The 288,358-nt window shown below is 43.1% G+C and overlaps 1 protein-coding gene and 1 pseudogene across 2 annotated transcripts; one reads left to right on the forward strand and one right to left on the reverse strand.

Annotated features, from left to right (window-relative positions):
* The first annotated feature begins 64,457 nt into the window (after positions 1–64,457).
* On the forward strand, positions 64,458–234,997 carry LOC309835850 (ATP-binding cassette sub-family C member 4). Its single transcript, XM_082675568.1, has 30 exons — positions 64,458–64,563; positions 65,099–65,219; positions 77,051–77,275; positions 93,625–93,714; positions 94,252–94,415; positions 95,802–95,927; positions 97,657–97,906; positions 104,315–104,416; positions 108,000–108,089; positions 109,285–109,476; positions 114,541–114,635; positions 114,863–114,949; positions 120,923–121,019; positions 124,238–124,447; positions 125,805–125,945; positions 126,764–126,801; positions 127,195–127,289; positions 129,000–129,146; positions 165,264–165,343; positions 185,472–185,622; positions 187,050–187,169; positions 188,791–188,901; positions 190,106–190,206; positions 191,246–191,437; positions 196,146–196,301; positions 212,130–212,219; positions 214,318–214,490; positions 214,923–215,028; positions 221,366–221,500; positions 233,310–234,997. The coding sequence occupies exons 1-30, from the start codon at positions 64,508–64,510 to the stop codon at positions 233,415–233,417; spliced, it is 3,849 nt and encodes a 1,282-aa protein (XP_082531694.1). The 5' UTR covers positions 64,458–64,507; the 3' UTR covers positions 233,418–234,997.
* LOC309835858 (large ribosomal subunit protein uL30m-like) lies at positions 91,320–91,820 on the reverse strand (annotated as a pseudogene). The gene has a single exon. The product of its transcript is annotated as a large ribosomal subunit protein uL30m-like (transcript).
* Positions 234,998–288,358: the final 53,361 nt, after the last annotated feature.

The following is a 288,358-nucleotide window of genomic DNA, read 5'->3' on the forward strand; positions in this document are numbered from 1 at the left end:
GGGATAAGGACAGATTAACACAGGGGAAATAGGAGAGATAACTAGATCAGGCAATCTGATCTTAAACGTCACAGAACACTGTTGGGTAGAAGTGAGGTACAAATGACACATGAATAATAGGGAGATAGCTGGGCAGCATTCAGGGTGCACTCAAAGCAGCAGGATAATGAAGAGGGGAGAGTTGTTTCTTTTTCCATTTCCAGTAACTACCTCTGCCAGCTCTTCCTGCCCAGGTCACCAGGACAGGTATCCTGCACTCCTTTTACTGGTCCCCATTTTCTCTGCATCATCTTGGGGCTTAGCTGACAGAGCTCCTCAGCTAACTTACTGTCTGATGTTTATGTTAACTGTGGTCTAATATGGAGCTCATCCTTGCCAAGGTAATACATCTACATTTGGACAGTAAAGATCCTTTATTGTCTGGTGAAAGTCAAGACAGCTGGCTTTGAGTCAAAAATATGTGGGTTTATGCCCAGCTATGTCACTGTCACTGAGATGTGTGGCCTTGGCAAACCGGGGACTTTCTCCGAGCCTCAGATTCTCTTCCTGTAAATTCAAATGGTATCTCCCACCTTACAGGAGTATTTGGTGCCTGTACGAAAACCAGCACCATCACTGAATTCTATGAATTCAGGAACAGTAGTTGGATGGAATCTTAATCCACAGGAGAGGGAATTTCAAGGCATCATTAGTCAGTAAAGACATTTTGGGCAAGGAACAAATTCACATTGTTTGGGGATTATATGGGCTAAGTTAGAAAGAAAAAGAAAGAAAAACTGAAGGGCTCAGGTTAAATTACACAGTTCTGACAGAATAGGAAAGATAATGTCATTGAAGATGAAAACAGGAGCTCCAGGGAATTCCATGTCAGTCCAGTGGTTAGGACTTGGCACTTTCACTGCCGTGGGCCCGGGTTCAATCCCTGGTCGGGGGAAATAAGATCCCGCCAGCCGCGCAGACAAAAAAACCCTGGGCGGGGAGCTCCAAATTTTCTATCACATATTGGCAAAGAGAAGAAACTCATAGCAATATGGGGGAACTCAGCATGGAACTCACGATCAAGCTATTTATAGGTTTTGCCTGGCTTTAATTTTGCAGTGGTATTAATGATTCTTCTTCGGTTGAGGCTTCCGAATAGCTTACGTGAAGAATGAGGACACTTCTAGCGCTCAAAAGTTCCAAATGAATCTTTGCCAGGTGTCCATGCCTGACAGCAACTTTAGACAGTTTATTCCAGGAGTGGTCTTGTGACTTCCCTAGTTTTAGGAATTGTTTTTCCACGTGGTTCCTCTAGAGCAGAAGGAGAACTGAAACAAGGAGACATACTGCTGTAATCACCAGGACTGGCCAAGATAGAAGAAGATGGTGGAGTTAATGGATTTGAGCGCTACCTGAAGGTAACTGCAGTGGAGAGTCTATGTCCCTGCAGCAGTGATAGGGGCCTGAGCCCAGGAAGGAGCTGCAGGAGGGACTTGCAGACCCCCAACTCTGCTCCTGTAGCATATGCAGGCATCCTTGCCCTCTAACCATAGTCCATCTCATAAAAGTCTCCAGGTGTCTGAAGGCTTTCAGATGCCCCAGGTCTTCTAAAGGTTCGTGTGACCATTCCACATGGGTGTGTGGTTGCCTCATACTCTTATGAAGTTCACTCAAGATGATCTGAGGATGCCAAGTCAAGACTGTAGCCCAGGACTTCCCTGGTGGCGCAGTGGTTAACAATCCACCTGCCAATGCAGGGAACACAGGTTTGAGTCCTGGTCTGGGAAGATCCCACATGCTGCGGAGCAGCTAGGCCCATGCGCCACAACTACTGAGCCTGTGCTCTAGAGCCCGTGAGCCACAACTGCTGAACCTGCGTGCTGCAACTACTGAAGCCCATGCGCCTAGAGCCCGTGCTCTGCAACAAGAGAAGCCACTGCAATGAGAAGCCTGCACACCGCAACAAAGAGTAGGCCCAGCTCGCCGCAGCGAGAGAAAGCCCACACGCAGCAGCAAAGACCCAACAGATCCAAAAATAAATAAATAAAATAAATAAATGTATTTAAAAAAAAAAGATCGCAGCCCGTAATACTCCCACATGAATACCAGTGACCAGTAGACACCTCTATCCTGTTCTGTTCTGAGTATGTTATCTTTAGTCTGCGTGGACTGTAGCACGTTCCTCAACAGCATCCAAACAGTGACAAATTCGTCATATCCTAAGATGCCCCCCAATAACCCGTATGTTAGTACAGTGCAGCCACATCTTTGCTGAATGGGTCAGTGTGATAATGGAACTTGGCTTTATTATGAAATAGGAAAAGCTTGTCTTTCGAGCACTGTGGAACTTTCTGTTTCAGCACCTCCCCCTCCCGCCTCCCCGAGAGGTCCCGAGGCCACCCTCAAAGAGGGAGGGAGGAACATTACAAACCCGGAAGGAAGGAGTTGTCTCGCTCAGTGAATAAGGCTGCGCCTTCCTTTCCAGGATTTAAAGCAAAACTCACATGAAAGCAGAATTGAAGCTTCCGAGTTCAGTTTGGGGTTATCCGAACGAGAAAGTTTAAGCTCAAATTGAGGATTTCCTGGACTGTTAAGCTGTAAACTAGCACCGGTGAAATGAATTTCTCTTCTGTGCACCTAGGTTCTGCATGGCGTTTTCACACGTGACGTCCTGACTTAGACCCTCGGAAAGGGATGGATAATCACAGGTTCAGACTCTCAAGAAAAAGAATTCAAGCTACTAACTTAATCAGGGGGAGAAGTTATTACAGGCTTTTGCATAATTCATAGAATGTCCAGTAGAGGGGACAACTAGGATTGAAGGCTGTGTCCACAGAAAAAATACGTCCGAAATTGTGCCGCCCTACTAGGCTTGTGAAGATGCCTTTGCTACTGCCACTGGCCACAGACATAGCCTCCTGCACTGTTCCTAGACCTTGGACCCTGCTGTTAGAACCATGACCTCCACACTTCTGGAAGCTGGCTGTAGTAGCCCTACCTAAGACAGGATGGATTCCACACAGGTCAGTCTCTTGGCATCAGTAGTTCCTAGATCAAAATCTTGTGTGGGTGAGTCCAATTGACAGAGCTTAGGCAGGTATCTGGCCAAGTGGGCAGGTGAGAGGACATTGCTGAATGTTACCCTTTTTTCCTGCTGGCACAGACCCAGTTTTGTTCTGATATCTATACTCCATGCCATCCTGTGATTCAGAAAAGGTGGATTCAACCACCTCAGGAGTTGAATCTAGACCTTTTAGGAATTCTGTTCCCTTGCCAGTGGACTTGTGGTACAATTTTAACCAATGAGATGTGAGAATAAGTCTGTTACAGGGTGTACAGATTCCAAGACACTCAGTTCTAACTTTAGGTGAACAAAATGAGAAAACAAGGCCCTAAATGTCCTCTGTACCAGACAGAGCTTTGTAGTCCCATGGGTTTTATCAGCGACCTTCATTCTGTGTGTGTGTGTGCGTGTGTGCGCGCGAGCGGGATGCGTTGGAAGAGGGCTGGTCTGCTCTAATGAGGGGATGTGTCAGAATAGGAGTCGGGGTGCTTAGCACCACGTTTTCCCCCATTAAGTTCTCTAGTCACGGCACATGGAGAGTTGAGTGTTTCAGGGACCTATGCTAATATCTGGTCTAAAAAACAATTATCGGGACTTCACTGGTGGTCCAGCAGTAAAGAATCCACCTTCCAATGCAGGGAACATGGGTTCCATCCCTGGTCAGGGAACTAAGATCCCACGTGGCGCTGTGGGGCAACTAAGCCCGTGTGCCACAACTACTGAGCTCGCGTGCCTCAGCAAGAGACCCGTGTGCCACAAAAACTACGGAGCCCACATGCCCTGGAGCCTGTGTGCCACAACTAGACAGAAAACCCACACACCACAACTAGAAAGAAGCCCATGCGCCGCAGGGAAGAGCCCACAAGCTGCAATGAAAGATCCCACATGCCTCAAGGAAGATTCCGCGTTCTGCAACTAAGACCTGATGCAGCCAAAAGAAAACAAAAACAAAAGCAAAAAAAACGAAAAGAACCCACAATTATCAACTTCAAAATATCAAAAGAAAGCTATAATATTGAGATTTACAGTTATTTAATTATTCATACAACACAACCAATGACAACTCCTTTCATTGCCAATTTTAATATTTATGAAAATGTTAATGAAAGTGATTTGAGGGACTTCCCTGGTGGTCCAGTGGTTAAGACTCCTTGCTCCCAATGCGGGGGGTCTGGGTTCGATCCCTGGTCAGGGAACTATTTAGATCCCGCATGCTGCAACTAAAGATCCTGCACATGGCAATGAAATCTCGTGTGCCACAGCTAAGACCCAGTGCAGCCAAATAAATATTAAAAAAATAAGAAAGTGATTTGAAAGGTCTGGTTTTCTCACCGCACAGGTGTTTCTAAACATATACACTATTTGTAAGGAAATCTACGGATAGAGATATTACAGTCAATCAAGTAAATGAGTTATTTGTAGCCACGTAATTTCAAAGCAAACTCCTTTCTCAAATGATTCCAACATTAAAGCATATCTTCTCTAGCATGTGAGTGCATTTTTTTTTTTTTTTTCTGTACGCAGGCCTCTCACTGCTGTGGCCTCTCCCGTTGCGGAGCACAGGCTCCGGACGCGCAGGCTCAGCGGCCTTGGCTCACGGGCCCAGCCGCTCCGTGGCAGGTGGGATCTTCCCGGACCGGGGCACGAACCCGTGTCCCCTGCGTCGGCAGGTGGACTCTCAACCACTGCGCCACCAGGGAAGCCCTGTGAGAGTGCATTTTGACATGAGAACTTATGTGGGGTGGGGCCCATCAGAAGTGTCCAAAGCCAAGGCCACTTTTGTGGACATGCAACCGGTGCATTAGCACAGGGCCCCTGTTGAGAAGGGCCCTGAGATTGGCTTAATGATCTACTGTTGTTATCTTGGAAGTCTTAATAATTTTTTAAAAATGAACCCAACATTCTCATTTGTCACTGGGCCCTCCAAATTGTGTAGCTGGTCCTGTCCAGAACTTAATAAGATTTTAAAACAGCCCTGGGTGGAGCTGTTCATCATTTCAAAACAATAAGACTACTGCTTCCTTTGCTTTGGCTTGTTTTTAGGTCCTGTGTTTCACTCATTTGAAAAATGTATGAGATTTTATAATTGTTACAGGGTAGCCTCGATTTTAAAAGTTGGGGCTTGAAAAGACAAAACTCCCGTTAACCAAAGACACAGACCAACATCAGAAGGCATTACAAACAGTGCCAAGAATTACAAAAAATAAAGGGTACATCAAAATTAAATTCAGACTAATCATTTCAGTAGGTATGGGCGGCCAAATTGCATCCAGGCTGGGAACCAAGAGTGAACAAACATTGACCTCCACAAATTAAATTTTAAGTGGCTGCAAGACATTTTCATCTACTTCGGATAAAGTTTTAATATGGTTGTATCCACAGTCCATCAAAGTACTGTCTAGACAATGGATGGCATTTTCTGCTTGGGGAAACCAGGGGAGGAAAAACCTCAGGGCCACATCCTGCTGATATCCTAGGAGACTCAATGGCAGGATAAGGCCCTGAGCATTCACTTAACCCTCCCCTTTCTTCGCACGCCCTGAGGAGTCAAGGGCCACGTGAGGACACTGCCATTTGTAGACATAAAAGGAAAAGTCAGTCTAGGGACTGGTGAGCGGAGACACACACACCCTAGGAGTCTCCGGTGCTCTTTGGACAGGATGAAGGGAAGGATTGCCAGTGGGAGTGGGGTCGTTCATCATCATCCTCATCAGTTTTATTCTTTAAATAAAATTTATCTTAATTTGCTGGCCAATTTTTTTTTACCCTAAAAATAATATCTGCTCATCATGTAACATTTAGAAAATATGGAAAAAAATAGAAGAAACCACCCATAATTTCACTTCTTTAAGAAAAATCATTACATCATTAATACTTAGATATCCTTCCTTCTGGTCTCTCTTCCACAATAATGTATATTTTTACACAGATTGAGTAAAATATATGTTCATATTGTACATATATAATTTTGTTTCCTTTTTCCTCTTAAATGGCATGACACAATCCGGATAAATAAAGTAAAAAATAAGATGGTTGAAATTAATTCTAAATATATCAGTTATTATAATAAGTTAATATTGATTAGTTTTATGAAATAAGAGAAATAAAATGTCATGTGGGATGAATAACAAAAGACAGACCTATACTGTTTACAGGAGACAAAACTAAACCATAAGGACCCATCAAGTTGAAAGAAAAATAAAAAAAACATTAATCAGATACCAGGTAATACTAGCTAAAAGAAAGCAACAGCCATAGTCATATTATACAAAATATATTTTATCCCTCAAATAAGATCTGAATGAAAATGCAAGTGTTGCCTATCAAATCTTGTAGGATGCAGAGAAACTGTACTTATCAAGAGTTACATGGTATTTGTATCTGGGGTGTCTGTATTTGGTTATCTGTATCTATTTTGTAACAGTACAGTTGTTCCAAATTCCTTTGTATTCTTGGCGTGTAGTTTTTTTTTTCCTTTCCATTTTTAAATTTTAACCATTTTTTATTGAAAGATAGTTGATGTACAGTGATATTATATAAGTTACAGGTGTACAATATATTGATGCACAGTTTTAAAGGTTATACTCCATTTATAGTTATTATAAAATATTGGCTGTGTTGCCCATGTTGTGTGTTACATCCTTGTAGCTTATTTTATACCTGATCGTTTGTACCTCTTACTCTCTTAATCCCCTACCCCTATCTCGGCCCCACTTTGTCCCCCTACTGGTAAACACTAGTTCTCTATATCTGTGAGTCTGCTTCTTTTTTGTTATATTCACTAGTTTGTTGTATTTTTTATATTCCACATATAAGTGATATCATACAGTATTTGACTTATTTCGCTTAGTATAATTGGGCATATGTTCTATTTTTTTTGGGGGGGGGGTCATATGTTCTTACTGCATCCCATCTCACCGGCCCCAGCCTCTCCACACACACATTTTTGATATAGGCATGATCAAAATAATCATATTTGGATAGTTGGCTACAAGATGGTTACAGAAAAGCATATTCCCATTTTTTTCTACATTAAAGAGATTATTCCCTTTAGACCCTTTGAGTGCATCAAAGGAAACTATTGAAGGAAAGGTAAGCTTCCCTCGCATCCTAGACCCCCTGGTAACCCTTTCCAGAGGCAGCAACTGTTAAGTTTCCACAAACGTGCAAGGATGACGTATGCTACTGTTTTGGGTTTTTCACAGAGGGGACATATATAAGTACTCTTTTCTGTCTGGCACTTTTCATTTCATGATATATTTTGGGTAGCCTGTGATATCAGATAGAGCAGATAGATCTCTGCCTCTCTTTTCTGTTTCCCTGGTATTCCATTGTGTCAATGCCCCACATTAATTTAACCAGTCCTCCATTGATGAGCACAACGTATCATTTGCAGCCCTTGCTTTTACAACCAGTTTTGTGATAACATCTTTCTTCAGAGACGTCAACACACAGGCATGATTATATCTTTAGGATGTGTCCCTGAAATACGTTGTTGTGTTGAAACACATGTCCATCAAAATGTATATAGACTTCGTTTTTCATAAAATGTCACCAAGTCTTATAAAAATGCCAGTTCCACACCCTAGCCAACACATTTTTTGATCTTTTGCACTCTGTAAGGTGAAAAACTATATATCGCATTGTTTTAATTTGTTTCCCTAATTATGAGCAAGATATTAAGCATCTTTTCTCTGGTTGATAAGCAATTTGCATTTTTCCCTTATGATCAGCTTTCTGGATCTTTTGTTCAATTTTCAATTGGGTTGTTAGTATTTTTCTTACTGATTTATCCAGTATCATTGTAAATGAAAGGAACAGCCCCTTTTATCTACAGCATACCTGCCGCAATTATCTTTTTTCCTGTCTTGTCATTTATATTTTGATTTTTCTTTATGTGATTTTTGCCATACGACAAACTTCTGTTTTTCGTAAATCTGTTTTAACAGTCTTGTTCTCCATGGTGTGTGGGTTTATGACTTTTAAAGGTCTTCTCTAAGCCAAGATTATTAGAAAGAAATCACCTATGTTTATTTCTAGGACTTTTATAGATTCATTTTTTTAAATATTTAAACCTTTGATTCACATATATATAATATATAATATATATATATTATGATATAAGGTGTGACATACATATTAAATTTTATCTTTTCCAAATAACCTATTACTTCAATACTATTTATTTTCTTTTTTCTTTCTTTTTTTTTTTTTTTTTGGTCTGTACTTTGTAGGGTCTTATTTCCCCAACCAGGGATTGAACTGGGCCCTCAGCAGTGAAAGCTCAGAGTCCTAATCACTGGACCAACAGGGAATTTCCATTCAATGCTATTTATTCAAGAATGTATCCATTCTAGTTTCAATCGCTGCCTTCAGCACAAACTAACTTCCTTCATGTATTGTTGTCCGAAATTGGAGTCTCTTGTATTTTATTAACCATGTTGGTGCTAAACTTTAATTATTTTAGTGTAGGTTTTTGCATTTCTTCTCTGAGGTGTCAACTCATGTTTAGTTCCTTTCTATTTGGTCTTATCCGTACGCACATTTATTCCTTAAGTCCTTAGATTTCTTCTTGGAGCTTTTGTTTCAGACAGGCCATATTTGATTCAATGGATTAGTATTTACCCTAAATTTCATTTTGGATTCCTGACCTGTGCTGTCAGTGATTTCTGATGGAGTTTGGCTCTGCAGGGTGAGCCTTACTACTTAGGTAAATAGGTAGGCGACATTGTCCTAGGAGAAAGATTATTTACCTTGGAATTATTTCCATCGTGCAGGGAAGAGTCACTTGACCAGAGTCTCAATTATATAAGCGTATGGTGAGTAGGCCTCCTGTACCACAGTTTGTCTTGCTATAAATTTGACTGCTCGGGGCTTCCCTGGTGGCGCAGTGGTTGAGAGTCCGCCTGCCAATGCAGGGGACACGGGTTTGTGCCCCGGTCCAGGAGGATCACTCACGCGTGCCGCGGAGCGGCTGGGCCCGTGAGCCATGGCCGCTGAGCCTGCGCATCCGGAGCCTGTGCTCCGCAACGGGAGAGGCCACAACAGTGAGAGGCCCGCGTACCACAAAAAAAAAAAAAAAAAAAATTGACTGCTCAGTTTAGAACAACATAAGTTTCTGTATAAGGTGACTAGCCCCATGTCAGGGAATAATTTAACTAGATTTTTCTCTGTGAGTGGCTTCAGACCTCTGCCATGAAGGAAATGGGGGAAGGTGGGTCTGGTCAGAGAGGCAACAGACTAGGACATTCCAGACACAGCCCTTCAGAAGCTGGACAGTACTATGGAAAGTGATTGGGTCTGTGAGGTAAGACAGTTGATGCCTGTCACTTTTACGCTATGCCATGTACCCAGGCCTGTTTGCGTGTGAGGCAAGCTTGACTTGAAGGAATGCCTCCATACAGAGTCTTTGTACAGTGACTCAGCCCAGCACCAAATCAGCCTCCTCCATCGGTTCTCAGGGCAGACTCTGTTTTAGGGTACTTGGTGACACTGATTCCCTAGAGCCAAAATCTCTGTATTTCCACTTTAGATATGCTGGCCAGCACCAGCTTCCCTCCAGCAGCCAGAGAACTATGTGGCCTGGCAAGCCAGAACAGAGGGCTGAGAGAGAAAGGCCTTCCTCCCAGTGACCTCAACCTAAAGCTTTACTGGAGGATCCCTGGTGCGTGAAAGGGAGGAGGCTGGCAGGGGAGAACCTGGATCTCTTCCGTTAAAGCACCCTGAGGATGACTGGGACACATTACCCCCCAAATCGAAGAGAAACACCTCCACTGCTCTATTAAATATTACACACTGAGAGCCTGTAAAACAGCCTTGGCATTGGGACCCTAAAAAACAGATGGACAACAACATGGAGGGATTTGGAGGGTATTATGATTAGTGAAATAAGTCAGACAGAGAAAGGCAAATGCTATACAATATTGCTTATATGTGGAATCTAAAAAATAAACAAATGAATATAACAAATAAGAAACAGATTCACAGATATACAGAACAAACTAGTGGTTACCAGTGGGGAGAGGGAAGCGGGGGGCAGGGGGATTAAGAGGTACCAACTACTGTGTATAAAATAAGCTACAAGGGGGGAGTTCCCTGGCGGCCCAGTGGTTAAGACTCTGTGCTCCCAACGCAGGGTGCACCGATTTGGTCCCTGGTCGGGGAATTAAGATGCCACACAGTGTGGTGAAAAAATAAAAAAATATTTTTAAAAATTTAAAAAATAAAATAAGCTACAAGGATATATTGTACAGCACAGGGAATATAGCCAGCATTTTTTAAATAACTGTAAATGGACTTTAACCTTTAAAAAATTGTGAATAACTATGTTGCACACTGGAAATATTTAGTAAATAGATATCTCAGTAAAAATTTAAAAAATAAAAAGATAGATTCTTTTTTCCTTCTTACTTTCAGCAATAACACTTTGGGGCTTCCCTGGTGGCGCAGTGGTTAAGAATCTGCCTGCCAATGCAAGGGATATGGGTTCGAGCCCTGGCCTGGGAAGATCCCACATGCCGTGAAGCAACTAAACCCGTGTGCTACAACTACTGAGCCTGAGCTGTAGAGCCCGCATCCACAACTACTGAGCCCACGTGCTACAACTACTGAAGCCTGCGCCCTAGAGCCCGTGCTCCACAACGAGAAGCCACGACAATGAGAAGCCGGCGTACCGCAACGAAGAGTCGCCCCCACTCACCACAACTAAAGAAAGCTTGTGCACAGCAACGAAGACCCAACACAGCCAAAAATAAATAAATGATAAAAAAAGAAATAACACTTAAAAAAATTGTGCTTATAGGGGGTCAGAATATGCCACCCCCAAATATGCTACTTTGGCATAAAAGTTATTTTGAACTGGAGGCAAATGAGAATTAATAGATACAGGAAGAAGCCTTCCCGGAGCTTCCCTTATCCAACTAAAAGCAGAAACTTCCAAGAAATGAGGCCAGCCATAAATTCTGTCTCTAGGAAGGAAGGTTTAAGGTCCTGCGGAAAGGATTCTCCTAGTGGTCCAGTGGCTAAGACTCCGTGCTCCCAATACAGGGGGCCTGGGTTCGATCCCTGGTCAGGGAACTAGATCCCACATGCTTCAACTAAGAGTTTGCATGCTGCAACTAAAAGATCCCCCGTGCCACAACTAAGCCCTGCCAACCGCCGAATAAATACTAAAAAGAAAAAGGCCCTGTGGAAGACAGAAAGTGGGCACCACGATTAAAATATTAAAATAACCCTCATCTTCCAGTAGTTTCTCCCATATATTTACCTTCCCACAGTTTGCCATCCCTAAAAACCTAACCTGGTTTTCCTTTGTCTTGTCATTTCTCTATAGATCTGTTTTTCTTTAAGATGCTACACACACCCCAAGTTCTAAGGACCCCTCTGAGTTCCTCAGCACTGCATCTCTCTCATATTTATGCATGCTGCACATGTCAATAAACTGTTTTTCTCTTGTCCATCTGCCTTATATCAGTTGGCCTTCCAGTGCCCCAGTCTTCTAGAAAGGTAGAAGTAAAAGGAATTTTCCCCTCCCCTACATGGTAAAATATAAATAACCTCAACATTTACCTTTTTACCACTTTTTAAGTATATTGTTCTGTGGCATTAAGTACATCCACATTGTTGTACAGCTGTCACCACCATCCATCCCCAGGACTTTTTCATCTTCCCCAGCTGAAACTACCCGTTAAACAACTCCCCACCCACCCCAAACCCCCATCCCCTGGCAAATACCATTCTACTTCCTGTCTCTAAGAATCTGACTACTCTAGGTACATCGTGTAACTGAAATGGTTACCAAACGCAAGTTCACGTGCCCAATGCACAGTGAGGCCAAACGAACCAAAACGTGAGAGTTTGGAGTGGAGAAAGGTTTACTGCAGTGCCGAGCGAGGAGAACAAATGGCTCACGCTCGAAAACCCGAGCTCTGATGGTTTTCAGGGAGTTTTTGTAGGCAGAATTTGGGGTGAGGGCTGCAGGGTGTGTGACTTCCTTTGGATTGGTTGCTGGCGAGGTGACAGGGCGGTGTTCCAGGAATCGCGTGCTCAGCCTGAAGTTGCCATCCTCCACCTGGGTGAGGACTTCAGTTCCTGCAGAAGAGCTCGAAAATACTGTTATGTATATTCCTCGAGGAGGAACCAGGATCCTGCTTTAATCTCTGCATTATAGTTTCTTGATTGTTCTTCCTCTGTTTTTGCATTTCCTTATTTCCCTGAATAGCAGCTGTTTGGACCTGCTCTTTGGCACTGAGGAAGGTCTAGGAGGCTGAAGTCTTTTTCCTGCAAATAAGCAATGGGGGGCACAGAACAGCTTTTGTGCCCAGGAGGCCCTACAGGGTCCTGCTCAATTTCAGAATGTCATTTGGTGACTCAGTACTTCTGGCCACCAAATGGTGGATTGCTTTCCCCACGCTAACCAGTTCTCCAGCTCTCCAGACATCAACTGTGTCCTACAATTTAACTCAATTCTGACACTATCTGCCTGGAGTTAGTGTCAGACCTTGTAGGTTAAGGGCTCAGTCCCACAAGTCTGCCCCTCCTTCCCAACTTTCGAAGCCAGTCCTAACTCCAGGTTGTCACATGTGCTTCTTACAGACTGGTTATAAATCAGGGTTCCCACAACACCTCCACGGGTTTCGTAATTTTCTAGTGGCTTACAACTTAGGAAAACAGTTTAGCTAATTAGGTTACTAGTTTATATTATAAATGGATTCAACTCAGGAACAGACAGATGGAAGAGATGCATAGCAAGCTATGGGGGGAAAGGGCATGGGGCTTCCAAGCTCTCTCCAGGCAAGTCACCTTCCCAGCACCTCCATATGTCTGCCAACCTGGAAGATGTCTGAACCCCATCCTTTTGGGATTTTTAGGTAGGCTTCATTACTTAGGTGCAGTTGATTAAGCCATTGGGCGTTGGTGATTGAACTGTTTCCAGCCCTTCTCCCCTCCCTGGAGGTCGGGGGTGGGACTGAAAGTTCCAACCCTTGAATCTGCTGTTTGGCTTCCCTGAGAAACAGATTCATTCACTCAAACTCAGGTGTGGTTGAAAGGGGCTTGTTTTAAATGAGAAAAGAAACCTTATCTCTCTTGTCTTAGACCTCCTAAAGGTTTGAGGAGCTCTGAGCCAGGAACAGGGTGAAGATCAAATGTATATTTCTAATTATAAATCACAATAACACAGTCTTCAGTGTTCATCCATGCTGCAGCGTGTGTCAGAATTTCCTTCCTTTTTAAGGTTGAAAGATACTCGATTGCATGTTTACCACATTTTGTTTATTCATCTCAGAAATAACACTTTTGAATGCATTTATTTTCTTCAAATAAATCTTGACATACAGGGAATTCCCTTGCCGTCCAGTGGTTAGGACTCCGCACTTCCACCGCAGGGGGTACAGGTTCGATCCCTGGTCAGGGAACTAAGAGCCCTGGGTGGCACGGCCAAAAAATTTAAAAAAAAAAACGAAAACTAGTATCTCTTTAGGAAAAAAATCTTGACATACATATTCAGATGGGTTTCATATACGGACAAAAAGTCTGAAGTTATTTATTTCCCTCTTGTGCTGATATCCACTTTTTAGCTCATTTTTTTAAAAAAGCTGAAAATAGAACTAACAGGATTCTTTCTCCCTTCTCTCCTACAGATTAGTCTATGTTTTACCTGTAAAAGTAGTGAGTGACTAGTAAATATTCAGCAAATACTGCTGAGAGATAGGTAAGAGCTGTTCTCATGTGAAGTGTGATTGAAGAATCTAATTCTGACCAAAAATTTATTCTACAATAGGTAATTATATAATCTGTGCCATTTCTAGGCTTTTAAGCTCATAAATACTTTAAAATTGTGTTTTCTTGGACTGGGCAATTAAAAAAAAAATCCATGTCTCTGCTGTACAAGCTGATTTTTCTGCTGTTGTGATCATACTGGTCCAGGGTTTGGGGAGCACAGCGTTCCAATCATTCTACCCAGCACAATTCTGGTGACACCACTTCACCTTGCTCTGAGGCAACCATTTGCTCCAGCAAACTGTCTTTATACACATCCAGCCTCCTGGTTCTAAATTGCATCAAGTACCTCAGAAATGTTGATGCAATGATTACTTCTTTACTTTCTGTTTGTGACTCTAAAATCATATCTGAAGATGAAGAGAGAGGCAGCCCGAAGTGGCAGGAAGTTCGTGGGCTTTGGGACCAATATCTGTGTTCAAATCTTGTTGTTTTTCCATTTTGGAAAATTCGCTTCACCTTTGTCTAAACTTTATTACCTGTAAGAAGATAATTATATATACCCTATCCCTATTGCAAGGATTTAGTGAGATGATAAAAGGGTACAGTTACACATTCAATGAAGGGTAGTTATTGTTAGTGAATGAAAAATACCACGTTTTGCCGAACAGTTGCCTTATATGACATAACCTTTGGTCAGAAGCATAATTACAGACTGATTATAAATTCCTTGGAAGGCTGGATTTTTGGTGTGTTTTTCATATGAATATTGGTACGTAGTTCATTTGCTATGTGTTGCTGAGAAAGCTAACATCAGCGATGATTTTATTTAGTAACAGTTTTTGTTCTTTCAACACTGCCTTCTGAAATTTAGAAAACCTCTGTTAATCTGTATAATGTAGTACAGCATTTATTTTATTTTATTTATTTACTTATTTTTTGGCCACGCAGCACTGCAGGCCAGATCTTAGTTCCCTGACCAGGGATCAGACGAGCACACCCCTGCCGTGGAAGGGTGGAGTCTTAACCACTGGACCACCAGGGAAGTCACTACAGCATTTCTTTTAAAACTTTTTTTCCCTCAGGAAAAATAAGGTTTGCCTTGGTTTTTAATTACCCATAATGTGACAACACAGAAATAAACAATTATTTGGAATATTTTCATTTGGAATATTTTCTTCCAGTGTTTCTTGTTTCACGCATTCTTGTGCAAAATTGTTATAATGGTTTCATGTCATTATATGAATATTTTCTGTTGTATTAGTTTGGTCCCCTGAAACTAAACTCTAGGACAAGAATTTCAATGCAGTAGATTATTTTGGTAGTGGTCCCAGGAAACGCTGGTAATGGAGGGGGTAAGTGAGACAAGAAAGGGAATGAAGGCAGCAAAGGTTATATTATCAAGCATTTTCCCGGGATGGGCTACTGGAGCATAATCCTGCTGGGTAACTTTAGGAGACAGTGTGGAACACAAGCCTCATGGTTAACTTCTTTGAGGAGTGAGTGAGTTGGGGTATTTATACTCCTGTCTGTCTGTTGACTGAAGGCTTCTGGGGGAGGAGAGCAGAGACATTAAATTCCCTGGTGCTCTGGGCCTGCCTTGTACTTGAGCAGAGCTGACTGTGGTGGCAGACAAAGCCCTCAGGCAGAGTTGCAGGAAGTCAGGCTGGTGTGAAATGTAAGGGGCCAGGGCTTATGGGCAGGCACTGACATCATTGACTCGTCCATGTTATTAAACACTGGCTATAGAACAGTCTGCAGCGTGGAGGAGTGCCTTCTCAAGGGTTGTACTCCTGTAGTTATTTCTTTTTCCATTTTCTGTTCCTCCTCACAGCAAAATTTCTCACAGGAGTTGTGCATAACCACTGTCTCCACACCTTCACACACTGTTCTCTGCTCAACACATTTTTATAGTGTTTCTATCTCTCTTTAAAATACTGCTTTTCCGAAGTCACCAAAACCCTCCACTTTGCCAAATCCAATTGTTACTCTTCAGTCTTCAACTTACTAGCCTCTCACAAGCATAGGTTCCAGCTTTTCCTGCACTTCTGTGACCACATTTTCTCCCACTTCTGTCTCCTTTGGCTTCTCCCTCTCTCTCTTTCCCTTTGTTTCCATACATCTTAGTTCTTTAAGGAAAATTCTAAGTAAATATAGGAAAATCAGTATTTTATATAATCAGGGTTATATACACATTTAAAAAATAAAATTTGGCGATCATTTTAGCATTCTTAAAATACTTCACATTAAAAGAAGAGGGAAAATTTACTAACCTTTTAGAGACACTTATAAACCATTAGCAAACCAAATCGTCTTGTTGATAACATTCGCTTCTCCAGCTGTCATTCTTTAGGCAAGTTCAGTTTCACAGAAGACAACTGAGGCCAAGAGGCATATAAGTTGCCAAAATTATATGTACAAACTCATTATTCCTAGCAGAGAGCCTCAGATCCTTACTTTGAAGCCTATTCAGTATTACTTTACAAGCCGGTTTAAAAGCATTTAAGGCGGGGGGGGGGGGGCTTCCCTGGTGGCACAGTGGTTAAGAATCTGGCTGCCAATGCAGGAGACATGGGTTCGAGCCCTGGTCCTGGAAGATCCCACATGCCACGGAGCAACTAAGCCCGTCCGTGCATCACAACTACTGAGCCAGCGTTCTAGAGCCTGTGAGCCACAACTACTGAGCCCATGTGCCAACAACAAATGAAGCCTGTGCGCCTAGAGCCTGTGCTCCACAACAAGAGAAGCCACTGCGGTGAGAAGCCCGCGCACCGCAATGAAGAGTAGCCCCCACTTGTCACAGCTAGAGAAAGCCCATGCACAGCAATGAAGACCTAACGCAGCCAAAAAAAAAAAAAAAAAAAAAGGCATTTAAAAGTAAAATATTAAAAAAAGTTAGAGAAGAAATAAAAATGTAGAAAAAATAGACGTGAATTTTTTAAAGTTTAAACTTTTTGTTTTTTTGTTGTTATTCAATATATATACATAGATCAGTAAACCCCTATACCTATGTTTCATTAGGCCCAAGAGTATTGCACCAAATGACACAATACCACATGCTGGTAACTGTAAGGTCGGATCTTAACAAACGGCACCACGAAACAGGAAAGCTTCAAGTGAGCTTTATTAGGGAGCGCTCCCCGGCGAGGTTCACCAGTGCGAGAGAAAGGGGCCAGAGAAGTCGCACCCGGGCGAGGGTTGGGCAAGATTTTATAGGGGAAGAAGGGAAAGGGGTGTGGTGAATCTGGGAGGGTGCAGGGTATTCCTTATTTGGTGGTCTTTTCGGGTATCCTGGGGGACCGTTAGTCCCGCCCCTCGAAAGGCGGGAAGGCTGGGCTGGGTTCAAAGTCCCCAGATCAGTTCCTGGAACTGGGTGGTCCGGAATGTCTCCAGGGCAGTTTCTGGAACTGGGTGGTCCGGAGAATTTCGGTCTGATGCAACCTGTGAATCTGATTGTGTCCCCCTGCCTCGGGCCAGTTGGCCTTACAGTAATGATACTAAATAATTAATAACATTTGTCATTATGTTCTGCCCACTCTGAGAATGGAGGGCCATCAGCAATACATTTTAGAAAAATGCCCATCAAAAAAGTCAACATTTCTTGTTTTAATATTGAAACATAATGGAATTTATTTCCATTATTTCCATTACAATAAAAGCCTTCACTCAAAGGTGTGTCTCTGAGGATGGAAATTGCTAAATTGTAAGCTCTGTGAGGGTATGAAACTTACATTTCATTTAGATGCAGTTTGCTACTTCTATACCTACAGCTTCCCTGAGAGTTCACATCTAAAAGGGATGAAGGGGGGGACTTCCCTAGGACTCTGAGCTCCCAATGCAGGTGGCCTGGGTTCAATCCCTGGTCAGAGAACTAGATCACACATGCATGCCGCAACAAAGATCCTGTTGCTGTAACTAAGACCCGGCACAGCTAAAATAAATATCTAAATATTAAAAGAAATAAATAAGAGGAATGAAGGGAAGTCTTTTCAGAAAACCAAAAAGGAATTCTAAAGTTTTTAATGTTCAGGAAGAGTGCTTCAGCTTTTTAACCCCTGAATGTTATATATCTATGAGTATCTAAAACAGATTAAACAATATGCAATACAAATTAATTTTATAAATCTATTTCTTACCTCAAATTCTATTTCTCTTAGTTTAATATATAATAAAATCTTTTTTAATGAAGAAAAAAATGGACCCGATGATGGTAATTTGCAAGGGATGGAAAGGAGATTATTATGATAACTTTGGTAGTGTTTATACATTATTTCTAAAAATTGACAGGAGAAAAGCTAAGTCTACGCTTCTAATTTTCTTGAGTTGGAGAAAGCTGTATCTCTATCAGATGCTGTATAAGACTGAAATTCTCTAAGGGATCAATGGGGATATTTTATTAATACAGAATCGAATCTATAACTTAAAAAAATCTATTTCCACTATTATAACATTTCACCTTTTGGATAAATAGTCTTCATCAGTGTCTTACCAGTGTTTCATAGATTTTTTTTCCCTTTTCTTTCCTCCTTCCTACCTTCCTTCCCTTCTTTCTCTCTTTTTTTTTTGCGGGGCAAGTACAGAGATTTCTCATATCTGCCCTGTCCCCACACTCCATAGCCTCCCCACTACCAACATTCCTCCACCAGCGTGATACATTTGCTACAATTGATAAATCCACACTTACACATCCTAGTCACCCAAAGTCCATAGTTTACATTAGGGTTCACTCTTGGTGTTGTGCATTCTATGGTTTTGGAAAAATATATAATGACATTTCCATCATTACGGTATCATACAGAGTATTTCCATTGTCCAAAAATCCTCTGTGCTCCATCAGTTCATCCCTCACTCCCACCTCCACCCTCTGGCAGCCACTGATTTTTTATTGACTCCATAGTTTTGCGTTTTGTCATATAGTTAGCATTATACAGTATGCAGCCTTTTCAGGCTGGCTTCTTTCACTTAGTAGTAAGCATTAAGCTTCCTCCATGTCATTTCATGGTTTGGTAGCTCATTTCTTTTTTGTGCTGAATAATATTCCATTGTCTGGATGGGTCAGTTTATCCATTCACCTACTGAAGGATGTCTTGGTTACTTCCAAATTTTGGCAGTTATGAATAAAGCTGCTATAGGCATTTCACAGATTCAAAAAAATTCCTTTCCCTTCCTTCAGAATTGAACATAAAATCAACCAGCTTACTTCCAATATGCATCCAAACCAGACTGAAGAGGTGCCTCCTTTGGTCTACTTCATACTCTCTCCATATTTGCATTAATTGCTTTATTGAATTAGCATACTGTTTTCTCCATCTTCCATGTATTTATTTTAAACAATGCAGGAAAATGCAATAAAACGCCCAAATGGATCGACAAGTGCCATTACAATACAGAGATGGTGGTTTAATGGAAACTGAAAAAATTGACTCATGGGCAGAGATGGTTGGTTCATGCTCAGAAACTGCAAACTCCCAGATGGTTTTGGGAAGACATTTTTATAGGCAAAATTTGGGGTGAGGGCTGCAGGGTGTATGAATTTCTTCAGATTGGTTGCCGTGAGGTAACAGGGCATTCCAGTAATCCTGTGCTCAGCCTGAAGTTACCGTCCTCCACCTGGGCGGGGGCTTTATTTCCAGCAGAAGAACTCAAAGATATTTTTATGTATATTCCTTGAGGAGGAACCAGGATCCTGCTTTAATCACTGCACTATAGTTTGATTGTTCCTCCTTTGTTTCTGCAGTCTTTTACTTCCACGATTAGCAACTATGTGAATCTGCTCTTTGCAACAGGGAGGTCTAGGCGTCTATTTATCCTGCAAATAAGAAAGGAGGGGACAAAGACAGGCTTTTGCGCCCAGAAGGACCCCACAGGGTTGTGCTTAGTTACAGATTTATTCATCTTGCATAACTGACGCTAAAAGCCGTTGTTTTTTTAAAAATTGAAGTATAGTTGATTCACAACCTTGTGTTAAAAGCCATTATTAATAACACCATTTTAGCCAAGGTACATGGGAAATTATCAAAGTGATCTTGTTATAAGCACCAAGAACTTTGATCTTCCCTCATTTAGGGTAGAAGGGATGAGAAACTGCTGAGCTGGTAAGATGGCCACACAAATAACTAAACACTTATGAGTGGGAGCCCAAGATTTTGTTTATTCAGTCCTACAGTCATTCATTCACTCAAGGTGCATTCTAGGTACTTTCCACACACACTGTCCATCCACCAGACCATGCTGGACTCTCGCTTGAGTCCAAATCAGAATTCATCATTTATTGATTTTAAGACCTTGGTCAAAGTTCTGTCCTTAAGCCCCATCTTTTTCATCTGTGAAATAGGGATAATAATGCCTTCTTAAATAGGGCATTGTTAGAGTTAAAAGTGAGATCCGGTCCCCAGAAATTCGAAAAACCGTGTTTTGTAAACACATGTCACTGTTCTTCCACTAGGATCTGAGCACATGACGAAAGAAATCAGAAGGCAGTCTCTCTCTCCCCATATTCCCCTTTCCTCATCTAAGAGGGCAGCAAAAAGCTCACAGAGGTCCCTCGCACAGTGCAGCAATGTGAGATGCTAAAAGCCTGTCCCCAGTGGCAACATGCAGTCATCTTCCAAAATCATTTGAGTTCTAACCCTGTGTTACTTTTCTCTAGCTCTTGCAGCTCTACGAACATAATCTGTGCTAAGCCCTGCTGTTGTCTGTGGTCAAATGCTCGGCCGCAGGTAGGAGACCTTCCCCCAGGACTCCAGTTTGGTCAGGATGAGGGCAGGGGGCCCAGAGGGCCGACTGCTAACGCCTTCTGCCCGCTTTCTCCCGGCGTTTGGAAGGCGGCTGCCGAGGGGGCGTTTCTGAGCAGCAGGGGCGGGCAGATAAGGCGCCTCCCTTCTCCACCTTCTGGGTCGGTGCCTGGGCTAGTAGCAAGAACTACGGCAGAGTTTGCAGCCAGGTGTTAGCACGTGGCCGCCTAGGCGCGGAGCCCAGTGTTCCCTGCGGTCGGCCTACCCGCCTCTATCCAAAGGCGCCGGCGGCCTTGCCTCACACCTTCGCCAGGCTCCCTACTGCGTCCGCGCGGCCAATCTTTTGTGCCGCCGCCCCCGCACGCGGCCTGTAGCTCTAGGCTCCCAGGGATCCGGCAGCAGCGCATTGCCGGCTTCCTCCAGGCGGCCCCGGGAGGCGGCGCGGCCTGGGAGGCGGGGACCCGGAGGGCCACAAGCGCTCGGCTCCCGGAAGCGAGTGGTTCTTTGGCTCCCGGAGCGCGGATCCGCGCGGCAGCCTGAGGTCCAGCATCCCAGCCGACGCCTCCAGGAGCAGCAGGAGCGGCGCCCACGCCGGAGCAGCGCCACCCCGGCCAGCGCCCGTCCTGACCCGCAAGATGCTGCCGGTGTACCCGGAGGTGAAGCCCAACCCGCTGCAGGACGCGAACCTCTGCTCCCGCGTGTTGTTCTGGTGAGCGCCCCGCCTGAGCCGTGACACCCCTTCCCTCCGCGGGCCGGCGCCTGGCGCCTTTCAGGGGCAGAGGGCTGCGGCGAGCAAGCGCTTTCCGCTGGCGCCCAGGCCGCTGGGCTTCTTGCTGCTGGCGGGGCCGCCCCGCACTAGCCTCCTGGTACCCGCCTGCGCGCGGCGGCGGAGGAGAGGGCCGGCGATTGGGACCTGGCGGCGGCGGCACCGGGTGTCCCTGCCTTTCCGCTCGCCGCCGCGCCGGCTTCCAGTTCCCGGGAGCGGCGGGAGCAGGAGGCGCGGAGGCTGAGACCCTAGGCTGCCCGCTGGGAACCGGCCGCCAGCGGGAGGAGGGACTGCACTCTCCCCAGCCCCCGACTCCACCTCTGAACTGCACCCTTGTTTCTTTTTTTCGTAAGCAAGCAGCTTATGAACAGCTTCCTTTATGTGACTAGTGCCCTGGACCAGTCGCCGTCTTCCAATAATGTCCCCACCTTTCACCATATTCCGTATGTCTTATGTGACAGCAGCGTTCCAACTCCTCCGGGCTCCCTCTGTGTCTGTGACCCTGTTTCCCTCCCTCCCTCCCTCTCTCCGTGTGCGTCTCTCAGTGTCCTGGTACGTAGTTAAGGCAAATTTCTAGTGGATTAAAAAACACTCTTAGTTTGTATTTAATGAACGGGGACACTATTCGAGAACACGTTTTGCTTTTGCCTGGGACTCACAGCCACGACTGGAGTGTGTATTTGACCAGCTCTTTCCCTATTGGGAATCTTTCCACTTCCACCTTTGAGGACCACTCTGGGGGTGGGGTCCCTGAAGTCTGTGGCGTCTTACCCAGGTCTCTAGCCTTCAGCGAAGTGTTCTGTGGTCTTGGTGCAGGTGGTCTGCCCAGGAGTCCCATGGTCTTGAAACCAGTGAAGAGTCCTTGAGTTGAGAGGAAACACCAATGAAAAATGGTTCAGAGAGACGCTTTTTAACTGAAGTTTTCCATCTAGTAGCTGGGACTACTAACTTCAACCTTTGGGCTTTAGTCACACTTGCTTGTTAGATCTTTTGTTTCAGGACCCTAACCCATTCATCTTTCCCATATATTCTATTTCCTGTTTTTAGTGGGACAGCCTAGGGGATCCCCCGGGGATGGGAGCTCCTATGCTTGTTTTGATGGTGGTGTTTTCAGTTTGTGTAGCTACGTCTCTTGGACATTTGGTGGCCTTTCAGGATCAAGAGGGTCCTAGAAGAAGAAACATGGGTGTGGTTACAGTAACTTCAGGCAGGGCAAGGAACTCTCCAAGCCCATTCTGTTGGTGGACTTCGAAAATGTATGCGAATGGAAATGGGAAGGTGAGGACTTCTCACTGATTTTGGTAGGCACCCATTTCCAGTTTTCCTGCTGGAGGGCAAGGACCTATTATCTCTTATTTTACAGCTGAAGGCACCGAAGCAGAGAGTTTGAATAAGTTGTCTACTATCACACAGCTAGTAAGTGGTGGAGAGGGGCCGTTAACCAGGCAGTGTGGCTTCTGAGCCTGTGTTCCCTGTGTATGTAACTGCAGTTCTGAGCTGCTTCAGTTTGTATACTCGTTGGTAAACGCACAGAGAAGGCGATTGCAAACACATCTTTGTTCTTGTCGGCAGGAGTTTCTCAAGGGAAGTTCTTAGCAGCTGTTGGAGGTCATGGTATGTGATACATCTCTATAACCAAGCTAAAGGGCGGCTGTTCTCAAAGTGTGGTTCTCAGCATCCTCATCACCTGGGCATTTGTTAGAAATGCAAATTCCCCTGCACTCATTCTAGGCCAGTTCTGTAAAATTAGAAACTCTTGGGATGGGGTTTAAACAAGCACTCCAGGTGATTCTTTTTTTTTAACATCTTTATTGGAGTATAATTGCTTTACAATGGTGTGTTAGTTTCTGCTTTATAACAAAGTGAATCAGTTATACATATACATATGTTCCCGTATCTCTTCCCTCTTGCGTAAGCGCTCCAGGTGATTCTGAGGGAAGGTTGATGCTGGCTACAGCTTTAAGTCACTTCTCCCACTGGCATTGTTACTTAAGTCTTAACTTTTAAAAAGGGGTCCAGGACTTCCCTGGCGGTCCAGTGGTTAAGACCCCGCTTTTCCACTGCAAGGGGCACGGGTTTGATCCCTGGTCCAGGAACTAAGATCCCGTATGCCACGCGGCCAAAATAAGAAAGAAGGGGGGCGGGGTCCAGACTTTGCGAAGTTAGTTGTTGACCATGATTGCCATCCTGTATTCAAAGTCTGAGGTACCTTAATGATTTCCTTGTGTCCCCAACTTGGCTGTCACGGGAAAACTGAAATGAGCCCAGCCAGGAAGTTCCGCCCAGAGAGAAGGCCTACCTTGTAGAGAAAAGTCAAGTTTTCATCTTCTCATTGGGTATGTGCTTCTTAAATTTCATCTGGGGTTTAGCGTTTCCACAGCACGGGCTGCGCACATAGGATCTAAGGAGTCATACACTATGGCTATTGATAATTTTTGTGGATTTTAGGAAAGAATATATATTTTTCTATTTCTGTAAGAAATTTAAAACTATAGAGCAAGACGAAAAGAATAAGGGTGTGTTTCTGTTAGCCAAGCACACTTGCTGATATTTGGTCGTTTCTTAGTGTTTCCCCTAGAAATCTTTATGCACACCTCGTGCCCACATTCGTCTTTTCTATAAAAGGAAATCGTTTTGAATCCTGAACCCTTCTTAATTTTCTATGGTTAATATTTACTTACGGCATTAAGTAAGCATGGTATTAAAACATGGTATTTAATTGCAGTTTATGCAGTCTTTCACTTTTGTCCAGCACAGTTATAGTGCTAATTATGATGTGATGTATATCCACGACCTTGTATTTTGGTGCATCTTTCCTTCTTCTATATTCTCAGAAGTAAAATAACCAGTGAAAGGCTACATTGTTTTCCATCAGGTTTGGGCCAATTTGCTCTCTCAATAGCTGTTTGTGAGCTCATTTCATTGTCAGCTTTGAGTACGTGAATTACATTTTTCTAGGTCTAAAGTTAAAAATAATATCAAACTCGGTTTTTTTGTTTTGTTTTGTTTTATTGGGCTGCGCCACGAGGCATGCGGGATCTTGGTTCCTGGACCAGTGATGGAACCCGGGCCCCCTGCATTGGAAGCGCGGAGTGTTAACCACTGGACCGCCAAGGAAGTCCCCCAATATCAAACAGTTTTAATTTGAATTTATTTGATTTGCAGAAATGGAACCTTTTTTTGGTGTCTATTGACCATTTATTTGTACTTTTTTGAATTGTGTATTAATAGATTTTTTCCTATGAGGTATTTATATTTTTGAAATAACTTGTAATAGTGCTTATAATTTTCCAGATTTTCATTTCTCTTAATTTAGCTTAGAGGTTTTAAATTATATATCATTAAGTATATCAAGCTTTTCTTTCTGGTTTTTCCTGTTGCTTTTGTAATACCTTTTCTAAATCCCAGCACCATCTAAATCTCTGTAAGCATTTTACGTTACTTCTTGTTTCATTTCTAACAATAAAGCCAGCTAGAATTTCTCTTAGTGTTAGATATAAGATAGGCCCCATTTTTTCTGAAACAGCCCATCTTCCTATCATGGTTTATTGAATAATTCTTGCTCATCCCCATTATTGGAAATAAGTGGCATAAATTATGAACCGTGTCCAGTCTGCTGAGACTCTTCCTGGTCATGTTCCCACTGTCCTGCACAGCAGGCCTCTGGGGTGTGCTCTGCACTTCTCTCCCACCCTCGTCCCAGAGGCCAGCAGTTTGGGGGTTAGTGTGGGACCTGTCCCCAGAGATGAGGGTTGAGTAGGGTCTTTGGCCAGATGCACTTGGCCCATCAGGGAGTGGTTAAATTGTAGCTCCCCCGACGCTGACCACGTCTCAGCTGGTGAACTGTCACCTTGCAAAGGGAGTGCTGTGGTGGAAACTGCCCCTGGTGTCCAGACAGACTCTGGAGACTCTTGTCAGAGAAGCTGATGACATGAGGGGGGATGTGAACTGGCTGAGTGCTGAGATGTTTAGGGAGGTTGGTCCTGTCAGGCCCTCAGTAAATACTGATCGTGAATGCACAGAAATGTATAATTCCAAACTAGGATTCTTTGCACCATTTTCTCCAAATGCTGTAGATGCAGGCTGCGTGAGCTTCCCAGGGCTCTTTCTCCGGCTTTGGTTTGTTCCCCTTTCTTAGGTGTCTAGTTTGATTAGTTCTGGCAATTTTATACAATAACTCCAGCACCGTGGAAGATGAAGAACACCCTAAAGGTGTATTAAAATTTACTGCTAAGTCCTTACAGTGAAATGCACAGTGTAACAAATTTAAGTTTCCTTCCTATAGTATATTCTTGATTTTGGGGGTCTCTATAGTCCTCATCTGCTCAGCCTGAGAGGTATCAACTAGTGTCCACTCAGATGTGTCACGTGAATAATTTGCCTTTCTGAGTCTTCCAGGGGTCCCCCAATGTGTTGACTCCCTTCCCTTTGTTGATCTGAAACAGACTGTCAGGCATTTCTCCAGCAAATATGGGTTTATTTGGGATCAGCAGAGAGTTGCAATTCAGGGTCTGCAGCCATGGAGAGCCATGTGTACGTCTCCAAAGGGCAGGGGAAGGAGAACTCTTATAGAGGGGAAAAGAGAGTTGCGAGGGCTGTTGTCGTAAGCAGAGTCCATGGCTTTTCTTTCTCCTTTTTAAAAAAAATAAATTTATTTCTTTTGGCTGCGTTGGGTCTTTGTTGCTGTGCGCGGGCTTTCTCTAGTTGCGGTGAGCGGGGGCTACTCTTCGTTGCGGCGTGCGGGCTTCTCATTGCGGTGGCTTCCCTTGTTGCGGAGCACGGGCTCTAGGCGCGTGGGCTTCAGTGGTTGCAGCACGTGGGCTCAGTAGTTGTGGCTCGTGGGCTCTAGAGCACAGGTTCAGTAGTTGTGGCACACGGGCTTAGTTGCTCCACAGCCTGTGGGATCTTCCTGGACCAGGGCTCGAACCTGTGTCCCCTGTGTTGGCAGGCGGATTCTTAACCACTGTGCCACCAGGAAGCCCCATGGCTTTTCATTGGCTGAGTCCTTGGCAGGAAAGAAGAGGAGTCTGTCTGCTTGCCTTTGGGCTCTGATATTTTTGCAGGCGTGAGAGCTCCCCCTCCTGGTCTCCCAACTATTTAATTGAGGTTTCTGTTTGTTAATTTTTTTACCCTTCTCTGTCTGTCTCCCAGGCTATGTCTGCTATGTGGGGTGTGGAACACCTTCATCCTAAATCTTGCCTGTAACTTTTTGATGGATCCAGGGAACCCTGTCCCTCTTACCATGAGGCAGTTTCCATGGGTTTCCTCTTTGTGTGAGATAAGCCCTTGTAAGAGTTTTCTGTGTTCTGTGTCCACCATGGATAAAATGAAGGTGAATACCTGTAATGCAGTGGGAAGGTCTGGACTTAGGTTTGGATGGACTCAGGTCTTATCTTCGGCCCTGCAGTTCTATGTAGCTACGTGCAAGGGAATCTCAGCCTCCCCTGGCTTACAGTTGGGAGGCTGGAGATAATCCTAGTGCAACTGACCCAGTCCAGAGTTATGGCCTCGGCTTGTTGGGGCCAGGGGATGCCTGAAGACAGGAAGGTAGCTTTTAGGTCCGTTCAAAGATTATTCCTTTAAAGATCTCTTTATGTTAGGTAAATACCTAGGGATAACTGAAAATGGCAGGGGGTAAACCGAATACTTCCTTCAGATGTTAAGTCATGTTTTCCCATTTTCAGCAGTATTTTCTGATGTGCTGTGAAAAATGCAGATGCAGGGCTCTTTCCCTCCCCACCTCAAGGTATTCAGATTCTGGTAGGTGTGGAAGGGACCTGCATTTTAAGTTTATTCACAGCACTTACATGCAATTAGTCCTCAGAGATGGAACCATTTAGATAACAATACACATAATCACTAACACCTATTGAATGCTTCCTCTGGGCTCAGAATCTTACTCATTGTTTTTACTTTGTTCAAAATTTTATTTATTTATTTTTGGCTGCGTTGGGTCTTGTCGCTGCCCGCTGGCTTTCTCTAGTTGCGGTGGTTGCGGCGAGGTTGCGGCCAGCGGGGGCTGCTCTTCCTTTCAGTGTGTGGGCTTCTCATTGTGGTGGCTTCTCTTATTGCAGAGCCCGGGCTCTAGGCACATGAACTTCAGTAGCTGTGGCGCAGGCTCAGTAGTTGTGGCGCACGGGCTTAGTTGCACCGTGGCACGTGGCATCTTCCCGGACCAGGGATCGAACCTGCGTCCCCTGCATTGGCAGGTGGATTCTTAACCACCGTGCCACTAGGGCAGTCCCTGTTTTTAGTGTCTCATTTAACCCTCAGACATTCCTATGAGTCAGTGCGGCAGGCATCCTGTGAATGAGGAAATCTAGGTCCAGAGAGGAGCCTCATAGCTGGGAGGTCTGAAGGCCCCAGCTGGGACTCCACCCACATCCTCAGCACACCCAGGAGGCTGGCAGTACTCACTGTCCTGTCTGCCTGGCTTTAGCTCCCACAGGTTGGGTGAATAATAAATGAATATGCTGACAGTTAAAACTTATGTTAGTGACTGAATATGCTCTTTACATAGGCATGCATCTGGAGCATGTTTTCCTACGTTCTGTTTGTTATGCTGCTGCCCGAATTGCTGAGTGGGTTGTTGGCATCCTTATTCCTCCAGTTCTGAAGGCATCAACCTGTCAGTTCCCCTCGACTTCTTCAACCTCATCTGCTGACATCAGATCCTGTTGATTCAACTTTAGACATGCCTTTGGAGTCATTTGTTCATTCAGCAACTGTTTCCTGAGTGTAGATGTGTGGAATTCACAGGAAAGGGGACCACAAAGATGCCACCCTCCTGGAACTTGTGTCCCTCCCCGCCCCTGTTCCGTCCTCACCTAACAGTCTTGGCTTCACGTCTTCCCAACGGGTCTTCCTGCTACCATCCTTTCCCCTAAAACAAATCCATGCCGTCCCCCTGCTTAAAAATCTCTCCTTCCTCCTGCTCTCAAGAGTAATTCTTTAGCATGGCCTTCAAGGATCCTTCAGAATCTCCTTTCTGAGCCTCATCTTTCATCATTTCTTACACAGCTGGACTTGTCTGATGAGTTGAGGCCCATCTTATAGCTGTCCTGCCTTTGCAGGGCCATCAGAGCCAGGCCTGGGGTCCTGCCTGGTGAAAGGCAGCTGCCGCTGAGTGAGCCGTTGCGTTACCGGGGCTGTGGGAATAGATGCGGGATAGCAGGCCGATGCCCATGTTGTTTTCCCAGCACCATTGCCAAAGGCTCATTTATACAACACTGAGTCCTCATCCAGGTCGGGTACAGTGGAGCAATGCCCCATCTGAAGCCAGATTGCCTGGGTATAGATCTGACCTCTGCAACTTCCCTGACCATCCTACGCACCTCACAGGGTGTGGAGAGCATTAAATGAACCAAACACTGGTGAAACACTTAGAACAGTGTCGGGCAGATAGCGAGCAGTAAATACATATTAAAAGGTAGCCGTGCCACCTTCTTGTTAGCAGGTGTAAGCTAACGTTTTCGTTTGGAAATTGACATGGTCTATTTCCCAGATGGGTGTGTGCTGCAGGAGGGGATGAAGAAGGTGTGCACTGATTGATGCAGGGTTTTGAGGAGCGGTTGGACGGAGAAGAAGGGGACTCATCCCAGGCAGGAGACGGGCACACGCAGGACACAGAATTCTGCAGAAGGTAGTATGTCCTGAGAATAGAAAGAAGTGTGTGGATGCCCCTCTCTCCTGTCTGGCGGTGTTTGTGGTTCTTCAAGGCCACACCCCTCCCCTATTTCATCCCTGCTGGCTTGCAGACTTCTCTGATCCTTTCTCCTCGTCCTGTACTCCTGACGGACGTCTGTAGCCCGTCTGTGGTTTCTGACGTCGCTCCTCATTCCATTTCCTGGTTTCATGGCCACTTCTGTGCTGATCTCTTCATGTGGCTAGTCCCCACCTGGTCTTTTCCCAAAACCAGCTCCTGTCTGCCCTCCTTGCAGTGTTATGAGATCAGGGTTGGAAGGGAGAGAGCTTCTAGTCCATACTGGATACAGGAATCTCTTCCAGACATTGTGCAATGGGGAAATTTACTGCTCTTGTCTTCATATTAAAATGACAGAGTGTGGTCTATTGAGCCAGTTTTCTTTCTTTCTTTCTGTGTCTCCTTTTATGTTTTTTGGTCAACACAGGAATTTGACTCCCCATCTTCATATGGGGGCCTTCTGGTATTCAGAGATGGGCTTTACGGACCCATTAAATCTTTAAAGAGAACTGTCTCCAGTTTCCATGCTGCCTTTTTTTAAAAAATTAATTAATTTATTTTTGGCTGCGATGGGTCTACGTTGCCGCGCGCAGGCTTTCTCTAGTTGTGGCGAGTGGGGTCTACTCTTCGTTGCGGTGCGCGGGCTTCTCATTGTGGTGGCTTGTTGCGGAGCACGGGCTCTAGGCGCGCGGGCTTCAGTAGTTGTGGCCCACGGGCTTCAGTAGTTGTGGCTCGTGGGCTCCAGAGCGTAGGCTCAGTAGTTTTGGCGCATGGACTTAGTTGATCCGCAGCATGTGGGATCTTCTCGGACCAGGGCTCGAACCCATGTCTCCTGCATTGGCAGGCGCATTCTTAACCACTGTGCCACCAGGGAAGCCCCCATGCTGCCTTTTTTTTTTTTTTTTTTTTTTGTGGTACGCGGGCCTCTCACTGTTGTGGCCTCTTCCATTGCGGAGCACAGGCTCCGGACGCGCAGGCTCAGCCACCATGGCTCACGGGCCCAGCCGCTCCGCGGCATGTGGGATCTTCCCGGACCGGGGCATGAACCTGCGTCCCCTGCATCGGCAGGTGGACTCTCAACCACTGCGCCACCAGGGAAGCCCCTTAAAATTTTTTTTTTTTTTCCATGCTGCCTTGTTAAGTGGCAAGGTTTTCAGGCCCTCTTCCATCTGGTTGAACTGAATGCTCTTTAGTAAGGTTTCTTTTAAAAATAAATTTATTTATTTATTTATCTATCTTTGGCTGCACTGGGTCTTCGTTGCTGCGCGCGGGCTTTCTCTGGTTGCGGCGAGCGGGGGGCTGCTCTTTGTTGTGGTGCGCGGGCTTCTCATTGTGGTGGCGTCTCTTGTTGTGGGGCATGGGCTCTAGGTGTGCGGGCTTCACTAGTTGTGGCACGTGGGCTCAGTAGTTGTGACTCATGGGCTCCAGAGTGCAGGCTCAGTAGTTGTGGCACACGGGCTTAGTTGCTCCACCGCATGTGGGATCTTCCCAGACCAGGGCTCGAACCCGTGCCCCCTGCATTGGCAGACGGATTCTTAACCACTGAGCAACCAGGGAAGCCCCTGAATGCTCTTTAGTATCAACATCTTTATTCTCATGTGGCATCTGGAACTGGACAGGTTTGAACTGATCAGAGGTAGTGTTTTAACTAATTACTTAGACAATTTAACAAATAATTTGCATGCTTGATGTGTTCCAGGTTATGTTCTAGACCACGTGTTGGCAAACTGTGACCCACAGGTCAAATCCAGCCTACTGTCTGCTTTTGTAAATGAAGTTTTATTGAAACACAGCTATGCTCATTCATGAGCATGAATGTTGCAACAGATGCGAAGTTGCAACAGAGACTGTGACCTGCAAAGCCTAAAATGTTTATGATCTAGCTCTTTACAGAAAATGTTTGCTGCCCTGTCCTAGATGTTTGGGATGTAGTAGTGAGCAAAAGAGGTAACAGTCCCTGCCTTCATGTAATTTAAGCTCTAGCAAAGGTGAATAAGTAACCTATAGTATGTTAGATGGTTATGAGTGCTGAGAAGAGAGAATAAGAAGACGGGGAAAGGAATCGGGAGTGTGTGTGGGGAAGGGAGGTGACAGTTTTAGGGGGGCCAGGGGGAGCTTCACAGAGAAGAAAACACTCCAGAGAGATGACCTGGAGGAGGTGATGGAGTGAGCTGTGCACATTCAGGGGGAAGGACAAGTGTAAGACAAGAGATGATGGGGACTCTGTTGGCCATTGGAGGACTTGGGCTTCACTCTGCGTGGATGGAGTCTACTGAACAGTTTTGAGAAGAGGTGTGACATGATTTGCTCAGGATTTAGTACGATCACTTCTGGCAGCTGTACTGGAAGTCGACTAAAGAAAGTTATGGGCAGAAATGGGGACACTGGCAGGAGATTTCACAGTAGTTCAGGCCAGAGATGATAGTGGCTTTGACCAGGATGGAAGGAGTGGCAGTGGTGAGTAGCTGGGTTCAGGGAAGAGCTTATTTAAAGGTAGAGCTGTGGGAGAGGGGGTTGGCTTTGATGGTGGAACTTGAGAGGAAGTGACTTTCAAGGTTATCTCTGGATTTGGCCTGAGCACCTGCAAGGATGGAGTCACCATTAAATGAAATGCGGAAGCCTGCAGGAGGAATGGGTTGGAGAAGACCAGGAGTTTGGTCTTGACCGAGTTAAGTTTGAGATGCCTGGTACACGTGGGAGAGGTTGAGCAGGTCATGAGTCAAGGGCTCAGAGAAGTCTGAGCTGGAGATAAGATTTGGGCGTCATCAGCAACGCATACAGTTGAGATGTATTGGACCCATGGTCAACTGACTTCACAGTGCATCCCCATACAAACTTCTATTTTATCTGGTTTTAAGTTCATTTATTTTGTTGATATCAGAGTTCAGCGTCTCATTGTTGCCTGTAGAAAGTGCTTTGAAAACTTTTGTTGTCTTTACTTGAGAAAGGACAGATCCTGGGACTGTCCTCCAGGTTATGGCCAATCTGCTAATGAACACCGTGGGCAGTGGGTGAACTTGACACAGGTATCAGGAGAGGTCGGGAGTTCAGAGGTCTCTTATCTACGGGGTAGTTGTTCTGAAACCCTACGAAGAGAAGACTTGAGGCTAGTTTGACATGATTTCCTCTTAATGATTGCAGGCTGGCTCTTGGTGCTGCCTTTCCTAAATATACTTGGAAATTACCTTCTTCAAACAATTGTTGGCATGTATTATCTGTTAAACTTGCTAGATTTTATCTTAAGTTCCTGCTGTTGAGTGTACCGCAGTTTCTCAGCCCTCAGTATGATTGAATCACCTGGGCAGCCCTAAAATTTGAATGCCTGGTCCCTCCCGTTAGGCCAATTTGAATCATCATCTCAGGGCATGGAACCCAGGTATCAATATTTTTAAAAGGTTCCCTACAAGTTTCTGATGGACAGTGAAGACCAAGAACCCCTGATTAAAAACAGTTTCCAAAGGTCAAACATGCTTCTGTGCAAATTTTCATTTCTGTGGCTGGGGGTTCTGGTCTGCCCTCACCTGCACGCCCTTTTCTAAGTTCCTCTCAAAGCGGGAGAACAACTGGCTTGTTCGTCCCCGTGGGGACTCAGCAGGGTGTTGTGGAGGAAGAGAGCTTCCTCTGTGTGGGGATCTTAGATAGACTTGGTCCTTGGGTCCTTGTAGTAAACGCTTGTTGAACCTGGTTTTGTCCTCATCTTACCAAAGCAGGACAGTGAGGAGCTCAGAGTTGAGTCAGGATGACAAATTCCAGAGAGTGAGCTATGGCATCTGTGTCGCTGTGTTTATTTCCTCACCCTGGGCAGACAGGAATGCCTGGGTTGATTGAGCCTACAAGGGTAATTGAGTGGAAATCTCACACTTGTCAGCAAAAAGCTCGTGAGCTTAAAATTGCTACCCAATAAATTGCTTTTATTTGTAGACCCTTATTGGTGTGTTTTGTTGGTCAGGATGTGACTGAGATTAGATGATAAACCCAGTTGGCTACTTCTTTTAACTTCTATTGAAGGGATTCTTCAACTAGGCAGTGTGCACTCTTTTCTCTCTCTGTAAATATAGAAAGGTGTCTGTTCTGTTTTTTTTGGCTGCATTGGGTCTTCGTTGCTGCGCGCAGGCTTTCTCTAGCTGCCGCGAGCGGGGGCTGCTCTTTGTTGTGGTGCCCGGGCTTCTCACTGTTGTGGGTTCTCTTGTTGCGGAGCACGGGCTCTCGGTGCGTGGGCTTCAGTAGTTGTGGCACGTGGTTCAGTAGTTGTGGCACATGAGTTCAGTAGTTGTGGCACATGGGGTCAGTAGTTGTGGCTTGCGGGCTCTAGAGCACAGGCTCAGTAGTTGTGGCGCATGGGCTTAGTTGCTCCACGGCATGTGGGATCTTCCCCGGGCCCGGGTTAGAACCCGTGTCCCCTGCATTGGCAGGCAGATTCTTAACCACTGCATCACCAGAGAAGTCCTATCATGTCTTTTTATTACTTTAAATGATCAAGTGTTATTTAAGTCTTTATTCATTTGTGACTTAAAAAAGAAAAAAACTATATTGTTAGCTCTTCAAGGGCAGAAACTAGTGTCTTTGGCATCTCTCAGTGCCTAGCTGAGCATCTTGCCCTTAATAGGTTTATTCAGTGATTGTAAATTACTTTAGTCTTAATCTGAGTTTTTCTAACTTGGAGTTGCTGACACCTCCATCTTAGATGGGAGCAAGCTGAGTATAAGGAGAGGGCATCAGACTGGAGCCAGGGGTCCTAGTCTGGGATCTTACTAGCTGTGTGACCTTAGCAAAACACTTACCCACTCTGGGCTTTGGTGCCCTCTTCTAGAAGCTGGCAGAATTAAACCTACTCACAATGTGTTCTAAAAATTAGATTTTAGATTTAGTACAAAGAACGAATATAGTTCCATATACTTATTTTTCTCCCCCACTTCCAATCAGGCAGGGCAAGGCAGCAGGGAAGTAATGTGGGAAGTAGTGCAGTGTATAATATCCATCTCTGATGAATGGAGAAGTGACCCGTTAGTAACTGTCCCACAGAAATTAAGATATATGGAAAAAAGCAACAAAGGGGAATGTAATTTATACTCAGAACTGGGCTGCTGTCTGTGGAAGCACTTTGAAAATTATAAGGTGGTGTTGCTACGTCTGCCAGGAGTCTTCTGGAAAGCAGTTTCTCAGCAGAGCAGTGCGGCCAGGACTGCCCAAGTCAACTTCTGGCAGCTTCCCTCTTTCATTAACAGCGCCAGTGCCTTGATCTTGGACTTCTAGCTGGCAAAGCTGTGAGAGAATAAATTTCTCTTGTCTAAGTCACCCTGTGTGTGGTACTTTGGTAGCCTGAGCACATGAGCAACTCCCATTTCCCATGGAGGGCTTGGTTGGAATTAGTGCCACTGGTCATTGATCAGAGCTGCTTTGTATTGTGGTAGTTTGTCCCGTTAGACTGGACTCACCAAGGATTCTGACCTCACAAGCCTTACCTTCTATTCCATCTGCTTATTATAGACCTGCCCTCACATATTTTTTTGAGTTGAATTCAGGTATAATTCCTAAGCCTTCAAACATACATGTAGCTAATCTTCATAAACCCTTTGAGTGCTGTACTTGGGAGGGGAGAGTGCATTCTGCCCCTGGACAGGCAGGCTGGGCATTGCAAGTATAATTTATTGCTCTAGAAATTAGATTACTCATTGTTGCTGTTAGTTCCCCCAGCACGAGGTGGGGACATCTTTGGCATAAGGCTATCCAGTGTAAGCTCTTCTGTTCTTTTGGGCTATGAGGTAACTCAGACTCATGCTCTAAACTTTCTCTTTTTCATCTACATGAAAGTTTCCCCAATAATTTTGCTTTGGGGAAAACCCCATACAAGACCGTAGTGTATCTGATATTAATAGTCGAAAAAAGATGGCTCTATTGTTCTCAGGCAAACTCAAAATCCTTACTTCTCCCCCCTTAGAATATGATGTAGTCCTAGTTTTTCCTTCAACAAATATTTTAAAGAGTAGTCCCTTTGAGCAAGCCAAATTAGGATTCCTCTTCTCCCTCCCTCCTCCCTCCCTTCCTCTCTTGAGTGGATTTTGGTCATCTCTGCTAGGAGCCACTCAGAAAGTAAATTGAAGTCTTTTGAAGGGAAACTCCAGCCCCTTCATGGGGAGGGATTCCTATAAGGGGGAGACACATTTTCTAAGAAACCCTTTCCAGGAAGGATGAGGTGCAGCAGGAAGGAATCCCACAGAGCAGCCAACTCAAACACAGAAAGGGAATTAGCTGCCTTTGATTTCTGGGAACTGGCCGTTTTATTTAGGGCAGAGCAAAGTGAGTAACGAGCAGCTACCGCTGAATGCGAGTTGTGCAAAAGGTGGTCTATGCGGTGGGGGAGGGCTGTGTTGGAGAGCTTGAACTCAGCCTGCAAACTGCAGGTGAACTCCAGGCCGGCTGAGCCAGCTGACCCTCTGGGAAAGTCTGATGACTCTGAGAAGCTGGTGACAGGCGAACAGGGGAGGCCCAGGCAGGTTGAAGAAAACGCTGCGCAGGGTCACGCAGACAGAGCCGCTGTGGTTTAAGCCACTGTGCGGTTTCCTCCGTCTCACATGTTTAGGCTAAGTTCCTGGCAAGGATTTCAAGGCCCTAAGAGGTGCACATGAGCACCGCTGCAGCGCCCCGTGTGCGGAAGGACCCGCGGCGCCGAGCGTGGTGGAGACCGTGGACCTGAGTGAGGCCGCTGAGTCCTGCCTTCCGGGGGGCAGGAAGCACGCAGTGCCGCCGCTGGCCTGAGGTCTTACTCCACGCTTCCGGACGCTTCTGTACTCCCTCCCTCGGGCCTCTTTCTGCCTCCTGGTCCTGCCTTCTCCGGTGTTCTCTGCTTTATTTTTCTCTCTGCTCCCCTCCCCTCCGTCCTCAGAAAGTTGGCCCCGTCTACTGAGCTCCACGGAAATCCATGTGGAGTGACGCTGGGTGATCTTTGAAGGTGGGGACTGCGAGTTACCAGGGGACCTCGCCCCGCCCGCCTCCATCCCCCTCTCAGCTGCCCTCGCTCTCCGAAGCAAGAGGCAGTGTCTCCTCGCATCCTCTGCACAGCCACTCTGAGCGCTCCAGGACCCGCGGGGGCTTTGCGGAATACGTTCCAACCTTAAGCAAATTCCGGTAATGCCAGGTGCAATGCTACCGCAACCGTGGTTAACGTTTGTAAAAGCTCGGCCAAGGGTAGCCGCGTTCTTTGCCTCCAGATGAGGAAACCGAGGCGCGGAGAGGTTAAACAATTTTGTGCCCAAAGCAACACAACTTTGTAAATGGGGAGGGGTTGGTATTGTCTCAATTTCAGATGTTGCAAGTCCGGTGCCAGAGGTCCTTGGAAGGCAGAGGAGGAAGACTTACACTGAGCTTCGGGAGCTGCTGTGATCTCAGACTAGAACCAGGTGGTGCTTGGAAAACTACATTTTATCTCAGTTTGTGCAGAAATTCCCTTTTTTTAAATCCCTTAAGAAGTGCACCTCCAAAAGCATATCGCACTACAAATGATGGCTTCGTGGCTAGGTTTAGCAGTCTGGTGTTTATGTCCGAGTCCCATCTTTATTTCTGAAGTATCACCTGATTCCCGATGGACTTCAGCATTTGGCTTGATTGTAGACAAAAGGGTTTGTGTTCTTCATATCCTGCTGTTCTGACAGGCCACGATCCTAGTGTTGTTGCGCTTGCATTTTTTATTTTGTTTTTGTTTTAAATTTTGTTTATTTATTTTATTTTTTTGGCCGGGCGACACAGCTTCTGGGATATTAGTTCCCTGACCAGGGATTGAACCCAGGCCCTCGGCAGTAAGAGTGCAGAGTCTTAACCACTGGACCGCCAGGGAATTCCTGCATCTTTTTATTTTGGAAGGGAATGATTTGGTCTAGAAGCCTCCCTCCTGCTCTTCCACCCAAAAAAGGGGAAATAAACATACCTTGATTTGATACGAAATCAGATTAATAGTAAAATTTTTGATTGCCTGGGGTTGTAGAGCTGTTCTAAGTTTTTTTTTTTTTTTTTTTTGCGGTACGCGGGCCTGTCACTGTTGCGGCCTCTCCCGTTGCGGAGCACAGGCTTCGGACGCGCAGGCTCAGCGGCTATGGCTCATGGGCCTAGCTGCTCCGCGGCATGTGGAATCCTCCCGGACTGGGGCGCGAACCCCTGTCCCCTGCATCGGCAGGCGGGCTCTCAACCACTGCGCCACCAGGGAAGCCCTGTTCTAAGTATTTTTTTTGAATTTTATTTATTTATTTTATACAGCAGATTCTTATTAGTTACCTAATTTATACATAATAGTGTATATATGTCAATCCCAACCTCCCAATTTATCCTACCACCCCCGCTGCCCCACCCCACTTTCCCTTCTTGGTGTCCATACGTTTGTTTTCTACATCTGTGTCTCTAGTTCTGCCTTGCAAACCAGTTCATCTGTACCATTTTTCTAGATGCCACATATATGCGTTAATATACAATATTTGTTTTTCTCTTTCTGACTTAGTTCACTCTGTGTGACAGACTCTAGATCCATCCACGTCTCTACAAGTGACCCAATTTCGTTCATTTTTTATGACAGAGTACTATTCCATTGTATATATGTACCACAAATTCTTTATCCGTTCGTCTGTCCGTGGGCATTTAGGCTGCTTGCATGACCTGGCTATTGTAAACAGTGCTTCAGTGAACATTGGGGTGCATGTGTCTTCTTGAATTGTGGTTTTCTCTGGGTATATGCCCAGTAGTGGGATTGCTGGGTCATATGGTAATTCTATTTTTAGTTTTTTAAGGAACCTCCATACTGTTCTCCATAGTGGCTGTATCAGTTTACATTCCCAAAAACAGTGCAGGAGGGTTCCCTTTTCTCCACACCCTCTCCAGCATTTGCTGTTTGTAGGTTTCCTGATGATGGCCATTCTGACTGGTGTGAGGTGATACCTCATTCTAGTTTTAGTTTGCATTTCTCTAATAATTAGAGATGTTGAGCAGCTTTTCATGTGCCTCTTGGCCATCTGTATGGCTTCTTTGGAGAAATGTCTATTTAGGTCTTTTGCCCATTTTTGGATTGGGTAGTTTGTTTTTTTAATATTGAGCTGCCTGAGCTGTTTATATATTTTGGAGATTAATCCTTTGTCCGTTGATTAGTTTGCAAATATTTTCTCCCATTCTGAGGGTTGTCTTTTCATCTTGTTTGGGGTTTCCTTTGCTGTGCAAAAGTCTTTAAGTTTCATTAGGTCCTGTTTGTTTTTGTTTTATTTCCATTACTCTGTGAGGTGGGTCAAAAAAGATCTTGCTGTGATTTATGTCAAAGGACGTTCTTCCTATGTTTCCCTCTAAGACTTTTTAAAGTGTCCAGTCTTACATTTAGGTCTTTAATCCATTTTGAGTTTATTTTTGTGTATGGTGTTAGGGAGTGTTCGAATTTCATTCTTTTGCATGTAGCTGTCCAGTTTTCCCAGCACCACTTATTGAAGAGACTGTGTTTTCTCCATTGTATATTCTTGCCTCCTTTGTCATAGATTAGTTGACCATAGGTGCGTGGGTTTATCTCTGAACTTTCTATCTTGTTCCATTGATCTATGTTTCTGTTTTTCTGCTAGTACCATATTGTCTTGATTACTGTATCTTGGTAGTATAGACTGAAGTCAGGGAGTCTGATTCCTCCAGCTCCGTTTTTTTCCCTGAAGACTGCTTTGGCTATTCTCAGGGTCTTTTGTGTCTCCATACAAATTTTAAGATTTTTTGTTCTAGTTCTGTAAAGAATGCCATTGGTAGTTTGATAGAGATTGCATTGAATCTGTAGATTGCTTTCGGTAGTGTAGTCATTTTCACAATGTTGATTCTTCCAATCCAAGAGCATGGTATATCTCTTCATCTGTTGGTATCATCTTTAATTTCTTTCATCAGTGTCTTATAGTTTTCTGCATACAGGTCTTTTGTATCTTTAGGTAGGTGTATTCCTAGCTATTTTATTCTTTTTGTTGCAGTGGTAAATGGGAGTGTTTCCTTAATTTCTCTTTCAGATTTTTCATCATTAGTGTATAGGAATGCAAGAGATTTCTGTGCATTAATTTTGTATCCTGCAACTTTACCAAATTCATTGATAAACTCTGGTAGTTTTCTGGTGGCATCTTTAGGATTCTCTATGTATAGTACCATGTCATCTGCAAACAGTGACAGTTTTACTTCTTTTCCAAGTTGTATTCCTTTTACTTCTTTTTCTTTGATTGTTGTGGCTAGGACTTTCAGAACTGTTGAATAATAGTGGTGAGAATGGACATCCTTGTCTTCTTTCTGATCTTAGAGGAAATGCTTTCAGCTTTCCACCATTGAGAATGATGTTGGTTGTGTGTTTGTCATATATGGCCTTTATTATGTTGAAGTAGGCTCCCTCTATGCCCACTTTCTGGAGAGTTTTTATCATAAATGCGTGTTGAAGTTTGTCGAAAGCTTTTTCTGAATCTATTGAGATGATCATATGGTTTTTCTTCTTCATTTTAATATGGTGTATCACATTGATTGATTTGTGTGTATTGAAGAATCCTTGCATCCCTGGGATAAATCTCACTTGATCATGGTGTATGATTCTTTTAATGTGTTGTTGGATTCTGTTTGCTAGTATTTGGTTTACGATTTTTGCATCTATGTTCATCAGTGATATTGGCCTCTAATTTTCTTTTTAATAGTATCTTTGTCTGGTTTTGGTATCAGGGTGATGGTGGCCTCATAGAATGAGTTTGGGAGTGTTCCTTCTTCTGCAATTTTTTGGAAGAGTTGGAGAAGGATGGGTGTTAACTCTTCTCTAAATGTTTGATAGAATTCACTTGTGAAGCCATCTGGTCCTGGACTTTTGTTTGTTGGAAGATGTTTAATCACAGTTTCAATTTCATTACTTTTGATTGGTCTGTTCATATTTTCTATCTTTCTGGTTCAGTCTTGGAAGGTTATACCTTTCTAAGAATTTGCCCATTTCTTCCAGGTTGTCCATTTTATTGGCATAGAGTTGCTTGTGGTAGTCTCTTAGGATGCTTTGTATTTCTGCGGTGTCTATTGTAACTTCTCCTTTTTCATTTCTAATTTTATTGATTTGAGTCCTCTCCTTTTTCTTTGAGTCTGGCGAAAGGTTTATCAATTTGACTCTTCTCAAAGAGTCAGCTTTTAGTTTTATTGATCTTTACAATCATTTCCTTCATTTCTTTTTCATTTATTTCTGCTCTGATCTTTATGATTCTTTCCTTCTGCTAACTTTGGGTTTTGTTAGTTCTTCTTTCTTTAGTTCCTTTAGGTGTAAGTTTAGATTGTTTATTTGAGATTTTTCTTGTTTCTTGAGGTAGGCTTGTATCGATATAAACTTCCCTCTTAGAACTGCTTTTGCTGCATACCATAGGTTTTGGATCGTCGTGTTTTCATTGTCATTTGTCTCTAAGTATTTTTTGATTTCCTCTTTGATTTCTTCAGTGATCTCTTGGTCATTTAGTGACGTATTGTTTAGCCTCCATGTGTTTTTTACTTTTTTTCCTTGTAATTTTTTTCTAATCTTGAGGCGTTGTGGTCGGAAAAGATGCTTGATATGATTTCAATTTTCTTAAATTTACTGAGGCTTGATTTGTGACCCAAGATGTGATCTATCCTGGAGAATGTTCCATGTGCACTTGAGATGAAAGTGTAACCTGCTGTGTTTGGATGGAATGTCCTATAAATATCAGTTAAATCTATCTGGTCTATTGTGTCATTTAAAGCTTCTGTTTCCTTATTTATTTTCATTTTGGATAATCTGTCCATTGGTGTAAGTGAAGTGTTAAAGTCCCCCACTATTATTGTATTACTGTCGATTTCCTCTTTTATAGCTGTTAGCAGTTGCCTTATGTATTGAGGTGCTCGTATGTTGGGTGCATATATATTTATAATTGTTATATCTTCTTCTAGAATTGATTCCTTGATCATTATGTAGTGTCCTTCCTTGTTTCTTGTAACATTCTTTAGTTTAGAGTATATTTTATCTGAAATGAGTATTGCTATATCAGCTTTCTTTGGTTTTCCATTTGCATGGAATATCTTTTTCCATCCCCTCACTTTCAGTCTGTAAGTGTCCCTAGATCTGAAGTGGGTCTCTTGTAGAGAGCATATATATGGGTCTTGTTTTTGTATCCATTCAGTGAGCCTGTGCCTTTTGGTTGGAGCATTTAATCCATTCACATGTAAGGTAATTATTGATATTTTTGTTCATATTACCATTTTCTTAATTGTTTTGGGGTTGTTTTTGCAAGTCCTTTTCTTCTCTTGTGTTTCCCACTTAGAGAAGTTCCTTTAGCATTTGTTGTAAAGCTGGTTTGGTGGTACTGAATTCTGTTAGCTTTTGCTTGTCTGTAAAGCTTTTGATTTCTCTGTTGAATCTGAATGAGATCCTTGTCAGCTAGAGTAATCTTGGTTGTAGGTTCTTCCCTTTCATCACTTCAGCTATATCGTGCCACTCCCTTCTGGCTTGTAGAGTTTCTGCCGAGAAATCAGCTGTTAACTTTAAGGGAGTTTCCTTGTATGTTATTTGTCATTTTTCCCTTGCTGCTTTTAATAATTTTTCTTTGTCTTTAATTTTTGTCAATTTGATTACTGTGTGTCTCAGCGTGTTTCTCCTTGGGTTTATCCTGCCTGGGAGTGTCTGTGCTTCCTGGACTTGGGTGGCTATTTCCTTTCCCATGTTAGGGAAGTTTTCCACTATAATATCTTCAAATATTTTCTTGGATCCTTTCTGTTTTCTCCTTCTGGGACCTCTATAATGCGAATGTTGTTGCTTTTAATGTTGTCCCAGAGGTCTCTTAGGCTGCATTCATTTCTTTTCATTCTTTCTTCTTTATTCTGTTCTGTGGCAGTGAATTACACCATTCTGTCTTCCAGGTCACTTATCTGTTCTCCTGCCTCAGTTATCCTGCTACTGATTCCTTCTAGTATATTTTTCATTTCAGTTTTTGTATTGTTCATCTCTGTTTGTTTGTTCTTTAAGTCTTCTAGGTCTTTGTTAAACATTTCTTGCATCTTCTCGATCTTTGCCTCCATTCTTTTTCTGAGGTCCTGGATCATCTTCACTATCATTATTCTGAATTCTTTCTCTGGAAGGTTGCCTATCTCCACTTCATTTAGTTGTTTTTCTGGAGTTTTATCTTGTTCCTTCATCTGGAACATAGTCCTCTGCCTTTCCATTTTGTCTATATTTCTGTGAACGTGGTTTTCATTCCACAGGCTGCAGGGTTGTAGTTCTTCTAGCGTCTGCTGTCTGCCCTGGTGGATGAGGCTATCTAAGAGTCTTGTGCAAGCTTCCTGATGGGAGGGACTGGTGGTGGGTAGAGCTGAGTGCTGGTCTGGTGGGCAGAGCTCAGGAAAACTTTAATCTGCTTGTCTGCTGATGGGTAGGGCTGGGTTCCCTCCCTATTGGTTGTTTGGCCTGAGGTGACCCAGCACTGGAGCCTACAGGCCCTTTGGTGGGGCTAATGGCGGGCTCCGGCAGGGCTCACAGCTAGGAGTACTTCCCAGAACTTCTGCTGCCAGTGTCCTTGTCCACATGATGAGCCACAGCTGCCCCCTGCCTCTGCAGGAGACCCTCCAGCACGAGCAAGTAGGTCTGGTCTCGTCTCCTGTGGGGTCACTGCTCCTTCCCCTTTGTCCTGATGCACACACGACTTTGTGTGTGCCCTCCAAGAGTGGAGTCTCTTTCCCCCAGACCTGTCGAAGTCCTGCAATCAAATCCCGCTAGCCTTCAAAGTCTGATTCTCTAGGAATTCCTCCTCCCGTTGCCGGAGCCCCAGGTTGGAAATCCTGACCTAGGGCTCAGAACCTTCACTCCAGTGGGTGTACTTCTGTGTTATAATGGTTCCTCAGTTTGTGATTTGATTTTATTGTGATTGCGCCCCTTCTGCCGTCTCATTGTAGCTTCTCCTTTGTCTTTGGATGTGGGGTATCTTTTTTGGTGAGTTCCAGTGCCTTCCTGTCGATGATTGTCCAGCAGTTAGTTGTGATTCCAGTGCTCTTGCAAGAGGGAGTGAGCACACATCCTTCTACTCTGCCATCTTGAACCAATCTGCCTCTAAGTCTGTTTTTTAAAAAAATTTTTCTTTTCGCCTGTATCGGGTGGCTCAACTCTTGGTTTTCCCAGGACGGTCCTGGTATACATCACTTATCGCATTGTAATTATTAACAGCACCCCGTTTCACTCCTAGGAGTATCTTAGGTTGGATGATAATATGATCACTCTAACGGAGCTAAGGTCATCTTCCTTAAAATGTGCCCCTCCCCCCTGCCGTGGAGTATGGGCAGGAACTGTGGACAGAGTAATGCTAATAAACTTTTTAGTATTTGCTAGACTTTTACCAAGAGTAATGATTAGTGAAAACCTATTACTATTATAATCCCCACTTGAGCGGGTATCCTCCTAAGATAACCCCTGACCTGTGATATGTACATGAGAATGATGGCTGTGAAAGCTACAGGGAGAGTATGTCCTCCTGGAGGTGGCATCTGGCAGTCTAGGTGGGTGGGCGTCTGGGTTGCCTGGTCCCAGCCGGTGGTGGGACCTGGGGGAATGTTGACAGTCTTGGGACTGGAGAGACAGTACCTAAAGGGGTCTCTTGAAGGTGTGTGTGCTAGTCTAGCCAGCGAACGCGCTTAGCTCCAGCAGAAAGAGCCAGCTGAATAGGAAGCCGAGGCAAGGGGGGCCCCTGAGCGGCCGGGCGCCAGGGAAGTCCTGGGTCAGGTGGAGAGGCTGGCAGGCCCCCAGATGACCCAGACCTTCACCGTCTTAGCTAGCTTAGACGATAAGCTGATTGTAGTGCTTTTGTAGTGGGTTGGGAGGAAGAGTGGGCCAAGGGCTCCGAGGGGCCTGGTGGCTCCCTGTGCCCTTGGGCTCTGCAGAGGCTGAGGAAGCTGGATTCTCAGCCCTGATGGAAGGACACTGTGTCTGAGGTGGGGCTTAGTAAGTGAGTTTGAACTCTGTGGTGACTGTCCTGGCTTATTACCAGCTGTGTCATCTCGATCTTGGTCCAGTTCCAATCCGAGCCAGTCTCTTTTTTTCTTTTCTTTTTAAAATTTGGCCACGCCACTTGGCTTGTCGGACCTTAGTTCCACCACGAGGGATTGAACCCACACCCTCTGCTGTGAAAGCCCTGAGTCCCAACCACTGGACGGGCAGGGAATTCCCCAAGCCAGTTTCTTTATTTGCCGGTATAACATATTAGTATTAACCTTGTGGGGTGGATGGGAGAAGATTTTAGCCACGTTTGCTTTTGCTGCTTTCCTCTGGGACCTGCCTGAAGCCCAGCTACCTCTCCCAGGTTCCCTGATACCCTCCGTTCTACAGGACATTCTTTTATGATCTCTGCTGAATTAGAGGCAAGTACTTAGTATTTCAGGATTTTTCTGAGAGTGCTTTAGGCCTTTGGCTTCTGACTCGTTGTTCTCTTTGCTTGGAACACGACCCTGCTCGTCCTTAGAGTCCCGGTCCACACCTGGCCTCCTCGGTGAGCACGCCACCGCCCTCAGCCGTGTCTCCCTCTTTTTATTTTCTGTCTGGTCATTATTATTGTTCTGGATGTATCTTTTTTATTTGATGATCGTCCTTCTTCCCTTCCTGAATGTGAGCTCCATAAAAAAGACTGTATCTGAGGTCTAGAACCTAGAAAAGTGCCTGTTACACGATGGGACTGGAGAGACAGTACCTAAAGGGGTCTCTTGAAGGTGTGTGCTAGTCTAGCCAGCGAACGCGCTTAGCTCCAGCAGGAAGAGCCAGCTGAATAGGAAGCCGAGGCATTAATTCGAATTAATGGTATAATCCCGGTTTCTCTATAGTCCTGTTGTTGAGATTCCTGGTGAAAAAAGTGAGTTTGTGTGTCGCATCCTTTTGTATTCATAAAGGGGTTACGCATGTGCTGTGGTCTGGGGGCTGCTGCCCTGGGGATCGAGGGAGGAAGATCGCATTTGTCTCTGGCCTCTTTGGAGGGAGAAAGAGGGAGCGGCCCTTCCTCTGCTCTTGGGTTACACAGCAGGGTCCTGGGGCCCTTTCACTGTTCTTAACCCTTTGTGGGGTGTGTGTGCGGTGGTCTCTCTTACCTCTGTGCCCCCATCCTTCTGATGAAGTGCAGGTGACCTCCATGAGGGGCAGGGAGTAGAGAGGCTTGTGAGAGGGAATCAGATTCCCTTGAAAAGGGCATTCAGATCACAGGGGCTGGTTTAGGGCTGCGGGGAAACGGCACAGGCCGGAGCCAAGGTGACAGGCCATCCTAAAGTGTCTCCTACAAAGCATTCTCTTCGCTCACAAAGCCTGCTTGTGTTGTTTTCAGTTGCTTTTTTCCCACCTCTGCAAGCTTATAGGAAACATTTTTTTTTTTAAAGCAAATGGGAGAAGGTACCAGAATTATTAAGGAAGCTGTTTTAGCCTGTCCTAGGATTCGCTAGGGAGTTTCGTCTCTCTCAACTTACTTCCTATCAAATAAGCCCTTTAACAGACCCCGTACAGAGGCTTTTCAGAAGATGTTTTTGTTCTTTCTGAATATGCAGCTATTCAAGCTGAGGGTTGGTATGTTCATAATTGACCTAATGCTTCAAAGAATGAACTGGTTTAGCTGGAATTTTCCTAAAGTCTGTCCTAGTGACTTAGTGTTACCCAGATAGAAAGTGTATAATTTATAATTAGCTTTTCCCCCTTAACTCTGAGTAATAGGCAGAAAGCCTGTTACATTTTAAATTGGGTTGTCATGTTGGACAGCTCTTCTCAGTGTTATGTAAAGAATCCCACATTCCAGGTCTGGATTTTTGAGAGCTCAGAGCTCTAAACAGTTGCCTAGAAGAAAGATGGACAGAATAGTCATAAAGAAGGAGTGACTTGGTGCGGAAGAGTGGTTTTATGTTCAAAGCCAGCGTGGGCACTGGGGATTTTTCCATCACGCCTTCTGCCTCAGGGCTGTTGGGCCTTCTGTGTTTTGTTTGTGGAGCTTAAGGAATCTCTCAGTTATTAGCTCATGGATAGTTACCAGAAATATGAACTCAAGGACTTCTCTGGTGGCGCAGTGGTTAAGAATCCGCCTGCCAATGCAGGGGACACGGGTGCAAGCCCTGGTCTGGGAAGATCCCACATGCCGCAGAGCAGCTAAGCCCGTGCACCACAACTACTGAGCCTGTGCTCTAGAGCCTGCAAGTTACAACTGCTGAGCCTGCGAGCCACAACTACTGAGTCCACGGCACCTAGAGCCCGTGCTCTGCAGCAAGAGAAGCCACCTCAGTGAGAAGCCTGTGCACTGCAATGAAGAGTAGCCCCTGCTCACTGCAACTAGAGAAAAGCCCGCGCACAGCAACAAAGACCCAACACAGCCATAAATAAATAAATAAAAAGTGATGTGTGGTCTCTACGCACTTATTAAAAAAAAAGAAATATGAACTCAAATCATTGCTTTTTTTTTAACCCTTTACCTTTTCTTCTAATCATGTAGGGTGGTGACATAAAAATTAAATGAAAAAATAGGCTCACCTACTTTATTAGTTATTCTGTTTACTTGGAGTAAAATCATAGCTGTGTCATCAACTGCCCTTCCTTTTCAAACCTCATACCATTTGCCAAGAGACAATCGTGAATTGTAGGGCAGCCTAGACCAGGGGTGGAAGTCTCTGTCAGAGTGTTCCTGCGGGGCCTTAAATATTTAAAAATTAGTCACCTTGCTGTGTGATGATATAGAAGAATCTGATGGCCAGGCCTGAGGAGAAAAAAGTTTGGGCAGAAACATGAAGAGCTGAAGCAGATTGTTAAGAAAATCCTGGAGCCAGCTGCAAGAGGCATTGGAGAGAACAGGAGGGTCAGTGGTGCTATACCAAAGTCTTAGGGTCCTCAGCTCGCTCAGTGGAACAGAAGGAAACGCGCCAAATGCCGCCTCGTTGAACATTGTGAGTTTAATTTTAACCTTCTGTATTTTCGATGACATCCTCTGGGGAGTTGAAGGCACAACTGAGTCTGATCGGTGGGCCTGAAGAGTCATGACCCCAAGGGGAGGAACCAGGAAGAAAAGGAAGCAATAACAGAGGTCGCTCTTCAGGACGTCACACCTAAGCCAAGTTGACAGAGCTGCAGTGAGGCTGGGCAAGATGGAATTGCACCCTGAAATTCACATCTGTTGAAGGGAGCCCTAGACTGTCGATGCTGAAAGAATCATCAGAAAAAGAGAATGTCTAAACATTAGAACTGTGCTGTGTGGAGACTTCGGGAAGAAAAAGTTTGGAAGTTTTGGGGAGATTCCAAATAAATAGGAACCTTGTTCTGAATAAATTGTTTTTGAGTTAGAGATAAATGATTGCAATAGATGCATCTTCCTGATTTTTTTGGGTGGCACAGTATCTTTTTCTTGTCCTTTTGGGGGACAGAAAATAAATGGGGTCACAAATTAGGCATATGTGTGTTTTTGTGTTAAGTATTTAGGTTTGCCCAGAACATACTTTGCATTATATATGTTAGATGCTTTGGGGAAATGAAAACAGTAAAGACAGCCTGAGGCCTCGTGGGGCCACTGAAAGTAGAGGGGATTGATTTAGATTTCATGTTTGACTGTGAAAATTGTGGCAATTTCAGCAGTGCCAGGCTGTAAGGTGCTTTCTTCCCTGGCTGTGAGATGTTTTTCCTAAGTACATAAACATTATAACTTAGATGCCCTGAACTCTAGAATGTTTTTCCCAAGGAAGTTGTCTCAGGTCCCTGAGATTAAGCAGCCTGCGCCTCTTTTGAGTTCATCCAATAATTTAGATTTCTCATGAATTCCCCCTCAGATGGCCTTTTCTTAGAGTTAGTGGGTAGAGGCTTGCGATGGGAGTTCTTGGGGCGTGAGGGGGGAGGATCGGGGCTTCCTAGAGATGTTCAGCCTGTTTCCCAGGCTTTGGTTTCATGGTGGTTGCAGGCTGAGGGAATCCTATTCCCCTTTTCCGGTTTCATGCAAAGCCATGTCACACTGTGTGCCAATGTCTGTTACGTGCATAGCAAAAGAACACGAAGTTAGGTAAACTTCTCCCTAAACCCAAGAAGGTTCCACTGCAAAACAGAGCGTCTCAAAGTATCACGGGGTTACTGCCAAGTTCTCATCTGCTTCTTGCAAATTTTCGACAAACACAGTGTACAAAAGGTTACAAAACCTTTATAAACACCGGACTGCTAGTATGTTGAGGGCTGAGGTGATGCAAATATTTGCCGAGATTTTATATAGACAAATAGTCTGTTAATGATAGCTGTGGTCTCAGGGAGTAAACAATTTCTACATGGACTTGTGCGTAAGAACAGGAGTTCTGGTGGGCCCTGTGTGTGAACCCAAGGCCCACGTGTGACCTTCTTGTCCTCTTGTCCTCTTCTGCCAGGCCAGCTGTCGCTGTTCGTGTGCTGTGGAGATCCCACTGTTGACAGCGCTGTCCTCTGACTCAGGGTGGCAGATACTGTTTTTAATAGAACCCAGGCAACTTGTATCACGTTACACATACTAAAGTAATGTGTCTGCAGCTGTCTCGGGATTCATTTGCCAGCTGCACTTTGAGACCGGAGTTAATCATAGGTCAGAGTTAAACTTTGTCATGGGTCAGGAGAGAAAGGCCAGCTGGCTATTCCTGGTCGGGTCTTTTTTGGTGTGTCTTCTACTGCTCCTCATTTGACTGCCATCTCTGAGTCATCAGAAATGAGAACCTCTTTGGTGGGTGTCTGCCTAGAGCCTCGCTGGTCTGCAGACCAGCAGTATCGCCATCACCTGGAGCTGGGGAGAAACATAGTCTCAGGTCCTGCCACAGACTTAGTGAATCAGAATTTGTATTTGACCAGGATCTCCAGGTGATTCGAATGCATGGGTCCAGGCCAGGCTCCTGTTGTCTTCTGCTTTGTCGAAGCTGGGTTGCTACCTCATCCGGGTTCTGACGGTGGAAGAGGAGAGCGTGGAGGAGGTGTGCTCATGGTTTTAAGGCCTGGATCCTGCGTGTGAGTGGCACACAGCCCTTCTCCTGTCTCCCGTGCCACACCATCTCCCCTAACTGCAGGGGGGCTAGGAAATAGTCTGAACATGTGCCAGGAATAAGAGAAGGAAGGATCAGCTCACGAATGGGCCAAGTGATGTATTAGGTGAGCTACGCTGTGGATGGAGTTCAGCTGTTAATATTATTCCCACCTTTCCTTTTGTTACTCCTTTATTCTTTTTCATTAATTAAAATATTTAAAAAGTATACTCATTGCTGATTAGAGAAAAAGATATTAATTTTATTTCTAACCACAGATAACACCAGTCTTAATTGTTGGGTGACTCACTTTTATAGAAAAAATAACCCAACATCTAAGACCTATGTACAGATGTGGATTTACCCTCCGTCTTCCTTTTCTCTCATGATGGAAAATGACAAGCATATACAAAAGTAGAAGGAGTTGCATGATGAACCCCTGAGCACTCATCTGTAAGTGTCAGCAAGTGTACCACCTCATGGCTAATCTTGCCTCGACTCACTTCATGTGCTGGATGTGAAGTGTCCGTTTTTTTGCATGTCTGATGAGTGAAGAATGGTGTTATGGGCTGAATTGTGTCCCTGCAAAACTTATGTGTTGAAACCCCAGTGCCCAGTACATCAGAAAGTGACTGTATTTGGACATTGAGCCTTTAAAGAGTTGATTAAGCGAAAATTAAAGACATTAGGGTGGGCCCTAACCCCATATGACTGGTGTCCTTGTAAGAAGAGAAGAATCGGACACTGAAAGAGACACTGGGGATGCACATACACAGAGGAAAAGGGCCTATGAGGAGACACAGAAGGTGGCCGGCCATCTGCAAGCCCAGGAGAGAGACCTCAGAGGAGACCAACCCTGCTGACACCTTGATCTTGGACTTTTAGCCTCCAGAAATGTGAGAAGTTTCTGTTGTTTAAGCCACCCAGTCTGTGGCATTTTGTTGTAGCAGCCCTAGCAAACTAATACAAATAATATACCATTGCTCTTTCCTTTTTTTTTTAAAAGGAAGAGCACCAAAACCCACTCTTCTTAATGTCACCGTATATATTTGTTATGTAATTTTCACAGGTCTTTGTAGGAAAGTGTCAGTATGATTATATATACACATACACACCTGTTAAATTATCTATTGAAATCACATTGTACATCTTCTCACTTCACAATTTTTTTACTCTTTGTGTCATACAACAGGCACAGAATATTATACAAAGGCATAGCTTTAGAGAACTATTGTAGAGTTAACACCCTGTAACCACCACCCAGATTATGAAATAAGGTTCTGCCAGCTTCGCCATCCGCCTTCAAGTATCCTGTCCCAGTCATAAGCCCTTCCCTTTCCTCAAAAAGAATTAAAGGCCAACTTCAAACTCTTCAGCGTCTATTTCTTTTAAATCTTCATCGGTATACCTGTATTGTATTCATTTTTTTAGAGTTTCAGTTAGTCTGCATACTCTGATGGGTTCACATTCTGCTTCCTTTTTTTTTTTTTTGTGGTACGCGGGCCTCTCACTGCTGTGGCCTCTCCCGTTGCCGAGCGCAGGCTCAGCGGCCATGGCTCACGGGCCCAGCCGCTCCGCGGCATGTGGGATCCTCCCGGACCGGGGCACGAACCCGTGTCTCCTGCATCGGCAGGCAGACTCCCAACCACTGCGCCACCAGGGAAGCCCCTTGGCTACTTTTTTAAGGTAGTATTTTGAGTGTAATCATCTCTGGCCTGATTCTTTAATTCTGAGCCATGTAATCATTCATCCTTCTCTGCCCCAGGTACTGGACTACGCACTGGGGAGAGAAAGTGCTGGCCTTCTCTCCCAAGCTTTACAGTTTAGCTCTGTGGAGTACATTTCTTTTTTTTCTGGCTGCGCTGCACAGCATGGGGCTCTTAGTTCCCTGACCAGGGATCAAATCTGCGCCCCCTGCAGAGGAAGCACAGAGTCTTCACCACTGGACCGCCAGGGACGTCCCTGGAGTACATTTCTAAAAGTTAAATTTCTGAGGCAAAGGATACACTGGCTTTGTATTAAACACATCTGGGGAGTTTTTTGTTGTTTTTTTAATTTTATTTATTTATTTTTTGGCTGCATTGGGTCTTCGTTGCGGTGCACGGGTTTCTCATTGCGGTGGCTTCTCTTGTTGTGGAGCATGGGCTCTAGGCACGAGGGCTTCAATAGTTGTGGCTCGCAGGATCTAGAGCGCAGGCTCAGTAGTTGTGGCGCACGGGCTTAGTTGCTCCGCAGCATGTGGATCTTCCCGGACCAGGGATCGAACCCACGTCCCCTGCATTGGCAGGCGGATTCTTAACCACTGCACCACCGGGGAAGTCCCTACATCTGGGTTGTTTTAAAGGAAAATTGGATCAATTTGAAATAAGCCAATCCTGTAGTTGTGTCTGTGTTGACCTGGCCAAACTGGAAGGAAAAATGAAATTGGGTCTGGCGTGGCACCTCTGTGTTTTTCTGATTCCCACCAAGGTTGATGTTTCCCCAGCACTGTTTACTGTTGGGTTTCCTGAACAGGTTGACTGTTTATCGCTAATGCCCTTACGTGTGAGGCAGGGCCAGGTTCTCTCCTCACAGGTGTCCCTGACTTGAGTCCTACCCTCTTCACACTGGCATGGCCCCAGGTGCTCCTAATCTGTCCACTGACAGCCCTTCTCCTACCTCGTTCCAGTTGCTGCTGTCAATTTCCACAGCTGCCTGGAGCCTCAGACCTGTTCCACTTCTGAGCCAGCGGTCAGTGGTGGCCAGAGTGGCGGGCGTGAGGGGACACCAGTAACAGGGGCCCGTGCATTCCCATTCAGTAGCTGGTCTGCTAGGCAGTATCCTAAATCCTTGCTTCCCCGTCCTTCCCTCAGGCATCCACCACAGCTAGATTCCACGGGGAGGGAGGGATCTTTGACCTACCCTTTTGCAAGGTTCCTCAGGCCGGGTATCCCAAGGCCTGAGTTTTTGGTTCTAGTTCAATCATTTAACCGACCTTGCCAGCTTAGGCCAGTTTTCCTCTCTGGGGCTCATGGGCTGTACTAGATTTTCCAAAGTGTGTTCTAGCTCTCATCCCCTACGATCCAACAATCATTTACCACCGCCAGTCTTTCCTGGAAGGGTAATTCTCCACGCAGTTCCAGACCAAATCCACGAGGAATGCTTGCTGAAAATGCAGATTCTTCGTCTCTGCCCCAGATTTGGGGAGTCAGAACCCTGGTGAGTGGGGTCTGTTTATTTTTAACGAGCTTCTCAGGTGATTTCATTACAGAATAAAATGTGAGAAGTCTGTCCTAGAGTTAGAAAGAGCCCGTGCCCACCGGGCAAGAGGAGGGAGCTCTTAAAACATTCCTAGTCTCTTCTTTCCGTGTTGGCAGAAATGTTCATAGTGACAGCAATGGGCTGGTGGGCACTAGGTCTAGGACTGTAGTTGTGTATTAACTGCGGGGAGGACAGAGAGGCTGTGGGAGAAGGAGGTGGTCAGAGCAGAGGAGCCAGTTGGTGGGGGGACCTCTCGGCCAGCAGAAGCTAAGCATGTGTTGTCCTGAGATGTGAGCTGATGATGTGGAATCTTAAGCTCTAGGGCAGAGTTCTGCACTGAGTTCTGACACCAACTCCCAGGAGTTGACCCAGACCGCACAGGTGAAGGGCCTCGTCCTCCACAAGACTGCCCTCCCTCCCTTCAGACGCCAGCTCCCAGTCCGGGGCTCCCCAGGCCACCCTCACTTTTGACCCACTGGCTACAAATTAAAGGATTCGCACAACCCCCTCCCATTCAATAATTCATTAGAACAACACACAGAACGCAATTGCTTATTATGGCAAACAGATTCAAATTGGAACCAGTCAAAGGGAGAGTCACACAGGGTGAGGTCTGAGAGGGTCCCAAACTCTAGACTTCCTTCCTTGTCTTATCCCTGCGGAGGCAGGACATGTCACCCTTGCAGCACATCGGTGTGCGATGGTAGAGTATAGCCAACCAGGAAATCTCCCCCAAGCTTTGGTGTCCAGAGTTCCTACTGGGGTTTCATTATGTAGGCATCATGGATTGGACCATTGGCCATGTGATTGATCTTATCTTCAGACCCCCCTCCACAGAGGTCAGGCTGAAAGCATGGACTCACAGGCCCGACCTTCTAATCCCACGGTTAGTCTTCTGGTGTGGCTACTCCCCATCCTGAGTCCTCATTAGCACGACCTTTAGGAGCCAACCATGAGTCACCTTGTCAGCATAAACAGTCGGAGCCCACACACTGTTACTTGGGAAATTCCATGGGTTTAGAGGAACGAGGATAAGTAGCAGCCAGTCTTTTCTTTTTTTCCTTCCCAGCTTTACTGAGGTCAGTCGACAAAATTGTAGGATATTTGGAGTTTACGATGTGATGAGTTGATATATGTATGCATTGTGGAAAGATTCCTCCCATCAAATTAAGTATACATCCATCATCTCACGGACACCTTTTTTGTTGGTGAAAACATTTAAGTTCTATCTTAGCAAATTTCAGTTGGACAATACAGTGTTATCAAATATAGTCACCATGTTTTATATTGGATTCTCAGACCTTATTCATCTTAGAGCTGAAAGTATGTACCCTTTTACCAACCTTTCCCTTTTTATCCCCAGGCTCCTGGCAACCACTTTTCTTTTGTTTCTATAAGTTTGACTTTAAAAAAAAAAAAAAAAAAGATTCTGCATATAGGTGATACCATGCAGTATTTGTCTTTCTCTTTCACAAAGAAAGCATAATGCCTTCTAGGTTATTCATTGTTGTCACAAATGACAGGATTCCCTTCTTTTTTAAGGCTGAAGAATATTCCATTGTGTTATGTGTGTGTGTATGTGTGTGTGTGTGTATACATATGCATATGTACATATACATATCACAGTTTATTTATCCATTCATTTGTTGGACAGGTAGGTTGTTTCCTTACCTTGACTATTGTGAATAATGCTGTAGTGAACATGGGAGTACAGGTATCTCTTTGAGATAAAGATTTCATTTCCTTTGGATATATACCCCAAAGTAGAATTGCTAGACTGTGTGGTAGTTCTGTTTTTAACTTTTTGAGGAATCTCCGTACTGTTTTCCATAGTGGCTGCACCAACTTACCTTCCCACCTACCGTGTATGAGGGTTCCCTTTTCTTTACATCATCTCCGACACTTGTTATTTCTTGTCTTTTTGATGATAGCCATTCTAACTGATGTGAGGTGATACCTCAGTGTGGTTTTGATTTGTATTTCCCTAATGATTGGTGATGTTGAGCATCTTTTCATGTGTCTGTTGGCCATCTTTATGCCTTCTTTGGAAAAAATGTCCATTCCGATCTTCTGCTGTTTTTTAATCAGTTTTATTGTTTTGTTTTTTTGTGAAGAGGTATGAGTCCTTTATATAGTTTGGATATTAGCCCCTTGTTGGATACGTGATTTGCAAATATCTTATATTCAGTAGGTTGCCTTTTCATTTTGGTGATGGGTTCCTTTGCTGTGCAGAAGCCTTCTAGTCCCATTTGTTTATTTTTGCTTTTGTTTCCCTTGCCTTTGGAGTCAGATCCACAAGAACATTGTTAAGATTGATGTCAGATAGGTTACCGTCTATATTTTCTTCTAGGAATTTTATGGTTTCAGATCTTACATTCAAGTCTTTAATCCATTTTGAGTTAACTTTAGTGTGTGTGGTGTAAGATAATGGTCTAGTTTCATTCTTTTTTTTTCTTTTTATAAATTTATTTACTTATGGCTGTGTCGGGTCTTCGTTGCGGTGTACGGGCTTTCTCTAGTTGCGGTGAGCAGGGGCTACTCTTCATTGCGGTGCGCGGGCTTGTCATTGCTGTGGCTTCTCTTGTTGTGGAGCATGGGCTCTAGAGCGCAGGCTTCAGTAGTTGTGGCACACAGGCTTAGTTGCCCCGCGGCATGTGGGATCTTCCCGGACCAGGGCTCGAACCCGTGTGCCCTGCACTGGCAGGCGGATTCTTAACCACTGCGACACTAAGGAAGCCCAGGGTTGGGACTGTTGATGTAAATACAGACAAGGTGTGCCAAAGCATGCTCTATGGCAGGTTCTCAGACTGCAGCCGGCGTCAGCATCGCCTGGAAGACTTGGTACAGTACAGCTTGCTGGGCCACACAGAGTATTTTTCATAGGGCAGGGTTGGGGCCGAGAATTTGCGTTTGTAACGAGTTGCAGGATGTTAATGTTGCTGCAATGGGGACCACAGTTTGAGAACCTGTGCTGTATAGAAGATGGGTAAGCTGGGGGATTGATCCCTTAGCCCTACTTCGTCCTACATTGACCTGCAAAAAAGCCAAGAAGCAGATCCTATGCATAGCTCGCAACCACAGTTTCCACATCATATTGTAATTCTTTGTTAACATAGATCCCTTGCTCCCAGATTGAGCTGCTCAAGGACAATTGAACCAGCGAATACAGGAATGTGTTTCAACCATAACCCTTGACTCGGTGGCTAAGGACTGCTGCCAGTGTGCTGTGCTACTCTCTGGGGCCAACCTTTGAAGTAGAGTTCTGTGCCTTTTCCAGAAAGACAGATTAGGGCAGTGGTTCTGATCTAGGAGATTTTGCTACCAAAATGTCATTTTAGGTTGTCACAATTTAGGGTGAAGAGATGCTACTGGCATCTTGAGGAAGGAGTCCAGGGAGGCTGCACACTCTCCTACAAAGCACAGAAGAGCCACCTGTGACGAGGAAGCATGCAGCCTGAAATGTCAGCACCGCTGAGCTTAAGCAATCCTGCCAGGGCTTCCCTGGTGGCGCAGTGGTTGGGAGTCCGCCTGCCGATGTGGGGGACACGGGTTCGTGCCCCGGTCCGAGAAGATCCCACGTGCCGCGGAGCGGCTGGGCCCGTGAGCCATGGCCACTGAGCCTGCGCGTCCGGAGCCTGTGCTCCGCAACGGGAGAGGCCACAGCGGTGAGACGCCCGCCTGCGTATCGCAAAACAAAAACAAACAAACAAAAAAGAAATCCTGCCATAGGGGAAAGTGTTCCAGTGCGGTAGGGTGGGTCTTACTGTGAGATCTGTCTGCGTGCCTCTCATTTGTCCCTCACCTCAGTCCCTGCTCTTGGACTCTCTGACCCAGGTCACCCTGCTTCCCTACACCCCCTGTGTCAGCAGCCCTGCCCAGGCTGGGTCATGGAAGCCTCCAGTAATCAGGGAGCACTAAACAATGATTAATAATTTGCCACAGCTAAAAACGCTTTCAAATGCATTATTCTTTCAACAATAAATGACTTATTTGAGTGGGGTGAGGGCACTTGTTGAATGATTAACTGACCTCAGCTGACCTTTGCATTCCCCTTCTCCTAGAGAAATTTAGAGAGGGTTGTGTGAGTGTGTTCTTTGCCGCGGCTCGTCCACCAGCAAGTTGTTCATTTATTTATTCAGCAGAGTTTTGAGTGACTCACTCTGTGCTGGGCCCAGTGAACCACCACGGAAAGACTGGGTCCTACCTGCATGGAGCTCTTGCATGGAGGACGAAATAAATAAGTGGATTATTTTTTCTCTCAACAAATAGAATGTAGTAAATGGGTAAAGAAAGTTGGAAGGAGGAAGTAGAGAATCTGGATTTGCTTTTTTAGACAAGGCAGTCCAGGCCTTTCTGTGGAGGCAACAATTAGCTTGAGACCTGGAAGAGAAAAGGTGTAATGATGGGGGAAGGTGAGCAAGTGGATCTGTCTGTTCCCAACAGAGGGAACAGCAGTCAGGAGCGGGGCAGGTTCTCGGAAGCACAGCACAGCAGCATGGCTGGAACGCTGAGCAGAGGTGCTGGACGGGACATGGGGTGGTGAGCTGGGAGGGGCCCATCATGAGTTGCACTCAGTCAGGACCGTAGGCGTAATTCTAGTGCAGGAGGACAGCATGCTCTTGTACTTTTTTTTTTTGCGGTACGCGGGCCTCTCACCGCTGTGGCCTCTCCCGTTGCGGAGCACAGGCTCCGGACGCACAGGCTCAGCGCCCATGGCTCACGGGCCCAGCCGCTCCGCGGCATGTGGGATCCTGCCGGACTGGGGCACGAACCCGCGTCCCCTGCATCGGCAGGCGGACTCCCAACCACTGCGCCACCAGGGAAGCCCTGCTCTTGTACTTTGAAGACAGCATTCTGTCTTCTCTGTAGAAAGATCATAGGGAAACCAAGGGTGGAAGCAGGCAGTACAGTTTGCAGGCTCTTGCAGCTCTGAGAACCGATGGCGGCTTGGGGCTTCGGTCTCGGGTCGATGGTGGTGGGAGGGTGACAAAAGATGCCAAGTGGTTGGGGCCAGGCTGCATTTTGGAGGAAGCAGCTGTGGGACTAGTTGGTGGGTTGGCTGCGGGGGTGAGGGGAAGGGAGGCATCAAGGGTAGTGACCACCAGGTTTCTGGTTTGAGCAGTGCGTCTGTGAGGTTGACATCTACAGAGAGAATGGGAAGAGCAACTTTGGTGGGGAAGTCAGGAGTCCCATCTTGGACTCATAAGTGGAGATGCCTGTTAGCCATCTACGAGGAGAGGACAAGAAGGCACTTAGCCACAGGGGTTTGGGGGAGTGGCCTCTGTCAGAGAGTGCAGGGAGCTGCTTTGGCTAACAGTTCGACACTTCTTAGTGTCTCCTTCAGCCTCTCCTCTTGGGGGCCTTGGGGAACAGAGCTGAAAAAGCAATGGCTTCATTCACAGATACACTTCCTCAACATCAAGTGGGTACAGCTTCCCAATAATGGAGCCTCAGTTCTGTTTTCTAGCCCCATCCCTGCCTACTGTAAACACTGCCCGACACCTATAGAGGCCATGACACGTCTTTGCCAGTTGTTCTCTTCATTCAGTGTTGAGTTTTTTTTTTTAAGCATGCTCCACAGTTTAATAAAACTTGCCAGGAAGATGCGCCTGTGTTTCTGTGGCTTTGTGCACTCCCGGGGCATCCGTGAGCCCTCCTGGGAGTGTGGGGTTCCCTTGGTCCGGTCAGGCACATGGCTCCGTGGGGCATTGGCCTTTACAGCGTAAGTACTTGTATTGTTTTGGTCGTTTTACATGTCACTTCCTTCTCACTTTATGCAAAATAAGTGACACAGGGTGGCAGCCAAGTGTGAGCTGGGGAAGGAGGAAGCCCTCCTCAGAAGGAGGTCATTTCCATGTGGCTCCGTGTTCACTGAGCTTCACTGTGTCCCAGGAACCGTGCGGGTCACGGAGTGTGCGAAGCGTCCGCGAGGCTGTCCTGCCCTTGAGGGAGCCCCAGTCTGTTGTGGAGATGACGGTGCTGAGGACTGTGTGTGCCCAGCGGACAGCTGTCCACACCAGTGTGGATCAGACGTAAGATCCCAGCCCGTTAGTGCAGCACAAAATCAGTTTTGTGGATTTCGACTGGTGTTTCTTCCTTCTTCAAAATAAGTTTTAAAAATTGTGGTAAAATACACAACATATTTACCACCTTAACCATTTTAAAGTGTACACTTGAGTGGAATTAATGACATTACACTGCTGTGCAACCATCATCATGGTCCACAGGATCCTTTTCATCAGTACAACAGAAACTCTGTACCCCTCCCCCTCCCCTCCCCCTCCTCCTCCCCCCTCCCCTGGTTTTCACCTTTCTACTTTCTGTGTCTGTCATTTTTGACTCTTTGGATACTTCATATAAGTTGAATCATATGGTATTTGTCTCTGTGTGACTGGCTTATTTCACTTAGCATAATATCCTTAAGGTTCATCTATGTTATAGCCTGTGTCAGAATTTCCTTCTTTGAGACTCAGTAATATTCCAGTGTACATGTGTACCACACTTTGATTTTCCGTTCATTCATCATTGCTTCCACCTTTTGGGTACTGTGAATAATGCTCCTGTCCTTATGGGTATATCATGACTGGCATTTCTCTTGCAATGAAGTAGGCTAGAATAGAAAATAGCAGGAGATGGGACTTCCCTGGTGGTCCAATGGGTAAGACTCCACACTCCCAATGCAGGGGGCCTGGGTTCTATCCCTGGTTGGGGAACTAGATCCCACATGCATGCTGCAACTAAGAAGTCTGAATGCTGCAACTAAAGATCCCACGCGCAGCAACGAAGATACGGTGTGCCACAACTAAGACCTGGCGCAGCCTAAATAAATACTAAAAAAAAAACGAAAAGAAAAAGAAAATATCAGGTGTACGTAGTGTGGGCAGACCCAGACTACTGATGAGGCATGAGGCACAGCTTTGCAAGCCGTATGAGATGCCATATATCCTAAATTAACCTAGACGCATTGATGTTTATTTCCCATGCACCAATACACTGCGCACTCTGTGAAAGCATCAAGATAACTTAATAAATTCTATCAGTTCTTTAACCTTGAGTTAGACATCCTTGTTTTTGGCCACACCGCATGGCATGCGGGATCTTAGTTCCCCGACCAGGGATCGAACCCGCACCCCCTGCAGTGGAAGCAGAGTCTTAACCACTGGACTGCCAGGGAAGTCCCCTAGGCATCCTTTTAATTAAGAAAATGTGAATTACTTGTTCACATGCATTTGATTCAGCTGCTGGAATGGTTCTTTGACCCAAGTAAGGTAGTTTCTTGCCTTTGCTCTGTGGTTTCACAAATCCCAACGAGTAGCATCAAAGGCTTGCTTGGGTAGGCAGTCATCGTCACACTCCTTACTCTCAGGAGGGATACCTGGAACTTGGAAGCAAGAGCTCTGTCATGCCTCATGGGGGAAGAAGTTTAATAGTTTGGAAGAAAGCGTTTGATTGGAACAGACACTAAAGGCCAGATATTCAGAGGTGAGTCAGCGCAGGCACTCACCGGCATAGAGGGATCTTGGTGACGAATTGAGTCCTGTATCTAGTGGTGGCCGTGTGTGCTGTGCTAGGTAGGTAAGGTGTCACCTGCTGGTTGTGAGGTCCCTTACTTGTTAGTTCCAACCAATACTGCTTCAATCCCTTCTGAACCTTAGGAGGTGGTCAGCATGAGCAATATTTTACTTGTGATTCCTTGTTTTATTCTCAGTGTTAACTGAATTGCGTGCAAATGTGTCAAAAAATTTTTTTTGGAGGGGAGGGATAAACTGGGAGACTGGGATTGACATATACACACTACTATATACAAAATAGATAAGTAATAAGAACCTACTGTGAACACACAGAACTGTGCTCAGTACTCTGTAATGACCTATATGGGAATAGAATCTAAAAAAGAGTGGATATATGTATATGTATAACTGATTTACTTTGCTGAACAGTAGAAACTAACACAACACTAAATCAACTCTACTCCAATAAAAATTAATTAAAAAAATTATTTTTGAGGAGGCGATGAGGATGGTTACCCATGCACAGTAGTTGTAGATTCTCAGTCTTGGTTGTAGCGTGGGAAAAAGTATTTGGAAGACAGTGTGGTGATAAGACAAGGGACACTATGAAGAAGTGAAAGGAGGGGATTAGCTGGTGGGAGGAAAGGGAGATAAGAAGGCCAGGGGTGAACCAGAAAAGGCCTGGAAGCTCGGAGGCAGGAAGGCTCTGCAGTGCCCACAGCCTGGGAGGACTCTGGTGGACCCCAGGGTAGAGGGTATGGAGGGAGCTGGGGGCACGCAGCTTGCATTGCTGCTTCACTTACAACAGGAAGTGGATAAAAAGAGCAGGGATGAGAAAATGGATTTTGAGCAAGTTTTAAGAAATGGGGGGAACTTCCCTGGTGGCACAGTGGTTGAGAATCTGCCTGCCAATGCAGGGGACACGGGTTCGATCCCTGGTTGGGGAAGATCCCACATGCCACGGGGCGGCTAGGCCCGTGCGCCACGGCTGCTGAGTCTGCGCTCTAGAGCCCGCATGCCACAGCTACTGAAGCCCGTGCTCCACAATAAGAGAGGCCAAAGCAATGAGAAGCCCGCGCACCGCAACAAGGAGCGGTCCCCGCTCTCCGCAACTAGAGAGGGCCCATGGGCAGCGGCGAGGACCCAATGCAGCCAAAAAAATAAATTGATTAAAAAAAAAAAAAGAAAAGAAATGGGGAAAGTTACAGAGGAAAGGAGAGAAGATTCTAGCTTGAACATTCCCACCCACGTCTAATTGGATTTGGCTGTGGGCCACTCCAGGAAAGCCAGGGTGGTGACCCGTTTCAAGATAGTTCATCAGCACTGTGGGTGTTCTGATGTCACGCTGGATAGGTTCCAGTGATATCTGTGCCAGGCACCGTGGCACGCGAGGCCCATGGAGATCCCACATAGCGTGTGAGTTGTCATTGCCTGGAGGGAGTTGTGGTCTCTGGTGGGACAGTTAGGAGGGGGAAGTGCTGCTGTGGATGAAGACTTGTGGGAGGTGGGGGGAGGAGAGAGTATCGTGGTGGCGAGGACGACTCTTGGGTTGGAACTGGGTTGAGGGATGGCTAGTTTGGCAGTGGTCTCGGTGCTGTCCGTGATAAATTGGGGTCAGGGTGCCAATTGACTCAGGTCTCCATGTCCAACTGTTCAGGTGGCGACACATACTTTAGGCTCCCGTCAGTGAGCCTGCCATCTGATGGAAGTGAAAACCTTCGTGCCTTGATGGTACCCAGATTTGGGAAGTGAAGGGATTTGTGAGGGTCCTTAAATCAAGAGCTATGGGGAAAGACATTTGCCTAATTGAGCAACTTCATCTGTTTTCTGCTGGGGCCCACATGGGATTCCTCAAGATCGCTGTCATGGTGACCTCTGCTCTTTGTCTGATGGGACTTTGTAGTGTTCAGAGCAACACTGATCCTTTCAGTTGATGGCTCAGCAGCCCAGGGAGGTGTTATTATCTCCAGGTGTTCTCCCCGTTTGCTGGAGGCCAGTACTGAGAGGTCATGTGGCTAATTCAAGGTCATGCAATCAGAAAGCAGCAAAGTATCATTACATTTTTTAAAATTGTGGTAAAATACATATAAAATAACATTTACCATCTTGACCATTTTTAAGCATATGGTTCAGTAGTGTGAAGTACATTCACATCATTGTGCAACCAATTTCCAGAACTCTTTTCATCCTGCCTTAGTGTGTCATTAAACACTAACTCCCCACTCTCCTTCCTTCCCGCCCTGGCAACCACAGTGCCACTTTGTTTCTCTCTGAATTTGACTAAGTACTTCATTGAAGTGGAATCATACAGTATCTGTCCTTTGTGACTATACCATTTTACACTTCCAGCAGCAGTGTGCAAGAGTTCCAGTTTCTCTACATCCTTGCCAACACTTATTTCCCTCCCTCCCTCCCTTCCTTCCTTCCTGATAACAGCCATCCTAATATATGTGAGGTGGCATCTCATTGTGGTTTTCATTTGCATTGCCCTGACAATGAGTGATGTTGAGCATCTTTTCCTGTGCAAGTAAACTTTTAAAGAGGGCCTTTCAGGGTAAATCCCAGTGTTAATTCCCTGAGCGTTTTCGGGAGGGAATAAGTGTAGGATAAATGGGAAAACATTTTTCAAACCTGTTTAGTGGTGATGCTCGCAGATTTATACTTTTACTTTGGAAGGAAATTGAGACCTAGAGATATTAAGGGTCACGGAGATGCTGAACTGGAGTGGAGAAGGAGATCGGGGGGACAGTTGAGGCCCTGGGGCCTCAGTACCACTGATGGACTAGAATCCAGTCTTCTGCCTCCTGGTCTGGGGATCTTTAGAGGTGCCAAGCTACCAGGGTTAGCAAAAGCTGAAGCTCAGTCTCTCTTACTGCTTCTTTAATAATTCATAGACATTCACTTATTCAACAAAGAATTCTTTAGCATCTCCTTTCTACCTGTATTGTGCTAGGAATAACGCAATAAAAGAAGTGTGGGGCTTCCCTGGTGACGTAGTGGTTGGGAATCCGCCTGCCAATGCAGCGTACACGGGTTTGATCCCTGGTCCAGGAAGATCCCATGTGCCATGGAGCAACTGAGCCGGTGCACCACAACTGCTGAGCCTGCGCTCTAGAGCTCAAGAGCCACAGCTAGAGAAAGGCCGCGCGCAACAACGAAAACCCAACACAGCCAAAAAAAAAAAAAGAAGTGTGGTCTCTGCTTTCGTGGGTTATTATTGTCTGGCCTTGGAAATTTCCTTACTCTGGCAAAGTGAGTAGAATGGTGTTAACCTTTGGGCTGTCTCTGCGTATTAATCGTTATTTAAATAATGCATAATGGATTTGGATAATGTTTTTTTTAGCCCTTTGTATAGTTACTGTTTTTTCCATTAATAATAAGTAATTTGTAGAGAGGTAATTTGAGATTATGTAAATGTCATGGTTCACACAAGCTTTCATCCACGAGTTTAACTTCCATTGATAATTTTCTGACTCCATTGTTCCTTCTATATTTGTTTGCAATCTAGACTGCAACAGTTTTCCCTTCTCTGCTGTTCATGAAGCAATAAAGTCATGGATTCTTTTGTTATTTAATGGGTTATAATTCACTGACATTTATTTAATACCTAAAGTATCCCAGATTTGGCTAGCAAGAGCCCTTCAAGCCGGCTTCTCTGTCTTTTGCACACATCCTTGTGATTACTTTAGAGCTTCCTTATTTTAGGGTGCAAGATGTCCAGGCCCATCTTGTACTTTCTCTGCCGTTGGTCCTGGCCTGTCGATGGTGATGCTGTTGCTGGGAATGCCTGGGGCTCTACTCACCTGGACCTGGTCTAGTTATAGCAGCCCGCCCAGAAATTTCCTCTTTTGGGGCCCATGTTGTGGCTGGACTGGCCCTTGTGGTTCTTAAGATTGTGAGACATGTCTCAGCAACAACCAAGAGGGAGTTCTGAAATGGCAAGATTTATCACTCACATGTCCTGAAGGGTACAAGGCACACCTGAGGTCACACAGCCCCAGAGAGAGAGGGAGAGGGAGGGAGGGAGGGAGGGAGGGAGAGCGAGCACGTGCACGTGGTGAGCTTGTACCTGCACTTCTGCCTTGTTGGGGTCAAGGGCTGGGTGCATGTCAGGCAGGCACTTATGATGAAAAAGCTAATTGTCAGGTGCTGACACACACTGAACCAACCTTGGAATCAGCCATTGCTTCAAGGAGCGCTGGTTCCTCTTAGGAAGGATATTAAAAAGCCGAGATCTGGGTGAAGGGGACCAAAAGGCACAAACTTCAGTTATAAAAGAAATAAGTCATGGAGATGTAATGTCCAGCATAGTGACTGTGGTTAATAATACTGTGTTATTTGAAAGCTGCTGAGAGTTGACCTTAAAAGTTTTCATTAGAAGAATAAAAAAAATTATTACTGTGTATGTTAAAAAACAAAACACCAAGATGTGGAGACTTGAATGCTCCCTGCTACCAGTGTGCCACTTCTTCCCGGGCCTCTCAGCGTATAGAGTTGAGAGAGAGAGAGAGAGAGAGAGAGAGAGAGAGAGAGAGAGAGAGAGAGAGAGAGAGTGAGTGTGTGTGTGTGTGTGTGTGTGTGTGTGTGTGTGTGTGTGTGTAAACACGCATCTAATTTTCTTCCCCCATATCTCTGTATATTTAAAATGTAGACCTATTTCTGTAGGCCTCTTTTTTAAATTTTTTTAAAGACAGAGGCCGTCGATGTGGGATTCTAATTAGACAGATGTGTAGTTTGGATATATGTCACTCTCCTTTAATTTTTAACAGGTGGCTAAACCCCTTGTTTAAAATCGGTCACAAACGCAGATTAGAAGAAGATGACATGTACTCAGTGCTTCCGGAGGATCGCTCCAAGCACCTCGGGGAAGAGCTGCAGGGGTGAGTAGCAGGCGGTGAGGGGGAGGGGAAGGAAGGTGAGAGCTTCTGCGTGTGGCAGTGGTTTGGAGTGAGCTTTACCTTCCTCTGGGTTCTCCTGCAGCCTCCTCGCCCATGACATGGCACGCTCACCCGCCTGGGGCCGACCCTGGGCTTCGCCCACTTTGGAGGCCGGGGGGACCCGTGTTTCCTGTGCGTTTGTGGAAGGGGAGCCAAGGCCCTGGATGCTGAGCTCTGTCCCCGGAGGTGGTGTCCCTGGAGGAGGCTGTCTGCCCTCTTGAGCTACTCGTGGTGCTGTGAATACAGCAAAGCTTGGAAGTAACTTGTTTCCGAGACTGTGACTGTTCCCCTCAGAGCCTGTTTTTCTGGTCCTTCAGGGTCTGCACCCTCCTCTTTCCGGAGCCCTGCAAGCAGTTAACCAGCACTGATGGGACAGCCACAGAGTGCCCTGGAGTGAAGGCCTATCTTCCGCTCTGCCACCTCCCCTGTTTTACCCGTGGCAGGGCTGTTCTTTACTGTGCTTGGTTTCTCATTGCAGGTACTGGGATCAAGAAGTGTTGAGAGCCGAGAAGGATACACGGGAGCCTTCTTTAACGAAAGCGATCATAAAGTGTTACTGGAAATCCTATTTAGTTTTGGGGATTTTTACGTTAATTGAGGTAAAAGCTGTTACATACAGCGCATTGCTTTTCGGTGTGTGTGGCTCAGTAATGAGACGGATGCGACGGGTGGGGAGAGGCCAGTCGTTTCAGGTCCGAGGATAAACCTTGTCTAGGAAACGTGTAGCCCAGCGGTTGTATTTAGCTTTAGAATGGACAGGTCCTTAGAAGGAGTGGACCTCCAGGGGGTTGCTATTTTTCTTTTAACTGATTAAAAACATAGTGTCGTGGAGGGGTGGTGCTGAAAAGGAAAGACATACTATGTTAGGATGTTCTCGGTGCTCAGTATAACTGCTGAAAGTGATCCTTGACCAAAAGAAAATCCAGCAAAACCTCAAAGAAGATGTGCCCTGGGGTTTGGAGAAAGTAAACTTGGACCTGAGCCCACGACAACATAAGACATTTTACAGATGCTCAACAAATAACTGTTAACTTGACCAGGTCACATCTGATAAATGCTTTCCTAAGAAGGTATCTTCACCTTCCCCCTTCCAGCGGAACAGAACCCGTGGCCCTGCATCTGGGTTGGAGCTGCCCAGAGCTGGGAAGAGCACACCCTTCGCTGGGCTGGCCCTTCCCAGCGGGCCGGACACTGAGAGCCAAAGCCCCCCACGGGGAGGAGCTCCAGCTTCACCACGAGTTCTGTGCACCACACGTTCTGGTTTCGGTCCCTGGCTGTGGGAGTGGATTGCTGGTTGAAAGCAGAGCCTTGGTAGTTTGCAGAGGGTGTAGGAGGGGGATGTGCAGGGGAGAACGCTGTGAGGTCAGTGACCACCATGACCCAGAAGGTTCTGGGTTAAGATCCCCTAGTGAGACAGTTCTCCCTGGGGGCACAGTGCCAGTTGGCCTGCCTATTCCGGCTGCAGCCTGCTGGAGGTCTGCTGCAAATCCACTTGGGTGGCTCGTGCTCTCTGTGGTACCTTAGTGCTGCCGTAGGGACAGGGCCAGCCTGTGAGTGTGTGAGAGCAGGAGGGATAGAAGATGCAGTTGCTATGAAAGAGTTGTTTTAGGTGGAGAAGGTGAGTTGTCATAAATATGGTTTTATTGGGGGTGAGATGGGTCTGCTAGGTGGTTTGTAGGTGGCAGGTGTGGCTCTTTTTAAAATTTTTATTGGAGTATAGTTTCTTTACAGTGCTGTGTTATTTCTTCTGTACAGCAAAGTGAATCAGTTAATGTATACATATATCCCCTCTTTTTTAGATTTCCTTCCCGTTTAGGTCACCACAGAGCATTGAGTAGAGTTCCCTGTGCTGTACAGAAGGTTCTCATTAGTTATCTCTTTTTTGCATAGTAGGGTGTATATGTCAGTCCCAATTTATCCTGCCTCCCCCCGCCCCCAATTCCCTCCTTGGTGTCCGTAAGTTTGTTCTGTACCTTGTGTCTCAATTTCTGCTTTGCAAGTAAGTTCATCCGTACCATTTTTCTAGATTCCACATGTACGCAATATTATATGATATTTGTTTTTCTCTTTCTGACTTACTTCACTCTGTATGACAGTCTCTTGGTCTCTCCACGTCTCTGCAAATGGCACAATTTCGTTCCTTTCTATGGCTGAGTACTCTTTCATTGTATATATGTGCCACATCTTCTTTATCCATTCGTCTGTCGACGGACACTTAAGTTGCTTCTATGTCCTGGCTATTGTGAATAGTGCTGTAATGAACATTGGGGTGCATGTATCTTTTGTAATTATGGTTTTCTGCGGGTATATGCCCAGGAGTGGGATTGCTGGGTCACGTGGTAGCTCTATTTTTAGTTTTTTGAGGAACCTCCATACTGTTCTCCATAGTGACTGTACCAATTTACATCCCCACCAACAGTGCAAGAGGATTCCCTTTCTCCACACCCTCTCCAGCATTTATTGTTTATAGGGTTTTTGAGGATGGCTTTTCTGACTGGTGTGAGGTGATAAATCTCACTGTAGTTTTGACTTGTATTTCTGTACTAATTAGTGATGTTGAGCATTTTAAAATGTGTTTGTGGGCCATCTGTATGTCTTTTTTGGAGGAGTGTTTACTTAGGTCTTCCACCCATTTTTTTATTGTGTGGCTCTTGTTTAAAAGGCTTTGTTGTCCTGAAGGGCACTGCGGGCAGTGGGTAGTTGGGTAGGTGAAGCCTGCCCCACACAACTGGAGAAACCAGAGAATTCTGTCACCTCACAGGTGACTGGATGGTCCTGGGAGATTGAGTTCTCGTTGATGACAAAGGTGGCTTGGCCATTGTGCCAGAGGGTGGGGACATCTATATGGGGCCGTGTTCCGTCTTTGAGAGAGCACTGACCACCTAGATACTGCTGTGGCCTTGTGAAGGGCAGGGTGGAGATGCAAACCCATGCGATTTCCTCAGGGGTTGGAGAGGGTGCAGGAGCCCCTCAGTCTGTCCCAGCCCTTCTTTGACCTGTGTACAGCTGTCCCAATGATGGTGTTTCTGCATAGTCACAGTAAGTCTCTGTTTGAAATACAGGCAGCAAGCTGGCGTGGACTGTGTATGTAGGATTTCCTGACCTCACAGAGCAAGCGCTCATGAATTCTGCTTGTCCGGAAACCTTGGGGCGTCGGGGTGTGCCTGCAGCTCATGCCAGGTGCCTGGTTTGGGGTGAGCAGAGATGAGTGGGTTTAGTGTTGGATCGTATCCTGAAGCAGGTCTTTCTCTGCTGTCCCTGGTTCTCTAGTTTCTCTTTGGTACCAGATGCTGAAGAAGGTGAAGGCAGGTGGGTCTCAAAGCGTGGCCCATGTGGCTGGGTTTGCAGCGAGCTGCAGGTGTTTCATGCTGTCCTGCACTGTTGGTCCCTTGGGTGGGGTCACTAAACTTTAGATGGATCCCATCCTAATATGAGCTCCAGGTCTTTGCTGTGGCAGCTTATGGGAGAAGCAGACACAGAGGGAGAGGCCGCAGGAACTGGGGTTCTTCCTGAGAGGGAATCGGCCACACTGGGGTGCTGGGAGCTTTGATTCCAAAGTTGTTCAGCCCCGGTAATACTTCCTGCTAGGGGTCCAGGAAAACCAGACCTGGGGGCTGCATAAGGTGCAACTGGTAGAGCACTGGCCCCTCTTTCAGGAGGTTGGTTGTTGGGCAGTCATGGCAGAAAAGGGGGGAGCAGAGGACCTGGCAAACGTGCGGACTCGTCTCAGTAGTAGTACTAGAAGTACTAGTAGCAGTAACAGGGGCTCCTACTCAGTAGCACTGGTGGTGGCGACTGCAGTACTATTAGTGTGGCAATAAAAATATTAAGTTCTTGAAAAAACCATGTACCAGAACTGCTGTAATCACTTTATATGTGATATTAGTATTATTTCTTTGTCTGAGTCAACAAAGTCATAGGTATTATATTACCCCCATTTTAGAGAAGAAGATACAGAGTGCTAAGTAGTTACACAGTGTGCCTGTGGTCACACGAAGCATAAAGGACGGACTGAGGTTCCATCTCGGACGCTCTGACTTAAGAGAATGTCCGTCTCAATGACTGAGCTTGTCCAGGGTCAGGAGGGCTTGTCTTGAGAGCTTTGTTTTCATGGTCTCAGACACATGCATCCTGAACTTGGTGTAAGGATAATAAATAGGTTGCTAAGGACTTCCTGGAGCAGGAAGCCAGATGGGAACATAAATGCGGGCGGAGTCAAGGCGACCACAGCTCCTGGGTGAAGACGTTACTAGGGCTTTGACGCTAGCAGCAGTGTCATGCTGTATTTAGATGGACCAGGAGAGGCCCTTTAGGAAACCACCTTTTACTCGTTACCGGCTGTAAGTGGATGAGGTTGTGACTGTTTCGGTGACCCAAGTTCTAAACAACCATCCACACTTTTACGAAACCATTCCAGATGGGCTCCCTGAGATGGGCCGGGGGAAGGTAGTAGGTCTTGGATGGTGGCTACGGTGGGACATTGATAATCTGGGCACAGGTGGAGTGTTCCGTGCTGTTTTTTAGTAAGAGTGCCCGGTTGCTTGCTGAGAGCTCGCAGAGAACTTGCACCCCTGTGAATATGCGGTTGCATTTGCTCAGCGAGAGTGAGGATCCCAGGTCGGTTACTGGGGTGTGGAGCAGTTCTCCTGTTCTGTTGTCTGAATGCACTTTCCCACACACAGGTGTGCCCCGGGCCTGAGGTCCTAGGGTGATAGCTGGGTAGGAGCAGCTGGACTGGTGAGGATAATAAGTGGCAGAACTCATGCTGGTTTACAGTATAACACTAGACAGTGGTCTCTCTTCCCTAGGTGAGTGTTGTGACTGGCGTACGGTGCTCATTCTAAATTTGTGTCCTTAGGATAATAACTTGCAGAACTCTTAGTTCTGATGCAATGGAGTTCAGGGAGTTGAGGGCCATTAAAGCTCAAGGAGAAGTAAACATCGAATTTTATTGGCAGTCAAACGAAGCCTGAAATCCAACACAAATATTCCTGTTTTCCTAGACTTGCTGTTTGACATACTGCTGTTTTGGAGAAGTTAAAAATCATTCCTTATGACAGAGCTAATAAGGATCTGTTCCATTTTAAAACTCATTTTCAGGTGCTGTTTTGGGTTTTCAGTGATTAATTTAAACCTACTGAGTTAGATGCAATAAATGTTAGTTAAATAATTGATTTTATGAAGCAACTGCCCATTTTGTGATCATCTATGCTGCTTGCTGGTCTTTGTATTTTATTTTATTTTAAAAAAATATTTATTTATTTATTTGGTTGTGGCAGGTGAGCTCCTTAGTTGTGCCATGCGAACTCTTCCCCCCCACCCCCAACAAATTTATTTATTTATTTATTTATTTATTTTTGGCTGCGTTGGGTCTTCATTGCTGCACGCGGGCTTTCTCTAGTTGCAGAGAGCGGGGGCTACTCTTTTGTTGTGGTGTGGGGGCCTCTCCTTGTCATGGCTTTTCTTGCGGAGCACAGCCTCTAGGTGCTCGGGCTTCAGTAGTTGTGGCACATGGACTCAGTAGTTGTGGCTCGCGGGCTGTAGAGCGCAGGCTCAGTAGTTGTGGCGCACGGGCTGAGTTGCTCCGTGGCCTGTGGGGATCTTCCCAGACCAGGGCTCGAACCCGAGTCCCCTGCACCGGCAGGTGGATTCTTAACCACTGGCATGCGAACTCTTTTTGGGGGCATGCATGTGGGATCTAGTTCCCTGACCAGAGATCGAACCTGGGCCCCCTGCATGGGGAACGCAGAGTCTTAACCACTGCGCCACCGGGGAGGTCCCTGGTCTTCGTATTTTAGATAGTGGAAGATGTATACTCAGTACTCCGTCCTGGATTCTCTAAAACACAGATGTTTCTTCCTTTGTGACCTCCAGCCCTCTTTTAATTCCTCTGGTGCACAGAGTGCCTCGTGGATCATCCATGATTCCCATGGAGTGTGCTGTGACCACCCACAGTGCAGGCAGGGCCTCCCCCGGCACTACCGGCAGCACCAGCGGGAAGAGTCAGGTGATTCCAGCCCAGGGCGAGGCTTTCGGGATTAGGATTTTGAAGTATGAAAACCTCTGTCCTCTGATAATTGAGGAGTGATCATAATGCTTGGAGAAACAAGTACCAGACTGATGTTGAACATGGAGCTCTTGCAGGCCGCCCCTAACTAGAACAGAACAACCAGCGAGTTCCCAGCACGCCTGGCTCCTGTGTGCACCTTCCTGGGGACCGCAGGTGGGGAGGACGGGTCTCTGCCTGCCCAGGGCCCTCAGGTTGGAGAGGAGGAGCCTGAAGTCTCTGCCTGGGCCAGAGACGCAGAGGCTGCCTCCCGAGGTCATCGGGGGCCTTCTCCCTGAGAGATGAGGTCTCTGCCTGCTCGCTGGTGTGTGAGTGGGGTGACCTCAAAGAGCAAGTGTGGGTTCGCCCAGTCCCTTCCCCTGAGAGGGGAGGAGTGGCCTGAGGGGTTATGTATTATTCCCGGGACCCTTAGAAATGGCCCCCACCTTACCCTTAGCAAGGCCTCATTTGGCCTTTTTCTGAGGCCACTTTTACTGATTGTCTCTGGTCCAGGTGGAGCCTGTATGAAGGCACATGTTTGTTTAAACTTACTTTGGAACTCATCTGATGGATCGGAAGTAAGCAGAATCCTCCGCCTCCCTGAGAGCTGTACTGGGCCTTTGCATCTATCTCCCAACACTTCCTTCCACATGTCTCTCACTTCCACTCAACCCAGAAGACTGAGGATGGCTACTGGTGGTAAAGATACTGTGGGCCATGAGCAGCCACTGAGGGCCACACAGCAAGGGAGAGGCAGAGGGAGCATTGAGCAAAGGATATGGGGGACCTGCAGAGCAGCCCCGCTGTGTGCGCCCTGCTGGTTCTTGAGTGTATACATTAGCCGTTAGATGTCAGTAATACCCACAGTGACGACCTTGAGTCATAAATGAGGGTGATGCTTTTCAATCAATTTTCTTTCCTTTTTTTTAAACATATGTAAGTTTTTATTATAACAATTAAAAGTTTTTAAAAAATTGGAGCATGATTGACTTACAATATTATATTCGTTTCAGGTATGCAACGTAGTGATTAAATATTTCTATACATTACAGAATGATTACCCCCATAAGTCTAGTTACCCTCTGTCACCATAGAAAGTTTTCCAATATTATTGACTATATTTCCTGTGCTCTACGTTACATTCTCTTGCCTTATTTATATTATAACTGTAAGACTGTACCTTTTAATCTCCTTCACCTACTTCACTCATCCCCCCACCCTTCTCCACCCGTCGTTTTTTAAGAAGTCAGGCAAGTATGTGACTCATTTTTACAAGACTGTATTTATAATGGTTCAAATTTTAAAAATCTGCTTAGAACCGAAACTTTTTATTACTTTCCAGAAAAGTTGGCTTTTATGAATGACTTCTCAAGAGTGCTTGTTCTGCTATGATCGCCTGTAAGAAGCAATGAGTTTTCCAACCCTTTGTGAAACCAGCCTCTGCCATTCAGAATAGAACAGGTCTCTTCCCAGAACTTCTGGATGATAAAGTGATCATAGCTTACACTTGTTTTTATGCTGGTTTCAGAGCACTTTGAGCTGTTTGTTGTATTGCATTTAGCTGTCCCAGGATTCCCCTGAGGTAGACAAGGCAAGTATTTCCACAGACAAGGCCCTGGAGGTGCAGGAGGGCACATGATGGGCTTAGGGGGTCATGTGACTTGCAGGTGGCAGACCTGGGTTCTGAAGCACAGCGTTCTGATTCCTAGGCCAGTGTTCTTTGCATTCTGTCCTGAGGCTTCCTCTCCCACCACAGCTTCCAGTGAAGGCTCGTAGAGCCAAGCCTGTATGAGAACTTTCTTTTCTGAAAACAGCTCTGTGCTCCTCTTTCAGCTGCTTCCTGCAGTGTGTTTTTTTGGTTTTTCTTCCCCCCACTGAAGATTTTTTTTTTTTTTTTTTTTTTTTGCGGTACGCGGGCCTCAGACTGTTGTGGCCTCTCCCGTTGCGGAGCACAGGCTCCGGACGCGCAGGCTCAGTGGCCATGGCTCACGGGCCCAGCCGCTCCGCGGCATGTGGGATCCTCCCCAACCGGGGCACGAACCCGCGTCCCCTGCATCGACAGGCGGACTCTCAACCACTGTGCCACCCGGGAAGCCCCCCCACTGAAGATTTTAAAGAACATTTCAAAAATAGAAAAACAGAATAATGTTGAAAGGTAGCAGAATGCACCACCCTAGAATATGACTTTCTGGAGTGAAGATCATTTTGAGCTGACTGTATTTTGAGAAATAGACACAGGGACATTTACATTGGTAACTCCATTTGTAAGGGCTTCTCCTCTGTACCTGGAAGAGAAGGTTGGCTCTAAATCACAAAAGAATCTTGTCAATGAAGATTGGGTTTGCATAAGGAATCCAACTCTGCCTTTCTTAACTTGTTTACTCTGCTTTTCCTAGTAACCTCTCATAAGGCTCCCCCCTCCCCCCGTTTAGCTGGAACCTCAGGACTTGTGTTCATATAGGTTTTTCTTGGAAGTACGATATGTCTCATGGAATTCTGATTAAAACCCTTGGTGGTACTTGTAAGTCATTCAGAGCAGATCTGTAGCCCCTCTAGACTCAGATGCCATGGTGATGCAGGAGAGGAAGATAGCAGATGTTTACATGAGGTTAGTTTCTGCATCCAGAATCTTCCAGGGAGAGGGAATTTAAGGCTCCATCCCTCATCTGTTGAACCTAAACCAGTTCCTGGAGGCTGGGCCTCAGGCCTGTGAGGGCTCTTAACTCCTCGAGGTGATGCAGTCACAACGAAGGCCACTGTGGAACAGAGGAGTGAAGACAGATACAGAATCCTGGTGGTGGTTATTTCTCCAGATCCACTGCTTTTCCTCCTTAGCCTCTGTATCTTTCTCAACTCTAACTTGGTCACTTCTTCCCCAGTTTCTAAAAATTAACTGCCTATTCATTTCCCCCCAAGCTCACTCATTTGTTTCTTTGTGTGTTAGATGGTTTCTATTTCCTGTAATTTTTTTTTTCCCCTCATAACTCAGAGATGATGGAGTTGGGCAAGAAATATTTAAAGTACATGGGGGAGGGACTTCCCTGCTGGTCCAGTGGCTAAGACTCTGTGCCCCCAGTGCGGGGGGGGCCCCGGGTTCGATCCCTGGTCAGGGAACTAGATCCCTCATGCCACAACTAAGACCTGGTGCAGCCGAACAAAATAAATAAATAAGGAAAGAAAGAAAGAAAGAAAAAGAAGGAAAGAAAGGAAGGAAGAAAGAGAAAGAAAGAACATGGGGAAACATGGAGGAGAAACTAGAAAGGAAGAACATGGGGAAACATGGAGGAGAAACTGTACCTACTGGGGAAGTTCTACCATCAAACTGTGTAAGAAATACCCCTAAGAAGTAAGAGGTGGGGTTAAATGTGAGGTGCTTTCAGGAGGCTGAATACGAAGGACTCCACCCAGAAATATTTGCCTGAGAGACTTATGAAACGTCGAACATTGGGACTTTGTCGTCTTATATTGGGTTGTTTTAAAATTCCTTTATGGTTTTGCAGTTGTGAAGAATTCTTGTGAAGGAATAAGAACTGTATTCTCAGTTGGTTCGTGGAAAGAATATTCACTGGGTCATAAGTTGGTGCCAAAGATGAAGGGTTTATTGGAGCAATTTTTGACCTTGTTCCTGCTTATCCAGAAAGTTTTCACTTGGTTAGTTTCAGGTTTGATGATGAATATTGTTTCAGTTGTTTTATTTCTCACTAGTTGAGGGTTAGGCTCAGGAACAGACAGCAGTTTGGAAGCTTTGGGCCATGGACTGGCATTACTCTTTTTTTTTTTTTTTAAAAAAAAGATTTATTTATTTAATTCATTTAATATTTTTGCTGCATCGGGTCTTAGTTGCGGCACGTGGGATCTTCGTTGTGGTGTGTGGGCTTCTCTCTAGTTGTGGCGTACGGGTTTTCTCTAGTTGTGGAGCACAGGTGCGTGGGCTTTGTAGTCGTGGCGTGCGGGTTCCAGAGCACACGGCCTCTAGTTGAGGTGCACGAGCTCAGTAGTTGTGGCACGTGGGCTTAGTTGCCCCGCTGCACGTGGGATCTTAGTTCGCTGACCAGGGATTGAACCTGTGTCCCCTGCATTGTAAGGCGGATTCTTTACCACTGGACCACCAGGGAAGTCCCTGGCATTACTCCTTAATGAGACTGTTTGCTCAATTGAGTTATTAAAGACGGTCTCAGTGAAAAAATCATGACGCTTAGGCAGTAGTGACCTGCCTTTATTTTGTACTCTTTTTTGCTGAATTTGTTGCATCTGTCGGTATTCTCTTTGGTGGGTTTCCGACATTAGGCTCAAACGGAGAGCTGAGTAACAGGGAACGGTGATCCCCAAAGATAAGTTTTAGGCAAGTTTGGGACGGCAAGTGTTACCACTGGGCTTCTGGTGGAGAGTCCCAGGTTTGTAGGTTGCAGCACCGGGCTGCCCTTGGCCATACCCGGGCTGGGACTGCCCGTGTGTACAGTTTGACATTCTTGCTTCTCTGTGTAAGCCTCCAGATTTCCATCTCAGTAAATTCTAAATAGTGTGTTTTACCATTTACTGTATGAGGGACTCTTCCATGAACTCTTAGTGCCTCTAGGGGTGAATGAAGGGGCATGCTGAAAATGGAACGGTGAGCCTTTGTGTCCTTGAGAGCCGATTATCTTGTTCTCATCTGATGATCTTACTCATCATGATTGTTCAGCTAAACAGTGTTCCCTTACTTGTCTGTAGTAGATGAAACCTTCCGTGACCTCATGGAAGGCGAGGCAGCTGGTGCAGCCTGTGAACATGTGTGTAGAGCAAGACAGGAGGGTTGGGGTTTGATGTCACACCGATTTGAGGGACGGGGACAGCTTTCTGTAGATATCCTGATTGGGTACTAGTTGGTTGAGCAAAAAATGCATGTTAGTTTTTTTTTTTTTTTTTGCGGTACGCGGGCCTCTCACTGCTGTGGCCTCTCCCGTTGCGGACCACAGGCTCCGGACGCGCAGGCTTAGCGGCCATGGCTCACGGGCGCAGCCGCTCCGCGGCATGTGGGATCCTCCCGGACCGGGGCACGAACCCGCATCCCCTGCATCGGCAGGCGGACTCTCAACCACTGCGCCACCAGGGAAGCCCTGCATGTTAGTTTTGTTTCGCGTTTGGAGTTTTGGAGTCTCCATCCCTTCCTCCTGTGTGTGGGTTCTTCAGCTTCAGACGGACAGAAGAGAGCTATCAAATTCAACCTGTCATTTGGTTACCATGTCTGTGTCAGCAAGGAGGGATTGCCTGAAAGGAAAAGCCGAGTTCCAGAAAGATTTCCAAACTTTTGGCACGTTGTCTTTTGAGAAGTCTGTGGAGGAAAGGATGTGGAGGGCGGAGGTGTTTACTTTTGGTGACTTGAATTTGTGTTGAGTGTTTGGTTTTCCTTGATGGGGGAGAAGGGTAACTTTGGAGGGGTGAGTAGAGGGAGGAAGTAGGTTACCGGGTGGAGTGGCCATTTGGCAGGGTGGGCAAGTGTTGCTGTTGTGCCTTTAGTTTTGGGAAAGAAAATTGCTTTCACTAAGTCTTTCTCAGGAGGTAAGCATCAATGCCTCCGAACTCATTGGTTTTAGGATTTGAATTTTGGCCTTGGGGAATAGATGATTGGTAACATTTCTTCCAAACCAGCAGCTGCAGTGTATGGCGGATGGAGAACCATGGATGACATCACTTTTTAGCTTGGCTTCTGTCCTGTTTAATTTTTGACTCCAAGGAACATCCCAGCTTCTAGTGGGTAGAGACATATTCACACAGCGTCCCCTGGGGCTGAGAGCCTGCGAACCTCCCAAGCTTTGTTTCTTTGTGATGCTCCCTCAGAAGCTGGGCTCCATTTTCTTGATCTTTGGACATGTGGAGTTTGGGTTGGGAAAGAGTGGATGTGTTTATGCCAGTGTCTCATTTCATAAAGGCTCTTAAAACAGAAGGTGATGGCAAGAGCATGTCTCCTGTACATGAACCATCTTGACTTTCTGTTGGGCTGGAGCGTTGAGAGTACAGGGGGCAGGGGCAGGCTGCCAGCAGGGCTTGTTCATATGGAAGCAAATTTCTTACCCTTCCTCAGCTTATCTTCAGCTAAGACTTACTTGGTATTTTGCCAAATGTTTTCTAAAGCACCGGTTGTAGTATTTACTGAGCATCCACAGTGTACGAAGCACAATGTACTAAGGCTTTATTGTCTTTGTAAAATTTTTGCTTAAGGTTAAAACTGTTGTCTGCTTGTGTTATAGAAGATAGTAGATATGTAGATTTTTCTTTTAGGTTAACCATGAATGTTGCATTTTGTCAAAATGCCTTTTTAACAAGTAATAATAAAAGTAAAGTTTGTGTTAAGAAAAACGGATTTGGCTTGTATTTCTAATTAAGGCTTTTTTTCTTTACTTTTAGGAAAGCACCAGAGTAGTTCAGCCCATAATTTTGGGGAAAATTATTGGTTATTTTGAAAACTACAATCCCACTGATTCTGCTGCTTTGTACAAAGCCTACGGCTATGCCGGAGTGCTGAGTGCCTGCACGCTCGTTCTGGCCATTCTGCACCACTTATACTTCTATCATGTTCAGTGTGCGGGGATGAGGTTAAGAGTAGCCATGTGCCATATGATTTACCGCAAGGTAAGTGTCACTCGGAACCGAAGTGTGTACCTTTCCTGAACTATCAGAAGCCTTTTGGGAAAGTTCTCTGTCAAGTAAAAACTGTATAACTAGTAAAAATTGTGAATCACTACATTGTACACGTGTGACTTATATAATATTGCACATCACGTATACTTCAGTAAAAAAGTAAGAAAAACACATTGTACCCGGGAAAAAAAATTTTTTTCTTAATGACTGTCCTCATTTACACCATACTACAGAGGCTTGGTATTTGCATCAAGCCAGTTTTGTTGTTTAAGCAAACCTTACAAAAATGTAATGAACAGATTTCTCTCAGGTCAGGGTTGCTTTTGATAACTTTCATTCACAGTCCACTGCATTATATGCAGTAAATTTGTAATGAAGTCTATAAGCACCCGTGTTATCAAGTTGATTTTTACTGTTTTCATGCCTAAATCTCATAGTGGTATTTATGGAGACTGTTGTTGTTCATGAAAACCTTTATTTACACAAAGTTGTATTTAATAGTAAGCTTCAGTGATTGGATGTATAAAGTTAAATCTAGGAGAAAAGAATGTATTTGAGAAAGGGAATGTTTATATTTTTAAGTGACCCATCTATTCATTATAATTATGTTAACTAAAGAAAAATGTAAATGGAGTCCATGCTACATACAGACTCACTCACTGTGTTGTGGAGTTGTGATTGTTCATAACAGTATTAAAGAAAATAGATGTTGGGATAAAACTTGAAATTTTTCATTGTTTTTAGTAATTTTGGGGAGAATTTGTTACCGTTCATTCAAAGTCTTTTTCGTAATACATTTCCCTTTTTTCTTTAGTATGTATTATAGCAGTTTTAATAAGACCTGCTTTGATGTTTTCAGTGCTTTTGTATTGAGAAATGCCCATAGAATTATTCCATAGATTACCCTGGTCTTAACTAGTATAAAAGGAGTAAGGATTTCAGGTGTCTTTACAAAGGAATTGCCACAGATACACCAGTGTCAAGAGCTGAAGGGCTCTTTATAAACTTGATCCTGGATATCTCTTTTACCTATTTACTTTTTAAAGAATTTTCATTTGACTGTATTGTATACTTGAAATTTACTGAGATAGCAGATACACACACGAAGGACAACTACATAATGGACATGTTAAGTGGTTTTTCTACAGTAATTATTTCCCACTGTATATTTATATCAAAGCAACATGTTATACACCTTAAATGTATATACTTTTTATTAAAAAACAATTAAAATCGTCCTTGAAAGCCAAAACCAAACAATTTAAATTGAAAATTTTCACTTCTTTTACCTAGTTGGTACTTATTTAGACCTTCTGTTTCTTGGCAGTACTTTTCTTGGCAAAATGGAAGATGTGTCATCATCTTTTCTTTTCTTTTTTTTTTTTGCGGTATGCGGGCCTCTCACTGTTGTGGCCTCTCCTGTTGTGGAGCGCAGGCTCAGCAGCCATGGCTCACGGGCCCAGCCGCTCCGCGGCATGTGGGATCTTCCCAGACCGGGGCACGAACCTGTGTCCCCTGCATCAGCAGGCGGACTCTCAACCACAGCGCCACCAGGGAAGCCCTCGTCATCTTTTCTTGAGCAGAGTCTTGTGAATCTCGGGGGTCTGTGAACCCAGGGACCTGGCATCTCACTGTCTGTGTTTGGCTACAGCATCTGAGCCGGTTTCCTCCTGGGTGACGTGGAAATGGCAGTGGTGCCTGTACACTCTAGTCGGGGGTCTTCCTTGTCGTTCATCATCATCTTTGTTATTCTGTTGCACCTTCTACTATTTAGGAGATGGGTACTCAGATTCCCCCAGATTAGCTAGATGCTTGTCTCTCCAGATCATGCTTAGCTCCCATAAATAAATGGGAAATTTCACCAGAAGTGCACTGTGAAAACCTTTCATTAGGTCTCATGGTTCAGTCAAACAGATCGTTCTTTGCTGCACAGGTGAGCCATTGTCTACCAGTTTTTCTTCCTCTTCCCACTAACACTTGGCGTTGCCGTTGGGAAATCTGATATAATCTGGCACATTTGCTTCGATGAATGTAAACATGTCCCAAAGCCATTAATTTGCTGGCTTGATTAGGGTAAGAGAATTGTTCTTTAGGAAGTCAGCTATTGTTGGGATTATACCATAGACGTGACCTGAAATTCCAGAAACGTAGGAAAGACCAGTCTCCTCAGGCACAGCCTTACATCTAGGATCCTTTTTAGGAGTAGAAATTCGACACTTCTTAGCAGGTTACAGGTGGGCTAGTTCCTTAGGGGAAAAGCTGGTACTGCACAGCAGCTCTGAAAAGCCCCTCTGATCTTTGGGGTTTATGCACCCCCACCCCCACCCCCCGCTAATCCCTGGTCCTGGGGAGAAATCAGGTTGGGTGTTAGAAATGGAATGGCTGCTAAGTCACAGTTGTAACTTTGAATGATCTTGTGGGATGTATCATATGTAAGAATGACTTGTCGTTTATCTACCTTTCAACTGCTTTGGTAAAATTACTTTTGATCACTGCTTTTTAAAAATTTTGTAGTAAAATATACACAGCATCAAATTGTCCATTTTAACTCTTTAAGTGCACTGTTGAGTGACATTAGGCACGTTCACATTGTTGTGCAGCCATCATTGCTATTCGTCTCCAGAACTTTTTCATCTTCCCAAACTGAACCTCTGCACCCTTTAAACACTAACTCCCCACCCCCTCTCCCCTCAGCCGTCACCGTTCTACTTCTCTCTGAATTTGACTGCTCTAGGTGCCTCACAGAAGTGGAATCATAAATGTTTGTCACTTTGTGTCTGGCTTACGTCATGTAGCACAGTGTCTTCAAGGTTCATCCATGTTGTCGCAGGTGCCAGCATTTCATTCCTATTCAAGGCCGAGTAATGCTCCATTATAGGTGTTGTGTATCCGTTCATCTGTCAGTGGACATTTGGGTTGTTTCTGCCTTTTGGCTATTGTGAATAATGCTGCTGTGAGCATGGGTGTTCAAATATGTGTTCACGTCTGTGCTTTCAGTTCTTTTGAGTACATCCCCAGGAAGTTGAATTGCTGTATTATGTGCTGATTTTATGTTTAGCTTTCTGAGGAACGTCCGTACTCTTCCGCTGTGGCTGCCTCATTTTACATTCACACTTGATCACTGATTTTTCTGTCTAACTTGAGGACTAAATGAGAAGTTTCTATGAACTGTGACGCTTTGTTTGGATCAGTGGCTCCAGTTGTTGGTTTGTAGAAACAGCTCGTGATGGTCTCTTCAGGTTCCTCAAGTCTCTAGAGCATTTTTTCGAACTTCTTACTGAATAAAGGGATTGTGGAACACGGGCTCTGTTTTGTGTAAAGTCAGCAGACTGGCATTACAAACACAGGTTCCTCAAAGCAATAGTGTTTTAAACATTATATTCACTCATTTTGGGAAATCGCCCCCAGTCCCTGGTGATATTCCCAGCGTGAGTTGCTATCACCTTTACAGTGAGACCAGTGTCTTAATTCCTGTCTTTCTTTGTTCTTGGTTGGGACAGAGAAGAAGGAGAACTCATCCGGCTTCAGATCTCAAAGGGTAACTTCCCCAGCTCAGAGCATGGGAGGTGGGCCCGGGCTGGGGGAAGATGGTAACTTCAAGCCAGCTGAGCCTGGATTGAAGACAGCTGTTGATCTCCAACCCCAGTCAGCAGTGAGAATGTATCTCCCAGTTTCCAGTCCTGCCCTTGTCTTCGTGCCTGCATGTTACAGGTGTTCTGACCTGGGGCAGACAGCATGATAATCTCTCTAAGCAGGTTGATCTTGTCACATGGCACAGAGATTTTACGTATTATAAAATGCATAGGGCACAGATAGTTTTCCTTAAGAGGCTCCTTAATAGCCTAGTGGACTGTAGGTTTCCTGACTTTGTGTGCAGTTTGTAGAGCTGCGGCCGTTCCCCATGGTGGGTCCTGACGATGGATGGTTTGCTCTGAACGCCAGGTAAAGCCAGAGCAGATAGTCATTGAGCTCACTGAGTGTTCTCTGCTGCTTGTTTACCCAGTGCAGACTTTCTTGCAGAATCTAATTAGTTCGAGCAGATTTCTTATTGTGGCTGAAATCATCCCTCTCTTTACTGTTACCCAAAGGATAGTTTGCAGGAGAGATTTGTCATTCTTTGTTTCAGCTTCTAAGATGAGTTGACTCCCTGCAAACACCCTAGTTTCCCTTTATCCTTTATTGTAGATCTGTCTTACAAGAATTTATGTACAGTTAATCCTGGATATTTGTAGATTTTGTGTTTGCGAATTCGCCTACTTGCTAAAATTTATTTGTAATTCTAAAAATCAATACTTGGGGCTCTTTCATGGTCTTCTGCGGGTGTGCACATGGTCTCTTAAAGTTTTTTGTCATCTGACATGCATATTCCCAGCTGGGGTGAAAACAGTGTGTGCCTGTTCTCATACTATGGAACAGATGCCCTCTTTGTGGTCAACTTAGTGCCTTGCTTTCCACATTTTTGTATTTTTTGGGGGGTGATTTTGCAGTTTAAAATGGCCCCTAAAGAGGGCTGAAGTGCTGTCTGCTGTTCCTTAGCTGAGGAAGACTGTCATGTGTCTTATGGAGAAAATATGTGTGTAGGTGAGTAAGCTTGGTTCAGGTATGTGTTACAGTGCTGCTGGCTGTGAGGCCAATGTTAATGAATTTACAACAGCGATTAAATAAGGTTAAGTAGAAACATACGTTAGACAAGGTTATGTAAGTATTGAGATGGTGAAGATGTTGTTACCAAAGGCTGCCAGAACCCTAGCCCTGTACTTCCCTCAGGAGCAGTGAATATTCACTAGTTGACATTCATAGTGACTGTAGAACATGACCATTGTCAGTAATGAGAATCGACTACTGACTCAAGGAGGTTGTTTCTATAGATCAACATCCTGCCTAGAGAAATATTCTTACTTACCTTAGATCTATTTTCAGTCATCTAAGTGATGTAGTTCTATTTTCAGTTTGGGGGGACATACATGCTCGCTGTATCCACACTATTTCTATTTCATGGTTTCAGGTAACCATCATCTTTCTGAGTGAAGGACCCTTTCTCTTTCCTTTAATCCTGTCTCTTAAGACTCCCTCCTCCTCTCAACCATTTTATTTCTTTTTCAGACACTTCAGCTCAGTCATATATATATATATATATACACACACACACACACACACACACACACACACACAAATTTATTGATTTATTTTTATTTTTGGCTCTGTTGGGGCTTCGTTGCTGAGCGCGGGCCTTCTCTCCTTGCGGTGAGGGGGTTTCTCACTGCGGTGGCTTCTCTTGTTGCAGAGCATGGGCCCTAGGCGCGGGGACTTCAGTAGTTGCGGCCTGCAGGCTCAGTAGTTGTGGCTCGCGGGCTCTAGAGCACAGGCTCAGCAGTTGTGGCACATGGGCTTAGTTGTTCCGTGGCATGTGGGATCTTCCCGGACCAGGGCTTGAACCCACGTACCCTGCAGTGGCAGGTGGATTCTTAACCACTGCGCCACCAGGGAAGTCCCAGCTCAGTTACATTTTAAGATCAGTGGTCAGGACAGCAGGCATCCTTTCTCTCAGAGCCTAAGCAGGAAGTAGAAGGAGGCCTTCCAGGGTGCAGGGAGTGACCAAGTTTGCAGACTCCTCCGAGCGATGTCTGCTGTCCTGTGCGTAAATGGAGCCTGACTTTAAAAAAAATCTATGCACTGAGTGTGCTAAGTGTGAGCCGGGAAGGAAAGGTTCACCTCCTGCAGCACCTCCCTCTTCATCCCACCCTTCCAGTTTCATCTCCCTCTGAATTTGCTCCTTGGAGTGTGGAAAGCCGAGAGTAGAAAGCTTTGTCACTGCCTCAGCCATGTGATGTTGTGTTCATAGCTCTCAGAACTTTTGTTTTTATTTAAAACTAATTCTGTTTCGGTACAGACAGTATATTGCTTTAAATTTAGACTGGACAATATGAAATGACAGATGTTCAACTGATTTGGGCTTATAAAGCAGCAATTTCGTAGGGTTCAATCTGATATCTTGCTTACTAGTCTGTGGTTGTATTGTATTTTCTTTCTGAAAATATTGAGGGACAAGCATCTCGAGTATTGTTAAAGTGAAACAGTGTGGTATTTATGGAAATAGAGGGACTCCCTTGAAGCACGTGACACTTTGTTTGGACTTTCTCTTCTAATGGTATTTTCTGACTTTCTGACAAAATTAGAATGAACTAGTAATGCTTCTTACACTGTTCCACACTTTTACAATATTTTAAACACACTTTTTTCCTTCTTTCGCTTTTATTTCTGATATAAACTTGAATTGGATCTGTGCATTTTGTGAAGAGTTAATCTCATCGGGGGCAATGGCAGTTGTTCTGATTTGCTAGGGGAGAGCTAAGGGGAGCCGTTGGGTGAAGGTTTAATTTTCTGTGGGTGCTCCTAACAAAGCAGCTTAAGGAAGGAGAGGAGAGGCTGTTTGGTTTAGCTTTGTTCAAAGGGGATGTCTCTGCTGCTGGAGAGTAACGGGTGTCAGCTGTATTCTACCACCTGATAACTGTCTGCTGTGTGGGGTGCAGTGCAAGCTGGAAGGGAATGCTTAGCTCAGTGATTCCCAAACTGCTGCACAATGGATTCATGAAAATTTAAAAACAACACTGATACCCAGGCCCTCTCCGCAGGCATTCCATTTTAATTGGTATGGGGGGGGGATTTTATTTTATTTTATTTTTCGCATGCAGCACGTGGGATCTTAGTTCCCTGACCAGGGATCGAATCCGTGCCCCCTCAGTGGAAGCGCCGAGTATTAGCCACTGGACCGCCAGGGAAGTCCTTTTTTTTTTTTCTCTTTTTTTTTTTGTATGGGGGGAATTTAAAAAGATGCCAGGTAATAGCCATAGGCCTCAAGTGCATGTTCAGCTTAATTCTTTTTCTTCTGTCTAATAACCAAGACCTTCCAGTACATAGGGTTATCATGTGGGCTGCAAGTTTAACCTTTCTCAGTGGAGATACCCTTTCAAAATTGCAGCTGTAGACCTGAAGGGTGGTGGCTGTTCTATAGGCCTCCTGTGTCTCAGATTCCGCGCTGGGAATCTCGTGTGCACCGAGCGATCAGGTGTTGAGCCAGGTGCACAGGTACTTTGTAGAAGACATTGTGGCAGGTCGGATAGGGTAGAAGACTGTGAGTGTGGACTCTGAGAACAGCCAGACCTGAGATCCAATCCTGACTTGGCTGTTTGCTAAACTGTGAGTGAACTCACTTCTCAGGGCCTCAGTTTCCTGAGTTGAAACGTTGGAGTAGAGAATATCTGCTTCATGGGGTTTTTTGAGCATTGGATAAAGTAACTCCTGCAAAGCACTTTTTACAGAAGTCATTTATTAAATTTAGGAGGGTGGGCGTCATACGCATAACAAGACTCTGTAGTTTGACTGCTTTTGTATGAAGCCCAGCTTTCCTCTTTGTAGATGTTTGCCTTAGGCAAACTGCTCTAAGCCTTAATTTCCTCGTTTGTAACAGTACCCATGGGTGTCCCTTTTCTCAAAGATCAGTCTTGTACTGCCAGTTATCCAGTGCCTACCAATGTGGTTGCAGTGGAAGTGGGGCTATTCCACTATCAGCTACTCAGCCATTCATCAGAGCAGCAGTCTCTCCACTGCATTTTTTGTTTTGTTTTGTTTTTTTTTGGGGGGAGGGGGACGCGGGCCTCTCACTGTTGTGGCCCCTCCCGTTGCGGAGCACAGGCTCCGGACGCGCAGGCTCAGCGGCCATGGCTCACGGGCCCAGCTGCTCCACAGCATGTGGGATCTTCCCGGACCGGGCCACGAACCCGTGTCCCCTGCATCGGCAGGCGGACTCTCAACCACTGCGCCACCAGGGAAGCCCTGAGCATGCATGGAAGATATTAGGCAGATTTTGGCTTCTCCCCTCAAAGCGGAGATTAATGGCTTTAGATTATGCAATCATGAAAGTAGGTGTGACAGCATTACTAAGCACCTCTGGGCAACAATATGGGAAAAATACAGCAATGTTCTGCTTTAGGTGAGCTAAACATATTCTCACCCTAGTTGCCTGTTGGAGTAATACCCAGTGTACCTAGAAACTGCATTGTCTGACAAGCTCAACTCTGGGGGGTAGGGCCGTGAACCAGGAAGTAAGCCAGAAGTGCAGAATAAGTGACACAGTGCCTGTTTTCTGTTCTGAAAGTCCTTTAGGTTCCTACTCAGAGCCTGTTTACTCTGACTCACTTACAGTATTACGAAGCCATATCCTAGTTGAGAAACAGCAGTAGTCAATGGTGAGATAGTCTCTTGAAGGGATAGCCTGATGGCAAAGGGACAGGATAGAATGACAATGTATGAAAACCCCAAAAAGCACGGCCATTTGGGGCACTTCGCAGGAGGGAGGAGCGTCTCCACACTGAGGATCATTGGCCTCGGAAGAGAGTCATGTTAGTGATGAGGAATCTTCGTCATGAGGATGATGAAGTACAGCTCCCATCTTCTGTTTTAAAGGACTATTGGAGAACGGTTTGGGGAGCGTTTCTATTAAAATGAAGATTGGATTCTTAAAGGGATAATGCTTTTCACCAGTCTAGAAAACTCAATTCTGTGGAAAGAACATACTTTTCTCGTCTGCTCCTTTGATGGTTATATTTATCTGCCCACACTTGGGTTTTGTGTTTCACGAAGTCTGCTGATTTAAAATAATTGAGGAAAGACACACTGTTTATTTTTCAAATGAATGACTAATATTTCTTGCATTTCTTTTTTAAAAAGTTGCACAAAATCGATGTTTTGGCCTAGATTATAGAGTTCTCTTATGACCCCATATGTAATTTAGCACCCCCCACCTCCCATGCCGTAGGAACCCACCATAAATGGATCCTTGCTTGGGTGGAATTCACACTTCACAATTCATAATATTGTTCTTAAAGGCCATGCGGATTCTAGTATAATCAGTAATTAGATATTCGGATTGTTTTCTAGTTTTTATGTATTAACAAACAGCAGTGCAATGAACCTGATTAAAGCTAAACCTTTGGAGACATCCTTAATTTCTCAGGGTGTATACATTTTAAGCCTTCTGATATGGCAGATTTCCTTCTAGAGTTAACTGTACGTTCTCTTTAGTGAAACGAGATGGCCCTACACCCTTGCCAAACGTGGATGTCACATTTTGAGTTTCTTTGAATTTGAGTATTTGCGAATTTTCATTAGCCTTTTGTGTGTTTTGTAGTGAATTTCCTGTACATGTTCTTTGCCCTTTAAATAAATTGGTAGGCTTTTATAATATAATTCTTATGTATATTTAGGTGTTCTTGATTTATTAAAGATTAATAGCTTACTAACTAATTTAGTGTCTGACATACATGGTGCAAATTTGATTCCAGTTTTTTGCCTTTTATTCTCATGGTGGAACTATTTTCTTTCACAAGGAAAACAGATTTAACCAAATAGTATCCCCTTGTAAAATGTCAACTTAAAGGAAAATAGAACCAAAACATTAGCATTTATTTGTATGTTTTTCTCTACACTGGATGTGACGTGTTTTTAACTATAACATATACATTTTATTAGAACTGAACTTTAATTTTATACATTAATGAGGAGCAGTGTGTGGACTGAAAAAAAAAGGCACAACCTAGAAGTTGAAAGTTATATTTTATTTAGCGGACTCTGTCAGGACCTCAAGCCCTGGAGACAGGATGCTCGCATCGCTCTGAGGGACTACTCTGAAGAGCAAGGGGGTGCAGGGGGCGAGGCAGGATACAAAGGGGTTTTTGCAACAAGTACTGGGTAGTCAGAACATCAAAAGATTACTGTTCATTAAAGAAAACCAGACATCTCAAGGTAATGAAATTAGCTTTTTTCTGTGTATAGCAAGATGCAAGTCTGGGCTCATTGAAATCGTTCCTTTGATGTGCACCCCAGCTATCTGGGGCCAATATCCTGTGCTTTCTCATCCTTAGTCTCCTCAGGGTGCACGACAGGGGTGGCTGCAGCAGTTGACTGCCTCATGACCAACCAGCATTCTGTTTCCATCCCGAGTTCCCTCAGGGGACCGGCAGTATTGTGGCAGCTTGGTGGCTGCAACATCCTTTGTTTAATGACTTGGCAGGTAACATTTCTCTCCTTCAAAAGTTGTAACTTTGCTTCATTCAAAACAAAAACAAAAACCAAGTAACTGAGTGCCCATTCTTTGTCAGGTATGAATACTTTCAGTTTATTTTCTGATGTGCAAAATAGGAAAAAATTCTTACAAATAAGGTTGTTTTCTATTCAGTGTCTGGCTTGTAGTATGTGCTGAATAAATGGTAGCTGTTTTTATGATCATGATGACATAAATGAGTATGATGTCTGTGCACTCAACTAGCTGATAGCTCTTGAGGGCAATAGACATGTAATTGATTACCCATATTATTTCCCTTGTGATATTTTATTTGTTTCCAATATTAACATTGGAAATATGTTAATTTCCAAATAGTTGGGCTTTTTAGATAAGATATAAATTATTGATTTCTAATTTAATTCTTGTCATCAGAGAGCAGTCTGAGTACCATTTTTATATTTAGAAATTTATTGAGATTTATTTTATGGCCCCAGCATATGGTCTTGGTGAATTTACAATGCGTACTTGAAAAAAACCTGTCCTGTAATTGTTGGGTGTGGTGTTCCATAAATGTCCGTTAGATTAAGTTGGTTACTTGTTATTCAAATCTTCTGTATTGTTACTGATTTTTTGGGGGGGATGGTGTCTACTTGTTACATTTACTGAGAAGAAGGATGTTAAAAACTCCTGCTATGATTGTGGGGTTTTCTGATTTTTCTCCATAGTTCTGTTGCTGTCTCATATACGTTGCAGCTCGGTAATTAGATCCATACACATTTAGGAGTGGTGAATTGACTATCCTATCATTATGAAATGTCCTTCTTAATCTCTGGTGGTTTAATTCCTTGACTCAAAAATCAACTTTGATAATAATATAACCTCACATGATTTCTTGTGCCTACTGTTTGCATGCCACATCTTTTTCCATCCTTTTACTTTAAAAAGTGTATCTCACATATACAACAAGCTGGATCTTTCTTTTATTAATCCATTGTGAGTGTGGCAGTCTCTGGCTTTTAACTGGAGTGTTAGTATGTTTGCTTTTAGTGTAAATATTGATGTGATGGGGCTTAAGCCTTTTACTTACTGTTTATTTTCTATTTGTTTCATCTTCCTTTTTTTTGGGTGGCAGGGCTCCATTCCTGACTTATTTCAGTCAATCAGATATTTTTTGGTATTCCATTTTGATTCCTTTGTTGGCTTTTTAGCAGTATCTCGTAGTTTTAATCTTGCTTTAGTGATTAAAATAGGCATCTTATTATTACAGTCTTTTTTTGCATGTTAGTATTGGATTACTTTACATAAAATGTAAGAAACATATAGGAGTAACATCCTATCCCTTGTACTATTGTTATCTATTTTACATCTACATACATGGTACGGTGTTACCATTATTTTGCTTTTAAGCAGCCGTTTGTTTCACAAAGAAATGGAAAGGAATAACGCAATCTCTTATATTTACCTGTATCTTTGTTTGTCATTTTGGTTTCTCTTTTTCTAGAACTGAATTTCCATCTGGTACTATTTCCCTTTAGCTTGAAGAATATCCGTTATAATTTCTTAAAGGTCAGGTTGGGTGGTGAGAAAGTCTCTGAGACTTTGTCTGAAAATGTCTCACTTTCACCCTCATCCTTTGAAGGATATTTACTTTTTTGGTTATAGAATTTGGGGTTGACAGTTATTCTTTTCTTTCAGCACTCTGTAAATTTTGTTCCACTATCTCCTCCTCCTTTTAAACTGAGGTATAATCGATATACAGCATATTAGTTTCAGATATTCAGCAAAATGATTCAGTATTTTTGTGTGTGAGTATATATATATATATATATATATATATATATATATATATAGTGTATAGTGTGTATGTGTATATGTGCGTGTGTGTATAGAAACGATCACCACAGTAAGCCTAGTTAACATCTATCACCATACATAGTTACAGAATTGAGTTTGTTAAGTCAGCTATTAGTTGTATTATTTTTCTTCTGTATGTAATGCAGTTGTTTTTCGTGGGCTGCTTTCAAGACTGTTACTTTCTGGTTTTCAGCATTTTGACTGTGATGTGCCCAAGCATAGGTCTCTTTGTTTTGATCCTTTCTGGGGTTTGCTAAGATTCTTAGGTATCTAAATTAATATTTTCTACCAAACTTGGAAAAATTTCAACCATTATTCCCTCAAATATTTTTTCTTCCCTATTTTGTCATCTTCTCCCAGGACTCCAATTACATGTGTGTTTCATTGCTTGTATGCTCCCATTGAACCCTTAGGCTTTCTTTTCTTCAATCAATCTTGCTCTCGTTCTCTGTTTTCTGTTTGTTCTTCAGGTTGTAAACTTAAAGAAAGGTTTAATGAATCTGGGCACAGAGCAATGGAAATTATCTGATATTAAAGTTATCTAGTGAATTTTTCATATTGTACTTTTTAGTTCTAGAATTTCTGTTTACTTCTTTTTGATAGTGTCCATCTCTCTTCTGAAATTACCTATCCAGAGAATTCCCTGGTTATCCAGTGGTTAAGACTCTGTGCTTCCACTGCTGGGGGCCTGGGTTTGATCCCTGGTTGGGGAGCTAAGATCCCACAAGCTGTGTGGCGAGGCCAAAAACAAAAAAAAAAAACAAAAAAAATTACCTATCCATTCACTTGTTATAACCATATTTTCCTTTAATTCCTTGAACATAATTATAATAGTTGTTTAATAGTTCTTGTCTGCTAATTCCAAAATCTGGATCATCTCAGGGTCTATTTCTAATGCTTGTATTTTTTTCCTCTTGATTATGGGTCAAATGTTCTTGCTTCTTTGCAGGTCTAATAATTGTCTTATTATGTTGGGTGTTATGAAGTTTACATTATAGGAAGTCTGGATTAAAGGGTATTTGTTCTGATAGGGAATTCCTGGTAGATTGGTCTTGTTAGGATTGGCTTATTCATTCTTTCTATCTTTCTGTTTGTCTTGTCTGTCTATCTGGGGCAATTATTTTCATTTTGAACTTAGTCCAAGTGCATGGCTCTACAGCGTAAGGCATGGCCTTCCTGGCAGCTAAGTGAATGTCTGAGGCGCTTAAGAAGAACTCCTTCTTCTAGGTAGGCAGAAACTCTAGGCTCCTGGCATTGGCGTGACCTCACAGAGGCTTCATGGAGTCTGACCCTGCTCATGGACAGTGAAATTCTGGCAAAGTCCCTTTGGTAAATCCCCACAAGATATTCTGGGTCTACCCTCTGCTATTCCTCCCAAATTCCAGCCATTTCTGCAACTTAGAACAGTCATCTCTTCCTCTTCAGTTCAGTGAAACTTTAGTTCTGCTTGGGCAGAAGATACCCCCAGGCAGAAAGGCAGGCCAGTAGTCCCAGGCTCTCTTCTCTAGGCTTACAGTTCAGCCCTGCTTGTCATTCAGTGCCTGAAAACAGCTGCTTCCTGCTGTCCACCTTTGCAGTTTTACAGTGGTGGGCGAGTCCAGCACCAATTATTCTTTCATGGTTGGAAACAGAAATCTGGTAGTTGGCTTGTAAGCTGTGTCTTCTCATTAATAATATTACTGTCACTTCATGTTCTGTTTTTTATCCTGTGTGGAATATGACTGATTTTCTTTTGACAGATCCTTGATTTCTCTGTTGGCTGCAGTGTTTTGTTTTTTTGTTTTGTTCGTTTGTTTGTTTTTAGAATTTAAAACATATTTTAGGGCTTCCCTGGTGGCGCAGTGGTTGAGAGTCCGCCTGCCGAGGCAGGGGGCGCGGGTTCGTGCCCCGGTCCGGGAAGATCCCACATGCCGCGGAGTGGCTGGGCCCGTGAGCCATGGCCGCTGAGCCTGCGCGTCCGGAGCCTGTGCTCCGCAACGGGAGAGGCCACAACAGTGAGAGGCCCGCGTACCGCAAAACAAACAAACAAACAAACAAAAAAACCGTATTTTAATGAGAACACTTTCTCACCATCTTTAAATAGAAATGACTTGCCCTTTTTACTCTGGAGCTGCGAGGCCATCAGGACTTACTCACTTCCTGGTCCGTGGGGTCCTGAAGCCGCCCCACCACCAGCTCTGCAGCGCTCCTGAGACACGCGCTGGACACGTCCTCCTCTGTTGGGAGACCTTGTGGCAGCTTCAGGGGCTTGATTCTTATCGGATGTTTAACCACTTTCAGTTTTGCTTTCACCGAAGGGGCATTCTTGTGAACTTGAAGGGTATGTGCTTTTTGTAACCCAAGCACCTTTATTACATCTTTCTCCCAACGTGGACGCCTCTTTGTACTTTATATTCTGGCAACAATATGCAGTTTATGAGGTCGCTGTGGATCCCCACCATGTTTTTCATGATCTTCAGGTGAAGGCTGGAAAACTTCATCTGGAATTCTTGACTTCGCAAATTTGTGATGAATCCAATCTGTACAAACGAGGGGCTCCACACCTTTTGTCACCGTTTGTAGTCTGCCTGGGGGCCTCTGAACTATTGAGCGCAAAATCCCTGCCATGAGTGTGGTGACTGTTCTCCTTTAGGGACAGCAGTTCCTAAATGTCTTTCAGCCTGAAGCTCCCCACTCAGGGGAGCCAGAGTAGAGAAAGGACTTGTTTTTTGTTTTTAAATTAATTAATTAATCAATTAATTTATTTTTGGCTGTGTTGGGTCTTCGTTGCTGCGCGCAGGCTTTCTCTAGTTGCGGCGAGCAGGGGCTACTCTTTGTTGCGGTTCGCGGGCTTCTCATTGTGGTGGCTTCTCTTATTGTGGATCACAGGCTGTAGGTGCGTGGACGTCAGTAGTTGTGCACAGGCTCAGTAGTTGTGGCTCGCGGGCTCTAGAGCGTAGGCTCAGTAGTTCTGGTGCACGGACTTAGTTGCTCCGCGGCCTGTGGGATCTTTCCGGGCCAGGACTTGAACCGTCATCCCCTGCACTGGCAGGTGGATTCCTTACTGCAGCGCCACGAGGGAAGTCCCTGGCTGCAGTGTTATATTTGATTCATGTTAACTTTTGTTCCAGAACCAGCCTTTTGGTCCATCAATTCCAATTATGTGCAGTTGTCTTGATTTTTTTTGATGATCAGTTTAAACTCAGAGTTTGGTACACCATTCTGCCTACTTTTAGTTGTTCAAATTAGGGATAAACTAGCTACTTCTTTCAAATAAGTATTTTCTTCATGAGGGATTAACATGTATTTGTATGTAAAACAGGCTTTAAACCTATTTTCAAGAGAGCTTTCAGAAGTTAAGGCACAGTATGGTTTCTTTCTTTCCTGTAGTGGCATCTCCCTCCCTCCCTCCCTCCGTCGCTCATATTTGCAAAGCATTTTTTACCTTTCAGAGTGTTTTCATTGGCCCTTTGCTACCATTCACACATCTCTACTGCACAGTCTGGTTACCTCTTGACTGTTTCACTGACCCCTAATTCTCCTTTCTTCCAAAAATCTCCTGGCCAATCACTTCTTCAGTTTAATTTTCCTAAAGTTGAGTTTCTCTAATGTGAAAAAACATTGACCGTTCCATGTTGCCTTCCAAAGTCCTTAGCTATTTCCCAGACCACCTTTCTAGCCAGATTTTGCATTTTCCCTCCCTGGAGTCTCTGCATGGGTTCCTCTCACCCACAGTGCCCTTCCCTTCTCTCCATATACTTTATCCTTTTCGTCGTCCTAGCTCCTCCCTCACCACAGTGTCACTTGGTAGAAACCTTCACCAGTTCCCTGTGCCACCGTATTTACTGTTCACACCTGTATCACAGGTGTTGGCATATATCTTGTCCCATCTCCAAAGACAAGAAGGCATGACTATCAGTAAATGTATCTCCAGGAGCACCTGGTTTCCTCCACGTAGTAGATAACAAATCTGCCATTCACCTCTCATACGTCCCCTATGATCTTATGCTCGGTGAAGAGTTATTTCCGTTCAGAGAATGAGGAAACTGAGAATACAGTGTGGAAATGATGTCACACACAAAATTAACGATTGATTTGCAGGCAGCTCCCCTGCCTTCATCTAATACGGCCTAAAATTCCTTTAGTTGGCTTCTAAGTATGAACCTACATCCCTTTATATTTGGGGCATGTCCAGGTTCATCAAAAAAAAAAAAAAGGTGGGAGATTTTGCGTCGGCCTCTGTTTGCTGTCCTTGTGGGCATGGCTGTCGCCACATTGAGGAGTCAAAGGGTAAACATGGGTTCCTAGAGCCCTGCTGTCAGGGGTCATGCTGCTCGTCCTGATACCACTCAAGACCCCGTGAAAACGTGCTCTGTTTTGTTATGTTCTAAGAGTGACTTGGTATCACCGCAGGGATCCAACTCTCTGTTACCCTCTCTTGTTTCAGGCACTTTGCCTGAGTAACTTGGCCATGGGGAAGACCACCACAGGCCAGATAGTCAACCTGCTGTCCAACGATGTGAACAGGTTTGATCAGGTAAGCTGCCCCTGGGGGATCCTTTTCCATTCCCTGTCCTTACTGTGTTTAGCTTTTGGGGATGCCAGGTGGCCAGGATTCTTTTGAAGACATAAGACAAAGAGTTCTCTTTATTCAACTCTCATTTCTTCTGCGTGCCTATGAGATGTAACAATGTGTATTGTCCTTTAGATGAGAATTTAATTTTTCTAATAATAAATCGGCAGCAGTGTTCGTGCCCAGCGTGGTTAGCGTCTCTAAGGGTGCTCCTGGAGTGGCCCTGCTTGACAGGGGCGGACTGTGAGGAAGCCCTGAGCTCATTTGTGGGATGGACAAAACTGAACTCTTCCTGGCACTGCCGGTCCTCCTCTCCCTGGGCGTCCCTGAGCATCACCTGGGGTGGATACTTGATTTCTGCTTTAGCAGGTTTAAAACCCACTGTGATCATTTCTGTTTAGGTTCCTGTCTGTTCTTTGACAGAAGATTGTTTCTAAATTGTGTCCTCACTGGTCTGGTTTTTATACATTCCTAAGAAGGCTTTGTTTTTCTTCTTTTAAGGTAACGATATTCTTGCACTTTCTGTGGGCAGGGCCACTGCAGGCTATCATAGTGACCATCCTGCTCTGGATGGAAATAGGAATATCATGTCTTGCTGGGATGGCGGTTCTAATTATTCTTCTGCCTTTGCAAAGCTGCATTGGGAAGTTGTTTTCATCACTCCGGTAAGAGAAACACTGGTGTAAAAAAGTGTTAATATGCAACTGGTAACATCCACCATCTGCTTGATGCTTTTGTTCAAAAACAAAACAAAAATGCCTTCTTTGGTCTCTTTGCATGTGCTGTAGACCCTTTAGGCTTAGCCAGTAGATGCTCCAGCCTTAAGCTGAGGTTTGATCCTGAGGCGGGAAAGGTGACAGCATTCGCTGGCTCCTCCCGGCACCGTGCCTGAACAAGCAGAGTGTCCTTAAGCGGAATGTACATTGAACAGTGTTATTTAAGCATTATTAAGTAGTAATGATCTTACAGGCTCAATTCCATATGCATCTATTTTTGTTATGCTTGTTTGTTAGAGCCATTTTCAGGTGTGTATATGTTTGCATCTTGTTTTTAATTCAATGTTTCCATTAAGCCCGAGGGCAAGATCGATCTTAAGTATGTCTGTATAAAGCCCCGCATTCCTAGCAGCCTGTGTGATAGAAAAGTGGCTGGTGACGAAGAGCCTCACGCTGCTTAGTTAGACGTGAAGCAGGTCCCAGAGGGTTGGTGGTTGGTCATTGTGCAGGTTGTCAGGTGATGGAGATGTTGTGCTGTTTGAAGCTCATTGAGTTCTTGTGTGTGTGTGTGTATCTTTCCGTGTTTTTTTTTTTTGTTTGTTTTGTTTTTGTTTTTTTTTTGGCGATACGCGGGCCTCTCACTGTTGTGGCCTCTCCCGTTGCGGAGCACAGGCTCCAGACGCGCAGGCTCAGCAGCCATGGCTCACGGGCCCAGCCGCTCCGCGGCATGTGGGATCCTCCCGGACTGGGGCACGAACCCGCGTCCCCTGCATCAGCAGGCGGACTCCCAACCACTGTGCCACCAGGGAAGCCTCGTGTGGTATTTTTTTTTTTCTCTACTTGGAATTTCGTTTCCTCTTTTTGCTTTGGAGAGATGTTCCTTATCCTTTGAGGCCCTGTTCCGATGCTACCGGGTCTCTGAAAGCCGTCTTGTTCTCCTTTCCCAGTAGAATTTACAGCCCCATCTTTTCTGCTCCCCAGCACTTTACTCCTATTTTATTACAGCACAGCCACTGTCTTCCTGTTAGAGTCGGCTGTCTTTCTGCCTCCCCTACCTGACCGTGACATCCTTGGGCAGATGGTTTGTATCTGATTAATTCTGGGTCTTCATTAGCGGATACTGCAAGTTCTCCAAGTTACTTCTTGAATTGGGCTGAATGGTTGGCTTCCTAATTGAAGTCTTCTCCATTTCTACTTTGAGTAGGACCTGCCTGTCTGTGCAAAAGAGCTGTAGGGAATCATTTGATCCCTGGTCTCTGGCTGTGCCACTGTTGCTGCTGATAAGGAAAGTTGGGCTGTGGCCACTAAGGCTCATCTCTCACATCTGTCCCTTAGGAGTAAGACTGCAGCTTTCACAGACACCAGGATCAGGACCATGAATGAAGTGATAACTGGCATCAGAATAATAAAAATGTATGGCTGGGAAAAGTCCTTTGCAGACCTTATTACCAGTTTGAGAAGGTAAGTGTTTGTATATATACAGCATATTTTCATAATTTATCTCATATTTACTGAATGGTTTAGAAGTCTTACCAAGTTTTCACATTAAGATGAACTTAACTACTATCCACTCCACCCCCAACATGTGGCAGTGGGGTTAAGTAGAACAGTGGAGACGTCATTTTAACCTGCTCCTCCATTTACCATCTTCTTAAAGGAAAAAAAATATATGCCTCTTACTTATACAGAAATTAAATTCCAAGCATTTCTGTCTTTAAAAAAAAATATTTATTTACTCATTCATTCATTCATTCATTTTTTTTTTTTGGCTGCATTGGGTCTTTGTTGCTGCACGTGGGCTTTCTCTGGTTGCAGCCAGCGGGGGCTACTCTTCAGCGCGGGCTTCTCATTGCCGTGGCTTCTCTTGTTGCGGAGCACGGGCTCTCGGTGAGCAGGCTTCAGGAATTGTGGCACGTGGGCTCAGCAGTTGTGACGCACGGGCTTAGTTCCTCCGCGGCATGTGGGATCTTCCGGGACCAGGGCTCGAACCCATGTTCCCTGCATTGGCAGGCGGATTCTTTTTTTTTTTTTTTTGCGGTACGTGGGCCTCTCACTGTTGTGGCCTCTCCCGTTGTGGAGCACAGGCTCCGGACGGGCAGGCTCAGAGGCCATGGCTCATGGGCCCAGCTGCTCCGCGGCGTGTGGGATCCTCCCGGACCGGGGCATGAACCCGTGTCCCCTGCATCAGCAGGCGGACGGACTCTCAACCACTGCACCACCAGGGAAGCCCTGCAGACGGATTCTTAACCAGTGCGCCACCAGGGAAGCCCCCAAGTATTTCTTAATAGCACAGATTCCAAATAAACAATGATTTAAGATGTTGACGTCTAAAACGATATTTAAACTAAAAGTATAATTTATGTTAATGTAGCACAAATGGGGAGATTATATAAAGGTTGGGTACTTATATTGGGCCAAACTTTATGAGTCAGTATTATTCATTCCAAACAAAGCCATAAATATATTTTTTGCTTTGCTTTGTTTGTAGAGTTTTTTCCCATCTTTGACTTAAATATCTGATGAGTGCTTATACTCCAGCCCAGGGTACTTAGAATTCTCTGGCAGTACCATGTCAGCTCTCACTTTGCACCTTTGTGGGTGCCCCTCCCTCTGCTGGGAATACACTCATCTTACTTCTTCTCTGGCCTCCGCCAAGCCCGACTGACTCCAGCTCATCTTCTCAGGGTCCACGTGTGTGTGACTTGCCCGGCCTCTATTGCTCCGAGTTACACGCCTCTGCTCTGCGCTCCCGCGGGGGCCGTGCTAGCGCCTCTGTCTAATGTCTTGGTGTCTCATAATTTTGGGGTTGTTTTCTCTATTCTTTTATGAGTTTGTCAACTCCTGGAGGGGATGGGCTGTGTCTTTCTGTCATCAGTGAGGAGCCCGGCACAGGACTTCTGGTTATGAATGGATGTTGACTGAATGTTCAAACCCAGTCTGATTGACCCAGAATGTTTAAAATGAGACACTAAGCCTCTGTTTAGTTGGAAGAGTGAAGTGGTGATGGAGTGTGTGGTCTTTGTGTCGGGCAGGCCCCGGGTGTGCACTGTGTAGTGTCTCCCGTGATGTGAGGGATGGTTTATCTTCATCTGTGTCCACTCCCTAGGAAGAGGCCACTCACACAGGGCACTTGAATTCATGTCTTGGATGTTGATGCTTCTTTTAAAATCTATTTCCCACTCTTTTCCAGGAAGGAAATTTCCAAGATTCTGAGAAGTTCCTACCTTAGAGGAATGAATTTGGCATCGTTTTTTGTTGCAAGCAAAATCATTGTTTTTGTCACCTTCACCACGTATGTGCTGCTTGGCAATGTGATCACGGCGAGCCGTGTGTTTGTGGCGGTGACACTGTATGGGGCTGTGCGGTTGACAGTCACCCTCTTCTTCCCCTCGGCCGTCGAGAAGGTGTCAGAGGCAGTCGTCAGCATCCGAAGAATCAAGGTTTGCTGACAAATAACTTTATTCACTTGTAGGTGGATTTTACCTAAAATGCCTCCTTTTATTTGGTGTCACTGTGTGCCGGTTAGGTGAGATCTAACTCTCACTGCCTAAGCTGGTGGTTGTTCCAGAAAGTCTTTAGTACTCCCGTCTTCTGACATAGGGTGCGTTATAAATATCTTAAGAGCCTGCTCATCTATGGGCAGTAGTATAAGTACCAGCGGTACAGGGCTCTTGTCGAGTAATGACTGCAAGACGATTAAGTTGTCTGAAAGTAGGAGAAGCAAACAGATCTCATCTCCTATGCTAACTCCACTGACTAGTCCTGGGGTGAATAGGATTCCTCTCTGGGCCGGGAGGGAATGAACATGCTGAGAGGTCTCTGTTCCTTGGGTAGGAAGCATGGCCTCAGTCTCACTTCATTCTCTGTGTTTAAAAATGGGTTCTTTCCTCCGTAAATGGTTTGCTTGTTGATTTCTGAGTATGCCTTTTCGATCTGCCTTTTAGTCCCTGTTCTCTTGTCACTTACGTGTAATCCTATCTCTAGCTGCCCTCTTCCCTTCAAACTTGTGATTCCTACCATACCCACAGTCTCTCTCTCTCTATTTAATCTGTCTGTAAATTGCCAGGGGTGAATAATTTACATCACCAAGATAAGAACCTGTAGATACTTAAGGAGTTGTGTGTTTATTAATTGGTGTAAAATGAAGATAAATTGGCTTTGTGAGCCGGCCTGGGCGTGAGCTTGAGTGTCTGGGCTTTACAACACATCTAATTTGTTTTGTTCCTACTTCTCGATAGTGATGGATGGCCAGTAATAGATCTCTTGTGAAGTTAGATAGCTTTGGCTGTGATTTTTATTTGATCATTCAGCCGTCATAAAAGGTTATGATGAAGTTTCTATAATATAAAAAGCTATTGCCCATAAAACAGATCAGTTATATGGGGTCAGTTCTGTTCCCCTGAATTTCATTCTTTCTTTTCTTTTTTTTTCCTTTAATTTTATGTATTTATTTATTTATTTTGGGCTGCGTTGGGTCTTCGTTCCTGCGCGTGGTCTTTCTCTAGTTGTGGCTAGCAGGGGCTGCTCTTCGTTGCGGTGCGCGGGCTGCTCAATGCGGTGGCTTCTCTTGTTGTGGAGCACGGGCTCTAGGTGCGCGGGCTTCAGTAGTTGTGGCGCATGGGCTTAGTTGCTCCGCGGCACGTGGGATCTTCCAGGACCAGGGCTCAAACCTGTGTCCCCTGCATTGGCAGGCGGATTCTTAACCTCTGCGCCACCAGGGAAGCCCTAATCATTCTTTTTGATGGGGGCTTCTAGTGACACTGTTAAGGGATGGTCCATGCAGTTCAATAAAATTTCTTTTATGAAGCTTTCACATCTCGAAAGAGGACATTTAGGGATATCCTTGAACTGTAGTGACGCTCTTAGTGACACAGTAAGCTGTCCAGATGGAGGCTTCACACGTGTGTTGTGCTGCTGTGGTTTTGTTATTGCTGCTGCCGCAGCTGCTGTCTTCAATCGGTGCTGCCGCGGTTGCTGTGTGGTCCGTGCGCTCCTGAAGCCTTTGCATGTCATCCCATTTAATCCTGATAGCAACTGAATGGGATAAGCATTAGTGTCCCCACCTTACAGATAAGGAAACAGGTTCCTATAACAGGTGAAATAGCTCACCTATCCTTACATAGCTAGTAAATGACAAGTAGGATCCTGCCCAAAGCCTTTTTGTTGTTGTTGTTTTTTTTGCGGTACGCGGGCCTCTCACTGCTGTGGCCTCTCCCGCTGCGTAGCACAGGTTCGGGACGCGCAGGCTCAGCGGCCATGACTCACGGGCCCAGCCGCTCTGCGGCATGTGGTATCCTCCCAAACCGGGGCCCGAACCTGCATCCTCTGCATCGGCAGATGGACTCCCAACCACTGCGCCACCAGGGAAGCCCAAGCCTGGTTTTTTAAACCATTGTTACATTGCCTTCTTAGTACCTTCTAGCATGTGGAACTTCTATTTAAGTGTTGTTTTCATCATCTGGTCTTAGTCCGAAGACCTTCAAAGTTTCCATGTTACTTGCAGAATCAAAATTTTAAACTCTACGCTCCATTGGCAGCTCTGTTTCACAGCGCACGACCCTCCACTCTGCTGGGGGAGGGGGGAAGACGGGTTGTCTGTGTGACCTGTCACATTCATCCCTGGTTTTGCCTCACTTTTTGGGCCTCCTGGGTTGCCTTCTTATCAGTCCTTGATTTAAGCAAATGCTGCTGAGCCTCCAGCAGCCCCATGTCCCTCTCCCAGCACTTTCGTTCGCGCTGATCTAGCGCTTCCATTTGTGTGCACGGCCAGCCCTGCACGGCCCAGCATCATGTCAAGTGGGGTGGTCGTGTTGTGACTCCCCAGGAGTATTCTAAGCCCCTTAACAGGAGAGATGGATTGTGGGCTGCTCTCAGTTTGGGGGCTGCAAAGTCACCTGGAATACTAAGGGGAGGAGAAGAGCAAGAATTTTTGTTCTTCCTTTTCCTGCTTCTCAGTTAGATGTGTTAATGCCTAATTAGAAGATGAGGACAGCAGCAAGAATGGAAGAAAACTAGGTGAGGTTTGACCATAGATGGGCTGGAGGCGTGGTGGGCACGTAGAGTTTAGAACAGAGTGTGGTTTAAGCCCTGCTGCCCCACTGCCTTCTGCAGCCTGGGACTCAGGAGACTGGATGGGCCATCTTCCAAGATTTCCACTCAGGTCATGTTTGGGGGTCCTAGGAAGAAAATGCACCACCCCTGGCTACCTTGGAGGTGGTGCGATGGTCCCCTTATTTTTCTGTTAGTAATGAAAGGGGACTGAAGGTCTTGGCATTGAGCTACTGCAATAGGATTAAAAATATCTTGTCTTAACTTAAACGCACTAAAAGTCTTCAGTGACTTTTACATCCAGTAAAATGTGTCTCTGAGGTTATATTGTTCACAAAGCTGCTTAGGTTTTCCCCTACCAGCCCCTGGGAAGTCAGTCTTTTTGGCTGCAGTTCTGACGTTGATACTTTCCCTCATGATGTGTTCTGGGTCTGCACTTCATGGCTCTAATGGCAGTTTAATTTCACCTTTTTCATCAGCCTGAGTCCTGGGGAAAAATGCAGTCAGCACTTCTTGCAACTTTACAAGCTGGTCATGTGTTGAATGGAGTCTCATTTAACCCCTGGAAGATTGTAACTTCTTTGCCTTAGCAGACCTATTATTTGTAGACAAGCGCTCAATAGATTTAATTCCTCATTTAAGGCTTACTTTTTCTTTTTTTTTTGAAAGTGGGGAATTTCTGTTCTACCATACATACACTGAATATTGAGGTTTTTATTTTTTACTTTTTTGCGGTACACGGGTCTCTCACTGTTATGGCCTCTCCCGCTGCGGAGCACAGGCTCCGGACGCGCAGGCTCAGCGGCCATGGCTCACGGGCCCAGCCGCTCCGCGGCATGTGTGATCTTCCCGGACCGGGGCACGAACCCGTGTTCCCTGCATCGGCAGACGGACTCTCAACCTCTGCGCCACCAGGGAAGCCCTGAATATTGAGGTTTTTTACCTTGGTAACACGCTTAAGGTAAAATTGGAATTTCTGTTTAGACAAGATGTATAACATACACGTATAACCTTTTGCTCGTTGCTCTGTTAGCTCAGACTATGTAAGGCTGTAGCCACGTAGTCACCGGTTGGACTGATTTGAACAGCCATGTAGTCTGTTCCTTCCCTTAGCCTGATACCCATGATGGGCCAACTCTGTGCAAGGCTTGGTCTCAGATGGAGTTGGGACTGTGTAAGTGCAGGAATCACCCAGTGTCTCCCCTCTTTATGACTTTATATCCCTATGAGGATTCAGAGGTCGGGAGGTCAGTGCCAGCCTGGATCCTCCTGAGCTGGTTCCCAGGAGGATTAGCATTTGAGATGGCCCAGAAGGATGGGTGGCGTCGGTACTCAGGGTGTCCAGGCAGAGGCCACTTGGGGATGTGGACATAGGTGCTGATGGCTCACTGGAGGGGTTGAAGTGTGCTGGACACTCTCAGAGGTGTTGTAAGGAGATCAGGAGGGAGTGGTGTTGGGGGAGGGTCGGTGGTGCTGGGGAGGCCTGGGGAAGGAACCAGCAAAAGAAAAGGCATATCAGTATTTGAAATGGTTAATAGAAGAGATTCTGAAATTATGTTGTTTCAAGAGGAAAGGAGAATTGGGAGAGGGATGAACTGTGGCAGAACAGGCGAGAGCTGGTACCTGGCTGACGATGGGAGAGGTGGTGTGGAGAGAGAACTCAGGCTGCAGTGGTTGAAAACCTGCAGAGGAGTCCTCAGACCACTGTCCATCCTGCCTCCTGCTGGACACGGGCTCGGGGCGGGTAGGAGCGGCCGTGCCCAGTGTTCCGGTTCTCAGTGAGCCTGGATGAGAGGAGGTGGGAACGAAAGGATAGCGTCTCCTGCCAGCTTGTCTTTGAGAGAAATGCAAGGATCTCGTCTTCCTTTTCCTTCACAGAAGCAGGTTTTTTTTGTTTGTTTGTTTTTTAAATAAATTTATTTATATATTTATTTATTTTTGGCTGCGTTGGGTCTTGTTGGTGCCCCTGGGCTTTCTCTAGTTGTGGTGCGTGGGCTTCTCACTGTGGTGGCGTCTCATGTTGCGGAGCATGGGCTCTAGGCACGGGGGCTTCAGTAGTTGTGGCACACGGGCTCTTAAGCGCAGGCTCAGTAGTTGTGGCGCATGGGCTTAGTTGCTCCGCGGCATGTGGGATCGTCCCGGACCGGGGCTCGAACCCGCGTCCCTTGCATTGGCAGGCGGATTCTTAACTACTGCAGCACCAGGTAAGTCCTCATGTTCAGTTTCAAGGTGTCAGCAGGGTCACAATTCCTCTGAATTCTATAAGGGGGAATCCTTTCTTGTCTCTTCTAGCTATTGGTGGCTGGAGACAAACCTTGGTGTACCTTGGCTCCTAACAGCCGTCACTCCAGCCTCCGTGTCCATTGTCACATGGCTGTTTTCTGCTTGTGTGTGTCTCTGCGTCTCTCTTCTGATAAGGACACCAATCATATTGCATTGAGGGCCCACCCTCGTCCAGTGTGATCTCACCTGAATTTATTGCATCTGCAGCAACCCTATTTCCAAATAAAGTCACGTTTTGAGGTATTTGCGGTTAGGACCTTAACATTTATTTATTTTCATCGGGGTGAGCAATTCTCCCTGTAACAAGTTCCATGGCTAGTATGATCCTCCAGGGTGTTAGGGACCCAGACTTCTCTCTTGTTACTCCTCTGCATGTGTGACCTTGACCCAGCTGGTAACCTCCAAGGCCCAGGCCGTGGGGTGGATGAAGGTCCTGGACATTGTCCCTTTCCACTGGCCTGGATGTAGTCACATGGCTACACCTATCTGCTCGGGAGGCTGGAGAGAGAGGGCCTCCCTCCAGGCTGCCACGTGCCAGCTGAAACCTGGGGTTTGTTTCTTGTTGAATTATGTGCAGCATTTGCAGGGCAAGAGGGAGTTTTCCTGTATATGATTATGTTAGTTCAGTAGTGGTTCGCAGGACTTGGTTTTATTCAACTGAATTGCATTGAATAGCTGCTAAGGGGTGTGAAAATAGCAAGCAGTGGAGGATGTGGCCATTCCTGCTGTCGAGGAGAGAGGGCGTTGACTAAGGAGAAGAGACAAGTGATTGTGAATAGATGCTTGTAAACTATTTTTTAAGAGACAGAAACTTAATAAGAGCATTTCATTTTTAGAGCAATGATTTGAGTGATAGTTAATGACAAGCAGTGATTGATTTAACGTGCATGAGGAGTAAAGCAGAGTGTACTTAAGTGCCCAGGGAAAGGTCGTGACCCAAAACAGGCAGAGCCAGGGTTTTCCTAGGTCTTGTGTTCCCAGCCTGTCCAGTGCCACCTGATACCTGCAGGCCTGGGAATGGCCTTCCTCTCCGTGTTCCTAGCAGTGTTGTATGGTGCTTGGCACATGGCGGGATTCAGTAAATGTTTACGGAATAATTCCCTACCAACTCTTTTGTTTATTGTTAGTAACACAAAAGTAAAACAATGGAAATATCAAGCTTTTAAATGTGTTGGAGTTTGCCGCCACAGTTTCTCCTTAGGGTGGAACCAGTACACTTGTTAAGAAAGTTACAAAGACAGCCTCAGGGCCAGGAACTCTTTATTTGTCATATATGTAATATATATCATACTATACCGTACACTATCTGTAGACTTTATTGTATATTGTTATAATAGTATATAATATTCCGCATATTACGTAGTCTGTTCTGATGTGAACCTACACGTTAAGTACAGTTGGCAAAATGACATGTAGGCTGTGTAAAGTTTTTTACTGCAAATTCCAAGCAAGCAGTTATTGTTGTTTATGCTTTTCTCCTGGAGTTTAAACAATCTGTGTTTTTCCTTTTTCTGTAGAACTTTCTGTTACTTGATGAGATAACACAGTGCAACCCTCAGCTGCCATCAGATGGTAAAATGATAGTGGACGTGCAAGATTTCACTGCTTCTTGGGATAAGGTAACACAGCCTGTGTACCAAGATTGTGACTGCTAAAGGACAGCAGATTTATCGGAGAACTTTGAGGTTTTACACCTGGTGCAAAATGTGACCTGCTAATTTACTGAAAGTATGTTATAAAAATTCTCAAAATCAGGAATTGGTTTGCAACTACTGGAGATTAAGTGTAAAATCAGCCTAAGACATTTGACATGTTGCTCTCTCTCTCGTTTTCAAGAGAGCTTTCAAAGTATTAGCACATTTTGACCTTAAAGTCCATATGTTTGTAATGTTAGAATTTATATTGATTGTGGAGAAAAAAAGCTGCAGTATGGAATGGGTTAACTGACAAATATACAACCAGTTGTTACAGACCAGAGGCTTTGGGGAATCGGTGTACCTTTTTTGCCTTGATGTTCTCAGATCATCTTATTACATACTGAGGCCATGATTTAGGACTTTGCTTTGGGGCAGGGTGGGGCTCCCCCATCCTAAGCTTCTCAATGGTTCTGGCTACTTTGGTGGCAGCCAGGGACGGGGAGGCGACAGCAGGAGGGCATAGTGAGCACCCGTGATTCCCAGTTGAAGGCTTGCACTGTGTGGCAAGCTGACAGGGAGAACTGGCAGTTCCGAACACTTGGTTTATTTATGACGTTCAGGCAAACAGGAAAAAGAGCAGGGTCGGCTCTCAAAACTGCGCACCTAGTGCAGCCCCCTTTTCTGACGACTGAAACATTCCTGCCTCCCCGGTTCAGTGGTCCTCTGTGGATCACTCAGTGAAACAGAACCCATACCGCAGGAGAGGGCATTCCATGTGGGGAATACTTACGCAGAGGATGAAAGACGGGGGAAGAAAAAAGCAGAAAGGGCAAAATGAGATTAGCAGTGATTAGCAGTGGTGGGAAGCCGCTCCCACCCCCAGGGCTGGAAGGACTCAAACGAGGTGGTGCCTCTACCAGAGGGTCCACCATCCGGTGCAGAGCCCAGGAGCTCGACTGCTGGTGGGAGTGGAGACCACAGTGCAAGTGTCCAGACTGTGCAGACTCCTCGTGTGTGTTCACGCCTGTCACACCAAGTGTGGTGCCACTTGCATCCTGTTCACCTACTTCTGATTCAGTACCTGCTTCCCCACCGACAAAACAGTAGTATGTTCCCAAGTAAACAAAAATATACCCCCTTAGCTTTCGCACATGGAAACTCTAACAAGGTACCGTATCTGACCTGATAGTTTCTCCTACCTTAATAGTGTAGATTTACCTCCTGCTTGGTATTTCTCATCATAATACACTCGAAGCATTTATGAAAAGCACCATTAGAATTCCATTACGATGGCAACTCTTTGTGAATGGTAACACATACTTTGTATGAAACATTAACAAAATCTCTTATACCAAACTACGCGGCATTATAAAATGAGCTGTTTTGTTGTTCTTGCAAGAACGTGATAACGTGCTCTCAGACTTCTGTGTAACTTGCAGTGTAGTACAGAACACCCTATTCTGTTGTCCTGGCCTTGCCTATGGAAGGCTGTGCCCTGGGCTGGGTCATTAGTAATTAGGGCCTCTCAGGTTAGGTCATGGGTGAAACATCCCTCGGGGATGGGGGAGTGGCACAGACCTTGGGGATTTTTGGAGAGAAGCGGAGTCTGAATGAATCCCCTGCTGGGTTGGGAGGCTGGAGATAGACATGGGCTTTCTAAGCTGCTCCGCTATACAGCCCCTTGGGCAGGTGGCAGAAGGTTTCAGGGATGCAGGTCTCATTCATGAAATGATGGGACTTGGTCTCAGTCTTTAAGGTTTAAAATAAATGGTCCTGTGGGAGCCTCCAAGGGACAGGGATTTCAAACTGTGAGTGGCAGCTGAGTGGGGCTCAGCTGATGATCCTGTGTAATCCGCATGCCCTGAGCCTGGATAACCAGGAGAGGACAGGCCTCAGTACCATGGGCTGTCGAGTGCTGCCCCCTTCTGGTCACGGCAGAGCAGTGCCCGATCCTGAAGCCTGAACAGGGAGGGAACTCAGTGTCTGGTCCTGACGGACTGTGAGGTGTGGTGACAGGGAGCTGATGTTTGTAAGTGGCCCACTATTTTGTCGTCTTAACTGAGTGAAAAATGGTAAAATAAGAACCCTAAGTGTCAGAGAAGAAGTGGAGAAGCTTAAATGTTTCTCACGTATTAAAGTCTAGCTTCCTATTTATCGATAGATTTGTAATTCCTGTAACATCTGGGGCTAGTGTTTTGGTGATGAAGAGCTTCAAGCCTGAACAGGGAGGGAAGTCCATGTGTTTTGCCCTGACAAACTGCAGGGCTGCAGCAGGAAGCTGTGTTTGTAGGTGGCTCATTACCGTGCAGTCGCAACTGAGTGAAAAGTAGCAAAATAAGAATGCAGGTGTTAATCGAAAAGAAAGGAGTGGAGTAGCTTTAAGAAGATGTCTCGTGTTAAAATATGGGGCTAGTTATTTTGATGATTAAAAATAATTATTTTTTCAGTAGCTGCCTGTATCTATAATCAGTTCAGTTCTTTCCAGAGAAATTTTCCATTTAGAACATTATCCAGACTTCTTATCCAGACCCTGTGCTTTTATTAGTCTTTTGGGCATTTTACTTAATCATACGTAACCACTTTTTTTTTTTTTAACATTAGCAGTTAAGATTTTTTTTAAACACTTAGTATATGTAAAGAAATACACATACCCCTAAGTCTCTTTATGATAGAATTTACAGTTTGTTCAAGAACATGACCTGTGATTGGCACGATGAGTACTTTATCCGTCTCCTTTGTGTTAGACTGTTTGCTGTGACATGTACCTCCGTGGTTTGTTTTTGTTTTTTTTAGGGTAGAAGTACTTTGTTGTCCCTATTTACCCAGAATAGGTAATGCATGTAAGGGGTACAAAACTGAGGCTTGATCACTCTAACCTACTGTGTTATACATAATCCCCCCGCCACCCCCATCCCCCCCCTTTTTTGGTTGTTAGTGTTAAATTGAATCTCTGGTGAAATTGGAGCCTTGACTGCCATTTATGTGACTTTATTTATCAAGAGCAACTTTATCATATAAAGCGCCCTGTTGCTTGCTGACCATTACTGAGATTCATTCTTTATCAAGTGAAAATAAAGAGATAAGTGGAGATGTCAAATTCTTAGTAGAGGACCAGCCATGATATGTACTTACACTGCCACCCTGTGGAGAGGAGTGAAGTAAACAACACCAATGGCTCTAATGAAAACTTACAAATGATTAAAAACCTCCCATACTGGATATTCTATTAATTATATTATATTAATAAGCTAGTGTGCATCATGGAGTTTGCATTTCGAGGACGGGCCGTGTCATTGCAACTACTTAAATTCTGTGGGTGTCTAGAGCTCTGTCCGTATGAAAATCTGGCAAAAGAAGTAGGCTTCCTAAAGGCAACTAAAGCTGTTTCAAAGGTGTTTTTTGATGAAGAGGCCCCCAGGACTCACTATCTTAAAATAGGAAGGACGAAAATGTGGGTTATATTAGCATATCAGTGACTTACGTTATTTTCGCTACTTTCTGAAGTTCGCTTTTTTATTTTATTGAAATGAACCGTAAACTTAAATTTGTAAACTTAAATTTACAGGCATCAGAAACCCCAACTCTACGAGGCCTTTCCTTTACTGTCAGACCCGGTGAGCTGTTAGCTGTGGTCGGACCCGTGGGAGCAGGAAAGGTAAGTTACGATGCCTTTCGGCAGCTTGATGCAATGCCACAGCCCCTGTGAAATTCTCAGAGTCGAGCCCAGAGCTGTAGGTAACACAGTTTGAATTGGATGTATCTCAAACAGCATTTCTCTGTTGCATGGAACATTAGTTTTGCAAGAAGGTTGCATGTCCAAATAAACGTGCATAAATGCCCATTTTGTTTTCCTTCCTGGTGCTTCCCGTTACACAGTTGGGAACTGCTTGTCGGGACTTTGGACGTCTCAGTGAAGGAAATGATTTATGTGACAGCTGTTCAGGACAGACTGAGACCGTGGGGACTTCTTTCTGTCACAGTGGGCCCTCCAGGAGGTCTGGAGGTTGTAATGGCTCTTCCGGGAAGCTCTGAGCATTTCCTCATGGGACTTGAGTTGGTCCCGTCAGTGCACGTGTAATGAGTGTGCAACCATGTGCTGGAGCTGAAGATACAGACGTGAGCAAGCCGCAGACGCCTCTGCCCTCCAGAGGCAGCCGGGTTCTGGGGCGAGACAGATACGCAGGCAGATCATTTCAGCCCAGTGTGGTGAGCGCTGTGATGCTGTGGACACAGACGCGCCACCTCTGTGTGTTGTTAAAGATTTGAAGGACATGTGCACGTGCACTTGGTCTGAAACAACAAAATACAGGAACCTAAACGTGGGATATGTACACGAGGGGGTGATGATTTAAGTTATGATGGAGTTTTGCTCTTTGGACACGACTCACTTCAGAGTATTTTAAAAAATAATCATCTTTCGGTATATTATTCATAGAAAGCTTTATTTAAGAACAAGTGTTTGTCAAGTAAAGGATACCCGGATGCAGGAACAACTGCACTAAACATCAGATACATGAAACTACACGTTCTGCTGGGCTGCTCTGCTAGTTAAGGATGTTAAACATTCTAACTTAGTCTTTGCTGAGTAGACCATTTCAGTTGCGGGAAACTCTTGGGCAGTTTAGATTGTCATAGTATTATATTAATATTCCTTATCAATCAATAGTGTACATTGACCAGTAGTGTTATTTTCAATTTTTTTGTCTCAACTGCCACAGCTGTACTTTATCCTCTTTTAAAGGAAAGGGTTCTATCGTTTATCAAGCGCCCAGGGTGGGGACAGTTGTTCTGCGGGGCGTGTCCGTCCTGAGTGCTGCCTGTTCACGCGTGTGTGTTGCCATCTGTTTCAGTCGTCACTGTTGAGTGCTGTGCTGGGGGAGCTGCCCCCGAGCCAGGGGCTGGTCAGCGTGCACGGGAGGATCGCGTATGTTTCTCAGCAGCCCTGGGTGTTTTCAGGAACTCTGAGGAGTAATATTCTATTTGGGAAGAAATATGAAAAAGAACGATATGAAAAAGTAATAAAGGCTTGTGCTTTGAAAAAGGTGAGTCATGCCTTTTGAGTTATATATACTCGAATTTCAAATGATGATAGTGTTGGTTTAAACTACAAGGTTTGTTAAAAGACCTTTTAATGTTGTTTAATGCTTTTTTTTTTTTAACATCTTTATTGGAGTATAATTGCTTTACAATGGTATGTTAGTTTCAGCTTCACAACAAAATGAATCAGTTATATATATACATATATTCCCATATCTCTTCCCGCTTGCGTCTCCCACCCTCCCACCCTCCCTATCCCACCCCTCCAGGCGGTCACAAAGCACCGAGCTGATCTCCCTGTGCTATGCGGCTGCTTCCCACTAGCTATCTACCTTACGTTTGGTAGTGTATATATGTCCATGCCTCTTTATCGCTTTGTCACCGTTTACCCTTCCCCCTCCCCTGTTTAATGCTTTTAAGCTGGTCTTCTGGATGAACATGTACACACGTATGCTACTGTTTGAATTCTGATGTGGTAACGACGCCCACAGAATGCCTTTTTGGGGGAGGGGACTTTCACTTTGTGAAGTTTCATTCACTTTTACCTTCTTTTTTTAATGCACAATTACAAAAATTTGTGAAAATAGAGAGCACAGTTTAATGAACTCTCAGTTACCCACCCCCAGCTTCAGCCAGGATCAGCTCGTGGCCAGTCTTGCTGCATCTTTACCCCTGCCCACTGCTGGCCCCACTCCCACCCCAGATTATTCTGAAGCAGATCCTAGGCCTCAGATTAGTTCATCTGTAAACATTTCACTAGTTTTCTCTAAAAGATAGGAAAGCCTCTGGAAAAAAGTCGCCACGTTATTGCACCTGAAAAGTAACCTGAATTTCCTGAATATCATCAGTGTTCTCGTCAGTGTTTCCATGTTGTTAATCATCTCACTGGGAAATTTCTTTAACCTTTGGCTTGAGTCGGGCTCCACGTAAGGTCTGCGCCTTGCACTGGGTTGATGCCTCCCTGGTCCCTTTCATTCTCTAGGTTTCCCTCTCCGCTTCACTTTTGACTTGTAATTTATTATTTAAAGAAAAAGTAATGCTTTAACATTTCTTCTTAATATGGCCTATTTTCATTGGGGAAGAGATTGTTTTCAGAAATGACATTGAATTTCATAGAAAATGGAAAATGAAACATTTCTCTGTACCTGGGGATTTAAATGAAATTAGTGAATCAGTTATGCAAACTGAACTTAGCTTGTAGGATAATATAATTTAGTGAAACAAAAGAAAAAATGTAAATACTGATAAATACTGTGTTATTCTCTTTGGTCATAAAAATCTGCATAATGGCGTTAAAGAGCTCTTCCCCCCCACCCCAACCCCCCACCCCCAACCCCAACCCCAGGGTCTGGTCAGAGCAGTCTGAGCTTCCTATTGTTCTTTTATACTGTGAGGAAAAGGCTGGGACAGGGTTTCAAAGGTGTGGTGTTAAAGGCCTGTGTGGAAATAGTTACCCTGCTTGAACAATGGCTTGAACATCATAGACTGTGTTAGATGAGTAGCATTTGATGATGTGCTGGGCACAACACAATTGTTTGCTTGTTTAATGGGCTTCTGTTTCCTTCTCGTGCGTTATGGTTAATGGGAGATTTTTCGTTTACAGAAGTGAAGTAAAGTTGACAGTAATGAAGTAGAATTTTAAAAAAATGATATACGAAAAGGGGAAATGCAAATGTAAAACAGTAAGAAAAATAGCTCTCATTTATTCAGAGTCCATGTGGAAGTCATTTTTCTGTTTGTCACTCACATGCAAGCACACATGACAAGGTGTATGAGTTATTAATCTTTTACAAGGCTCTTTGATGTTACCATCCTCATTTTATAATTAGTAAAACTGAGGCTTGAGAGATGGAATGCCTCACCTCTACATTTGCAGCTCAGGTTTAAGACCCAAGGGGGTCAATGTTTTGCCCCAGCCCCGTGGGGTGATGGGACCAGTAACTCGGGCCGTGTCCTGGGGCTTCACCCACCCTCGGATGTCTGTGCAGCACAGACTCTGGTGGGAAGGGCCCCTGTGGGATTGGGCTGCACAGCGATTCTTCTGTACGTGATGTGAGGTTTATAAGCACGGACTGCTCTCCTGTTGTGCTGCGTGGTCGGGACATAGAGTTGGGGCCCCTCGTGCCCATTCCCTGCTTGGCAGGAAGGGAGGCCCAGGGCGGAGAAGGAGCGGAGAGCAGAGTCCTGGCCCCGGCTTCGTCACTTGCCTGCTGTCACTTTGGACACGTCCTGTTTCCTGCCTGGGCCTCTGACGTTTCTGCAGCAAAATGAGGGCGTTGGGTCAGAGGGTTTCCAAGAGGTTTTGCTGCTGCTCTGAAATGAAATCTATGTGTCAATGAATGGTCATAAGACCGTTACAGGTAATATTGGTGTCGTGGAATTATTTTGACCTGTAGATACAGAGACCACATGTGTAGTAGGAAAAAAAAGTGTGGTCTTTGGAGAGAAATGGTCCCGAGTAGTAATTTCAGGTGTTTCTCTGTTTCCTTTTTATAAAATGAGGGGGAGGTGTGGGTTTGTTGTAAAGAGAAAGGCAATGTTTGTAAAATGCAAACCCGCCAGGTTTTCAGTAAATACATACATAGAAACAAAAATAATAAAGATTTCTTTTTATGGGTGGTTCCCATAAAATAGGAAAAAGCAGCATTTCTTTTATTACATATCTTAATAACTAGATGCTTTATACTAGATCTAATTGAAGTACGTGTTTAACTTCATTGAGCCGAAAACGTATCTGTAGTTAAAATATAAAGTAATCACATTTGGCAACGTCGAATTAAGCTGATGCCATATTCAAAGTGACCCTATAGGGAGTTATACAACACAGTGTAGGGAACCACCTAATAATGTTTGGCCTGCTGTAGGGATCGTGTTTAAACTGCAAGGCTTAGGAGATAGAAGGTTCAGGGAATGAGTTTCAGTTTCTCTATTTAGTAGGGAAAAAATCATGCGATTTCAGCTGCTTTTCTGAACCTCACCTGGCCTCAGTTTCATCATCTTTAAAATGGAAATCATAGTGCTATCGGCCAAATGGATTTAAAGCTGTGATGAAAGGCAGTTTTATGCTGTTTGACTCTGGAACCCAGCCCTCCTCTGCCAGGGGCTCACGTCAGGTCCCCGTTAAATATTTTAACAGTCTGTTCCATGTTTGTACACGAAGTCTCCAGCATCCCTAAAGGGCCCTTGATGTGCTTCTGGACAGAAGGCATCAAACCAGCGTCGCCATTTCCTAGTTTTCCCGTAGTTTGTATGTCTGCTTTCCATGGAAGATTGGTGAAGAAGAATACCTTCCTGTCAGTGGGAGGAATTGTAATATATAATGAACTCAGGCTTTTCCCCTTTAACCTAATCAGAAAATGGTGGCTGGGAAAGCAGCCTGACTTGGATTTTACTTCAAATCGTCTAAAATGTTTTCCCATTCGTGCTGGTCCTTAAATAGACTGCAGAGCTAACAGCACGCTGGAAGTCCTCCTACCAGACTTGCAGAGAGAGCCTGTTTCTTACGCCCTGACTGTGCTCGAGTGGGTCTAAGTGCCTTTTCTAAAACATGGTTCGGGTTGCCGCACTACAGTGTGGTGCTGTTTTGAGAAGGAAACCAAAACGGCATAAAATGGAGGCGTAAGAACTAAGCAGAACAGTTTGCAAGGACTGTCATCAGTGAAACAGAGGCCAAGTAAACTGTGTGTGTGTGTGCGTGTGTGTGTGTGTGTGGAAGGCTGGGAACGTATCTTAAAATGGCTTATTGTATCTCAGGAAAACCCAAAGCAAGCGATGGTAGTAAAGAATTAAGGTGAAAAAATGATGAATTTTCATGACAGAGCAATTGCTGCTTTTCATCTGATGCTCCGCATTTAAGCTTTGAGTGTACAGGGCACCTGTGTGTGCCTGTGTGTCTCTGTGGCTGTCAGGGAGGGTTATGACGGGGATGGTCTCTTTCTTTTCCTTGTGGTCATGTGCTATGCGTGTCATGATTCACACTCTGCGTGGATTTTCACTGTTGGTGTGATGAGAAAATAGACCTCAATCACCAATAGCAAGTTACAATCCCTTCACGTCCTTATTCCATTTATGGAGGGTGTTTGTACGCTTGTTTTGATTCTCACAGGATCCTTGAGTTTAGTGATTGTTTCTGCAGCACATTTCTGTAGAAGTTGAAAATGAGACTTAGGGATTTCAAAGGACTGGTTTATCATGGAGATCCCAGTGTGCCACTAGTTCTCTCCCCAGATTTGCTGAAGTAGAGACCAGGAAATGAGGGCTTCATTTGTAGAAAGGTAGTCTGTGTATCCTAGGTTGATGCCTGAGGGGTTTAGTAGAAAACAAACTCTGCAAACTCTGCTTGTCTATGCCAGGATCTGTCAGATGACAATTACAGGCAATCTGAATCTAAGCCTGCTTCATCCTCCAACAGATCTACTCCAACCCCCTCTGAACTGAGCCCTTGTCGACCCCAGTAGTGACTCACTTTCCCTCCTTTACTCCCTATCCCTCTAAGCCGGCTTCCTTTTTCTTCTAGTCCTTAGTACTTGCACTCATGTTAATTTTCCATCTCCCATCACGGAAAGAAACTCTAGGGACTTTGTTTCCTCTTGGATGAATTCCTTGTGCCCAGAACACTGCCTGGTATATAGTTAATCCTTAATAAATGTGTGTCAAAATAGTCAACTGCATAAATGCTGTGAAAAACTACAGAATGAAAAAAAATGAAAAGCCCTGAGAGGTTTTTTTTAACGTTTAATGTTACAATTTAGTCACTATAAAATATACCCATTGCTGTTGATCAAATACTTTTATAAAGAACTGATGCTAGAAGGTTAGCATGATAAGAGGTACACGGGCCTCTCACTGTTGTGGCCTCTCCCGTTGTGGAGCACAGGCTCCGGACGCGCAGGCTCAGCGGCCATGGCTCACGGGCCCAGCCACTCCGCGGCACGTGGGATCCTCCCGGACCGGGGCACGAACCCGTGTCCCCTGCATCGGCAGGCAGATTCTCAACCACTGCGCCACCAGGGAAGCCCGAGAACACATTTGAAATCTTTCTCTTTTTCCCCTTTTCTGTCTCCATGTAGGATTTACAGCTTTTGGAGGATGGAGACCTAACCGTGATAGGAGACCGGGGAACCACGCTGAGTGGAGGCCAGAAAGCCCGGGTCAACCTCGCCAGGTAAATGGCGTTTCAGTTGCCTTCCTGCCCCTCCCTCCTCCATGGCTCCTAGTGGAAGCGAGCACGCAGACCCCGCTCACCGGGTGGGCCCGGTGTGAAGCAGGGTCTTGGCCCTTTTCCATGGGCTCTTGGAATGAATAATGATTTGCTGGACACCATCTTGATTCAAAGATGGGACACGGGAAGCTTGAAGCGTCCTTCTCCTGACATCTCTCTACGTTTCCTAGAGCCGTGTATCAGGATGCAGACATCTACCTCCTGGACGATCCGCTCAGTGCAGTAGATGCAGAAGTGAGCAGGCACCTGTTCGAGCTGTGAGTTTGCTCCTGTTTTCTATCATTTCTGCTTTCCAGGAACCCCGCAGAGATCAGGGAAGAGAGCTCAGGAGGGCGTGTGTGCTCCAGGAGACTCGGCTCATTCTGCCCTGGTGTCCCTGTCCCCCCTCCCTTCCCTCCACAGCAGATCCGTCCTAGAGAACTTTTGCATGAGGATGAGGTCGAGATAGGAAAATGCAGAAGGAGCTTGCAGTGTGTGGAGGCCAGTGGAGTCCATGCTTTGGGGAGGAGAGGAACAGATGGCAGATTTCCCCTTGCTGCTTGTAGTTGACAACCACACATTGTGGGTGGATCCAGCCCCAGCAGTAAGAAAGGCGACGTACGTACGGTGTTTAAATCAGAGAGTGGGACTCAGTAGCCTGGCACTTGGCTGCCGGTCCTTTTCCTCCATCAGTTGTTTAAGGCATGTTAGAATCCAAGTTCTCAGTAGTGACATAGGGCTTCCATGGAAAGGCCTTGTTGGTTTATGCTTATTATTGTATCGGTTTGGAAATACTTAATGAAGCCTAGAATTTAAGAATGATTTTTCTTCCACCTCAGAGTATGACCTCAGATATTTAACATTGCTTCATGGATGCTTACTGGAATTAATACTTAGACCCACATTGTAGGGTTAAGTTGAATTTCAAACTCGGTATCTAATACCTGGCTGAAATGCTGACTTTCACTTGGAGTTTCCGGAATTTGTTGTCAGTGGCTCTTGTTTGGCCACGGAACCCCAGAAGCAGAACAGCTCTATGCTTTTCTGTGTATCATGTGTCCCAACACACGCTGACTGAGGCCTCTGTGGAGTCTAGACTGGCCTCTTCGAAAGCCTCGTGAACTTGCTTTTTCTGAAACGCCACCCACATCTACCCCACGGTTAGTTACCTTGCTGTTCACCTTGTTAAAGCCAACGAGCCCTTCCAGCTGCACTTATTAAAGCCCTACTGTGTGCACTGAGGTCCATGCCCTTACAGATGTTGTTGCACAAAACCTCTCAGTTTACAGAGGAGAACAGTGAGCCAGGAGAGGGGAAGGACCCACACGGGGCAGAATAAGGGAGACCGAGACGTTCAGCTCTCATTTCTGCCTCTAAGGAATCTGTCTCTATGGAGCTTGTTAAGACAGATGCCTGGGAAAAGGTCGGCAGAGTCGCGGTTTAGAGGGTTTGGATATAGGATGGTAGATGCTAAGTGGAAGTAGAAGTGGGCAGCTGTAGGCTTTCAGGTGAAGTTGGAAAGCTCCCTGTGCACTGGCCTTAGCGGGAAGTGCCCTGTGGGCCTGCAGGCTGGAAGGGTTTGTGGAGGCTGAGAATAGGATTCAGTTCCTTTTGCTAAATGGGAAGAAGCAAGGCTGTGAGAACAACAGCAGGCACGTCCTCGCCTGGAGGATGCAGGTTGTGCGGCAGAGAGAAGCAATTTGAAATTTTCGCCGTCAGTTCCTCTTAGTTTGCTAGGGCTCTGTCTGTCCAGGCTGCTCTCACAGGAGACCATAGACTGGGCAGCTAAGACACAACAGAAATTTATCTCTCATAGTTCTGGAAGCTGGGAAAGCCCAAGGTCAAGGCAATGTCAGATTTGGTGCCTGGTGAGGGCCCCATTCCTGTGTCTTCACATGGCAGAAGGGGTGAGGGAGCCGTTTGGGTTCCTTATATAGGGACACTGATCCCATTCATGCAGGCTCTGCCCTCATGACCTAATCACCTCCCTACGGCCCCATACCTTCACTATGGGGATTAGGTTTCAGCGTATGAATTTTGAGGGAAAAAAACAGTCTGCAGCAGCCTGTTACATGGTGAAGGCTGGAAGGTCAAGATCAAGGTGTGGGCAGGTTTGGTTGCTGCGGAAACCTCTCTTCCTGACTTCCGATGGCATCCTCCTTGCCGTGTCCTCTCTCTGTGTCCGCACGTGATCTGTTCTCTGTCCATGTGCCCTGCTCTTAGGTATTGGGCTCCTCTGTTTCTTTGTTTTTTTTTTTTTGTTTTTTTTGCGGTACGCGGGCCTCTCACTGCTGTGGCCTCTCCCGTTGCGGAGCGCAGGCTCCGGACGCGCAGGCTCAGCGGCCGTGGCTCACGGGACCAGCCGCTCCGCGGCATGTGGGATCTTCCCGGACGGGGGCACGAACCCACGTCCCCTGCATCGGCAGGCGGACTCCCAACCACCGCGCCACCAGGGAAGCCCGGGCTCCTCTGTTTCTGAGGACCCCAGTCAGATTGCATTAGGCCCAGCGTAATTAAGGGTAACAATTATTTCTTTAAAGGCCCTGTCACCAGATACTAAGGTACTGGCGAATAATGTGTCAACATGAATTTTTGGGGGGAAAAACTTCATTCGCAGCAAGTCCTAAGTAGCATAGTAAAGAGGCTTTCGCAGAGTCAGCAGTGTGAGAGAGAGACGGGTGAGGCCGCCCTGAGCTCTGGGTACTGGGAGCTGGGATTCCACATCCACTAAGCAGGGGCCATTGGCGGGCTCCACCAAAGTCTGTATGTAACTTGTGCTTCGTTTTGGGGTGGTGAGAGAGCTCTGGAGATCCATGGTGCTGATGGCTGACGACAGTCTGAATGTACTGAATGCTACTGAGCTGTATGCTTAAAAATAGTTGAAATGGTAAACTTTACATTATGTATATTTTACCACAATAAAAAAAAGTGCCCAAGTTAGCATTGAATCTTTCAGCACACAAGAGCAGGGCAGCCGACACGTGGCATGGCCTCCAGCTCTCTGGTCTGACCCCCTTTTCCCACCCTCTCCTGATCGTGATTTTATGAATTTTCCCTTAGGGAAGTGCCTTGTGGCTTGTCACGGGTTCAGTGAAAGGGCGCTAATGCCGTGACAGAGGTTCCCCACCCCCCATCCTCCTGGCATCACGGGCAGTTCAGCCTCCCTGTTCCCAGGGTGCTTAATACCACAGAAGTTCTCCCAAGTTCTTCTAACAGAGGCAGTATTTATAGCTGTTGGGTTTAATGACCTTGGATGTACACTTGATAGAAGCAAGCTTGTTCAGACTGTTGTTTGCTAATCAGAACCACATTCTCTGGGGAAACTTAGGGCAGGGAGCACGAATGCAATTTAGGAAATCGCTCAGCAGCAACTGGAGAATGTTCTCAACGAGTTAGAAAATTGGATGGAACAGTGTGCTCTGAAAGATGGTGGTCGTGTCGAAGCTTAGTAATGGGGAGTGTTTTGTATTAAAAGTGAACAAAGTGCACTTCTACTTGCTGTTGACAGTTTCCTTCAGTCATGAATATATATTGAAGGTTGTTAAGGTTTGTGAATTTTCCAACTATACGTTGTAAGCCTTAAGTGGATTCTCTCACCTACAGAAGGTTAGAGCCTTAGGTGAACTGATGCAGTCTCACCTGTGTCCAGCTGTGGATCCCGTTTTGGTTCAGAGAGCCCCACGTCGCCAGAGCCCCCGACTCCTGCGTCACCAGCTCTTCGGGCCTGTCCTGGTCAGATGCCCTCGCTGCTGTCCACACAGTTCGTCCTCTCTGCTCCAGCCCCTCACAGACCCCCCTCATGTTCAGGCTGCAGATCCAGGTCCTCAGACGGAGAACGAGCTCCTTTGCCATCTGCCCCCATCAGCCTTTCCAGCTGGCCCTCACACCCACTCGGCCTTCCAGCCGTGCCGGCTTTGTGACGGGCCCTTTCTCACACCTGTCTGTCTGTAGATACTGCTCCCTCTGTGCCAGAGCCCCTGCCTTTCCCTCCTGTTCCTTCAGGGGGAGCCTGTGCCCTTCTGTCTTCCCACAGCCCTCGGTGGGTTGCACTTGACCACTTATCAGTCCTCCCCACCCGCTATAAGCTGTGAATGCATGAAGACGCCTTAGCAGGGCACGTTCTGTCCCAGGACCCTTGGACCTGCTGTGCCTTCTTCTAGGGACGTTTCCCCAGATAGGCTCCCGTGTCACCCCCATCTAAGGCAGCAGCCCCCCTTGCTTTTCCTTCAGAGCACACATCACGGCCCGACAGTGCATTTTCCATACTCGTTCAGCGTGTCCCTCTGTTCACGGTGCGGAGTAGCGTCTGCTTCCTTCACCTGTGGATGTATGCTCGACAGTTAGGACTGTGCCTGGTATCTCACCAAAGCCTGTCGAATGAATGAATGTAGATAGGTGCTCTTTTTCATTCTTATTTGATTCACTCTGCTACGGGAGGTACCCCCTGTTAACACAGCCCTTATATAGGAATATATATGGTATTACAGGATTAACACAGCCCTTATATAGGAATAATGCTTAAAGAACTCATCCCTGAATCAATTATTTCTGTATGGTATGTCTTGGAAATCTTTACTCTTAGAAACTTGGAAGATAGATTATTTTCCTAGAGATTTGGATTAAAAGTCTTAATTAGGAATAAATTTGTAGCCATCAACTGATCACTTTATTGTAATTATTTATATTACCTTTTCTGTGATGGAATTACAGGAAGAAAACATTCTAGAACTTTTGGGTAGCTCTGTCTTGGACATGGCAGCCCATTAGATTTGATTAACATCTGCCTTCAGTGGCTATTGACAGATAATTTTGAATTTAGGAGAAACAATTCCATGAAAAGCTTTAGTGCCAAGTCTGAAAAGGTGTTTACTTGGTCAAGAAATTTAGTACAAAATCTGAACTAAGACATGTCAAAAGGTGAAAATAAGTCCGTTTCGACATAATGGAGCGATGGCGTATGTGTCTACGTCCTGCGCTCTCGCTTCTGATCACAGACCCAGTGTCCAGCGTGTCCCCTTAGGACTTTTCTGTCCTGAGTCCAGAGCACATGACCGCTCGTGGGTTAGGAGGAGTGCAGGCGGGGCTGACGTGTACTGAGCGGATTGGTGGTTTGATTTCTCAGAACAGGTGGATGAGTTGTCATTGGCCTTGTTTTGAGATGAAGACACTGAGGTGTAGTAGCTTGTCCGACGCTGTCGGGCTCGTGAGAGGGACTGAGCTGCAGTCTGCTGCCTCCAGACTCTGCACCTGGCTCACTCAGCAGGCTGAGCTGTGGCCCAGGTCCCTGAGATTTGCTCTGCGAGAGTCTCAGGCACCCAGCATACACGCCTGGAGCCCTGCCTGTGGTCACCGGGGCCCCGGACCCAGCTACTCGCTTCCCTGGAGGGGTCGTCGGCCCTTGTGGGATGAGCCTGGGGCTGAGTCCCTAGGGGTCTGCATTTAAAACGTGGAGCAGTTTGAGGGGTTACTGTAAAAAAAAAACAACACTGAAGTTTGAGTACTTGAGGGGGTTTTGGCTAAGAGGATTGGCGTCGGTTGAGCCACTGGATGACTTCCACTGTGACGTGGACCATTTGGACTCTCATCTTTCATTTTCACATTCAGAAAGTTTTCAGTGCAAATGAAATAAGATTTACTTCCTGGATGAGACTGGGAGTGTTGTAGAGACTGATCAAGGCCATGATAGCATTTGTTTTCAATCTAATGTTATTTGGGAAGAAATGTCTACAAAACGCAATCTGGCTAAGGTTACTGAGAAGCTATGACTTTTTTAGGGGGGTTAATATGTACATCATAAACAATCACCTGGGAAACTGTCTACGAAAAGTGTGTCCATTTTTATATGACATACATCACTCTTCTCCCATTCTCAGCATAGGTGTAAAATAATTCGTATTGTAATTCAGTCAGCTTTTGGAATCTCAGTTTTGCTCCATTGTTTTCACTGTGAGCTATGTAAATAATTGTTAAGATCCGTTTTAGGAAAAACAACTTAGCAGTTGGTGCATCTTTCGCTGGACTGCTTTCTAGAATTTTTTAGTGGAGCTAGATTCAAACTTGCTGCTGACTTGAGGACCTAGTTGAATTGATTGATGTATATTTGTATTTAATTTGTATTCATACTGGTATTTGAAGTAGAGAACTTTGACTGCTGTCTTGTCTTTTTCTCATTATGTTTTCAAATTCTCTGTTTCCAATTTGGAGCACCTCCACTAACGTGCTTTTGCACGCTGTACCTTTTACATTTGTAGGTGTATTTGTCAAGCCTTGTATCAGAAGATCACAGTCCTAGTGACACATCAGTTGCAGTACCTAAAAGCTGCAAGTCAGATTCTGATATTGAAAGATGTAAGTAATTTCTAAAAGTCTGTGCAAATTGCTAGCACTTAGTTGTGTTGAAGTCCAGCCCTCCCCGCAGGTCACTCTCCTTGGATTCTTCATAAACGCCCTTTTCTGCCTCAGTTTTATGCCCCCCTTTTCTCAGAGCTGGTATCCATGGCTTTGAGGATGGATCCAAAGCCCTTAGAAATATCCCTGTTGCACTCTAAGCCACAGAAGCCCTAAACTGTATAAAAGTGCTGCTGCAGAGTTGCTGAATTATCAGTGTTGCTGTGAAAATTGTTAAGGATAATGATGCTATTTGATTTAGAACTTTTTATTTTCCCCTTCCACAACCTAAATCAAAGTGTATTATTTGGAAATTAGAGATACTGAGACATGTTTTTATCCACCTGTTTGTTGTACAGTTTGCCTAAAGAGCATCTTTCATTAATCCCAAAATGGGTAACCGAGCACCCCCAGTTAGAGATGCCCACTCTGCTGGTTTACCCAGTTGCTTTGTCTCAGTGCTCAGATCTTTTTATGTGTCTGATACGTGTGAGATCGTGTGCAGCAGGAGGACAAAGCCCTCCCTTCCCAGGGCTCCCATTCTTATGGGGACAGATGTGATGAAAGAGGGGGTGGGGCTGATATCCTGGCTTCCTCCCTGAGGAGCTGGTGCCTCTCCGGCCTGAGGGACACGAGGGTGCGGGCCATCCAGGCACCTGGGGGAGGGGGGTCCTAAGGAAGGAGCTGAGCTGGCAGGTTGGAGGAACGGCAGGAAGGCCAGCGTGTCAGAGGAGAGGGAGCGGGGGGCCATGGAGGGCGCTGGTCTCTGAGCAGTGGGCGGCAGGCCAGGAAGTGGGATGGAAGCTACTGGACGGTCCAGAGCAGGTGAGTGATGTGGTCTGAGGTGGGATTTAAAAGATTCCTCCAATGTTCGCTGGACGGGCAACAGCAGCAACAGAAGTCTTGGTATTGTTGAGAAGATTCTAGAGCTGCCATAGCAAAGTACTGAAGACTAAGTGGCTTAAAACAACAGAAATGTATCTTCTCACTGTTCTGTAGGCTGCAAGTCCCAAATCAAGGTGCTGGCAGGGCCGTGCGCTCCCTGAAGGCTCTAGGGAAGAATCCTCCCTTCCAGCTTCTGGGGTTCACCGGCCTTCCTTGGGGTTCCTTGGCTTACAGCTGCAGGACTGTAGTCTCTGCCTCTGATGTCACGTGGCCATTGCCCCGTGTCTGTCTTAGGCTCTTCTCTTCTCATAAGGACATCAGTTGTATTGGATTTAAGGCATCCCTACTCCAGAATGACGCCGTCTTTCCTTCATTACGTGTGCAAAGAAGCTGTATCCAAATAAGGCCACGTTCGGAGGTGTCATGTTTAGGGCTTGAACATATCTTTTTTGGGGGGCCACCGTTCATCGAATGCACAACAACTCACGTGTTTGGGGGTTGAGTAGAGATTATTGAGAATTTTGCCGAGTTAGTGGTTGTTTTATGCTTCGCTCCTTGTTTGCCTGTGTTCCTCAGCACTTCCATCGTGAACCCTTGTCTGTCCCAATAGGCCCTCACTTATGAAATGAATTTCTGCCATAAGAAAGAGTATTAAAATGCAGATCCTCTATTCCTCCCTAAATCGGGGCCTCAGATTCTTCCAACTTGAGGATAATGAATTTCATATGCAGAGACATGATGCTAGTGTGGTAAAGCTCCAGCATTAGCAGTATTAATGAGCACAGAATCGGTGATTGTCAGTAACCTGGGCGACCAGAATAACCAGTGTGTGGATGTGTCAGGGCCCCCTTATTGCTTGTTCTGAGGAGACCACCCTCAGCTTTAGTACTGTCAGAACAAGCAGTTATCCGCTGGTGAGCACCCTTGGGTGAGTTGGGGTCCATCCTTACTGTTTGCCTGGTCCCTCTCTCACAGTAGTGAGGGGGTGACTGCCTCCCCATCCCTTCAGAATTATCAGCGTTTGGCTGCAGAGTAAAATTGCTTTCTGTGTACCACTAGTCATTTCCCTGTGCATCTTACAGATAACTAAGTAGAAAGTTGTAATTTCCTTAAAGAAGGTGTATGCATTTTGCTTCCCAAGTGGAGCAAGACACAATATATCCTGAATAATTTTCTAGTTCTGCAGTGTCAGGTGGTACCCAAAGGCTTCACTGGGTTTCTCCCAGTGGCCCGCCTCAGGGGATAGGGTGAGAAGCGGTATCAGCTGGGGTCCTGGCCCACCTTCTTCCATCTGTCTTGCCTTCACCAGAGATGCCCTCCTTTGTTTAGTTTTTTTTTTTTATTCTCTCGTTTTAAAGTTAGTTTTATATATATATATATGTATGTATAAACTTTTTATTTAATACTGGAGTATAGACAGTGAACAATGTTGTGATAGTTTCAGGCGCACAGCAGAGGGACTCAGCCATACTGCCTTAACCAGAGCTGCCCTCCTTTGTTTAGTTTTGCATCCTGGGATTTCCCATATTTTGTTTGCAACTGAATGAATCAGCTGTGTCTTTTTTTGTATGGTGAAAAAATAGAAAAAATCTTCTGCACATTACTTTATATAACTTTGTAAGTGAGGGAAACTGCAATGATGTGTCACATGTGTTAAAAGAAAATGATTAGACTGGCTGTAGTTGAAGCAGTTGCCTGATTTGGGGAAGACTGGCTGCTTGTGATGGGTTGTTCGTTCCTAAGTTCTTTCTCAGACTAAAGTGCATTGGTTCTGGCTGAAGTTTTCGCTTGTGGCGTGGGGTACCAAGGCATTAGAGCCATCCCAGTCTTAGGGCCTCCTTGTTTAGCTACTTTATCAGGTGGAATATTGAATTTTCTAACTTCTGCGTTTGTGGGGAGGTTGTAAAGACCATGAAGACGCTGCAACGCCGCTCATGGGTTCTCTCAATTCCCATGTTGTCTAAACAGACTATATTGATACTCCCACCAACATCTGTGCTTTCTGCTTCCCTGAAGATGCCCATGATAGTTACGTCAGTGGTCTGCATTTTAAATTCCCGATCACACATTTCTTTCATATCCCCCAGTACCTAACGCAGGGTGTGGCAGAGAACAGAATGCTCAGTTCAGTTGAACTGAACTGGATTTGTTAACCAGAGTTTCAGATCTAAGGATCATTTTTTTAACAAAAATCATACTTTAAGATTAATTTACTTCTCTTGACCAGTATTTACATTATATTAGTATTATCAAATGCAAATGCATTCCTTTCAAATTCTTTATTGTTCTTTTAGGGAGAAATGGTGCAAAAGGGGACGTACACTGAGTTCCTGAAATCTGGGATAGATTTTGGTTCCATTTTAAAGAAGGAGAATGAGGAGACTGAGCCATCTACAGTTCCAGGATCTCCAGCTCTGAGGAATCGCACCTTTTCCGAGTCCTCAGTTTGGTCTCAACAGTCTTCCAGACCCTCGTTGAAAGATGCCGCTCCAGAGGACCAAGATGTGAGTTTGTCATCCTGCAAATGCCCTGGTCTGTCTGCTCTCGGTGGACTCGTGGACCTTCAGTCTTCTCCACTCGTGACATCTTCGTTTGTCCCAAAGTAGATCCTAAGCTGCCTAGGCCTTATTCCGTGGAATTGGTAGAATTAAAAGGGCATGCAGGGAGCAAGCCTGATTAGGGTTCTTCTTTGGGTGTAGGGTCGAGAATCTTATGGACTCCAGTAGTGGGTCTACTGCTATGAATTCCAGGATGCATGTGATATTGACATTAGAACTCTTCATGTTACCATAGTTAAAATCGTACTTGCTCTGGTAGACCCTGGCTTCCCTTGTTCATCCAGAGGCTTAATTTGAAGAACCCCTCATACCCAGCCTGCTATGACTTACATTAAATCAGCTACGGTTCCTACATGTTGGAATGTTCTGGCAGTGCAGGTGACTGATGGTGGTATTTTTCCCCATTGTCAGATGGCCTGTGATAGGCCAAAGGTAGCATGTCCAAAGGACCTGACACATAGTAGACACTTTGGAGTTAGTTCTTGTCTGTCTTTCTTATCTTTCAAGACCGAGAACCACACCTTATCCACCTTGCATTTCCAGTGGCCAGCATAGAGCCCAGGACATCCATAGCCCATGTGACTCTATAATGTATTCTAAGTCCTCCAGACAGAAATGCAGAAATGCACTAGATCTCCCTTAGAAACATGCACAGGTGTTCCTCGATATCCAATCCCTCACTCTCCAAACCCGGGAGCCTGGATGATTCTGATAAGTATTCAGATTAGTCGCTCACATTCCAAACTCAGGAATCCCTCTCTGAAATTCAGGAACCAAACAGATTTGGATCATATGCTGCTCCCCTGCTATCCAAACTCACATGTCTCCAGCTCACAGTGTGAACTCAGTTTACTCTATTTAACTAATATTTTGAACCCACACTTTGTTTTATGTTTCTATAATTGAGTGACACAAATAAACTAGAGGGGTATTTTAGCTACATAACATTTTGTATAATTATTTTGGAAAAAGCTTCTGCATTTATAGTTTAATCAGTTATGTTGTAAGGGGGCTATCAATCATGGTGTTCTAATTTAAGCAAAGGTCCCCAAGAACATTGTGCAAATGGTATTCCTTATCTCTAATAGATTCCTAGAAGTAGCATGGTTGGGTAAATGCATACATGGTTTGGCTAGATACTTCCACACCTTTCTCTGTGGGAGGTGGACCATCTTGCACGCTCCTATCAGCATATAAGTTGTGTCTCTTTCCCCACAGCTTTGCAGTGGAGGTCACTGTTGAATTCTAAAAATTGTAGGGTTCATTATTTATATTTTTGTCTCTCACTGCCTTTCCTTTCCAGACTGAGAATATACAGGTTACACTATCTGAGGAGAGCCGTTTGGAAGGAAAAGTTGGTTTTAAGGCCTACAAAAATTACTTCACAGCCGGTGCTCCCTGGCTTATCATCCTTTTCCTTATTCCAGTAAACATCGCAGCTCAGGTAAGTAAGGACATTTATTTTGATTTGTGCCCTGAGGTTGATACTTATAATACTCTTTATACTGTATTATTTATTTTACTGTATTATTATTTTTAATATGTGTATTAAGGGATTTATTTCAGAAAACTGACTCCATGAGATTGTGGGATCTAGCTGGGTGAATCTGAAATCAGAAAGGCAGGTGTGCGGGCTGGAACCCCAGGCAGGAGCTGACCCTGCAGTTTTGAGGCAGAATTTCTTCCTTCTCCAGGAAGCGTCAGGTCTTGCTCTTAAGGCCTTCGTCTGACTGGAGAAGGCCCATCACACTGTTCAGGGCAATGTTCTTTACTTAAGTTCTGACGATAGATGTGAACCACATCTACAAAATACCTTAACAGCAATATCTAGATGAGAGTTTCACTGAGTCACTGGAGACTGGGCTAGCCAAGCTGACACAGAAAACTGACCATCACAGTACCTGTCAAGCTTTTTTCCTTTGAAAAATCCTGACATTTATACAATTATTAACTATATTTTGCAGTCCACTGGGATTTGCGCTGAAAAGCGTTAATATGTGCGGAGCAAAATAAGTGAGACTTACTGGGTGTTGTGTGTCCGTGACAGAGAGATTCTAGGAAAAATATGAAGTCTTTTAGAGATTTTAACATGTCACATGCCCTTCCCTGACCTGTGGTTCTCTGGGGTGTGGGGCTTGCCCCGACCTGAGCTGGAAGGACCGTGTCCGTTCTCTGGAGCCTTTCCATCACCCATTCTAGTGAGTGGGGTTTGGAGGGGGTCAGTCATGTCAGTGTTTGAGTGATTGTTGTTTCCTGCTCCAGGTTGCCTACGTCCTTCAGGATTGGTGGCTTTCATACTGGTGAGTGATTCCTGGTCTGACCCAAAGTGCTAAAAAATCGACACGAATTCTCAGTTTCCCACACAGTCATGGGGGCGGGGAGATGGGGCTTGTTTAGCCTCCTCTTCTGATCCGCACATAGTTTCCCTGAAGAAAAGTTAAAGTTCCTGCTGGTGGGTGTGACCCTCCCATGGTCTCTCCTGATGTCTGACCCTTAGCGGGTTCCTTACAGACAGTTTTGAGAACTGTAAGTCATGATTCAAATGGAATTTTTATAAGGTAGACAGACACAGGGCCTTGTGAGCTGGGAAACATTTTCCAGCATAAAACATGACCCCTAAATCTAGGTTCATTTTTTTTTGTATTTACCTAATTCCATCTATTGCATAATGTTTTTTCTTCCCTGTTCCATAGGGCGAATGAACAGAGTGCCCTGAATGTCACTGTTAATGGACAAGGAAATGTAACTGAAAAACTCGATTTATACTGGTACTTAGGAATTTACTCAGGTAAAATTGAATCATCTGGTCTATTATACGAGAGTCTGAGGTGCTTACTATGAGCCTGTGTGAGCAACTAGGGCTTCCAGGAGTAATTCAGTAATGTCTTAACAGATTAAGAGTCTGAGTCGCATTTATTCTGTGAATTAATTAGAATAATTACTTTTAAAATCTACTACAAGAGAGAGGTTGAATGAAAACTCTTAATTTGCTCTGTACTGGATTTTGGAAGTTAAACCAGGATTGCACATTCAGAAAACCAGCCACTGGAAATATGTGGCTATTGTCTACTCTAATAGGTTGCTTTAGCTAAATCTTATATCATTATATGGATGGGCAAGAGGATTAGAAACGGATCCCCACCCTGTGGTTCGGATTGTTCCAATTCTTTCTGAATAAACCTTGGCTTTTATGGACCTTGGATGAAATCCTCTGGCAGCAAGGGCCCCCACATGAAAGCATTATTCCCTCGTAGGTATGCAAACTCCCCTTCGCCACATTGCTCATCTCTTGGGCTTCACTAATTACTTAAGAGGGAAGCTAAGCAGGGAGAAATCCAGTGTCTGGGAATTAGGATTCCGAGTCTTTCTTACCTTGAGATCACAATGTTATCGTGTCCGCAACTGTGCGATTAATTTAACTTCTGGCTTGCCAGGCTAATATTAACATGGCTGTCTGTTTTCACAAGAGTGCCTAGAATATATGTAGCTTTTAAAAGGAAATCCTCATCTAAAATTTTAAATATTCCCGCAGGAAATACTCACACAAGCCTTCTGCAAAGATAGAGTGAGTTATCTTTGTAAGAACATACTCGCTGAAATTTTGTGTGTATTTCGTTGATCTCTTGCTAAGAAATCTAAGCCCATTAGCTGTTTACCTTCTCAGTTGGTGGACTATGAGGGCTTAAAGGAAGAAGGAAGGGATTTTGTTATACATTCATATAGGATGGTGGGCTAAGGAAAGTGCCTATTGATGGAATCCAGGAATTTGAGCGGTTTTCATGGTTTAAATAAGTGTTGTGTCATCTAAAGGGAAAAAAGTACTTGGTGGAATATTTATTACAGAAGTTATTCTATTTAGCATTGTGAGTTCAAAAGATCTTAGGGGAGGGTATTTTAATTTTTAGGTGCATAGTAAGTACTCATATCACTAACAAAACGGAATTTAAATGATTATTTATAATTTGTATTTTTCTTACAATTCAGTTAGTTAGAAGTAGATTTTCTGCTTGAAAATTAATGTGGTATTGTCAGATTCTTTAAAGCTACTTGGGCTTTGTCTACAAGGAAATGGTAGTCAATCATTTCTCCTGTTACCTGTTAATTCACATGCTGTTACCAAAGCATATCACAATATTAGATCGAGACATGTTGTAATTAGTAAGATTTCAAATGCGAAGAAGGGACCATCAACTACTTTTAAAAACTGTCTTTCTTCTGAGCTTTTAGTAGAATGTATAATTGAATTAGGAAATCCTTGAATGAAATGTTATTTTACACTTGATGTTTTTCCCCATGAGGTTTCTGTTTAATGAGAGGAATACCATGATTTTTATATTCTTCTTTTTAAATGTACCTTGTGAATGCATTAAACTCTTTTAGAATCCAGATGCTTAATGGAATAAAGTATTTACGTAATATCTTTATAAGCTGCGTGGCATGGTTTAGCATCCTTGAAGAAAAGGCAGAGATCTTGTGCTGAGTGGTTTCTCTATTTCAGGGTTAACTGTATCTGCCGTCCTTTTTGGCATCGCCAGATCTCTGTTGGTTTTCTACGTCCTTGTTAGTTCCTCACAAACTTTGCACAACCAAATGTTCGAGTCCATTTTGAGAGCTCCAGTATTGTTCTTTGATAGAAACCCAACAGGTAAGTCAGACACCAAGTTTCTCAGTAAATATGTCTTGTTATCGTACTTAATGCCTGATTACGTTTGATATTTGAGATGCTTGGAAGAAAATCACTGCATGTTGATCCATTTTCTACAAAAAGCTTTGCTGCTGTTTTTTGCCTATGAGAGGATATCTGAATATAGAGGCATATAAGCTTTTATTCCAGTTTATGTGTGTGTGGAAAGATAAGTGTATGCTCACTTTGCAGAATGATTTAGGAGCCGATTTGTTGTGTGGCAAATGAAACACCCTACATTTGATGCAAATATATTTAAATATTTTTGGCTAGTTGCTAAAATATTGGCTGTGTTATATTCTGTTAAGGTAGGTTGTCTGCTAGAACCTTCTTATAATGAATCTCTACACGACAGGCTGTGTGTTTCTTTCTTTCATTTCCCATCTGCTTGTGGAATCACAGAGCTCTGGCATGTGCCGTGACTATGACGTTTACCTAGAATGGTAATGAAAAATTAATTAAAACCCAAGATTAGTGAAATGTAAACATCCTTTTCAATAAAATTAACTGTGTAATTTACATTGGGCTTTTGGTGGCATGTAAGAGGCCTTGTGGTACACAGCAGGTGGGTCTTCAGTAGTAAGTTTCTGGATATGAGTGTCCCTGGAGGTTTTTCAGTGGTTGCTTCCTCCACACTCAGGCCTTTGACCCGTCTTGCTCCTGACCTGGGCTCCTATGAAGAGTTAGTTCATCAGCATACATGCCCTCTCTGTTCACTTGGTTCGACTTGTGGTGAGGCCCAGGGTGGCTTTGTTTTTGCAGGCAGTGATTGACAGTACCTTTCAAGGCAGGGATGTGGGCGGGAGGGAGGACAGGAGTAGCCTTGGCTTGGCCATCAACTAGCCATGTGACCAAGGCCAAAGCAGATACATACTGCTGAGCAGGCGAATCTCAAGGCAGGATGTTGTCTGCCTTGTTGTAAACGTATGGACTCTGGAGCCAGCTGCCTGGGTTCAGTTCTGGTGCTAGTTACTAATAGTAATAGTCCGTTAACGTGATATTAATATTTATGTGTTGGTTATTTAATTTCTCTGTGTCTCAGTTTTATCTGTAAAATGGGGGTGCTCTTCACACACTCATTAATATATTGATACTGTTAGAATTAATTAGGTTAATACATTCACAGCGCTTAGCATACGGTCAGTGCCTAATGAACCTTAGTGACTATGAATACATGGTATCTGGGAACATCCTCTCCTGTGAAATGGGAACAACTGCTGCCCCTCCTGTTTCCCAAGACTGTCGTGAGGATTCAGGAAGACTGTGTAGGGCGGCATGTTGTGCAGATTTATTCAGCACGTGTTGTTTAGTCCAGGCACTGTGCAGAGCACAGGACGGTAAACGGCAGAGGCCCACACAGATCTCGTCTTTTTATGTCATCATCATGCAAAAGTGATTGGAGGATGATGTGCTATTATGGCTGTGAAGTTGCTTCAATTTGTCAGTTAATGTGAAAACTACAGCCATAAAGTTGGGAGCAGTAAGTGGGACTGGATGTCTGTTATCACAGCCTCTGAGTGCTGGTGACCACAGTTAACCAGGCTCTTCATGTTCAAGACCTGTAGGCTTCTTCAGACGCTGGTTTATTTGTCATTCAAGGATTTGGGACCACGTTTAAATCTTTGAGGTCACTCATCTTAGAGCAGCCGGCACGCTCGTGTTTACCTTGCCTCCCCCTCCTGTATGTATTAGCAGGACTTGATTCCTTCAAGAAAATACAAGCCCAAATAAGTACTACAAACATAGGCCTAGTTTGCCCAAAAGGTTTAGGGGCCAAGAATTACTTATTTACTCTTTTAGTGGTAGATGAAAACTTTTTTTAATTAAAAATTTTAAGTGATCGAATTTAATTTTCTGTTTGGATAAAAATTTTGTGCTTTTTACAGTTGGAAAAAGTACAAATTCTTACATGGGTAAGAATTATGCCTCTTAGTTGACATTATTGATTGTGTATAACCTAGTAATTATATAATACTTTTTAAAACTCCCCTCTACAGTAGAGAGATGGACATGCTTGACTTTTACGTTGCATTAAATATCTGCATTTGATGCGTCCAAGTTCCCAGCATAAAGTTGTGGCCCCTGAGTTCCAGAGTATGTTCTCCAGGTAGCGTGGAGAGATCAGGAAGCATATCCTTCCATTGTCAGAGCACACTCTCCAGGAGACCCCAGGGGTGAGTAAGTTTCCTGTGAGTTCAGGATCCTGACAGCCTCCCAGAGTTAGAAAAGGGAGGGAGAGGAAGGACTTTGGCCAGTGTGTAGAGTTGGCATGGTGACCGATGGAAGCTGGAAACTCCAGGCAGAGGCCCATCGGATCTGCCCCATACCCAGTCTGGCTGGGATTTGCAAGCAGTTCGCCAGAGTTCCCTTCTGCCCACTTGTGCCAGTAGATTCTCACTGACCCTGAACTGGATTGTCACTATGCCTTTTATACATTCATCCATTGGTGGGAATGCTCCAGATGTCCCGTCTCCCTTCTCATGCTTCATCTCAGATCCTCATGAACTTTGTTAGACGCTCGGGTACTCTGCACTTATGCTAAGAACCAGGCCTCCAGGGGAAGTTCCTGAAACACGGGTTGTCCTACCAAAGTCCCAAGTTCACTTGTATTTTAAGAAGGAGGGCAGAGTCAGCCTGGCAAGTGTGCGGTTCTTCTGTATAGCATAGTTTCTCTGCCTGCAGTTGAACATTCCAGGAAGCCGATTTTAAAGAGGGTTCCATCCCTCTAAGCTCCAGTGGCTATGTTACTCTCCACTTTGAATCCTTGTATTGGGCGCATGAAGTTTACTTAGTTTGTTTATGTAATTTGATAGCCTATTGCCTACGGGTCTTTCATAATCTGTTCCTTAGACTGGCAGAAGCAGTGTTTCCTTTTTCTCCTTTCTTCTCACCTTCCCGTTAGCTCACCGTCTCTCTGCTGCGCTTCCTTCCTTCGGTGTATTTTAGTAATGGCACTGTGTGTGTTTATTAAAGTGCCACACATTTCCGGGGGCCCCGACATTTCTTACACGATTTGACTGCAGCTGGATTTGAACAGTATAGAGCCTTTGCAGATGTGGGCTGTGTCCCTGTGCTGTTTGCTGCGTCCACCTCTTCCTAGCCAATCTTTGTCTTTTATCACCAAAGCTGCATTTCACTTGTATCAGATCTTCATACACAGGTAACGCAAATCTCAGGTCAACAGTAAATCAGTTAGAAATTTAGAGATCATTACTATTTTGAATCCAAATTGTGTTTCCGTTGAACAGGCAGAAGTTGTTTTATTTTCTACATCTGGCACAAGAGGGCAGCATGATCTACATTATTTCAGGGATATAATGTAAGGGGCACCTTATTGCAAGATCTGCTTTTTTTGTATTAAAGATTTCTTGGAAATTCCATTTTTATGTCTTGAATCTTTGTATTTTGTAGTATTGATACAGAATTTTAAAAACACTGTTGTGGTTTATTATGTGTGAAACAGTAAACTCTTGTTGTCCTGAAATATCTAGCATTTCAAACAAGGTATTTAGATCTCTTTTTTTTTTTTTTTTTTAATAACAAGTTTGGTTGTTTTTTTTTTTTTTCGGCTGCGCAGGGCGGCATGCAGGGTCTTAGTTCCCCTACCAGGGATCGAACCTGCCCTCCTAGCCGTGGAAGCACGGAGTCTTAACCACTGGACTGCCAGGGATTTCTTAGCTTATGTGTTGTACCCTAGTCACGGGAATAGACTGCTGTTGACTTTTTTTTTTCTTGGCTGCTTTGGTTGCTGCGCGCCGGCTTTCTTTAGTTGCGGCGAGCAGGGGCTATTCTTAGTCGTGGTGCACAGGCTTCTCATTGCGGTGCCTTCTCCTGTTGCGGAACATGGGCTCCAAGTGAGCCGGCTTCAGTAGTTGTGGCACGCAGGCTCTAGAGCGCAGGCTCAGTAGTTGTGGTGCACGGGCTTAGCTGCTCCGCGGCAGGTGGGATGGGATCTTCCGGGGCCAGGGATCGAACCCACGTCGCCTGCATTGGCAAGTGGATTCTTAACCACTGCACCACCCGGGAAGCCCCGCTGCTGACGTCTTGACTGGATATATTTTAATTCCTGAAGGGTAAAATACGGTCAGTTGTAGGACCTGAGTCAAACATGAGTTTTGTAAGAAATATGACCACACAGTTTCTTCCATTTTCATCCATGCCATCAGAGTCAGCAGAAATATTTTATTCTTATCAAGTGTCTAGAATTTCACCCTTTGTTTTGGAGAAAAGATGAGAAGAGGGTTGTCGTGCTTTTTCATGCCTAATCCTTGTGACAAGACACTTGGCTGAGTGCTTGGAGTGCAATGGATTCCGGATAAATAATTGTTTATTTTCTGTCAGTTTGCTAATTTGGCTCTAAGAAACTGTGCCACCGGCGTTGCTAGATGTCGTATTTCTTCTCTTACGGAGTCGCGAAGTTAATTGGATTGTGGCCAGTATGTTCATTTCACGCAACTTATTTTTCTGCAGTGTGCGCACACGTGTTTGTTCACTTATTTATGCATTCAGTGTAAAAAGAAAGGTACAAATGTATATCTTTAGTTTTTCTTTACAGATCAAGTTAAGTTAGAGCTAACGCATTATCAAAAGAGAAAAAATACTAATTTCTTTTGTTCTTTTTATTCTTCTGGTAGCACTACAGTCTAAGAGAAGACATATTCTCTTATCTTCTGTAATCAGAACTCTAGAATTGCCCTAAGGATTAATATTTCCAACTTGACTGAGTGGGAAATGAGGCTCTGCAGATTTCACGCATGTAAAATACCCCGAATTAGGATGTGCATCATGTAGGAATTGAGGGTTGGAGCAAGGAGGAGGGTAGTGGAGGTTTGAACTATTGCCGTTTCTTTAACCTGGAAAGGGAGTCCTTAGCCTCCACTACAAGTTGCTAATGAACTTGTGAAGAAGTGAAAAGTGATTTGAAAGCAACGTGGTGAGCTTTTTGTAGTATCAGAATAACCCTCTTGCTCTAGTATTTATAAAATCGGTTGTCAACAGACCACTGCCTTGCTAGAAAAAAGAGTCATCCGTAGGGAAGAATAATAATTGCAGGGATACCTGTCTGTTTATTCAGTTCAAATGACCACTGAGGTTAGTGCTAAATGCATATTTTTAACAAGTATAATATTTCAGAACTGTCAAAATTACCTTGATAATAGGCCTGTTAAATTATAGCTCTATAAGTTAGGAGGTAAGATGGCTCTGCTTAGCACACAATAATCTATGCCTGTCCACACAAGTGATTCTGCTGAGCAGGTAGCATGTTGGAACAAGAAATACTGGTCCTGAAACCTCTGATTTATGGTAGGTGTTGTTTTGACACAGCATCATTCAGACGATTTACAAGGCAAGGCTTCCTGTTAAAATACTTCACCAGTGTCATCATTCGTCACCGACATAAATATTCAGTAGTGATGCTGGAAAATTGGTAATACGCCCATTCATGCCAAATCACTTGCTATGTTTCCTTTCAAGTGAGATCTGTTGTGGATATGGTTAAAAGAAACTATGATTTTTCTTCCTTGAGAGCAGATGAGCTGTAAGTAATTGAGAATAAGAATAACAACTATCCTGACAGCTTTCATGTACTCATCTTGCCTAGGTTGCTTTTAATTCTGGCTTAAGTCCTACAGCCTCACCGCCCCCCCCCCCCCCCGCCTTTGTTTTTCTTCCCTTTCTTTGCTTAGTGCACGTTGTAGAGAACATATTTATATGTACATTAGTTAAAGAGGCTTTTTGTGTTCAAAGGAAGAAGTTAGTCATCATCTGAAAAGCTTTGTTGCAAAACTAAAACACACATTTCCCCTTTCATTTTTCCTTGTTAAAAATAACAAATGCAAGTGACTATAATGGGAATAACACAAAAGATTTCATCAATCATGATGATTCTCAATGGCCACATAAATATTACTTTTTCAGGTTTCAATTAAACAGCTAATAGTTTGAAGTAGGTGTGGTAATTAAATCCTGTTGGGTTGTGACATATTAAAAATAATGTTTTTCACGTAACAATGGTTATATGTACTTAAAGTCTTATCAGGGTGATATTAAGTCACATTTTATGGGTGTTGCGCGTTTACTGCTAATAGTATCATAGAAGCCTTTGTTACGAGTTTAAATAGTTACATATATTTGATTACCATTGTTATTTTGTCAGTAATCTCTATAAAGGTGATTATTATAGCACTTGTCTACACCTGGTAAATATTGCAACATTTTGGTGTACATTTTAAATCTATTAGAATGTTCTGATTACTCTTTATCCATTTTTTTTCTCTGTTAATAGTCATACATGGAAATACGGACAATTTAGTAACAGAGAAAGCACTGTCGTTCTCCAATAAAATGTTAAAAAGATACGATTTGAGAAGCTTGTACCTTGTTCGATGTGCTAATGGTACTGTCCCCGGAAATTGTTAAGGATGACATTTTACTTGATTGCATTTAAAACTTTTCCAACATCGTAGGATATAGAAGTTCTCCACTTCATTTTAATATGTGTTGTCTCAACCTTCAGCTTAATTGGAGCCAGGTGGTCTTTGGTACCCAGGACTTCACTGCTGTATTCCAGTTTCTGGTCTTAGTGTGCTCAGTAATTTGGCATTATTTTATGGGATGTATGAATTATAGTACAGTTATCCCTTGGTATCCTCGGGTGGTTTGTTACAGGACCCCTGTAGATACCAAAGTCTGAGTAAGCTCAGTGTCCCTAATACAACCTATGCACATCCTCCCATATACTTTAAATCCCTGCTAGATTACTTACACTTTTACTTATATAAGCAAATTCAAGTTTTGCTTTTTGGAGCTTTCTGGGATTTTTTTCAAATATTTTTGATCCATGGTTGGTTGAATCCAAGGATGTGGAACCCATGGATGGGAAGGCCCAAGTGTAAGTGTAATTCAAATACTGTTATTTAACAACACCTGCCTCCCCAGACACACACACAGACACACACACACACACACAATTACTTCAACCTTGTAGCTGTTTGTGACAGTCAGAAAATACATCAAAGTAGTTTTATGACACAGTTCATTGCTTTTGTACAGCTATTTCAAGAGAAACTGGAATAGTTCTTCGAGGTCGGATTCAACAACAATAAACATTAAGTATATCAATTTCCTGGATTGAAAATTCCATATGGTTTTGCTTTACGGCCAAGTCTTTCCCCTCAAAGATTTGATTTCAAAGCTCTCCTATGACACCATGGGGCGAAGTTTGATTTTCATTTTCTAGCTGGAGCCGTCATCTTCTGTTACCATTTCTTCCCTGCCTCTCCTTTATTTTAAACATTATTATTATTTTGCCATGAAGAGAATGGGAAAAAATCCAAATATTAATAACATTGAGCCAGCAGTGTTTTATTTCACATAAAGTTATGTTTTAGTTAATTAATTGATTTATTTTAAAAATATTTATTTATTTGGCTGCGCCAGTCTTAGTTGCGGCGTGTGGGATCTTCTTTGCCGTGTGCGGGATCTTCTTTGAGGCGTGTGAGCTCTTAGGCCTCTTAGTTGTGGCATGTCGGGTCTAGTTCCCTGACCAGGGATCGAACCCGGGCCCCCTGCATTGGGAGCCTGGAGTCTTAGCCCCTGGACCGCCAGGGAAGTCCCCATAAAGTTATGTTTTTAATCTCTATAGTACTTTTCGCAAGTACAAGTAAATTATAATTTAGGTAATTATGTATTGACTGCCTGTCTCCTCTGTTAGCCTTGTGCTCTCTGCCCTCCTAGAGTATATCTGTGGTGTTACTGTGAAAGCCTCCAAGTCAGGATTGGGCAACTGTAGCTGCTTTGTAAGTATTTGTTGACTGGATGGAAGAAAGGGTGTTCAGGAGTGTATTTGAATCTCTCCATGCCATGATCTCGAAGAACAGTGGAAGTTTACAGTCTTGAAAGAACACTTGGTGTTTATATTAAATTGAATTCTTCCTTATAGTTTATTTTCCAAAGTAGAATTTGTAATAGATTATTTATGGTGGACTTTGTTTTTGGTGTTTGATGGCATGAAGAAAAAAACCACCCATATTGGTTCTTTGGAAGCTGCGGCTCATAGAACCAGACTATGCAAGGTTCCAAGTTCTCCTAATGCCAGTCAGTCACGGAAATGAAACTGTCGAACACCTAATACGTTCCCCTGTGGTTTAGTTGTGCATTGAAGACGAGTCTTGGCACTTAAGAGGGTTAAATATTTGATACCTGGTAGTTTTACCTTATAAACTACAGTCCCTTAAGAAGTAAAGAGGGGGAATTCAACCATTTTAAAATGTCAGTAGACATTAGTAAACTGTTATTAGACAGGGAGCTCAGATGTAGGTGGAGATGTTGCAGCGTTCCTGCTCCGCTAGAACAGAGCTTTGGAAGAACTGTCACTTCACTTTTAACTGGGGCTTTTTTACTCATCAAAATGACCATTTATTGGTCATTTACTGGTTGTCAGTTGTGGTCCCAAGCACTGGAGCAAAAAGTCCTGTCTTCAAGGCATTTGCAAATTAAAAAAATTGCCGACAGTGGATTATTTATTATTATTTTTTTAATCTAGTGTTAATATTCTCAATTCCATATAGTAAAGGTACAGATTCAGAGGCCTGTGGGCTCTTAGTTGTAGCATGTGGGATCATAGTTCCCCGATCAGGGATCGAACCCATGCCCCCTGCCTTGGGAGCATGGAGTCTTAACCACTGGACTGCCAGGGAAGTCCTCTTTGGGCTTTTTAGAAGTGTGTTACAAATGCTTTGACAGTAGGTAGAACATAAGCAATGACATTTTCTCCATAAGTAATGGTATCATGAAATCAACTATGATCTGTTGAGTGTTCTTTTCATTCTTGGTAACCACAATTATTCTGTGAAGAATTTCCCCCTCATATAGATAGAAAGTCCGTCTGACAAGCTTCAAAGTGCACTTTGAGTGGAAGTTTATTAAAATACTGTGGTTAAATGGAAAGATGTCATGAAATCAAGTTCTCTGTTCTGGAAATATTTTCCTTTCATTTCTTTTTTGCATCTGCATTTTAATAGATTGTATCACACGGGGAAATGTTTCAACCCTTGAACACCTGGAAAGTCTATTTTAGACTTGTTATGTGTTTAAGAATCTTTATCCAGACATTATTCCAAATACAGTCATGCTCCTCATGATGGGGAATCCTGCCTCTGGGTCTGCTGCTGGGAGAAGGCAGTGCCACCGAGCAGCGTGTTGTTAACACGTCAGGAGAAACCAGAGTACCTGCCCTGGTTGATTTTCAGCCCAAGTTCCTGATTTTGGGATGTTTAAGTCAATATTAGTTAATGATTTCTCTCTGAACTTCAAGTGGATGTTTCTAGAAGTGATTTTTTTTTTTTTTTTTTTTGCGATACGCGGGCCTCTCACTGTTGTGGCCTCTCCCGTTGCGGAGCACAGGCTCCGGACGCGCAGGCTCAGTGGCCGTGGCTCACGGGCGCAGCCGCTCCGCGGCATGTGGGATCCTCCCGGACCGGAGCACGAACCCGCGTCCCCCGCATCGGCAGGCGGACTCTCAACCACTGCGCCACCAGACAAGCCCTGGAAGTGTTCTTTTGACTCAGTGACTGATCTTATTCTTTACGCTGCTTGAGGCATATAATGAAAATGTATAGAGACTTTTGAGGGTGTGGTAAGAAAAACAAAGCTTCCACCTCTTTCTGTTCTACACAAAGATATTTGAACAGATACCACAGTGCATGTGGATTTGTCCTTAAACGTATTTTCTTACATGAATAATTCTGTTTTTCTAGGTTAGTAGCAGTGCTTTGAGATGTAGTCAAGATCATGGATTAATTTTTTTTCATTACCTTCACATATTTAAACATAGAATAAGAAATGGTTGCTTTCTTACATGTAGTCATTATTTTTAGAATTTTTTTTATCTTTTCTGTTGGTGTCAGACTGGCCTGGGCTCATAAAATTTATTTCCTTTGGAACTATAAATTTATTATTTTTCCTTTTGGGAAAATAAAGTGGCAATAATATCCTAAAATTATATCTCATGGTAATATAAATCTTAACTATATTTTCCTCTTAGCATAGAAATGAAAAGGTTGTCAAATATGGCTTAATGAGTTCCACCGATGGGTGATACTGTAGACAGAAATATTTTTTATTGGTGCCAAGTTTTAAATGTTAGTCTTGACATAATCCTGTAAATAGGAGGAAAATAAACACGTATTTCAAGATGATGAGTAATCAGTGTTGCTAGAAAATTGTTCTTCCTTGACTTCAAGATTAAATAAATCGTTGTTGACATAAATAGCCATGCTAATAAAAGGCAGCACCTGTGTAATCCAGTCAGTGGTTTAGCCTTCAATCAGATAAGCTGCTGTGTTTGTAAACAAATTGTCAAGTCTTTAGACCAGGTGAGTATATTTCAGTCATACATTAGGGAATTTTAAAACTTGAACGAAGGAGGTTTAATTCCCCTTGATATCAAATTTTTTAACCACTCACATCTCCTTTCACAAAGTAGACACTATAAGAGTTTCATGCTTAATTGACCTGGCCTTCAGGTGTTTCATCTCTTAGTTGTTGTTATAACCAAGTTGCCAACTTTTTAACATAAGATTAAGGTTTGAAATTTTAGGTAACACAATGAGTACCTTACAGGTTTCGGATAAACATTGAGTATTTTTAAAAATATACCTCATCTTTTCTCTCCCCCTAATTCTTATGTCCATTTTTTTTTTTTTTTTTTTGCGGTACGCGGGCCTCTCACTGTTGTGGCCTCTCCCGTTGCAGAGCACAGGCTCTGGACACGCAGGCTCAGCGGCCATGGCTCACGGGCCCAGCCGCTCCGCGGCATGTGGGATCCTCCCAGACCGGGGCAAGAACCTGTGTCCCCTGCATCGGCAGGCAGACTCTCAACCACTGCGCCACCAGGGAAGCCCCCTCTTATGTCCATTTTTTATTTGATATCAGATAAGAGAACTTTGTCATCAGTAGACATTTTAAAGCTATTAATGGAAATGGAGTTGGGATGTAGGTGGAGATATTGCGATGTCTTAGATCTGCTAGAACAGAGCTTTGGAAGAGCTGTGCCAGTCACTTCACTGGCACGATCAAGACCCTCTTGATTGAAGCACAGTTATCTTAAGCAGCATTGATGTGGGCTGGTGGTGGTGGTGGTGGTGGTGGTGGTGGTGGTGGTGGTGTGTGTGTGTTTGTGAATGAGAGAGACTTCTTTTGAGTTAGATTGTCACACCAGAACAAGATTCGTATTATTAGATTCTATTAAAGAGATGTAAAATTTAAGGTTTGAATATTAACCAGACAATAAAGTGATCTTTGACTTTACCAACACCAAATTGAATGGTTTTCCTTTATTTTACAATAGTGGTTTTGACTACTGTAATTTGGTATCCACAGTGCCCAGTGGTAAAGAGAACAGACTTTGGAATCAACCTGCCTGAATGTGAATCCAGCTTGGCCAGTGACAGACCTTTGTCCAGTCATTTAAACTATCTGCCTCAACTTTATCTTTACAATGGGGATGATTGTATAATAATAGCACCAATGTTGTTTTATGTGTGTGAGAATTACTTTATGTAAAGCACGTAAAGCAATGCCCAAGAAATAACTGACATTGATTGAATTTTGACTAAGTGACATCATGAAATTTTAGCGATTTTCCTTTTTGTCTTTTCTTACCCCTACAAAATCCAGAGGAATATGTTAATTTTGATAAAATGGTGGGAAAGGATGTGTGTATTTTCCCAGATGCAAGGAAAAATATGTAAATGATCAAGACTAACAACCTACAAAGCAAAATCAACGGCATGTTTTTTGTTTGTTTGCTTGTTTTGTTTTTGTTTTCATCGGGGCTTAGCTTCGTTCCTGAGTTCATTTTAATCTAGTTTCACAGCGGGAGCTCAGTTTTGCATGTAAGTACCAAACATCTGGTCTGTTTTGTTTGTTTGAAAATGATACGGCTGAAGTTTATTACAGAAGTCTATTGTATAATTAAGTAAAGACAGTTTGAAATTTTATAATATAACTTCTATTTAAATGGAACATTGTAATTATTCCAGGGAACGGCTGTACTTCTTAGGAGCAGCAGGGACTTACTATTTTTTAAAGAAAACGCTGTAACTGGTCAAAATGTATTCACCTTTTCCAAAAAGCATGAAAAATGGCAGATTTCACAAGTGAAAGTTAAAGTTGACCTAAGGCAGTTTTAGACTGTCCAGCCTTCACATTTTATTCATGGGATGTTTTTAGAGAAATTTCGTGGTTTGTTCACTCAGGTTAATTCCAGGCAGTTTTCCTGCATTTCCGTCAGATGGACATTCTGATACTTCAGAACTTCTTCTCGTGCAAAATAATGGTTAAAGCAGCTTGGGATGAAAATGAGATTCCCTGTTAGTTGTTATAAACCGTAGATTACATTTTTAATGCAGTTAAAGGCATACCAAATGCAACAGAACAAATACAGTTTTCCTATAAATATTTCTCAATTAGCATTAATAAACGAACCATGTAAATGCCATAACTTACTGGCTGGGTAAAATGGCATTGAGGTCCCTGAAGAATACATCATTTTGGGTGGAGAGACCTAAGTGAAGACAGGGAGAGCACTTAACTTGGTTAACACCTGCCTGCCAGGTGGCTGTATTAGTTAGGCAGGGAGCCCCTACCTTGTCCCAAGTCTTGGCATTCAAGAACTCAGTTATGTTTGAGAGGCCTTAAGCTCTGAAATTCAATGATTTTATCATCCTGCAGAACTGGCTTAGAAATAATTTGATGAAGAAGAAAACCAAAAATAGGTTGTAAGGACTTAGAGGATTTTTGTGATAGTAGTTTCCGCACACGGTATAATGTTTCAGAGATCTGCTGCACGACAGGTTTCGTCTGTTGGCAGTTATAATGTAGTTCCCTATCATTGAACATCAGCCTGAAGTATGATAAATTTGGACTACTGCCCTATGTCTTGTCATTTCAGAGCAACGTTGGAAATGTATTTGACAATTTAAACTTGTTAAAATACCGTCTCTTCCATTGCTTCATTTCATCTTTAATACCATCGAAGCACAAGAAATTTTTTTGCAGTCTCTTCTGCCTCTGTCAGATGCATGGTCTTCTTTACCTTCTTGCCGAATCCTCTACTTACTGTCCCCATTGGTTTTTATTTGTAAACCATAGAGATATGATGCCTCGAATTGAAAATAATGACCCAGTTTGCCCCAAATCATTAATCATCATACAGATTATATAACTCAATATTTAAGAAGCATCTGCATATGCCAGTGTGCTGGGAATTTTGCATAAGGTAACCAGATACTGTATTCTGAAATCTCCATGGCCATTTTCTAAAGATCCGGCACCCATTCCTACATATTATATATCGTTATACAATAATGGCAGCTCTTCAGGTAGAGGTGAAGTTATGTTTAGCATAGTATTTCCTATGAAATGAATGTGGACATTGTATGAATCAGAAATTGTTTCAGAAATTTCCATGACCTGGACAGTCTGCACGAAACAGGTATTTCAGTGTGTATGAAATGAATGGATATGTGTATCTGAGTGTGTGTGTATGAATTCTTTGATCTTCATCTTCCTCATTTTGTTTATCCAGCTTTTATATGAGCTTCTTGCTTTTATCAGTTCTCGGAAGGATTTAGCATTTGAAAATGAATTAGTTCCCGAATGGGGGTCGGAGATGGATCTTCCATCTACAAGGAAGATGACTGTTTCTGAAAACTAGATGATCATTTTTGCCTGTTCTCGTGGCCCTATTTTTTAAGAGACTTTTACTAGTGCCTTGTCATGACTTTTAAAAAAGGTATATTTGTGGTGCAACATTGTATAAGTTTAAAGTGTACAACGTATTGATTTGGTCTATTTATATTGCAGTATGATTGATATTGTGTTAGCTGACTAACACCTATGGCATCATATAATTATAATTTATTCTCATGTTGGGAATGATTAATATCTAGTCTCTTAGCAAATTTAATATCTATAGTACAGTTTTGTTGTCTGTCATCACTGTACTGTGTTTTAGGTCTCCAGGGCTGCTTTATCTATTAATTGCAAATATAGACCTTTAAACATCTCATTTTACTGTCTGGTTTTATGAGTTTGATTTTTTTTTTTTTTTTTTTTTTTAGATTTCATATATAAGAGATATCATACAGTATTTGTCTTTCCCTGTCTGACTTATCTCACTTCGCACAATTTCCTCAAAGTCCATCCGTGTTTTTGCAAAAAGAAAAAAGAATTTTCTTTTCTCCCATGGCTGAATAGTATTTCACTGTGTGTGTATGTATCTATGTATTTATCTATACACATAACATCTTCTTTGTCCATTCATCTGTTGATAGACTCTTTGGTTGTTTCTGTTATTGTGAATAATGCTGCAGTAAAAACAGGAGTGCATGTATCTATTCTAAATCCTATTCCATTTCTGTCTTGACTTTCAGAATAAAATTTTTGTAATTTTATAACTGATCATAAGTTAGGAAAATGTTAGATCTGAAATTTATATTATTTGATATTATAAGAAAATATGTGGGATCTTGGTTTCATAGTGAGCTCATCTTTGGCATTTAAGTCACTCTTGGGAGTGAAAACAGCAAAGCGTGCGTGTGAGCGTTTTTTTCCCTAACTTAAGTGGGGAGGAGTCAGAGAGTAAGAGAGTTAGTTCTCAGATCCTGTCATATTAGAAATGCCGTTAAGCATCCCATGATGTCTTTAATAATTTGCATAAAGAGAAAACTACCCTTAGTAGGCTCTCTTGGAAATATAGTTTAATGTTTAATAGGGTTCATGTTGACTTTAAATGGGAGAATATTATGGTTAGAGGACTCAGAGTGGACAGAATGGAGATCTGAGAAGGTTCCTATTGGGGGAACCACAGCAAAACCACTCCCTGTATTATAGGAACCCCACCCAGCTCTTCGGTAGATCTAAAGATATGGCGGTGCTATCGAAGATTGGGTAAGTTCTCGCATTGGTTTAGTTTAGATAAACCCTGTTACTAACCAGGAGCTTAGAGTTGATAATGATGGCAGCCTGGAGCCATAGATGAATCAATCCAGGTGAAATCCCACTTAAAACCACCTGTTCTCTTTCTTTTATTCAGGCTTTGGTACCTAGTTCGTTTTTCACTCCCCTACCCCATGCCCCTACTCCCCAAATTTATGGTGACTGGAAAGAGAAGAGATTCTTCAGTTGTCTGTTTTACTGTCTGTGTCATGATTTTTTTTGTAGTGACGTTAGTGTTTTGCTTTCTTACTTGTTTGTCTGATATAGAAGTAAAAAAATATATTTGTAAAGTTGCAGGAAAATAGTGCCTAGAATATCTTATTATTTAGTCTATAAGGCCCAATATTTTACAGTGAGACAGTTTTCTTTCTGCTCATTCAACTTTTGCTTACTCACCTTATCCCAATTAGTATAAGGTTAGGATCTAATCCTAATTTTAGCCATCTTTTTGTTTTTTGTTGTAAACTTAGGTGTATAACCTGGAAGTATCACTGTTTTCTTGGTTCCTGGGAAAACCTGTTTCTAGTGTCATTTAAGTTCTGATAGAAATGCAGAAAGAGGGTTTCTGAACCGTTGCGGGCTTGGCCGGCTCCCTGGCTGATGATTGGACCAGCTTCTCCTTTGTTGGGCTAAAGTAACCCAGCGTCGTGGTCCTGGTCCCCAGTTGTCCGTCCTCCCCCCACGTGCCTCACTTCTCAGGTTCTTTTCAAATATTGGCTGAAACATATTAAGGTTTATTTATCAAAAGTGTCATTAATCCCCGGGCGCGTGACCCCCGCCCCCGCCCCCGCCCAGTATAATATGTAATTTAGTGAAAGATTGCGTGTGGGGCTTTCTGTTCGTGTGATAGCCTGTGTTCTCCCTCTTCACGCTGCACTTCAGAGCAGTATTAAGTTCTTGGATTTTTGAAACTTTTTGTTTCCTCTGTTGAGGGCACAGGTTAGGCAAAAATAATTGGCTGATAAAGACTGCACCTGGACAAAAACAGAAACAAATGAGACCTAGGTGAAAAGTGAATTGACCTAAGAAATCCAAGGATAAGGAATAATGTGTTTTGATCGGAGAGAAGTAAAACGTTGTCTCGGACTCTCTTCTCCATGCACATTTTGACACATTTCATGGCATTTGCAGGCGAGAACCATTCAGCCTTGGGCCTCCTTGCAGCCTCCACGTTGTAACGTCTTGGTGAATTAAAGCTCTCTTACTCTTTTCTGATGAAAATATTAGCAATTTCGGAATTGTGACTAGTGGATCTGTTCGGCTCTGAGGAAACCTTTCGGTAATGGGACTTTTCATCTGAGGCCCGTGAGCCCACGACTGTCCAAGAGATTGGGGTCTGCCGTGATTTTGCTTCATTACGAGCCTACACCAACATTAGTTAATGCAACCGAGTTTCAAATGCTGCTAAGGAGCACGGTTAAGGTCATGGTCTTAAAGGACTTTTATGTCCTGCAGAAGCCTGATTTTCGCCTAATATGTAGAACAGCTTGTGCAGTATAGCTCTTGGGAGGTGAGTATTTGTTCGTGTAGGTTACAGTCGCCAACATACCCTGAGAGTGGTGGGAATGTCAGGCAGAATATGTATTTTGAGGAAAAAGAAGAACGAGTATGCAAAAATTAGTCATGGAAATCCATAAATACCAGGCCAAGAATATTCCTGCAGATGTGTCCTTTGGGTTTTACTAGGAATGATGGACAGATACATTTTCAGATTTTCCTAATAGAGAATTTTCTTAAAAGTTCAGCAAAATTATGTCTTTATAGGTTTTAAACCCTTTCCCCTTTACATAGAGATTTCTCCTTTCCTCAGTTGCTAGAGTTTTCTGTTGAAAGAATGCACGAGAAGCCTTTTATTCTATGGATTTCTTTTTAACTGTCCCTTAAGAAATACATGCCAATTCTCGAGACTAGTACCCTGGTGCAGCCTCTGGTAGCCTGGATTACCGAGATGGTCTGCTCTTCATGTTGTTTGCTCGTGCAACGAGCAATCAGGTTTTAACACCTGATGAGTACCTGCAAATTCTTCGTTGAATCAGTATCTTGTCCTTAGACTAGCTTTGTTGCCTTTCCTTTGAGGCTGTGGAGTATCCATAGGCTGCCCTCCCCTCTGAGGGAGACAAGAGAATGGAGACGCCCCCTTCCCACAGTTGAGGAAACGCAGAGCCTGTGGGTGTATCCACCCTGCGTGTTGGTGAGAGTGCGCTGGGCTGACTTCACGGGTGAGGAGAGGCTTTGAAGAAGGAGAGCCTGAGGCGAGGCTGCGGAAGCAGAACCGTTCTGAGTGGAATCAGGAGTGAGGGGGAGCGGGGATAATTGGGGCAGCACAGAATTCAATTCTGGTGGTGGGTAGTAGAACGGCTCAGAGTGAACGCTCGAGGCCAGGAGATCAGCGTGGAGTTGACAAAGTTTCCCACGTGGGTTGTTGCCAACTTCATGCCAGGGGATGCTGGGGCATTTACGGAGGCACACGGTCATGTAGATGTGATTAACCACTCAGACGTTTGGCGCCAAAATATTCCCCTTTTAGAACAGCTACCGAGATGGCGGGCTGTGCCGGCGTGAACCGAGTGGGGAATCACAGTTGAATAAAACACGGGCTCCTTAGATGTCTTGAAAGCTGCAAAGAGGGAACTTAGAATGACAGGCAAGATGAAATCTTATTTTCTTTGTTGAGTTTGGAGAATTTCCGTAGATCCTGCCTTCCTTGAGGTGGAGGCAGACAGAAATCATATACATGTGCACGTTGTTTCTGGGAGCACAGGGCCTCGTTCAGCATGGGCGGCTAGGGTGCGCCCAGGCCGGGGGTGGTGGTTCCCGGCGCTGGGGGAGGTCTCCCTCCCCGCCCCCGCCCCCGTCATGCTTTTGTCACAGGGCCAAGTTTCTGTCTGTGTTGTAGCTGCCACAGGAAGAAGCTGGAACATTCCTCTTGTTTTGAATTAGACCAGTGACTGGCCCCATTTACCGCCCGACACCCACCTCTGATGCCCTCTTTCATCCCTCCTTTGGGTGGTCAATGCCAGCCTGTCTCCACATTGGCCTCAGAGGCTCATAATGAGGTTCCCATAATACCTCTTTTCTAAATAGTGCCAATCTGAAAGCACCACTTTCTAAACACATTTGTTCAGTCTTTTATCCTTCTTTTGTGATAATGGCTCCCTAAGTTTTTCTCGAGGCATGGTGTCATCCAAACCTGTGTGTCTTCTGCTGGACACCATGTTAGTAACCGTGGAAGTATGGCTGTGATTGGCCTTGTAGAGCCAAGGAGGCTCAGCTCAGGGAACCGGCCGCATGTGCAAGGGGACCTAAGCAGACGGGAGGAGCAGCTGCTGTCGTGGCACAGGTGGAACTGACCAGAGAATGAGTTGGGTTATCCAGGACGTGGGAGCGGCTGATTGGGGTGACCCTGCCCTGGAAACCGGGGAAGGAAGGCTGCTTGCCTGGAGTGGCGCGAGTGTGGGCAGGATGGAGGGGGCTGAGCCAGGCCGGGGCCGGAAACACTTTGAACTCTATCCCGAGATCGGTAGGATCCGTTTGGTAAGATGCCTGATCACACACCTTTCTGTGCTTCCCAAAGCTCCGTCACATCGTGGAACCTCATACTAGGTGGAGTGGGAATTTGGGGGCATTTTCTCCTTTAAAACTTTTGTAATTGTCTGACTCCTAGTTCACACTTAGCCACATGCTTTGTGGCCATTTGATTCTTTGGTTTTAATTTCATTGTATCGGCCATAACTGGCAAATTCTGTCTTCTCACTGTTTATTATTGCTCAGAGTGCCTTACAAAGAGGAAAAAAAACAGCGTATTTTAGCATACCTTTAACACAGAAAATTATTGCATAATGAGCAACTGTAAAATCTGTGCAAACTTAATTTGAAACTCAGGACAGATTACTGGATTGCCTGGATTTATTTTTGTAGTTCTAAGTAATGACTACTATTTCATAGACACTCATCTACCCTAGTTATTAAAAAAGTGAATTGTGGTCCCATCTTGGTTCTGGGATAGCAGTGAAGTTGCCCCTTCGTGAGGAGGCAGCTACAGAACACCAGCAGCTCCTCCCTTTCCCTGGGACTCACGGACTTCAGCTTTCTAAAAGTTTTATTCATGTCAGAGGGGGTTTATTATATGAAAAGAGGAGGACATTTTTCCATAAAAATAAAAATGCTGTTCATGGGGGATTCTCCTCCGCTACCCACACCCCTCCTTTCCTGAAAAAAATGAAACTTTGGTGCTTAATCAGGGTTCCAGATGTTTGTGTGTATTTATTTATTTCGATATTTATAGTGTTTGCTGTCAAGCCGTTTGCCTCCCTGGGTGCATTCCAGAAATTTTAAAAACATACATGGCAAAGCCACAAAGATCAAAGACCTATGTCTTAGGAACTCTTTGTAGCACTTTAGGCCTGTCTCTGAAATGATTTCTATGAAAGGAACCAAGTAAGAGCTCTTGCTGTCCACCTCTTGTCTTGAGGAATGTTCCAGATGGGGACCAAGCACCTGGTGAAGAACCCATCCTGGGTGGAGTTCTTCCTCTCTGCTCAGTGAGGGGTCTTCGCCTGAAACCCTCCTGCAGAACAAGACCTCCTGTTAGCTCGCTGGGACACCTCTGACCTCTTACCACATTTTATCATTGATGTTTTTATTTCTTCCTTTAAAACATAGGCAATAAGTATTTCTCCACCATCCCTGAATATTACTAAATTAACCACATAGAATTTTAAAGACAGCCCATTAGAAATAGGGGTGTCACTTTCTATATTAGTTTTAAAATAATACCATCTAAATGGAAAACGACGAGTTGTTGTAGTAACCAATACCGCCCCCGTGACTAATACCTCAGAATGAGGAAGCGCCCTCAATAGTTGAGGCCGCATAGAAGAATCAGCAGAGGCAGGAGCCGCAGAGCTTTCTTCTGCTACGAGAGCCTCAGACACAAAAGGCCTTCTTTGAAGTTCTTACCCGAATGTTTTAAAGATCATGCGTTTGGGTTATGGCATCATCGATCAACGTTGTAAAAGCAATCAGTAGATGTTTTCTTGCGTCAATTCCTTACCACAGATGTCTTCCGGGAGAGACTTGTGGTGGAAGGAGGAAAGTGACGAAAGGCGGGTAGTTGTGTGAAGTGACAGCCTTGAAAAGAAACCGTCTCTCGTACCTTCATACCTACTCTGAACACACAGTGTTCTCTACAGAGCAAACCAAGCGAGGTATAAACTTGATCTGCACCCTTGCCCAGCTCTGGGCTTTACCCATCCAGAAGTCTGTGGTGCTTTCCTCAGTAACCTGGGAACCTTCCTAGAAGAGCAGCACGTGAGTTGTTAGCCAGCCCAGTTGCTGGCAGTTCGGGCCTCATGCCTCCTCCGTGCTCTTGGGCACTCCCTGTGGCTCGTTACCTTTTCAAGTGCTTGATTCTCCCTTTCATCTCTCTCTCCAGCATATCAGCCACCCTTAGGTGAGAGAGTTGAAAGGAATTGCCTTTAAGCTTAGTGAATTTAGCCCAAAGGGCATGGAGTTCTCCATCTTCTACAGGTTGGCCTATTTGGAGAGGCACCATTTCGCTTCAGTCAGCTTGAGGCTAGATCTCCTTTGAGGGACCCAGCCTTGTCATCATCAGTGACTTCAAGAGTCTAACTTGGCTTGGGTTCTCGATGCTGCCAATTCGTGCTGGGTGTATCCTCAGCAACACCGGCTGTCTGCTCAGTCCAGTTACCTAGCCTTTTGGTTTGTTTTTAATCTGAGAACTCTCCTGAGGATAAAAGCCTCGCTGTCCCTTAAATATTTATAAAATTATCAATTCATTTTTCCATTTAATGAGTTTTACATTGAATTGTGTCGGAAAAGTCACGATTTGCCCACATTTTAAAAAACCCACTGAGTTTTGATTTCGCTAAATGTGTTTTAAAGGCCACGTTGACATTTAGCTACAGGTGCTTTCACACCTGATGTTCTTTTACCCATTGGAACTGGTGGTTTTTTTAAATATAATTTTTATATTTTATATCGCTGAGATCAGTATTGGCTTCAGGTTGCTTTTTAGCATTAGATCTCTGCAACTGTACACAGTAGGTATAGGTCGTTTTTATGCCTAAGGAATGAAAATCTAAATGGAATATAATTGTCAAAATATTTTCTCCTTCTAATATTGGTGTTTTGAATGCTAGCAACCCCTTGATTTTTCCAATGAGAATTATGCATATTATTAGGATTTACCTGATCCTGGGAAGAAAGTTTTGTGTTGAGTTTGTAAAACTACTTCCATGCTCCTCATTTAATTTCCTTTGGGTCTGATAGTATTCTTCCCTTTTACTTTGCCTAAGGGTCTAAATTAAATATCATACGATACGAAACCCTTTAAAGTGGCGTCACGTTCAGAATGATGCTGGTGTTTTCTGCTGGACGCTAAGTCGTCACTACTGAGTTCTACCAAGACTTGTTGAGAGGTTTTCGAACAGTTTCTGCATAAGGGAGAAAATATTAGCAATTTTGTGTATATGTGGTAAAAAAAAAAAACATTAGCTAGTGATTTTACTTATTGCCTTTTAAAGATATAAATGAAAACAGATGCCATGTGCCATCTGAAGTTTGGACACAATCAGACCTGTTAATGTATTCTTCTTTTAATTAATTAAAGTTTTGGCTGCGTTGGGTCTTCGTCGCTACGCATGGCCTTTCTTTAGTTGTGGCGAGCGAGGGCTACTCTTCGTTGCGGTGCGTGGGCTTCTCATTGCAGTGGGCTCTCTTGCTGCGGAGCACAGGCTCTAGGCGTGCAGGCTTCAGTAGTTGCGGCACTTGGGCTCAGTAGTTGTGGTTCGCGGGCTCTAGAGCGCAGGCTCAGTAGTTATGGCGCTTGGGCTTAGTTGCTCTGTGGTATGTGGGATCTTCGCGGACCAGGGCTCGAACCCGTGTCCCCTGCACTGGCAGGCGGATTCTTAACCACTGTGCCACCAGGGAAGTCCGTGTGACATGTATTCTGAAAGAGAGGCCCCAGGGCCCCAGGAGTAACCGCTGTGTGGCGTTGCCTTCAGCGTTTGGTGCTGCCACCTTCATCCCTCCCTCACCCTCCCCCAGGCGTTTGTTTGGTGGGTCTTTTATTCCTGCCCACCGAGCTTCAAGGCTCCTTTCCATCCTTTAAGTGGTTCTCAGGATCACCCTTCCCTTAATACATGTTCCTAGATACTCATTTCTGGTGTACCTTGTGGTATTTTTCTTCTTTGAACTCAACGCTTGGCCCATCCTCACCTCACTTGATCTAATGATATATCTCTCTTTTCTTTTTATTCCGGGAGACACATGCCCTGGAAGGACAGAGAATGTATGTACTCACTGTCGTCTTCTGTTTAGATCCAATTTAGATTTATTTTGGTGTTTTCCCCCTTTGCTTTCTAAGTTATGTCACTTCACAGAGGGCAGAGGCTGTCGGCACTTCTAAAAGGCTCTTGATCATGCTTCTGGGTGTAGATGACCAACTAGGTACTGTCTATAGGGTTCTGCTGGGGTTGTCCTTGCCTTGAAATTATACAGATCGGGAGGCTTTCAGTGAATCCTGGTCGTGCTGATGTAGCCACGTCATCCAGTGGGGCTGGATTCCACTTGTGCTGATCTTCCGCATCTTTTTCAAAAAAATTTTATTGAAGTATAGTTGACTTATATCTTTTCCATCTTTTTTTTTTCTTCTTTTGCATCTTGAAAGGCTTTTCAAGGTCTTGGCGAGTTTATAAACGGGGTGGGGGAGTGCATCAAGAATGTTTATTGATTGTGTGAAATATTTTTGAAAAAGGTGAATTGCTACAGCGTTGTAGACATGTTTTGAAGACTAAAATGTTTACACATTCTGTTCTGTCTCCTTTTCTTCACTGTGTGGTGGGTGCATTTGTGTCTCTCTGGCACTGTCCTCTGCCACCAGCAGGCAGCCTTGCCCTTTGCTCATTTCCACCCTGGCAGATGTTCTTCATCTTCGCTCTGTTCTCCTTAACCGACTGAGAGACAGTTCTTCTCTGTTGGTGTGCTGGATGGGGTCCCCGGAAGTGCACGAGCCTCTGTCTTCCTCACCAGGATGGTGACGGGGCTGGCTACCCCGACAGGCACCTCCTCCTTGGCCCTGGCACCTCGGGTGTAAGTGTACATGTGGAGCTGACATTTCTAATAAGGTCAACAGGAGCAGATAGGCGAGACAGATGGAATGGATTCTGAGAGAAGGATCAGCTTGAATCTTTTCTTCTCTTTTTATGTAAAAAAAGTTATGGTAAAGTACATAGAACATAAAATGTACTGTCTTATTCATTTTTACTTACGCTCAGTGGCATTAAGTACATTCCCATTGTTGTGCAACTTCCAGCACCATCCAACTTCAGAGTGTTTTCGTCTTCCCAAACTGAAACTCTGAACCCACGACTAACTCCCTGTGCCCACCCCCCTGCCAACCACCATTCTCCTTTCTGTCTATGAATTTGACTCTTCTAGGTACCTTATGCAAGTGGAATCTTTCAGTATTTGACATTCTGTGTCTGGCTTATTTTATTTTCACTTAGCATGTTGTCCTCCAGGTTCATCCATGCTGTGCATGTGTCAGAATTTCCATTCTTGAGGATGAATAATACTCTTCTGTGTGTATATACACCACATTTTGGTTTTCCACTCATCTATCGATTGGCACTTAGGGTTGCTTCCACCTTTTGGCGATTGTGAACAATTCTGCTATGAGCACAGGTGGACAAGCATCTCTTCAAGACCCAGCTTTCAGTTCTCTTGGGTACCTCCCCAGAAGTGGAATTACTGGATCATGCGGTAATTCTGTGTTTCTTTTTTTTTTTTTTTTGAGGAACTGCCATACTTCTTCCATAGCAGCTGCACCGTTTTAGATTCTCACTTAGAGTGAACAGAGTTCCAAATGTTCCACATCGTCGCCAGCACTTGCTGTTTTTTGATTTGTTTTTGATGAGCTATTGTAACAGGTGCAAGGTGGTCGAATCCTTTATCTTCTTGAGTGAATCATAGGAGGTGGCTTTGGATGCCAGCCCTCTATGGCAGCAAGGGCTGCGTCCCCCAAAGAGTTGGGCAGCAGTTCCCTGAAGACAGGGTGCCCGTGCGGATCTTGTGCTCTGAGTGCAGGTTTCTTTCCTCTTGTTGCCTCTTTTTAATTCTACGCTTGAAAATTAGTTCAGATGGAAACCGCGTTTAGATTTATTTACAGTTTTGTAACTCCTCTCCTGTTTCCCTTTTAACAGGCTTGACTTAAGAAGTCTCTTTCAAGTAGTAAATTAATTTAGGTGGCAAGCACCCCACCCGACTTTCGTTATATGCTGGCGGTTTAGATAAATGGATATTATAATCTCAGCACATTTCTGCCCCGCGCTAGCGTGCCTATTTGCAAGAGCCTACAAAAGTGATGATAATATTTTGTCAGTTTGGGGCCTAGAATAAGAAGAAAAATGACATATTTTCTTATTTGTATTTATGGGATGCCTGTAGGGAAGCTGAAAGCGCCGTCTGGCAGTTTACATGGCTAAATACAGATGAAGAAAGATAAGAAACCCAAAGGCTTCTTTTCTAGGCACAGGGGAGAAGACAAGGTCCAGGTCAGTTACTGTCAGATGTGCTGGAGATGCATTCTCCATTGCAACCGAATATTTTTTCCCTTCAACTCCCCATTTCGTTGAAGAATGGAGCCTATTGTTAATGACTTTATTGATTTGACGATTGGGTTACAGTGTACTTTATTTACTGCTGAAATGTTTTGCTCCTGTCAGCACTTAACGTGAATAAATCTACTTTTTGGCCTCACTTTGATAGGCTGTAAAACTGCTTATATTTGCAGGAAAACTTGCTTTTCCTATTTTTATGTACAGACACAGTGTGACTTTCCTTTTCAAAATCGTATGTCATAGCGTAGCTGAGAAATAAACACATGCAGGGCGGTTATCCTTGTGTCCTATTAGAGCAACATAAAACAGAATGTGGGTTTATGCCTGAGGGATCACAAAGACAGATTTAATATTTATAATTAAGGTCAATTTTTAAATGATTTATTCATTTACTTTTTTGTTACTGTGTTAAGACTTAGCAGTTTTGGACTCAGATTTTATGTTTTTTTAAATTATAAATATACAGTATATCCTACTTTCACTGTTATGGTTTGCATGTGAATTTAATATTTTGTGTCCAGTGAGACCCAGTAAAAGTGCATCTTTTTTTTGTATCACCCAGTTTATGAGCAGAGTTAGAATACGTTGCGCTAATAAGTTTTTTTTTTTTTTTTTTGCTAATAAGTTTTACATGAAGTTTCTAAACTTTCTTATGGAAAACAATGTCACGTGTATTTATCTTTAATCAATTATAATAAATTCAGTTGGGGGGGTAAGATATATCAAAATTCAAAATTTTTCATGAGACACTTCTAAAAATATTTCCTAGTACATATTTTGTTATTAAAGAGAAATACAATTAATTTTATTCATTCACTTTCACAATTTTATTTTTAAGCGCATGATGAAACTAGTAACGCTACAGCATTTCATAAAGCTGGACTAGGAACCCCTCTCTAAATAGGCAAGTAGAATTTCAGCAGCACCTGTACTACAACACTATAAAACCCATTTTCAGCCAACTCTAAGATTTCTAATTCGTATCTGAGTCCACAATGAAGGGTAGAAATCATGCACTTGAAAAGTAGCAGCATTAGTGAAACTATGGAAGTGCTTATAGTGCTAGTGTGCGGGGTGGGGGGGGCGGGTGGGAAACCCCAGCAAATAGAGACAAATGTCGTTTTCCTTGATACTTCACCCTTAGGAAGAAATGAACTTGCAGGAAAGTAGTAGTTCATGTAAGAAACTTGAGGAACAGTCTCTGGGAATTATTAACTGAACTTAAAATGGCCCTCTTTGTTTTCTTTTTTTAAGATTAATTTTTATTGGAGCATAGTTGATTTACAGTGTTGTGTTAGTCCTCTGCGTTTTCTTGGGGAGTTGTGTTCTGAAGGGACGAGTAATTTAAAGGAAGCAAATTGATCAGGTAGGTGCAGGAAACCACAAGTGTTTGAACAGGTTTTTGCTGGACAACAGTTGTGTGGATCAAGGGCTTTTATGGCGGCTAATTATCTGCCCTGGGAGAAGTGACCATAGCTTGCCTTTCCTTCAGGTGGAAGGTACGTTCCCTGTCTCTTATTATTTTCCCTGCTCAGAGTGAATAAATATTTCAAGTATGTGGTCAACTGTACAGCTCTTTACTTTTCCTTTAGGAAGAAGAGAGTTGCTTAGGTATGGTATTGAGAATAGAACTCAGGAGGACTTGCATATGCCCTCCTGCCCAGGACTAGCCCAGCACATCCTGAAACATGCAAATTGAGCTGCCTGCTAAGAGGGGAAGGAAGGAATATGATGCACAGGCATTTGATGTCTTTTTATGGGGGAACAAAAGAGTTCTGATTTTTTTCACTTGGAGTTCAGCCTGGCTATTGTGTGGTAGAGGAGGCTTAATGAATCATTGTTTAACTAAGATCCTGCCAAGTATTTGACCATTAAATAGCCTCCATGTGTATAGAGTTCTTCTCTGACAGACTCTTATTTGATTGTGATTAATTGGCATTGAATTGGTGTTTAATTACCTCCCACGGAATCTGAGAACAGTTTGTGTTTTGATTAAGTTATATGATGTAAAACCCGCCCTGGCGCTGGGGAAGTCCGCTCTGTCCTTGCTGTACCTGCCTTAGTTCCGACAGGCCGACCTCTGTGGTTGCTCAAAGCTCAGAGACTGTCTCAAAGTACCAAAAACCCATACAAATTGGGATTTCAGTTTTTCTTTTAATATACAAAAGTTTTAGGAATCAAAATTCAGCATAAGTCTGGAAAGGTTTTCTTTTTATGTTGAAATTCTTTTTAAGATATTCATTGGGCTATGTTAAACATTTTATACAAATGGATCCGCTTCCTCATTTCTTTTTTTTTTTTTGCGGTACGCGGGCCTCTCTCACTGTTGTGGCCTCTCCCATTGCGTAGCACAGGCTCCGGACGCGCAGGCTCAGTGGCCTTGGCTCACGGGCCCAGCCGCTCCGCGGCATGTGGGATCTTCCTGGACTGGGGCACGAACCCATGTCCCCTGCATCGGCAGGCGGACTCTCAACCACTGCGCCACCAGGGAAGCCCCCCCATTTCATAATGTGTCACCGTGTACGCGCACGTGAGACGTCCAGGGGGAGAGATCCACCAGCTAGACACACTGACGATGAAGGGACAGTGGGGCCGGTCTGGTTTGGGTGTCACAGCCCTTAGAGAATAGATGACAGCAGAAGAGGTAGGAGATGATCATTGTGGGGATAGAGTTCCAAATACGGGGTGGGGGGCAGGGGGAGTTGCATTTTGGCAACAAGCCAGGTCGCAGGAATGACGAGAGATGTTCAAAGAAAAAAACCATTGTATCCCAGAAACCAGCATACAGGACTGTTTCAAAAAGAAGGTCGTTAGAATTGTTATCTGCTACAGAAAAAGTCAGGACGAGTGAGGGTGGAAGCAAAGCTGGCTGTTGGTTTTAGAAACTAGATGACGGGTGTAGAGAGGGCAGAAGATGGACGGGAAGGGATTTGTGGGGTTTCTGAATAGGTCATGACTCCATCGTTTGGCTAAGAGATAATGTGTCTCCTAAGCTTTTTATAACTGACAATAGAATACATACAATTATAACTCTTAGAGCAATATTTCCACTTAGCACTTTTATCAAATTTTTGAAAGAAGGAGTACAGCAGTTGAAAATGATTTTTTCCCCTCCTTTTTTTTCTTTTAAAAAAATCATTGAAGTATAGTTGACATACAGCATTGTATTAGTTTTAGGTGTACTGCAAAGCGATTCAGTTATTTGTATATACATATCTGTCTATCTAGGTGTCTATCTTTTTTGAGGTTCTTTTCCATTGTAGGTTATTATAAGATATTGAGCGCAGTTCCCTGTGCTACACAGTAGGTCTTTACTGTTTTTTGTTTTGTGTTTAGTCGTGTGTATCTGTTAATCTCAAAGTCCTAGTCCTACTTTATCCCCCTGTCCTTTCGGTAACCATAAGATTGTTTCCTATGTCTGTGATTTGTTTCCTATTTGTATAAATTTTTTCATTCCCTCCTTTGTAATGGTGTTCTTACTTTGCAGTTTTTTTCCCCCCAACAAAGGTCCACACACATACACTTAATACAACCCAACCACATTTGTGTAACATCTATTGGTGGTCCCCACATATTCACACGATGCTCTGGAGATCAACTGAGATCAGATTTGGGTGTTGGTGGACCCCACTCCAGCTCACCTTTCAGTCACTGTACACTGGGTGGGTAGCGGGCGGGACGATTGTCTTAAAGTTTAGCCACGTTCTCACACCAAATGTTTTGCTGTCCTGTTTCTGAGCATTACATGTCCTTGTACGTGTATTAGAGATGGGACGGGTTGATTTCGCATGTTGAATGGTAACTTCCTGATGTGTGCCTTTGTGGAGGTGGGACTTCTCTGCTTAGATGAAAGCTTTATTAATAGGTGGTTTTGCCTGCACCTCTGTGGGAACACGTTCCCCAGGTGAGACTGCTCCGTGTTCTCCCCCACCCCCCACCCAAACCCCCTCCGATCCCCATTCTTTGGAAGATATGAGATAGAGACTGCGTATTTTGCCTTCAAAGGTGGTCAGGGTGCACTGGGCCAGGAAACCAAGACCTTGGAGACAGAGTGGTGCATTCCTGTGGCGGGAGGAGCCCCGTGATAGGTGGTGTCCTGTTCCCTCAGAATTGGCAGTTCTCACCTGGCCCACGTCTCTCGTGGCCACCCCACTTCCTGTGGTTCATGGTTTAGGTATCTCCTGAAATCACGCAGCCAGTGCACATGGGCATTTTCCAGTGGACATGCTCTGTAGGTTTCATCCAACGCGCAGTGTTTCAGAGCCGCTGTCTTAGAGATTTTTCTGCCTATTGCTGTCCATTCCTGACCTTATATGAGCCGTGAGCCAGACTCCTGCATGACATATGCACGAGATCCAGCGGTAAAGGAACTAGCCTGGTCTAGCTTCCCAACCCCTTTCCCCCCCAGTGCTTAGGAGATGTAAAATATCATGGCGGTTGCAGCAGCGTGGTTTTGTGTGTCAATTTGTGGGGTGTATCCGCTCCTTCAAGGTCAGTCCCTTTCCAAACTTAGCAGAGAGGGATGTGACTTGCCCTATGTCACAGGACAGGGTAAGGCCTGGAATGAGGTGGCTCTCAAGCCCTGGACTTTGCTTCTGTCCTCATTTATTCTTTTTCAGTCACTTCTTCACTTGTTAATCTATCTATTCATTCCATCTTGAATAACTTCTATAATTTAATTTTGAGGTGGGGTTATTTTAAATGTTTTGCTTTAATTATGGTTAGCCAAGAGAGAATTCCTGGAACTCTTCTAACTCTTCTAATACTCAAAGCATTCAGCATCTAGTGGATGCTGTGGTTGCTAATGGATTCAACATTAGCCAATCAGAAGGGGCTGGGCTGTCAAAGGCCAGTTTGACGATCACCGTTCATACCAGCTGAACACCAGCCCTGCCTATGATTTTATTGTCTCATCCTTATTAGTACATTTTTAATAGAGTTTTCAGATGCGTCTAGTAAAATAGCTCTGTGTCATAGATGTAATGACGTAAATTTTCTTCGTCTCTGTAACCCTGGGTGCAAGTCCCCAACCTGGCTACTTTACAGCCGAGTGTCATTGAATTAATTTCCTCCTGCCTCTAAGCTTAAGCTGCCTCTTCTGTAAAATGGGGACAACATCTCGCTCATAGTTTTGAGGTGATGCGTACATAGTTTCTGGCATTTACTTGGTGCTCATGTGGTGTTGGGGGTGTTCTAGAAACCAAGCAGAGCGACCACAAGAAAAAAATCCCACCACATCTCTGGTGTGTAGCACAGGCAGCCTGGTGAAGCTGTACAGGGTTTGTCTGTGGGCACAGAGGCCAAGACAGAACTGGTCCTCGGCTGTCGGCCGGGGGCTCTCAGACTGTCTGGCCTGGGTCGGATGTGTAAGATGCATGCTCACTCCACTAGGCCCCTCCTCAGGACTTCCACCTCGCAACCATGGCTTTGACAAGAGAAGTCAGACCTCTTTGTGACTCTAGGGAATTTTCAGCAGAGGCCCCTTAACGCTACACTCTTCACCACGCCCGTTCACACACAGGTTCTCTCCTATCTTAGCTCTCCAACTAGGCAAATATTTGTCCTCCCACCCGGACAAACTCCACTCTCCGTCAGTCCATCCTCTGGCCTCCTTCTAAGTGCTCAGGCTGTGTTTCCTCCATGAGAACCCATTAGCCTGACCCTGCCTAAGCCTGCAAGTCAGTGACACTGTCTGGTGTCACCCACTGCTGCCGTGACCGCGTCTTCGCTCTGTGCCACCAGCATCTTGATCACGGTGCCTGGCCCAGCGTCTCTGCACGCGGGCCGCCACCTGAGGTGTCGGCGCGGCCATTTCGCACCAGGGCCTCTGGTCTGAAGGGCCAGGTGCAGGGCCGGCCACCTGCACGAGGCAATGTGTGAGCAAGTGAAACTTGATTAAGCACAAAGGAAAAGAAGAAAGGTTGGACTTGGTTTTATGACCCAGATTCTATTTTTATTTCCCCGGAGTTGTTAATGGCCTTTGCTGGTGTGAGTATGCCAAACCAGACACGTCGTCTTTCCCATGCATTTCCCCAGGAGAGTGCGTGAAATATCAATAGACGTTGAGATTTGGAAACAAGCCATTTATTTATAGAAAGGCTCGTTGTATAGATTCATACAGAATACACTCAAGCACCCTCTATACGTGAGGCATTGGTCCAGGCACTGGGGTAACAGCAGTGAATGAAACGGGTAGAACTCCTGCCTTAATAATGTCTATATTATAATTCAGTTTCTGTGACTAAAATGGAGACAAGTGGTTATTAGCTTCTGGAAGCAAAGAATGGAATTTAAAGGGGCCGTGAGAATTCCCTGTCAATCCAGTAGTTAGGGCTCTGCGATTTCATTGCCCAGGGCCCGGGTCCAATCCCTGGTGAGCCACTTGGCCAAAATAAATAAAGGGGACATAATTATACATGTTGATAAAACCAGATTAAGGGTTCTTGAGAGAGAACATCATCAGAAATGTTCAGGTTGTTCCTTGTTACTCAAAGTGTGGTCCTTTGAGCAGCCAGCATCCACTTACCCCGGGAGTTCTTAGAAATCAGAATCCAGACCTCACCCAGACAGAGCTCTTGAGAAGTTACATTTTAATCCAGGGGCCTTGGAGATTTTCATACAGATTATAGCTTAGAAGCATTGCTTTGTGAGTCTTGGGGTCTTTGTGATCAAACTTCACTTGGATGCCCGGGAGCCTTCAAGGTCCTGGAACGTTCACCCATGTGCTTATAAATCAAACCCGACTAGAGTGCTGGGGGACTCCATAGTGATCAGAATTAATCTTTCCAGCTGTGCCCCCGATTGACATGTACAAGATGGTCACTACGTGGGTTCCAGGTCTTACTGTATATCTCCCTTCAGGATGAGCCCCTTTTGAAATAATTCATTTCATAGATTTGTTTTAGGTTTTTGTGTAAGAGTGTATCTGCACAGAAGGGTTCCTATTTTAAAAAAGAAGGTTGGAAAGCCAGTACCTTGTGGTGTTTTATTAGTGAACCCCACCTTCTGCCTTGCCCAGCACTTTGCATTTTGTTACAGATTGTGTGAGAAATGTGGTCCATGTTTACAAAGGGTGTATAATCTAGATGTAAACTCAAGACTAATATACATGAAAAGTAGTCAAACCACTAAATAGATTATACTATGATATGTTCTGAGAATATACCCAGACCCCAGGTGGAATCTGGAAGCTCGCTGAAACAGTCCCTCACCGAACAATGTGTCAGAAAAATCTATGCCTTTAAACATGAGAATCACTTAGGTCTCTGCTGAGAGTGTGTGGAGTCTTCTTTTTGGCTCTACTTGGATGTAGGGTCTCCTCAGTCCTCAGCTCTAAAAGGAAAAATGGAAGTTGGTGGCAAGCTCTGGGCAATAGCATAATGTATCAGCTGAAAGCACAGTATTATAAAAATATTTTTTTTAAAAAAGTAGTTGGGTACCGGAGCCTGTGCTCCGCAACGGGAGAGGCCACAACAGTGAGAGGCCCGCATGCCGCAAAAAAAAAAAAAAAAAAAAGTAGTTGGGTGGAGGTTGGAGTGCAACTTGACTAGCCTTAAGCAGCCCCAAAGGCTATTGCCATGTTTAAAAACAGTTTAACTATTAATGGTCAAAATAAAAAAGGTTAGTTTTGTTACTTAAAAGGGTAATTAGTAATTCGAAAATTTAACTGTGCAATTCCCCCAACTAATTTTAGAAAGCAAGTCTCTTGTTGGACATGTGGCGCTTGTTCTAGTCTAGGCTTTTGGGTTGCTAGGGGCAGAATCTACACAAGTTAGTTCAGATGAGGAGACCTTGATCGAAAGGAAATGGACATCTGGAGCTGGAACGATGCTGAGTTTCCTGTAACTGAAGCTGGGAACTGGGGTCCTCATGGGAGCTGGGGCCACTGTCACAGGGCTCGTGCCCAAAGCCACTTTGCCTCTGATCTTTGCTGGGTATGGTGAGGCTGGTCCACTTTCCTGGCTTCTCTCCTGGCCTTGTATTGCTTGAGGCGGGGAAATCGGAATGACTAGGTGGCTAGTCAGTGAGTTGGCTTCCCCTGGGGAGAGAAAAAACTAAAATTGCGCGTAATACATTATAGACTTGTTCAAGTTGTTTTCTACTTCTGACTTGCCAAGTGTGCCACACTGAATATCTTTGATGCACTCATTAACTCCTGGGTATGTGTTCCTAGAAATGGAATTTCTGGGTCAGAAGAGGTACACTCTTAGAGTGTATACATACTGCTCGTTGGTCCCCAGTATCTTCCTGTGTAGTACAGATGGGAGCAATGTGCATATTCATTATACCCACATCTAAAATGTGACCTGGCCACCAGAATGTATCGTGATTGTTGGCTCTGTGATTGGATATGCAAGATGGGAGAGGTGGTGGTACTACTTTACCCTAAGGTAATCAAGCAGTACCTGGGGTATTCATTTTAATACTGGGCGCAAGACATTCACTGAGACTGGCCATCTGAGTCTGGACAAGAGGCAGCGGCCAAGATAGGACACCGAGCCTTCGGAGGGATCATTGAGGCACCAGGGAGTAGTTGCTGGAGAGGATATGATTCACTTCAGTCGAGTATTTGAAAGGCTGTCATATCAAGAGAAATTAGGTTCCCTTTGTGTGGTTATAGGGGCAGAAGAAGCGGCAGAGGTTGGATGTTCTAGGAAGGCAAGATTCGGTTTGATGTGAGAAAGCCGTCTAACAGAACTGTCTGAAAATGCATTGGGTTCCCCATGTTCACGTGAACTGCCCTTCCCTCTACCTCCCTAGAGATAACTCCAGCAGGGGCCACGTGTCATGTGGGTGAAGAGTCATGGCATGTGTGTTGAAGTGAATTCATCATTAGGATTTCATTTGGAGAGTTTTGAGAAAAGTTTAGTACTATGAGGCCATGAACTTGGAATCACACCTCTGGTTACAAGAGCCTATTTCAGAGCCAGGTGAAATATTCTGCAAACACCATTCGTTCTCTTAATATTTCTTAGTGCAAAGAAGTAACTGTTGAGGACTTCCCTGGTGGTGCGGTGGTTAAGAATCCACATGCCAATGCAGGAGACATGGGTTCGATCCCTGGTTTGGGAAGATTCCACATGCCGTGGAGCAACTGAGCCCATGTGCCACAACTACTGAGCCTGCGTGCTGCAAGTACTGAAGCCCGCGCGCCTAGAGGCTTTGCTCCGCAAGAAGATAAGCCACTGCAAAGAGAAGCCCCCGCATCACAACGAAGAGTAGCCCCCGCTCACCGCAACTAGAGAAAGCCCGCGCGCAGCAATGAAGACCCAAGGAAGCAACCCCCCCCCGCCAAATAAATAAATAATAAGAAGAAGAAGTAGCAGTAACTATCGAACTTTTTGATCTCACTTTTTCTATACCTAGCTCATTGGTGAATAAGAGTTTAGTTTTTTGGTGATCTCTGACATTCTGTTCAGTTTCTGTAGTTGCTATGAGGGGAGATGGGTTTTTCTCATTGTTTTTGCTTTGCTTGTATTTTATACTCTTTGCCAACCCTGGGTCTCTCAGACCTTAGGACTCCCACATCTGGTGAATGGTAAAGGGGTGGTTTACACATACTGTTCATCCCTGAGTAGCCAATATCTCTTTTAACACTTTCTAAGACAAATTGTACTTGTTTCCAAATTCTGCCTACGTTAAAAAGTTGTATTTTTCCATTGAAGAAGTCACAAGAATTTAAAGTATGCCTTTAACATTTTTTTGTCGTGTATATTCCTTATTTGGGCATTGCTGCTTTGAGAAGGTAAAAGATAACTAAATGGGCCGCAACATGCATAAGAATATGTGGGGAAATTGCGCATCTGATTTTAATATTTTTAAAGCAGAATTGATTAAATGATTCCCATCTTCTTGCCCCTCGAAGTGTGATCTGGGAAATAGCTTAAAGGGGGGGGTCACCTGACAGCTGGGAAGAAATGCAGACTCTCTAGCTCCCCCAGCACTCCTGAATCAGCAAGTGCATTTTAACAGGTGGACGTTGCTACAGTGTCTGGTGCACTTTCGGAGGTGACGTGATGCTGCAGAACCTGGGGGTAATAGTCAGTATCTCACCTTGGTGGCTGAGCACCTGTTAACTCACCGGGCATTGTGACTGGGTTCTTCACCTGCATGAGCCCTTTTAATCCTGAGAATCACCTTCTAAAGCAAGCATTCCTAGAGGCTCCGAAAATTTGTCCCTGGTCCTCCAAACGTGTCACTAAAAGACGGTTTCTGGAGTCTGTATTTCCTAAGCCTGAGACAGGAGAATTGAGGCCCAGCCTGTAACGGCCTGGCCTGGCCGAGGGCGAAAGCCTCCAATGTCTGCAGCCCCCGGCTTGGGCGCACCCTGTGGTTCCGGTGAGCCAGGTGCCCCGCGGAGGACAGCAGAGCTGGCTCATCCCGGCAGCGGAAACTCAGCGCCCAGCCGTGTCCAGCTGTGGCTTGGTGTGAAGGGCTTCGGGAGAAAGTCACCTCTGACAGAGGTCAGGAAGAGCACCTAGAGGCCCCACATCTCACCTGCAGGCTGGCTTCCTGGAGCCTCAGTTATGAAAGAAGTTCAGGGGCCTAGATAACACATTTCTCAGGAGCTGCTACACCAGAATAGGCTGTGTGCGTGCCTGCGTGTGTTGTTACTTCAGTGCCTTTGAATTTAATCATTAAAAAGACCAGATATTTATTACAAATTAGTTCTATCTTCCAGTCCTGCAGCCTTCAGAGTATACTGTTTTGGTGAATTTTGAGAAGGGAAATAAAAGCAAAAAGAACTGATCTTTTAGTCGTCAAGTAATATTTGTTTTCCTGCTTCCATCCCTCTGGTCTTGTTGGATGCTTAAGCGTGAGTCGCGTGTTCTTCATTCTTCACACTTGCTGCGCCTCTGAAAACAACAACTTATTACCCTGGTAGTAAACGCACAACTTGGAAACTGGAAGAATCCCAAATTTCCCAAGATGTAAGGTGCTATGCGCCATCCTGGGGATTCAAAAATCGCAGACAGGTTGTAATTAGTTTTCTTTTTTTTTAAAGTATCACTTAGCAACATTAATTCTGATAAATCAAAGTTAGTGTAACAATTAGGAGTAATTGATGAATTTTAAATTGTTTACCGCCTCTAGCACTTGAAGTCTTAAGTAGGATGGATGTAAAAGGACAGAACATTCTAAAATCCACCAACCCTTCCTGATACTTCCACAAGACCCGCTTCTCCCCTCCCCACCCCCGTTTAAAAATGAGGGCCAAAAATTTCAACCGCCCGCTCACTGCCATTGGTATTTTAATATCTCTTTAGGTAACGTCTATTTTTTTCTTTACCACTGACATTGGCTTATTTCATATGAATCTATAATATATTAAATACATATGCATTTAAAATATTGTTTTAATTTGTTCGTGAATTGTTTCTCTTAAAGGGCCTGTCTGGGGAAATGAGTAATTTCTCATATCCTGTTCTTGCAGGAAGAATTTTGAATCGTTTCTCCAAAGACATTGGGCATATGGATGACTTGCTGCCCCTGACATTTCTTGATTTCATCCAGGTAACTAACAGTCATGTCAGAGTTCTCACAGCGCAAAGGAAAGTGCCTGTTTTTCAAGGCCTTTTCACAGGGGCTGAGATGGGCCTTTCAGCCTGACTGTGTTATCTTAATTAAGTAAAAGGCCACGTTTGTAAGAGAAAGGTGTGGTTGTGATCGGCAGGCTGAGTTAACATGAGTGACACCTGCTGTAGGAGTGGCTACACAGTCACGGTCAAGGTTGGTTCGAAGCAGTGACATGCTTGGTAAGTGGTTCTCCCGCTGCCGTTCAGCTGTCTGGCGTGGATTCCCTTTACTGTGAGCACATTTCAAAACAGAGAAAAACAATCACCTCTCACGGAAAGATAGCCTAGATTAACTAAATTATGCATCGGATTACCACAAAGGACAAATATTTACTGCACTTTTTTGTGTGTGTAAAGCCAGGTGTGGTTACTTACAAAGAAAAGATTAGTAATAATAAGGTGAAAATAATCCTTTAACAAGGACAATAGTGAGCAGTTATGGAAGATACAAAGCCTTTAAAAGCAAGTACCTTTAAGCCAATAATTTGAGTAAGGGATCAAAGTCATCTCAGAAAATGTCTTTTTTGTTTCTGTAGACAGCTTTTCTTTTAACACATTAATTGCTGTGTCTTAAGGTGTCTTTAAAAAAACAAACCTTCAATCCCACAGAAATACCTTCTACACAGCCTTTGTTTTGTCTGTGGACTTGGAAGTTCTAAAGAATGATGTTAGGTCATCTGAGCTCTAATCTCATTTAGTATTGTTGTGCGTTTGGGATGTTTTTTTCTGTTGTTTAATTCTGTCTACTTTGAAGTGATTCAGGCTGAGGGGACTTTCTGTTTCATTTCCAAGTGTTTTGGACATCAAAAACATTTATCAGGGCTTCCCTGGTGGCGCAGTGGTTGGGAGTCCGCCTGCCGATGCAGGGGACACGGGTTCGTGCCCCGGTCCGGGAGGATCCCACATGCCGCGGAGCGGCTGGGCCCGTGAGCCATGGCCGCTGAGCCTGCGCGTCCGGAGCCTGTGCTCCATGGCGGGAGGGGCCACAGCGGTGAGAGGCCCGCCTACCAAAAAACAAACCAACCAACCAACCAAGCAAAAAAACCACATTTATCAAAAGGTGTACATTTTCTAAAATCCCAGCTGCTGCTGCTAATATTGATACTTCCTAAGTTGGAAGCCTTTTCACATTCCCTAAGTGCCAGCTAACACGAGCCCATTTTAAGACCAGGAAGGAGGAATGCTGCAGTTAGGGTGTGCAGTCATGGCTTGATACTGATGCTCCCCATACCCCCATTTTTTATTTCAAGGCTCAAGTGCTCTTTAAGTCAAAACTTAGGGTCTCTCCTGGAGCCTTTTTTTTTTTTTTTTTTTTGCGGTACGCGGGCCTCTCACTGCTGTGGCCTCTCCTGCTGCGGAGCACAGGCTCCGGACGCGCAGGCTCAGCAGCCATGGCTCACGGGCCCAGCCGCTCCGCGGCACGTGGGATCTTCCCGGACCGGGGCACAAACCCGTGTTCCCTGCATCGGCAGGGGGACTCTCAACCACTGCGCCACCAGGGAAGCCCCCTGGAGCCATTTTTATAAAAGGAGCCACAAATACTTAATTTGGAAAATTAACTATGTCAGAAATATCAATAATAGGCCTGAGATTATTCTAGCCATTCCTGTTAGTCACAAAGAAATGTGCCAATGAATGTAGCCTGTGGGCAGAGGCCTCCACTGTTTACCAATGTGAAGTAAGCTGGGATTTAGAGGCAGGGTCTTACTGTTCTTTTTAACCTGAGGGACAAGGGTCTAACTTAATCTTGGTGAAACGTAAATACCAGTAGTTCCAATTAGCTGATTTCTTGAATCTAATTGCAATAGTAAATCTCAATATTATTGTCTTCAAGAAAGGAGTTTTTTTTATAAAGGATGACTCAGTTATCAATTATGATAAAGATCCATTGTCACTTGTTTTGTTTGCAGGTGTCTCTAAGAAGGCTCCCATAATCCCTTCAGGAAGAAATATTTTCTCCTTTATAAGATGGTATTAGTTAAATATAAAAGCCCTGATCCCTGCCATTGTTGTTGATTCTTTAAGAGACATTTCCCAACATTCATTGTTTAAATGGTTATCCAGAGGAATCAGGTGAAACTTAATAAACAGTGCAGTAACTGATTCATCTTTGTGTGCAGAAGCCTTTCTCCAGAGGATTTGCATTCAATGAGTGGGGTTTTGACGAGGTATCACTGGGATCATTTTGAAGTATTTGGACCTGTTGCTCTATTAGCAAGCAAAGATTTTTATTAAAGCCACAAAAATGAAGTCGAACTGCCCTCAAAGAAAGGCCAACAAAAATCAAAATGTAAATTGATTTTTTTTTTTCTCTTTTTTTGAATTTGGATAGGACGCTGTAAAGATGAAAAGAACCCAGTGGTGATCTGGGACTCTTAATGGAATCATGTAAACTTAAAATAAACACTATTATGGTAAGCACATAGAATGAAAACTAATTTTCCAAATCAAATACATTATATTCAATTCATTTTCCCCAATCAACCAAATGTTTAAAACCTGTTAGTTATAACAGCAATCTTCTGGAAATTAATTAGAAGCCTATTAGCTCTGCCAGCTGAGCTGAACCGAATGAAGAGGGTTGCTCGTTACATTTCTAAATAGGCTCCCGAGTTAAAGCAAAGGAAGGTCAAAATGACAATCAGCTTGACTCACCTTATGGCTTTGCTTAAGACGTGGATCTATTTTTTTTTTTTTAAGGAGTTAATTTTTTTTTAAGGAAATTTTATCCACTTGGACTCAATCCTCTAACTTAAAAAGTCAGGATAAAAGGTATCCTGAATATTATCTTTGTTAACAGTAACACCCTCACAAGTGCATAGGAATCTGAAATGGAAGTGACTTTTAGGTCTCTTGTCTGGCCCATCAGCTTCTCTGAAGAGTTTTGTCATCCCCTTTCAGAACTGAGATAGAAAATTTCTTGTGTGCCTTTGATTTTAATGTCATTAGCAAAACGGGCCGCTGACATCAGGAGAACCTGGGTTTTAATGTCTCTCATCTGATTCTTAGGGTCAGAATCCTAATGACTAGCAGGTCTTCCTCTGCTCAGGGAAGTTCGCAGAACGTGAGTCCTTCTAAACCCAACAGCTGACTTTAGAAAGGGTTGGGAAATTCCGTATCAAGAAGTTAACCTTGGTTTGATCTTGTGGTCCTTCCTGATCTACATGTCATCTCTTATTCTTGAGCCAGAAAGAACTTGGCAGGATTTATAGTAACAAATAGAATACAAATCAAAATTCAAAGCTTAGATATCTTTCCACTTTTCAGAGTATTAAAACCAACACTGACATGTTTAATGTTTGTTTCTTACTGAAGATAAGCATGTGATAATACTTTTCAGGAGAATTAAAATCAAGCAGGTACAGAAATAATGTAATTGCACTAATCTATGGTAACTTTTTAATCCGTAGCATGCATGTTTCATTACTTTATCTGTAAGAAAGACAATGATAATTTTGTTGGTTTTGTAAGTAAGAGTTCAGAAATATGGACCATTGGCCTAGAACATAATTGTGTCTCCAGTTAAGTCTGATGCTGATGAATTGAAGACAGGGAACTGAGACAGAGCCCTCATAATGGGGGAGGGGGTATACTCCCATGAAGGCAGTCAGAAGTCAGATTTTATTATTCCACTAACACAGTGACTGAGATGAGAAAATTCTGTTTAAAACGTGAGCAAGTTTGCTGGCCACATGGAAGGTATTTACTTAACTTTGTCCCTTGGACTTCAACAAATGATTCGTATTTGTGTGAACATTTGTGGGGTTTTGTTTGCTTTTTGTTTTGTTTTTGGTTTCATTTAGTGCTTCATATCCATGCTGATGGGAAACAGTGACACAGCTCATTTTGAAATGAGTGTAATTTACTATTGTGCAACATTCCAGTGAGAATTCCAGAGGAACAGTGGGGTTAATGTGTGGGATATGGGAACCTGAGCTGACACAGGCATGGAACACGAGTGAATGAAGAGAGACCAATTTTTGACTGACGAGGCATTTTGGAAGGGTAGGCCAGAAATGGGGGAAGTTTTTTAAATATAGGAAATAAATATTTTATACAAAATAGCAACAGTCTGCAGGTTATCTCAGCGTTGCCTTGGGCTTTTTAGATAAGTTAGCCAGTGGCTGGCAGTGCACATCTGGCTTATTAAAGTGCTGTTCAGACACATTTTGTTTGTTTGCTTTCTCAAAAATCATAACAGCTTTGAGTATTAACAATGTTTTAAAAACCAAGTCATCTATCAATCCCGAACATGGTTCTTCACTCATGAAAACTAAATATCTTTATGAAAATAGGGATTGAAATACAAAGTATAAAGGCCATATAAACCTCGTATGTGAGAAATCAATGAGGGAGAATTCTTTGAATAGGACTTTGGCCTTCAAAACATAATGTATTTGAATAAACATAAACAAACAAACAAACAAAATGTGGTCACTTAAAATTCACATTCTTAAGTGTATGACTTGACTTCCTAATGCCACAGCATAAATAACAACAACATAAATATAGCCTCTCACTTTCTTAAAACAGTGATTGATTTAATTAATAATGGTACCATACATACATAATATTTATGTTTCAGTAGTATTTAAATTTAAAATTTATTAAGGATTAAATTAATTCTTAATGATCATTTTAATAATGCAGTAAATTTGTAATATTTGATGGCCAGTTGTATGGTTTTGTGAATGTATTTGCAACTAGAAATATAATGGGAAATCTTGAAGTTTCTCTCAAACGAATTATTTCCATTGCATATTTGTGATGTGTGGATTTGTAATTCGTTCAATATTTCTCTTTCCCACAACATGTCTTCATTTTTGGATTGTTTGCAGTAGTGTTTTATCGAGCTTCTATTATGTGCTAGGGATGTGGGGATGAAAAAGGTAAACCCTTTGTCTTCGTTCATTGGACAAGTATTCATTAGAGTGTGTGGCGTGTGCTAGGCACCATGCAGGGCTTGGGGATGTGGAGTTGAATGAAATCTAATTCCCATCTTCCTTGAGGCACACTCTCCTGGGAGAGACAGATCGAAAGTCAGCAAGTACTGTGCTGTGTGGTAAGTTACAACAGGAGTATACTGGATAGGAGACTGGATAAGGCTTTAGTGTGAGACAAATCTGATTTCCACACCCAGATCTTCCTTGACATTTTTGGACCTCCAGATGGAAGCATCCTGTACTTAATTGGAAGTAAGAGTCTGGTGTTTGAAAGAGAGACCTGCTGGGCTTCCCTGGTGGCGCAGTGGTTGGGAGTCCGCCTGCCGATGCAGGGGACGCGGGTTCGTGCCCCGCTCCGGGAGCATCCCACATGCCGCGGAGCGGCTGGGCCCGTGAGCCATGGCTGCTGAGCCTGTGCGTCCGGAGCCTGTGCTCCGCAACAGGAGAGGCCACAACAGTGAGAGGCCCGCGTACCAAAAAAAAACAAACAAACAAACAAACAAAAAAAGAGAGACCTGGGATGAGTATGGCACCTGTGTATTCTTTACTGAATCTGTGAAAATGAATAAGACTGCCCAGAGAGAGAGTGAAGCATTTCAGGAGCAAAGATCCTTATGGAAGCCTTAATATTCGGAGGGAAAGCAGAGAGAGAAGGGAAGCAGAGGAGACACACAATGAAGAGATGAGGAAATAGGTTGGGGGACCGAGGAAGGACAAGTCTGTTAAGTGCAAAGGAGAAGGTAAGTCCCTGGAAAGTTGTCAGTTGATTTAGAAATCAGGAGGCTTCTGGTGACCTAAGAAGCAGGTTTCAGATGGGCGGGGCCAGACTGCAAAGGGCTGCAAATTCAGGAGACGTGGAGGAAGGCAGGCTACTCCTGGAAGGAGTCTGAGTAAAACCAGAGAGAGGCCCATCCGGAATGTAGGGTCTGCGGAGGAGTTGCTGGTTGGGTGTTTAGTTTTGGGGTTGGGGGTGTGTGGTGGGTAATATTTTCCTCTGCCCCTCCTTCCCCTCAACAAACAGGGATTAGCGTTGACGCCCTGAAGTATGGGGGTGGATCAGGCAGGAATCCTCCCCTCCAGGCCCCCAAGGGGAGGGAGACACACAGAGATCCACCCCTGGCCGCCTTTGGAATCCTAACTGTGGCAGCGCCCTGGGGGAAGTCCTGGAAGGCAAACTGGGTGTGGGGCTGGAGGTAGTAAGGGAGCCTGGTCCAGGAGGTGGGCGTGGCTTCTAGAAAGCGACCTTTGATCCCAGATGAGAGGAAAAGGCCTTTGTGGATGGTGGGGCAGGAGGGGCTGCTGGAAGCCTAGTTCCCAATGGGCAACAGTCTGTCTGTCTGTCACTAGCTGAGAGTGGTGTTGGCAAGGGCCTTGGAGGGGGTTTTCAGTTCGGTTTTGTTTTAAAGGATGTAGGTAGTGCCAAGTGTGTTCAAACTCATTTTTTTAAAAAATTAATTAATTAATTTAGGCTGCTCCGGATCTAAGTTGTGGCACGCGGGATCTTTGCTGCGGCATGCAGGCTCTTAGTTGGGGCATGTGAACTCTTAGTTGTGACATGCATGCGGGATCTAGTTCCCTGACCGGGATTGAACCCAGGCCCCCTGCATTGGGAGCGCAGAGTCTTACCCACTGGACCACCAGGGAAGTCCCACAAACTCATTTGTGATGATTCTGCTCATCCTTGGGTATATTTGATAAACCTTGAAATATAGTTGATCATTTTCATTCTAAAGTGTTTGTTCCATATACTTTTTCTCATCTAATTTCTTTCTCGTTCCCTAAAATGAAATCTCAGGTAATTCATTTAATGTTTTGTAATTATACAAAACACCTGCTTTGTATTATTTCTGTGTTTCTTCTGTCTTTTCCTTATGAATACTGTGTTACATAGTTTAGCCTGCCTGCGATCCTCTAAGATCAGATACCTTTATTATTTTTGCTTCCAATGCCCAAATAATTTCAGAAGTTAAGTTTGCTTTTTCACTGAAATGCAGACTAATATATCATAAAAGGGTGAGACCCTTGAAGGGATCATCGGATCCCAGGATCCTCAGAGACTGGCCGTTCACCACCCCTGACACTGGAGTAGGACTCTTTTCCCACGGTGCAGTACCATCTCGGAATACACATCTACATAGATTTGTTTCTCTTTCTTTGCCAGTGATTTATGTCATGAAGGAGCCCAGGCCTAGAGAGTAAAATTGAAATTTCCTAGTCCCTAAATCTAATCTCCCTACAGTTCCTGGAAAGAAACTTTACATGTCTGATGGACTGGCTGTTGATCTACTGGTTTGTCTGTGTGTGTGTGTGTGTGTGTGTGTTTGCGTGTTTGCGTGTTTGTGTTTGCACATCTTTTTTTTTTTTTTCTTTTTGGCCGCGCCGTGCAGCATGCAGGATTTTGTTCCCCGATCAGGGATTGAACCCACGCCCCTCTCAGTGGAAGCGCGGAGTCTTAACCACCAGACCGCCGGGGAAGTCTGCGTTTGCACATCTTTAGCCCATTCTCAAATGGAGCCTCTCAGTGCTTCAGTATTTAAGGACCAGAAAAAGTCTCTCTTCCACATTAATGAAGCTTTTCTTGACCACTCTATTCTGCAATAAAACAATGTCCATACCTTACAGAAAAGAAGAGACCCTGAAACAGGAGGCTGATTGCCTCTAGATGGGACGGCAGATTCAGCAACTGCTCTTTTTCGGTTAATCCGTTTCTTCATTTTCACCTCCTCCTGCGTCACATCATCTCTCCATTTCCTCTGTAAAATATGCTTCTGGTGGCTGTCTCCAGGGCGCGTACACTCTGCTCCAGTCCTCAACCTTGTTATCTTTGTTCTGAATCCGTTGTGACTCTTCCTAAACTTGTTCACACTACTTGCCCTTGTTGTATTATCTTAACTGTAAATCTCTGGATTCCAAATGGAAGAGTTGTTTGGCAAGTTGGATACTTTGGAAGGAATTAATAAAGGTGTCACTTAAATAAAAAAGGTGTCGATGAGACAACAGATGAGTGGGGGGGAGGGATGAATTGGAGAAATATAGGAGAATTCTGTGCTGAGAGTTTCAGAAGTGTTTTAGAAACTGTAGCTGATGCACTACAGATGTGATTTACACAAGAGAAACTCGTGACATGATACCTATTTCTGCTGTTAAATTATACCAAAACATGAAGATTTTGTATTATTCTAGAATTGACTAGCTATTCAGATTGTAGCAGTTAAGGGGGCATCTTCTGTAGCCCTGCCCGGAGAGACTGGGGACGGCTTCCCATTGATTCCTGAACCTCATGTAGAGATGGAGGATGCACTAATGGCAGGGAGCCCAGGAGAGTGCAGGATGGAGGCGGGGGCCAGCATACTGTAAATAGCTGGATCGTGGAGCCTGGGGGTCAGTCATCGAAGGAGATAAAGATGGAGAGGCCGAGTGGGACGGATCACAGAGTAACTTGTGTCTCAAGCACAGGAATTCGGTTTGGAGTGTTGGATGGAAGGCTACAGAGAGGAAGAAGAGACCACCAGAAGGATAGGATTTTGCCAACATAGGGAAGACAGGACGAGGCACTGACTTGTCCAGGTTTATCTTTGGGACATCCAAGTAGCAATGCCTTATGTTTCTAATGAAAACTCTGGATTCTTAATAGGGGTTCCACACTGCAGGACAGTCCGTCTCCTCAGGTGATGGCATTATTATCCCCATATCCTAACAGGGGAATTACGAGTTTGTACACCATTAGTTTGACTCTTGTAGTTACCAGATACGTTGCGTGTCCAGTTGAATTATAGTTATTGGCCAAATTGGAGCTGTTCATCATTCTAAAGGAAGAAGGAGGTCAACATTAAAAAAAGCCACTTGATGTGGTATATTTAGTGTGATTCTGCCTGAGGATGTAAGAGCCCTGAAAAGGGTTTTTTCCAGTGTTCTTTGTTCTCTAGGAAAAACTTGATGTTTTAGTGGTGTGATTGTGCTATTGTATTATATACTGATTATATGTTAAGGGAATAATCGTCTGTGACGTCAGTAGCTTTAAGGAGTGCTGGAGTGGGGAGCCCCGCAGTCTCCCTTCCCAAGCTTGAGTCCTAGCTCTCTCCCTCTCTACCACAAAGCTACACTTTCCTTCTCTGTAAAATAGAGAAAATATTACCAACTTCATAAAGTTTGTTGGGAAGACATAATGAAGTCAATAAAATTCTAACTACATGTTAAGCGCTAAATAATGGCTAGTTATTTTTGAAATAACACATATATTTTTCATTAGGAAAAATAGTCCAGTAACAGCATTATGTTATAATAAAGTAATTGTTGCAGACAGTTTCCAGGTCCATCTGTATCACCACACGAGTGTGTGCCACAAAGATTCTAGGTTTGTAATCCTGAAGAATTTAATGGACATTTTCCAATGTAGACCTACAGGGGGGGAAAAACAGTTGTTTTCTGAATAGACCATTGAGTACTAAATATTTCCATACAATTTCGGAAACTTCAAGATCCCTGATAACATTGAGTAAAGAGTCACAATTATTCCAGAATTCTTTCCATTAAAATGTCCACTTTCAAGAAGTCTCCCAATAGAAAAATGAGTGCGTGACAATTGCCAGTAAGGTTCGGAAGGTTGGGTTTAGGCATATTAATTAATAAAATTTGGGAACTGCTCTGAGCATGCAAACTTGCATACGGCAAAATGATGTAGTTTATTGAGGAAAACGGAATTGCAAAACCTTTCCTCCTCACACACCCCTAATCCACCCCAAAACAAAACAAAACAAAACACAGCAGCTTGGCTGAGCTTAAATAACTGACTTTTCATATCCTTTCACGGACACAAAGGGCTAATCCTGAGGTTGCTTGAGCCACCAATGCTGGCAGTGGCGGGGACCACCATGGAACGTGTCATTCCCTCCTCACCACACACAAAACACATTGACTGCAGCTTTATGAAGTGAAAATGCCCAAGAAAAAGAAAATGTGAAGGAGGTGTTCTCAGTCATTTCTTTCCAGAGGGGGGAGCGCAAAAGAACAAGCTGGCTGCATCTGGATATTGAGAACAAAGCCAGCCTGAGACCAGGGCATAATAGGGTTGGGTCACTTGCTTTTATAGAAGCAAAGAGTGGAACTGCCTTTGCTTGTCTCAGTACCACTGACCCTTGCATTTCATTGTGTAGAGATGTCAGGGAAAGTGTGTAGAAAGCATTCCAGCCTCTTTCACTGAACAATGACTTTGTCATTTTGAGATTTCTGTGGTGTGTTGACCCTTTCCCCACCCCCTCCCTCAAATCCCCATTGGACAAAAGTGATTGTTAGTTAGGCTGCCTTGCCCTGTTTGAAAGATCTCTGTGTTTTGGACCCTTTAAAAGTAAACTCATCCATTTTAACTGAATCACAGCATTTTCCCGCTTTTGAAATCAACAGAAGCGTTTTAGTTTGGAATTTGCAGGGATGGGATATTCCCCGAAAATGCTAGTCCCAGAGCTAAAGATTCATGCACACTGCCAAGTTAAAGTGGGTTTCCTTTTTAATAGAAAGGAGAATTGATGATATTGGTTACTGGAAATATTTACAAACACTTGACCCTCGGGTTTCAGAGATTAAGGTGATATGCTTCACGCAAGCCCACTCGTATGCTCCGTTTACCTTTCTTTTTAATGAAAGATCAGACGGCGGGTGGGTTTTTCCAGCTTGGTCGTTAGCACACTTAGAAATCAGCACTGCCAGCATCAGCCTGGTGACAGTTAATCAGTGGGGACCTTCCTAGGCTGGCAACCAAGTGTTCCATTTTGTCTGTCCCACCATGTGTGGTCCAATGATAACGTTTATAGTTTAACAAGAAGCTAATTAAGACCTAAAGAAAAAACAATAAGCACCCCATTTTTATCAAGCCTTGTGGTGCTATTCAGAGCATAGGAATTTACATTGTAACATTATTGGACGATGTCCATTACAAAACTATAGTGGCCATTCACAGTGCTTTCTCTCCCTGCCATCTTGTATCTTTAGGAATGATCAAATGGACTGTTGTTCCTAGGGAGGGGAAAATGGCAAAACATTTACTCATGGTGAGGTCCTTTAGGGTCTCTATGTGCTCTTCTTGAGTATATTCCTTCAATTCTATCTACCAGTGTATTTTCTTGATAAAATTAAGAAGAACGGGTGAGCTGGAGAACTTCCTTCATTTTTATGGAAACCTCGTCCTTGCTACTTTATGCATGGATATATGTCTTCAGTCTGATGTGGAACGTGATGAATTATAATCTATTTGTCTTGTGGTTGCTCTCTGCTTGTGAGTTTTGTTTCTTGCAACTCTTTCTCTGGGTCTTTTGATTTCGTTTTCCCTGATTGTTATCTGCATCCAGTTAGGAAGCAGATAGGACAGCTCTAGCATTGAAGCCAAGGGCAGCATCCCGTAGGAGATATGTCAAATGGGGCTCAGGCACCCCGCTGGTTACCGTTATTTCCCGCATGTGTCCCCCAGCCTTCTTTTCCCAACGCACCCAAGGTGATCAATACATGAAACTATGAGTGTGTGTTTTACACATTGCCAACACCTGCCTGAGCATAACCTAAGGTATGGGAATTGGATTCTGGTGTCATCATGGCTGTCGTTGCTGTGTTTTCCTTTTTCTTCTTGTTGTTGTTTGTCTTTTTGTTCTGTTTTGTTTTATGATTTGGCTGCTCTGTGGGGCTCGCAGCATCTTAGTTCCCCCACCAGGGATCGAACCCATACCCAAGCAGTGAAAGCACCGAGTCCTAACCATTGGGCCGTCTTTTGATCTATTTTTTAAAACGTGTTTATTGATTTTTTGAGGTATACTTTATGTACGATGAAACAAGCAATATTTCATCTTTTTGGTTAATGAGTTTTGATAATTGTTTACATCCCTTTGATTACCACACAAAACAAAATGTAGAGCATTCCCATGACCTCAGAAAAATCTCTCTTGCCCCTTTGCAGTCAGTTTCCACACCCCCGCAGTTATCCGAGATTTCTGTCGACATAAATCAGTTTTCCTGTTCTTGGGCTCCGTATATAAAGGGAATCAACGTAGTGCAGGTTTTGCTGTGCTGCCTTGTTTTGCTTAACGTGTTTTCAAGATTTTCAAGATCCGTCCATGTTGCTACTTGTTTCAGTGGTTCTTTTCTTTCTTTTTACTTTCTGAGTCATTCCATTATGTGAAGATACCACAATTAATTTATCCATTCTCCAGTTGATAGATACTTGTGTCGTTCATAGCTTTTAGCAATGAACCTTCTTGGAGAAGTGTTTATACGGACACAAGTTATCATTCTTCTCAGCTCTATTTTAGAGGAATGATACAAGCTCCATGTACAAGTGGAACTGTTGGGTCATAAGGTAGGCGTTTGTGAACCATAAAAAAAATTACCATAAAGTTTTTCAAGATAGTTGCACCACTTTACACACTCGCCAGCAACATATGGGAGTTCTGACTGTTCCACACCTTAGCAATTTTTGCAGCACTTAGTATTATCAGTCTTTGTGATTCAAGTCTTTCTGTGCATGACTACTCTCATTGTGGTGTCAGTTTGCATTTTCCTAATGATTAATGATATTGAGCTCTTTTTCATGCATGCTTACTGACTATTTTTTCCAGTTATTCTAGCCACATTTGTTTAAAAGACTTTTATGGATTGAATTGGCACCTTGGTTAAAAATCATCTGACTGTATGTTAATAAGTCTGAGTTTGTATACTTTATTTTGTTCGATTGATCTGTTTATCCTTGTACCAGTACTGCAGTCTTAGTTACTGTTCGTTTTAGTAAGACTTGAAATCCTCTGGTTTAAGTCCTCTAACTTTGTACTTCTTCCTTAAGATTGTTTTGATCATTCTAGATCATTTACTTTTCTGTACAAATTTTAGAAGCCTTTTAATTTGTTTTCAATGAAAGCCTGCTGGAATTTTGATTAATATTTTCTTTTAGCTATAGATCCATTTGAGGAGAGTCTGAGTTTAACACTATTGAATCTGTCAGTTATGTATGTGGTACATCTCTCTACTTATTTAGGTCACGTTGAATTTTAGAAGTGTTACGTAGTTGTTACAGAAATCTTATATAATCTTTTGGTTAAATTCATTCCTGAATATTGGATGTCTTTTGATTGTATTTATGGGATTGTTTTTAATATCACTTTCCAATTGCTTGTTGCTGGTGTATAGAAATACAGTTGATTTATTTGTGAATCCACTTTGCATTTCCTGGGCGTGGTTTTTCTTTTTTAATTTTGTAGAATTTTCTATATCCACGGTCATGTTAGCTGCCAATATTAACAATTTTACTTCTTCATTTCCAATATTTATTAGTTTTATTTCCTTGCTGTGGCTAGAGGTTTGAGTACAATGTTGAAAAAAGGTGATAATACATGCTTGTACTCTTAAGATAAAACTTTAATATTTTTCCATCAAGAATGATGTTAACTGCAATTTTTTTAGGTAGATTGAATGTTTCCTTTAATTCCTAAATTCCTGAAAATTTTACTGTTTTTAAAATCAAGAATAGGTGTTAAAATTTGACCAGTATTTTTCTACATTTCTTCAGATAATTATATTATTTTCACCATTAATCTTTTAATGTGGTATATTATACCGATTGATATTTGCAGGTTAAATTAACCTTATATTCCTAGAATAAACTCCACTTGGTCCTAATGTGTACCATATATATTTTTTTTTACGTATCATTGTATGCAATTTGTTAATGTTTTGTCAAGAATATTTGTGTCTGTTGTTCATGAGGCATCTTGGTTCATAATTTGCTTTTCTTTAAATGTTTTGCCAGGTTTTGTGGTATCAGAGTTATGCAGTCCTCATAAAAAGACATGGGAAATGGATATTTTTGTTATGGTCTTTTTTTTTTTTTTTTTTTTTTTTTTAGCTGCACCTTGCGGCTTGTGGTATCTCAGTTCCCCAACCAGGGATTGAGCCGGGGCCAGGGCAGTGCAAGCCCGAAATCCTAACCACTAGGCCACCAGGGCACTCCCATGGTCAGTTTTATGTGTCAATTTGACCAGGCTGCATTCCAGTTATTCAGTCACAAAGTAGTCTAGGTGTTACTGTGCAGATATTTTATAAATATGATTAATCAGTTGACTTTAAGGAATGCTATCTTAGATAGTCTTGGTGGGCCTGGTTCAGTCTGTTGAAAGGACTTAAGAGTTAAGGCTTCCCTGAATAGAAAGAAGTTCTGCCTGTGGATAACAGCACTGGCTCCTGCCCAAGAGTTCCAGCCTATCGTTTGTAACAGCTGGCCCTGTGGATTTCTGACTTGCCTCGCCAAGTTTGATTGTGAAATACTACTTTTTTTATGTTGTTAGATTCAGTTTATTGGTATGTTGTTTAGTGTTCCTAAGACAGTTTGGCTTGTAGCTTTTTTCTTTTAATGTGTTGTGTGGTTTTTATATCATGATAATGCTGGAGTCAGATTCCCTGGAAGAATTTGGTAAAACTTTTTTCACTATCTACTTGTGAAGCCCTATAGACCTAAAGTCTTTTTTTGGTGGGAAATTTTCATATTATGGAGTCAGATTCTTAAATTGATATGGAAGTATTCAGATCTTCTGTTTCATATTCTGTCAGTCTTTGTATGTGGTTTTTCAAGAAATTTGTTGTTTGCATTGTATTTTTAAGTTTATGAGCACAATGCTCATTATATCCCGTCATTAGTGCCTGTGATATCTCTTGTGTTATTCTCTTTTAATTCACGTTAATGGTAATCCCCCCCCCCCTTTTTTATTTTACGTGGGCCTCTCACTGTTGTGGCCTCTCCCGTTGCGGAGTGCAGGCTCAGCGGCCATGGCTCACGGGCCCAGCCACTCCGCGGCATGCGGGATCTTCCCGGACTGGGGCACGAACCCGTGTCCCCTGCATCGGCAGGCGGACTCTCAACCACTGCGCCACCAGGGAAGCCCGACCCTTGACTTTTATACTTTCTTTTTGTTTTTTTAAATAAGACTTTTTTTTGGTTACAGCAGTTTTTAGTTCACAGTGAAATTAAGAGGAAGATTCAGAGATTTCCCATGTACACTCTGTGGCCTTTAAAAAAAAATGTTTAAAGGTATAAATTTACCTCTAAGCACCTTAGTTGCAGCCTTCAAATTTTAATATTTGTAGATATTCATTTTCTTTTATGCCAAAATTCTTTGTAATTTTATTGTAATTTTGAATTAGATGATACCTTGAAATGTATTATTGAACTTCCAAATATTTAGTGACATACTAGTTGCCTTTTTGTTATTGATTTCTTGTTAAATCTGCTTAGGTCAGAATATATTCTGTACAATTTCTGTCCCTTGAAGTTTGTTGATACTTGCTTTATAGTATAGGATATATGCAATTGAAAAGAATGTCTTATGTAATCACTGACTGCCGTGTTGTATAGTTCCTAATTAGGTCAAATATATTGATGACATTTTAAAAATCTTTTCTATCTCCGTTGATTTTTATCTGCTTTTTCTGTCAGTCTCTGAGATGGGTGGGTTTCAATCTCCCACTATGGGTATGGCATTGTCTGTTTCTACTGAGTTCTGTCAGATTTTACTTTATACATTAGTGAGCTGTGTTATTAGGATTATGTAAGTTTGGATTTTTAAAAATATCTTTTAGATAAAATTGACACTTTATTCTTATGAAATGTTTTCCTTTATTTCTAGGAATCCTTCCTCACTTCATGTTAGATAGATACTCCAGCTTTCTTTTGGTTAGTTTTTATGTGGGGTACATTGCTCAACATTTTGTTTCCACTTTTATTTGGTGTTATTTCTAAGCTGTGCTTTTCAAACATAGGAAATAGAGGCACTGTAGTCTTGGATTTCATAATAAGCTCAAACACTGAAAAAGGTGAGTAAGGAAGCTATTGATCGTTGAGACTTGCTGAACACAAAGGAAGGGAGAAGTGCACTCTGTTTCCCTAATCATTTCTCTTGTGTTGGTTAAGAAACTGTAAACCAAACCCCACCATTCACTCTTTAGTGGAGTTAACTGTGACTCAGGATTAAGGGCTACCTGAAGGAATACACAGGTTCCACAGCTAGTGTGGATCTGAAAAGATCTAAGGCAGTCAACTGAGGGACGAAAAGCATGATTAGTGAATCCTAAGGAAAGGACAGGTTTAGAAAAGCTTTATTAATATTAGAGTGTGTATGGATCTCATCATAGAGATAAGATACACCACTTTTTATCATTTTCTTATATAAAAGTTAATTGGGTTGGGTGAGGTCAAAAGAAATGTGATAAAGGAGGGGTCTGGAACCAGAGCTGCTCTGTAGACCCCCTTAGACATGCAAGGTACCATATCACCTTACACCTGCAGACTCAGCATTAACTCTAGGGTTAGTATTAAGTTTAGGAGCTTGCACTGATTTCCCTTTGCTTCTGTTTATCCTGTGATTGAAGGGTAAGGAGTATTGTTTCATAGAAATTACATTATATTGCTTTGTGTTTTTAAAAACTATTTATTTATGTCTTTATTTGGCTGTGTCAACTCTTCGTTGCAGCACGTGGGCTCTTCGTTGTTGCATGTGGGCTTCTCTTTAGTCGTGGCGCCCGGGCTCCAGAGCTCGCGGGCTTAGTTGCCCCACAGCACGTGAGATCTCAGTTCCTGGACAAGGGGTCGAACCCACGTCCCTCGCCTTGGAAGGCAGATTCTTAACCCCCCTGGACCACCAGGGAAGTCCCAGAAATTACATTCTATTTCTTAATACTTAGAGAGCTTCGTGGAGGCGTTCAGGATTTTACTGCCTCTACGAGAATCTTGGGTGAGCTAGCAGTACAATTGATGAGATAGTCATTTCATTGAAAGGCTTTTTTTTCCATCTGATATGTTTCCAGAATAAATAGGTATCTAATAGAATCTTTCCCACACCCACATCAATAAACAGCTTACTGATCAAAAACTGGGCATTTCTTAATCTCCCTAAATCAGAAGAAAATCTTGCTGTATTTTCTTGCCAAGAGGTGAATCTTGCTTTGTTTATCGCACTTGAGTCATATTTTCTGCAAAAATCAGTAATAGTTTAAGGCAATCTGGACGATTTGTACTTATCACAACTTGGAATATAATTCTTAGGAGTCTGACTGACAGCAAAACTCAAAGATTTGCAATTCTCTTGGGGTGTCAACAGTCTTAATGATCCTCATTTTATTTTTAATCCTGTAAACAGATAATAAAAGTCCTGTCTACTTATTAAGTGACTTTATGATTAAATACATATTTCACATTGTGCCCAATATAGGAGTGAGTGAGAGAGTTCACATAAGAATGGGGTGAGCCAGAAGTATGGATGGCATATTTGTTTGCATAAAGTAAGAAGAATACATTTTTACTGGTGTTTATAGAAAGCATGTTCTTTGGCACAAGCTTCACAGAGACTGGCAGGAACAGAATCCCATGGAATTAAGTTTAAAGTGACATGTGGGTAGAGATACCTAGGAATTCCTACAGGACTGTAAGCAATTTGGACTTTAAATGCCAAACAGGCAAACAGGCCCTCGTATTTCACACTGTGCTTGTGAAAGGAATATGTTAAAGTCTGCCATATTAGAATATAGTGTTAATTCTAGACTTAGAGACTTCCTGGGGGAACTTTAATCCAAGTGTATACATTGAACTTATAAAATCCTCAACCTCATGTGTGTGTTCTTGGGGTTTATGTATTTATTAAAATTAAGTCATGTTGTATTTTATGCTTTCTTACGAAACTTTAAAAAAAATTTAAACAGTGATTATTAAAACATGTTAGTGTGTTCTATGAGCAATCATTTTTAAGACCTTTTAATGATCAGTCTGCTGTATGAGCTGATCAGGCTCTAGTTAGCTAGGAAACTAGAACTGGCCCCTGCGTGGGAGAGAATGCAAATAAATGGGGAAAATTATAAAAGGGGGGTATATTTAGATCTTGATTTTTTTATTATGAATTTTATCTGTATATGGGATGCTGTATCAGGCAGAAATTAAAGGAACAGGCTCGGGAACAAAATAAGTAAATTCTCTGACTTCGAGCAAACTCCCAAACCTCTCTGAGCTTTGTAAACAGAAAGCATAATCTCTCCTACTCAGATGTGATAGGAGAATGAAATTAGTAACGCTTGTGAAATACTAGAGAGGTGGGACCCATGGCGAGCCTCATGAAATGTCATCCATTATTGGTAATTTGGAGGGCGCGGTAATAACCACCATTTATTTGGTTGTCAACCAGATCTAGAGACTTGTGGAATTTCTTCAGTATTATGAAAAAATTTGCCATGGGCACTAGCAATACAGCAGTTACCTTAGTTTTCACATTTTTTGAATGGGGAGGTTTTTAAACAAAACCATTAACATTTTCCAGAAAGCATTATTATTATTTTTTTTTCCTTTACTGTTTTTCTATACTCGATTAACAATTCACTTAGCTTATAGTGTGGTTTGTCAGAAAGAGCTGCTCACAGGACAGCATCATTTCTGAGGATGAGAGGTGCTCGTTAGACCTCCCTTCCGCAGGTGGTGGTGACAGTGCCCTCTGCCTGAGTCATCCCGACATCCTAACAAGGCTGCTTTGTTCCACCAAGAAGGGTGACCTCGGGTGGACACAGTTAAATTTCCTGGGATTCACTAGTTTACAAAATGTAGCTTTTGTACTTTCATTGATATGAACTCACCAATTCATGGTGCATGAAAGAGGAAATGTCAAATTGATCTTCTGTTTGGAATATACGTCTTCATCAGGTTTGCTTTGGTGCTTCAGAGGTCTACCATTTTTTCCCCTTAGTCTCCAACAAATGCTCAGCAATTTCAGAGCAGTAAGTTTCCACTAATAAGAAGCAAAGTTTGAAATAAAAAAAGGATATAGAATAGGAAACATCTCAAAAAATGGTGACTTGCCTCCATTCTCCTAAGGTTATCAATCTTTGGAAGGCCTGGAGTTGGGAAGAAAATACAGAGGGGACAGAAGTTGTAGTACGGATGAGGTTTATTGTTCATATTATTTAAAAAGTGTGTCTTCAAACAGAATAGACCTCACATTCAAGTTTTCTCTGTGGCCAGAGAAAAGCCATAGTCACTTTGGTACAGGTGACATCATTACCACACCTAGGAAAAATAGCACCTGCTCCGCTATGTCCTTGGTTGGTACTAAGCTGCTCCAGTCGTTAGAATGAACTGACAGGGTCCAACCTCATGGGATTCTTAAGATTCTTTGGGTCCATAAATCTATGAATACACCGTCCCATCTCTCCTGGCTCCTTGAATCTAGAACACAATTAAGGGAGTTAGAATTTATATTTGTTATATATGAACTGCTAAGCACTTTATATACAGTATCTCATTTAATTCCCATCACCATCCTTTCATGTTGTTGGTATATCCCAGTTTTTGCTTAGATTAAGAGTGTTTGTCAGACTTCCCTGGTGGCACAGTGGTTAAGGATCCACCTGCCAATGCACGGGACATGGGTCTGAGCCCTGGTCCAGGAAGATCCCACATGAAGCAGAACAACTAAGCCCTTGCGCCACAACTACTGAGCCTGCACTTTAAAGCCCACGAGCCGCAACTACTGAAGCCCGAGCGAGCACCTAGAGCCTGTGCTCCTCAACAAGAGAAGTCACTGCAATGAGAAGCCTGCGCACCGCAACGAAGAGTAACCCCTGCTCGCCGCAGCTAGAGAAAGCCGTGCACAGCAAAAAGGACGCAACGCAGCCAAAAATACATAAATAAACAAATAAATAAATATTTTTCAGAAAAACTTTGTCACATGGTAAGCGTGCAATAAATATCATGAGCAACACCTATAATTTTCTTCTTTCTTTCTTTTTTTTTTTCTCACTGTTGTGGCCTCTCCCGTTGCGGAGCACAGGCTCTGGACGCACGGGCTCAGCGGCCATGGCTCACGGGCCCAGCCGCTCCACAGCATGTGGGATCTTCCCAGACCGGGGTACAAACCCATGTCCCCTGCATTGGCAGGCGGACTCTCAACTACTGCGCCACCAGGGAAGCCCCTGTTCTTTCTTTGGATGGGAAAGCATTCCTTACCATTCCAACATGTCCTTCGAAGAAAGGAGTTTAATCCTAACAAAACAACCCATTAAAGGTTGTTTTTGAGAGAATGCTGGGTAAAGAGGCCACTGTATCTGTTTCCACTCTTCCAGACATTTCTACAAGTGATTGGTGTGGTGGGTGTGGCAGTTTCGGTGATTCCTTGGATTGCGATACCCCTGGTTCCCCTTGGCATCATTTTCTTTGTTCTCCGGAGATATTTCTTACAGACGTCAAGGGATGTGAAACGCCTGGAATCTACAAGTGAGTACCCGGGGCTCTCAGGTTGGGATGGCAACTCAGCCTGGCTTCCATTTGTGCTGTAATGGACCAGACCCCTGAAATTCTGCAGACTCTGTCTTCTGGAATTTCTCACTAAGTTAACATTAGGTAATTAGATATTATGGCCACTGTGAGTCCATGTGGCCCTTAAGGCAAATGGAGCTGGTGGCGGGTCAGCTGCAGCTTTGCATTTTAGCACGAGGAGGACGAATTGAGCACCGTGAGGACAGGGGACTGTTTCTGTCTTGTTCATGACATGCTTCCTCACACAGAGCATCTACTCCATAAATACTTTTCTTAAAATTACGATATTTCATCATGGTAGAGCTAATGTCTTTTCTAGGAGATGCACGGGTAACAAAGCGATGTCAGTATTTCCTGCTGATAAAGCACAAGTTATCACTCATCCCAGAAAGGTCACAGGCTCAGAATCTGCCCACAAAGAAAGCAAGTTGCCTCATTCACGGCGGGGAATGAAAAGCAAAAGGGGTCCTCCCTGCCCAGCAACCTATGACCCACCTGTTCCCTGATGTGCGGGAGCCAGACCGTGGTGCTCGTGTTCAGTGTGCTCTTAGAGAAGATGCCAGGAAGCAAATGGCTGGTCATGTGACACGAGGCCCCACACCAATACATAGTCACTAAAAAGAGAATGGCTGCTGTCAGATTCTAAAAGAGTGACATCAGTGTCACATACCACAGTGAGCTCCAAATGCCTCAAGTATCCAGTAGGGCAGCTATAAAAACATCCATCAGGTTCCCAGAGCGGAAGTCGAAACTATTCAAAGACCCCTTGACTGCATGGGTCCTCTGGGCACAAGGGCCGTGTGACGCCCAGGTGCTCCGTGGCACACAAAGAGACTCTTGGCATAGGTGCAGGAAAATTCCCAGGATGTAAGGAGATGGCAGACTATCCGTTCGCCTTACTTACCTCGCCTCTGTCCTTGTGCCAGCCCTTAAGTTTCTAACCTTAGGTGGAGACAACACACAGATAGTTCATCAAAATTCAGCGTGGTGAGGGACTCTGATGGAGAATTAAATTTTAAAATGATACTGAACCAAAAATTAGTGAACAGGTAATTACCTCCAGGTAATTTCTACCTGGAGGGATGTCAGGGAAGAATTTGGAATGTGGCCCTGTTTGAGGAGGACCTTGATGATTGAGTTAGTATGGAGGTTCATTATCTAAATCTAGGTCAGATCTTTCATGTCCAGGTCATAAAAGTGAAGCTTAGTGTGAGCAAGAGTTGGAGGGTCACATGGAGGATCTTCTCCTGAAGAGGGGCGTCATCCCCCTTCCTCCAGGAAGCCCTCCAGGAAGCCCTTGGGTGTTGCCCCTTGGAAGGCGGTGGATTTCTTTGCATTGAGTCTCCCTGACTTTCTCTGTCGTTTGTCTGTCTCTGCTTCCCCAGCTCGGAGCCCAGTATTTTCCCACTTATCATCATCTCTCCAAGGACTCTGGACCATCCGGGCGTACAAAGCCGAAGAGAGGTTTCAGGAACTGTTCGATGCGCACCAGGACTTGCATTCAGGTCTGTAAGTTTCTGGACATGATTTCAGAGGATGGGAGGTGCTGCCTTCTGAGGCTTGAGTCCTTGTCAGGTGGCCTTGCCGGCCCACACCGCTCTCTGCGCCTCCCCAGCCCTTCCTCTCAGCCTCCCCTCTGTGCTCTCCTCTTCCCCATCACACCCCTGCTTTTCTCCCTTCACTGGCTTGCATTGTCCTTCCATCAAGGTGCCCTGTGGCCTTCTGTCCGTTTAGGGAAGGTGTCAACAGATTTTATTTTTTTTAAGCAAAGAGCCACACGGTCTCTGTTGCAACTACTCAGCTTTGCTATTTATTTATTTTAATAATTGAATTGTCAAAAAATTTATTTATTTATTTATTTGTTCATTTTTGGCTGCATTGGGTGTTCCTTGCTGCACATGGGCTTTCTCTAGTTGCAGTGAGCGAGGGCTACACTTTGTTGCCGTGTGCAGGCTTCTTATTGTTGTGGCTTCTCTCGTTGTGGAGCACAGGCTCTAGGATCATGGGCTCAGTAGTTGTGGCGCACGGGCTCAGCTGCTCTGTGGCATGTGGGATCTCCCCGGACCAGGGCTCGAACCCGTGTTCCCTGCATTGGCAGGCGGATTCTTAACCACTGCGCCACCAGGGAATTCCAGCTTTGCTGTTTATTACCGCACTAAAGCAGACAAAAATAATACGTCGGCAAATGGCTGTGTTCCTTTAAAGCTTTATTTACAAAAGCAGGTTGTGGCCATTCTTGGCCCTCAGGCTGTAATTTGCTGACTCATTTTTTTTTTTTTTTTTTTTTTGTGGTACGTGGGCCCCTCACTGCTGTGGCCTCTCCCGTTGCGGAGCGCAGGCTCACCGGCCATGGCTCACGGGCCCAGCCACTCCGCGGCATGTGGGATCCTCCCGGCCCCGGGGCACGAACCCGTGTCCCCTGCATCGGCAGGCGGACTCTCAACCACTGCGCCACCAGGGAAGCCCCTGCTGACTCTTTTCAGAGCATACAGGGTGGCAGACCTGAAGAAGGAAAATAATTTCTCTCTTATCAGATTTGCCACCCAGAATTCCCTCTAAGTCAATAAAATCCTGGCGCAACTTTCCAATCTTTATTGTATTTTGAAGAGAAAATGGCATTTTGAAAGCCACATGCAGATCCTGCTAGCTGATGGTCGTTTGGATACTGGCTCCTAAGAATAAACATTGTGCAGGGCCCTGTAGTAAGTGCAGAAGGTGCTGGAAACAGTGTGAGCTGCGCTCTCTGCCAGCAGAGAACTAGGAGCAGTCAGCCCTGTGAGAGGATGAGCCTCACGTTGAGGCCCAGAACTGTACGAAACACACCAACGAGACCGTCTCTCTATGTTCGTGATTATGATCGTAGTTCTGTTTATAACCTGTGGGTTGAAGATTTTAGTACATTCTTCCCACAAAGCCCCTGGACTGATATCTGTGTATACCATACGTTGTCTTGTGTCAGAACCTGGCTCTTCGTGATCTCTAGGTTGCTTGAGTACGTAACTTTGCTGTCCTACCTTGCGTAAAAATCTGTTGTAGCTCAACTGCGCAAAGTGCTCTCCCTCATTAGAAGCAGCCTCCATGATGCTTCTGCTTATTCATTATGCTTCTTATACTTCACAAATCCAGAGGCTTGGTTCTTGTTTTTGACTACGTCCCGATGGTTCGCTGTGCGTCTGGATGCCATCTGTGCCATCTTTGTCATTGTTGTTGCCTTTGGGTCCCTGATTCTGGCAAAAAGTAAGTACAGATGTGAATAACTATTTGTATTATGATTACAATTTATAGCTTCGTTTGCAGTTATTAATTTAAACTCTTGGCTCATTGTCTAATCCCATAGACCATTTGGTTCTAATGAATTGTATTAAAGTGTTTGCAGCGTGTGGTTTTCCAGTGTGGCCCTTGTAGAGGAGTCATTTGGGTCTTGATGAGGCCTTTAATGAGACGTCTTTTTTGTGTGTGTGCGGTACGCGGGTCTCTCACTGCTGTGGCCTCTCCCGTTGCGGAGCACAGGCTCCGGACGCGCAGGCTCAGCGGCCATGGCTCACGGGCCCAGCCGCTCCGCGGCATGTGGGATCCTCCCGGACCGGGGCACGAACCCGTGTCCCCTGCATCGGCAGGCGGACTCCCAACCACTGCGCCACCAGGGAAGCCCTAATGAGATGTCTTGATGAGGGCTTTGATCCTTTTATATTTCTTAAATGGGTTGAAGGCTATACAACTGTAGCAACTGACCTTCTGAACATTCCTGATAGCGTCTTAGTGTTAGGAGGAGAGGACCAAGTTTGCTGTTAAGCTTTTTGTCAAGCCTATGGCATTCAGGCTCCTCGGATCTCTTGGTTGTAGCTTCCTGGTGTACTGAGGTGAGAAATATTCTCTGTAGGAAAGAACAGTATCCTCTGCTGTGTGGGTACCAGATGAGCAGGTAATGGTGTGTGTGGCGTGAATTCACCATCCCTAACTATTCCATAGTAACAACACTGAATCATAGTGTTTAATGATGGAACAATGAGAGCAGTATTTTAGATTTAAAAGTACTGGCTCTCAGAACCTATTGACTTGTTTTTCGTGGTTTCCAACTGTGGCTGCGTTGGGCATACAAAGTGAAATTACATAATGGTCCTTGAAACCATAATGACGAAAGCCTGAATGATGACATGATTCCTCGCCTGTATAACACTGTCAAGTGTATGTCAATCCTGTCGGGATTAATAAACTTATTTAATAGTTTTCTGAGTTCATAGTTTTTTTTCTTTGTTTGTTTTTTCTTTTTTCTTTTCGTTGTATCATGGTCTCAATCAACAGGTAGTAAAAATATAAGTAATGCTGTTGTTATGTGCAAGTGTTTTAAATATTATAAAGAAGTCTTGGTACAGAGACAGTAGGATCCCAACTCAGGGTTCAGACTGGAACTAAGTTATTCCCCTTCTTCTTCCTCATTTAGCTTTGGATGCCGGCCAGGTGGGCCTGGCGCTGTCCTACGCCCTCACGCTCATGGGGATGTTCCAGTGGTGCGTAAGGCAAAGTGCCGAAGTTGAAAATATGGTAACCTTTACCTTTTAGCCTATTCAGGTCTCCTTGTCGTCACATCACATAAAGGCAATTCTTATGTAAAAAAAAAAAATCTTAAAACTTTTCTTTTTTTTTTTTTTTTGCATCATAGCGAACAGGGTTTGTTAGATCCTTCCTCCATCTGTTTACAATTTATTTAAAATAAAATATATACATCTTTTTCTCAGTCTTATGTATGCCACGTCAGCAGGTTTTATATTCATCACAAGCTGTCTTCAAATATAATAAATGTCTCTGTAGGAGGGAGGTTCTGAAATCCTGGAGAAGATATAAGCTAGGGTAATTCCTCATTCCTGGTGAAAGGAGAATTTAGTATTTTGAGGTTTATTTGTTTAATTCGTTTAATTTAATTATTGCCCACCCTCCCCATTTGAGAATTTTTCCTTGTATGTGTTGAACACCTGACTCTATTGGTGCCCCTTCTCTCTGAATGTACTATCAAGTTATGGTTGTTGAGAAGGCCTTAGTCAATATGTAAATTCTCTGCTGTTTCGAATATTTTCAATTTTTCCTAAAGGGAGAAAAATGATGAAAATGAAACTTTTCTATTTCGCTCTCTAACAGAGAAGAAAGTAACTAATTATTAAAATGAGGTGTACTGACTATGCATTTCTATTCATCTATAACAGATGACCCTTCTGTAGCAAAATGCTACTGGTGGGCGTCCATACATATTCTTTTCATTGACAAAATTCTCTGTTTTTTAAAATTCATATGCAAAAATTAGATCAGTGAAATCATAGTATTCATTTCTCTAGTTCTTTTTGTTTTAATATAATGTTGAAGAAAGTAGCCGTAATAAAAGTGTTACAAGACAATGAACAAGTTTACAAATCATCAGTATCCTCATCAAACTACTACTTCTGTCTTTTGGGGGTGTTAAGACCTGAGATATTCTTCATTATAGAAAAGCAGATATAATGATATAAATGCAGAGCATCTCATTCACAGTCTTTGAACATCCATAAACAAGACCCTCCGTTCCTAACTCATGTGATGTCATATCTTTCAGATGATTTCAGTAGAAAGGGTGATTGAATATACAGATCTGGAAAAAGAAGCACCCTGGGAATACCAGAAACGCCCACCACCGTCCTGGCCCCAGGAAGGAGTGGTCGTCTTTGACAATGTGAACTTCTCGTACAGCTTAGATGGGCCTCTGGTATTGAAGCACCTGACAGCACTCATTAAATCGAGAGAAAAGGTTTGTTTCAGCCATTTGCCTCTTTTTCTGTTGCTGTGTGCACGCTGATTAGATCAGTCCCTCGGGCGGGACCAGGGCAAGCTCTTGAAAAAGAGGCTAAATGAGAACAGACATGGTGGCAGGAAGCTCCCCTCACCTGCCCCTCCAGCTTCAAGTCCTGATGTACATACACCCCCTGCACTCGGGTCGTGTGTAGGTTCTCCCAGTGTATCACGTCCTCCCTGCTTCCAGTGCGCACGCTGCCCCTCGACCTCAGAGACCCTTCCCTTCCGTCATGTGGCTGGTGAAAGTCACCTCGTTTTCTGAGTCAAGTCTCATTCGTCTGCTTCTCTGAGACCCTCTATTCTTCCTCAGCGTCTTTTACATAATGAAAGTAACAGATGAATGGGTAAACAAATGTGCTATACCCCTAACAATGAAATATTATTCAGCCTTAGAAAGGAGTAAAATTCCGGTCTATGGATAAACCTTGAGGACACCAGGTTAAATGAAATAAGTCAGACATAAAGGGAACAAATACTGTATGATTCCACTTGTATGAGGTTCCTAGAGTAGTCAGATCCGTGAAGGCAGGAAGTAGGATGGTGGTCGCCAGAGACTGGGTAAGGGGAATTGGGTGTTGTTGTTTAATGGGTACAGAGTTTCTTTGTTACAAGGGAGAAAATATTCTGGTGGGACAAGAATATGAATGTACTTACCACTAAACTGTCCACTTAAACATGGTTCAGTTGGTAAATTTTATGTTACCTGTATTTGACCATAATTAACTGGTGGCATCTGTGGCATGCTTTGTATTGGTGGGTCTGTATCTCACCGAACCCTGAGGCTCCTGAAGATCGGAGAGCATCTTGTTTTCATCTCTTGTTCCCCCAGAATTGGCGTTCTACAGGGCACAGATAGGGTGCTGAGGAGCTGCTGGCTGGGAGAGTGAGTGAGTAACATGTACAGGTGTGAGCAGCCAGTAACCAGAATACACACACGAGACAACTGCGTAAACGACTGATTACCTAGAGTGTTAAATACTTTAAGAACTGCTCTTTAAAGCTCTTTCCACCACAGACCCATCTAGCGGGCTATAGCCATAATTTAATGAATGATACCCTTGTGATGGGAAAGAATATTCAACTTAATGCCCAAATGATACCCAGGGAGCAGCTTCAGTTAGTCACACAGCAAAAGCTGGCTTCTAATTATTTCCAGTTTCACCGTAGCTTGGGAAGGAGGTGAGGATTGCTGTATCGAGAAAACATTCACTGAAGCTCTTGATGCAATCCTGTCCCTGAGAACTCTGTAGGCGATGTTTGCTTACTCACCGACAGTGTGTCCATCATATTTCCTGTCTGATACATAATTCTGTTAATTTGCACATGTCTTAATTCATATTTTCTGGCTTTGGGGGAAATTTATCTAAGAAACTCTGCAGTAGAACTTAGGAACATAACATATGTGTATTCTTCTATCTTAAAATCCCCAAGTCATAGGATTAGCTGAGCTTGAAAATGTTTGTGGGAAAATTGAATCTGGAGACTGAATTAATAACTGTAGTAACATGACTTTTTATTTATGTCTTGATCCATTCACAGTATCACCGTTAGCTCCATTTCTGTGTTTGGAGATTATACCTGGGTAGAATAGTCATGAAGCCATTTCACTCCGTCTGTGTACATCCCAGGTTTCCTCTCCTGCACACCTGCCCCAGCCCCTGTTGCTCTGGGACACCCCTTTGGTGTTGGATTTGACTGGGAGAGGCTGCTGCAGGGGAGGCTGTGGGAGTGAACCGGGCCAGCAGAAGTGGAGCTTTATTCTCCTTCCATCCTTCCTCTGCTGTCCCCATTTCTGGAAGTTCGAGTAAATGGGAAAAATTAATAGGCACTATGCAGGTTTCTAATTCATGGAAGAAATAGCAAGTCAAAATAAAGGCCCAAAATGAGGTAAATAGCACCCTAGGCTTCCTGGTTAGATTCTGAACACTGGCTGCATTTTTCATTTAGATGATTTTGTGGTTGATTTGATCATTTTAGAGAGTACTGGGCCATTTTCAAGCCTTTTCCAGCTCTAGAGGTGGATTGATTTTGGTTTGTTATTTTTTTTTTCTTGCTCAGAGCTATTACTTGAATAATACATCCTTACAGATGCTTACTAGACCTTGCTATAATGTGCAAAAATATCAGTTTGCTACATTTTCTCCTCTTTTACATAATATTTCCTCGGCAACCCCTCCCCTCACTCCCAGATTGTCCCACTTCCCCCTGCAGGCTTCCTAATTCCTTGTGACTCAGACTGTGGTGCCTGGGCCAGCAGCACCTGCATCGCCTGGAGCATCTTAGAAATGCAGAATCTCAGGCCCACCCAGACCTACTGATTCAGCATCGCTTTTGAGAGAGACCTCCCAGTAAAGATTTTCTCCAAGTGTCTTTGCCTTTAGGAATGTAAACTTAACTGGTAATGGTGACACTCTCCTCAGGCAATTGGTAAAACCCTTTGGTGACCTGGAAAAGACTTTCAGATTATAGTTTTGATAACTGAATGGTAGCAATAGCCTAAACCGGGTTTTCTTTGAGTTGCTTTTTTCTTACTCTGCTCACTGGAGTGTTGTACTTCCATTCCTGTGGCCGTAAGCAGCCTTCGGTGCCACTGCCTATCTCCGCCGTTTACCAGGAGTCTACAAACGTTCCAGTTTGCATAATGGATCAGTTTCAGTACAGCTAGTAGCATAGGAATATACACACATTCTCACAGACACAGTTCTCACCTTTGTTCTGATGTGTGCTGATTTACATATGAGAACACCCAGAAATACAGGCATACCGCTGTTTCTTTGGGGGTTTTTTGAGTGTGTGTGTGTGTGTGTTTTTTTTCTTTAAATAACAAGTTGAACATTTGTTGCAACCCTGCATTGAGCATGTCCATCAGCACCATTTTTCCTACAACATTTGCTCACTTCGTGTCTCTTTGTCACAGTTTGGTAATTCTTGCAATATTTTAAACCTTTTCATTATAATTATATTTGTTATGGTGAGCTGTGATCAGTGTTCTTAAGCTTACTACAACCCAGTGAAGGCCCAGATGATGGTTAGCCTTTTTTAGCACTAAAGTATTTGACATTAAGTATGTACATTCTTCTTTAGACATAATTCTGTTGTACATTTAGTATGCTACAGTATAGTGTAAACATAACTTTTGTATGCACAGAGGAAGAAAAATATTCACATGACTTGCTTTATTTTGTGATGTTCCCATTTTTGTGGTGGTCTGGAACCAAATCCATAGTGTGTTCAAAACCTGCATGTACACAGAACAAATGACCCATATGTATATATACCCTCCAGGACCTGCTTATATGCAGAAGGTGTCCCATCTATATTATATAAATTAGGATTTACCATATCATACAAAATGGCTACAAATGGAAATCAACTAAAGCCACTTTTCTTTCAGTTAATCTCTATAAAGATAAATTATTTTTTAAATTCGATTATTGTTTTTACAGACTAAGATTCGAAACTTTGGAGGTATTTAATGAGAAAATATGTCAAGTTACTGTTGTATAATCAGTGCTCAGAGGGGTTTAGTTCTCTCTTTAAAGCCATGAGTTTTTAAAATTTACTGAATTAATTTACAAATGATTGAAAGCATATCTTAGGCCCTCATCTGTATTTAGATTTATAAATAGAGATGAAATCACCTCTTGGGAAGCTCCCACCAGGGAATTTGTAGTTGGGAAGCTCGTTGGTAAAAAAAAAAGGCTAGTTTCTGCATACATGTTTGAATTTAGACAGCTAAAATCCAGTTTTTACAATACAGTTTCATTCCTGACCAGCATTTTACCTGCATTATATTGATTCTTTGATCTTATTGTTAATGCACTTAATTTCTCTCTGCTTTGATTTTAATAACTTGACCGATACATGACATATATCTTTCCAAGGTTTAATTAGAAGTATTAATTGGTTTGTAAAATGCCTTTTGAAGTGCTCAGATGAAAGGTCCCATATAAATAGCAAATGTTATTTGTGTTGTTGTTGATCTCATTATGTGTACTTTGCCTACTGGGTACTGCCTTTTAAGACACTGAGACCTGCATTTTACAATTTTAAGGTGTTTCCTTTCAAGATCGAGCATTATTAAGGTATTTCTTATCAGGAAGTGATTTTGTTTGTCTGCCAAAGAATACTTCCTCTTAAATGATAGAATCTGGGATCCTGAATTCTTGTTTGTGTATAATCCTTCTTACTTGACTTGTTGATATCTCTGTAAAATTACTCACATAATTCTCAATGTTCAGAATAGCCAGACACTAGGAATACAACTCATTTAAAAGCTGACTACTAATTGAACACATGGGAAACTGCTGTTGTTTCACTGGCAGTAGACTGATTCTGTTATTTTTAATTCTTCCTTGACCAGGGGGTCTTAAACCGGGGACATTTATCAATGTCTGACATTTTTGGTTGCCACAATCTCGGGGGTGCTCCTGGTATCTAGTGGGCAGAATCCAGGGGATACTGCTAAATATCCTAGAATACACAGGACATCCCCCGTTCCCCAACGACGAATTATCTTTCCCAAAATTTCAACAGTGCCACAGTTGAGAAACTTACAGACTGCACTCTGTACAGAACTTTTAAAATTCATCTTCAACAACCAAGGGTTTTCCTAGGTTTGTTGCATATTGTGACTTCTTAATCCCTCCTGTATCTCTTTACAGGTTGGCATTGTGGGAAGAACAGGAGCTGGAAAAAGTTCCCTCGTCGCTGCCCTTTTTAGACTGTCAGAACCTGAAGGTAAAATTTGGATTGATAAGATCTTGACAACCGAAATTGGACTTCACGATTTAAGGAAGAAAATGTCAATCATACCTCAGGTATGCACTTCAGAGCATTGACACATATTCTTTTAATATGGCACCTAAGTTTAATGTCTTTCAATTTGATTGTTTTTTTTAAAATTGGTTGAAAGGGTTGATCCTTTTTCCCCCAACAGAGCATATTTTTTACTTCAGGGATTTTCAACAGATATTTTCATCAGATACCTGGTTTGGTTTGTTGGTTTGTTTGTTTGTTTGTTTTTGAGTGCCTGTGATTTAATAACTTACCCAGATAGATTTCTGGATTCAGACTTTCTCAGGTACCACAATTTTATCCACCGATAACCACATAATTCTGAAGAAAAATAAGTGGTTTGTTTAGCATGTGAGCGGTTTGTGTAGGGAAACATGAATTTTAAGTGTCTTAATGATGGAATCATGCTATAGGAAATAAGCTACCTTTTAAAGGTGATCATCTCCCTGGAGTACTTTCTGGGAAACTGTGGGGCTTTGAGAATTACAGCATGTATATATGCTTTAGAGAGACTTTTATAATTCAGCCATAAGTAAGTGACTTTAATTAGGCAGGCAGTAAGGAATAGTGAGGAAGAACACGGGACATGGAATTCCATCTCTGTGCACCTCGGTTTTCTCTCTCTTTCGAGGCAGCTAACAGGAACAACTCGTCGAACTGTTGTGAGGACTAAATAGGTCAGTGTGTGTGGAGTGCTTCCTGTAGCCCCCATACGTGGTTTCTGTGATGGTGGAACGTTGAATTGGGCTCTGATTCTGTTTTCTTTTTTTTTTGACTTCTTAAATAAGTATGGTTTTCAGGGAGTGTTTGATTATTTGCACAATAGAAGCTCCTGTCATTCCTTATGTTTCATCCATACAAAATAATTCAGAGAACATTTATTGAGCAATTACTATCCTCCAGATATACACCCAAGGGCAACATAGGCCCTGTGCCTTCATCTTCTATCCTGCTTTCTGCTTTGATAAACTTGCTGAGGTTTTTTTTTTTTTTTAACTTTGGGTTTTTTTTTGTTTGTCTTTTCATTCATTTTTTGAATTTTATTTATTTTTTTATACAGCAGGTTCTTATTAATCATCAATTTTATACACATCAGTGTATATACAGCAATCCCAGTCGCCCAATTCATCCCACCACCACGCCCACCCCCTGCCGCTTTCCCCCCTTGGTTTGTTCTCTACATGTTTGTTCTCTACATCTGTGTCTCAATTTCTGCCTTGCAAACCGGTTCATCTGTACCATTTTTCTAGGTTCCACATATATGCGTTAATATACGATACTTGTTTTCTCTTTCTGACTTACTTCACTCTGTATGACAGTCTCTAGATCCATCCACGTCTCCACAAACAACCCAATTTCGTTCCTTTTTATGGCTGAGTAATATTCCATTGTATACATGTACCACATCTTCTTTATCCATTCGTCCGTCGATGGGCATTTAGGTTGCTTCCATGTCCTGGCTATTGTAAATAGTGCTGCAATGAACATTGGACTGCATGTGTCATTTTGGATTATGGTTTTCTCTGGGTATATGCCCAGGAGTGGGATTGCTGGGTCATATGGTAATCCTATGTTTAGTCTTTTAAGGAACCTCCATACTGTTCTCCATAGTGGCTGTTTCAATTTACACAACAGTGCAACAGGGTTCCCTTTTCTCCAAACCCTCTCCAGCATTTGTTGTTTGTAGATGTTCTGATGATGCCCATTCTAACTGGTGTGAGGTGTTACCACATTGTAGTTTTAATTTGCATTTCTCTAATAATTAGTGATGTTGAGCAGGTTTTCATGTGCTTCTTGGCCATCTGTATGTTTTCTTTGGAGAAATGTCTATTTAAGTCTTCTGCCCATTTTTGGATTGGGTTGTTTTTTTTTTTAATATTGAGCTGCCTGAGCTGTTTATATATTTTGGAAATTAATCCTTTGTCCGTTGATTCATTTGCAAATATTTTCTCCCATTCTGAGGGTTGTCTTTTCGTCTTGTTTATGGTTTCCTTTGCCGTGCAAAAGTTTTGAAGTTTCATTAGGTCCCATGTGTTTATTTTTGTTTTTATTTCCTTTACTCTAGGAGGTGGATCAAAAAAGATCTTGCTGTGATTTATGTCAAAGAGTCTTCTTCCTGTGTTTTCCTCTAAGAGTTTTATAGTGTCTGGTCTTTTTAGGTCTCAAATCCATTTTGAGTTTATTTTTGTGTATGGTGTTAGGGAGTGTTCTAATTTCATTCTTTTGCACGTAGCTGTCCAGTTTTCCCTGCACCACTTATTGAAGAGGCTGTGTTTTCTCCATTGTCCATCCTTGCCTCCTTTGTCATAGATTAGTTGACCGTAGGTGCGTGCATTTATCTCTGGGCTTTCTGTCTTGTTCCATTGATCTATGTTTCTGTTTTTGTGCCAATACCATATTGTCTTGATTACTGTAGCTTTGTAGTATAGTCCGAAGTGAGGGAGTCTGATTCCTCCAGCTCCATTTGTTTCCCTCAGGACTGCTTTGGCTAACTAGGGTCTTTTGTGTATCCATACAAATTTTAACATTTTTTGTTCTCGTTCCGTAAAAAATGCCATTGTAATTTGACAGGGACTGCACTGAATCTGTAGATTGCTTTGGGTAATATAGTCATTTTCACAATATTGATTCTTCCAATCCAAGAACATGTTATATCTCTCCATCTGTTGGTATCATCTTTAATTTCTTTCATCAGTGTCTTATAGTTTTCTGCATGCAGGTCTTTTGTCTCCCTAGGTAGGTTTATTCCTAGGTATTTTATTCTTTCTGTGGCAGTGGTAAATGCCACTGAATAATGGCATTAGATTTTTCATTATTAGTGTATAGGAATGCAAGAGATTTCTGTGCATTAATTTTATATCCTACAACTTTACCAAATTCATTGATTACCTCTAGTAGTTTTCTGGTGGCATCTTTAGGATTCTCTGTGTATACTATCATGTTATCTGCAAACAGTGACCGTTTTACTTCTTCTTTTCCAATTTGTATTCTTTTTTTTTTGGTGGTGTGCGGGCCTCTCACTGTTGTGGCCTCTCCCGTTGCAGAGCACAGGCTCCGGACGCACAGGCTCAGCAGCCACGGCTCACGGGCCCAGCTGCTCCACGGCATGTGGGATCTTCCCGGACCGGGGCACAAACCCGTGTCCCCTGCATCGGCAGGCGGACTCTCAACCACTGCGCCACTGGGGAAGCCTGCGATTTGTATTCCTTTTCTTTCTTTTTCTTCTCTGATTGCTGTGGCAGGACTTCCAAGACTACGTTGAATAATAGTGGCGAGAGTGGACATCCTTGTCTTCTTTCTTAGAGGAAATGCTTTCAGTTTTTCACCATTGAGAATGATGTTTGCTGTGGGTTTGTCGTAGATGGCCTTTATTATGTTGAGGTAGGTTCCCTCTATGCCCACTTTCTGGAGAGTTTTTAACATAAATGGGTGTTGAATTTTGTCAAAAGCTTTTTCTGCATCTATTGAGATAATCAGATGGTTTTCATTCTTCAATTTGTTAATATGGTGTACCACATTGATTGATTTGTGTATATTGAAGAATCCTTGGATCCCTGGGATAAATCCCACTTGGTCATGGTGTGTGATCCTTTTAATGTGTTGTTGGATTCTGTTTGCTAGTGTTTTGTTCAGGATTTTTGCATCTATATTGATCAGTGATATTGGCCTGTAATTTTCTTTTTTTGTAATATCTTTGTCTGGTTTTGGTATCAGGGTGATGGTGGCCTCATAGAATCAGTTTGGGAATGTTCCTTCCTCTGCAATTTTTTGGAAGAGTTGGAGAAGGATGGGTGTTAACTCTTCTCTAAATGGTTGATAGAATTCACCTGGGAAGCCATCTGGTCCTGGACTTTTGTTTGTTGGAAGATTTTTAATCACAGTTTCAATTTCGTTACTTGTGATTGGTCTGTTCATATTTTCTGTTTCTTCCTGGTGCAGTCTTGGAAGGTTATACCTTTCTAAGAATTGGTCCATTTCTTCCAGGTTGTCCATTTTATTGGCATAGAGTTGCTTGTAGTAGTCTCTTAGGATGCTTTGTATTTCTGCGGTGTCTGTTGTTACTTCTCTTTTTTCATTTCTAATTTTATTGATTTGAGTCCTCTCCCTCTTTTTCTTAATGCGTCTGGGTAGTGGTTTATCAGTTTTGTTTATCTTCTCAAAGAACCACCTTTTAGTTTTATTGATCTTTGCTCTTGTTTTCTTTTTTTCTGTTGCATTTATTTCTGCTCTGATCTTTATGAATTCTTTCCTTCTTGTAACTTCGCGTTTTGTTTTTTCTTCTTACTCTAGTTCCTTTAGGTGTAAGGTTAGATTGTTTGAGATTTTTCTTGTTTCTTGAGGTGGGCTTGTATCGCTATAAACTTCCCTCTTAGAACTGCTTTTGCAGCATCCCATAGGTTTTGGATTGTCGTGTTTTCATTGTCATTTGTCTCTAGATATTTTTTAATTTCCCCTTTGATTTCTTCAGTGATATCTTGGTTATTTAGTAACGTATTGTTTAGCCTCCACATGTTTGTGTTTTTTACGTTTTTTCCTTGTAATTCATTTCTAATCTCATAGCGTTGTGGTCAGAAAAGATGCTTGATATGATTTCAATTTTCTTAAATTTACTGAGGCTTGATTTGTGACCCAAGATGTCATCTATCCTAGAGAATGTTCTGTTCGCACTTGAGAAGAAAGTGTAACCTGCTGTGTTTGGATGGAATGTCCTATAAATATCAATTACATCTATCTGGTCTGTTGTGTCATTTAAAGCTTCTGTTTCCTTATTTATTTTCATTTTGGATGATCTGTCCATTGGTGTAAGTGAGGTGTTAAAGTCCCCCGCTATTATTGTGTTACTGTCGATTTCCTCTTTTATAGCTGTTAGCAGTTGCCTTATGTATTGTGATGCTCCTATGTTGGGTGCATATATATTTATAATTGTTATATCTTCTTCTCGAATTGATCCCTTGATCATTATGTAGTGTCCTTCCTTGTCTCTTGTAACATTCTTTATTTTAAAGTCTATTCTATCTGATATGAGGATTGCTCCTGCAGCTTTCTTTTGATTTCCATTTGCATGGAATATCTTTTTCCATCCCCTCACTTCCAATCTGTATGTGTCCCTAAGTTTGAAGTGGGTCTCTTGTAGACAACATATATATGGGTCTTGTTTTTGTATCCATTCAGCAAACCTGTGTCTTTTGGTTGGAGAATTTAATCCCTTCTCGTTTAAGGTAATTATAGATATGTATGTTCCTATGACCATTTTCTTAATTGTTTTGGGTTTGTTTTTGTAGGGCCGTTTCTTCTCTTGTGTTTCCCACTTAGAGAAGTTCCTTTAGCATTTGCTGTAGAGCTGGTTTTGTGGTGCTTAATTCTATTAGCTTTTGCTTGTCTGTAAAGCTTTTGATTTCTCCATCAAATCTGAATGGGATCCTTGCCGGGTAGAGTAATCTTGGTTGTACGTTCTTCCCTGTCATCACTTAAAGTATATCATGCCACTCCCTTATGGCTTGTAGAGTTTCTGCTGAGAAATCAGCTGTTAACCTTATGGGAGTTCCCTTGTATGTTATTTGTCGTTTTTCCCTTGCTGCTTTCAATAATTTTTCTTTGTCTTTGATTTTTCCCAATTTGATTACTATGTGTCTCACTGTGTTTCTCCTTGGGTGTATCCTGTATGGGACACTCTGTGCTTCCTGGACTTGAGTGGCTATTTCCTTGCCCATGTTAGGGAAGTTTTCGACTATAATCTCTTCAAATATTTTCTCAGGTCCTTTCTCTCTCTCTTCTCCTTCTGGGACCCCTATAATGTGAATGTTGTTGCGTTTAATGTTTTCCCAGAGGTCTCTTAGGCTGTCTTCATTTCTTTTCATTCTTTTTTCTTTAGTCTCTTCCACAGCAGTGAGTTCCACCATTCTATCTTCGAAGTCACTTATCCGTTCTTCTGCCTCAGTTATTCTGCTATTGATTCCTTCTAGTGTAGTTTTCATTTCAGTTATTGTTTTGTTCATCTCTTTTTGTTTGTTCTTTAATTCTTCTAAGTCTTTGTTAAACATTTCTTGCATCTTCTCGATCTTTGCCTTCATTCTTTTTCCGAGGTCCTGGATCATCTTCACTATCATTATTCTGAATTCTTTTTCTGGAAGGTTGTCTATCTCCACTTCATTTAGTTGGTTTTCTGGGGTTTTATCTTGTTCCTTCATCTGGTACATAGCCCTCTGCCTTTTTATATTGTCTGTATTTCTGTGAATGTGGTTTTCATTCCACAGGCTGCAGGATTGTAGTAGTTCTTCTTGCTTCTGCTGTCTGCCCTGTGGTGGATGAGGCTATCTAAGAGGCTTGTGCAAGTTTCCTGATGGGAGGGACTGGTGGTGAGTAGAGTTGACCATTGCTCGGGTGGGCAGAGCTCAGTAAATCTTTAATCCGTTTGACTGCTGATGGGTGGGGCTGGGTACCCTCCCTGTTGGTTGTTTGGCCTGAGGCAACCCAACACTGGAGCCTACCTGGGCTCTTTGGTGGGGCTAATGACAGACTCTGGGAGGGCTCGTGCCAAGGAGTACTTCCCAGAACTTCTGCTGCCAGTGTCCTTGTCCCCACGGTGAGCCACAGCCACCCCCTGCCTCTACAAGAGACCCTCCAACGCTAGCAGGTAGGTCTGGTTCAGTCTCCTGTGGGGTCACTGCTCCTTTCCCGGGTCCCGATGCACACACTACTTCGTGTGTGCCCTCCAAGAGTGGAGTCTCTGTTTCCCCCAGTCCTGTCAAAGTCCTGCAGTCAAACCCCACTAGGCTTCAAAGTCTGATTCTCTAGGAATTCCTCCTCCTATTGCCGGACCCCCAGGTTGGGAAGCCTGACGTGGGGCTCAGAACCAACCTTCACTCCAGTGGGTGGATTTCTGGGGTATAAGTGATCTCCAGTCTGTGAATCACCCACCCAGCAGTTATGGGATTTGATTTTCCTGTGATTGTGCCCTTCCTACTTTCTCATTGTGGCTTCTCCTTTGTCTTTGGATGTGGGGTATTTTTTGGTGAGTTCCAGTGTCTTCCTGTCGATGATTCTCCAGCAGCTAGTTGTGATTCTAGTGTTCTTGGAAGAGGGAGGGAGAACACGTCCTTCTACTCTGCCATCTTGGTTCAAGGCTGGGTTTTTTGTTTTTTTTAATACTCTACAATCATCAGGCCACCAAGGGAAGCTGACTAAAACATATACCTTCTTGAGGTGAGAACCACAGAGAAGAGACACGATTAAAGAGCCAGGCAAATGTACTTCCTGGAATGTGGGTATGATGAGCTCTGAAATGCCTGGTTAGTAGGAAGCATATAGAACACGGCACCCAAAGGAAGTAGAATGTGGACTCGTGTCTTATGACTGAGTTCAGGTGTTGCTACCTACCGCTGGCCTCCAAAATACCTGGAATTACTCTAAGTACTTTTGAAATGAAGACAATCCTGTTAGATCACAATGACATGCCATCTCACACCCTTTATGATGGCTGCTGTTTAAGGAAAATTAAAAACAAAAAAATAAGTGTTGGTGAGGATGTGGAAAAATGGGAATCCTTGTGCACGGCTGGTAGAATGCAGAATGATACAGTGACTGGAAAACACTGTGCAGGTTCCTGAAAAAAGTTAAACATAGAATTATTATATGATCCAACAATTCTAATTTACGGTATAAACCCAAAAGAATTGAGAAGGGAATGTTACACAGATATCTGTACATGCATGTTCATACCAGCATTACTCACATTAGCAAAGAGGTGGAAGCACCCCATGGTCCATTGACAGATGGATGGATAAACAAATGTGGTATATAAACAACGGAACGTTATTTGGCCTTAAAAAGAAAGCAGATTCTGACACATGCTACTGCACCTTGATGACATTATGCTCAGTGAAATGAGCTAGTCACAAAGGACAAATACTACTTACATGAAGTACATACAGTGGTCAGTTCATGGGGACAAGAGGTAGAATGGTGGTTACCAGGAGCTGCCAGGACAGGAGAGTGGGGGGAGTGGGGAGTTGTGGGTTTTTTGTCTGTTATTCTATTTTTTAACATCTTTATTGGAGGAGCTGTGGTTTAATGGGTACAGAGTTTCAGGTTTGCAAGATGAAAGGAGTTCTGTAGCTGGATGGTGGTGATGGCTTCAACAATGTGAAGGTATTTAATACCACTGAACTGTACACTGAAAAATGGTTAAAGTGGTAAATTTTATATGTATTTTACTGCAAGTTAAAAAAATTATGTATATAATGATATATATGTTTTATTATATATCATTTATTATGTATATAACGGTTTCCCTTTTAGAAAAAATGGAAAGAAATTTTCAGCATGTAGAATCCCTGCATTTGAAGATTCCCTCTGGCTATTAGATTGGTGACTTAGTGATAAATGTAGAAAATAAATGATTTTAGATTCCCAACTTTTAAATTTTGATTGTACCCATCTCTGAAATGGGCCAAATTCGATTAGTTTGCAGAAATAATGAGCATGTCTGTAAAGTGCTTTTATGTTCTTGGATGAAAGGAATGTGAAACGTGCCCTGCATTACTTCTAATGCTTCTTAATAAGAAAAGTTGTATGCTTGTGTACATAAAAGAACTCTGTAAATAAAGAAATAACATTAGATGATTCTTGGCTCTGCCGGTAATGTTTTGGAAGCACATCTGAGCAAAGACTATAAACATACCTTGACATCACCAGGTTTTGGTTCTGTTCCATCGGTTTCCACCCTACTTTTCTGAGTATGCTCTATGTATACACTCCAGACAGTGTGCTTACAAAACAGTGCTAAGCTTTGTGTCCATGTAGGTAAACATCACCAACCATTGTAAACACAGAACCCTTTTTTTTTTTCACTTTATATCCCTTTGTCTCTGAGGTGCAATGCTAGTTGATTAAAGAGAGAGTGTTTGTGTAATGGGTCCCAGGAAATCATTCGGGAGGCAGCCAGGGACGGAATGTTTAAGAGTGTAGACTGAGTGTCAACATGACCCACATTTTTATTCCTGCTTTGCCTCATACGAATGTGGGGACTTGATGTAGTCATTCGGCTTCCGAGTTTCAGTGTCCTCGCCCTTAAACTAGGTCTAGGAATTAATGTCACATGGATTTGTTGTGAAGACGTGACTGGATGAGAAAGTATTTGTGGCCCATACCTGGGTTTTGGGAACGCTCAGTCAATGGTAACTATAAGTATTCTTAAGGACTGTGGCACTGGCCTTTTAGGTATTATTTCTATAAGACGTAACACATTATGGAAAGGCTTTGTTCTTTTCTGTTAATGTTTTTGTTCTTTAATTTCTGTTTATGTTTTTGCGGTCCTTGGTGATTTTCGTTACATTTATTTACTGCTTATAACATAAACCACGTTATTTATATACATTTAAAGAGTGAAGCAAAAGAAAAAAAATCAACACAGTAGCAGTTTTAGGGGAAAAGCACAGCCGCGAAAAACCTACGTAATGTTTTCTCCAAGGAATAAGAGGAAAGAATATTACTTTCTTGTTTCTTTTGATTTCTGGCTTCCCTCCCACCAGGTTCTTTCCTGACTACCACCCTGTACCCCACTCATACTTTCCAGTCCTCCACCAAGACCTCCGGCATTTTTTCTCAGTCCTCCCCACGTTCTCGACTGTTTTCTTCCTCTCCTTGAGGACAGGGCCTGTGTCTCTCATTTCTGCTGCTCTAGTGCTTGTTGCCGGCCTTGACAAGTTGCACACGTTTTAATAAGAATTCCTAACATTTGTGGAATCCTTAACACGTTTTAGCCTCTTTCTCTACCATCTCCCACTTAGTCCTCACAATTTTCTAGTTATCCTCATCTGACAGATTAAAAACTGAGGCACTGTGAGCTTAACCCACTTATCAAGTAAGCGGCAGAGTCTGTATTCACATTTATTTTAGGGAGTTTCTCAACTCCAGACCCTGAGCAGCTAACCACTCTGCTGGCGACTTCAACATGCTGTTGACTGCAGTCACAGTAGAGCTGCTTCGTATCATGATTTCATGTACACACACACACACACACACACACACACACACACGAATAAACATTTCAAAAAGTATTATTTCTCTTGTGCTCTGCACTCTAATATTTTCTATTATATCCCTTCTATTCTAGTTAATATGAATGATACAGTGACGGTCACAAGGCACACAATGGACTTCCTGATCCATTGGTTGCGCCTGCAGTTTGACAAACACCACCCCTCACTGTCCCCCTGTTGGGCTGGGCTCCTGGTCATTGTTAGCACTACGCCAGGAGCTTCACTGTTGTTCCAGATTCTCAGGGGAGCCCCGCAGCGTTATCCCCATTTTACAGTAAGGGAACTGAGTCTTGGGAAGATTAATAACTTACCCTGAGTCTAATCGCTAATAAGCTGTAGAATCAGAACTGTCCGACTGCAAATACATATATGTATATTTCAATATATGTTTGTTGTACTGAATGATGTTTTCGTTTGAGATTTTACCCTTTTTTTTTACTACCACCCCACTAAAAAGGATTCCCAAAACCATCACAAAAGTTAACAAGTGCAGAATAGAGCTGAAAGATACTTCTCCTTGTGCTATGTCCCGCTTTTGGACAGTATCAATTTAGAAACACATTTATTCATTTATATGTCATGGGGTAATATGTGTCAGGAGACGATACTCAAAACCTTAACTGCAAAAAGCTTGCATCCCTCTTCTCCTAAAATGCATAGGAAGAAGTGTTGCTTATGTCTGAACACTGTAATTTAGGGAACGTTAGAAACTGCAAGCAGATTCTGCAGATTCAGGGAGCCCAGGGAGCCCAGTCCTGCTTCTTTGAGTTGTTCCGCTGTGGTGGGCCAAGCCCACATCCTCTCCCCTGGTGATCCTGGGTGCTCTCTGTGATCCTGGGTGCGGCAGCGGGCTTCTGGGGTGATCTCTCTCTCCCAGGCTCATCCCCACTACTGTTGACCTCACTGTGAACAGGTTAGAATTGGAGGAGATGTGATAGTACCAAGACCTGCATAGGAATCAGAGGCAGGGGAGTGGTGACACAGACAATCAATCCTTGCCTCCTGGATGGAACTTTCAAAAACAAATACCATATTCTTAATAAGGCACTCCTCAATCCGTGTTCACAGTTTCAGGAATAAGCAAAAAATGAAAGCACTTCCGAAATAATTTCCTTAAACAGAACAGGTAGCGGAAATGTACATGGCATTTGTGCTCGTGATATGAAGTAGTTAAGTTTGTTAGAGAGGACAAGATGAGATTATATTCGGGGAGCAGATTGCTTATCTGAAAGGATCTGGAAAAACGGACTTCAAAACCTCTTTGGATGATCTCTACACCTAGAGCCCTTTATCCTCTTGGCACAAAGAAAATGTTTTTAGTTGAAGAGGGCTTCCGTGCAAATTCAGTATTTATGATCGCAGCCCAAGGGTTGGCACAGATCAGCAGCCATCATCGTTATCATGATTAAACAGATTCATTTTTTATATTTAAAAGTTTTCTTTTCTCAATCAAGTCAACAGCTAGGTATTTTTTAATACAGTCCAGTCTGCTCTTTTGGTGTTTCTGTTCCCTGAGCTTTCTTCAGTAGGTTGAAGATCGTGAACCAGAGCTGTCTCTCAGACTTCTTGCTGATTACCTGGTTTTCTTTCCCTTTTTTTCTTGTTGAGAACAAAACTGAAAGAGAGAAGAGGTGGCTATGCTGTTACTAGTAAAGAAATACAACTGGATTCTAGCCTAATGCAGTCGGCCCTTTGTCTCTGACACTGAAGTCTTCATTAAATCCCTTGGAACTGCTCCCTGGAGCCCCTGAAAGAGGACTTTACAGGACTTAAATTCTCTTTCCTTTGTTGGAGAACAATGTCCTTTTCTCCTGAATGTGGATGATGATCAGTTCATTCAGAGGCTACAGGATTTAGGGGGGAAAAAAAAAAAAGGAACCAAAATGTAAAGTGACTTCAGGTGATTCTCTTATCCTGGAAACAGGGAGATGAGCTTCCCCTTAAGAAGAGTCCTCAGATGAGAAATGAGAACATAGCTTTAGGACTGGAGGAAACAGCAGCAGTAGCTACTTCTTTTTTTTTTTTTTTTCTTTTAAATCAAAGTATGGTTGATTTACAGTGTTGCATTAGTTTCAGGTGTACAGCAAAGCATACATTCAGTTTTACGTATATGTATTTAGCAGTAGCTACTCTACATAAACTTCAGTAGAGGGCAGTTTCCTGGTTTGGGACTGAAATGATTAGGGGAAGGATTGTGCTTTATCCTCCCATGTTTGTAACCACTTGTACAGTTTTTGTCTTGGTCCCAGGGCATTTTAACCCTCTGAAGGTTAGTGAGTAGGATTGCTTTGTAAGATAATGAGAGGCTTGTCTTCCAGCAGCGTATACAAAAGGTCCGGTAAGACTGCAGTTTTCAGTCTTACAGATGTGTCGAGGGATTATCAATTTACTATATTAAATACTCTGATTCAGAGTGGCCAATTTGGGGTTACACGCCTAATATGAACTCGTGTTATGTTAGTAACAAGGAAAAAATTACTACTGAATATGGCACAAAGGGTTACATGTAAAAAGTATCAACTTTAAACCTTGATGAAAAACAGGTTTGAAACTAATGCTTCATTTAAAATACTACGTTAAACAAGAGCATGTGTTTTTGAGTGTACTGTGCCACCTCTTATTAAGTGAGGTTTAGTTGTGTCCCTTCAGAAAAAAATATTCTTAGGCTAATAATTTTAGTGTATATTTACATGAAGTTTGTATATCCTGCCATAAATCTCTACACTGAAGTGTTCTGCATGCAAACATTTCTACAACACTTACTTATACAATTAGTTTATTAACTTCATTGCTTCGAGGTGGGTACTTTAAATAGTAGTATCTATCAGAAATGATCATTAATTTGACCCTTATCTGCCCTTGCAGTATGTGTCTACAGTGAGCATTTTATTACCTTTTGTAGATAATATAATGTTTTCTCATTTGGCAAGTGGATGAAAGAAGAATGAGTAGAAACCAAAATGAACGCCATGCATAAAACACACTGACATATTACAACAGACCTTGTTCACAAATCGCCTGCTGGCTTTAAAGAAAAGTGTAGCTTCAATCAGTTAATGTTTTAGTAAATCATCCTTTTCATTCAACAAGTTTTGATTGAAATTTTACGGATTTTGAAATATATATTGGGCATGTCCTAACAAAGAGAAATATTCTTGTATAGAAAACAATTTTCTTCCATCTAGTGCTGCTAAATAAAGAAGTGAAATTTCCAAATATATCCTTTTAGACTGACAGTACAGACTTAAGTGGGCACCCCCTCGGCCCTTAAGGCCTACAGAGTGTCTGAGGGCTCTGTTTAAAGGTTAGCGTCATCCAAGTTCAGGCGTTGGTCAGGGGTTCAGAAATGAGGGACTCCTCTTCTGCACAGAATCCCGTTTTAGTCCCCTAGTCTTTGGAGAGACTCATGCCCTTCAAAGAGTTTCCTAAAGAGAAGAAGGTGAGGGAAGTGACAATAGAGAGAGGCCCTGATTATGAAATAGGTGATTGAACTTTATTTATTTTAAAATTTATTTTATTTATTTTATTTTTGGCTGTGTTGGGTTTTGGTTGCTGCTCATGGGCTTTCTCTAGTTGCGGCGAGCGGGGGCTACTCTTCGTTGTGGTGCGCAGGCTTCTCATTGCGGTGGCTTCTCTTGTTGTGGAGCACGGGCTCTAGGTGCTCGGGCTTCAGTAGTTGTGGCTCGCGGGCTCTACAGTTGCAGGCTCAGTAGTCGTGGCGCATGGCGCACGGGCTTAGTTGCTCTGCGGCATCTTCCCGGACCAGGAATCAAACCCGTGTCCCCTGCATTGGCAGGCGGACTCTCAACCACTGCACCACCAGGGAAGCCTGTGATTAAACTTTAAATGAGGTCCCTGTGACTGCTCTCTTGAACCACCAAAACCGCACTTCACAAACGTGCTAGTACCGTGAGCCCTTTGATTGTTCAAGGAGGGAAGAAAGGTCTGTCTTTTAAAAAGAGGGCAATTTATTTCATAGATTAGCTTAAGTGATGACTCTGGAGTGTACTAAGAAAACCAGGTAGGCACTTCATCGGAAACTCAGACCTCTTACCGCATGTGAATTTGGCCTATGAGAAGAACCTGAAGGAAAAAATGTTCAGGTTGTACAAGCCCTGTTGGCCAAAGAAATGGTCCCGTTGTTACTACAAGCAGATACCCTGTCTCACTTCTCCCAGTTGGACTCAATCTAATTAATTCCTAAACCTGGCCTCTTTCAGCCCCTTTATCTCCTCAAACACAAGTCCTTGAAGAGTCCCTCATTTGGGGCCTCAGAGTAGCATCCTGCCCATGGTTTAGAGCCTTAAGTGGTGAGTGTGGAGAAGAGTCAAGGGAGAGGGTGGAATACTGGGGACCGGCCTCCCCTCTTCTGGCCACATCGTTAGTGTAAACCTCATGGTCACAGATAAAAGAAGAAAAATCGCCTGGCTTATTAGAATCTTAGAGTTGATAATTACAAAGAATAAAAAACTTTTTTATAAAACTCTGAAGTAGAATGATAGTTATTCCCCTGATGAGGAACTTGGGGCTTGGGTTTTTCAGTTCACTTCAGTAATCATTTTGAAACATCGTATGACCAGTGATTTCAGTGCTTTTGGAGTGTATCAGCCACTTGATCAACTTTGTGCAAAGAAAGCTGCCTTTATAATGTCTTCAGTTTTGGATTTTGCTTAGGCATGCATCTTTTCCGTGGCACACCCTGTGTTTTCATGCATTTCTCTCTCACCAGACTTAAAACTAAGACAATAGGGAAAGAACAGACTGGAGGCTCTCTGAGTGTCATTCTTCTTGGCTAGGGAAAAGAAATGTCTTCTTTCTTCTCAGGCTTTTGTGAAGTGAGGAGGAATAGTCCAGCCCCAAGACCATTGGGCTCTTCTCTGTTGCCAATGATCTTGTGCCCTGGCTTACTAGAGCCTTCCAGAAGAAAACTTAAATGGCCTACATGAGTTTACATACAAGATTCTCTCTTGAAACCCAGCAAGAGGCGTATATTTGCAGAGTAATTTCCTTGTGGTTCCTCCTGAAGCAGATGAATAGGAAGAGCTATTTAAATCAAAATAGTTTCATTATGACACAGGTCACAATGGGTTTCAGGTCCTCCTGGCCTTGCAGTTAATAGTGAGGTTCTGTGAGCACGTAATCCTGATGCACTGGTGAGAGAACATGGGGATCAGCTGATGCCGAATCAGAGGCCAAATCCTCATGAACCAGAGGTGCCACGGGCCCCAGTAGCTGACATTCTCTTTGCACATATGGAGATGTTCCATTCACACATGTGGAGAGATTCCCTATCCCTGAAGGCTGTTTTAGGAATGAAGAAAATATTCCAGTTCAAACGTGCAAATATTTAGCAATTCTGCTTTGAGCCACAAACTTCAACTAATCATGCTCTTGGCATTTTCCAGTATCCTACCAGGATTGGCAGTTAACTTATATAGCTCTTGATGTAACCTTCCTCAAATAATTATATCCTCTTTCCTTTTCGTTTGTTTCTGTTTAAGTAGCTATTATTACCAGGAAGGCATTTTTTAAAAAAACTCAAACCTTTCTCTCTCTTCTTCCGTTTCTTCTTCAGGTGATACACTTCAACACTTTCTTCTGTTATTAGTGTTCAGTGGTCTGGAAGATATTTTGGAGCACATTTTATAAAATGGAGAGTTAATAGAGATAAAATTTTGTAAACAGGCATTTGCAACCTTGTTACTAAGATTATAGTGAATTTTTCTTTTGTATTTTAATTATTTTCTGTAAGCATTCGTGTAAAATGAAAATAAGTTACAGTAATAACATTCCCTATTTTGTGGCATTTAGGAACCTGTTTTATTCACTGGAACAATGAGGAAAAATCTGGATCCCTTTAATGAGCATACGGATGAGGAACTGTGGAATGCCTTAGAAGAGGTAATTTATAAAATGTAATTAATTTGTTAACATCAGTATATATGGATGGGCATTTATAGCATTGCAGGTAATTAAGGGGAGCTTATAGTTTTAACTGACTTTGTTTACCTCCTAGGAGAATACTGGTGACGTGGTGCAGTTACAATGTGTGTACTGACGATGATGAAAACCGACAACACAATGCGTCATGCTTTTTAGCTTTTGCCCTAGAACCCAAAGCAACTAGAGAGATTATTTTGTCCTTAGCAGAGCACTAAACTAGAAGTTAAAATTATGGGTTTTAATTCTAATAGTGACCTAGTGAATTAATCATCCTAATTACCCTGCAACATTCATCTTATTCCTCTGGTCTTAGGGAACATCTACTAAGTGGATACAATGATAGTTTTTCATTATTAACTGAAAGATAATTGAAATCATACTATAATAACATGCTGTGAAGTTTTAGAAAAAAAATTGTATAAAGGTGAATTCTACATTTGGAATGTGATAATGATTATTAATTGGCAATCATGTCATTTTAATGCGGCAGCATTAATGCAGGTAACAGAACCCTGGCCCTTTCGCTCAGTTTTTATATGGATACGTTCATTTCTAGAGGATTTTCTCTCATTTGTGTAGTGTTTCACTTTGGACCACTTCTTTGAATTTCCTTACTCTTGCATGAAAAGGATTTTGAATGATAGGGTGCTGATGGTTTGTATTTTTTTTTTTTTTTTTTTTTTTTTGCGGTACGCGGGCCTCTCACCGTTGTGGCCTCTCCCATTGCGGAGCACAGGCTCCGGACGCGCGGGCTCAGCGGCCGTGGCTCACGGGCCCAGCCTCTCCGCGGCATGCGGGATCTTCCCGGACCGGGGCACGAACCCGCGTCCCCTGCATCGGCAGGCGGACTCTCAACCACTGCGCCACCAGGGAAGCCCCTGTATATTTTAATACTAATTATTCTGTGCATGTGCCCTCGTTCTGATAATTGATTCTCAGCTACTGATGGCAGAAACTACATCTAGGCTTCTAAACCATACACGGGTTTTTAATTCCTCATACAACCTAGCGCAGTCTTTTGCTTTTAGAAAGTAAACACTTAATAAACAGTTACTGAATATTTGCTTGATCTCTTCATTTCAGAGAAGTGTGGCTTGTTTATTTTTTTAAAAATTGCATTTTTATTGTTGTTGTTTTTGTGTAAATCCCAGTGGCCAATTGCTCACATTGTTGTTGTTTTGAATTTGTACGTTTTGTCACTTAGTGTCACCTCTCCAAGGTTAGCTGTGAAATCTGCAGTTTACGTGGATGAGCTTGGACTCTGAGCGAGCTGATTCGGCCCTACAGTTTTTCCTGCCAGTAATTCTGGTTTCTGAAGGCAGATTATCTTTGGCAGTTAAAAGTTTTTTGTTTGTTTTTTTTTAAATCTTGTAGTACAGTTTAATCTTATAACAATCCACTGCTTTAAACACCATCTATACCCATAGTCTGGGGGAAACAAAACTTTATGTTGTGTCCTGTTTTTCATGAGTTTTCATTCACTATGAAACATTAATGAAATTGAAGCAAACACCCTTGACTGGTCTAGCAGTATGGTGTTCAACTTGGGAAAGAAGCATCCCCCAATAGGCTCAAGGTTTACTGTGGTACAGTTTGTCATAGTTTGAATTTTTTTTTTTTTTAAACCTTTAGACCTTCCAGCATGGTAAAGTGCTGATGAGATTATGTCTCTAGAAAACTATACTTCCCACAATAATTTAAAAAAATGTTTTTTCCCTGTAGTGTACTGACTCCTATCAGCCCTAAAGATCCTGTTTAGATCACATTGGGAGAAATAGCTTTATTTTTTGAGAGACTTCCTTAACTAATCCCGAGGTGGGGTTTCTGGTGGGTGTCATGTGGCGGTGATGGGGGACAATGAGATCTTTCTCTCCTGAGTTGACTCTACCACCTTTCTCAGTGAACGCTACTTGGAAGGAGCTCTTCCCATCACCTGGCTGTGCATGTAAGATACCTAAGAAGTCCTGAGGACTTCAAAGCTCTAACGTCTAAAAGGCTTGTCTCCTTCATTAGTAGTTCATTTAGGAAAATGTCATTCTTCTTTCTGTATCCACAGGTACAACTTAAAGAAGCCATCGAAGATCTTCCTGGTAAAATGGATACTGAATTAGCAGAATCAGGATCGAACTTTAGTGTTGGACAGAGACAGTTGGTGTGCCTAGCCAGGGCTATTCTCAGGAAAAATCGTATACTGATTATTGATGAAGCCACAGCAAATGTGGATCCAAGGTATGGAATTGAGGTCCATGAAACTTGGAATCTGAATTTTAAATGTGGTAAATGGAAAACATTTAATGTCGCTGAGAAATGTTCTAAGCGTTCTCTTTTCCTCACAGATATCTCTTGATAACATTAATTGCAGAAAACAAAGGAAGAAACCAAAACCTGTTATGTGGTGTTAATGTTACTAGGCATCCTAAGAGAGCTAGATTCCTAAATCCAGCTTCTGATAGTTTCAAGTCATTTCAAGGGAAGACTGTCTTACATTGTTTTATGAAAAATCTTCTAAGGAGACTTTTTATACTCAGTTTTTGAAGAGCAATATTATGTCTTAAAGTATTGATTTTTTAAAACATTATAAAAATATGTGATTTTTTTTTTTAAGTCTTAAGTCTGCTATTTCTGTCTTTACTGAACTAAATTCAACTTCTTTGTTTCCAGAACTGATGAGTTAATACAAAAAAAAATCCGTGAGAAATTTGCCCAGTGCACTGTGCTAACCATTGCACACAGATTGAACACCATTATTGACAGCGACAGGATAATGGTAAGACCCTCACCTGTGGAATATCCGTCATTCCCATTTATGTTCAGTTTTGTCAATGTATCCTTCCATAGAAAATGTGATAGGAACCTCCAATAAGTTAATTTTCTCTTAAGTTTTCCTCTCATTCCTGACAGTAACTCAAGTACTTACCTACACTTTCAGAATATGCTATTAAATAATATATCCAGTAATTTCATATTTTCATATTAAAAGTTTATTTGAAATGTTATTTTTCATTAAGATGGCCAACCACAGAAGTACTCCAAATCCAAGACACAGCTTCATATCTCAGTGTTCTGGAACACAGTCATTTTTCCTTTGTCAGTTATTTTTTCAGGTTTTTAGATTCCCTTAATCAAAAAATTAGCCTTTCATTTAGACTGCCAAGAGGTTGTCGGGTAAGGTTGCAGAATTTCTCAGCTGTTGGGACTTTCACAAGATTTCCTGTCAGAGGGGAGTCTATGAGAAGAAAGGCCTAGTGAGAAAAAGAAAGTATTTCAACAGAACGGATTTAATTTAGGAAATTTTACTACATAGGAATTGGAGGCATGGGAAAATGAAAGTGAACACTGCGTAAGTAATGTTAGGAAGCAGCTATCTAGGGCAGATCTGCAGACCTAACTAGCAAGTCTCTTTCACAGTAGGTCTGGGCACTGCACACACAGCCGACTCCAAGCTTTGGTCTCTGTATATTTGTCTCGTATCTTCCTTCCAGATTTGATTGGCTCTGTCTTTCTTAGTAACTTAATGTTTATTTATTTAGCTGTATTTCCTTCCTTCCTCCCTCTTTTCCTTTTCTCTCTCTTTGTCCTTTCCCTCTCTTGCTTGTTGAGTGTCAATATATCTTAGGGTGTGGCTTTAGAAAATGATAAGATAATCATCCCTCAAAGGAAAAACCTTTGACTGCAAATAAGCCCAAAAGAATGCAAGTTATTTGGCAGGCTAACCCCCAGCTTGTGGCAATGAGCTGGTTCTACTCATCTTACAGATGATGTCACAAGGTACCACCTTGTTGTCACAAGGTACCACCATATCCAGTGATGCTGATTAGTGATGAAGTAAATAGATAAAGAAAGCCTGCACAAGTCATAAGAGGCAACAGATGCAGTTAACTAGTGATTTTGATGGTCCGTACTAAGATAGTAATATACGATCAGTAATGCCCAAAGTCCCTCGTGTCCAGTGATAATGGAGGTGTCCCTTTTGACTTCTTGGGCAGTCTCTGGAATGTCACCTCCCACGCTACTTCACGTACATTGTCAGATGGGATCCTCAGTGGGGGCATTGAGTAGATAGCAGAGTGTCAGCACTGAAGCAGCGCCGTTAGCCTCACTCCCCCGAGCTGGACGTGCACAGGAGTGAGCTCTGGGGAGCAGACGACAGGAGTGGGGCATCCCCAACCAAAGGGATGCTCTGGGCTCCAAGCAGTGTGTCTGGTCATCTGGACTAGCATATCACAGTAGAAAGCAGGCCCCACCAGCAGTCTTCTGTGCGGGACCAGGTGACATTCCAAGATTGCAGGACAGTGACACTTAGAAACCAGGAACATTGTTTAGCATGGATCAGCCTTAGTCCCTCATTTTGTGTTCTTGAATACCAACCGGAAAAGTATCCTTTTATTTCTGTTCTTTACTTTTCGATTTGTTGGTCTCGTGTCTCAGCATTGTATTTTCCAGACTGTCCCTCAAAGCACCCTTCTTCCACAAGAAATGAATGATGCTGTGTAGTTTACCTATTTCAAGCCCTTTGTCAGTATTTCGAGGCAGCAGCAGAATGGTGGCTTGATCTCCATCCAGTTCAGTTGGGGGATCCACTGAATTTAATCATTGCTCCTAAATGTAACCTGGAGATCAATTTTTGGTTTTTGGTATTACAGCATTTATGGTAGCTGGTTTCTTTTATTGTCTAATTATTAGAAATACTGTCACCATGGAATATAAGATGGGTTAAAGAAACAGTGAGAAGGGACAGAATTTGCAGACATGTCAGCTGGTCACTCCTAAATCTTATCCATCAGCACTTGATCCACAGGTGTGAACATCTGTATCACCTTAGCCAATCAGCTTTGTTGCCGTTATCAAAATATGTCCATTTGTTTAATGCTTTATGTACCAGTATATTCTGGTAAATTTCTAGAGTCTCAAATTTTTCTCTCAGTTTTTCTGAACAAATCCTTAACATGGTTTTACAAAGTGGTTTACAGCTCGGCCCCTCCCCACCTTTCTAGTTTTGTCTCACTGCGCTCTTTCCTTTAGAGCTAAAACCACACTGATGGTCTTTCAGTTCTCCAAATGCGGTTTTCACTCTCTCTTATAGTTTTGCCCTCTCTTTTAATATTGGTGGCTTAGACTAAGGTGCTAGCAGTGGAAATGGTGAGATGGTTGGATTTGTGGTAGACGAAAAAACGGAGCCAAGTGAACTGTGTGATGGATCGAACATGGGATCCGAGGGAAGAGAGAGGAGTCGATGCTGGTTTCTGGCCTGACCATCTGAGTGAATGGGGAAGAAGGAGTCCATTGGGAGAAGGGAAGTGCAAGGGTTCTCATCGGAACCTGTCACCTTCTTGATGACCAACATTGTTTTCTGTGGTGGACCTTGCCCTTCACCGTGGAGCTGCCCTTGGCACTCCTGTGTTGGGAGACCTTCAGTTTAGGGCTCCCTGGTCAGGGTCGTCGGTGATGTTGCAGGGAGGTCCCACCAGGAAATGTAAACATGGCCACTTGTTTACATCTTGGTCCAAGCTGGTTGCGGTTGCTGACTCCTTAGACCTCAGGGGACCCAAGAGACGTGCATCCCCTAGCTTCAGAGCTGGGGACTTGTCCTCTGTGGTCCCATCCACCCTAGGCATAAACCTTTTATGTTGTTCTGGAGCTCCTGATTACCAGTTGGCTTTCACTCTTGCAAAAATCTCATAAATGATGTTCTTTCCCACACCTTTGATTTTTGTGGCAATTTTTTTTTGCTTGATTTAGAAATATGGGCATACCTTGTTTAATTGTGCTTCTCAGATGTTGCATTTTTTACAACATCTGTGAAGCACGTGGTCTGTGGCAACCCTAAGGCAAGAAAGTCTATCGGCGCCATTTTTCCAACACATGTGCTCACTCCATGTCTCTGGGTCACATTTTGGTAATTCTCAGCACTATTTCACATTCACTATTTCCACTGTCATTACATTTGTTTTGGTGACCTGTGATCAGTGATCTCTGGTGTTAACTACTACGCCTTGCTGAAGGCTCAGATGATGGTTAGCGTTTTTTAGCAATAAAGCATTTTTAAATGAAGGCGTGTATATTGTTTTCTCAGTCGTAATGCTATTATACACTTGATAGGCTACCATGTAGTATAAACATAACTTCTGTATGCCCTGGGAAACCAGAAAATTCATGTGAACCAATTTATTGTGATATTCATATCTTTGTGGTGTTCAGGAACGGAACCCCCAAAATCTGCGAGGGATGCCTCTTCCTGTTTGCTTTTCAGAATGTCAGTGATTGTCTGTTCCTAAAGCTTTAAGGGCATAAAGACAAGTCAATCTGCTGCATACCCTGATGTTCCAGAGGGTGGGCGGCTAGCCTCGGGGGAGCGGCTGGGGAAGTGACAGATGCTAATGAAGGGCCTAACCAACAGAGTTATCACCATAAAGTCACGTAATTACAAGTGCTTAAGGTGTAATAATTACATTTTGTTGCACTGGTGGATACTTCTGCACAAAGTCGGATGGATATGGTTTTGTTTACTGTAAGTAAATTAAGCAAAAGGCTTGTTGGGAAACAACTGTGACCTAATTAATAGCTGTGTTTATGTGTTGGCTCTCCAAATGGATTTACCCAGTTTGGGTTCATTAAGCACCATTAATGTGTCAGGCTAAAAATTCTATTTTGCAAAGATGTTCTCTCAAGTTTAAGTTTATTCAACATGATGGAGTCATAATGACAGCTAATGGAATCTTCCTTACTTTCTCTGTTGCCACAAAACAGTGGAGCAAGACAGACAAATCAGAAATCCTCTTCCTCCTAAGACTCAACAACTATCTCTACATGAAAGGCTTCTTCCTGTAGTTTTTAGGATTAGCTGGTTGCTTGTGACCTGTTTCCTCTTCAGCCAATAGCACAGCTTTTCCCTCCAGTCCCTGCACACTCCAGTCTTCATATCACTGTGGATTCTCCCCAGAAGTGTGAGCAAAGGAAGCATGTGAAAATCTGCAATTGCTCGAACAATATTGTTGCCTGTGTTCAACATTTTCACTGTCTGCAGTTAGAGAATTCTTTGGAAATGGATGATGAAGAACCAACACCAGGGCCAGGAAACTTGGATTCCACCTCTTCTGTTTATAGACAGTCTTACGGTTTAATATTCTTTGCCTTTCTTCCTCAACTCAGACCTCTTTTTAGTAATGTTTTCCCAGATGAATGAAAACCAGAAACTATTTATCACCCCCGACAAAAAAAAATTGAAAACTGTCCTTATGCGTAGTTATTACGTTGCTTATGCTTATAAGGGTCAAAATAGATCTTTCTGCCATTTACATTGTTGATCCTATTGTTTTTTGAGAGTGTTAATGTTTTTCTGCCTTTGCCTTTCTTAGATATTAGTCAATCCTGAGAACTACTCATCTCAGTGGAATCATGTATTTTAGACAATATGAAAGGAAATGAAAAGATTTGCTATTCATTCAAATTTTAGTAAATAAAATAGAAAGTTGGACAAGGACAAAATATTAATAATACTTCCCCTAAAAAATACATAAAGTCTTTATAGTCAGAGAACTCATTTCCACCAACTCTGAAGTGGTGATTTTTAAAAGTTGTTGCTTTTGAAGAATGGAAAATTCTTTGTTGTGTGAAGTAATTTGATATAATTATTTACTTTGTCTTTGGCATGAGAGAGACCTATGTTTTAAAATTGCATTTTTTTCTTCTTCACCATCAGGAGGAATGGTTATGCTCTATAATGCTACGCATAAGTAAAATTACACATTCAGGGCATCTAAATTGGCATGCCAAATTATACGACATTTTAGTAATTACGTGGATGTAACAGATTCAGTTATTCTTAAACTCTTTTGAGAGACCTGCTGTTAGCAGTGATTCTTAGCAGTAAAAGTTTAACAGGGAAATGGCCTTTATGAGAGTTAATAAATGTTTCCGATTGAATACCCTGGGACCAAATTAACTGTTAATACCTAGATGTGGAAGAACAACCTGTGTCCTGCTTAGAGTTTCATCGTATTCTCTTACGATACATTTACTCTAAATATGATCTAAATGAAGAACTAAGTACCACTTAACATCAAAACTGTTTTCCTAGGTATGTCATTTGGGCCAATTATTTCGGATTCTTTTTTTTCCCTCTGAAACCATTAACCAAAGCCACTAATAAGTAGAAAGGCAGAGTTAAGAGCCCTTTCCTCTTCCTTTCAGTTTCCAATTAGTGGACATATTAATGAGCAATAAAATGGGTGAAAGGAAGGCAGCTGAAGAAAGAACAAGAAGCAAGGAAAGATAATTTGTGGAAACAGATTCAGATCCTTGGTAATTCAGATTGGGCTGCCCCCGTGTGCTGTGCAGGCCATGATCACTGGAATTTGGAGCTCAGTTTCTTAATTGTTTCTTTAGACTTATCCAAAGAGAAAATTGGATTTCTGGAGATTTTCTTCTGTGCAGAGCAATCCTGCTAAAGCTGTTTAGGTAGCCACTCTTATTGCCAGCTTTTCACTCTCAGGAGGATAAGCTACTACCAAAGCTAACTTCAAGAAGCACCTTAACCTCTCTGGCAAAAGGTTCTGTCCCCACTTAGCTGAAATATTCCAGGGCCCTAAGGAAATTCCGGAAGCATTTACTTTGTGTCCCCAAAATTGCTCAGATTCTGTGAAACCAACTCGGGAGTTCATTTGCTCTCCGCCATCAGTTTCTATGACATCACCCTAATTTTTTGCTAAATTGAGTTTGATTTCCTTGAATCAAGAAATTTCCCAGCTCTGTGTATCTGTATAAATAGCCCTCAAAGCTCAAGAGTCTGAGAGCTAAAAGCACTAACTAATGATAACAACCGCAAATGCCCTGGGCAGAATATAAAATGCCACGTACTGCTGAGTGCCCCGATCATAGTCGAAAACTTTCATTTTCTTCCTATAACATTATAATAATAAAAGGTCGGGTGAGGCCTTTGTCTGCCTGGTAAAACAGGGTAATCAAACCGTTTAAACACCAGCCAGGCCTACCACCCAAATAGATTCTGTTCTCGCTGTCTTACCCCTTTCGGAAATATTATCTGAGTTATAATATGTTACTGCAAAACATTGTGTGCTAATGGGCTTCTTTCTGCTGATTAACAGGTTTTGGATTCAGGGAGACTGAAAGAATATGATGAGCCATATGTTTTGCTACAAAATAGAGACGGCCTATTTTACAAGATGGTGCAACAACTGGGCAAGGCCGAGGCCGCTGCCGTCACTGAAACAGCAAAACAGGTGAGCCCGCTGCAGGGAGTTGTAATTAAGGTTCGTCTCCAGGGTTCACTCCTCAGGATCCGGCACCAGGGGTCTGGTAACAAGCACTCTGTGCCCTTTTCAATTATAAGCCTCCAGAGACAAAGCTTCGTGACTGCACCTTAAGAGTACATTGCAGGGGGAGGACACGTCTGCTGAGAATCTGCAGAACTGGTGGGGGCAGGATGCAGGACGTGTGTGCGCCCACGTGCGCACGAGAGAGAGATTTCGGATTGGAGCTTCCACATGTTTGGCCTCCGGGGTCAGATCTCACAGCACAGAACGCTCGTTTTGCGGACCCTTCACATTCTTACAATTGGTGCTTAGCACATTTATGATGCAAATGCTGTCGGGGAACATGCAGGAGGTTTGAGAGTTTGAGAAGAAGAATTGGAGTGGAATATTATGAATTGGGTCTAGAAAGATCTACCAGGGAAAGGTGTAGGTCTCTTCTGGCTTCTAACTGTAAAGAAAACTCCTACGTGATACCGTCACTTTCTCCCTAATTCTTCGTTGTTTAGAATTAGGTCTGGTTGCCTCCCTATTCTTCCTCTTCTTTCTAGCAGATGAACTTGTCATCAGGATAAATTAAGAATTCACAATAACCCTAACACTGTAGTCTGAATGGCGCTTGAAGGTTGACAAAGCGTTTTCACAGATGAGGTGTGTGGAAGCTCTAAGCACCGTACATGGTGTGAGAAAGGTGCTTGATGAGTAGCATTCAGGTCACGTGGTATCTGTCTAACAAAGGTGAGGTGGTAGTATCTCATAGTACAAATGTGGTAACTGAGGTCTGGTTAGGGACTTAGCCACTGTCATGCAGCCAGCTGTAATTCTCTCTGGAATAAGATAGGAGTGGGATTGATGGAAGGATAGAGGGCGAGAAGAAAGGTCTGCTCTTCTTGCCCTTTTTGATGGGTGGGTTGGGGTGGGCTGAGGCCTCGGGATGTATGTCGTGAGGCTTTCCGTCAAAACTTTACCTCCGGGTGTTAAATTATGGGTGCATTTTTCCTTCTTTATACTTTTCTGCATTTCCCAGATTTTCACTTGTAAGTTGAATAAAAGTACTCTTTCAGTATTTAAAATATCTCTTAAAGAAAACGTCCCATAACGTTACCAACAAGAGATAGAATTAGAAATTTGTATGCTCCCATTGTAAGACTTCAAAATAGTAAAATAGCTTATTTTTTAAAAAGAAGGGCAAAAATGGATAAAGCCGCAAGGAGAAATAGGAAAATCCACAATCAGTGGGAGGCATGAAAACAACTTTCTATCAGATTAATGGAGCAGGAAGAAAACTAGGTCAGGATACAGAAGATCTGAATAGTCAGTTAACCAATTGGACATCATAGGCATATACAGAATACTGTATTCAACAGTTGCCAGTTGCAGCATTTCCCTGGTGGTCCAGTGGGTAAGACTCTGCGTTCCCAATGCAGGGGCCCCGGGAACGGCCTGCAGGGGCCGACCAGGTTTGATCCCTGGTTGGGGAACTAGATCCCACACGCATGCTGCAACTAAGGAGTCCGAATGCCACAACTAAGAAGCCTAGGATGCCACAACTAAGAGTCTGCATGCCACAACGAAGATCCCATGTGCCACAACCTAAACAAGCAAACAAACAAACAAAACAAAACCAAAAAAACGGGAAAAGAAAACATGTCCCAGTATCTAAGTAATTCTATATGAAACATTTATCTGAAATGTGGCCTGAATTCTCTGTCATTGTTTTGTCTCATTCCTCCTCCTTAGAAATGAAGAGCAGTGCCTTCCACTGTTCATAATGTAGGAAATTGTGCTGGGTCACAGAGCTGGCTGAAGAGTTTAGGGATCAGGGAAGATTGTATTCTGAACTTTTCATAAGTACTTATATTGTATGTAAACAGCGAGAAGTTGCACTTGGAGCCCTGTATTTTTTTTTTTTTTGGAGCCCTATATTTTTTAATGCATGAAATTCACAGAGCGCGTTCATCCTCTAGAGTGTCTCCCAGTCAGAGCTTCCCTCCTAACATCCAGTAATTATTTGGGATTCCCTATATAACCTAAGTCACAGAACAGCCAGGAATCTCACAAACCCTTTTTTTCTTTGATCTTAGGCATTTCACATCAGACACATGTCCTCACGTATGAGTCAAAAGTCTCCACTTAGAAAATATGTAATGATTATATATTATCAAACATTGAGCAGTGAGAAATAGATCACAGCATTTAGGTAGGTACATAAGTTCAACACCTTCATTTTACAGGTAAGGAAGCTAAAGCCCCCCTTAGAAGGAAGTGTCCATATATATACAAGTAGTGATGATGCTACCGTGCAGCAGACACAGGATTAGAAATCTCTTCTTCCAGTAAATGTTTTAAATCAAGTGTAACATACATAGAAAAATAGACGTAGGTCATAGAATTAGATATCTTTTGATTCATGGTCCAGTAATCCTGCATGTACTTAAACAATATCAGTGGTAAGTTACATTTGTGTAGTTCTTTATAATTTATTTTACATACTTCTCACATGTATGATTGCACTTAATCCTCATCACGGTCCTTTTTTATCCCCCGTCATGGATGAGGAGACTGGGTCCAGGGCTCACCTAAGGTCACAGAACTGGTCCAGGGAGCGCAGGGAGTGAATTGGTGGGTGAGGCTGAGTTCTGCCCTAGGTACTCTGCTCGGTGTCGAGCCTGAGAACGCTGCTCCTTTCATGTGGTAGCCAAGGCGGGGCCAGTCACCCAAGTTCACAAGGAGACAGAACATCACTCTTAGGTTTCAGTCCTGCCACTGGCTCAGATCACTTCTTCGGAAAGACATAACAAAATAACCTATCCTGATTCTCATCTCAGTTGAGGATCTTCTTGACGTTATTTCTACATATGCTTGATCCTCTTAGGAGAACAAGCTGTCAGGTTGTCAAATTTTTAAATGTGCAAGCATCAGATATTGTTCAGAGCTGTAACACCGGGAAGATTAGCCTAAGTCAACAAGCTTTTCACTCTTAACAGAACAGAATTCATTCATTTGAAAAGAAAACTCAACATCTGGGAAAACGTGCATCCAAGTCATGTTTTCTTGACTACGTAGTTGATTCTCTGGAAATGGTGTGCGCAAGCTGAGTCCCTGTCTGACTGACCCTTTTAGATGATCCGTGAAATAGAGAAAGTACCTTTCAGATACATAAAGCTGACGGGTACATTAGTTTGCTAGGGCTGCCATACAAAGTACCACAGAGTAGGCACCTTAACAGAAACTGATTTTCTCACAGCCCTGGAGACTGGAAGTCTGAGGTCAAGGTATAGGCAGGATTGATTTCCTCTGAGGCCTCTCTCCTTGGCTTGTAGATGCCATTTTTTTCTCTTTGAAAGAGAAAAAAGAAAGAAACATGATCTTTCGTCTGTTTGTGCCTGTGTCCTAATCACCTCTTCTTATAAGGACTCCAGTCATATTAGATTAGGGGCCACTTATATGACTTCATTTTAACTGAATCGCCTTTGTAAAGACCCTATCTCCAAATACAGTCACACTCTGAACAACTGGTGGGTTTAGGACTTGAACATATAAAATTGGAGGGGGAGCTTCCCTGGTGGCGCCGTGGTTAAGAATCCACCTGCCGATGCAGGGGACACGTGTTCGAGCCCTGGTCCAGGAAGATCCCACATGCCACAGAGCAACTAAGCCCGTGTGCCACAACTGCTGAGCCCTCGTGCCGCAGCTACTGAAGCCGGAATGCCTAGGGCCCATGCTCTGCAACAAGAGAAGCCACCACAATGAGAAGCCCGTGCACCACAACTAAGAGTAGCCCCCACTCGCTGCAACTAGGGAAAGCCCGCGTGCAGCAACAAAGACCCAACACAGACCAAAAAAAAATAAATTGGAGGGGACACAATTCATCCCATAACAAAGGATAAATGCCTATCATTCATTTTCTTCTGTGATGAAGCAGACCTGATTGAGGCTTTTGTGAAGTTTCTTTGTTGCCAGTGTGTAACAGAGGTTTCATTTTATCTATTCGTTTTATCACTAGATACAACCCCAAAATTATGAAATCCTAATATCCTAGATCTAGGACCCTGGACTGGTTTGAATAGTGCAGGAGGCACTTAGCAACCTCGTGACCTCTTATGTTGCCCAAGGTCTTTGAGCCTCAGGGTCCTCACCTGTACGTAGTACAGGGATTACAGCACTGCCCGGCTCCTTCGCACTTATTACAAGAATCAGATGAGAGAGCGCTTTGTGAATATTGAGCATTCTATAAGATAAAAGTCGCATCATTTTTTTTTTCTGGATATAGATTCAACCCTTATCTCCCAATAAGAAAATGTACCCACAGTTCTTCTAAGTAGCATTAGAGACTCTAAATAATTAAATTTTATTTTTAATGATCAGTTCTTAAAGAAATGATGTGTCTAATGCTACAAAATTCAAAAACTTTACTTTTTTAGAATAGGTTTTAAAATTTTATAAATGAAATTTAAGTCACGTTACCATTCCTGTCATTACACAGCTCCTCCCCCGGGTTGGAGCTCCAGCACCATCTTTGACTATTCTTTTGACATGTCCTGTGCTTCAGTAATAATTTGTGCCGATGTGGCCTTCCTGTTTTTAAGCACAAACGATAGCTCTTCCTTATTTTTTTGTTGGATATTATATCTATGTGCATAGTTATCTCATTCTGTTTAATGGCTACATAGTATTTATGCTTTCTCCATTCCCTACTCCTCATTTTCCCTTCTAATTAATTGTTACAGTTTTATGTTTATTTCCCCACAGGAGGAGCTCTAGTCCACTTACTATTTGTATTCTTCTTTATAATTTATCACCTTCTATTATCTTTCTTTCTTTGGTTTATTTTATTGTTGCTTACTTCCTGAATGCATTTGTTTTTATTTTTTCTTATTTATTAATATAAATATTTCAAGGCTGTGAACTTTTCTCTGAATACTGTTTTAGATATATCCTACAGGTGCTGGTGTGTAGTGCTTTCATCATAGTTAGGTTTTTTGTATAGATTCTGTGAGTCTGGTTTTCTTTTCCTCTTTGGTCCACAAATTATTTGAGAAGGATATCTTGAAAACTTCCTGGGGGTTGGAGTTTTTTCATGTTTATTTGTTTCTGTTTTCCTCATCAGTCTCAGTACCTTATGATCAAAAAATGTTGTTTGTCCTGTTTCCCCCAAGAAACAATATTTCTTAATACTTTTTTTGTGTTCTGGTAAATAGGCAATTTTTGTGAGTGTTCTGTGGGTATTTAAAAAGATGGGCTATCGTCTGTTTAAGTTATAGAGCTTCATTTGTAATTAGATCTATTTAATTACATTATTTCGTTCTTCTCTATCCTTATTTATTTTGGTCCATTTAATGTAACTTGGACTAGGTGAATTAGTCTCATGCTACCAAGTTTCACTTTGTACTTCCTGCTTTCTTTGGTTGTTATAATTTTGATGATATGATTTTTTTCAGTGCACAAATATATTCTTGACTTTTGTTATCAGTATGAATTATATTTTCTACTATTTTAAAGTGCCTTTCATTGATTCATTTAATGGTCTTGGCCCTAAATCCAATATGGTTCATAATTAAATTGAGTTCCCCTTTTCACGTTGTTTTCATTTGCCTGGTATGTCTTTGACTGTTTTTGTTTTTGTTTTGGCCATGCTGTGGGGCATGTGGGATCTTAGTTCCCTGACCAAGGGTTAAATCCACTCCCCCTGCAGTGGAAGCACAGAGTCTTAACCTCCTCTGGACCACTAGGGAAGTCCCAGTCTTTGATAGTCTTTTTTTTTAATATTTATTTATTTATTGGCTACATTGGGTGTTAGTTGTGGCATGCGGGATCTTTCACTGTAACACGTGAGCTCTTCGCTTCATTGTGGTGTGTGTGCAGGCTTCTCTCTAGCTGTGACGTGTGGGCTCCAGAGTGCATGGGCTCTGTAGTTGTGGTGCATGGGCTCTGTAGTTGTGGCGCACAGGCTTAGTTGTGTGACCAGGGATCGAACTGGTGTCCCCTGCATTGCAAGATGGATTCTCTACCACTGGACCACCAGGGGATTCCTCTGATTATCTTTTAATAGCAGATTACAGATACGTCTCTTGCAATGGCATGTAGTTAGATTTAGCTCTGAGGTTTAATCTTAGCACGTGAGGCACCCCCCCCAAATATATGAGTTTAGGCCATTTACATTTATTGAGATTATAGTTACGTTTTATCTTAGTTCAGTCGTGTTATACTGTCAGTTTTTAGTGCTCTTTTTTTTTTAAAAATTTTTTAGCCTGTAATTTGTGTTTCTTTGCTCACTGTTTTATGTATGTTCCTTTCATTTCCTCTGAGAATACTTTATTTCTTATTTTTGGCTCCCCATTATGAACAATGATGTCATATCTTCCCTCTCCCCCTTCTCCCATCAGATTTTAATTGTTTTTCTTCTACTGTTTATCTTCATATCTTTAAAAATCCTTAAACCTCTATTATTTTACTTACTTGTATTAAATGATACTTTTTCCATCTCTTAGTTGGCTAAAATTTGTCCTCTGGTATTGTGTTTTTACACCTTAGGGGTTTGATTCACTAGTGGGGCTGAGAAATCCGTTTAATCAGTCATGACCAGCATGCTTTAAGAAATGAAATAGGAAAGAATGGAATAGAAGAAAAGGAGCAATGTATCTTTCATAGTAATAGTAAATATTTCATGAAACTCCTTTCAGGATACATAAATATAGATACAGATTGTGAATCTGTACTGAGACTCAAAGTAAAGTTAAGTGTATTTACTATTGTGGGTGGCAGTACAAATGAAAGGTTGAAAACAAATGTCTATACCATCATAAAGGAGGGTCATTGGAGTTAAGAATCCCCGACTTACTGTCTATAGAGTTGACCCTTGAACAACAGGGATTTGAATTGGAGGAGTCCACTTGTATGTTTTTTTTCCAGTAAATATGTACTATAATACTGCATGATCTGCAGTTGGTTGAATGCATGATGTGAAACTGTGAATATGAAGGAGCAACTGTAAAGTTATACTTGGATTTTCAACTATGTGGAGGGTCCCTAACCCCTACGTTGCTCAAGGGTCACCTATATGAAATATTTTTATGCTACATCACCAGTTTATATTTCTGGTTACAATATTCTTGGATCACACGTCCTTTCACTTATTGTGTTGTAATCTTTGCTATAAGGTCTTCCAGCATTGTTTATTCACGTGTAGGAGTCTAAGGCCACATTGGACATAACTTGATCTTTCCTGGATACTCAGAGGATTCTTTTTCTGTTTTGAAAGTCATTTGTTTTTCCTAGAACAGCACAGACTCTTGGTCACTAGCTTCTAGTCTTTTATTTTAGGGAGTTTATTTGAATTATACCTTTGAATTTGTTTTAGTTGATTGGATTCTCTTTACAAATATCTATAATGTATATATTGTCCTTTGTTTCATAAAGCTATTATTTCCTTAATCTTTTTTAAATTTTTATTAATTTATAATTATTAGACTTGCTTTCTCAGTTCTATCCTCCATGTCTCATATTGTTTGTTCGGTAGTGACTGATCTTTGTGCAGCCTTCAGAACTGTCATTTCTTTGATGTTTTCATTTTTATCTTCCTTTTCACTTTGGCGTCTGTCAATTCATGTTTCATTTTTTGTTGCTGTGCCATGTTTTCCTGTACTCTCAGATCTCTGCCTCCACGGGTTGATTATTCTACTACATTTTCTTTAAATATGTAATATTATTTTTTTTCATAATTTTCATCTGTTCGGTGATTACTTCTTTCATCCATCATGTGCTTATCCTGTTACTTTTCCTGATTTTTTGTTTGTGTGTTTTACAAATTCTGTATTACTTTTTTATTTATTATTATTCCTACTACTCGTTTTTTAATTTCGTTTTTTTAAGACCATATATTTGCTAGATAGTTGTGGCTAGCACATCATTTCAGCCTAAAGGGTATTCCCTCTGCTTAACATAGAAGCATTCCCCATGATCCAGAGAAAGAGAGTGAGTGAGTGAGTGAGTGTGAGAGAGAAATTGATAATACATATTCATTTAGCCTGTACTCCTCCCTAGCCTTCAGAGATGGGCAGTTACAATGCTGCTTGCATTTCAGAATCTCTCTTGTCCTAGGACCTTACCAGTGTTCATGCTTTAGGCAAAGATGGTGATTCTATAGGATTCCTCATGTACATCTTAGAATTTGCCAGTTAGTTGGAGAACTGTGCTCTCCCATGATTGCTGAGATCTGCTCTCTTTAGGTACTTTCTCTCTGTCTTGCTAGAGCCCATTGGATCCAGTTGCATAAGGCAGTCCTTCTAGATATTTTGTCAGTTGTGATTTCAAATGATTCCTGATTTCATCAAATATTGGGCTTGCTTGGTTTTTTTTGTTTTTGTTTTTGTTTTTGTGGTACATGGGCCTCTCACTGTTGTGGCCTCTCCCGTTGCGGAGCACAGGCTCCGGACGCGCAGGCTCAGCAGCCATGGCTCATGGGCCCAGCCCCTCTGCGGCATGTGGGATCTTCCCGGACCGGGGCACAAACCTGTGTCCCCTGCATCGGCAGGCGGACTCTCAACCACTGCGCCACCAGGGAAGCCCTGGGCTTACTTTTTAATCTCCCACTATCCTTGCTGTTGAGAGTGATTTCTGAGAGGATAAGGGGAGAAAAAAATCCAATATTCCGTTAAGTTAAAAGGAGAAATCGTCTCTAACTCTCCAGCACTCTTTGACTTTGATAATATATCTGTCAGTATGTCCACAAAGTTAGACCTGCTTTAAAGATGAGGAGTTTGAGGGTTACTGGGCTTGAACTAGGGCCGTGCAGTTCAGGGAGAATGAATGGACAGATTCTTGAACCATAATTCTACATATATTGAACCATTGGTTGCTGGCCTTTATCCGTGCAGGGGAGCATTTATTGCTCTGTTGCTTTTACTAAGATCTAATTCCATGACGGTGGCTTTGTTTACAAGTTGGAGTTTAAATACTAAATTTAGTTTCAACCTACATTGGAGGAACTATAATGAACTAAACCCAAAGAAGGACAGGAAAAGGCTCAAACCCAACACTCACTGGTCTTATGTTCTGCTTGGCCAGAATTTGAACTTTTTTGGCATTGTCTCTTTTAATCCTCATTAAAGCCATTCTGAGATGGTAGTATTATCCCTCAGATCGAGAAACTGAGGCAGAAGGGCCTAAGGAACGTCTCAAAATCACAGGTTAGAAAGTGTTAGTAATCTTTTAACTATTTTCTGCCTCCCGGGTTACTATATTTACTGAATAAAATGTGTAGGAACTACGACCCTGCGCTTCTATAAAGATAAAAATCAAAAGACTCACAAAAGCGCCTCCTAGATGTTTTGTTTTCATCATTTAAGCTGGGTGATGCTGCTGCTTTCTGTGGACTTAAGGGACCACGTCTCTGAGCAGCATCATAATCACACCCAGCACTTAGCTCAGCGTGTTTTCAACCTGCAGTTTGTAGCCATCAATTAGTTCCTATGAGGTAAGTCATTGTCTCGTTTCACAAGTGAGGCAGCTGGTGCAGAGAGAGCTTAAGTGATTTTTCCAAGGTCAGCAGTGGTCCCAGGAGAGAGAGGTGAGTTTGGGCCTCTCCATCCCAGGCTCAACCCATCCACAAGGACTATGCTAACAAGCGTTCAGTCATCTCAACTCCCTTCATAACCCGCCCCGTGAAAAAGATGGCTTCTCTCACTTGTGCTGTCAGCCAGAGTGTAGTCTACACCATGGCAACAGATGAGGAAAAGAAAGGTCAAATCAAGGATTTTATACATAGGAAGCTCATTTTCATTATTCAGTTCCAAGTATTTCAGACCATGAAATGAAGACCATTTTGGTTAAAAATTGCTAATAATAAAAAATTTTTAATAAAAAATTTCACTGAGAAAGGGGTATGGAGAAAGGAACCAGGTCGATGGGGGAGGGGTGGCTGTCAGGCAGTAGGAAATGAAATTAAGTCCCTTCTGTTCTTCTGGCTGTTTTTACTTTCACTAACAGAGTATATAAATACTAACCACACAAGTATGGCTATTTAAAAAAAAATTGAGGAGGGGGATGAAATGCAATTAGCCCCCCCAAAAGCTTTATTTTTAAATCCTTGCATTATAATGGAAATAGCCTCGAATTTCATCCAGTTGGATCCAAGCATTCTTGGAGAAATTCTTATTTTTCTCCTTTTAAGTGACATTTTAATATACAGCATTCCATATGTAGTGCTGTTTTGGGGGTAGCAAGTATGCAAGCAATAAGAGAAAAAGAAAGTACACATAATATGAAGGTGGGTGTCTCATAGCTTTTCCATTTCATGTGTGACGTCCACTGTCTCTCATGATAACTTTGTTGACAGCACCCACAAATGTACTTGGAGTCAGGTTTTGTAAAATAGATCTGAACTCATATGACTAAGCACCTCAGCACGTGACACGAGCCAGCCTCAGATGGATGGTACATTTTCTGTTTTAAAGACTCAAACAAAACTTTTCACATTCTTCTTTGGAGGAAGAAAAAATTACTTTTGAAGTCCTTTTTCACCCAAACACATTTAGAGATAAGAGCTCACAAGACTTGACATTATTTCATTTTGTTCTGTGCATCTGTCAAGGAACTGAGATACGATACAGCTACTAAAAACCGATGATTGTGGAACAGACAATCTTGACAGCATTTCATTTCCATTGTGTTCTGATTATACATTTATCAGAAAACCTGTATCTCTTCCAGTTCAGCTAGAAATTGGTAGAATTCAAGAACTCAAAGGCCTGGCAAAGACCTGTCCTATTATTTGGTATCATCTTCCATTTTAGAGAAGTTGCTTGGTTGAGTCATTGTTAAAGCTTTTGATGCTCTTTTCATTCTTATATCCCACTATCCACAGATCACATTTCTATAGGCCCTATAACTGCTTTGCCGCACAAATTAAATGCCAGGATATTTCATACGTATACGCCAGCGTTTCAATGCTTGTCATCAGAGTTTATAAAATATAGGGATTGCAACCTGATATTAACATCCATATCTATTGTGCTCATTTTGTGTGTGAAAATGAGAAACCCTCATGCAGACGCTAGGTTTCCCAGCCTCTTTGTCACCCTGTTTTTAATTTATCGCCAGGCTTTGAGTCAGTAAAATGATTTCGCTTATCAATTTAACGTAGTGATAAAGCATATCTGTGAATCAGAATGATCAGAACTCAAGTGGATCTACAGGTTGTTTGGCATTAGGCCCAGCCCCACTGAGGGTTTTAATGGGGCTACTTCCTCCACAGAATAAATACGTCCCTGGTTTTTTCAATTGTTCCTCCACTAGTGATGGGATTGCTTCACATGAAAAGTGGACATAGAAATGTGCTGCTTGGGGCTTCCCCGGCGGCGCAGTGGTTAAGAATCCGCCTGGCAATCCAGGGGACAGGGGTTCGAGCCCTGGTCCGGGAAGATCCCGCATGCCACGGAGCAACTAAGCCCGTGTGCCACAACTACTGAGCCTGTGCTCTAGAGCCCACAAGCCACAACTACTGAGCCCAAGGCCACAACTACTGAAGCCTGTGCACCTAGAGCCTGTGCTCCGCAACAAGAGAAGCCAACACAGTGAGAAGCCCGTGCACCGCAACAAAGAGTAGCCCCCGCTCGCCACAACTAGAGAAAGTCCGCGCGTAGCAATGAAGACCCAGTGCAACCAAAAATAAATAAATTAAACAAATAAATTTAAAAAACAAGAAAAGAAATGCGCTGCTTTAGGGAGGAGGACTTTAAAACTTTTAAACATGTTTTTATACCTGTCTTTTTTTTTTCAGGTGTACTTCAAAAGGAATTATCCAGAAATTACTCACAATGGGCATGTGGTTATGAACGCTTCCAATGGACAGCCCCCAGCCTTAACAATTTTTGAGACAGCACTGTGATTCTACCATGAGGTCAAGTCTATTCCAAAGACATTTTTCCAATAGTCTTTGCACTGTGTAAACTACACTTTACTTTTTTTTTTACACCAGCAACAAATATTTACATACAAGTTGTTCGTCTATTTGGATTTTTTTCCTCCACTTCACCCAATGATTTCAAGCTCTAACAAAATGATTTATTATTGTTATTTATACGTTATAGTATTTTTTGTCTTATCTAAATCAGAGGTACAGGCCACCAATAAAAGCTGTTTACCAGGTTTTGTGCCTTAAAGAGACTCCAGAGCCAAAGCACATTTTCTAAGGTATAAGACAAAGTTGTCATAGATGTTTTTTACTGCCCCCAAATTACATATTACTTTCCAGTTATATCAGGGATTCTATTTACTTGAAGACTGTGGAAGTTATCATTTTGCCTTACCACTTTCTTTAACATAAGTAGGATCCACTATTCCCTGCCCAAAACCTCTGGCTAAACTAGTACAGAAAAAACTAATAGGAAAAACAAAAAATACACTTTAGTTTAAGTGGCATTATAGTAGGAGAGCCCCCCCCCAAAAAAAGATAAATGATTAAAATACAGAAGGTCAGTATTTAATTATATTTTCTAAAAGAGATGGAAGAGAAAATGCTTTCAGAAAATAGGAGCCCTTCTAGGGGATTTGATAATGATAGACACGTGTTATCATTAATCGTCTTCTAGATTTCGTGGCTCCTACATGATATCTTGCAGTTTTAGACTCAGCTTGGTGATATTTTCAAAAAGACCGTGCTGCTAACTGTAATTGACCCTCAATTGACCGTCAATTGACGGTTGACCCTCTGCTGACATAAGGCTTTTGCTTTGCCCGTCATTGAAATCCTTTCTAAATCACATGCATGGGCTCTCCTGACTTGGTGAGAAAAACAGAAAGATGTTGCATACATTGACTGTATTTATGCAGTATGTTCTCAGGATGCGTCAAGAAGGTTCACTTTCATGAGCCTGCCTAGGTTAGTTTACTTCTGACCACTAACTGTACTTTGTTTAGCTCTTTCTGATCAGTAGATCAACAAGCCACAGTACCTCCTAGGGCCTGCCGTACTTTGTTTGAACCATGGGTCCTTAGCTTTTCTTGATGGTGGTGGCTATGATATGGTGTGTCCAAGTTACTAAAGGTTTTACTGTCCTGGTTTTACGTGTGCTCTCAGAATAAGGCATAACCGCCCTCAAATGGAATATATTTATATATATTATACACACACACACACACACGTATATGCCTTCTGATAGCCGGTTTTGGGATTCTGTAACAGAGAGAAACAGATGTCTCATAGAATTAAGCCTTAAAAACCACATACTCAGAAACCTACCAAAATACATTGAGTGCAGTTGGTATTTAGAAATAGTATGGTTAATGTTTAGTCCAGTAAATTGTGTAATAGTCATGGTTCTTATTTCAGGAGACTGACGTGACAACAAGGATAATATTGAGGTTTGTTTGGAAATATTTGAAATGTATATGTGTTTATTTGGTCTTTAGAGGTTTATTTGGTCTTTAAAGGCAGTTAAATATGTTTCTATTTTATTTCTTTTTTAATGTCATTGTAGAGTTTTTTAATGAAACAAAATTCAATTGAAATAAATGTTTTCATCTCCAGAGATCTGTATTTTTATTTTTAGAGGTATAACTGACTCATGTCCTTGCTGTTGAAAGCCAATGAGTTTCCCTGAGATAATAAAATATCTATTATCAACTGGTTTCTTGGCTAAGTAGGTACACCAGATACTCTATGCAGAGAGGAGGGTGTCAGACAGATTTAAATAGTTGCTACTGAAGTAATCCCAGTTGTACCCCTTCCATAAAGTGAAAGTATTAACTTATGTCCCAAGCTTGAACCAAGTAGTCAATTGTTGAAGTTTTTGGGTTTTTTGTTTTTTGCCCTAAACTAACAAGAAACATCTGTTGCTGCTACATTTAAAACACCTGTAGGACGTGTATTGTCACAGTATGGTCACTAGGCTAGCAGTATCAGCATCACCTGGGAACTTGTTAAAAATGCACATTCTGTGTCTCACCCCATATCGACTGCATCAGAAACACTGGTGGTGGGGACCAGTAGTCTGTCTTAACAAGGCCGAAGGATGACTCTGATGCATTCTGAAGTCTGAGAACCAGTACCATAGAAAATAAAGAACTCCTAAAACTCATTAAGAAAAACACAGAGGGGCTTCCCTGGTGGCTCAGTGGTTGAGAGTCCGCCTGCCGATGCAGGGGACACGGGTTCGTGCCCCGGTCCGGGAGGATCCCACATGCCGTGGAGCGGCTGGGCCCGTGAGCCATGGCCACTGAGCCTGCACATCCGCAGCGGGAGGGGCCACAACAGTGAGAGGCCCGCGTAACACAAAAAAAGAAAGAAAGAAAAACACAGAAAGCCCAATTAGAGAAATGGACAAGAGGCTCAAATAGGCACTTCAGAAAAGAGAATATCCAAATGGCCAATAACTGGAAAAGTGCTCAGTCTCATTAGTTACCAAGGAAATGCAAATTAAAACCACAACGAGATACCGCTAAACACCGGGTAGAACAGCTAAAGTTAAAAAGGTTGAGACTAGGAACTGAGTGCTGATGGAGTAGTGGGAACTCTTGTGCACTACTCTGTGTGCGAAAAAAGTGTATATTGAAGAAAAGCCTTTGGAAAACAGTTGGACAGCATTTACTCAAAATGCACACCCTGTGATCTGTTCATCCTGCTCCGAACATATACATGTGCTCAAGGATGTTCCTAGAAACCTAATTCCTAGTGGCCGCAGACTGGACATAATCCAAGTGCACATCAACTGCAGAAGGAAAGGGGAGTGTGATCTAATAGAATATCCCCCAGCAATGAAAGCAGTTGAACATCAACAACACAGGTGCATCACAAACTTAAGCCTGACCCCAAAGAATATTTATGATTCCCTTTATACTAAGTTTGAACATAGTTACGATCAAGTCATAGAGTTCAGAGTCAGTACTTCACTTTGGGGAGTTAGAAGGTGTTGGTAATTGGGAGAAATAAAAGGGTAGCTTCTCAGGTGCTTACAATATTCTCTCATTGGGGGGCTTTGGGAAGGTTAGATGGGCATTCCTTGGGCTCTTCATTTATTTTCAGCACTTCTCTGTTGCACGTCATACTTCACAGTTGAGTTAACTAAAAAGAAACTTCACAGCCTCAGTTTTATTTTAGAATCTCATTCAAACGCAGTGGTCCAGTCATCTAAAGGAGAATAATCTGCATCTGGGAGTTATTTCTGCTGAGTTCTTAAAATATGAGGCTGTGCTAGGTCTTCTGGCCCATCACAAATGGCCTCATATGAAGCTCTTGGTACACGAGAGCTCAAGGTCTATATTTTCTTTAAACAATCAAAATAAATCCTACTTCCTCTCTCCAATTCTCTCCAAATGATTCTTTTTTTTTAACCACTTTATTGAAGTATGCTTGACGTTTCAAAAGCTGTACATATTTAATGTAAACAATTTGAAGTGTTGGAGTTAAGTATACACTCATGAAATCAACCCCACAATCTATGCCATGAACATATCCATCACCTCCAAAAGTTTCCTCCCACCCTCGCTTTTAATCTCCATTAGTAGGAAAGATACAAGCAAATCAATCTAATACTAACTGCTTTGATAACACCGTAAATGTGTTTTGTGAAGAAACAACTGAAGTTAATTCCATAAGGCAGTGATTTAGGTAATTTTGACAATTTGGTGAGTTAACTCTTAATCAGCTGATTAACTTTGACCCTGTGTTAACTTTGACCCTGTTAATCAGCCAATTAACTTTGTTAATCAGCCGGTTAACTTTGACCCTATGTAAATTGATGAAAATCTGGGGTTTTCTTTCAGATAGTTTGACTGGAGATATTAAAAGCCCCTCTTCTCAAACCTGAGTCCTTGTTTCATATCTAATTCTGAAAAGTTAATGATGTTCAGAACCTTATGACCTGAGTGTGGTAGATTTAGCACCTGAATATGTAAGTCACTTTCACAACTGATTCTGTTTCGGAGTGTTTTCAAGATAACATCTTTACCTAGAAAACTGCATGATATTCTGGATACCACATCTCAAGAAGAAACTTCCTTGTAATTTCACTAATGTATTTAAACATAAAAACTGAAAGCATTTCCTCTAAGATCAGGAAAAAGACAAGGATGTCCACTCTTGCCATTGAAACTATTTCAATACTTGAAACTATTATTCCACATTGTTCTGGAAGTCCTAGCATGGCAATCAGAGAAGAAAAAGAAATAAAAGGAATACAAATTGGAAAAGAAGAAGTAAAACTGTCTTTGTTTGCAGATCACATGATACTATACATAGATAATCCTATAGATGCCACCAGAAAACTACTAGAGCTAATCAATGAATTTGGTAAAGTTGCAGGATACAAAATTAATGCACAGAAATCTCTTGCATTCCTATACACTAACAATGAAAGATCAGAAAGAGAAATTAAGGAAACAATCCCATTCACCATTGCAACAAAAAGCATAAAATACCTAGGAATAAACCTACCTAAGGAGGTAAAAGACCTGTACTCAGAAAAGTATAAGACACTGATGAAAGAAATCAAAGATGACACAAACAGATGGAGAGATATACCATGTTCTTGGATTGGAAGAATCAATATTGTGAAAATGACTATACTACCCAAAGCAATCTACAGATTCAATGCAATCCTTATCAAATTACCAACGGCATTTTTTACAGAACCAGAACAAAGAATCTTAAAATTTGTATGGAGACACAAAAGACCCCGAATAGCCAAAGCAGTCTTGAAGGAAAAAAACGGAGCTGGAGGAATTAGACTCCCTGACTTCAGACTATACTACAAAACTACAGTAATCAAGACAATATGGTACTGGCACAAAAACAGAAATATAGATCAATGGAACAGGATAGAAAGCCCAGAGATAAACCCACACACCTGTGGTCAACTAATCTATGACAAAGGAGGCAAGTATATGCAATGGAGAAAAGACAGTCTCTTCAATAAGTGGTGCTGGGAAAACTGGACAGTTACGTGTAAAAGAATGAAATCAGGACACTCCCTAACACCATACACAAAAATAAACTCAAAATGGATTAAAGACCTAAATGTAAGGCCAGACACTATAAAACTCTTTGAGGAAAACATAGGAAGAACACTCTTTGACATAAATCACAGCAAGATCTTTTTTAATCCACCTCCTAGAGTAATGGAAATAAAATAAAAAATAAATGGGACCTAATGAAACTTAAAAGCTTTTGCACAGCAAAGGAAACTATAAACAAGATGAAAAGACAACCCTCAGAATGGGAGAAAATATTTGCAAACGAATCAACGGTCAAAGGATTAATCTCCAAAATATATAAACTGCTCATGCAGTTCAATATTGAAAAAACAAATAACCCAATCAAAAAATGGGCAGAAGACCTAAACAGACATTTCTCCAAAGAAGCCATACAGATGGCCAAGAGGCACATGAAAGCTGCTCAACATCACTAATTATTAGAGAACTGCAAATCAAAACTACAATGGGGTATCACCTCACACCAGTTAGAATGGGCATCATCAGAACATCTACAAACAACAAATGCTGGAGAGGGTGTGGAGAAAAGGGAACCCTCTTGCACTGTTGGTGGGAATGTAAATTGATACAGCCTCTATGGAGGACAGTATGGAGGTTCCTTAAAAAACTAAACAGGATTACCATATGACCCAGCAATCCCACTATTGGGCATATACCCAGAGAAAACCATAATTCAAAAAGACACATGCACCCCAATGTTCATTGCAGCACTCTTTACAATAGCCACGTCATGGAAACAACCTAAATGCCCATAAACAGACTAATGGATAAGGAAGATGTGGTACATATATACAATGGAATATTACTCAGCCATAAAAAGGAACAAAATTGTGTCATTTGTAGAGATGTGGATGGACCTAGAGACTGTCATACAGAGTGAAGTAAGTCAGAAAGAGAAAAACAAATATCGTATATTAACACATACATGTGGAATGTAGAAAATGGTACATTTTCATTTCATCTGAACTGGTTTGCAGGGTAGAAATAGAGACACAGATGTAGAGAACAAACGTATGGACACCAAGAGTGGAAAGCGGCGGGAGCGTGGGGTGGTGGTGGGATGAATTGGGAAATTGGGATTGACATGTATACACTAATATGTATGAAATAGATAACTAATAAGAACCTGCTGTATAACAAAAAATGATAAAATTTTTAAAAAGAAAATAAAGTTTAAAAAAAGTTAATTATTTCTGACTGGTTTATCACTGATTTTTATTTTCATAGGTTTTCTGAATTTTCCAAATTACCTACAAAGAGCATGGGTTAATTTTAAGGTCCAGAAAATATGTAAAGAGAAGCCACAGTGCCTCTTTCAGTTAGGATAGACTGGGGAGTTTATATTTTATTTATGAACAGTATCTTATCCACCTCACAGAAGCTCCTAGCTTCAATATCCCCACACTGTGAGGACACTCTTAGGATAGATAATCATTCATTTCTAAAACTTCAAAAATTCATTTAATAAATACATAAATATCACTGTGAAAGAGTTAAGAAAACCACGTTAACAGTGATGAACACAACGTACTTTGTCAATGCAACTTCCAAGCAGCCACAATAATGGTCGGCCCTATATCAGATCTAGTTATCACTGAAATTTTGGCTTCTAGATTACACAGTGGGTCTAGATTTGCTGCCACGTGTCTCTTGGGGAGGCACCTAAGATCAGTCATCAGGCAAAGAGAAAAGTTAGGAAAAGATCCCTGAGAAGCTTGGTGTTTCTGATTTACATGTGTAGGGGGTAAAAATGCAGATGACAATTAAGAACCTGAGACAATTACTTGTCTGGGGGGAATTTGGACTTTCAGGTCTTTCTGCAGCATCTGGGCTCCTGAGGTGAGGGCTGGTAGATAGCCTGTATCAACAAGCCAGCCCAGCTGTGATGTCCGTGGCTGGACCTCAGCATGTCCAGCCCACAGAGGAGGACAGGTTAGCTATCTGTAGGTAGCTTTTAGTTCTCTTCCTTGCTTTCTCACCTTGGTTCCCTCTCCTTCTAATTAGAACATGACTCCAGCTTCGAGGATTTCCTGACTACTAGTCTCTGGGATGGAGACAGTCTAGCCTTTTTGAGAACGGGTTCTATATTAGACTCAGCAATAGTTATCCCTACCTGATAAAGATATCACTATATTGATTTCATCAGTGTCAGGAGCCTCTCTTTAAGGCTAGTTTTTTTGAGTAGGTAGACCAGGTAGCCACCCATGTATTGTGATTTAGGGAGCCCTGGGGAAATCCTCTACACAAAGTATGTTCTCCACTGGTGCTTGAAGGGCCATCATTGTTGATTCATTCATGTGGACGCCTCGTGCTTTTTCCTTGAGGTCCTTTTAAAACTAAGATCCTGTATTTTAATGAAGGTGAAAAAACATTAAGTCACTAACACTTTAACTCAAGTGAGTTTGCCATATTGCTTTCTCTCTAATAGAAGAAGCAGTGGATACCACACATAATTTGGGAGGGTGGGCATTTGTGATCCACCTGGAAGGGAAGAACTCATCCTCAGTAAACATGACAGGAAACGTCACCAGTAAAGATATTTCCACAACCAGGTTGCACAATAATATCAAATCACAGCAAGGAAATTGCCAATATCCTGGATAACACATAAGCAATTGAATTTGGCTTCACTTTGTGCAGCCAGATGGACAAAATTGAGCATCACCCACCTGCCAGCCTTGCCTATTAAATTATCACTCAGATTCACCCCGGACCAGAGTTCATTGAAGGATCTTGTAGGCTTTGGCTTGGAGTTCATCATTCTGGGAAGAAGGAGGTTGAAGAACCAGGCCTACTTAGTATGGAAAGGGTTAGGCGGCTTAGGTACCAAGGGAGTTTCTGAGGGCAGCCAGGTCTCTCTCATCAGAGCCTGGCTAAACATGGCATCTAGACCATAGAAGAATAGTCAGTGTTGGTGGAAAGAACAAGTGGCTTTCCTACTGAGGGTTAGTTGAACAAGTTGATGCTTGTTTCAGGTGAACAACTGTCACCTACATCTCAACACCAAACAATTCAGATGTAGTTTAAACTTTGAGTCAGCTGATTGGAGACAGTGTATTTATGTGCTAAGTGTGCTGTGTTAGATCAGTTCTTTCTCTGTTGTTGTTTTCTGCTTTAATGTAGGAAGTATCTTGTCAGCAGGGCGCACCCCTGATATTTTCTAGCCCAGGGCAAGAGCACAGATGGAGGCCTGTATCACGTGTCTAAACAGGTAGAGCTGTAAATCAAGCTAACAGAGTGTTCAATAAAATATGCGTTACCCTCCCAACTTGATAATGCTTCCCAACTACCCGGAAGGCCTGACTCTGAGTTAGAATTGCTGGATTCTCAGAGTTCTTGCTGAAAGGTGGAGATGTGGGGAGAACAGGCCCATGACCGCAGCCCACACCAACAGGAGCCCCGTTCACACGAGTAAAGACACCCCAGACGGCACAGGCAAGTTCGGTCCACCCCTCCCTATCCTTGCAAAGGGGCCCTCCCAGGCCCAGGACTGCTCACGCCTGAGTTGTTGCCTGGTGCTATCGCCCTTGGGAGGATGGACTCGGGCAACAGGCCCCTGCGTGTCCTTGAAGTGGGCTGGGACCTTCGGGCAGGCCATTCCCGGATCCTGGGTACCCTGAGTGGTCTAGATCAGTGCTTCTGGATCTTTAAGGTGCAAGTAATCCACTTGGGGATCTTGTTAGAATGCAGACTCCTGTTAACATGCTATAGGTTAGAGGGCAGGGCTGGGAGCCTGCATTTCTAACCAGTGTCCGGGAGATGCTCGTGCTGCTGGTCTGTGGACCACACTTTGCCAACCGAGCGTCTGGAGAAATGGGCTCTGGTTAGTTGTGTCCCCTTGGTTCTCAGAGGCTTCACCCCATGGGGAATGGCGGGGTCAGTGGAGGGCTGGACTGGGGTCCCCTAAAGTGTGAGGCTCGGGGCAGAGGCCTCTTGCCCTGGTCTAAGGGCAGTCTGGTCCCTTCTTTGCCCACATCCTGATACATCAATGGGCTGTGTTCCCACACTGCGGGCCCTGGTCCTCCCCTTCCAGCTCTTCCACTGCAGCCCTTTGATCTCCCACCCACTCTCCCCAAGTCAAGTTTCTCTTGGCTCCTTTCCTGTGGCATTCCCCACTCCTTCCCCTGCTTTTCTCTTATGCCAGGAAACAAATGTAAAAATAGCATTTCAAAAATATTGAAAATTAATGCTGACGAAATCATGTTTTGTTTTCTCGGGATGTAAGAGGCGGTAACAGCAATCGGAGGTGCAGCCTCTCCAGTGCCTAGCTGTTTTGTGAACAGAATCCTACCTGCTCACCCATTACCTGAAATCAGGATTTCCAAACATAAATGCTTGCTGGGTTAGAGCAGACTGGATTTTTCTCCTGTATTTTTATTTTGACAAGGCTGAAAAAGCTGCTGTCTGGCCATCTGATGGAATCGAATAGGCTGCTAAAAATAACTCCTGCAAGTTTGGGTTTCAAACGGGAAACACCTCTCCAGCTCCTTGCCTATTACTCTTGGTGAACCTTAATCCTTCGACTTGTGTGCAAGTATTTGCACTGCTTTTGAGTTCTTTTCTTCTTTCCAAGGCTGTTTTTCACTATTTGCCTGAGTTATTTGAACAGGTGGCTTGCACCACCTATGCTAATGTGAGGCTTTTGTCTGCTTTGAATCTGCACAGGGAGGCATTTAAGGGAGAAATGTTTCTTTCTTGGTAAACTATTCGCACCTGTTCTGATCATCACCTGTGTGGCACTAAAATACCATTCCAGAGAGATCTTCCCCTAAGTGGACACACGCTCAGCAAGGCAGAGGCCCTGTGGACGGCGAGGAGGCACGAATCCACCTTCTATTCTTTTCTGGCCCACGTGACAAGCAGCCCAGGGACCGAGTCCTGTGTCTCGGGGCTGGGTGCCCTCCGGGCTCTGTCTGGAAGCGAGTGGACGTTAGGGATCTCTGCAGAGCAGGTTTGGGGGATCCTCGCTGTATTTGGTCAGCGGCCGGTTGCAGGTGGGCGCGCGAGGCAGCAGACCACAGCCGCCAGCCTGAGCCCGGTTCCCGATTCCTTCGTCCTGGGCGCTTCCGGCGGGAGCTACGCTTGTGCGCTTGGCGGGCGATCACAGGTTGGCGCCCGGGACACTCAGCGCGCTCCCTGGCCGCACATCACAGGCGCCCGCCCTCCGCCTGGCGGCCCGGGACCCCGCCTGCTCCCTGGAACGCGATCACAGGCCGGGCCTCCGACTCCGGGGGCGAAGAGGGGCGCGCACGGGCCGCCGGGGACGGCGATCTCGGGCGCGTTCCCACGGGGACGTCCAGGGCTGAGCCAGGGCTTCTCCTGGCTTCCCGCGGCGTGTCCTCCTCCGGGGAGAAGGTGGCACGGGGAAGGGAGGCGACTCCTTCCGGCTCGGGCGAAAGGGAGGCCGATGCTTAGTGGCCCAGGAGGGGCTGTGTAGACGCCGCAGTCAAGGCCACGCGGTAGTCACTGAGGATAGACTCTTAACCCGGGGCGCGCTGAGGATGGGCTTTTCTAGAACGTTTTTTTTGGGGGGGGGAGGGGGTAGTCTACACTCTATTAGTTCGCTGGTCACAAGAAAAGAAGAATGAAAAGCACATGAAAAAAAAAAAAGAAAAAAGAAAAAAAAAAAGCACATGGAATAAGCAAGATCGGCTTGGATACAGTTTAAAGGTGCCTGTGATGATGCCCAGTGGTTCCCACCCTGCCGCCACTCCTCACCTGCGCGCTGTAGGTGGGCTCCTGACCTGCCTTCCCTCCTGTTACCCGCAGGCACTCAGGGCAGCTGTGTGTGCGCGTGTGTGAGTGTGTCTGTGTACACACACGCACACACACACAATTACATGTAATCTCCTGAGACTCTGGGTATGGCAAGGAAGTGGGAGTGCCTAGCACTCTTCACCTCTATAGATGGCCCTGTACCTCCCATGGCTGTCCAGTCCCTTATTATCTCTACCAGAGGCGGAGGAAACTGGCAGCTGGTGTGTGAATATAGGGGTTCCCATCCAGTGGACAGCGCATTAGAGGACTCTCATCCCCTGGCCACAGTGATTGTGTTAGAGACAAGCAGTGGCCTGAGGCCTAAGCCAATCAGCATATGATGAGGTGAGTGGAAGGGAGGGCATATGGGAAACCAGACAGAATCAAAGCAAAACCGCACTCGTATGAAATGCACTGTCTGTAAGAAACAATAAGACACTGAACCCAGAAACACAGAGTGTACCTTACGGAAGGTGGTAGATGATGAGGTTGGAAGACAGGTTCAAGAGTGTATTATTAAGAGTCCTAACTGGCGCAGCGTGTGAATTTATCTTATGGTGGTGGTGGGGGAACAAAGGTAATTTTTAAACCTAAAATTTACATGATTAGATTTGGTTTTTAGGAAGGTCATTTTGGTGTCACTATGGAGAAGGGATCAAAATAGAGAGAGATGAGGGTTAGAAACGGATTAAGAGGTGGATGTAGTGAGCTGGGGAAGAAATTCTGTAGGGCTGGGGAGTTACAAGGCATTCTAGAAACTGAGAGGACTTCCATGTCACTTGGACAAGTGTGGTCTTGGGATAGAATTCATTTTACTTATCTTCTTTACAGTGGCTTTATAATGGCTTTACAGTGGCTTATAATGTATTCCAGGGAGGGGAAACAGAAGGAGGGAAGGAGGTTTCCAAACTTTTCTTAAACCACAGAATAATGAAAAGTTATACCATTCGAAAGAATATTATCAGGACCCCAAAAATGTCTCAGATGAAATGCATGACATTATCAAAATTTGATTGATATGCTAGTTTACAAGTGGGTTTATCGAGGTATACTTTATGTAAAGGAAAATTCACCAATTTTAAGTGTGCAGTTTGATGACTTTTGAAATGTGTGTAGTCATGTAACCAACACTGTAATCAATATGTGTAACATTTCCATCACCCCGCCCCCCACCCAATTCCCTTCTGTCCCTTTGCAGTCAATCCCCTTCTTCCACCTCCAGCCCTTGGCCACCACTGATAAGCTTTCTATCCCTATAGTGTTGCGTTTTCGGGTTTATCATACGAATGGCATCATACAGTTTGTAGTTTTCTTGAATCCGGCTTCTTTCACTTAGCAAAGTGCTTTTGAAATGCATCTATGTTGTTGCATTTATCAGTAACTAGTTCTTTCTTATGGTCGTGTGCTACTGCACTATATGGATGTATCATAATTTGTTTTCACGTTCACCCATTGATGGACATTTGGGTTTTGGGGTCGTGTAGTGGGCTGAAGATACATATGTATCCTGATCCCCAAAACCTGTGAAAATTACCTACTGTGGCAAAAGCTGTGATTAAGTTAAGGGTCTCCAGAGAGGGGGTTCAGCCTGGATTATCTGGGTAGGTCCTAAGTGCCATCACATGTATCCTTGTAAGAGAGGCTGAGAGAGAGACGGGGGGAGGAGAGGTGACGTGAAGATGGAGCAGAGAGAGATGCAGCCAGGAGCCAAGGAAAGCCAATAGCTACCAGGAGCCGAAGAGCCTCCAGAGGGAGTGTGGTCCTGCCTGCACCCTGATTTCGGACTTCTAGCCTCCAGAGCTGTGAGAGAATAAATTTCTTTTGTGTTAAGAAATGAATGAGAATCCCATCTTCCCCCATCCTCACCAACACTTGTCATTGTCAGCCTTGTTAATCTTAGCCATTCTAGTGCGTGTGTAGTGGTATTTCATTTTTGTTTGTTTGTTTGTTTTTTGCGGTACGCGGGTCTCTCACTGTTGTGGCCTCTCCCGTTGCGGACCACAGGCTCCGGACGCACAGGCTCAGCGGGCATGGCTCACAGGCCCAGCCGCTCCGTGGCATGTGGGATCTTCCCGGACCGGGGCACGAGCCCGTGTCCCCTGCATTGGCAGGCGGACTCTCAACCACTGCGCCACCAGGGAAGCCCAGAGCTGTGACTTTGATTAAAACTGTTTTCAACAAGGACGCACCTTTTTTTTTTTTTTTTTTTGGCCGCGTCGCGCAGCACATGGGATCGTATTTCCCCAACCAGGTATAAAACCTGGACCCATGGCAGTGAAAGCGCAGTCTTAACCAGTGGACCGCCAGGGAATTACCTGGACACACCTGTGTTGTATGGCAGTTGTTTGAAAACTGTCATGGTAATGGAACCAGGATCCTTGGAGATACTGCTGATTCTAGGGTTGGGACAGAGGATGTACAAGATGAGCCTGGAGCGTCTTGAAGTGAAGAAAGGAAGGCAGTGTTCAAAAACAAAACAATGGGGCCACAAAAATGGACACAAGAGCCAACCTGAAAGAGCTCTCAGTGGCCAGACCTGGAACAATTTGAGTGACAAAAATCAATGTTGGGCTATATCCAAAGTATAAACTAAATATCCATGGGTCCATATTGATAGAAATGAATGGTTAATAATAAGTAAATGGGAAGAAGGGACAAATATACTGTACAGAAGAATTCAAAATTGTTTATGTAGATATCCCCCCTAAAGGAGATGGAGCTTAACTCCCTACTCCTTGAGTGTGGGCCATGCTTAATGACCTCCTTCCAAAGAAATTATGGAAAGGGGAGTGAAGAAAAAGTGGCAAACACCACTTCTGCCGGGTGATCAAGATGAACATTATCAGTGATGTCATGTTGCCAGCATGTACTCTTGATCTGACGTGATGACAGTGGCACTTCACCTCTGTGGTCTTCCTCCCCAAAACATATAATCCCAGCCTAACCAAAACAGCAACCAAACCAACATTGAGGAACACTCTATAAAGTACCTGATCGGTATTTCTCAAAATGGTCAAAGTCATCAAAAACAAGGAAGTTCTGAGAAAATCTTGTAGACCAAAGGAAGCTAGGGAAACGTGACCTCTAAATGTAACGTGGTATCCTGGATGGATCCTGGAACAGAAAAGGGGAATTGGGGAAAAAACTAGGGAAATTCAAATAAAGTATGGAGTTTACTTAATAATAATCTACAAATGTCAGTCCCTTAGTTGTAACTAGTGTAGCATAGTAAGGTAAGATGTTAACAACAGGGGAAACTGGATCTGTGCAATTTTTTCCGTAAATCTAAAACTACTGAAAAATAAATGTTTTATTAAAAAAAAATTGGTCATAAAAATGGATATGTTTATTATAGAGCCTGAGGCTATAAGAAACTACAGCTACTACGAAAAAAATGAAGCGATGGTCAATTAAATTTTAGCATCAATTAGATATAAAATAAAGATGATTTTTATTATCTTGTTATTAAAAGCTCTGTCATTTAAAAAACACAGTGCAATTAATTGTTTATTTTTAGTTCATAGAAATTTGTTAAACTTATCAGTAAATATTTACTAACTTTCACCTATATACATTACCCAGTTTCTGGGTTTACCATTGTTCCCAGCCTCACTCCTTTATCCTGGCTGTATTTTTCTTCTGTAAAGTATTTTATTTACGTTCTTTTACTGAGGATAGAGGGATAGTGTTACAGACTGAATGTTTGTGTCCCCCCCCACCCCAAATTCTTATGTTGATGCCCTAACCCCCAATGTTGGGGGTCCTTTTAGAGGTGATTAGATCATGAGGATGGGGTCCTCATGATGGGATAAATGCCCTTATAAGAAGAGATACCAGAGAGCCCTCTCTCTCTTTCTTTCTCTCCCTCTCTCTCCCTCAACTTGCCTTCTGAGGACACAGCAAGAAGACAGCCATCTGCAAGCCAGAAAGAGGGTCTTACCAGGAAGTGAATTGGCTGGCACCTTGATCTTAGATTTCCCAGACTTCAGAACTATGAGAAATAAATATTGCTTAAGCTACTTAGCCTGTGGTATTTTGTTATAGAATCCCCAGCAAACTTAGGTAGCAAACTTTCTTAGTTGTTGTATATCTGGGGGAAAAACTATTTTTCCTATCCCCCCCACCCCACCCCATCATCATTACCACCACCAAAAGCAAAAACAACAATGCTGATGGTAGCTTAGCTGGGTAGAGAAATCATATATGGCAATTATTTTCCCTCATCATTTAGGAGCTATTACTTCATTATTTTCTCCTGGCATCTAGTCTTCTTGAGGAAAAGTCCACTTTAAGTTTAATTGTTTTTACTTTGTAAGTAATCTGTCTTTTATTCATGTTAGCTTTTATGATTCTTCTCTTTGATTATATACCATTATGTTATGATATATTAAGATGTGGATTCATTTTATTTGATCATGCTTAGCATTATGCTTCCTAAGTCTGGAAATTCATCTCTTTCATCAGTGCTGGAAAATATTCAACGACTATTCTTTTGAATATTGTTTTGCTCTGTCATTTTATTCTTTTTTTTTTTTTTTTTTTTTTTTTGCCATACGCAGGCCTCTCACTGTTGTGGCCTCTCCCATTGTGGAGCACAGGCTCCGGACGCGCAGGCTCAGCGGCCATGGCTCACAGGCCCAGCCGCTCCGCGGCATGTGGGATCTTCCTGAACCGGGACACGAACCCATGTGCCCTGCATCGGCAGGCGGACTCTCAACCACTGCGCCACCAGGAAAGCCCTGCTGTGTCATTTTAGAGAGCATTCTCTATTTCTCTCACTCCTCTTAGGCCTATACTGAAGAATCTCAATTTATCTTGCTTATGTGTCTTCGGTGCACTTTCATCACGTTCATCTCTTTATCTCTGCGCTACATTCTGGCTGATTCTTCCAATTAGTTGATTTAATTCAGCCTAGAGTTTAGTACAATTTTTAAAATTACATTGATTCTTTTTTATTTCCAATTTCTGTCTGATTTTTTCATAAGCTCTTTTGTTTTACTCCTGCCTGGGGATTTTGACACTTACTGAAAGTCATACTACAGTGGCTTAATATTAGGAAAATGTGGCAAACGTAATAAGTATCTACTATGTGCCATCATTCTGCCTCCTGTTTTCATCCTCTGTGAGACTCTCATCCCCTTCATCTGTCCGTGACATCCACCAGGTGGCCCCCTGAAGGCTGGGAGCACTGATGCTTTGCTTCCTTTGAGGACCCCCAGAGAAAGATATTCCTGCCTTACATTTTGTTCTTTTTTTTTAAAATTGAAGTATAGTTCATTTACAATGTTGTGTTAGTTTCTAGTGTACAGCAAAGTTATATATATATATATATATATATATATATATCTCACTATATGTATACAGTGAAAAAGAGTATATATATAGTGTATATACTCTTTTTCATATTCTTTTCAATTACAGTTTATTTACAAGATATTGAATATAGTTCCCTGTGCTATATATTAGAGCCTTGTTTATCTATTTTATACACTGTAGCTTGCACCTGCCAATCCCAGACTCCTAATTTATCCACCCTCCCTATTTTCCCCATTGGTAAACATGTTTGTTTTCTATGTCTGCAAGTCTATTTGTGTTTTGTAAATAAGTTAATTTGTATCATATTTTAGATTCCACATATAAGTGGTATCATATGATATTTGTCTTTCTTTGTCTGACTTACTCCAGTTAGTATGATAATCTCTAAGCCCATTCATGTTTCTGCAAATAGCATTATCACATTTTGTTCTTTATTCGAGCTCCATTAATGAACTAAGAGTGTGTTGTTTATAGAGACTGAAAAATCCCCTAAGGCAAAGGCCACATTTTATGAATATTCACTGCTCCCTGGAAGCAATGTGTTTCCCCAGAATAAGTGCTCAATAGATGTCAGCTAACACTTTTTGACAGTCAAATAAAGAGGAAAAATATGCATAGTTTGTGATCAATTATGAGTGTAACTATGCTAATTTGCCCAGTTGATCAGTGACTCTGAGCATTATGAGGTCTGATGCCCTGACTGTCATTTAAACCCTCCCCAGACATGGATTTCGTCATAAGTTTGGCCAAAATCACTGATCTTTGAAATGGTAGTTTCCTTTGCTTTTGGCCCTCTTCATAACTAAAGTCAAATCTGTGCCATTTCCATCAGTTTGGCAATGGCCCAAACGATCCTAAGCAGCTGACTGTGGAACTGTACTTACTATGATGACTGAAAGGAAAATTATTATGAGTAAATTTTTTTTCCGGGCCACACCCTCTGCCCTTTGGGCATTTGAGGACAGGGTTACAATGAAGACTCTCTTGGCAAGCCTCTGTTCAAACTTTCTGGAGCTCACTTTCCTAACTGTTCAGACAGGTGAGGACTACCCTCTCAGCACATTCAGAAGGGACATTTTTAAAAGATTTCCTCCTGAGTCCTTTCTGGACAATATGAAGTTATGCAATTCTTTCAGAAAATGGTTCCCTAGGGAGCTACTCTTTCGGGGAACCTGCTCCAATTCCCTGGAGTTGCACTAGAGGATGAGTTTGTATGAAACCATGCAGGATCCCTCAGCCCATTTTTCTGTGCATCCGGGCAGAGAATAGATCCATGACACATTCTTAACTTGGGGACTTTTTATATTCCACACAAGGGCCCTCTCAGGGACCCTTTCTTCCATTTGGCCGAACCTAAACTCAGGCATTTGATTTGATTAGGACTTATTATCAGCAAAAGAGACTTCGATTTGGAAGAAACTCAGAGATTACTTGGCAACCCTACCAAGTTTCTCATCCTATGTCTTCCTAAAGAGTGTAGATTACACAGAAAAAGAGTAAATCCAAGAACAGACTTGAGTAGCCCCTAGTTCTCTATGGAAAATATGCAGACAGACTCTAATGTAATACAATTAGTGAAACAATAAACGTTGCACATTGTAAGTTCTTCACAGACAAACCTGAAAACTGGGAATTTCTTAGCCGAATTGTGCCATGTGGGAGAAATCATAGTGAAACATCAAATACAAGAAAGCCCAAAAGACTCATATTCAAAAGCAAATGGTTTGTGGGAAAGGCACTGATAAGTACAGAGCACTAAATAAGATATTCTAAAGGAACATTTGAAGTACATCAGCGTATGTATCTAAATTCCTTAATTACTGTGTTCAAAGGAGCAAATATTAAGGTGCCATTACTGTCTCCCAAATATTTACTTTAGGGATAAATCTTTCCATGCTTGCTTTTAGCCCTTAGGCAGTTTTTAGAGAGAAAAAAAAAATCATATGGAATCCATCCAGCCATGTCTAATTATGCAAAGGAAGGAAATAATATGCCTTTCTTAATACAAAGAAGAAAAATTACAATTGACTCCACATTCCTTTGATGAATATGATGTCTTTCATTTTGCCTCTGTGTGTGAAGTTTTTGGTGATGTATTTTTGATATGTAACTTTCTACAGATAAACGTCTAGAAGATCTCTTTCTTCAGTAAACTGCTGGGTGGTGATTGATCAAAAGAACCAGAGGGGCTTCCCTGGTGGCGCAGTGGTTGAGAGTCCGCCTGCCGATGCAGGGGACACGGGTTCGTGCCCTGGTCCAGGAAGATCCCACATGCCGTGGAGCAACTAAGCCTGTGTACTGCAACTACTGAGCTTGCACTCTAGAGCCTGCAAGCCACAACTACTGAGCCCGCGTGCCACAACTACTGAGCCCGTGTGCTGCAATTACTGAAGCCTGCACACCTAGTGCATGATTCTACCAGATTCTACCTCTCACCGGCACCCGCTTCTTTAAGCCTATATTACCCCCAAATAGGAATAATACCTCACAGGGTGTTTGTGAGGAAATCAGATGGTCAACACAGTGTTTAGCATTGTACCTAGTTCTTACCAAGTGTGGGACGTTGAAGAATGACCCCCCCCCCCGCCAAAACATAGCCAAGGCACATCCTGGAGTCTTTGAATGTTACCTTATCTAGAAAAGGGGTCTTTGCCGATGTGATTCAGGATCTTGAGATGAAGAGATCATCCTGGATTACCAAGGTGTACCCCAAATCCTATGACAATCGAGGCAGAGGGCGGGGGGCTGAGAGAGGACATACAGAGGAGAAGATGTGCACAAAGGGGACCGCATGTGAAGACAGAGGCAGGATTGGAGTGAGGCAGCTCCAAGCGACAGCATGGAGCGGATTCCCCCTCAGAGCCTCCAGAAAGCCCACCCTGCCAGCACCTTCATTTTGGACTCTGACCTCCTGAACTGTGAGAGAATACATTTCTGTCATTTTAAGCCACCAAGTTTGTGGTAATTTTTTTCCAGCAGCCCTAGCAAATGAATACAGTAAGAATTCATTGAATGCTGGCTTGTTTCATGGCCAGGACAGAACAGGAAGCTCTGGAAAGGAAGCAGTAGGGATCATTTTCAGGCAGAAGCAAAGCCCGTTGACGGTGGGTCTAAAGATGTTTTGGAGCAGAATGAAGACTCAAGCACAGAGAAGAACAAACCATCCACTCAAAAAGTCGGAGCAGAGGGTGCTGGAAGTTCTCCTCCAAGCTTTCTGTCACAAGGAGACTGGGATGTGAGACACAGACGTGATCCACGGTGAACTATCTGTCCATACCCACCAGAGTGGCTAAACGTGGAATGTACTAAGTGATGGCAAGGATCTGGGGCTACTGGAACTCGCATACTGAAACTGCTGTGGGTACATAAAATAGGAAACAGTATTTTCTTAAAAAGGTAAACAGACATCCAACATGTAACCTAGCCATTCCACTCCTAGGTATTTACCCAAAAGAAATGAAAATATATGTTCACACAAAGACTTGTACTGAATTTTCATGGCAGCTTAATTGTAATACCCCTCAAATGGAAACAACCCCAATGTCCATCAACAAGTGAATAAACAAAATGTTGTCCATTCATACAATAAAATACTGATTATCAACAAAAAGAAAACATCTACTGATACCCTTAATAACTTGAATGTATATCAAAGTTGTTACGCTGAGTTAAATAGACCAGATTCAAAAGGGTATACACTGTATTATTCCATTTATACCTTTTTTTTTTTTTTTTTTTTTTTTTTTTGCAGTACGCGGGCCTCTCACTGTTGTGGCCTCTCCCGTTGTGGAGCACAGGCTCCGGACGCGCAGGCTCAGCGGCCATGGCTCACAGGCCCAGCCGCTCCGCGGCATGTGGGATCTTCCCGAACCGGGGCATGAACCCGTGTCCCCCGCATCGGCAGGCGGACTCTCAACCACTGCGCCAGCAGGGAAGCCCCCATTTATATCAATTTTTGAAAAATGAAAACTAATCTATAATGACAGAAGGCAGATGGATGGTTGCCTGGGGATAGGTGGAGGGGTTTGGAGGGAACCAGGAGGGATCACATGCAAAGGGGCACAAAGAAACTTTGGGAGTGTTGGAAATGTTGGTGTCTTATTAGTGGTTGTGATTTCCTGGATGTATAAGTCTGTCAAAACTGTTCAAAATGCATATTTAAAAAAATGTGCAGTTCATTTCTTGTAAACTATGCCTCAAGAAAGTTGTTAAAAAAAGAAATTTCAGGGACTTCCCTGGTGGTCCCGTGGTTAAGACTGCACTTCCACTGCAGGGGGCACGGGTTTGATTCCTGGTTGGGGAACTAAAGTTCTGTATGCTGCATGCCACAGCCAAAAAAAAAAAAAAGAGAGAGAAAAAGAAAAAGAAAAATTTCAGCACCCCCCTCTAGGAAAGCAAGTAAGCCAACTGGAAGGCCATTGGGAATCCAAAACTTGAGAGAATTTAGAATTGACTGAAAGGAGTGATGGAAGGAAAGGAGTTCTGGGCCAGTGTCATCAGAGCAATAGTGAAAGTTGACATGTTTCATAATGTTTCACAGTAATGATCTGAATGAGTGACTGCAGTGCACGGAAGCACAGGATTTCCCCATTTCAATTAGCCTCTCATTTCTCAGATTAGGAGCCTTCCTGGGTATAGCTCAAGTCTGCTCTCTGGTGCTTGGAGAGGAACCTTGTTATTGATTTGTCTGATCTGGGAGATGCCCTCCGATGCTCCTGTTAATTGCTCCTCTCTTCCAGGGCTCAGGCTGAGTTCGGGGTGGGGAGAGCTCTCCCGACTCCCTGGCCTGGGTTCCCTGTGAAAGAAAGCTCGGAGGAGAGGGACCTGCACCCTCACGCCAAATTCTTGAGTGGATGGCTTGCTCTTCTCTGTTTGAGGTATATTCTGCTCCAGAGACATCTTTAGACCCACTGCAGAAAGCCTTATCTATCTTTGAACATGGCAGAACAGTTGTTGTCACATTTCCACTTTAAAATGGGATATGCTTATAGGGAAAGTTAAAAAGTATTGGAAAATGGGAATAAAGGAAAACATTGCTTGCCATTGCCACCATTCAAATGTACACACAAATAACTTTCATTTTTTCCCAATTTTTTCTATTTCAAGGTTTTTTTAAAAAACAATTGTCATGGGTCTTCCCTGGTGGCGCAGTGGTTGAGAGTCTGCCTGCTGATGCAGGGGACGCCGGTTCGTGCCCTGGTCCGGGAGGATCCCACATGCCGCGGAGCGGCTGGGCCCGTGAGCCATGGCCGCTGAGCCTGCGCGTCCGGAGCCTGTGCTCCGCAACGGGAGAGGCCACAGCAGTGGGAGGCCCACGTACAGCAAAAAAAACCAAAAAAAACAATTGTCATTATGCTACATACACAGCTTACTTCCTGCTTCTTCCTTTATCATTACCTCTTCGTCACTTTTCCATGTTATTATTCATGCATCATAAATATTATCTTTAATGGCTGAATAATATTTCACTGAGTGGATATGCCATTGTTAACCACGGTTGTATTAGCAGAGAGTTTGAAACAGTTAGATAATGATTTCACACAAGACAGACTTCACTCAAGATGTAAAAGGAGAAGGCCTGATGGGTGGACTGGAGTAGGTCTCAGACTTTGGTTCAAGCTGAGGTCTTAGCTGGTGACCTTGAACATGTGTCATTGCTTCACTATGGCCTCTTGCTTACTTACCCATAAGTCACACACCCATGCATCTGTTTAAGGTTTCTTCCAGCTTTAAGATTCTGGAATTCTATGATTCACTCTACTAAACCAAAATGCCTGATTTGGGCCATCCAGGCTCCTTACCAATCCATTCATTCTTCATATACCTGAAAGATAGTAGGTGTCCGATGAGTTATTTTATATTGATTTGAACTGTAGGGAATATTTTATATTGAATTGAAGTCACCTGATTCAGCTGAGCTCAATAAACCTTCAACAGACTTTTATTTCAGGAGACCTCAATATGAGGAAAAACAATTTATTTTAACTCCTTCATTTATAGAAATAATTGTTTTGAAAGATCTGACTTGTTTCCTGTACACTGACTCAGGATAGTTCTAATTCATTTCAGGTCACATTGTTGAGAATGACCAAAGTCAACACGATGAGTCTCAATTTCAATAGTGACATAGAAACCAGGCAACATAAAAGACAAGGTGGACAAGGACACAGGCAAAAGTACACATCTTGTTAACATCTGCACTTAAAATAAATCTTCAGGCTTGAAAAGGCTCCACTGAATTACATGGAGATTACTGGATTTGTTCCATACGTAACAACTTTAAATTTGCAAGATTGTACGCCTCCCAAAATAATAGGAGAGACTCCTACCTGGCTGTCTGGAGCCCGATAAACAACTCTATTAATTAAAAGGTGCAAGTCATTAGCATACGTTACTGCTATTACTCTGTACTTTAACGTAATTTACATTTGCTTTGCTATGCCAGGTTAAATGTTTTGCTTCTTCTGAGCCTTTCTTTCTTTTTTTAACCAGCAGTTTCTATTTTATGTTTACTGAATAGTATTATGAGTAGGGTTAATCTCTTTATTTCTATATGAGAACAACTCCGACCTTAATGATTTAATCACTACTTATAGAAATTTAACATGTAGAGTAAATAATACTTCAAAAGCAAAAACATTAGTATCTAGAAATATAAAATCAGTACACACAAAGTATTAACCAATACTCCCAAATGATGTTGCTATATAGTGGTTAAAAGCTTCATCTAGAATATCACATTACGCCTAGAACAATAACAACAAAAAAGAATATAAGAAAATATAACAGATACAAAATGATGGTGTGTCCTTGGTGTTCCTCAACAGAAAAAAAATGAGAGATGGGGGAAACAAAATAAAAATATATTTTCCCAAAATGTTTTATAATTTTTAATTCTAGTTTGCTAAATTAATTCTAGTTTGCTAAAATATTTTAGCAAATGGTTTTCCTAAAATGGAATTAAAGCTAGAATAAAAATATAACCACCTCATTTCCTTTTAGTCTTCAGTTTGTTTTTTATGAAAGGTAGAAGCTTTGGAAAATTGAAATCATTAAATTACTATGAAAGTCTATGCACTTTCTTTCAATCTTGGAAAAATTTTTTAAGTTAGCAGAATCTTAAGATTACCAATTTATATTTTATATAAGTTCACTGAGCTTTAAACAAGAGGCTTCTTAACTTTGCCAACTGAGTTCTAATTTATAAAGAAAACTACATTTGAGTTGATTTAAATGACCAGAAACAATATAAGTCTATTGATTTTTCGAGACGCTAAGAAAAACAGGGAATATTCCTGCCGCTCTGTGGATTTGTAAATGTCTTTATTTGCCACAAAATTGCATGCTATGTCTCATTCAAGTACTGAAGTTACCTTCGGGTAGGAATTCATTCAGTCAGGAGAGCCATTGATCAATAAGAAAGTGAGAACCCCATTCATTTAGTTCATTCATTCAACATACTATGGAGTGCTTTCTGTGTGCTGGCAGACAGAAGGGAAATACTTAATTATGAAATCTTAGATCACAATCAGATGCTCCTGAAAATCACCAGCTTTCCTGGACACACTCCCTCCTAGTTTGAGTTCTCAGAAATAATTCCAGCAATTGCTTTCACATGTGTAACATATCTCTCCATATATGTCATCAATAATTGTTTACAGAGAGCCACTTAAGGACAGACGATTCGTAGATAAATAAGGTAAATTCCCTACCATCAAGTGTTCACACCTACTAGGAAAGGAGATAGTGTTACAAATACCAACAGTCCTGGAAGTAGAAGGCCTAAGTGTGTAAAGGGCCTGCCAGAGCTCAGAGGGGGAAGCAATTACTTCTGTTTGGGGTCTGGCTCGCAATTGTTAGATTTTCTTTCTTCTCTGCTGCAGTGTAAGCTCTGTGAAATCAGGGCAGGGGTGTCTGTCTATCTTAGTTGAATCCTCAATAATGAATGCGTACCATTTGTCTAATGAATGAATGACTTGGCATTTGACTTGGTTGAAGATCAGGAATTCCTTCCCACGGACAACGGAGGAGGTAGGGGCACTGCTGAGGAGGGACGGTACTGAAGGGGAAGCCCAGGTGTAGCTCAGCTTCACGTTTCCAGGCTGAATTAGTCGGGGTAATGAACATGAGGTGCTGCCTTGGAAAAGTCCCTACATCTCAAAGGCTTAATAGGATAATGTTTTCTTTCTCTTTCCAGTCAGCACTTCTGTGGGCTGGGCAGTCCTCCCTCCTCATTTTGTAGCTGCGCCATTTGGAATACATGGCCTCCTAGGGGGTCAGAGCAGTGGAAAAGGGGATGGAGGAGCCACCTGGGTCTTAATTGCCCTGGCTTTTGCACTCAGTCAATTAGGACTAATCATGTGATCAGTCAGTCTGGAAGAGAGGCTGGGAATGTGTAGAAAGAGTATTTGGTGAGCACTACCTCCTTGCCACTCGAGTCTATGTTTATTTGCCTAGTGTGTTTGTGTGTGTGTGTATATAATTTTCATTTGCCCCCATTTTTTCTAGCCTTTTCCAAATTGTAGGTCAAAACTCTCACCCCGTTTGTCACTCCCGTAAAGTAAAGGGAAGTGCTTTATCCTATCTCACTGCTTTAACAAATGCTGCTGATAATGAGGATTGCATTCAAATCTCAAACTCTGCATGTGAACAACCTGTATTTTATTCATAACTACAAGGGATAGATTCTCTAGTATCGTTTATTTGATTAAAATGTCTTTGAGTTGGAAATGTGACAACGGAATTTGCATTTGGAGGCACAACCAACAGAGAATTCTGACTGATGTTTTTATCCAATCAACCTTTCCGTGCCTGTTAACTCATCTGAGAAATGGGATTACGATATTTGTTTGTAAGATTCTTTGTTTTTTCAAATAATCCTAATGCTCTCATCAAGGTTGGACCATGTAATGACTAAATACTTGATTTTTATACTGTTAAAATTAAAAAGAGACCAGCCTTGAAAATTCCCTGGGCAGACAAAACCAGTTTAGTCGTGTAGATAAAGCTTCATTTAGCTTATTTAACTTGACCCGGGTCATTTTTTCCTTATGCTCTGGAAATTATAAGCAAAACTTGAACTGTTTTCCAAGGTTGGTATGAGGTAAACACTGAAAATTCTAATATTAGAACCAATCACATTGAAGAATAAACAGTCCCTGCTTTCTCTCTCTCTAGGCTGTTTTATTAACAACACAGCCCTGAACCTCATTCCCTGTTTTGGTTTGAGTGCTCTCCGGTTTGCAGACTGTCTTTTTGGTGTGTGCACAATAAACTTTTACTAATTACTACTCCGGTGTGTCACTGGTTTTACTTCAGCTCTCTCTGAAATTTTGATACTACGTTATTCCTAAGCATGTAAAACAACTGGCGGAAGAGCATAGATAAATGTAGCAGGTACTTAGTGGTTTATGGGATGTATGTGGTCTTTGACAGTTTCCTCTGTTTTTTGTTTTTTGTTTTTGCGGTACACGGGCCTCTCACTGTTGCGGCCTCTCCCGTTGCGGAGCACAGGCTCCGGACGCGCAGGCTCAGTGGCCATGGCTCACGGGCCCAGCCGCTCCGCGGCATGTGGGATCCTCCCCGACCGGGGCACGAACCCGCGTCCCCTGCATCGGCAGGCGGACTCTCAACCACTGCACCACCACGGAAGCCCTCCTCTGTTTTTTAAAAATTGATTTTTTAAAATTTCCTCTGAGGATAAAAAATGAGTCAGATTAGTCAGAGGAGTAATGGGTGAATGTTTAACTGTCTGAGAAGAAAAAAGGATTAGGTAATGATTTCTCTGGAATTTAAACTCAAAAAATAGGAATTGGCCAAAATGAATTCCCTCCAGATTTGAATTAGGTATAATTAGCCGAGTATCAGAAAAAGTATGTAAAAGTGAACAAAATCTCATATAAATTTTTAGAAAATCCTAAGGTCTCAGTTTGGGGGCACAGGGTTAGTATGCAGTTAATAAGAAATTTTGGTGGCAAAACATCTCCTATCAAGAGAAGCTATCAGAAAAGGTCCAGACAATTGAGAGAATTGCTTCCAGCTGCCCTGCATGGGCGTATTTGTCTCAGTCAGTAGTTCTCGCATGTCAGGATGAATCCGAATCACATAGTTTCAGGGTGGGTCGTGGGAGGGGTCCCAACCCCAGGGATTCTGATTCTGTAGGTCTGAGGTGGGACCTGAGAATTTGCGTTTCTAACACATGATGCTGACGGTGCTGGTCTGAGGACTAAACCTTGGGAACCAGTGTTTTAGATCCTTTCTGGCAAAGAGGACTTCCAAGTGTTCATGAGAAACTGCACACTAGATAAATATTTCTGGATGTCATACCCAGGGTGTACCTGTCCCTGATCACTCCCCTGGCTGTGGTAAGGTCCACTCAGCGTTTCTTGCTAATTTAATTTCTGCAACAAAATTGGGGGAAAGGTGAGGGTGGCAGTTTGGATTGCTTGTGGATAGAGTCAAATGAGGAGATCACTTCAGTTTCCAGGTATTTCATGGAATTTGGGGTCTGATAGGGATGTTAAAAAAAAGTATTTGAAGGAATTTGTGGCTTTGGGAGGGATGCACCGTGAGAGAGACAACTGGGGCTCAGCTTAATCCATTCGGTTTATTAATAGGGAGAGAGAGAGAGCTGCTGATAATGTTTCCGCAGTAAACACAACATTTGCGCTGACCTGGTCAACCTTCTGTAGGACAATGATTTAAAAACAAGTTTTGTAAAACTTGTATACTCTTTCATGTGTTCGAATCAAAACTTCCTGGTTTGGGAGGGACAGATTAATAACTGAGATAAGTTTGTGCAAAGAATTTTGTATCAATAAGTCACTTAGATAGCGAAACCAGAGAGACTAACCTCTAGCTTGCTAATTAAGTCATTACGCCTAGAGGAATCTCCCATCTTGTTTATGAGTCTCCTTTTACTATAAACAAATAGCACGACTTAGTAATTCTTATTAATAGAGTTTCTGTATATACAACAGCACTTTTAAGTTTGATAACGTATTACACAAGTGCATTGTAAAGTATGTAATAAATGCCCCAATTATAAGGAATGTGGAAATCCTAAGGCAGCCTTGAAAATCAGCATGAAAATAAATCAGGCCATAGAAAGTTTTAATCACCCTGCCACCCACTAGGAGGTTCACATATAATAAAATAATGAAAACTTTATTGTCTTCTACCTGCCTGACATTAGCTGTTACCCTCTAAAGGCTCAGTGGGCACGTGTTCAGAAGCTAGGCAAGAGCACACCACAGATTCTTTTTTTTTTTCTCGGTACGCGAGCCTCTCATTGTTGTGGCCTCTCCCGTTGCGGAGCACAGGATCCGGACGCGCAGGCTCAGCGGCCATGGCTCATGGGCCCAGCCGCTCCGCGGCCTGTGGGATCTTCCCGGAGCGGGGCACGAACCCGTGTCCCCTGCATCGGCAGGCGGACTCTCAACCACTGCGCCACCAGGGAAGCCCACAGATTCTTTTTTTAGGGAGAAACGAAAGAGATGAGCACATGTCATTTCCCACCCAGAGCCACTCTGGATACTAACTGGCCTAAAAACCGTGCCTCTAAATTCCTTCTCTAGGCTGTAAGAGAAACCCCCTGCAAGGAGGATATTTCAATAGAGTCCTGAAAAATATTCAGGGCAAGATTCCAAACTCCACACATGGTTGGGCTTTTAAAAGTACCACTTATTGGTGACTTATTGGTCAATGCCTCTGACCTTCGGAAAAACGCAAACGAACTTTCTGGCCAACCCAATATCTTTGTTCTGATTTTCTGCATGTAATTAGAGGACACACACACACACATTCATTCACTGAATCTAGGCATATGTTTGAATTAGGCAAAGACTTCTTACTCGTAGTTTAAGGGATTCACAGTCCATAATTAATGAATGAATCTATGAGATTCCTGGCACCCGGCCCCTTGACAATACTTCCCACTTACTAAATTCCTTCCCCAGATCTGCTTCTAGGCTCCACTGGCTCTAAGAGTCTCACGGACTGGATTGAACTGCTGAATCCTGCCGTGCCTTGCTTTGAGCCCCGTAACCCTGTAATTCCTATTAAGTTTGGCAGCCATGCCCCACTTCTCAGCAAGACTTAATAACAGTGATCTTCAGTAAGGTCTCATAATACCAGGTCATCATTATTTGGATAATATATGCTATTAAAAATTATCATAAATAATTGAAACTAAACCACACTTGTAAAAATAAAGGAACGAAGTACATACTGTGGTATGACCATGCAGGAGGATGATCCTCCCAGACACGGGGTGAATTAGGAAAGGGCTATATGTGTATGATGAGAAACCAGCGGTCAAGGACAGTTTTACTCACCTGGTGCTAGGACTTGTTTTGGTTTGTTGAACTTTGGTTTTTACTCACGGATACTTGAATATAATATTATGACATTCTGAATAGATGATATCTTAATAATCTGTACCCATATGCATCACATTCTTGCTAATAGGCATTATCCAATTTCCTGAGAATAACAGAATTAAAGTGGATGGCGGTGGTGTATAAAGGCCATCTGGGTGATCATGAGAAAAAAATAGATTACTGGATTATAAACCAAGGAGCATGGGAACCCGGCCATGGGACCTCCAGTTTCCCCAATAATATGTATATATATTTTTACATCTGTATTGGAGTCTAATTGCTTTACAATGGTGTGTTAGTTTCTGCTGTATAACAAAGTGAATCAGTTATACATATACATATGTTCCCATATCTCTTCCCTCTTGTGTCTCCCTTCTTCCCACCCTCCCTCAAAGATGAAGTAACTTTTTTTTTAACATCTTTATTAGAGTCTAATTGCTTTACAATGGTGTGTTAGTTTCTGCTGTATAACGAAGTGAATCAGTGACACATATTCCCCAGGAATGTTAATCACGGCTGCCATTCATTGAGTGCTACTCAAGTGCCATTTTGTTCAGGTTCCCACTGTCCCCAAGGCTACATTTCAATAACTGTTTACATGGAGCACAAGGTCTGGCCCTGTCAGGACTCTAGGAGAGAGACTCCGGGCCTGAGATGGTGCTCAACCAAATTTCTTTGGGGAGAGGCTCGCGGAGAAGAGGAAATAAGAATAACCTTGTATGTTCCCTCCAGCTCACCGAGTTCTCTGCCTGCTGCTGGGCAGGGTGGCAGCACAAAGCAGATTCCATATACCAGGCTCACGAGGGGAATGGGAGCGGGAGGACAGCACGGTATTACCATGGACCCTGGATGTTTCCTCTCTTCTTTTAAAGAAATGCAAAAAGTTAGGGAAGTAGAAAAATACTCTCAGGAGTGGTTTGGTCCTGCCCAATATTACCTGGTAAAGAGACATGGACTCACTCTGGCTGAGATGACCTCAAGAAATAAAGCATCCATGTCTCTCCAGGTGGATTTTGGGAATGCCCTGCCCTCCAGCACTGGTTGCTCACACGCCTTCATTTCTCAGATTCTAGGACATCTATGGATGCTTTACAGTTGGAGCTAATCCTAACTCAAGGGGGTTCTTTGTATTTTCCTACGAAATCCTCAGCACTTCCCACCCATTCAGTCCCCATCGGGAGTGCCCACTGCTCTCCTTGCCCTGACTTGTCATCAAGGTCTGCAGAATCATCTTTGCCTCTTTTATGATTTGACTCAGCCTTCTCCAGTCCCCTGTGTCCTTAAGTACCTTGTACTTCATTGCCAGCCTCTGCCATCAGTTTTCCTAATTTGCCTATCCCTTTGATTGTGGTCCTGCCTTTGCAGAACCTGTTAAAAGGCTGTCATTTTCTACGCTCAGTAAATGACACTTCTGATCTCGGGCCCAGCTTCTGTTTTCTGTTTCACTCATCTTGATGATCATTTCTCACCCAACGTTCCCTCTTTCCACCCTATGAGTTAGTGCTTAGCACTCTGCCTTCATGAAATCCTATTCTTTACTTTAAAAACAGCTCAATAAGTAAATAAATGGGATAAGAGAAAGCTTTTCTTTATAGTCGAATTCTGATTAATACGTGTGGGAGGAATGACGGAAATAGAAAATTACCATTTGGCAAACATCACAGTAATAATTGTCATAGGCAAGAATCATGGGTGGATGATAAAATTAGTGGGCAAAATCACAATAAGAAACAGGACATTACAAAGCCTCGAAGCATATTCCTGTGCGAAATTCAATAATTACAAAAGGAAAAGAATAACTCTTCGTTGGAGAAACTTATCAGATACCACCATAACCAAATGGTCAAAGCTAACACCACCTGTAACGAGACACGGTAACATTGTGAGCCTGACAAGGGCACAACAGTGATTTGTGGAATTCTTGCCAAAAAGACATAATCTAAATTTAATCGAGAGGATATATCAGGCAAATTCACATGGAGGGACATTCTGCAAAATAACTGGCCAGCGCTCTTCAAAAAGTGTCAAGGTCATGAAAGACAAAGAAAGACTGTGGAAGGAACTGATTCAGATTAGAAGTAAGGAAACATGACAGCTGAATACAATGCCTGATCCTAGATTAAATCCTGGATCCTAGATCAGATAATGACCATTAGTAGGACAATGGGTGATATTTTCATAAGGTCCATAGAGCAGTTAACAATACTGCAACAATGTTAATTTGATAATTGCTCTGTGGTTGTGCAAGATGTTAACATTTGAAGAAGATGAGTGCGGGGTATATAGGAATTCTCTTACTGTATTTGCAATTTTTTTAAAGTCAGAAATTATTTGAAAATTTAAGTTTAAAAAATTTGTTAAAGCTTACTTCAAAAACCAACTTAAGTCTTACCCCCCTAAAACCTACTATATAAACTTTACGCAGTCAAATCACACACACCACCCACTTGCAGAGTGTGAGTTCAGGCTTGGAAGTGAGTGAATAACTATTAGCTTGACAAACTTTTATTGAGTACCTACTATGGCCCAGTAATTACGCTGGGACTTCACGGTTGGATGCTCTGCACGTATTTAGTCATACTTACATGCATAGAAGCCACATGCTTATATGGAAAGCTCCTAGGAGACCAATTTAATATTTCTTTTACTTTTCCACAGGATGCCTGGAACAATGCCATTTACACAGCAGCTCCTTGGTAAAAATCTATTCATTAATTGGATGAATATTTTCGTTATTCCCTTTCTGTGAGTAAACGTGGGTAGTTGGTTACCAGTCAATTCCATTGTCCCCTTGAGGCAGGCTTGACCTGGCCTCCCTGGCGGTTTCTCTGTATCAGAAGCCACGCCTCTTCCTTTTGCCCCTCCTGCTCCGTGGGAACGCATCCTTGTCCCTGCAAAGCGGGGCGCTGTGGAAACACTCGGATAAAAATAGAGGCTTCTCCATGACCGTTGACGCATCACTTGACCTCCTTGGGCCTCCTTTGCTCGGCCTGTAAAGTGGGAATCCTGATAATGATTTGTCAAAGGTTTTGTCATCCTTCTTTACCAAGTCCAAGTGCAAATTCTCCCTAATGAAGAGTGATGATAAGCAGAGCCACTTGAGTGAGTCTGCTCCTGGGGAAAGACGAGCCTGCTTCCACTGTTGAGTCAGAGAAAGCTTCTTGTGCTTAAGATGATTTTAGTCACACTTTCTCTTGGGTAAATCATAGTTGGCAAAACGCTCATTTGTTCCTAAAATCTTTATCTAGAAAGTAAACAAAATCGTACTTCAGATCCCTGGCTCATCAACTGCTCTCTTTCAAAGGATCGAAATCATCAGGATAAACAGAGTGGATTATACATACACCTTTAGCAATTTTATAGTAGTCTGAAAAACGTAAATAGGAGTAAAGAATAGTTCTTTTTGAACAACATTGGAATAAATTTATCACCTTACAGATTCAGTTGCAAAGCAAGGCTATGCCATGCTAGGGGCATTTTGGGCTAAGAGCAGGTACCCCTCCACTGCTGCCCTTCTTTCCAAATCCCGAGTTTGCCTCTGCGATGAAGTGTGCTGCTTACAGGGAAGCCAGTCTGCTTACTGCACACCTGCTGCACCTAAGCCATCATTCTCAGTGGCATTTTAGCACCGCTCTTATTGTCTATACTAAAGCACTCAGCGTGCAAATATAAATCTGCTACTTTGTGTGGGATGGTTTGCAGAACTGTCCCGATACTGGCGGTTAAGGAATAGTTAACTTGTGCCTTGACCAGGAGACTGGTACAGAAATGCACGTCCAAAGCAAACAGGCAAGGATGTGCAATAAAGAAGAACACACATTTTCGAACAGCTTGTGAGCTGCTGTGCGTATGGAAACTGCAGCAAGAGATGCACTGGGACTACAACCAGCCAGAAGACACAAGGCAGGCATGCATAACATAATCGCATTGTCATCGTGCGCCAGAATTCAAAGCAGGCAGGGGCACGTTACTCTTGTGGGACAGCTTTCTGTAACCATTCTGAATACACATTCAAAGATGAGTATTTCAGGAGATGTAACAGAAAAGGGAAAAATCCAAAGATTTTGTTACTCAGGGGAGGGTACAGAGAGAGGAGGATTCCCTAAGGACGAGAAACTAAATAAAAATATGCATCCTGTAGCTGCCGATAATAGAGGCTCAGGCTGTGAGAGTGGGCTGGTCAGTTTAGAGATACAGTATTCAGCATATGCAGTGTGGGCGAGAGTGATAGAAAAATAATCTCGTTAACACCCTGGGTGTAGGCCGAGATGCTGCAGATGTGGCTGGATACAGGATCAGCAGTGTCCATCATCTTAGGGCAGGGATGTGGACTATCCTTCCAAAGTGTTAAATTGATGGAGACAGACCAGCTCAAGATGCATATTTAAGGGTAGGGGAAAAAGAGAATCTCCTTAAGTAACTAAAAAAAAAAAAAGAAAAGAAATCAGCACCTAGCATCAGATACACATGCCTGGTAGAATGCAAGCTCTAAACATTTTGTTCATGTGAATAACTCCTTAAAATTCAGCTAAGCTGGCACTATTTTAGCATAATTCACTCTCCCCACTGACCAAGAGACCAATAGCTGGACAGCTAAGCAGCTTTTGAATATGAACCTGAAATATCCTATAGAGTAGAAGCAGGAGTTTAAGCTGACTGAAAATAAACATGTTTCCATCAAGCCCAGATTGTATATTATGCCATCTGGTCAGAAGTAAAAAATGATTTGAAGAATTAAAGATCACTTTAAAAGGTCTCGTGGGAAATGGAGAGTTGAACTTTCTCTCTTTCTGTTAATAAAGCTTGATAATGCTATCGTTTATATGTCCATGTAGGTCTTGAAACTTTTAAATGGGAAATTTGACAGCTCAATGGGGAAACCAAACTGGTTTCCACGCAGAAGTAGCATGGTTCGTGGAAAGATTACTGGCGTTGGAAGGAGGAGGCCTGGTGCCAGCACTCCCTGGCTGTCTTACATGGAAGAGTTAGGGCATCTCTCTGTGTCTCAGGTGCCTCCTGTCTCGATTTGCAAATCGAAGAAAACGTCAGCAGCCTTTCCTAGCCCCCAATGGTGTTATGAAGACCAAAACAAGAGAACATTTGTGGAAGCCCTTTGTAAATTGCAAAACGCTGTACAAATGAAGGGCTTTCATGAAAAGATGCTATTAGGTTAACAGAAAACTCAGCTCCAGACAGATGTTGAAAAAGGAATACAGTGGTTTTGGAAGCGTCCACAGAGCGAAGCTCAACAATAGTGATTAAGAACCAACCTACAAAGTAACCTTCACCGTGGACACAACTGCATGTAGGCACACAGGGAGGAAGTGGGACTGGCAAGAAAACTTTAGAGAAGGAAATAAACATTTTAACATTTATTGTTATGTCTTTATTGCCTTATAAACTTATGTGAATCATTCAATATTGCATCTTTCTTTCAAATTACCTATGAGATCTTGGATTCTCCTTAGCAAATGGTTCATCCCATATAATGGAATCACTACAGTTGACTCTTTCAATTTGGTTGATTCCAACCTCCTCAGAAAAAGGAAACAACGGACTAAGTTTTGCAGAGCTCAACGTTTATTTGGTTGAGCCTGTGATGTCACTGCCTGCTCCACCAATCAATGCTCCGAGAAACTTCCCGCATCAGTAGCATTTGCCCAGGTTCCAAAGATTCATTTGTATTTTTCCAGAGTGTGATCATTAAACTGCAAAGATCCCTTCTGTCCCAAGGATGCTCTTTGACATTCAGATGACCCTTAACTCTTCTGCGAATTACAGAAGGTGATTATAAAGAAAATTTACTTAATAGCTGTGGTGTTGTATAAAAAGTGCAATCCATAAGTAGCTGGAAATGATTCTGATGTTTTCATGCTATTTGAGTTCTTTTTGGAGGAGTGCCTTAATTAGAAGAAACCCAGTCTTTAACATAGTAGAATAACACAACGGAGACTAGGTCAGAGGTATTAGCTTGAGCACACAAATTTTTTTTGGAACAAGCCATCTTGGGACAGGAACCATGTTATGATAGATATCTAAGGATAAAAAGATAAATTATTTTTAATCCATTTCTATATTAAAATTCAAGTGAAAAAAATCACATGAGAGGAAGATGCTTAGGAATAATTTCACTAACAATAATGAAATGATAGTCATGTCTTTTACTTCATGACTAGAAGAATTGCTATTTAAAAATAAACTCAGAATTAATGCCTAACAGAGGTTTCTTACTTACATGTATATAATATCTTGCAGTTTATAAGGTGACTCCATACAGCTCCACAGATTCTCATGCTGGAGGAGGACAGACTTTGGGAGGATCGATTTGGATTCAAAACATACTTCTCCCACTAAACAGCTGTGTGGCTTGAGTAAGAAATTTAACATCTCTGAGCCTCAGTTTCCTTACCTGTGAGAAGGTGATAATAACAATCTTGAGGTGTCACTTGTGGATTAAATGAGCTAATGTTTCTAACACTACCATCACAGGGGTAGGGGCTTGAAATGTACATTTTCCTCTATGAGAAAGCTGATGAGTCTGGACAGCCTTTGGGGACTGACTTTGAGTGAATCAATGGGCCAAACTCCATTTGGAATTTCTTTGGTTCTCTTGACCTGAGGGACACTACAGTCCTAAAGCAAAGCACAGAGTCAGCACCTCGTCATAAACTATGAATTGCTTTTTCTCTCTCAGCAATGCAACCAATAGGAGGCATTGATTTTAATGAATGCAATGTTAGCTCTATTCAGGAAGGGCTCGTATCTGCAAAGTTTGACCAGTGCCTGGAGCTAGTTGGTGCTCAATAAACATTTATTGAACAAATAAATGAATAAATGGCGCCCAAGTCCTGATATATTTTCTCTTTCCTATCCTTTTCATCCAGTTTTAAGCATTCCTATAGTTTATACCCACACCTTTCAAATACTTTTTTTTTTTTTTTTTGCGGTACGCGGGCCTCTCACTGTTGTGGCCTCTCCCGTTGGGGAGCACAGGCTCCGGACGCGCAGGCTCAGCGGCCATGGCTCACGGGCCTAGCCGCTCCGTGGCATGTGGAATCTTCCCGGACTGGGGCACGAACCCATGTCCTCTGCATCGGCAGGCGGACTCTCAACCACTGCGCCACCAGGGAAGCCCAAAATACATTTTTTTTAAATGTATTTCCCTACCTCCTTGCAAAAGTTTGAGAGAACTCCCTCATCTAGACTAACAATGAACACGTTTGTCATTTATTTTCTGTACATGGTTCTCGGAGCAGAACATCTACTCTCTATGGATAAGCATTCAGCAAGCGGCTGGTCCCCTGTCCTGGGAGCTCAGATGTGTGGGATCCCCTCTGCAGAGTTTCTGGTTGGTCCTCATCTGCCCCAGATGGACGCCCCCGCTTTCTTTCTGGTCAGTGTCACTGACGGTCCTTCCCTGATGGAGATCCTAAGTGCTTCCTGGTTCTGGGGTTTGATGGTCAGATCAGCTTTTGATTTAGAAATGTTTCACCAGGAGAACCAGCAGGGCCTGTTTTCCAAATTAACTCTCACCGTTTTACTGGAAATGACAGCTCTTTTAATGCCACTTCTTATTTCCCAATGTTAGATTTTTAAAATCAAGAGAGGGGCTTCCCTGGTGGTGCAGTGGTTAAGAATCCGCCTGCCAATGCAGGGGACACGGGTTCGAGCCCTAGTCCAGGAAGATCCCACATGCCACAGAGCCGCTAAGCCCGTGCACCACAACTACTGAGCCTGAGCTCTAGAGCCCGCGAGCCACAACTACTGAGTCCATGTGCCACAACTACTGAAGCCCGCACGCCTAGAGCCCATGCTCCGCAACAAGAGAAGCCACTGCAGTGAGAAGCCCGCGCACTGCAATGAAGATACAACGCAGCCAAAAATTTGAAAAATAAATGAAGATAAAATAAAATAAAATAAAATCAAGGGAAAGTGATATTTGTATGTTAAATGTACTCATGCGCAGGGCCATTTTTAAAACGTACGTGAGGGACAGAGGAGGAAAAAACTCCACTAATAAAGGAATTAAGCCTTATCCCAACAGTAGCAACCTGATTATTGATTGTCTTAGTATGAGCATACCTTGGAGATATTGGGGGTTCAGTTCCAGACCACTGAAATAAAGCAAATATAGCAATACAGCAAGGCACACAAACGGTTTGGTTTCTCAGGGCTTATAAAAAGTTATATTGATACTGTAGTCTGTTGAATGTGCAATAGCATAATGTCTAAAAAAGCAATTTATATATCTTAATTAAAAACTACTTTATTGCTAAAAACTGCTAACCATCATCTAAGCCTTCAATGAGTGTAGTAGTAACATCAGAGACCACTGATCACAGATCACCGATCACAGATCACCGTAACAAATGTAACAATAATGAAAGAGCTTGAAATATTGTGGGAATTACCAAAATGCAACACAGGGACATGAGGTGAGCAAATGCTGTTGGAAAAATGGTGCTGATAGAGGCTCAGCACGGGGTTGCCGTAAACCTTCAATTTGTAAAAAACACAGTATGCCTTCAATTTGTAAAAAACACAGTATGCCTGTATTCCTAACAGCCTGTTCTCTGATTCCTGTCACCCAGTATCCAGACCAGAAGAAATGACCATTTTCACAGCAAAACATAATTTCAAAAAAAGATCAAGAAAATATAGGCTGATGGTAGGAAATCTTCAGCTTTTCAGTACTAATAGTGTATCTTCAGTATTATAAGACTTCAATACAATTCACTTGACGTCAGAGGAGGGAGACTGAAGAACAGAAACCTGCATTTTTATCGTATTATATGACACATGACAGACTATTAATATTTAAAGAGGTTTTGCATTTATTAAGTATTCCATCTACATACACTGTCATAGGTCCAAGTTTACAAATGCTGCTCCTTTGCATGTGTTTTCAGATTGAGAAAATGCAAACCTACTGGGCCCAGCTCCTTGACATTCCACCTCTCAGTGAAAGGGTTCCTTTAAAAATCAACAGCTAGGGCTTCCCTGGTGCCGCAGTGGTTGAGAATCTGCCTGCCAATGCAGGGAACATGGGTTCAGGCCCTGGTCTGGGAAGATCCCACATGCCGCGGAGCAACTGGGCCTGTGAGCCACAACTACTGAGCCTGCGTGTCTGGAGCCTGTGCTCCGCAACAAGAGAGGCCGCGACAGTGAGAGGCCCGTGCACCGCGATGAAGAGTGGCCCCCGCTCGCCGCAACTAGAGAAAGCCCTCGCACAGAAATGAAGACCCAACACACCCAAAAATAAATAAATAAATGATAAAAATCAGCAACTAAAAAATAAATTGGCTCCGGCAATTTTAGAGCAAAGATCAGAACAAATGTTGCTTTTTCTTTTCTTTTCCTTTTGAGGTTTGCATTTAATTCAATATTTAAAAATTGGAAAATGTGCTGTCTCATGGACATGCTGGCCTTTGGAAATTTTGGAAAAAGCAAATAAAACTTTTTCTTAAAATGTACGTGTGCAACATAAGGATGGATGTGTAGTCAAAATATGCGCTACATCAAAACCCATCAGAATTTCCAGCTTCACATTCTATTAAGGGTTACAATTTTAAATACACTTAAAAAGTCGTAGCTCCAAGTTCAGAGCTGAGATCATCTTCAGGGCAGTACCTAGTAGTTGATAATTTGTAGCATCCACAGTCTTTAAACCATCAATGACAGTATAATTCAGACGAGTTCTAAGGAAGCTATTATAGCCAGTTGGAGAAGTAATGCATGTATTTAAAATACATTAAGTATTCTTATGCAGCCGCTCATTGCTTTCAACAAAATAAAATGCTTTAAAAAACTGCCTGAACCGTGACCGGGTTCTGCCTAGCACCATGTCTGATGCTCAATAAATATCTAATGAATGAAGTAAGTCTTTGCTAATGTTGATTCAAAAAAAAAAAAAATTAAAACCAAGCCTACAGAGTTGTTACACCCCCCGAGCAAGTGGAAATCCATAGGGCAAATTACAGGGTTTTGATCGGGGGCGCCCTGACCGTCCTGTAGTCTAAAGTGGTTTGTACTTTAAGGTTCAAGAGGCGAAACCCACCAAGGGAGGAGTTTGCCCTCCTACCTTCTCAGAACCATGGCTGACCTGAAATAACACCCACCAGCTCAAGTTCAGAATTTCAGAGCAAGGGCTGGGTGCAGGATAGAATTTCATTCTCCCTTTTTGGCCGGCACAACTGACTTTTGTACATTCCACCCCAGGACTCCTCCCGAGCCTCGAGCTTTGTGAAGGCTCCTCTTAAGTTACCCGGAGTTGCAGCCAAAGGGCAGCTCAGACGGAGCTGAAATGACTTCCTTGCTTAGGCCCTCGCGCTGGTCTTTCTTTTCTCCCTCTCTTCCGTCCTCCCCCGCCCCCCCTCCCCCCGGGGAAGGGAAAGGTTGAGCGGGAAGTGCCACGGTGACGATGTGGGCTCCTGAACGCAGACCCGCAGAGCCGGGGTTGGACGACTCCTGCATGCGGGCTGCGGAGTGCAGGGACGGGAAACCTCGCAAGCGTCTGGAGACCGTCCACGAAGCTGCCCCGGGGCGCACGGCGGCCGCCGCAGCCGGCGCTCTCTGCGGAGGCGGAGGCGCTGCGCATAAGCACAGCCCCTGCCTGCGGGTTGGGACACGAGCGAGCTGCGCGCACCCCGCGCCGGGTGTTGCTGGGTCTGTCCCGGCGTTCCCTCGGGGTTCCCCCTTTCGCCCGGGGAGAGCACCACCTCGCCCCTCCTGGGACTGGAGGATGTCATCGCTGCCTGCTCTTTGCTTCGCTCTGCTCCCCGACAGCGGGCCCCCGTCTAGGCACCCCGCCCTGGTTTCCCTCTAAGTATCCCTCCTCCTCCCCGCCCGAGCGCGCAGAGCCCCCGTGAGAGGCCCCCGCGGAACTGGGCCGACGGCACAAGGGGGAGCCGGGGACCGTGCCCCAAACGTGCGGAGGAACAGAAGTTGGAGGGGAAGATGGGGAAGCGAGGCCTGCCAGCGCCCCTGCCCCGGTGGAGCGTGGAAGCGCCCCAAAGAGAAGAGGGACGAAATGCCTGTCTGCCTTCGTCCCCAAACGTCGGGAGCGGCCCCGCTGGCAGCCGCAGTCGCCCGCAACGAGGCCGAGGGAGTGAGGGGAGCCCTGGCCTCGACCTCGCGGAGGCATGGTTGGGGGGGGCTGGGCTACAGAGGCCCCAGACGCTGCCCGGCCCCGGGTGCCACCCTCCACGGCCGTGCGGTGCCCCGTAGGCCGGGTAATTAGGACCCCCGCCACGTTGTCCCAGCAGCCCTACGCTTTGCGGGGCTCGCCATAGGGGAAGCGCAGAGTCATCAGTCTGCAGGGAGCTGCCGAATGACAGACCGCCGGGCCTCCCCGGCGCCCCGATCTCGGCAGAGGTGCCACCCGCGCGGGCGATTGCCCGGTTCCGGCTCCGGCTACACCCGCGCGGATGGAAGAGGGAGGCCGAGACGGCCCAACACCCCACCCCCGCTCCGAGGGAGCCCTCGGGGTCTGGGATGAGCCGGGAAGAAAACCTGTTGAAAACTCTTAACGCCGGCTCGAAAGACAATCAGATCTCTGGAGCAAAACCCTCTCTCCAATTTGATGTTTTGAAATGTCAGAAACGCTGCGTTGCAGTAAGATTGCTGCGCCCTTAAATGGGCCAATAATTTCCAGCCCTTTCCCACAAATTCCTCCAGCCTGGGATTTCTATGGAAAGCAATTCAAATAAGTAAAAACCACTTTATTGCTGTTCGAAAATTCGCATGCATTTATTCTGCTTAAAATTTGATATAGGACATTTTTTTTTGTATTCGCATTTATCGCTTGCCAAGAAATAATTAAGAATAGGAGCGCGAAGATTAATTTTAAATAAAAAAATCTTCTCAAATGAAAATGTCAGGTCATAAAAATTCCTTTTAAATCATAACAGCATATAAATCTTTGAAATTAACCATGTAATTACAATGTCTATCAACTTTTACCTTGAGCTTTGAGCCTCTCTTTTTAATCTTCCATTCTTTTTTAATGAATAGCTATTCTGAAATTAAAAAGTACTGTTCATTACACATGCCCCACTACAATAGGGTTTTTATCATATTTGCTCTATGTAAAAATACTTGCTACTTTGTAATTATTCACACGCCGATCCTTTCCTATATTGAGTAGAAAATAAAAAATGAAATAGAAGTCAAAGGTGCTTTAGAGCTGAATGATTTACACAATTCATTAAGGACGGTGATTTTTCAGTTAGCATCAGATTAAATGGTTACTTACTCTCAAATAGCCCTTGGGGAGTTGAATTGCTGGGTAGCAAACAGATTAAAGTTTGCATTGAAAGAAAAATTGAATTCAGAGGTAATCAATAGCATAATAGGGGCAGTGAGTGATGCCTGCTGCCTGAAATGAAATTACCATATTTTTAATCTTAATTTTCCACTCTGTTTATCTGACAGTGTGGATGTGCAATCCAAACAGATAATGAGAGAGTGGGATATTGACACTGCTGTCCTCTGGAGTGCTTGTTTTCAGTGATTAAATGCTGTGATCTGTGATTACTTTGTGCAAGGATGTCAGGGCTGCTGGCCAGAACCATGGGAGGGGCTCTCACTCCGCAGCTGCAACTCCGGGCTCTCCCAGGTCCTAATGTCTGAAATTCATTTTCCACCGGCAATGCTGAAAAATAAAGATTACCTATTTATGTATATACTTCGGCTGCACAAATTACAATAATTAATCCCATTGTTATTGTTGTCCTGATTCAAAAACGTTTAATTAGATCAATATGTAGTGAACCCTCTCTGTAAGTTTTCTATTAATGAGCCCACCAACTTGCTTCTTGTAAGAAGATGCAAGTTATAGGAAGCAACACGCTGGGAGACTTTGAAGGGGAAGTGGATTACCATTACAGAAGCGGGAGAGAGAAGAAAACTTGGGGTATTGTTGAAGGCCTCCAGCCCCAGTGGCTGCAATTATATAACAAGCTGTGATAATTTTCTAAAATGCAAATAGTCTTCTCTGGGTACTGAAAGTCCTTTGTATCTTTAATTAAATTAATACCTCTAGCCAAATAACAGAAATACCCAATCACAAAATTTTTAAGTTATGTAAGTCCCATATTCCCTAAATTCATTACCTTTTTTTTTTTAACATCTTCATTGGAGTATAATTGCTTTACATTGTTGTGTTAGTTTCTACTGTATAACAAAGTGAATCAGTTATACATATACATATATCCCCATATCCCCTCCCTCTTGCGTCTCCCTCCCACCCTCCCTATCCCACCCTTCTAGGTGGTCACAAAGCACCTAGCTGTTCTCCCTGTGCTACGCAGCTGCTTCCCACTAGCTATCTATTTTACATTTGGTAGTGTATATATGTCCATGCCACTCTCTCACTTCGTCCCAGCTTACCCTTCCCCCTCCCCGTGTCCTCAAGTCCATTCTCTACATTTGCATCTTTATTCCTGTCCTGCCTCTAGGTTCTTCAGAACCTTTTTTTTTTTTTAGATTCCATATATATGTTAGCATATGGTATTTGTTTTTCTCTTTCTGACTTACTTCACTCTGTATGACAGACTCTAGGTCCATCCACCTCACTACAAATAACTCAATTTTGTTTCTTTTTATGGCTGAGTAATATTCCATTGTATATATGTGCCACAGCTTCTTTATCCATTCATCTGTCGATGGACACTTAGGTTGCTTCCATATCCTGGCCATTGTAAATAGTGCTGCAATGAACATTGTGGTACATGAGTCTTTTTGGATTATATTACCTTTTGATATCTAAATGTACCTTGCTGTTAGTATAATTCTGACAAATAGCTTATATTTAAAGCATTATTCCATTTTTGCAATGAGGAATTTTACAGGACTTCACATTGGCCAACACATTATGGATGGATCATTTGAATTTGAATTCACTTGATCCCCCTGTGGGAAGAGATTTACAATAGATGATGCCTATCTACCATCGACACCGCCAACTTGCAATGTACAACCTACTTTTGCTTCCACTGGGTAAAGTCTGTGTGTGTTTGGAGAATTTGGCAATTATGCATAGTTCATTACTTTATCCTCCTTTAATCCATATGTGGACCCAAATAAAAAGACATGAAGAGAAAGAGTGATGGGCGGCACAGGCTGTGTGACAACAAATTATCACACAGCATTTATGTCTCCAAATTGGAGAGCGGTCACAAGATAAAGTGATAGTGCCGGCTCATTCAATCATTCCTTAGTCTGGGCTAGATGTATTGTCTTCAGTTCCTAATGCACAGGATAACTTTTTTCCTTTTTCAGTCATTTGTGATATGCACAATCGTCTGGTAGAGGAAAAGTAGTGCTAGGCTAAGTGCTTAGAAGTGAAGAGTGCAAAATAACTGTGAAAAAGGTGAATGAGTTCCCTGACCGGCTGTGAATTCGAGGCTGTTAATCCCCTGATCCTCGTCCCTCACGAAAATCCCCCACTTCTCTGAAAGTCAAGTGGTTGAAATTGGAAAATTTTAATAAATTAATATTTTAACCCTTGAGTAGCCACAGGCTACTCTGCTCTTAGAACACGTATTTACCAGTAAAGAAACTGGAGAGGTATATATGCTGATAAATATTGACCGATGACCATTGCTTAGTTTCATATTTTAAGTGTAGGCTAAAGAAATTCCCTCCTGTTATATAAACCCGCAATGAAAATTGCACATCTTGGTTTTACTGCTTGCTTTAGGTATGCTATACACTGTGTTATTTTGTAAATTGCTCTAAAGAAATGTGACATTAGATCTACACCATAAATGAATATAGCCAAGTCCCAATGAATCTATGTAGTTGTGCTGGAATAAGCTTAACATTTTTGCTTAGAGTCTTTTAAAAAAATCACAAAAAGATGTATCAGGCAGATTAACAGTTTGGACTGATTCTTTCACATGGAGTTTCAGTACCCTTTTGACAATTTATTCGGTATTCAGAAAAATTCATAAACTTGAATATAAACTACGTACAGTCCTGTCTTCATTACAACAAACTCATCCAATTTTTTGATAACTGGTATTGTGCCCTTAAAACTTTTTTTATCAATACTTAAACATGCTGATTCTTACAGCAAGGGAATATGGCTGATATATATCCATTGACATGGAAAGTAGTCTTGACTTGCCTACCTCTATAATCCAACTGAAACCTAGGTTTTCTAAGGATACAAAAGCTTTCCTCTACCCCTATACCTGCAGTCACCATTCGAAGTTTATTGAGCTTTCGAGCACACAAAGAGAGTGAGAAAATCCAAACCAATCTCTTTCCTTTCACTTTCTAAATCCTGACATGGTCCATCACCTTTTAAAAATAGTGAGCTGGCCTTCCCCAAAAAGGAGAAAGGAAACAAAATCTAATGGAAAACAATGGGAGAAGGATAATCTAATCTTTAAATAAGAAGACATGTTTCTGAAAGCTTAAGAAGGGTGAGTTTCACACTGATGTCACCTTCTCCTGAAAAATGCCAGCCCTCCAGGAGGTGAAGAGGGAAATATTAATGCCATTAATCCATTGTCCCCCAATTCTCCCTAAATAGATGGGATTTGAGGGAAGGCTCTAGGTCACAGAAGTGGAAGTATTCATGGAAAACAAAGTGGTTTGCTCCTGATTGGCGTTTAGTTTGTTCAACCATTAACAAGCCAGTCCTGGGAAAACCTAAATATTCCAATGAACCACACACACAAACAAGTAGCTCTTACCTCTCATCAATGACCCAATCTTTCCTTCCAATACCAGTTTCTCGTGACCAGTGAAGGAAGAAAACATACTTAGCACAGACTATGGGAATGAAGTCCCTTCTGGGGCATCACCAGGTTGACTAACGTCTCCTGTATATTGTGTGTTAAGGAAACAAACCCAAAAGGGCTTCCTCAAGGAATGGTGGCTCTAGAGGACCCAGCACAGCAGCACCAAATACTTTCACGCATTTTCTTTCACCTCCAGAAGACAGGGGGTTTTTGGTTAACTTTTGAAGTCTGTACTTCCTTGTAGCGTTTAGGCATAATCTTGGCAGCAAGAAGTGGAAAATAAAGCTACCAATGATGAAAAAAGAGGAGTGACAATTTCTGTGGAATGAAGGTGAGGAGTAAAACTGGGCTTCATAAAACCTACTTGGGGGCACACCTGCATTATTTATTCTCTATCATCAGTCTCTAGCTCAGTGCCTGGCATGTGGTAGATATTAATCAGTTGCTTAGTGAGTGAATATACAGATACAGCAAAAGTTGGAGAATGGTCAGATTTGATTTTAATTATCATTAATAATCCAGGCCTCAAATGTTTAAGTTATGATGAAAGACCAATATTCTCAGGGCTCAGAGCATTCCCTAACTACACTCTATCTAAAAGTTCATGACTCTAGCAAGTAACTTGGAAGACAGAAACAAGAGCTTAGCAAATGAAATAGCCTTGCAGACACTCAGCCTACGCTGCCCCTACTTACTCAGTCAATAAAGCACAACTGATCACCTTCCAGACACTGTTAGTTTCGATTGCTACCCGCTGTGTGCTTTCACTCCCCATGTTGTCTTGACATTACACTTCAAGACACTTGTCCCTCCCTCGCCCCTTTGAGAAGATGGGCTCTGTGAAGACAGGGACCAAGTCCTATCTTTATTTCTCTTTTCCTTGGCACAGAGAGGCCTCCCTAAGGATCTTAAATGAATTAAAATAAGCCTGTGCAATGTACTGACAAAATCTAATTCTGAGCTGTTCCTGGTTAAAAAATAACTATAATTATCATCTCTTTGAGAATTCCATTCCGAATTCTGCCTCCGTCTCAGTGTCCCCTTGGGAAGAGAGTTAATAACCAGGATTCCCCCTTTCGTCACCCATAACATGAAGGCATGGCTCCAGGTAGCTTCCAGCTTTAAAACGCTATGACTCAGTTATTTTTCTTGAAAATTTAGCTGCTGACTACATTTGTTCGCAAACTAAACATTTTTGGAGACGGTGGTGTGTATAGGTGAAAGCAGAGTTTTCTGAATCATCTTTTCTTTCATTCCACCTAGAAAAGCTGTAGAAAAAAACGCGTTTTCTTTACAGAAATGTAACTACAATATGTGTCTTCTTGAATGGCTTCGCATTTAAAAGCCTGTGAATAAATCTTGTCCTCTGAATTTAGTCTAACGAAGACTCTTCCCACAACTAGGAGGCTGTCTGTTTCCTTTCAGCCAGAGAAAGCCCACAGCCGTAAAACAGAGAAGAGCCCATTCTGCTGTTAATTGATAGGAGGACTGTGGCAGCCAGGAGGGCATGCAGTAACCTCCACTCCCACACTGTACCAGTACTGGCTGTGTGGTCAGTAGAATACAGAGAAGTGCTGACATGCCACTTCCTGGATTGGGTTATAAAAGACAGTGGCTTCAGTGCTGGGCTCATTCTCAGTCTTTCTTTCTCTCTTTTCACTGACTGGGGAAGCCAGTTGCTATATTGTCAGCTGTCCCTTGGAGAGGCTCACATGGCAAGAAACAGCAGCCCTCAGTCCAACAGTCAACAAGGAGAGGCCAGGTGCCATGTCATGAAGACATTCAGACAACCTATGGAGAGGCCCAGAAAGTGGAAAACTAAAAGCCCTGCTAACAACCAGTGAGGACCAGAGGCCCACCAGCAACTCCATGAGGGAGCTTGGAAGTGGATTGTCTCCCAGTCAAGGCTTCGGATGAGGCAGCAGCCCTGGTTGGCAGGTTATACCAAGAGAGGTGATTCTTGAGCTGGAATCTCCCAGCTAAGCTGCTCCCAGATTTCCGCCCATAGAAACTGTGAGATCAAATATTTGTTGTTTTAAGCTGCTAAATTTTGGTGCAGTTTGTTACACAAGACCAGGCATCAAAATACAGGGGTTTTGGGCTTCCCTGGTGGCGCAGTGGTTGGGAGTCCGCCTGCCAATGCAGGGGACACGGGTTTGGGCCCTGGTCTGGGAGGATCCCGCATGCCACTGAGTGGCTAGGCCTGTGCGCCACAACTATTGAGCCTGCGCTCTAGAGCCCATGCTCCACAACGAGCGAGGCCACCACAGTGAGAAGCCCACGCACCGCATCGAAGAGTAGCCTCCACTCTCTACAACTAGAGAAAGCCTACGCACAGCAACGAAGACCCAACACAGTCAATAAGTAAATAAATGAATAAATAAAATTAAAATAAAAATACAGGGGTTTTACTTTAGCATCATGTGATATCAATTGCACACCTTCAGGAATCCTTTTTATTTTTGAAGAACCTTTTCTGCCGGCCTTAGTAGATGTAAGTTTAGGTATTCTAAGCTGTGGAACCTAAATGAATAGTGTCCTAAGATGTGGAGGCAACACAATTATTTATTTTTAAAGTTGGTGGCAAAAATGTCTTCTTGATATTATGTCTCTAGTGTTTAAGTTTGAGGACTGCTTTGCTGGGACCTATATTTATAAAATCTCATAGAGATTTGACCCAGATCAATAAGTATTTCTCTGGTTAATTAAAAAATTATGCATGTATCCAATAGACTCACAGTTTGAATGAAGACAGGAAAAATGATAAGATATTCATAGACACCTGTTTATTCATTTCATTTTTCACAGTTTGAAAAAATCAGTGTAATGACCCCGTAGGAGACCAGAGCAGGTGGTAAAAGCAAGACATGATTATGAAAGACTATTTTTTTCTTTTAGATTCTCCAAAAAGTTACAACATGACAAATATTTACAAACAAATTAAAAACATGCAACTAGTTTGGTTTTTTTTTTTTTTTTCCGGTACGCGGGCTTCTCACTGTTGTGGCCTCTCCCGTTGCGGAGCACAGGCTCCGGACGCGCAGGCTCAGCGGCCATGGCTCACGGGCCCAGCCACTCTGCGGCATGTGGGATCTTCCCGGACCAGGGCACGAACCCGTGTCCCCTGCATCGGCAGGCGGACTCCCAACCACTGCGCCACCAGAGAAGCCCAAGTTTGGGGTTTTGATAGCACATTCGTTCAGAGTAAAGAACTAGAAAAAATTCTAGTTTGACTATGAGATATTTCCCGTATCATCTTAACTTGAATAGTAAATAATAGCTACAAATTTATGACAATAGTAATAGTGACTGTTTGTTGAGAACTTATGTAATTTACACACACATTTTCACATCTAATTCAAACCTCCTTTTAGACTGAATTTGAACAATTGGCATTATTATCCCATTTTGTGGGAACAATATTGAGGCTGAGAAGATTTAAATAATTTGCCTACATCGAGTAGTTTGTAAAAATGGACCCGGGACTCAAAGCCAGGACTTTCTGAGTCCTAGTTTATGCTCTCAGTACTATGCTGTACTGCCTTTCTATGTTATTATTTATATTAGTTTTAGTAATGACAGTATATTAGCAACTGTTGAATTCTTTAGTACGGATTTATAGCAAATCCATAACCATCACTAACAACAAAAAACTCTCATGTTCAAAAAGATTTTTTATTAAGCTCAAGGTGAGGAAAGGAACTTCCACTTACTGAGAAGATGCTCAGAAGGGAACAGGGAAAGGATGATGGTTTTTAGCTTCTGAACTCTCCCTACGTTTCTGATGAGAAAGACTTGTCAGCATTTTACGGATAACCTTTCATCACGTGCCTGCATTTTGTAACTGTCGCTGTCTCCCGAGTTTTAGAGTTGGCCTTCTGTCTCAGAATATCATTTCCCTTTTCAATTTTCCTATTGAGGGTAAATATGATTTTAATATATTTCTGAGTATTCAGTGCCAACCTTTAAAAAAATCTATACACATATAATTAGATTTTTTTTTTCCAGGGGAGAAGGCCATTTATGTTATTCATCTTCCCCTGGAGTCTGAGCTGGAATCCTTTGGTTTTTCTAGTTAGGATTCAAATCAGGGAGCTTCATCAGAGAATTTCCGGGCAGAAGGCATATTGGCGCTGGGCTCTGTTTGTCGGTCGGACTTTGAGGGAATGCGTAAGAAGGAAGATGGCAAGGGCTGCTAGTCCTCTTGAGCATGTTAGCATCCTCAGGGCGCTGCTTTGTCTGTGGGCCCTGCCACTCACATCACCACTGCGGAAGATATCGAAGGAGAATGGGGAGAGAAGCAATACAGCTCATGTCATCACTCACAAAAAGGAAGATGCTGGCATTTATTCAAATACATATTAAATACAGGCAATCATCACCTCTGACTCATCAGTTCCAATAACAGCAACTTGTCTTTCAAAAATCAGAGGAAAACAGAATTAGACTCATAGACATAGAAAACAAACTTACGGTTACCAAAGGGGAAAAAAGGGGGAGGGATAAATTAGGAGTTTGGGATCAACAGATACACACTACTATGTATAAAATAGATAAACAGCAAGGACCTACAAAATAACACAGGGAACTATATTCAGTTTCTTGTAATTACCTATAATGGAAAAGAATCTGAAAAAGAATGTGTGTGTGTGTGTAACTGTACACCTGAAAATAACACAACATTGTAAATCAACTATATTTCAGTAAAAAAAAATCAGAGGAAAACTAACATATAGCAGTCCAGTGCTTTGGTTTTTGATGTTACTCGTGTTCATGTGTGTGCATGTGATATTCATTAAGTAAGAAGTGCTGCAAATTCACTGAATAGTTAATGTGATTCTGAAATATTTCTTTTTCCTTCATATTGCAGTGAACTCCATTTTGAGGATGACTTGCTAGGATATTACTGCCACTGTTGTATGTAAATATTGCTGGCGAATTGAGAGTGTAAATATTTTTCAAACAATTGTACCTGGTTCACCTCTCCATAAGGGCTCTATCTCACTTCTTATGTTTATTTCCCTTATTTCCTAAGTTTTTGTTTTTGGTTGCTTTCTTCTTTTAAGTCAGATGTTTCTTTGTACCTTCATGCCACTGTCCCCATTTTAAAGATGGAGAAAGACATAAATCATTAGCACTTAATTCCTGATTGCAAAGAAAAATCCCATAGCATAGATTTGTAATATCCTGACTTATGAGCTGTGTACCTGGACGAAACACATTCTGTGCCTGCTTTGAGCACCCGGCTCTAGAAAAGATAAAAGTGGTCCCTGAACAATCATCACCAACAATCTCTAAGAAAAAATATTATCTCGACTCAGGTAACTTTTAATGTTGTAATGTTAAAATAGAAAAGTTAAATCAATGATTTGTAATTTGATAAAATCAGTATTAGAATACACCTTTGATTATTTCTGTGTTTTGTAAGGAGATTAGTTAAACTTTGTCTCCATCTGTGTTATTTTGAAGAAGTTTAGACAAACTGTATCTATTTGACTTAGTTATTGAAACAGCTAATACAGCTTAAAACACATTAAAATGTATTCTTGATGTGTTTTTTTGTTGACATCATCTTAGACTACCTTGTGAAATGTCTCTGCTATGCTGTAGGACACTAATGTTCTACTTTCTTTACAGAAATTTGCAACTTAGATTAGTGAATTAATAGGTAATGAGCAGAGTTTAAAACGGAGGTCTCAAGACATATTTGATAGTGTATCTCTATAATTAAGGGAATCTGAGCATGTATCCCTAACCTATGCGTGTTTATTTATAAAGTATATACATGTACTACTTCATGTAATAAATATTAGTAGGGCTTAGTTCCTTTCTCATATTTTAGATTAAGAAATACCAGTAGGGGACTTCCCTGGTGGCGCAGTGGTTAAGAATCCGCCTGCCAATGCAGCAACGAAGACCCAACACAGCCAAAAATAAATAAAATAAAATAAATAAAATTTAAAAAAAGAAATACCAGTAGAAGTTACATTTTTATTCCTGTACCCCAAACATTATTTTGGGTGTATCTCACTTTGGAGACGACTGATGTAAACTGTTGTAGTTTCTACTTTTCAAGTGGAGATGTTTTTTCTTTACGTAACATATTTTTCTTAGTTGTTCATGTACTTAAATTACAGGTATAGCTTTTAAACTGTGATTTATGGTATTTCTATAGCTTTATTGCAATTTAAAGGCAAATGAGTAGTACAACCTTAAAGACTAGAGTGTAATCCAGTCCCTGATCTGAAAATGAAGGGTAATGCCATGTGTTATCAGAATGTCTGTTTATATGTGGGTGGTGTCAAGGCAGAGGAAGGAGGACACAAGTATTGTCAACTATCTGAAGGGCTCATATGAGAAAGAGGTTCCCCTTGTTCTGTATCTTTCTAGAAAGGCCATTTGGAACCCAGTGGAAGTTACTGGGAGGCAAACCTTGCACATTTTAATTTAGAGATTTATTGACAATCTAGGCTGCACTACAGCAGACCACTGTCCTGTGATGTAATGAATCCCTCATGTCCGGGACTGTGTAAGTAGGGGTTGAAGCTGTTGGAAATATGTAGATGGGTTTCTGCATAGCAGGGAAGTCAGAGCAGATCATCTCTAACATGGTTTCCAGTTCTTAAGTTCTGTGATTTTTATAATAATCAAAGAATAATTATCCAGAAGACTGGTAACTTGGAATCCCTTTGCCACAAAGAGACGAATTGACTGTGCTCAAAATTGCAAAGGTTGTGTAAGAGGCAGAGGTTGAAGGCAGGTTCCACTTGTCCAGAACTACATGAAAAATTCCAACTTCAACTGGGCACAGAAATTGTTGGGAGCATCCGTTGTGAACCATTGTCTGAAGTGAACTTGGGAAGGTTCTTCCCTTAGAGATCTTTGCAGAGGGAATAAAAAACTATCCCTTGGAAAGGTCTGAACTTAACTAAGTCAAGTGTAAGCTGATCTTACAGGATCTTTTCCATTACTGTGGTTCTATGCCTTATTATGACCATCTTCTATGGTTAATTAACTAGAACTATCACCTCCCCCCGCCAAAAAAAGAAAAGAAAATTTCCAGTAAAGAACAGAAGAGAAAGTGTCATTTTAATGCTTTCCTTCGACTTGCTTCTTCTGGTTGTGAGAAATTTGCTAGGAGTCAGTAGGCAGGAGCAGACATAATGCATCTTTTAAAAAAAATAATGAAATATTATGTTGCGTCATTTCTCATAGATCCAGAATTAAGGACTGGGTGTGGGTTTCTGGTCTCTGCAGGATGGGACAAAAACAAATACCCTGGAAAATAAAGATAAAATTCCATTACGTATAGGCATGGGAAGCAGAGAACCTATACCCTTCTTCCCGGGTGATAAGCAGGACAGCATTCCCAGTGAATGGTTCCACTTATTGAGGGTTTCTGGGAGCAGAAATCAATGCTGTTGCCCACGGGGCAGGTGCAGAACAAATAAAGCCCCTCAGTGCTGTCCCGGCTCAGGAAGGCATGAGATCATGCAGTTCGCACCAGCCGCAAGGAAGCTGCCAGCTCTGCCCATCTGGAGGCCGCTGTCATGATAAACTCCCCAAAGGAGAGAGTGCCCAGCTCTTCTGCCTCTTTCACTCAACATGGGCAGGGAGAAAGCAAACATCCTCTTTTTCAGGGCCGCTGGCTGTTAAAAGGCTCAGATAAAGGGGTACAAGTGCCAGTTTTACCGACTGGACAGTGTTAATTATATGATGCTATGACGATTTGTATCCAAAGCTGGGGTAATTTGATTACAGAATGAAAACCTATATGTCTCATGTATGCCACTCATGAGGATAAACTCATTCAAGACTTTGCACTCAATAATTATTTAAATACCAAGAACAAGTAATGATTTAAATCTTGGTTTCTGTAAAATATTGCCTGGAATATCTTATTAATCTTCTTTAATTTGCTATAAACCACGCATATTGTCTAAATTTGTGCATATATTTGGTTTCTGATTGTATTTAAAATAAATTCCTTATGTAATGTGACTATAATTATTTTAAGTTTATTGAGTTGATTTCAAAGTTTACGAGATTCGAGTTATTTTTGATTTAGAGTTTTAGTTGTCTCCCATATTACAATCAGAACAAAATATAGACAATAATAGTCAATTCTATTGTCTGTTATCTGTAATTTTGACAATTACTAAAATTCTGGGTAAAATCATGTGTTTTAAAGACTGAGTTTTATGTCAATAATTGAGAAATTATAATGACTTAAGCAAGAACTGAGCTAAAGGTTACCTTTGCATAGCCTATTAAAAAATATTTTTGACAAACCAAATGAATATTGCTAGGGGGCTCAGAGTTGGACAGTTACTGTAGGATTTAGCCATGGAAACCAAACTCATGAAAGACTGACCTATAAACCACAATTGATACGATTACAGCTTCAGATGTAGGGGTGCAATTGTGCCTCTGAGTCATATTTTCTTGTCTCTCAGTCTCCTTGGACAAGCCCATTGTCTCTCTTTTTTTTTTTTTTTTTGCGGTACGCGGGCCTCTCACTGCTGTGGCCTCTCCCGCTGCGGAGCACAGGCTCCGGACGCGCAGGCTCAGCGGCCATGGCTCACGGGCGCAGCCACTCCGCGGCATGTGGGGTCTTCCCGGACCGGGGCACGAACCCGCGTCCCCTGCATTGGCAGGTGGACTCCCAACCACTGCGCTACCAGGGAAACCCTGACTGCTTTTTTGGTTACAGCTATTCTATCTCTAATAGTCTTTTTAAAATAAATTTATTTATCTATTTTTGGCTGCGTCGGGTCTTCGTTGCTGCTCGCGGGCTTCCTCTAGTTGTGGAGAGCGGGGGCTACTCTTCATTGCGATGCCCGGGCTTCTCATTGCACTGGCTTCTCTTGTTGCGGAGCACAGGCTCTAGGCTCACGGGCTTCAGTAGTTGTGGCGCTCAGGCTCAGTAGTTGTGGCTAGCCGGCTCTAGAGTGCAGGCTCAGTAGTTGTGGCGCAAGGGTTTAGTTGCTCCACGGCATGTGGGATCTTCCTGGACCAGGGCTCGAACGCTGGTTGATTAACAAAATGAAAACCTATATGTCCCCTGCATTGGCAGGTGGATTCTTAACCACTGCGCCACCAGGGAAGTCCCTCTAATCGTCATTTGATGCTCCTGGTCTCATTTAACACATGGGCTAATTGGGGCTCTGGGACCATAAGCACTGGTTGCAGGAGATGAAGCTTGAAGAAAGCCGTTGGATCTCAGTGCTAAGACCAACAATGACCTTGCAAAGTTCAGTCTCAGTAATGAGTTGGGGAGAAAACAAATTGTCAGTGGCTACTAGAATTGGAGACAAGGGTCACAAACTACCCTTTGGAGAAACCTGTAAAGCACGGAAGATGGAAGAATAGTCGAGGTGTTAGCTGTCTCGAGGAAAGGTTGGGCTCCCCTTTCCTGTGAGCTGCTACAGCCTCGGGAAGGAAGGAAACTTGACTTTATTTGTAGATGAATTTGTGGGTTTAATTTCTGGATCTAAGAAAATAGGGCCTGCGTGTCATACTCATCATCGCCCATTGTTGGTTGAAGGAAAAAATACAGAGGCCGACGTGAGATCATCCTGAGTAATCAGCTCACCTGCTTCTACAGTTTCTTCTCTCTCATTTCCACACCTCCTGCCCCACACGCTGTAACCCGGGTCTCCCTCTCCTTCAGCCCAGTAAGTGACCAAAGCGAGTTGATTCCATGTCTGCGACATCGTATGCATCCTCTCTCCATTTGCACGGACAGACATTGCTCTCAGGATCGGCCCCGTTAGAATGGTCTCTCTGGCCAGTCTCTCTCCACTCTGGTCCCTGCCTGGGGCCGCCTCCCTAGAGGGGGTGAAGGCCCAGTTCTCAGCCTGGCACACAGGTTCGCTCTCCCTGCTGGCCCTGCCCCTGCCGCCTCTCCAGGCTCATGGTCTCCCTCCTCGCCCACACATTATCTGCTCCTGACAAAATGTCTTCAAACATTAACCCAAATACCCCCAGTGGGTGAGGGTCACAGAGTTGTCTCGGATTGAGAACCACTGTCTTATTATCAGTCCATGTACTGTCATTACAAAACTCATTACATCGAATTAACATAATCTCTGTCTAGCACTCTACCTGACATGTAGCAGAGGCGCAGAAAATATAAATTCAAATATGCAGAGACGTGAAGACTGGGAACTTCAGAATCAGACTGGGCTTCATTCTCGTCTCTAACACTTACCAGCTGTGTGACGCTGGAAAATTATTTGACCTCCCCCAGCCTCAGTGCCTTCATTGTAAATCGGATAATAATGGCATGAGGCTTACGCTACAGATTAAAAGATGTCATTATTCTAAAGGTCTTATGCACAGTTTGGGGCAGAGAAAATACTAACGAATCATCTTATGAAGAGGACTCTGCCTGTCTGGCTGCAGAGGCCCCATTTCATTCCCTTCCCATTATAAGGGCTCGCACAGTGCCCGGCCCAGAACGCTTGCTCAGCACGCCTTTTGGGATGGGGCTGAAGTGATGGAGCAAGGGCATCTGTACACGAAGCTGTCAGGAAGTGCAGCGGAGTCAAGCAAACACGAGCAGGGAAGGAGAAGCGGACCGGAAGAAACCTGCCAGCAGATGGCCTCTGCCTACTTTGTCTTCTCTGCTC

The sequence above is a fragment of the Grampus griseus genome (genome assembly GCF_964374135.1).
Source record: "Grampus griseus genome assembly, chromosome: 18".
Lineage (NCBI taxonomy): Eukaryota > Metazoa > Chordata > Mammalia > Artiodactyla > Delphinidae > Grampus > Grampus griseus.

What these genes read in the sequence shown, in the direction of transcription:
- LOC309835850 (XM_082675568.1), top strand. Translation starts at nt 64,508, where the DNA reads ATGTACTCAGTGCTTCCGGAGGATCGCTCCAAGCACCTCGGGGAAGAG. An exon ending in AGATTCTGATATTGAAAGAT is followed by an intron (nt 121,020 to 124,237) that starts GTAAGTAATTTC and finishes TTGTTCTTTTAG; the next exon opens with GGAGAAATGGTGCAAAAGGG. An exon ending in GAAACGCCTGGAATCTACAA is followed by an intron (nt 185,623 to 187,049) that starts GTGAGTACCCGG and finishes CTGCTTCCCCAG; the next exon opens with CTCGGAGCCCAGTATTTTCC.